The sequence below is a fragment of the Oryctolagus cuniculus genome, chromosome 3, assembly GCF_051225735.1.
Source record: "Oryctolagus cuniculus isolate XC-2025 breed Fujian yellow rabbit chromosome 3, ASM5122573v1, whole genome shotgun sequence".
In the NCBI taxonomy this organism is placed as follows: Eukaryota; Metazoa; Chordata; class Mammalia; order Lagomorpha; family Leporidae; genus Oryctolagus; species Oryctolagus cuniculus.
In genome coordinates, this window is record NC_142869.1 from 116,979,921 (window position 1) to 117,259,320 (window position 279,400).

Below are 279,400 nucleotides of genomic sequence, written 5' to 3' on the forward strand. Positions count from 1 at the left end.
TTAAACAGGAGGGCTTCCTGGAGGAAGCAAGCAAGCAAACAGGAAGGCATGGAGGAAATGCATACCTTGGCCTAGGTGGGGTTTGCAAGCAGGGGTTGTCACTGGTCAGAAAAGATAGAGCCAAGACTGGGAAGAGGGAGACTCAAAACAGAGATACAGTCCCAAGAGGGGCTGCCACAGACCCTGGGAAACCATGCTGCACTTCAGAGCTGTCCCAAATGGATGCAAAAAGACCTTCTAGAATAGAGACTGCTCCCAGAGAGGCCAAGGGTTTGGGTCAAGCATCTGCCTTCAGCAGAGAGCAGTTTCCTGTGAGGGCTGCAGTGTCCATGCCACCCGCAGCCAGCACCCAGGGCAGCTGGGGAAAAGTGTGTCTCTGTGCAGAAGGGGCTCTAGGCAGCCTGCCCTCAGCATGCACCACAGGGCACATTCAAGGCTACCCAAAGGATGGGCTGGCCAAGCCCAGGAAGGAGAAAGACATAAGGGAGCAGCCAGATCTTGTCATTTGGCCTGGGCCTTGAAATACAAACAGGTGTTGTCAGGCAGGCAAGCGAATCATCGTGACTCCTGCAGCTCCTCTTCATACAAATCCCCCTACGACGGTTAATGCTCTCTCTGCCCTTCCCATGTGCCAGGCCCCGTGCTAAGCTCTCCGCACACACAGCCTATGTAATACTCCCAGAACCCCAAGAATTCGGTGATGTCGTTGCCCCCATCTTATGTAAATGGGAAGTGAGAGGTGTAATATCTTGTCCAGGCTCACACAGCAAGGAGCAGGCCGCCTCCTCTGGCCCTTCTTCTCCCTACCATTTCATCCTTCACAGCTCAGCCCAAACCTGCTTTGTTAAAGCCTTTGCTATTCTCCTTAGGGAGACTGGTCTATACCTGGTCCTCGGACAGCAAGCTGCCCTGAGCCATACACTTCGGTTTCCAGCTGTTACCATCCTGGGCTAGGTCATCCAGCAGGTCCCAGTGGCGAATGTCCCTGTTTAGCCACAGCCCCCAGAAGAACTTCAAGGACATGTGGCCTTGCTGAGTTCAGTGCAATTTCTTTTTTTTTTTTCCTTTGACAGGCAGAGTTAGACAGTGAGAGAGAAAGACAGAGAGAAAGGTCTTCCTTTTTCCGTTGGTTCACCCCCCAAGTGGCTGCTACAGCTGGTGCGTTGCGCCGATCCAAAGCCAGGAGCCAGGTGCTTCCTCCTGGTCTCCCATACGGGTACAGGGCCCAAAGACCTGGGCCATCCCACTGCACTCCCGGGCCACAGCAGAGAGCTGGACTGGAAGAAGAGCAACCAGGACAGAACTGGCGCCCCAACTGGGACTAGAACCCAGAGTACTGGCGCCACAGGCAGAGTGGACAGTGAGAGAGAGACAGAGAGAAAGGTCTTCCTTTGCTGTTGGTTTACCCTCCAATGGCCGCCGCCGTGGCCGGCGCACTGCGGCCAGCGCACCGCGTTGATCCGAAGGCAGGAGCCAGGTGCTTCTCCTAGTCTCCCATGGGGTGCAGGGCCCATGCACTTGGGCCATCCTCCACTGCACCCCCGGGCCACAGCAGAGAGCTGGCCTGGAAGAGGGGCAACCGGGACAGAATCCGGCGCCCCGACCGGGACTAGAACCCGGTGTGCTGGCGCTGTAAGGCGGAGGATTAGCCTATTGAGCCGCAGTGCCGGCACCTAAGTGTAATTTCAAAGCCCTTGCTCTGCACTTGGTCTCTCTACCCAGTGGCATGGGCTTATTGGAGCCACACTGGGGTCTGAACCAGCACACCTTTCACACCTGCACCCTGTAGAGCTGCCTCTCCAACTTAGCCTGTGCTGGGGCAGCTGGTCATCTGGTCTACCCAGCTGAGCCAAAGGACACTCGGTGAGATTCAGGGGTCCTTGGTGCTCAGAAGCTTGGCTTTGAAACCCTCACTGCATTCATTGGGGGAGCATCTGGAGTGGGCAGCAATTTTTGTTTTGTGCTCCTGGATGCCATACATCAGGTCTCCCTAGAGGTGAGCATCCTACAACTGATTGAGGACATGCTGCCAGGGGAAACAGGTAAGAGGGTAGAAGAAGGAGAACAGGAAGGGGAGGGAAACCAAGAAGATGGGCTCCCTGCAATTGAGAGATGTTGCTGACAGGAGGCTCCCCAGCTGTCCATCATGGTGTAAAGGCTACCCCAGGAGGCTGCCAGCTCCCAGCACTCCCAAGCCTCGGAGCGTGCAGCTGGCGTGTTGGCCCCAGCTGCCCAAGAGAAGTCAGCTGGAGAGAGTCGCAGACGTAGACGATTAGATACAAGGCACCTGAGCCGGAGATGGATGCACAGATATAATGATGGGGGTCCATGGCCCTTACGTGACTGCAGGTATACAGGGGTATTTTTAAAGTTTGTGGGAAAATGCAGTGGGAAGGTAATTTTATTGTGGTGCAGAAAAATTTGGAATCTTTGCAGAGCTGTTTCATACTATGCCCTGTCCATGAACTTTCTGAAGACCCCCTCATATTTGTCTCCCTATTACAAGCAAGGTCTTGAAGCCTTTGGGTCCCTGGGTTGTGCATTGTTCTATGTTGCTCAATCGGCAAAAGTCGGAAGTCGCCAAAGCAGCTGTGGAGATAAAACAGCTACCAGGGCTCTCGTTTTCAATAATCTGGGTTTAAGCTGAGCACCTTGCCCAGTGGTTAAGATGTTGGTTAAGATGCCCACATCAGGGGCTGGTGTTGTGCTGCAGCAGGTTAAGCAGCCACCTGTGAGGCCAGCATCTTATGTGAGTGCCACTTCCAGTCCCAGCTGCTCCACTTCCAATCCAGCTCCCTGCTAATGTGCCTGGGAAAGCAGCAGAAGATGGCCCAAGTGCTTGGACTCCTACCACTACTCATGCGAGAGACCCAGATGGAGCTCCTGGCTCCCAGCTTTAGCCCTGTCCAGTCCTGGTCACTGTGGCATTTGGAGAGTGAACCAACAGACAAGAGTTCTCTCTCTCTCTCATTCTCTCTCTCTCTGTACATGTTTGTGTGTACATGTGTGTGTCTACGTTTCAAATAAAAGTTGTATATTCTTATTTTTTTTTTAAATCTACGCTCATGATGTTAAAGACACTGGATTTCTCCAAAAGGACTCCATGGAGGAGAGGATTTGAAATCTTCCCCAGGGCCTAGAAATGGGAACTTAGAGATTTTTGCGAGCATGTCCAAGATGGCAGGAAGAGGCAGCTTTCATATGAATCTCTTCCCAAGCAGACAGAAAACCCCAAAGAGGAAAGTGCTGGGGAGGGGGCACTTCTGGCCTCCCCCCATGTCTCAGCTTGCCCTGGAAGCTGAGGGGCACACCGAGGGTTGGGAACTTACTGGGATAACCAGTGAGAACAGCCGACCAGAGGGGTTCTCCCCCAAAATGCTCACCTTAGGCAGTGCTGCCCCAAACCTACAGACAGAGTCCTCATCCATCTTGACAAATGGGGGCTTGCAGCCAGTTCGATCTGATGCAAATAAAATAAAATAACGTGACATCCTTTCACTGCCAGCAAGAACGGATCCCTTCCTCTGTGCTCCTACAGCCTGGAGCGCGTTTCCCTGATCCTGGCTCTTGGCATGACTGTCCCCTCCTCCCCCCAGGAGGCCCTGACCTCCTTAGGAGAGACGCTGTGGGTTTTTTCACCTTGCAGTTCAGGTGCCCAGTGAGGGCCCAGCACCCAGCAGGTGTACGATTAATGGAATCCACTGTAATCGTTCTTCCTCCATAGCAGCATATAAGACCTGGAAGTATTGTTGTATATTTGCATGTCTGCATCCCTTCCCCGCTTCCCTCATCTTGCAAGTGCTCATCATGTTGTATTACAAAAGGCGGTGGATGGATGCATGGATGCATGCGTGCAGGCAGGCAGGCATGCGTGGATGGATGGTTCGGTGGACAGACCAGCAATTAGCACTAGTGCGCTAGTGAAGGAATGCTCGTCCCAGAGTGATCTGTCTATTTGGGCCATGCCATTTCCTGTTGGCTGAGCACTGAGCACGCCGCAGGGCCAATCAGCTCCAAACGCAAGGGAGCGTGTGGCCAGAGGAAAGTTCCTGCCGTCTCTCCTTCACCCTGACAGCTACCGCCCCCAGGGCCAGCAGAGGCCCTGGAGACCAGCGCTGCCATCAGGAAGGAAAAGCTCTGGCAAAATATTTGCATTCAGGAAATTAGCATTTATAGCACAGCCAGAGAACTCTGAAAACAGCTCCCCTGCCAAGCGCCGGGCAGTGCCACGTGGGGGAGTTCTGATGAGCACAGACAAACTTACTCTCACCTTTCCCACCCCACCCACCCCCATTGCAAATACCCGCATGCAGAGCAAACATCCCTTCTCCTGTGCTGCCGTGGGGTTGCACAATCTCCAACACAGGAACAATCGGGCAGCATCCACCCACACTTTAAATGTGCATACCATTCGATCCAGGCGTTTTATCCCAGGAGAATTTATCTTACAAATAAAGTCCCCTGCATGTACAAGAACCCACAAGCACTGCATGCAAAACCAAAGCATGGAAATTATTTAACTTCCAATCAAAGAAGGACTGAGGGAATGACTATTCCGCAGCCATCAAAAGGAGTGAGAGGGGGTCAGGTCTGTGGCTTAGTGGATAAAGCCACCACCTGCAGTGCCAGCATCCTATAAGGGCGCTCAATTCTCTGCTATGGCCTGGGAAAGCAGTAGAAGATGGCCCAAGTCCTTGGGCCCCTGCACCTGCGTGGGAGACCCAGAAGAGGCTCCTGACTCCTGGCTTTGGATCGACTCAGCTCTGGCCGTTGAGGCCATCTGGGGAGTAATGGAAGACCTCTCTCTCTCTCTCTCTCTGCTTCTGCCTCTCTATAACTCTTTCAAATAAATAAATAAATCTTAAAAAAAAAAAAAAAGAGTGAGAGTTCCACACGTTCTGATGTGGGACGATCTCCAGGACATATTGTTAAGGGGGTATGGGAGGTGGGGTATACAGATTGTGGTATGTCATTTACTCCCATTTGTGTTGGTCTTAAATAGCACGCATCAAGCCTGGGAGGATCCTAAAACAGAGGTCCCAGGAGTTGCTTCCAAGGAAGGGACCATGGGGACTGGGAAACACTTGCAGGGGCTGGCACTGTGAAGCAATAGGTTAAGCTTCTGCCTGGGACTCTGGCATCCCATATGGGAGCCGGTTCAAGAATCCCGGCTACTCCAAGTCCAATCCATCCCCCTGCTGATGGCCTGGGAAAGCAGTGGAAGATGGCCTAAGCGCTTGGACCCCTGCACCCACTTGGGAGACCTGGATGAAGTTCCTGGCTTTAGCCCTGTCCAGTCCTTGTCACTGTAGCCATTTGGGGAGTGAACCAGCAAATGAAAAATCTCTCTCTGCCTGTAACTCTGCCTCTCAAATAGATAAATAAATCTTTTAAAAAAAGAAACACTTGCCATGTCGCACAGTTTGACTGTTGCATATCCTGTGCATGTATCACTTGTGCTTCATTAGATCCTTAACTTTGATATTAATGGTTTTAAAAATTAGTAACATCTCTTCACCCAGCCAAGTGCCACGGTATGTAACAGCTGCCAGTTGAGAATGATGAGGTTAAGATCCCAGTAAACATGACTCGTCAGAGCTCTTCCTAATGCACACTTCACTAGAACTAATTGAAGTGTGATCTTTCTTAGTGTTGGACTTGCTTCTTCCAAGAACCCAGAAAACTCTCATTGAGCATTGATTCTGCTCTGTAGCTGTGTGGGCACTGGGGAGCCAGAGCTGACAGCAGTGTACCATATACATATATATATATATTTAATTTTGAGGTTTTTCTTAAAGATTTATTTTTTTATCTGAAAAGCAGAGTTACAGAGAGGCAGAGGCAGAGGCAGGGAAAGAGAGAGAGGTCTTCCATGCCCCAAATGGCTGCAATGGCCAGAGCTGCACCAATCTGAAACCAGGAGCCTCCTCCGGGCCTCCCCTGCAGGTACAGGGGCCCAAGGACTTGGGTCATCCTCCACTGCTTTCCCAAGCCATAGCAGAGAGCTGGATCAGAAGTAGGGTAGCTGGGTCTCGAACTGGCACCCATATGGGATGCCAGTACTGCAGGCGGTGGCTTTATCCGTTATGCCACAGTGCCACCCCCAGCAATGAGCTGCTAATCAGTGCCATTACATAGGGTCCAGGCAGCCCTGCCTTGGCATTTGAGGCAAGGATACCAGTGGAAGGTGAGGTTAGAATTTAGGGTTCTCAGACTCCCTGGGCTTCATGCTGGCAGGAGAGATTTATCCTTGGCCTGTGGCCCATGTCCTTTCTCTTCCCAACCTCCTGCCCCATCTCACACACAAGGGGACACTGCAGCCCTCACAGCCAAGCCTCTTGAGCCCACACCCCTTCCCTACACTGCTCCCTGGGACCCCTTAGACTTTCGGGCGCACCTGTACTTGTAGCTCTGCCCACCTTCAGGACAAAGAACCCAGGAAAGAGTCCACAGAGCCCTGGGAGTGGGCTTGATGTCCTGTGAGCATGGAATCCTGGAGTCAGAGATGCTCAGAGAACGACCTAGACCTAGACCTAGACAGACGAGGGCCCAGATCGGGCTGGCATGGCCCTCAGGCCCTGCAGGGGGTGGGACCATCGGAGGACGAAGGGCAAGACCCAGCTCACAGCGCTGTTATGATTTGGACAGGATCAGGGTGCTCCCCAAAGGCCCACACCTTGGGAGCTTAGTCCCCAAAGTCTTACGCTGATGATTCATGGACGGATGGTAATGGATTGAATGCACAGATTTGATTTACTTCTGGTCTCTCGGTGCTGAATCCAGCAGGAGGTCTTGAGCTCCTGGTGCCCTCAGAAGGTGGCTCCCCAGTTGGTTGGTTAAACAGGCCAAGTTCATCACAGCTGCTCCCGGCCTGCCATGCGGTTGTCCATCCACCACACTCACCAAGAGAACCCCCTGGTTTTGGACCGTGAATCTCCAAACCAGGAGCCAAAACACACTTTCTTCCTTCCTAAGTAGCTCCTCCCCGGGATTTTCGTTAAAGTTACAGAAAGCTGAGTCCTACAGCTCCCTTGCCCCAACCCCACGGCGGCAGCAGTCTTGGGGGACTCCAAGGCATAGAAAAGACACGAGGGAGGCAGTGGCCCCTCCAGCCGAGCCCCAGGACAGCTGCAGAGGGCTTCCCAGAACTCTGCATAAGGGGGAAGAAGAGCTTTCACTCCCAGGCAGAGCGAGCAGCTGCACCAGAGGCTGTGTGTAGAAGGCCAGCGGGAGAAGGGAGCGAGAGGGCCGGGACCCAGGTCTCCCTGCCTCTCAGCACCGGCCCTGCCCCTCTCTGATCTCCCCTCGCTCTCCATGCGTCCATCCTTGCTACTCACAGGGTGGCCAGAGGACCAGCGCACCTGAGAGCTTGTTGGAAATGCTGACTCTCAGGCCCTCTGAATCAGAATTGGTCTATGAGCCAACGCCCCAGGTGAGGTATGAGCGCAGGTTACTTTGAGAATCGCAGGGCTACACCAGGCTCCAGCCCCTGGATCGCGCTCCAATTAGCACGGGTGGACTTTCTGCCTTGTAAGTTCTGGAACGCAGCTTACAGAAGTAGGGAGAGAGGGGGCTGCACTATTCAGGTCCGCTTGTGGTCTGGGGGGCCCTCGGTTTCTCACTGTAGTCTGGGGGTGGCGTGAGCCTCAGCCAACCTGCATACTGTCATTCTCTCCTGATGCTGCTGTCCTTGGCCCTGGTCTCTTTGGGACAGCCCAGGACACACTGGTCAGAATGTCCAGTGAATCACTCTGTGGGTACTGAGAGGGAGCAGGCAGCCCTCACCACCTGGACCTTGGCTAGGGTCCCTGGGCACCCATTCTCAAGCTCCCTTCTGCTGGCTGTGAGCTCTCTGAGGTCAGGCCCATATTCTGCACACAGGCCAGGAGGCTACAGAATACACAACAGGGTTCACCCTGTGAGTTTCAGGATTGGTCCTTGGGTGAGGCCTGGGAGGGGTGGGACCTGCCTCCTCCAGGAAAACTTAAAAGGCAGGCCCACAGCATCATGGCAAAAGGGGTCAAGCCACCACCTGCGATGCTGGAATTGCCTACAGATGCCAGTTCGAGTCCTGCTTGCTCCACTTCACATCCAGCTCCCTGCTGGTGGCCTGGGAAAGCAGTGGAAGATGCCCCAAGTGGTTGGGCCCTAGGAGACTCGAATGAAGCTCCTAGATTCGATCTGGTTCAGCAGCAGCCATTGTGGTCATTTGGGGAGTGAACCAACAGATGGAAGCTCTCTCTGTGTCCCTCTTGCACTCTCTGTAAACTCTGCCTTTCAAATAAATAAATCATCTTTTAAAGCAAGGCAGGTCCCGACTTGCTGTCCTTGTCCCAGGCAGCCAGGTAGCTGGATGCTGCCCCATATTCCGACAGTCACGGAAGCTCCCCTTGAGGAGTGGGCAGCACCTAGAAGCAGGATTGGCAGAAGTCCTGCCAGCACTGGGGGGCTTTGCTGCCCCCAGTTGCAGAACCAGCAGTGATATCTGGGGCCCACATCGATGGCCACAGGGCCTTTGCTGCTGCTCATGGTTCCCCCTGGTTCTCTCCAGCAGCCCTGGATTCCAGCGAGGGCATGCTCTACTGCAGATGCCAGAGTCCAGATTTGTTGTGGGCAGACGCCTGCAAGTCACTGAGGGGAGGTTGGGGGAGCAGGGGCAGGCTGCTGGTGGCATCTGGGGCATTGCAGGCCCTTTTCAGCCCAAGTCCCCATCCCATCCACACCAAGAATAACTCTGCTGTTCCTGGTACACACCTCAGCCGTCACCCTTGCTCCCTGGTACTGCCCAGATGTCTGCCTCCTCCATTTGCTTGCAGGTGTGTGGAGGGCAATCTGTATCCTTGTTCTGTGCCTCAGTTTCCCCATCTTTAATGGAAGTGATTAGATTGGGTTAGACTGAGTTGGGTTGGATTGGGTTGGGTTGGATTGGGTTGGGTTGGATTGGGTTGGATCATCTCTAGGGCCACTCCTACTGGCCCAGGCATTTGGCCAGTCAGTTGGTCATCAAGCACGTCTTCCTGCCAGGTTCTAGCAGGGTTGCAAACATGGGGAAACTGAGGCCCAGAAAGACAGAGAGGAAAGATGCATCAGGCAAGGTTAGAGAACCAGAAGTGCAGGTAAGGGAAAGAGAATTTGTATTACCATAGGACTCCAAAGTATGCCTCAGGAATTGATGCCCATTCTTTAAATGGAGTCCTCAGCGCCTGCATTTCAGCTTCTACATGTAGATCAATACTATGCATTAATAATTGCAGATGGACAAAGACTCTGGTAAACGTCCCCAGGTCTTCCCAGATGTGTCCAAAATAACGGGAACTCATCCCTCAGGGCTTGGCTATCCGCGCCCAGTAGACCTGTGTGCACACATGGGCCATCTTCAGGAGTCACCTAACTCCTCTCCCTTTCCACTGTCGTCAAGCAGGTGTGGCCACTGCATGAATGAGCAAATGCACCTCAATTTTCCCATCTCTACATGCAAAAGGTTGGACTGAATTAACAAGAGGCTCCTTGGAGTTTCTTCCTGCTCTGAAATCCTCATCATCCAAGGCTGAGTGGTTGCAACACTGGGTGATGTAAGGTCCTCTGGCCTCCCTGACTGCCTGGCTTGACCACCTTCTGTCCGGCTGGCTAATGACGGGCCTCAGGAAACAGCCGTGTGTGTGAGTCAGTGTCTGGATTGGGCAGCCCTGCCCCCTACTGGGCCTGTCCCTTGCTGTACCAGACGTCTGATGTGCCCCATTCCACATCCCTCGGCCATCAACTGACCACAGCCTTGTCCCCTGCAGGCTGTCACTCCCTCTCATGCCCCCCAGGACTTCTCAGACACTGCGATGTGTCACCTGGAAGGGCTGTCCCATATGCAGGCATGCACAGCTCGGGACAGCAGGGTCGTCCAGGACTGGTGGTGCAGCCCTCAGTCACAGGGGTTGGTCTGCAGGGTGCACGGTGGACAGGAGGAAGGGTTTATAGAAGAAGTTTCCAACAGAACAGAGATCAGCTCGGTGACCCAGTCCTGACTTGACTTCCAATCCTCCACCCCACGCTGCCAGTCTTTCACTCTGCCCCCTGAGCCAAGCTCTCCTCCCAAGTAAACTGCACGCATATACACACGTGCACACACACTGCTCTTGGCCTCCAGACAGGCACACGTGCCTTGGGGATTTGCGTTTAGGCCAGGAAAGGCAGGAGTAGGAGTCCCTCTAGGAAGAGGGGCAGCTAACGTGGAATAAGGAGGAAAACACACAGGAGAGAAAACTCAACCAGGGGCCTCCTCGCAGATACGCCCCCGGCTCAGTCTCAGTGCTCTGGGGCCCTGGCAGGGACACAGCCTGCTCCTTTTCTCTCTGACACTGAAGCGTGTCCACAACGAGACAGCAGCTCCCTGAGCTTGGGAACTTCACTGGCACGTGGGACTGAATGGCCCAGGTGAGTGTTTCTAAAAGATGCCCCTAGACCCCACCCTGTCTTATGACCTCCCTCCCCCACTTCCCAGATCATTCCTTCCACCTGGCTCTGGTCCCCAACTGCTCAGTCTTTTCTCCAGGTTGCCTAAGAGGCAAAACCACTGTTCAAATATGTAGGGCACGGCCGGCGCCGTGGCTCACTAGGCTAATCCTCCGCCTGTGGCGCCGGCACCCTGGGTTCTAGTCCCGGTTGGGATGCCGGATTCTGTCCCGGTTGCTCCTCTTCCAGTCCAGCTCTCTGCTGTGGCCCAGGAGTGCAGTGGAGGATGGCCCAAGTGCTTGGGCCCTGCACCCACATGGGAGACCAGGAGGAAGCACCTGGCTCCTGGCTTCGGATCGGCGCAGCGTACCGGCTGCAATGCACTGGCCGTAGTGGCCACTTGGGGGGTGAACCAACGGAAAAAGGAAGACCTTTCTCTCTGTATCTCTCTCTCTCTCACTGTCTAACTCTGCCTGTCAAAAAAAAAATGTAGGGCAGTTTCTCTAGGATGCATGGGTCCCTGTGCCCAACAAGTATGCGGGAAGAGGTAGGAAGAGGAGTTTGCCTTTCTGGGCTAAATGGTTCCTTACAGATGCAGTCCCCAGGGGCCATCTCTGCCTCTGCCCCAGGACAGCTCTGCCTTCCTCCCAGTCTGAGTAGTGGCTCAACTTGAACCTGCCTTTGGAAAACAAGACCTTGTCCGTCCTCATTAAAGGAACGTCTACCTGTACCACTGCGAGAGGCTGCTGAGTAGTTCTGGTGCTGCCGTCAGGGGACTGGAGAGGGCACAGTAAGGTGAGGAATGACAGGCAGAGGGCTTCCAAGCCTGTGAGGCTCCCACTGGGCCCCCAACCCCCCGGAGCAAGCCTGCCTGGCGCCCTCCACCACCTTAGCCAGCCACCCTCCTCCCCGGCCCTGGCCAGCTCCCTGTGGTGCTGCCCCCACCTCAGCCTCAGGTGGCTCCTCCACTCATGGCTCTCACCTCTAAATGGGCAGGATTTGAAAGGCTGGGAAAGAAAAATGGAACAAGGTTAAGGGAAAAGGAAGTCAAGTTCAAGTTGGGACAATCCCCAAAAGTCGAGGCTGGAGAGACCCCTGGATGTCACCGGTTCAGACCTTCCCCGCACTCAGAAAAGGACATAAGAACAAACAGAGCGGGGCTGACACTGTGGCATAGCAGGTAAAGCCGCCACCTGCATCCCATATGGGCGCCAGTTAAGTCCCAGCTGTTCTACTTTCCATCCAGCTCTCTGCTGTGGCCTGGGAAAGCAGTACAAGATGGCCCAAGTCCTTGGGCTGCTGCACCCACGTGGGAGACCCAGAGGAGTCTCCTGGCTCCTGGCTTTGGATCAGTGCAGCTCAGGCCATTGCAGCCAACTGGGGAGCAAAGCAGTGGATAGAAGACACCCCCCGCCCTGCTTCTACTCTCTCTGTGTAACTGAATTTCAAGTAAATAAATAAATATTAAAAAAAAAAAAAGAAACAGAGTGAAAGGGCACTTGGGTCCCTTCACCTCTGACCCCAGCTACACCCTCAGGACACTGCTCAGAGAGGGTGTGTGGCTGGAATCACATTCCATCCATGTTGCTCACCTATGGTGTTTGGAGCCCCAGATGCTACAACCAGCCCCCAACAATGGCAACTGTGATGCCCTGGCAACATTTGTCTCCCAGCCTGGGGTGCCCGCCAGCATTTGCCATGTTATTGCAGAGCTGGATAGACAAGCTTCTCCTTCAGTGAAAAAGAATGACCGGGAGCAGAATGAAAGCGTACGTGTCAGAACTGCAGCTGGCATTCGGCCTGGTGGCTAAGACACTGGTTCGGAAACTCCTGTCCCACATGGGAGTGCCTGGGTTCCAGCCCCAGTTCCAGCTCCTGACTCCAGCTCCCTGCTAATCGAGGCCCAGGGAGGCAGCGGCGATGGCTCAGGTAGTTGGGCTCCTGTCACCCATATGAGAGACACCTGCATTGAGTCCCTGGCTTAGTCGTGGCTGTTCTGGGTATTTGGGGACTAAACCAGGGGATGGGAGTGCTCTCTCCCTCTCTCTCTCCTTCTTAAATAAATAAATACTTCATTTCACCCATTTAAGACCAAGCGGTGTCCCCTAACACTTGTGTCCCACTTGTGGACACACACCCTGCATTTGCTGTGCGTGTGCAGGGGCAGGCTGTGCAATCACATGAGAAAACTCAAAAGCCTCTGCCTTCTCCCACGTTGGACAAACCCAGCACAGGCTTTCTAACGTGAACCTCGGCCAGCCGACAGGAGAGGCCTGCAGCCTGGACGGAGCTCCTGCACCCAGTGGCCACCGTTCTCCCACGACAAGAAAGGCACTGGGAAGGGACTCCCACTCACTGCTGCAACGGATGGTTCATAAAGCGCCCCTGGAGAAGCAGAGTTCTCAGCTGGGAAATGGGTGGGTGGAGGGCTTTCCTGGAAGTGCCCCAAAGATGCTGGAGCCCAGGACAGGGGAGCCCGTGGCACACAGGAGCACCAGAGCCCTGGTGAGGAGCCCGCAGCTGTCAGAGGGAGCAGCTGTTGCTTCCTGCCCTCTTTCCAGCACACCCTCCTGCCTCTGCTCCAGAGCGAGGCTTTCCTGAAGAAAGAGGCTGTGGGCAGGGGTGCCTGGGGAACGGGGCTGACCTTTACAGGCACCAGGAGAGGTGCCTCTCCCCAAGGTGAGAAGGCAAGATCCGAGACTGGAGACCCAACTGGGCCCCAGGAAGAGACACCCCATCCTCAGGCTCACAGCCCAGACCCAGCCTCGAGGAAGCCTAGGGCAGGGCAACCTCTGTTTTCTCCTCCCTCTCCTTTTCCAGAAGGCAGACAAGGCCTGGCCTCCTCACGCCCAGCTCTCGGTCCCCACCATGCCAACGGAGCACCTGCAGGAAGCACCCACACACACACACACCCCTGCAAAGTGCATTACCCAGGGTCTGTGGTTAATTTTGCAACAGCCACTCACCTCACTAATGGTCCCGGGAAATGGACTGGGCCTCCATCCCGCCTAAGTGCTCGGGCCTCCCCCACCTCTGCCCTGGCTGGGCACCAGGCCCGGTGCTGCCCACGGCCTGGCTCTCCATACTGCCATCAGCTCCAGGCTGGCCTGTGCCAACTGCCTGGCCTCTGCTGTGAGCCTTGGCACCTCATTTTCCCAGGTCATTGCACCTGCTCACTGGGGAAGTGAAAAGCCGTGTTGCATTTCACATGGGATCCCAAAGTCAGATCCCATAGTCCACGAGCTGGGGAAGATTCTCGGGGACTAGAGTTTGGTGGCAGAGGGGCCCAAGGACCCCAGACTGCCAAAGGCATCTTTGCTCCATAGCTAGCTCAAGCCACTCCATGCCCTCGGCTAGTCTTGTTCTGCCACACTCTGCCTGGACAATCCACAAATCAGATTCAGGCTGGTGGGTCTCTGAGCCCACCAGCCTGTGATCCCATGGAGACATCACTCACAGATTTAAGGCTGGAGTCGTTGTGACCCTAGCCCCTACCACCCTCTACCAACAACACACCCCCCCAAAAGTGCACCCCCATCAAAGCCCACCACTGGGACCTCTAAGGAACCCAGAAAACCAGCCCCACAGGCTCCCGGGTAGGGAGCCCTTCCTGCAGCCTCATGCCTGGCCATCACTTCAACGTCACACTGATGCCGACAGCCATGTGCCTGCTTGTATCGGCACATGCTTCTCTCCACTGGGGATCGCTGATGACTCACAGGTTCTGGAGAGGGTGTGGGGTCCTCGTTGGCCACAGCGCAAGTTAGCGCCAGCTGTGACTTGGAGCAAGATACCCTGAAAGCCTGGAGCTGACCCAGGTGGTGCCACACTCAGAGCTCACAGACCTGACCCTGACCAGCAGCTCCACTCCACTGGAGCCTGTGCCCCTGGGAGCCCCTGGGGATGAAGGTGGAATGGGGTGGCAGGGGGACAACTCGGGTGTTGCAGCTTGAACCCCACCAATAGGAACACTTGCCCTCTCCACACCTGAGCGTCCAGGACAACTCTCTCCAGGCCCTGAAAATGACCCCTTTCCCCAAGTCCAAGGCTCTCCCACCTTCCCACCCAGCACCAACTCCCTTCCTGGATGGCTAAGAGGATGCCCCATTCCTGCTCCCAGAAACTGCTGCCCCTCTCCGCCCGCCTCGCCTAGAAAAGCAACAATGTAGACCATGGTAGCAGAAACAGACTTAAGGACCTAAAAGATGAGCATGCACTTGCTAACAGCATTTAACAGCCTCCAGGGCAGGGGTGGAGAGGTAGCCAGGGCTGTCCTGTGAGGTGGGCCTGGGCCTTGTGGCTCCAGTGAGCAGCCCTCACGTGGAGTCCAGAGGCTCTGGGCCACCCTGTGGCAGACATGCACACACGGGATGCGCTCATCAGCTAACCAGGTGCACAGAGGGAAGGCAGCAGCCTCTCCCTGGGAAGTCCCCAGGGGCTTAATGCAAAGTCAGAAGTAGAAATGGGAGGGGCACCCCATCCCCAACCAACTGCCATCCCAGGGCCCCAGCCTAAGGCCAGCTTCATTTGCATGCTATTTGCATACATCTGCATAAGCTCTGTATTCCTGGTGTCTCTTGTAGCCAATTAGTGCGTTCAGGCAGCTCTGTGCTCCAGGAAGGGGCATCAGCAGACAGCTGGCCTCCTGAGCTTTGTGACAAGAGGGCACCCAAAGTCCCTCCCCACCCTGAGCAGAAAACTTCCTGGGCCTGCCTTGTGCCACCCCTGAACTCTCTTCAGGTGCCCCTGCTGCCTCCTGCGGTGGCTCCCACCCACAGTCCCAAAAGGTCTCAGCACCTCTGCTTCCCCCCACCCTCCTGCATTCTCCTGCCTCTCCCGTAGAGGGCTCTGGGGATGCCTACGCTAGGGCCATCCATGCCTGCTGGTGCCATGTGTGGACCAGGTAAGAGCACCCTGGGCTGCAGGCTCTGAAATCTCTCCCTTGCTCTCTGCCCTCTATCCTTAGATGTACCTGCCGGGTGCCCGAGCTGCTCAGTGGCTCTGAAATGCTCCCCATCTCATATTTGGGGGAGCAGAGGGAAGTGAGACCCCGAAGCGAACCCTTTAGCCCTCCCAGACAGAGGCCTTGGAAGCCAGCTTGGAAGCAAGGTCCCTCCTGCCCTTGTCTTGCTTCTCCGCTCCAGATGCAGGGGGAGACCCTGGAATTCTCCGAGGAAGGCTGTTTCTAAGAGAAAGGCAGGGATTCTCTTAGGAATCTCATCAAATAGACCAAGCATCTGAGAAAGAAGACATCAACTGGCCACACCCAGGACACCTGGCCCACCTGAGGGAACGCCTTTGCCTGCCTCTCCCCACCCCTCCCATGCTGTTGTCACCACCCTCCAGGCCACCCCAAGCTCCTCCCTACCCAAGCCGCCATTCCCACCGGTGGCTCAGGTCCTGTTTTACTCTCACGTCAGAGACTCCGCTCTCCTACTGTGATTGTCCCCCATGCATTTGCCTTTTTCCTCCTCTTAGTCTGCCTATTTCCGGGAAGCTTCAGAGGGTGGTGGGTGGAGGGGCTGCCCTACAGAGAGGCCCAGGGCGGAGAGGCATTCCCTGAGGACCCAGCAGGGATGGAGAATACGCCCAGGAGGCACCCAGCTTTGCAGAGCAGCTCCTAGTATCAGGCCTCCTGGGGGATGTATTTCCTCAAGGAAATGACTCTTTCAATGCTCTGTTTTCCTCTCTCTGAACACCTTTGCTTTTCCCTCTTGGATGGTGTGACTACTTTTTTAAGATTTTATTTTATTTATTGAAAGTAAGAGTTACAAAGAGAAGGAGAGACAGAGAGAGAGAAATTCCAACTGCTGGTTCACTCCCCAAATGGCCGTAATGGCCAGGGAGGGGCCAGACTGAAGCCAGGAGACAGGGACTCCATCCAGGTAGCAGGTGTAGCAGGGAAGGTACATTAGCAGGGAGCTGGCCTGGAAGTGGAGAGCAGTCAGGACACAAACTGGCTCTCCTATGGGATGCTGGTGTGCAGGCAGCATCTTACTACACCAAAGCACTGGGCCCTCTGTGTGACTGCTTTTTAATGAACACCTATTAAGTGCCAGTCCTTTCCCCAGCAATTTCTCACTTAATGCGCACAACCAACCGAGGAGGTCTATACTTTCCCATTCTGCAGGGGTGTGTGCATGGGGCGGGGGGGGGGGGGGCTGAGGCTCAGGGGAGAGGTCAAGTTTGAACCTCAGTCCCTACAGCTCCAAAGCCTGTGCATGTGCCTTCACCCTACGGCTGGCTGCCTCCACGAGTCAAAGTCCCGCCCATCCCCTCCCCTGAAGGCCACAGGCCTGGCTGGGACACACACAGCTGGACTCGGGGCTGTTATCTCCTGGACACCAGGACAAAATTCAACTCCCGGTTGCTCAACGCTGGCCGGTCAGGACACCAGAGTTAACTCAGGGAGACAGTAGATTGGAGCAGCCACCCAGGGGACGAAGCCTGCATGCCCAAGTGTGCTCTCTTTGCTTTGCTAGGTAACCAGACGGCCTGTTAAAGGGAAAGCACGAGCTGGCGAGGTGGTTAAACAGGTTTTGGGGGTCAGAGGGAGCCTTCTTTGATAAGAAATCTGCCAGAGGCAGCTCCCTGGTCAATTCCTCTTCCCTGGGGTTGCTGCTCGGCCATCTCCCTGTAGCTACAAGATGAACAAGAGGAGAAAGGTGCTTTTTTTTTTATTGCAAGTGTGCAGCTAGTCCCAAGGTTAGAATGCAAAAGAGAAAAGGGAGGGAATTGGTTTCTCCCTTAGGCAGCAAATGACCAAAGATGGCTCTGGGACGATGGCTCTCTCGGGTGCCAGACAGAAGGAGACTCTTGGTGACTTACCTGGCATTCCCTACAGTTGCTTCCGGCTGTGCAGGTCTCAAATGGACACAACACAGGGCTGTCATCCCCCTGCAGGCCAGGTGCACCATGAGCAGTGTTTGGGAGCAAAGCCCCTCATGTAGCTGCCTCCAGCCACGCAGCGTGGACTGCACCTGCAGAGTGCTCACCCCTGGCTGGCCCCATCCTGGGCACTAAGGGAGGTGACCCAGGTGTGCGGGGCGGGCCACAGCCCCCCCCCCCCCCCGGCCGCAGCCCTGTACCTACAGGAGCAGAGCAAGTGGGAGATCTGGAGTGAGGGAGACCTGGCTCAGATGCAAACTCTGCCGTTTCCTCACTGCGCCAGGCCAGCAAGTCACTGCCTCCTCCTTGGTGACGCAGGGCTGACCTCACTCACGTTGCAGGGACTTCGTGGGGAGTAAAGGTGACCAGGCTGTTCCGCTTCTGATCCAGCTCCATGGTATGGTCTGGGAAAGCTGTGGAAGATGATCCAAACCTTGGGCCCCTGCACACACGTGGGAGATCCAGAAGAAGCTCCTGGCTCCTGGTTTTGGCTTTGCCCAGCTCCAGCCGTTGCGGCCATTTGGGACATGAACCAGCGGATGAAAGATCTCTCTCTTTCACTCTCTCTCTCACTCTGCTTTTCAAACCAATAATAAATAAAAAAGGAGAGTGCTCTCGATGTCACCCAGTGCTTGCCTCAAGGTCACCAAATGTCACTTCTCTTCCCTCGCCTCCCCGTGGGGGCCAACACCAACAAGAACCAGGCAGGTGGCAAAGACATCCCCTGCCCTGGAGGGAGGCCTTATCTCTGCCCCTGACCTCCCAGTGTTTGCAGACCCTGAGGCCAGTGACCGGCTTGCCCCGCCTGTGCTGGGTGGGGCTGCGACCTGCCTGTCCCTGAGTCTTGGCTGACACTGGTCACTGTGCTGAGTGAGCTCCAGGCACCCAGCCGGGGGTCCCAGCAGTGGAGGGAGCAGCACACCCGCAGACATGGCAGAGGAGGCTCCTGGAGCTCTGGGCCCCTGCCCCACGGTCCCTGGTCTGGGCTGCGGAGAGTCACCTAACACCCAGGACAGCGCCTCAAACACCAGACCTGGTAAGCTGGCCTCTTTGGGCAGGGAGGATCTGGACTGAGGACCTTGGTCAAGTCCAAGGATGCATCCATCTCCAAGCCTCTCTGTCCTTTTCTCAAAATGCAGCAGAGGATGTGGCAAGATCACGACAGGCACGGGGGAGGGGGAGGGGGTGCAGAGAGGGAGGATTGCCCACCACAGTGCACAGATAGATATACCCTATTAGTTCTTTTTTTTTTTTTTTTTCTGACAGGCAGAGTGGATAGTAAGTTGGTTCACCCTCCAATGGCCGCCATGGCTGGCGCGCTGCAGCCAGCGCACCACGCTGATCCGAAGGCAGGAGCCAGGTACTTCATCCTGGTCTCCCATGGGGTGCAGGGCCCAAGCACTTGGGCCATCCTCCACTGCCTTCCCGGGCCACAGCAGAGAGCTGGCCTGGAAGAGGGGCAACCAGGAAAGAATCCAGCACTCCGACCGGGACTAGAACCCGGAGTGCCGGCGCCACTAGGTGGAGGATTAGCCTAGTGAGCCGAGGCGCCGGCCACCCTATTTGTTCTGCTTACACGGTCGGCTTATTCCAAAGGCCATTTGAGACAGCTTACCATGAAAAGCCCAAAAGGCTACTACTACTAGTAGTCCAGGTACAGAAAAGCCGTGGACTGGGGGGAAAGAAAGTAGAATTTAAATGTGTTTGATCAAAATAATATAGTCGTGTGCATGAGTGTGAGCTTCCCAGCCGCCATGGTGACGAGGGAAATGTGCTCAGCTATTGGAAAGGAGAAAGCCTGCTTGTGTTGGAGTATTTTTTAGTGCTTTGAGCTTTGTCTGCTGGGTACTGAGTGTTGCAGAGGGTCAAATCGCTTACCCCATATTTCTGGACAACCGGAAACAGGTGAAATGAGGCTCTTCAGCTCACAAGGACCCTAAGAAAGGGAAGAGACAAATCTGGACTCTCAGTCTGGGAAGAGTGAGCGGTGCGGGGCTCAGGGTTTCTATCCGTCTACCCTGACCCAGGTGTTCAGTTTGCTATGGACTCAGCATCTCTCCAGCTTCAGTGTGCAATATAATTCCCCAGGGGCATCTGACCCAGGGGGCCCGGGGCAGGCCTGACAGTCTGAAGTTCTGAAACCGCCCAAGCCAGAGGGCACCACCCCTGGGGTGGTGCGAGGGACTAATGCCCAGACTTCTGTCTGGGGCCTTTCGAATCCTCCCCAACTGAGAAGGCGGTGCTGGATTAGCGCACACAGATAGGATGAACCTGCTCCCAGGTGGAGAAAATGCCCCTACCTTCCCGTTGGCCACCTGGGTCTGGTCCCCATCTAAGACCCTGGATCTGACACAAACGTTTCCTGGGACCTACTGTGTGCCGAGGGAACCCCGTTAGAAGGGCAGCTGGTGGTGTTCAGCCCGGCCCCCATGCTCTGTTGAACCCCTGCCTTTAGAAACTTCTCCACAGTCTGTGCTGGCCACAGGTGAAGCTTCCTTCCCTGTGGCTGCAGGGATCCTACACTGGGCTCAGAGAGCTCAGGTTTCAACAGCGGGCGGAAGGAGGGCAGCCTGGTGCCACTGCAAACTGTTACTCCACTCGGGCGCAGGGAGGTTTGGGGTGTGCATGGGGGAGAGGCGGTTCCAGCCCCCAGAAGACACAGCTTGTACACAGCCATGCTATCTATGACGCTGCTTCCCAGCTATGTGCCGAGAAAAACGCAGCCTGGAAATTTTCCTCCCAGGCCCCATGCACACTTTGGCCAGCTCGCCTAAGACCCTTCGCAGGGCTGCTCCCTGCTTCCGCTCCGGGTGTGGCTGGTGTGTTTTTAACCTTGGCTCAAGGTGATGGCAAAAGCAGTTCCTCCATGGGCCTGAATCACCGGCAGGAACCTGCACTCAGAACGCAGACTCCTGCCTCTCTCATTTACGGGGGCAGCTTCCTGCATCCCAGGAGCTAGGAGGAGTCTCAGGGTGTCCGGTCATGGCAGCATGGGGGAGTGGCTGCTTCTCTGGGGCCATAGCCTGAGCCCACTTGGCTCATGCAACACCAGATCCAGGGGGCCTGACTGCTGGCAGGACTCTCACAGTACATGGGGACACACGACTGTCTGTGACCATCTCATTTTTTTTAAAGATTTATTTATTGGCCAGCTCCATGGCTCACTTGGCTAATTCTCCACCTGCGGCGCCGGCACCCCGGGTTCTAGTCCCGGTTGGGGCACCGGATTCTGTCCCGGTTCCCCCTCTTCCAGTGTAGCTCTCTGCTGTGGCCTAGGAAGGCAGTGGAGGATGGCCCAAGTGCTTGGGCCCTGCACCCACATGGGAGGCCAGGAGGAAGCACCTGGCTCCTGGCTTCGGATTGGTGCAGCGCGCCAGCAGTAGCAGCCATTTGGGAGGTGAACCAATGGCCTTTCTCTCAACCAACCTTTCTCTCTGTCTCTCTCTCTCTCTCACTGTCTAACTCTGCTTGTCAAAAAAAAAAAAAATTAAAGATTTATTTATTTGAAAGTCAGAGTTACAGCTGTGACCATCTCATTTTAATAATCAACTAGAATATTTTGTGAGATGGATGGGTGTCGCTCCCCCTCTTCGTGGAGGAATGACACAGGACCCTGCGCTGTTCTTTCGTCTGCTCGGCCCTCCCCGGGTTTGCTGCTGGTTCTTCCCGGGTTGGCTACCATCCCTTCCACCTCCGTGGAAGGGCAGTTCCCCCTGGCCACATTCCCCACTTCCGCAGGGGAGCGGCACACCGCCGGCCGGCTCTCTCGGGGGCTGCACAGGTGTTCCTCTTAGATGTTCCTGGTGCATGTTGTCTCTCTCCTCCTTTATAGTCCTCTTCCACCAATCCCAACTCTGCTACCCACACGCCGAGTACTCTGCTCTCCTCCAATCAGGAGCAGCTCCTGCAGCTTGTTGGTTGAACTGGAGGCAGCTGTGTAGAAGTTGCTACTCCCTTCTCAGCGCCATATTGTGGGAAAGCAGATGCATAGAATAAGTCTTAATTCCAGTAACAGTCTAGTCCGAGTTGCTCCCCACAGATGGGCTCTGTCCTGGCCTATGCATGCTGGATCAAGCCAAGAAGCCCACAGTAAACAATATCCCTCTTCCATTGAGCCACAGTGGGAGTCTAGATTCTCTTGCTGGGCACTGTTGAATCTCAAAGATCTTTGAACCAAAAGAAACTGAATCTTTTAGTTCTGTTTTCCATGAACGTTTTGAAACACGGCCATTGGTTTATTTTTCTGAGCATCTACTATGTGCCATGCCCTGCTCTAGGCAATAACAATACCCAGGGGGTGAGTAAGAGGAGAAAAAATGTTGCATGAGGAGCTCGCTTTTCCACGGGGGAAGATGGTTGCTAAACAGCAAGCGCGCAAAGGCACAGTGTGTTCGCGTCTCGGCTGTTTCCCGCTGCTACAACAGAAAACTCAATGTTTATGTTTGCGTCTCAGTGCTGGAAACTGATTATGGGGCTGCATCGGGCGGGGGTCTCACTTGCATCATAACACAGTGACAGAGAGAGAGAGAGCTAAATCAACCCCACAGTAACAGCCCTCATTCACGATGTAGGCAGTGTCCCTGTGACCTTTGGCCCACCTCCCAGTAACCTTGCACCGGCAATTAAATCCCAACAGGACGCAAACCACAGCAGTTGGGAGCATGGGTGAGGGATGGGGTGACCAGGGTGGGTGTCACGGAGATGATGTTTCAGCACTGACTTGAAGGAGGAAGCGAGGGGCTGCGGGACACCTGGGGTCAAGCAGAGGGAGCAGCGAGGGCTGTCTGACCTGATATGATTAGCAGGCAGGACAATCAGAGGAGGGCACAGAAAGCAGCCAGGCCGGCCCCGACAGCCCTTCCACACTTGATTTTGCTCTGAGAGCCCTGGGGAGCGCTGGGAGGGTTTTGAGCAGCAGAGGAGTAATCGGATCTGCCAACATGCTAGAGGGAAGGCTCTGCCCACCCCACCCTTGGCCTGAGCAGTTCTCAACCAATCTGGGCGCAGGCCCTGGCTTCCTGGAGCAGTAGAAAGCTCCTCTGCTTGGGAGAATTCAATCCTCAGACTTCCACAGTTCCTGCGCCAGGTGTGACAAGGTCACACGCAGGGCACTCAGAGTCCCTGAGGCATGGCTCACAGGCGTGCCCCCAAAGGCCGGCAGCAGGATAGAGCTCCATCCACCAAGGCCTGTGGGTCCCAGCAGGCCTACCTGTGCATTTCAGGGGCCCCTCAATGTTCTCTAGCACAAGCCCATGCGGCCCCCCAGAGCAATCCTCTGGAGACCTCTGCCAGCTCAGCTTTTAAACTCTCTCTCCAACTCATGGGGAGCCCCCCAACCCAGAGAAACTCACCATGTCCCAGAGATGCTAGAAGGCTCCTAGGATCCCACCCAGGATGCTGGATGACCTCCCAGCACCCTCATTTCCCCAGCTCCATCTCCTTGTGCCTTCCACTGGTACCCCAGGAAGGACACTCAGAGACTCCCATCAGCCACAGCGGTTATTTAAAGAACTCCTCTGTGTGTGTTGTGTGAGCAGGGGCACTGTGCTAGTGGTGACAGAGGGGCCTAGGAATTGGTTCTGTTCTTCCAAAAGATGGCAACCCATTGCAGAGGCCGCTGGCCAGACCTGGCTTCCCCAGGCCAGTGGCCAGCATGGGACACCTGCGTCCCTAGCACTGCTTGGCACAGCGAATGATGAAGGACCTAGGAGCTCAGAGTGGGTGTCACCCCATGGCAGAGTGGGCTGCAGGCTCCCTAAGAGGCAGGAGAGACTCTGGGCCTTGGGCTCTGGCTGAGCTGAGAGCTGGCAGGGGAGGGCACTCAAAGCCAGAGGCAGAGAGGTGAGTGGGAGGGGGGAGTTGCTCACAGAGGCTGCAGCAGGTGGAAGAACAGAGGAGACGCCCTTCACAGCAGTTTCTCCAACCCATCTCTCCTCTCCCCACACCCTGCCTGCCTCTTGGGGTCCGACTGTGAGCTATTCCTGAGGCCCCGGCCCCCTGCCTCTGGCCTCTCTTGGTCTTATCTGCCCAACACAGGTTGGTTTCCTGGAAAATAGGATCCGAAGACTTCTGAAGAATAACCTGCAGCTACTTATCCGGGGCTAATGCAATCTGCATCCTGCTTCAGGAGTATTCCAGAAGCCTCCTAAGGGCCGGGAAACTCCCTCTCCCCGGCCTTCCAGAAGCTGGGTGAATTCAGCACCCTCCTTAATTATCAAAGCCCCCGCCCCTGCATCTCCCCCCATGTCCGTGTCCCACCTGTAAAGGGAGGGGCCATCTCAGCAGCCAGAGCAGCCCTAGATGAGTCAGGGCTTCAGCCCACTGCCCAGGTCTCTCCAGAGGTGGCCAAGAGCACTCCTCCCAGCTCAGCGCACCGCAGGCTGCCAGGTGAGGGGCGGGGAGCAGTGCCCAGGGCAGGTGCACCTCTCAAGGGCAGGGTGGGGTTTTGGAGCCCCCAAGGTCTAGACACTGAGGCAGTGCGGTCAGCAGCTCCTGGATGCTAAGGCCGCCCACTAGCTCCCGGCTCCAGATGGCCCCAGGGCCACAAGGGCCTGCATGCAGCCTTGTTGACAGGGAAGGACCCCGTGGTCTGGCGGCCTCGCCCCACCCCTGCGCCCCTGGTCTGCCACTCAACTGCTGTTCAAAGAATGGACATAGGCTCCTCGGGTTAAGGCGTGGGAGTGGGGCATCAGAGTTTGCCCAGGCTTGAACTCCTCCGGGTTAAGAGGGGTCTCGGAGTTCGGCTCACTTTAGCCACGTGCGTATGAGGAAGTGTCGCGAAGGGCTGGGCCGGAGAGGGAGGGTGGTCGCCGGAGTTTCCGAGCGGGGCGGCTACTAGGGACCCTGGGCTACCGGATCGTGCCCCCGGAAGGTGGTTGAGCCGGATAAGCAGCGGCGGGCTGGCGGGCAGCCACCTCCCGGGCAGGTCCGGCCCTCATGGGTGGGTGGGGCACGCGGAGAGGAGGAGCCTGGAGCCCAGCCACCGCCTCCGCCGCGGACCTGCAGCCGCCGCCACCGCTGTTCCGAGCGGCGGGCCGCAGAGGTGAGTGCTCTTCCCTGGTCACCGTGCAGCTCTAGGCTGTGCCGGGACCCCAGCCCCGGAGCCCACCCGGCTGCACCCTGCGCCATCCGCGCGCGCGGAGCCCGGGCGCCGCCACGAGTTTGGACGCCTCCCCCGCCCCCCTGGGACCGCGCCACGTGCGCCCGGCGGCGGCAAAGCCGGGGCGCGGGTGTCTCAGCCCTTGCGCTTGCTCTTCCGGAGACGTTAGTCGTTTGCACTGGGCGGGGTCGGCAGGTCCGGGGAGGAACTAGTGGGGAGCGGGCGTGCCGAGGTGAGCGAGCTGAAGGCAGCGCCCTTCGTGGCGGTCCCTGCTGAGCCACAGGTCCCCGGTGCCCCGCTGCCCTGGCCCGCCCGTCCCCGGGGTCGGCAGCCCTGGGAGCGACCTTCATGGATCCTCCTGGCCAGGACTCCCAGCCACCGAGGGGCAGGGGCGGGGGCGGGGACGCCCAACCCGGGCTGCTCTGTGTTCCGCTGCCTTTGCCCGCAGAGCTCTTCCCGGCAAAGTTCCCCGTCTGGCTCATTTCCCCGAAATTTGGGGACGGACTGCCCGGGGAGGCGTGGCTGGTCACACTGGGCAGATGAAAGGGAAGGCGCACTCGCATGGGGGCCCAGGGCGACTGGAACCCTGGCAGGGGGCACGCCGAGGCCTCCCAGCATCCCGCCTCCGAGGTGGGTTCTGGAAATACCGCCCGGAGGCGTTTTTATCCATCCGAGTGTGGCCATGGTAAAATTAATAGCAAGCGTTTCTTGCACGATAAGGAGTGTGCTGGGCAGCCGGCTGAGGCTTGGTATACAACATCCCCGTTAAGGACAACAGGAAGGCGCCATTGCTGTCTTGTGTGGGCAGATAGGGAAACCGAGCCTCAGAAAGACTGCAAGGGTACGCCTTAGCAAGCTGCAGAGTTGGATTTGAACCCAGGTGTGTCTGGCTCAGCAGCTCTCTCCTGGGGAGAGAGACAGGTCTTGTCCTCAGAGAATCCAGGCAGCTTACGGAGTCCCAGCCTACCTGCTGGGAACCAGGTTGTCTACAGACCAAAGGGTCTCACCTGGGTGGGCCCCCTCAGTTATTTTCAAGGTCTGTTAAAACTACAGATGCCCATGTCCCAGTCAGCCAGGAGCACCCAGAGAGCCTACGCTGTGTCTTACTCACCTCTGACTCCGGCGCCCTGCAGAGGGGCCGGTAGGGAGCAGGTGCCTAAGTCTGATGAGTGAATGGGTGTAGTGGGGCAGGTGGTGACACTGGGAGGAAGGTGAGGGAAGGAGGTTTGCTCAAGGAGGCCGTGAACTAAGGGCAAGTGCCTAAGGCAGGCAACCTGGGAAGACAGGACAGAGTTGGCACGGAGTCATGCTGGCCTCGGGGCCTGTAGAGAGCTCAGGCAGGGCCACCTGTTCCCCTGCTAAGGTCCCCAGGACCTGGCCTGGTCGAGCTGGGACCACAGATGTGCACTCTCCAGGCTGGAGATGTCCAACATGTAGGTTCCTCTCCTGCTCGCGTTTCCTGTCCTGCTTGTTCCATGGCCTTCTCTCTCTCTCTCTGGGCTTATCAGAGATCAGAGTGCAGGGTGGGGCTTCAGGCAGTTAAAAAGGGAAAGTTCTGAGCTCAAGTCGGAAGCTGCCTGCCTGAGCGCTGGCTGGGTAGGGAGCAGGCAGCTGACTGTAGAGGAGAGAGCCTGGCTTTGGAGCCCCAGGGACCCACCATTCCCAGCTCTCTGAACGGCATTTCTTCATCTGCAAAACCTTGCCAAGGACTTGGAACATGATAGCTCTGTAAAACAGGGAGGATAATGGCCGCCTGGTGGGGGCAGGGGGTGCTAATTGTATAGCGTGCGGAGGTGCAGGGGCACAGTAAACATCAGAGCCCTTAGCTGGGACCCTTCCAGGCTCATTGCTCTTCCAGTCTGAACCCTTCAGTTCCCTAGAGAAGGCAACGGAGGCCCAGGAAGCAGTCTCCAGGGTCCCCTTGTCCGCCGCAGAGCTGGCCTCGGCGCCAAGTCCCAGGGTGCTCAGCTCAGTGTCTTGGTTGATGCTTCCCAGCCTGGAGAAAGAACTTTGTGCACCTGCTTCCTTCCCCGTGCAGCCTACAAATGAAAACCTCAGCGGGCTGGGGCGGCAGGTTAGGGCGGTGGAGGGAAGCAGGCCATTCAGGGACGTGGGGTTCCCTTGCCTTCCAGGTGAGGCTGCATCCACCCCTTCCTGCCCTCCCTAGCGAGCCTGGTCAGTTCTTCCTGGGCTGGGCAGGAAGTCGAGCATGCCATGAGATACTTTCCAGCATCTGGACCAGGATTGGACTTGGCCTCTTGATCTAGAAGAAGCAAGTTTGCCAGTTGAAGTAGTCATTAAATCCCCAAGGCCAAGTTGGCACTCTTGCTGCCTCCTGGGGGTGGGGGGAACGGAGGGCGGGGGCGGGGCAGAGGCAGCAGGTGCATCTTCTCCACGCCTACTCTGTTCTGCCAGCCCCTTCCTATTTGGGAGGGAGCACTTTAGGTGGTATCCAAACATTCAGCCACAGAAGCCTCACTTCCTCCCCCTGCCCTCTGCCTGCAGGCCCACCGGCCTGTCCAGCAAGCATGGCCCCTTGCAGTAAGAGGGGCCTCCTGGCAGAATGCGTGTCACACCCGTACCCTCTGAATATTTCTGAACACAAGTGAGGGAGCAGCATGGGTGAGACCCAGGAACCCCAGCTAAGGTGAGCCCCTATTGGAAAGTAGAAAAGTCTCCTCCCCCAACCACCCCCCAAGCTGGAGGCCGTGTCCATGGTGCCTGCTTTCAGGGCCGGAGGCAGGATAGCAAGTGAATGAATCAGAAGCTCCTGCTCCTCAGCCTAGAGGCAGCTTTCGCTCCTCTTCAGGTGTGGCCGGCTCACCGTGAACTCATCTCTGATTAGATCAGGGTTCAACACTCTGGCAGCGTAAGCTCCCTGTCGCTGGAGAATTACTTAGTTCGCAACACTTCCCAATCAGGCTGTCCTCGTGCGTCACCATGGTCACCTGCAGGCCAGGCAGCAGGTGGGCTCGGACTGCTCTGCAATCAGCCAGCGGCTTAGCCCTGTCTTTGTCTCCTGCTTAATGAGAGCCAGGTGGGATCTAAGCAAGCAGCCCCTTTTAAGCCTTCTTGAGTTATCAGATTTAGGACATGAAACTGGGGAGGAAAAGCCAACCCCAAGGTGATAAAACTGATCCTGGGCATAATTGGGCGTTGGGGGTAGGCCTACTAAGCTTCATGTGGTGGGTGGAGCCTCTCGGTTCACCTGCAGCCAGCAGGGCTCCCACAGCTGGCACGACGGGCGGGCGTAGGATAGGAGGCGTGGCCCTTCCCATTAACCGCGCTCACACAAAGCTTGGGGAGTGACTGCCAGGCCACGTGGGCTTGTTGTCATCATGTGTAGGCTCTCTGGGTGACCAGCCAAGTCTGCACGTGGTCAGCAGCACACTGGACGGAGTGGGAAAGGGGGTGGGGGACGTCACCCAGCAAATCAGCCCCAGCCTGAGTATGAGCAAGGCCCAGGGCAGCTGTGGGTGGTGAGACCAAGGCTTTCTGTGGCTGGCCCTTGGCAGTGGCTCCAGATTGGCCAGAATGAGGAGGTAGCTGCCTCTGGGAGGGAAGGGGTGAGCCCGCGCTGGGCCTGGCAGGCAGGGATTATGATGGGGGAGGGGGCCGGGAATGGGTGGGCTTCCATCTGGGAAAGACCTGTGCTGATGGTGTTCCTGGATCAGAAGGCTGGAGTTGGGGGACCCTGCAACACCCATCTGCTGTGAGTTCCTGCGCAGCTGCCTTTTGTCCTCCCGTGTGACCATATCTGCTGTGGCTATGCGTGGAATGCAGAAGGGAAAGGGGCTTTCCAGAATTAGGGGAGCTCCAGGTAAGACCCCCCCTTGGAAGCAGGTGCCACCGCCCACCGGGAGCCCTCCAGGACCTGTGGGGAGCTTGAGAGCTTCTGTCCATGGGACTGGTGGGTTTGCTTTCCTAAGGAAGCGTGGTTTCCCCCACTGGGAGCTTCTCCCAAGGGGTCTGGAACCCACCCAGGGGCACTTACAGGAACACAGAGTACCGAGTGCCTCCCCGCCCTGCCACCTGCTGAATCAGGGGTGCTAGGAAGCTGCCTTGTAAGCTTCCAGATGTCTCTGGTGGGTCCAAGTGTTTACCAGTGGTTGTCCACACTGCATGAGCCCCAGTGGCTCAATCAGTGTCCAGGGCCTCCTGGTGAGCAGAGCACGGTGCGAGGGCACCCAGGGCCCTGCCCATAGCTGACAGTGCCAAGTGACAGTGGAGCAGCCACAGCAGCAGAGGGAGTGCGGTTCGGGGGCCCCGTGTGGGGAGTGGCCCTCAGCAGAGCAGGGCAGGTGCAAACAAGGACGATTCCCAGTAACATGGGCTTGAAGGAGGGTCACACTCATCCGAGCGGAGCAGAAAAGCAGCCTGCTCACTGTCCTGCTGCTGGTACAAGGCTGGACCTGAATTCACACCCGGTCTGTCTAGGGACATGCACCAGCGACACACAGGGAGAGGTGGTTGGGGACAGAGGAGGTGCCCTAAGCACCAGGAGCTTAGGCTGCGTCCTCCAGGACGCAGGGATTTGGATGGGCCGGGACCTAAGGTAGAAGCGGTGGCATTGCCCAGGTGGAGAGGGCCAGGGGCTGGGGAAGGCAGGCTCTGCATCCTGGCCGCCCGTGCTGGGCTCCAGGAAGAGTTGAGGACCCGCACCCACCCACAGGAGGCGTCGCTTGAGTAGGAGAGACAGACCATAGGGGCCACAGCCATCAGAGACCCACGTGCCCCCTGCCGGGGTTGTTGGTCATAGCAGAGTGAGACTGCCCACAGCCTGGTGGGACGCGGCCGGCCAGCCGGTGCCTGGGACTGCGCGGAGCCACCCTGCTTTTTCCGCAGGCAGACGGAAGCAACGCAGCCCTGGCGTGATTTCCCTGACAAAAGAGCCTGCAAGCCTCCCAACCCCTTTTGGCCTGCAGGGTGGACTGGAAGGCCGGTGCCATCCACGCCCTGCCCTTGTGGTGGTGTAGTCTTGTATTTGTGGCTCTTCCTGTCTGCCTGTCTGTCTTCCTCCTCACCATGAGCACTGTGTAGCAAGTACAGAGGACAGAGAAGCCCTGCTCAGCCCCCAAAGCTGGCAGAATCCTCACTAAGGCCAGCAGCAACAGGCCATGGTGCATACAATACATCGCCCCTGCAGGAATTGATAGATTACCACTTTCTGCAGCATTATGTTGGGTTTTGTATCCTAAAGAATCAACACCTCTCTCTTCTCTCTTTCTCTCTCTCTCTCTGCCTCCGCCCCCTTCCTCCCCCACTCCTGTGTCTGTGTGTGGCGGGGTGTGTCTGCCTGTGAGGGATGACATTGACTCGCTCGATGCATCCCGGGCACTGCTGTCCGTCCCCCTCGGTTCCTGTGGCAGAAGGATTTGAGTCTGAGCCACTAATTAGCACCAGTGAGGTTTCCTCCCCAAACAGGAAGTCTCAGGGCAGAGCCCGTCTCTCTCTCTCAGTGCTCTCTCTGACCAAGCATCAGTCACCACTCCCGGTCCCGTCCCTGTGGCCGGGAGCTGGAGCGCAGGCTGCTTGGCGGGGGTGCATGTGTGGTGTAGCCCGGCTCTCCACACACCTGGGAAACCTCAGGTCAGAACCCAAGTCAGGCTGGACCGGGTTGGAGCCCCTCGTGTCGGCCTGATGTCGCAGCTGCCTGTTGTTGGTAAGTCTGCCTGGGTCCAGGTCCCAGGGGGGTGTGGGGAGTGTCGGACTGCCACCACCCACTGGCCTTCCAGGCTGTGCCCTTGTGTCTCCAGGGAGGAGGGAAGAACTCAACACCTCCCAGAGAACTTGTCTGCCTGGAAAGGGATGTCGTCTCATGAGGCTCTTGCTAAAAGAAAGCCAGAAATTGTATCATCTCTCCATGTCCCTGGCCCCTTTTGGAAGAAAGAGAGTCTTGGCTGTTAGGAGCCTTTGCAAAGAAAGGAGTTTGAGGATTTATCACAGCCGGTGCCTTTGGTTAGTGAGAGCCACTAGCCTTCTGCATTCTGGTGTGTGTGTGTTTTTTTTTTTTTCAAAGATGTTAATGTTTGCGATGCATTTCTGTAGACTGCAAGTCCATGGGGGATTATAAATTTTACTTATTGGTAATCATTTCTGCATGGGTTTATCACGGAACTGCTGCTGCAAGTAATTGAACCGGATTTTTCTAGAATGATTTGAAAATCTCAGTGTTTGTAAAGAGCTCTATAAATTATTCATTCACTTTTAGTTTGCAAAGTGGTGTGGTGATAAACTTCTGTCTTCCCTGAGACCCAGCTTGCATGGCCGTGCGTGTGCGCGCACGCGTGCACCTGGGCCGCCTTCTCTTTTACAGCAACTTCTTGGCCTTCCCTTTACAAATATAACGATTTTTAAAAATCATGTCTAGATAACAATTCCAGGTGGTGTCAGCAGAAAATGTAAAATGTTTGAGTCCATCAGAAAGGGAAAATGGCCAGAGAAAACACAGATGCACCTCTTGGGATGCATGACTGGCACCGGCTTTCAAACCCTCTGTCGTCTATCCCCTTGAGTCAGCTGTAGAAGCCCAGGTGCTGGGGAGGGAGAGGGACCCAGGGCCAGGTGGAGCCTCCCAGACCCCTAAACCTGAGAGGACCCAGGAGGAGCAAGGCCTGGGGACTGAGCTGCCGGCGTAGGGTATCTGGGCTGGAAGACACCACAGTTTTGCAGAAACAGCCTGGGAATGGGAGACTGGAGGATGTGAGTTCACGCGGCCCCAAGAGTAGAGGGAACGTAGAGAGGAAGTGAGCAGATGCCTGAGTCTGGTGCTGACTGGGTGACAGCCTGTTACTCATGCCCATGGCCACCACACGCCCTCACCCCTCCCGCGGCCACGGGAATGCAGGCACAGGATGGGACTGAGGCACAGTAGACCCAAGCTCTGTGGCTTAGAGGAGGTTGCCCCAGCTGTCTGGCCCTCAGTCTGCTCACCTGCCAAGTGGGAGTAATGACAGCCTTCTGCAGGTCACGCTGCAGGTGCGCCAGCCTCGTGCGTGGCAACTTCTCTGCATTTATGCACCAGGGCCAGGCCTCTGCTGGGTGCTGAGTGGCATCTGCCCAGCCACCCCCTGTGTTCAAGATTTCTACATGGGGTGGTCGGGCTGTGGGGCTGCGAGCGCAGGAGAGCCCCGCCCCTTTCTCCTCCCTGCAGACTGTCCCCGATTTCCAATGGATTCACTGACTTCACCTTGCGCATGCAGTGGGAAGTGTACTTGGGATTTTGGATTTTGATCTTCTCCTGGGCTGGAGATAGGCAGTCCAGTGCTCTCTGATAGTGCCAGGGAGCAAGCAGCAGTCCCAAGGGTGAGACAGCTGAGGCTCTGCAGCGCCCTGGGTTGCTGAGCCAGAGTGTGGAGCAGCAGAGGGATATGCAATGTGTTTTCCACTTTGTGGGACATGTAGTTCAGCTCCATGAAGTAGCAAAGACTTGATGGAAGCTGTGATTCATCGTCTCTGACTGAGGCATGTCAGGGAAGCCATGTCGTTCTTCCCAGAGGTGTTAGCTGTAGGGTTAGCATGTGTGGGGGTTATAGGGGTGGGGGGTAGGGCTAAGCCCTGGCCATCCACTGCCATGGGCTGGCTCCATCCTGTTTCCTGTGCTGCAGAGGAGCCAAGGAATGGGAGGATTGCCCATGAACTCTGCCTTCCAGAGGAGCTGAGCCTTCCTGTTGGACCTTGACACTTGTTCCTTGGAGAGAACGGACTTTGCAGGCAAAAGGATTAAATCTGTGACCTGAGCAGGAAAAAAAACAAAAGCCCAAGATCTGGGTAGGGAGTGGCCGGGGACAAGGCGGTAGACCAGGCAGGAGGGAAGTCTGCCCGGGAGGAGACTGCACATCTGCCAGTCACCCCAAGGAGACTGGGCGGACCCCCCAGAAAGCCTGCTGCGCCCTGGCTCAGATGCCCACAGCCCTGGAGCCCCCATGGCCGGCTGCACCCCGACGTGCTGCCTATCCGGTGTTTGGTTTTCTACTTTGACCAGAGCTCCTGTTTGTGTTTTTATATCTTTCTTCAGAGTTTGAACTCATCCAGGCCCGAGCTATCTGTTAAGTTTTGTCAAATAGCAAAACGCTTGGCCAGGACCACCGGCATCATCGGGTAGCTGCAGGGCTAGGCACTCGTGATGTGATTACTTCACTGCCCCTGGGTGTAGGGGCACCCCAGCTGCAGCATTGCTTGTCCTCAGGCATAGGATCTGGCAATCCCATCATTCAAGCCACAAAAGCAAACTGAACACCTGCCAGGTGCCAGGCCCCAGGCTGGGTGGTGGGGTAACAGGCAAGTGAGCCAGCGTCCAGCTCTTGGAAGAGTCGCAGGTGGCCCGTGGTGGGTGGCTGGGAAGAGGCTGTGTGCCCCTCCCCACACAGGGGGAGTGGGAGCGGACTTTAGAGTCCTCTGGAGACCACAGCAAGAGACTGCCAAGGGTCAGGCCAGGGCCCCCCAGGAGCTTCCTGGAAAAGCCTGGGCAAACCAGGGGGAAGTGAGCCCGAGCATCCGCGGATGGGAGGCAAGCCGAGCTCTTTGGCAGAATCCCTGGAGCCGCCTCTGTGGGTCTTGGCTGCTTCTCCCCTGGGAGCAGGGCTGAGGCCCAGCCCTGATTCAGCAAACCCTGCACCATGGTGAGGGGAGGAGTGGGGCAGCCACAAGCCCGCGAGACCCACCGGCCCCAGGCGTTGCAGCTCTGGTCTCCCTGGAAAGCAAGAAAACACCCAACCCCAGACGCTGAGGCTGCAGAAGCAGCTGCTGCCGCTGCCTGATGGCCTCCAGCCCGGCGGGATTGAGCAGCCCGGCCCGTAAGGAGCTGGCTGCCCTTGTGCCCCTGGCCTCCCTGGGCAGAGCTGAGCTAAGCCGGTCCACTCCCACTCCCACAGCCACCGGCCATGCCCCTCATGCCAGCACTTCGCTCCTCGCTGCACTGTGTAGCTGACCTGAAGCTGTCTGCTGGCCACTTGCATGGCCCCAGAACCCTGCTTCGTGCTGGGTGCTTGGGAGGGTTCTCAGGGAATGACACAAGACGGGGACCTTTTGGAAGAGACCTGGCAGCACTGACTGTTGAGTAAAACTGAGCTGCCTGTGCACTGCACAATTCCAGAGGTTGCCCTCTAGGTGGATCACAATGAATGTGGCTCCCCCTGGGGATGTGAGCTGTGGAGACCCTGGAGTTGGAGCATCCCCAGCCCCTGCATTAAGCCCCTGGCCCTCTCCCCTCCCCCCCCTTCCCCTTCTCAGCCAGCTCTGACTACCATTCTGCCCGTGGGTGGTGATGAGCTATTCCAAAGGGGCAGGTTGTCAAATCGCGGTAGGGAAATAGTTGGGAATGGAGACCGCCATCGGGAAACTGAGTCAGCCAGGAGACTCGATCCCCTGGGAACAATCCTCCCAGTGGGGGTGAGTGGGTGTGGGAGGGGTCTTCATGCCCCCCCCCCAGCACTGCTCTAGTCCCCCAGCCCAAAGTCGCGTGTGTCAGAGGTACTGTGACTCTCACTGCCTTCTCATTGGAAAGACCCCGCTCTGGGCCACCGAGGGCTGTGCAGGGATCGGGCACACAAGTGCACCTGACCCTGAAGGCCCAAAGCAGAGAGACGATGCCAGAGTGGGTGTATTCAGGGAGGGCCTCTCGGAGGAGGCAGGTGGGAAGCTGGGCTGACTCTAAGGCCCTGGGCAGAAAAGTGGGACCCGGGCCAGCTCCTGCATGCAGATGGCTTGACACCGCAAGTGTCATTCTTTATTGAGCACCTGCTATTGTGGTTTACAAGCTGTGGCCCTGAGACCAGCAGCATCAGGAAGAAATTCCAGGTGTGGAGCCGAGCAGCAGGCTTTTCAGCCCTCCAGGCCACGCCGACGCTGCTCCCGTTCTGTCTGATGGGTGCCCAGCATTGCGCTCCCATGGGGAGGTGGGGCCTGGGAAGGAGACACGGGGGTACAGAGACTGCTGTCCATGGCATGGGAATGCAGGGGTCCCTCGGTGCCCTGCCCCTGCCTCTCCTGCCCACTCCCCGGGTGCCACACAGCAGCGTCTCCTTCCCCCAAGCCATCTTGGGGGCCGCGTGGCCACAGCCCATTATCTCAGAGCCCGAGTTTTAGAACATTTCTAAGTAAGGTTTTTCAGTCGGCAGAGAACACGCTATTGATTTAGGCGCATCTATTTCTGTTTCATGCAGACAAAAGGTTTTAGAGGGAGAAAAAAAATCTTCGAAAGGAAGGAACAAAATGAAAAATGAGTGAATTTAAGAGGCCTGGAGAGAGGCACTTTACTTATCTCCCAGAATGCCTTCTACACCTCCTGAAAGTCGGTGACGTCACCTGCCTGCGCAGGCGAGGAACCGACTCAGAGAGGTACAGTGCCTGGCCCAGGCCGCCTGGCCAGCCAGCGCTCAGGCCAGGGTGGGAGTCCAGCTGCCTCCAAGCTGTGCCCTTGCTGGCTGACCGAGGAGTTTACCGAAGGCCCTGGCTCGTGCATCGATCCATGTTCTGAAGGCTGCACTGAGGGCAACAGCCTGGCCCAGAGCCAGGATTAATCTGATCCTCTGCCTAATTAGGGGCAGGAGAAGCCTGGAAGCCGGAGGGGAATGCATCTGGCCTTATCTGCCACCTTGCCTGCGTGCAGCGTGTGCTGGCTGCCCGCTACACTGATAGAGTGACCTCTGGATGTTGCAGGGGGCAGGAGCTGACAGTGGGCTGGCCTAGGGCCTCAGGCCACAGCACCCAGCCTGTGCACAGCGCCCATGAGGTCCCACACAGCTGTCTGTTTTCGTGGTGTAATACAGAGGGGTAGCTGTGTGAGCCAGTGCCGCAGCGCCCTCTGTGGCCAAGGGGACCACTTACCCCAAGCTATCATCTCCTGCACAATAGCAGGTGCTAGTAGTGCTGATGACCAAATCCTCGCCTCTCTGGAGGTCACCTGGCTTAGAAGCCCTGAGCTTGTAGAAGCCAACAGGTGCAGGAGCTGCAGGACCAACTTGTGGCGCAGAATCCACGTGTAGAGTTCATAGAATGTTCTCCAGCCCTCGGCCCAAACCTGCTTGCTCTTAGTTTACACACACACTAATAACAGGCTGTGGTGTTTCCATTTCTTTTTATAACAGTTTTTAAAAATAGCAGCTGGACCTCCAGGACCTGTGAGAGACACCATACAATTCACCCATGTAAAGTGCACGTTAGTGGGTTTTGGTATACTCAGAGTTGTGCAACCATCACGATGTTTTGTGTTTTTTTTTTTAAGATTTGTTTATTTTTTTGAAGGTAAAGTTACAGAAAGAGAGAAGGAGAGAGAAAGGGCACTTCCATCCGTTGGTTCACTCCCCAAATGGCTGTAGCACCTGGGGCTGAGGCTGGGCCAGTCTGAAGCCAGGAATCAGGAGCTTCTTCCAGGTCTCCCACATGGGTGCAGGGGCACAAGGACTTGGTCCATCTCTTGCTGCTTTCTCTGAGCGCATTAAGCAGGGAGATGGACAGGAAGTGGAGCTGCCGGGATTTGAACCGGCCTTCTGCTAGGGGATGGCCGTCAGCATCACAAGCTGTGGCTTAACCCTCTGCACCACGACACTGGCTGTGTCTTTTTATTATTGTCATCACTCTTATTATGGCCGTTCTAGTGGATGTGACTTGGTACCTCGTTTCTCTGAGGACAGATGAGGTTGAGTATATTGACTGTCTTTGTATCTTCTTTGGAGGAATGTCTATGCAAATCTTTTGCCCATTTTCACGTAGGTTGTCTTTTTAATATTGAGTGGCAAGAGCTCTTTATATAACATAGAAATAAGCCCCTTATCAGACTTGCAAGCTACATTTCCCCTTCTGCAGCTGTGTTTTCACCTTCTTGAGGGTGTGCTCGCTACGTTTCTTACCTGCAGCAAATTAGCAGGGGCCATGAAGGGGCAGACAGACAGACAGACTGACAACTTTGAGGAAGCCCTGGCAGGGAGGGAGGAGGAGGCAGAGACCTCTAAAGAAGGGAAGCTGACACTGCTTGGGGGGACCCTGGGCTTCGGCGGGGCATGGTGGGGTAGACCCTGGGCTTCGGAGCTGGCCCAGCTTGTCTGCGTGTCGGCTGTCTGACCCCTCCGCATCTGGCGGGTTGTGCGCTGCCCATGAAATAGTCCATGTCGTGACTGCGCACAGGGCAGGCCGGCCAGCCCCGCAGCCAGGTGTGGCTCCCAGCCACAAACACGGCCTTGGTTTTGGTCCCGCTGGGAAGTGGGAGGGGACGATAAGCTTGGGCACACCCCAGCCCCATGCCCTTTTGTCCGCAGTTGCTGGGAGGTGTGCAGGGACTGCATATGTGGCTGCCATCTGATCCCTCCCTGCCCCTCACCCACTCTATAGATAGAAGCCCCAGGGAGGCAGGGCCTGCCACCGGCTCAGGCAGGGTTGGACACGTCCTCACCCTCAGGCCACAGGGACAGGCAATGGGGGCTGCTCAGGACTAGCACGCCCTGGGCTGCTGGCCCTCAGACACTGCGACTTGAAGGACAGTGTGCACACACAGGCTCCCACATGTGCACACCTGCCTGGCAAGCTGACTCCAGGCTCTGGCGCACACTGTCCCTTCTGTTCTGCCAGTGCCCCTCATGGAGGGACAGTTAGTGTCTGCATGTTAAAGATGAGGCCGCTGTGCAGCAGAGAAGCTAAGCAACCTGCCTAAAGGCACCTGGCAGGCGAGGGTTGGCCGTGACCGTGAGCTGCCCCCAGCAACCCAGCCCAGAGCCACGCCTGTAACCACATGCATCCCCACCTCAACTCTGCAGTTGCCTTTGGGGGAGGGGATCCCTGAGCCACGTGGTTAGGGGCTCAGTGGGTGACTCCAGTGTCTCAGGGATGGTTAGGGGCAGGGCTGCAGGTCAGCCCCAGTTCCCCAGTCCCTGCCCATGGCTTCCCACTGCCCCAAAGGAAGCCCAGTCCGAGTCAAGTTCTACACGGCAACATTAGGGCCACCCCCCAACAGTCCCTTCCCACCTGGGACACTGAGTCTGGGGTCCAGTGTGGACGAGGCTCAAAGTCCGGACCTCTCGGCCTTTCTTCATTTTGGTTGTTTTCCCTTTGGTTTTGAGGCAGTCAACCCTTTGGACTTCTCCAGGCATCGTGAGCGGTTACCTCTGCCATGAAGTCTCCCTGGGCTTCCCCTTGGGAGTGGCAGCTGCCCCCTGGACAAGAGCCCTGGCCACACCTGTGCCATTCTTGGGCTCTGTCCATCCCCAGCGGCCCTGTGTCCTGTCGTTGGTGGAGAGCTCTGATCCGAGCCCCTCCCCCATGTTCAGCGTCAAGTGACGGGGAGATGGGAGGGAGCACAGATGGAGGACGTGTCTTGGGCAGAGCCTACTCGGGATGGTCCAGCTTGCTAGTAAATGTGGGAGAACCCATGTGGAGGCCTCAGAGTGCCTCCTCTCCCTCCCTATCTGGGCAGAGCTGTCCTGGCCCAGCCCCTGCTCTTGCAGACATTACGGGAAGTGAACCAGTAGGTAGATCTCTTTCTCTCTCTGTCTCTGTCATCCTGCCTTCCAAATAATTAATCATTTTTTTTTTTTTTTGACAGGCAGAGTGGACAGTGAGAGAGAGAGACAGAGAGAAAGGTCTTCCTTTGCCATTGGTTCACCCTCCAATGGCCCCCGCGGCCAGCGCGCTGCGGCCGGCGCACCACGCTGATCTGATGGCAGGAGCCAGGTGCTTATCCTGGTCTCCCATGGGGTGCAGGACCCAAGTACTTGGGCCATCCTCCACTGCACTCCCAGGCCATAGCAGAGAGCTGGCCTGGAAGAGGGGCAACCGGGACAGAATCCGGCGCCCCGACCAGAACTAGAACCCCGTGTGCCAGCGCCGCAAGGCGGAAGATTAGCCTAGTGAGCCGCGGCACCGGCCTCCAAATAATTAATCTTAAAAAAGAAAAGATGCATGGAAGTAGTATGCATGCTTCTATATTAGCACATTAAGTAACAAAACTCAGGGACATGGACATGGACAATGCCTACCGTGGTTTCACAATAGTGCTGAGTTTTAAAAGTATTTGGAGACTCCTTATGATTAAATGATGCTCCGATACCGGTCACGTGACGTAGTATTGGTGACGCACTCACAGGCACTGTGGATGCTCCTGTGGGTTGTTGTTTGCCTGCATGCTTGCCTGGAGCTGCACATTTCGGCTAGAAGTTGGTGGCGATGCAAATGCAATCTTTCCCATCCAAGTGTGCCCAGGTCCAGGGTTTCCTCCACGTCCATTCACATCACAGGCTCCACCAAAGAGATCCTGGGGGCACCAGCCTGTCTTGGGGCCCCCTTCACGGCCCTGTCTCATCCTCCATCTGAGACACAGCATGAGAGGTCGTGTTCCAGAATGCGAGGTGAAAGCCAGCACAGGAACCATGTTTCTTTTTCCTGTCATCCAGACAACCCCCAGCGATGGGCAGGTCAGAGTGCTTGGTCACTCCTGGCTAATGGCCCCCTGCTTTTAAAAAGAAGTGTGGCACTGCCTAGCACTGGGCACGGCATTCCATACCCTTCTTCTCCAGAACCCTCACTGCTGCCAGTCTGTCCCCAGGAGATTTGTTCAGCAGGAGGGACGGGGTGAGGGGCCCAGGGGTCCTTTCCCCTCCTCTTCCTGAGTCTGTGCCCTCAGATCGTCCCCCTGGTGCTGGTGCAGGGTAGCTCTCAGTTCCTGCTGGGTGAACCTTTGGCCACTGTGCCATTGCACTGGGCAGAAGGAAGGAGGGGAAGGAGGGCTGGCCCAGGAACCCTTCACCGACCAGGTGCCCGCCTTCTCTTGCAGCCGCTGCAATGCCAGGAGAGATGGACAAGCCACTGATCAGCCGCTGCCTGGTGGACAGCGATGGCAGCCTTGCCGAGGCCCCCAGCGAGGCCCCCAGAGTGGGCATCCTGGGCAGTGGGGACTTTGCCCGCTCGCTGGCCACACGCCTGGTGTGCTCCGGCTTCAGCGTGGTCGTAGGAAGCCGCAACCCCAAGCGGTCAGCCGGGCTGTTCCCCAATGCGGTGCAGGTAACTTTTCAGGAGGAGGCTGTGAGCTCCCCAGATGTCATCTTCGTGGCTGTGTACCGGGAGCACTACTCCTCGCTGTGTGGTCTTAGCGACCAGCTGACCGGCAAGATCCTGGTGGACGTGAGCAACCCCACGGAACAGGAGCACCTTCGGTACCACGAGTCCAATGCTGAGTACCTGGCCTCCCTCTTCCCCACCTGCACCGTGGTCAAGGCCTTCAACGTCATCTCTGCCTGGACCCTACAGTCTGGCCCGAGGGATGGAAACAGGCAGGTAGGTTCTGGGGCAATAACAGATGTCCTAATAATAAATATAAATGGCACATTTTCATTGAGGACCATTAGTACACCTCGCTTTCTACAGTAGCATCTCCATGTCTCCATCACTGTACAGTTCCATTTTACAGAGCAGGAAACTGAGGCTGAGACCTGTTAATGATCTGACCTTCTCAGAATCCCACAGCTGGTGCACTGGGACTTGAACCCAGTTCCTGTGGCTCTGAAACCCATGTTCTTTCAGCTGTGGCAGCTGGGTTTCCTAGGGGACAAGAAGGAAAACATTGATGGCTTCTTACTGTCTGGGATTGAAATTGGACTCAGAAAGTAGTTATCTTTTTTTAAAAGATTGATTTATTTGGCCAGCGCCGCGGCTCACTAGGCTAATCCTCTGCTTTGCGGTGCCAGCATACCGGGTTCTAGTCCCGGTCGGGGCACCAGATTCTGTCCCAGTTGCCCCTCTTCCAGGCCAGCTCTCTGCTGTGGCCAGGGAGTGCAGTGGAGGATGGCCCAAGTGCTTGGGCCCTGCACCCCATGGGAGACCAGGAGAAGCACCTGGCTCCTGCCATCGGATCAGCGTGGTGTGCCGGCTGCGGTGGCCATTGGAGGGTGAACCAACAGCAAAGGAAGACCTTTCTCTCTGTCTCTCTCTCCCACTGTCCACTCTGCCTGTCAAAAAAAAAAAAAGAAAGATTGATTTATTTATTTGAAAGTCAGAGTTACACAGAGAGAGAAGGAGAGGCAGAGAGAGAGAGGGAGAGGTCTTCCATCCACTGGTTCACTCCCCAGATGGCCACAACAGCCAGAGATGCACCAATTCAAAGCCAAGGAGCCAGGAGCTTCTTCTGGGTCTCCCATGTGGGTGCAGGGAGACCCAAGCACTTGGGCCATCTTCTACTGCTTTCCCAGGGAGTTGGATCGGAAGTGGAACAGCTGGGACTCGAACTGGTACCCATATAGGATGCCGGCACTACAGGCGACAGCTTTACCTGCTATGCTACAGCACCAGCCCTGGAAGTGGTTATTTTTTGTTTTTATTTTTTTCTTAATATCTATTTATTTGAAAGGCAGAGGGAGAAGGAGAGAGAGAGAGAGAGAGAGAGAGAGAGAGAGAGAGAGAGAGATCTTCCATCCACTGATTCACTCCCCAGTAGCTATAACAACCAGGGCTGGGCCAGGCCAAAGCCAGGACCCCGGAACTCCATATGTCTTCTATATGGGTTTTAATTCCAAAAGGCCACTTGCATTTTCCTGGAGGAAGAATGCCAGACTTGGCTTGTGTGTAAGAAATTCAACCAGTAAAGTTTGTCCCTGGTGCCAGGCTGGGGGAGAATGGGAGAGTGCAGAGGTGCCCAGTAGCTCCTTGCTGCAAGGCCTTAGATGCAGGCTGCATCATGGGATTCATGTGTCCACCAGGAGCAGTGGGCAGGTGTTGAGTGCATGGCCTGGAGGAACTGGAGCAGGCAGGTGGCTGGCTGGAGAAGGCTTTGAGGTGGAGCCTCCTCATGCCAGGCTCTTTCCAGGCAGAGAGAACAACCTGCAGAAGTGAGAAACAAAGCTCCCGGACCTCAGTTTCCTCATCTGAAAAATGGGTGCAATTGTACCTACCTGCAGGCTTGCAGCAAGGCTGAGGCATCCTATGGGTAAAGCCTGGCACACAGTAGGTGTTCAGTCAGTGTTCGGAGACCAGGCGGACCCTAGCCGTGTCAGCAAGGACTATGGAGTACTGGGAGATTGTGGGGACCCCAGTGTGCCTGCATGGAGGGTTCATGGGGAGCAGTGGCTTTCCCAGGATGCTTTGGGGAAGACCTTGTGTGTTGGCTGATGGCCCTGTAACATCAAGGGATGTCATGGGAGGGGATATTTGCACTGAGGGATGGAGCTACAGCCACAGCTGCACATGCTGAGCCACACACAGAACCCTGTTGCTAAGCAACTCCCAGGGCATGTGTTTCGTTCCCAGGGTCCCTGGGTGGCTGCTTTGATGGGCATTTTGCTGAGGTTGGTGAACTGAGCAAGAGACCCTGTTAATGGCTTCTCTCCTTGAGTAGTGGGCTTTGCTGAGAGCGCTGGGCCAGAGCCTGGAAGACCACAGCGGGGTGAGCCAATACCCCAGCTCACTTGGAAAGGTCCCTGCCCCTTTGGGGCCTCTATTCCTTCAGTTGCTCAGTGAGGACTTTGGCTCAGGTGCCCGCCGAGCCCTGCCCTCGAGTGACGCCCCCCATCTCACCTCCTCCCAGGTGCCTGTCTGTGGCAACCAGCCGGAAGCCAAGCGTGTGGTCTCAGAGATGGCGCATGCCATGGGCTTCATGCCAATGGACATGGGCTCCCTGGCATCAGCCCGGGAGGTGGAGGCCTTGCCCCTGCGCCTCCTCCCGGGCTGGAAGGTGCCCACCCTCCTGGCCCTGGGGCTCTTCGTCTGCTTCTATGCCTACAACTTCGTCCGAGACGTGCTGGAGCCCTACGTGCAAGAGGGCAAGAACAGGTTCTACAAGCTGCCCGTGTCCGTGGTCAACACCACACTGCCATGCGTGGCCTACGTGCTGCTGTCGCTGGTGTACCTGCCCGGCGTGCTGGCGGCTGCCCTGCAGCTACAGCGGGGCACCAAGTACCGCCGCTTCCCCGACTGGCTGGACCACTGGCTGCAGCACCGCAAGCAGATCGGGCTGCTCAGCTTCTTCTGCGCCGCCCTGCACGCGCTCTACAGCTTCTGCCTCCCCCTGCGCCGCTCACACCGCTACGAACTGGTCAACCTGGCCTTAAAGCAGGTACACACCCCACGCCCTCCTCCCACCCTTGTTCAGAGCCACTGTCCAGGTACCAGGTGGGTCAGCACGCACAGGTCAGCACTGTGTCGGACGTGGAGCATGGATTCTGTCCGGATCGGGCGTTGTCTACCTCCATCTTTTGGTTTGAGAGGCAGAGGGACAAACAGAGATGGGGAGCTCCTGTCTGTTGGATTCCTCCCCAAATGCCCTAATGGCTAGGGCTGGACCTGAGCTGTAGTCTGAAGGGGAGGCCTTGCTGAGTAGGGAATGGGTGAGCAGGAGCCAAGCAGGTGGGGGCGGGGCCAGGGGAGCGTGGCCTGCAGAGTCCAGGCCTCTGGTGGGAGCTGGCACGTTGCAAAACAGCCAGCAAGCTCAGCGGTTGAAACCACGCTTGGGGGCCTTGAAGGCCAAGGAAGGGAGATTGAGAGGCAGCGAAGGGCTTTGAGTGGAGGCGTGTTGGAGCACCTGCTGTTTTCACCAGCTGAGGTCAGGCAACAGGATCACGGGCCAAACCTGGGAGACCACAAGGAGGCTGTGCCTGAACCCACACGTGAGGCAGTAGAGGCTGAGAGCAGGTTGTGAGAGCAGAGGAACAGGAAGCTACTGACAGCATATTTTTTTTTAAGATTTATTTATTTATTTGAGAGACAGAGTTATAGAGAGAGGGAGAGACAGAGAGACCTTCCATCTGCTGATTCGCCACCCCCCTAATGGCCGCAATGGCCAGAGGCAGGCTGACCCAAAGCCAGGAGCCAGGAGCTTCTTCCGTCTCTCCCATGCAGGGGCAGGAGTCCAAGCACTTGAGCCATCTTCCACTGCCTTCCCAGGTGCATTAGCAGGGAGGTGGATCGGCAGTGGAGCAGCCAAGACTCGAACCGGCGCCCATATGGGATGTCGGCACTGCAGACAGAGGCTTAGCCTGCTGAGCCACAGCTCCAGCCCCACTTGATGGCATATTTTGAAGCTAGAGTACCTTGACTCACTGATAGCAAGGACAGGGTGCTCAAGAATGACTGTGGGTTTGTGGTCGGAGCACCTGGGAGGGCAGAGGGCCCATCAGCTATGGGGAGGGGGGCAGGCTGCAGGATCAAATGATTTGGGTTTGGGGTTTTTATTTATATATTCATTCATTTCTCAAAATCCCATATGGTGCTCTTGAGCCAGCAGGATTCCCAGGAGGTGGAGGGCTGTGGGGCCACACCAGGCTGGGAACGTGGGTGGCATGACGTGGCCCCTGCACCCATGGTGACAGACCAGCCCTAGTGCTCGCTCCCGGCTCACAAGCCCAGGTCTGCAGCAGCACTGCCCTTCGTTAAATAACAAGACCCCAACCTTGGACTTCCATGTCCACGGTCAGTGCACGGGTCCTGCCCGGTCCAGGGCTCAAGTCACATGGCAGGTGTCCAGTGGGATGCTTGCACGCACCCCACACCCAGTCCCAGCCAGGGGCGTCCCTGGAGCTCCTCCCATTCCTGCCCACACATTCCCCGCAGCCGTCCCCTCGGAGGGCCAGGCACTGGGGCTCCGCTAGCGAGGCTTGGAAACCGCAGCCCCCCCCCCCAATGGGTTCCTGCTCCCCTGCCGGCAGCTTCTCAGCTGCCCTCAGCCCTCCCCACCCACGGACACCTGGCGTCACGGCTTCTGTGGGCTCAGACTTTCCCAGCAGAAGGGAAGAACCACAGACTTCGGGCACAGAAGCAAGTTGCCTTCTGGAACTGAGCAGAAACTACAGTCACGCACCCTTAGAAAGAGCTTGCTGTGTTCCAGGTGCCACTCTAAGCGCTTTGTGTGCCCACCCTGAATTCCCTTCGCTCTTATCTCATCCCATGCGTATAGGCACAGAGAGGTTGAGTGACATGACCAAAGTCACACAGCCAGGAAGTGTCAGAGCTGGGATTCAGATCCAGCTATTCCCACACCATATCCATGGCTCTCTCCAGGGAAGGTAAATCCAAAAAATTAACAGTGGGGTAAATACACTCGTTCCCTGAGCACCTGCTCTCCCAGGTCCCCTGGCCACGGAAAGGAGTAAGAAAGATGCAGCCGGTCTTGGCTCCTGCCGCAGCTGGAACAGTGCGGCGGGGGGGCTGCTGTCCTGCAGCCTCACTGCGGAGCACAGAGACCCCGACCTTGGGCAGGTCCCCAGGGCCCTGTGTGCACAGCAAGGTCTCTCCTGGTGCTGGTGTCTTTGCTGCTTGGAGGATATTTTCTCATTCACTTTTATAAAGAGCAGACGGCTCAGCCAGAGGCTCCGTGGGGCTCCTCAGGAGCCGACGGTACAAGGACTGTGCCCAGGAGGGAGTGGATCTGAGTGGGGGCGCCCAGCCCTGTGTGTGGGAGCCCGTCTCTGAGCTGGCAGTTGTGGGGAAGCCGGCAGTACCCCCACCCCCCCAAATCCTGCCCCTGCCTCCCTCACAACCCAGTGCCTTTCTCTAATTTCTCTGCCTGGCCAAACCTCTCTTGGATTTTGTGTGAACCCAGTTTTGGTTCGATGCAGGCACCAGGGCACAGAGGGGCTCAGGGGAGCTCATTTCCCCTGCATTCAAAAGCCCTCTGGGGCCGCAGGCACTGGTGGGTGGTGCCAGGCAGCTCCCCCTCCCCATCTCACTACACACACACACACACACACACACACACACACATGCACATGCCGGGCTGCTGGGGGTGTGTCTGGGGAGACGGCAGAGATGGGTTCAGCTTGGAGACGTGAGCTGCCCCAGTGGATGCCTGGGCACCCGGGCTGTTCTGCCTGGTGGTGGCTTTCCTTGCCTCCCCAGGATACACCCGCCCTGGAATGCCCCCCCCCACATGCACACGCCCAGCCCCAGCCCTCTGGGAAAGGGGAGCACCTCAGCTTGGATACAGCGAGCCCCTCCAGGAGCTGCTCAGAGCACTCACATCTGCAGAGTTGGCGGCACGGCCATGCCGAGCTGCAGAGCAAAGCTTGGAGAGCGAGGTGGGCAGCTCGGTGATGACGAGCAATAGCTGGCATGTGGACAGCGCTTTCTGATTGCTGTGCGGGTCCCTGGGGCTGCGTTCCAAGATGGAAATCAAAGATCGAGATCAAAGCCTGCGTGCTGCTCTCCAGTTCCCCTCGCCCAGATCTCATCTGCGTGCAGCTGTCACTGAACATGCCGTTCTGAACCACGTCACTGCCCACATGCCTTCGTGACCCCTGCTGTCCTTGGGAGACCCCTGGCTGGGAGCCATGCTGCCTCCCAGCCTCACCTCCCCCACTTCCCTGGTGATGTGTCCCACACGTGTTCCGTGTGGTTCTCTAGATGGGCAGAGCTCATTCCTCGTGGTGTGAGATACCCACCCCAGCACACCTTGGAGCCTGGCAAGTTCCCGTTCCACCCACGGGCCGGCGCTGTGGTGCAGCAGGCTGGGCCGCTTACTGGAGCGCTGGTTCGGCCCCCTGCTAATGTACCTGGGAAGCCAGCAGAAGATGGTCCAAGTGCTTGGGCCTCTGCCACCAACATGAGATGGCCAGATAGAGTTCCAGGTTTCTGGCTTTGGCTTGGCCCAGACCTGGCTGTTGCAGCTATTTGGGGAGTGAACCAGCAGATGGAAGATCTCTCCCTCTCTCTGTCTCTCTGTCTTTCAAATAATAAACCCTTTTTCAGTTTCTTTGTTAACTTTATTTTTATTTTTAGGTTTTTTATTTCTAGTTTTTAACAGATTCAGTATAGTTCATAGATAGAATTCTACAATTTTTTAAATATTTATTTTCTATTTGAAAGTCAGAGTTACACAGAGAGAGGAGAGGCAGAGAGAGAAAGAGAGAGAGAGAGAGAGAGAGAGGTCTTCCATTCGATGGTTCACTCCCCAAATGGCCACAACAGCCAGAGCTGCGCCGATCCGAAGCCAGGAACCAGGAGCTTCTTCCGGGTCTCCCACGTGGGTGAAGGGCCCAAGCACTTGGGCCATCTTCTACTGCTTTCCCAGGCCATAGCAGAGAGCTGGATTGGAAGTGGAGCAGCTGGGTCTCGAACCAGCGCCCATATGGGATGCCGGTGCTTCCGGCCAGGGCATTAACCCGCTGCGCCACAGCACTGGCCCCAGAATTCTAGAATTATAATGATACTCCCTCCCTCCTTCCCTCTCCCTTTCATTTTTCTCTTTCTTTAGCTTTTGAGATAGCATATTTTTAATGCGCATTATAGTCAAGGGCTTAATGCACCACCAAATAAAAAGTTTAGCAAGTAAAAAGCAAAAGGACCCTACTGACCTCTGCCAGCAGGTCCATGGTTCCTGACAGAATCCCAGCATGTGTTTGTTGAGTGACTGACTGTGAAATTGGCCACCACGATACCAGTACCAGGCACTTATTTCTTAAGATGAGTGCATGTGAAGCTTGGGGTGAGAACAAGTGCAGCTGCCGAGCTGTCACCAGGAACAGCAGCGCCAGCCGCCTGGGAAGCCCCGCCATGTGCCTGTGAGAGAGACACAGCCGTGTCGTTAACCACAGACAGGACCGTCCATGGCTTTGTGACCACCCTCCAGCGGCAGCATCAGCCCCAGCGTCCAGGCTTGGGCACTGCGACACAGGCTGCGCCTTCAGCCCGCTCTGCTCCGGGCTGGCAGGTGGTGGGCACCCCTCTCTTCCCTGGAGATCGGCCACACTGGTCCTCCCAGCCCTGGATCCCACAGCGACCAGCCTGCCACCTGGAGGGGGAGGAAACCCCACACCTGAGTGCCAGCTTCCAGCTGGAAGTGATGAGCTATCTGGTCTACCTCACAGGGGCATTTGGCCTAGCAGTTAAGACTCCTGAACTCCACATCACAGTGCCCTGGGTTCAATTCCCAGCTCTGGCTCCCAACTCCAGCTTCCTGCTAATGCAGACCCGGCTAATGCAGCTGGGGTGGCTCAAGTGTCTGGGCTCCTGCCACCCACATGGAAGCCCTGGATTTCATTCCTGGCTCCTGACTTCAGTTGGAGCCCTTTGAGGAATGAACCAGCAGATGGAAGTCATCTCTCTCTCTTTCTCACACGGCCTCGGCAGATAAATGAATAGATAAAATTTTTAAGAAGTCTACATCCCAGGTGGCCAGGTAGGTGTGCCGCTGCTCGCTGGGGAGCTCTGGGTGCAGTGCCAGGTGGGGGACAAATCCCACATGTGATTAAACGTGGCCAGGGTCCAGGCCCTCCAGCAGGCTGCTCGCCGTGCACGGCTCCCCTGCCTACCTCTCCCCCTCCCCAGCATCCCTGCGGAGTGGCAAAGCTGAAGGAAAAAAACAAGACATTTGCAAGGCGCTGTGCTGTGCGCTAGAATCATCCACAGCCCGACTTGTGACATTAACTGCCTGATCCTACCGAGACGCAGACAGCAGTGACTAATGAAGTGCCGCCAGGGGAACAAACACCCCGGGCGGAGATGAGTTACCCAGCAGAAGTTGTTAGCGCTGCGAGGAGTGAGTAAGAGCCGGGCCGCCGTGATGGAGGGCTGGCCGCACCATCGGGGGGGGGGGTGCCAGCTTCCGCCACGGCAGGTGCACAGGCCGAGGCAGAGTCTCAGCACTGCCTAATCCACATCGCTCGGCTAGAGAAATCAGGGTTCCTGTGACTCGTGGTCAGGACAGAAAGAAGGGGGATCCTGGGGCAGTTAAGATGCCGGTCCATTTTGGAGGGCCTGGGTTCGATACCCAGCTCTGGCTCCTCACTCCAGCTCCCTGCTAATGTGCACCTCGGGAGGCTGCAGGTGGTGGCTCAAGCAGTTGGGTTCCTGTCACCCATATGGGAGACCTGGATTGAGTTCCTGGCTCCTGGCTTCAGCCCTGGCTGGGGGCTGTTGTGAGCAGTTGAGGGGTAAACCAGTAGATGGCAGTACCCTCTTTCTCTCTCCCTCTCAAATCAACAAATAAAAATTTTAAAAAGTAATACTTGTTTCTAAAGATTTACTTATTTGAAAGGTAGAGTTACAGAGAGAGGGGGGAGAGAGAGAGAAAGAGAGATTGAAAGCCAGAGTTACAGAGAGGGAGAGAGAGACAGACAGACAGAGGTCTTTTATCGCCTAGTTTGCTCCCCAAATGGCTGCAACGGCCAGGGCTGAGTCAGGCTGAAGCCAGGAGCTACATCCAAGTCTCCCATATGGGTGCAGGGGCCCAAGCACTTGGGCCATCCTCCCCTGTTTTCCCAGGCATTAGCAGGGAGCTGGATCAGAAGTGGAGCAGCCGGGACTCGAACCTGTGTCCATATGGGATGCCAGTGCTACAGGTGGTGGCTGAACCCACTATGCCACAGCACCAGCCCCCAAATACTGCGTTTTTTAAAAAGAAGAAGGAGCAGACTCCTGGTCCTTTGTGACTCACAGACCCCGACATTCGTGAGCCCGCCCTAACATAGACTCAAGACAATCGTTTTTCCCGAATTGCAGAAAAAAGCGCCGCAGGAGTTTCTTTCCACTTCCTCTCTCATAAGCTCTTGAGCTGTTTTTTGCTCAGCCCCTGGTTTCCTCTGTTAATATTTTTTCTGGTAACTGGGCTTATGTTCTAAGACTTCCTCAGAAGCCCCATGTGGGTAAGACTCAGGAAGCAGGGTCGTGCCTCTCGGTTTCTCGTGGCGGCGCCGTCTTGTCCTGTGGAGAGAATCCCAGTACCAGCGTGTCCTGGTCTTTCTCAGCCAACACCCGCACGGGCAGGAGCTCTGCCACCTGGGCCTTGACCTTGACCCCAGCTCAGCCTCCTGCATGCCCTGGGCCAGGGAGGACAGGGGCCCAGGAGCAGCTCAGCTGTGGGCACTCGGAGTCCTGTGAGAGCTGCTGTCCAAGGAACTCTGCAGCCTTGGACCTTGGCACACAGTAGGTGCAGCCTCGGACCTGGCACACAGTAGGCGCTTCAGAAGTGCTTGCTGAGCTCCATGAGTGGGTGTGTGACTGAGGCCTGGCGGCAGGTGAGCCAGAGCTGTGTGCCTCAGACAGAAACAGACAAGTGTGCACAGGGTCGGGGAGAGAGGGGGTGTCCCAGGGACTTGGGATCAGGAAATGTGGGAGGGTGAAGTCAGTGTCAACAGGGTCTGCTTGGGGGACCTGGAAGCGGGGCCCAGGATGAGGCCAGCTGGGAGGGGAGGCGGTCGGCAGGGGGTGAGCCCGACAGCTTCTGTCTCCTGTCCTGGGCTGCAGCCAGCAGCCCGTGGAGTGAGAGTCGTGCTCTGTGGGACTGTGTAGCCTGTGGCTCTCTGACTCCCTGCTCTGGTTGGCCATTCCCCAGGCAGATGTCCCCAGCCACCGAGAGCCCATGTCTGCAGAGCCACCCCCCGAGAGTCCTCATCCCATCTCTAGAACCCACATGTGAAGTGGGGAAGGGCCTTGCCTCGTTTTCTTTGTCTGTAAAATGGGAGAACGGGGACCTCTACCTCATGGGGTGCTGGTGAGGATTAAGTGAGTTAGTGCCTGGAGGGGTGGATGTTTGGCACAATGGTGAAGATGCCACTTGGGATACCCACAACCCATGTTGCAGGGCCCGGGTTCGAGTCCTGGCTCTGCTCCTGATGCCAGCTTTTAGCCAGTGTGCGACAGGTGCTGGATCGAGCAGGCGAGTCCCTGCCATCCACGTGCGAGACCTGGGTTAAGTTCCCAGTTGTTGGCCTTGGCCTAGCTCAGCTGTGACTGTTGAGGGCATTTGGGAAGTGAAGTAGCAGATGGGAGCTCTCTCTCTCTCTCTCTCTGTCTCTCTCATCCTTAAGTGGTGCTCGCCCACATCCTAGGGCCCCACCAGCCTTTGCCAGGCACCTTATGGTTTTCCTTCCATCCATGCCAGGTCTTGGCCAACAAGAGCCACCTGTGGGTGGAGGAGGAAGTCTGGCGGATGGAGATCTACCTCTCCCTGGGCGTGCTGGCCCTCGGCACGCTGTCCCTGCTGGCCGTCACCTCGCTGCCATCCATCGCAAACTCACTCAACTGGAGGGAGTTCAACTTCGTTCAGGTAAACTCCATCTCGCCTGCTAGTGAGCATGCGCAGCGGGGCCCTGGCCGCTTGTCACGGACAAGCCTCTGTCCCTCCCTCTGTGCACTGCCTCCATGGGATGCTGGGGCCAGGGCCCGCCCAAGTCTCGAAATGAAGGGCCTGCCTGGGGCAGGTTCATCCTTCTGACGCTGGGGAAGCCAGAGAACAGAACATGGGACACTGAGTCATGCATCCTGTTTCCATAGTTCTTGATCTCCCTAAACAAATCCAGTGCACACTATTGCAGGACCTCTGCTGGTCTGGGTGGGACTTGGTGAGCTGGGGAATGCGCCTAGCTGGTCTCTAGACTGCTGGATTCACGCAGGGCGAGTGGGAGGGGAGCATGAGGAGCCCGCTGACCAGGGATGCGACATGGTCCTTTCGCAAAGGACAGTGCAGAGCAACAGGAGGTGTGGGGGCCAATAAACTGGAGAAAAGATTGGCTTCCTGGTGGGCGGGTCCAAGGCATTAAAGCACCTTAAGTGCAGGGACAGATACAACGCACAATTGACAGTTTACGTAAAAGGTGAGGAAATCTCTCTCTCGTGCGCGCACACACACACACACACACACACGTGGGCATTGTTCAGGGGTACAGGGGGCCAGGAAGGGAAAGAATGGGGGAGGGAAATAGAGAGAGAGAGAGCCCCTCCCAGTTGGAAAGGAGAGTGGTTACATGGCACCTCCCTTAGGTCCCAGGTAGAGGGAGCTACATCCTGGGAAAGAGGTTATTTGACTGACAGGTAGGCGGAGAGGACTCCACAGGGCCAGGGGAGGTGTGGCTCCCAGCGGGAGGCCCTAATCTAGCTCCTTCCCTTATCCCTGCATCAAAAGACCCCAGAACCAATAAACCTTTGTTAACCAGACTTGTGGGAGCACCAGCACCCCGGCACCCTCCCTCTCCTTTATCCCCAGATCACAGCTCCCCCCCCCACCCCGCCCCCAGCACACAGCTGCTGGTGGCCAGAGGGTCCTCATGCATTTGTTCACTCAGCAAACATTCCTGCACCCAGACAGCAGGCAGGCGAGGCCTGGGATGGACGCGAGGGGACAGGCGGAGCCACGTTCCGATGACAGTGACCTCCGAGACATTGCTTACAGTTCTCTGGCATTTCCCGCTGCTCTGCACACCAGGAGAGCCGTCAGTGTTGGTGGATTAACTTATCCGCTCCTGGGATGGCAGCTGAGTAATGCCGGATCCTGCCTCGCATTGGATCAGGGCGGAGAACAGTTGTCCTGCCCACTCCCACTTGCAACGGAGCATCTGCAGAGTGTCGTCTCGGTGCAGCCAGGACTGAGGGGCAGTGAGAATGTAGTGCTCTCATGCAACCCAGTCATGGCTCCTAACTGGGGGCCCTTACCCTACCTTGCAGCAACACACGGTCGGGGTTGCTTGTTTCGTTAGCACGTGTCTATCTGTTCATGAATCTCGCCGCTTTGCCCCTCTCCGAAGGCCCCTGGAGGGGTGCTCCGGCTGACAAGTGCTAGCAGAAGAAGGGCAGAAAATGAATGCGATTTAGCTGCCACTAATCCCCCTGGGTCTCGCACCCAAATCTAGGATTTTCCTGTTCCCGGCTGGAGTCTCCTGGATACACAGTTTGTCCACAATTAGAGCAGGGCCGTAGGCTGCTCCCCTCGGCAGCAGGCTGCTCCCTTAAGCAGCTGGAGATTACATGCCCCGGCTCAGGCTGCTGGAGAAAACCGGGGGATTTGATTCTGTTAGCAAAAGTGACTGGGACCCCGCAGCTGCGCTCTGCTTTACACAGTGAAGGGTGAAAATGAAAACAGGAGAGTCCTCTGCCCCTGCAGGAGTTAGGTGGGTAGAAAGGCAAGGTTTTATTTGCAGAAAACAAACATGCCTGCACAGCAGCCACGAAACCCAACCACTGTGTCTCCCCGCAGCACAGATCTGGAAGAGGCACCATCGGCACCCGGGGGCCCCGCTCTGCCCACTCAGGCCCTTGTTCCATGACCAGGGGAGCTCCGTGTCCCCTCCCGGAGCCTCAGTTCACACTCCTGAAAAATGGAGGTGACGCTCTACAGGGATTTTTGTGGCACCACAGCAAGAAGTCATGTGTAAAAGGAAAAGAGACGGCATTTTGCTGTTACACCTAGGGGACTGGCCTCGTGTTCGCATTATCCCTGGCTAAGCTACCCACTGCCCATTCTGAGTTCAGTGGAAGGTTGTAGTCATCCAGTCATCCAGGCCAGGGTTTGTGAACTGCGGTAGACACACACTAGTGGGTCAAGCATTTTATTTTATTTTAAAAGATTGTATTTATTTGAAAGTCAGAGTTACATGGAGAGAGGAGAGGCAGAGAGAGAGGTCTTCCATCCGCTGCTTCACTCCCCAATTGGCCACAAGGGCTAGAGTTGCGCCAATCTGAAGCCAGGAGTCAGGAGCTTCTTCTGGTCTCCCATACAGGTGCAGGGGCTCAAGCACTTGGGCCATCTTCTACTGCTTCCCCAGGCCATAGCAGAGAGCTGGATCGGAAGTGGAGCAGCCAGGACTTGAACCAGTGCCCATAGGGGCTAGGGGCACTGCAGGCAGCAGTTTTACCCACCAAGCCACAGCCACCCCAGGGTCAAGCATTTTAAAATGAGACAATAGAATGGCACTGGAGAGTGTTTTGCATGTGGTTAGGATAGGTCTTCTGTTGTTTTTCTATCAATTCTATAGTTATAAACACACTGGGATACTTGCCTGTCTCCTGGGCTGTAATGAAATACAGTTTCTTTTTTTTTTTTTTTTTCAAAATTTAATTTATTTATTTGAAAGCCAGAGTTACAGAGAGGGAGAGAGAGACAGACAGACAGAGGTCTTCATCTGCTGCTTCACTTCCCAAATGGCTTCACTGACCAGGGCTGGGCCAGGCTGAAGCCAGGAGCTTCTTCTGGGTCTCCCATGGAGTGCAGGGGCCCAAGCATTCCAGCCATCCTCCACTGCTTTCCCAGGGAGCTGGATTGGAAGTAGAGAAGCCAGGACTCGAACCAGTGCCCATATGAGATACCTATGGCCGCAGGTGGAGGCTTAGCCCACTACGCCACAGGGCCAGCCCCCAAAATGCAATTCTTAACTGCAAGCCGCCATCTGAAAGGCTGGAAGCTACAGAGCACTCAGAAAAATACGGGTACCCTGCCCTAACCCGCATGGGTGTCTCTGCAGCTGCCTCCTGACCCTTAGGCGCCTGTGCAGCTGTACCCAGCAGACCTGGCTGTCAGTCCCAAGACCCCACTCACCTGTCCTGCTCCAGCAGACACGATTCTGAGCCTCTCAGAGCTCCAGTCTGTCCCCCTTGCCCCTGGCCACTCATGTAGTTGTCGGGAGGATTTGAGCTGGGCAGGGGCAAGTGCAGGGGGTATGCCCACGCTCACTCACGGCCCGGTGATTCCTAAGGGAAGCTGTGGCCTTCTCCCGTGAAGGGGGCATGGCCAGCGAGGAGCAGCCCAAGGAAACTCAGCCAAACAAACACAAGCATAGCAACCATGATCACTGGGAGCCGGCTGTGGGGCTGGCCGTGGCGCTCGGGGGGCCTGGGCTGGCCCCTGTCCGCAGGGACTTCCGTAGCCAAGTGCGAGGATTCCAACAAAGACAGGACTGTGCTGGCCATCACCCTTTTCCTCCCGAGGCTGTTTGCAAAGCTTTGAATGTGGGTGTGTTATGTCTTTGGACATTCTTGTTTGACTTGGGCTCTGCTAAGCACTCCTAATTCAGCCGGTTAAATACCATTTGATTTCCAGGTCAGATATTTCACCCACGCCAGAGCAGCTCACCGGCACAGAGGAACTAGTTCGCAGCACAGAGCACATTCGTTCCACTCCAGAGTTAGAGGCCCCAGCTGGGACCTTGGCCACCTCGGCCGCTACCTGTGATAATGACAGAGACCAGCCTGGCCCCAGCTTCGTGAGCCATCGACCAGAGCCCCTTCACGCCACAGTAATTGAGCACCGCTAGCAGCGGCCACCGACCCAGCTGTTGCTTTTCTTGCTAACGAGCTTGCACACAATAAAAATGGCCCTTGCCTGGGAGGTTATTAATTGCCCCCACTGACAATCCCTCGCCCTCTTTTGGCCTCCTTTGGCTGCTGTGTGATGTACAAATCATTTCCAAGGAGAGAGAGTCTTAGGGAAGCAAACTTGCCCAGAGTGTCCGGGCGTCTCCCAGTGGGACTGTGAAGTCACAAGGCCCTTTGTTGTTGACTAGCCCTTGGCCGGCAGCCCTTGCTATGAACCCTTGGCCCAAGGCTGGGGCTCCCTGCTGTCTGCAGTGGGTGTGTGTCTTGGGGGGGGGGGGTCTTGGGAGGCAGAGTGATGCGGATGTATGAAAGGGAGGGGTGGACTTGCTGCCGAGTTCAGGAATAGCATCCCCTCGCTGTCCCCATGCAGGGTCATGCATGCCCAACACAGTTCCTCACTCTCCAGACCAGGGGCTGGGGGCTGGTGGTCCACGCAGGGGCCGCAGGACACGGCGCCCAGGGGTGTAGTCAAGGCCTCACGAGAGCCACCAGAGCCGCTTCCTAAGCCAGAGAGGGTTGCCTTGTCTGGACGCCCCCCTCTGCCAGGTGAGGACACCCCGAGGCCCTCAGTGGGTCTTGGTCTGAGGAACAGGTGGGCTCAGGAACCCTGGTACGCATCTCACCCGGCAACTACAAACACCTGGGTGACGAGTATCCCCTAAATGAGTGGCTGAGTCCTGGCTGCGCGTTAGCATCATTGGCTGCACCTTAAAAACAGGTGCCCAAGCCTCACCCCAGACCTCTTACTCTGAGTTTCTGGGGGAAGACATGGGCATCAGTGTGTCTCAGGCTCCCCCGGTGACTTCAGTGTGCAGCAGGTTTGCAAGCAGCCTCCTGGGACTTGGTGGTACAAAGCACTCACCAGCCCCGCCCGTCTCAGCCGCCCCGGCAACTCTACAACGATAGAGGCAGGAGGGCCACCAGTTTGGGGACTGATAGACTGTTGGAGTGACTGATAGACTGTTGGAGACTTAGCCCCCATGGTCACGCTGGCACCCTCTCAACCCCAGTTTTCCATCATGAGATCAGAATGGAGAAAAAGTCAGTGAGACCCAGGTCACAGGAAATAAGTACATTTTTTAAAAAGATTTATTTATTTACTTGAAAAGCGGAGTTACAGAAAGAGAGAAAAAGAGCTTCCCTCTAGTGGTTCACTCCCCAAATGGCCACACTGGCCAGGGCTGGGCCAGGCTGAAGCCAGGAGCCAGGTGTTTCATGTGGGTCTCCCACTCAGGTGCAGGGGCCCAAGTACTTGGATCATCTTCCAATGTTTTCCCAGGCACATGACCAGGGAACTGGATCAGAAGTGGAGCAGCCAGGACTTGAACCGGCACCCGCATGGGATGCTGGCATCCCGGGCAGCAGCTCAACCTGCTATGCCACAGCGCCAGCCCCAGAAATATCTAATTCTTGATGGTCACTTCTGGAAGTGACTGGGTTTCTCTACAGGTGACTCACAGTCAAAGGAGCTTGTGTTTGGATGCTGATTGCATTTAAGTCACCTACCAATTAACCGTAGGACAGCAGGAGCCAACCAGGTTTCCCAGTGGCCATGTATAGCCAGCATGTCAGAAAGAATGGAATGAGAACCAGACATGGCAAGGAAAGATGGAGACTGGGGATCTTGTTGGCTTTGGTGTCTTACTGATGTTGTATATGTTTAAAAATTTTTTTAAACAGAGAGACATCTTCCATGCTCTGTTTTACTTCCTAAATGGCCTTCATGGCCAGGGCTGGGCCAGGCCACAGCCAAGAGCCTGGAGCTCCATCCCTGTCTCCCATGAGGGTGCAGGGACCCAAGCGCTTGGGCCGTCTTCCACTGCTTTCCTAGGCCATTAGCAGGGAGCTGGATGGGAAGTGGAGCAGCCAGGACTCGAACCAGGGTCTATATGGGAATTAGCACCTTAGGCGGCGCCTTCAGCCACTTGTGCCAGACAGATGTTAATCTGTTAAGTCACAATTTTGGTAATGCTGGCAGACACCTGTCGCTGCAATATCCATTAAAATAGACACAAAACTGGCCAACAGTTTTTAAACTTCTTGGAAAGCCTTAAAATCATTGGGCAGCCACCAGAAGTGCAAACACCAGCTAGGGGAAGAGCATCGCTATCAAGTGCACACGAATGGGGGCCGGCGCTGTGGCTCACTTGGTTAATCCTCCGCCTGTGGCGCTGGCATCCCATATGGGTGCCGGGTTCTAGTCCCAGTTGCTTCTCTTCCAGTCCAGCTCTCTGCTGTCCCAGGAAGGCAGTTCGGGATAGCCCAGGTGCTTGGGCCCCTGCACCCGCGTGGGAGACCAGGAAGAAACACCTGGCTCCTGGCTTCGGATCAGTGCAGTGCGCCGGCTGTAGGCCATTTGGGGAGTGAACCAACCGAAGGAAGACCTTTCTCTCTGTCTCTCTCCCTCACTGTCTATAACTCTACCTATCAAATAAAAAAAATCTTAAAAAAAAAAACGCACACAAATGGTTCAGTCCTTACACAGCAACAGTGTAGAAGCATCATTCCCATTTTACAGCTTGGGTGACTGAGGCTCAGAGTTTATTTAGGTCCCCAGTAGTAAGGTTGCACCTACAGGAAGGGATACACCTGAGATCTGAACCCAGAGCCCTGAGTCCCAAAGCCAGCAGAGGAGCAGACCAGCTGTGGTTGTCATCACCCGGCCTCATTCCAGCCCTCTCTCCCTCCACAGTCCACGCTGGGCTTCGTGGCCCTGGTGTTGAGCACCCTGCACACGCTCACCTACGGCTGGACGCGTGCCTTCGAGGAGAGCCGCTACAAGTTCTACCTGCCACCCACCTTCACCCTCACGCTGCTGGTGCCCTGCGTCGTCATCCTGGCCAAGGGCCTCTTCCTCCTGCCCTGCCTCAGCCGCAGACTCGCCAGGATCCGCAGGGGCTGGGAGAAGGGCAGCGCCCTCAAGTTCACGCCACCCACAGACAACGCCCCTGTGGAGAAGACCAGCCACGTGTGAGGGGCCACACGGGCCCCGGAAGGGGGCCTGTTGGGGTTGTTTTTCCTGGACAGTGCGGGATGGCGTCCTTGCACGTGGATGGGTGGTTTGCGGTTGGAATTCCTGGGACACACACGTGTGCGGTGCTGTTCACATCGACACACAGCTGTGTGATGCTGGATGTACATATGTTTCCTACAGAGAGCAGCATAGCGACTCTGCTTAGCTGAAAAGTTGCCTCCCTGAGAGTTCACCTTGTAGGTTTCAAAGCCAGTGTCAGGAGAAGAGCAGTGCGTTGCACTCTGTACAGAAGAGGCTTTGGCTTTGATGCATCCGACTCACCCCGCCCCTTTTGCTCCCTTCCCAAGGCTTGTGCAGACCTGGTGCTCTAAGGGGGCTGGGAGGGCAACGGCCCTGCCTGGGGCCCACCCCGGTGGGCGGGATAAAGTTGACCTGGGCAGGGGCAATGGGGGTGGGGGGCACTTCCTCCTTCCTCCACCATGGGCAGCAGCGGGAGGCTCAGGACCTGCAGAGGTGCAGGCACCAGGTGGGCCTGGAATCTGTGCCTGCTTCCCTGTGTCTGGCTTTTGTCCTAATGCTTCCCGAGCTGGGGAGGTACTTTTCTTTTCCTCCTGAAAGTCAGAAGTCACCATAGAGCCTGCAAATTGATCCACCTGTAGGAGTGTGAAGTCCCCCTCCCGACCAGAGCGCGGTAATTAGCGCTGGCTTGAGGGCAGGTGTGATCGCTCTCTCTCTCTCTCCATTAGGCTGCTGGATGCCTTCTCACCTTCCCGTCCTTGGTGAGAACATCACCCGGCAGGCGCAGAGCAGACCCTTTAGAAAGCAGGCCGGGGCTGGGGGCGGGGGGGTGGGGGGGGACACGACAAGAGACTCCCTCCCTATCAGAGCTGAGCCCTCTTCCTGGACCCTGCCCTTGGTGGTGGGGGGGGATGCAAAGTCAGCCTCGTGGGGAAAGAATGGAGACCCCTTCAAGTTTCATCTGCCGCCACTGGGCAGAGGTATACCCGGAAAACCACCCCGGCTCCAGGTCCCTGCTCCCGGGGTGCAGTCGGCCCCGATACCCGTGGGCTCGTTCTCCGCGGTGCGGTCTCAGTCCCCATTGTCAGCTGTGATCTGAGAGTATTGCTGTTCGTCTGGACTCTTCCAGGAGAGAATGAGAACGTGCATAACTTCCTTCCAGGATATGGTTATCATTGTTCCATTTCGTTAGGAGTTACGGCTCAGCTCTTCTGGTGCCTAATGGATAAATTAAACTTCAGCCTAAGTCTGTATAGTAAAAACCATAGTATACATAGGATTCTGTACCGGTCCCAGTGCCAGGCGGCCCATGGCAGGGGTTGGGGAATGGTCTTAGAACGCATGCCCATGCCCATGGGGCCAGCACTGTGGCGGTGCCGGTTAAAACCCCAGCCTGCAGGGCCAGCATCCCAGATGGGTGCCTGTTCGAGTCCCAGCTGCTCCACTTCTGATCCAGCTCTCTGCTATGGCCTGGGAAAGCAGTAGAAGATGGCCCAAGTCCTTGGACCCCTGCACCCACGTGGGAGACCTGGAAGAAGCTCCTGGCTCCTGGCTTTGGATCAGCTCAGCTCTGGCTATTGCAGTCATTTGGGGAGTGAACCAGCGGAATGGAAGACCTCTCTCTCTCTCTCTCTCTGGCTCTACCTCTCTCTGTAACTCTGTCTTTCAAATAAATAAAATACATATTTAAAAAAAAAAAAAAGAACGCATGCCCTGTGGGCATGGGGCTCTACTGGATTATATTGCAATGAAGCAGGGAGGGTCTTTCCCACTGAAGCTCCAGAGTTCAAATGCTACCGCCCCAAAACACAAGAGGCGGGACCACACCAGGGCCTCAGGATGTGTGTCTTCTACCCCCTGCAGGGCTCCTCACCAATCTGGGCTGAACTGGCTTCACCTCCCCCACTTGGAGCAACAGCTGTTCCTGGGGAGCCCGCCAGCCCCGCAGGGGGCAGGGTGATCTGCCACCCAGACACCTTTGAACACAAAGAGGTGGGGTGCACATGGGTGCCCTGGGTCAGAGGCCTCTGTTGATGGGATGCAGAGACCAGGGCTGGGGCTGGGGCTGGCGGAGGCAGAGCAGACAGTGCTGGGAGGGGCCAGGCTCATCTGAGGAGCACAGTTAGGGTCCTTCTGTGAAGAGCAGAGGGGAGGCCGGCGCAGCGGCTCAATAGGCTAATTCTCCACCTTGCAGCACCTGTACACCGGGTTCTAGTCCCAGTCGGGGCGCTGGATTCTGTCCCGGTTGCCCCTCTTCCAGGCCAGCTCTCTGCTGTGGCCCAGGAGTGCAGTGGAGGATGGCCCAAGTGCTTGGGCCCTGCACCCCATGGGAGACCAGGAGAAGCACCTGGCTCCTGGCTTCAGATCAGCACGATGCGCCAGCCGCAGCGGCCATTGGAGGGTCTCTCTCTCACTGTCCACTCTGCCTGTCAAAAAAAAAAAAAAAAAAAGGCAGAGTGGAAAACAAAAGCCCACACAGGGGAAAACAAAAGCCCGTGGCAGGGAGGGAGGCAGTGGTTGAGGGGAGGCTGGCTTTCCACCTGCCTCGCCAAGGCTGACTTACAAATTGGCCCTGGTGGAGCATCTGCCGCAGGCAGAGAGCCTCACTGAAAAGTGGGTAAGCAGAGGTTTTAGCACCTGCTTGGCTCACGAGAGCCCGTGGATCTCCTGCTGGTGAGAAGCAAGGAGAACATGGGCAACGCACACCCACCGATGACGCCAACGCTGGTGAGTGGGGGCTGCCCGCCTTCTCCCACCCTCCCTGGACTCATGCCAAGCCATAGCAGAGTCCCCTCCCTCCAACCTGAGGTGAGTGGCAGGAGGGGACAGGTGGGGCAGAGGGCCTGTCAGCTACATGAAAGGCAGGAAGGCCGTGCACTTGACCCTGACCTTGTGTCTGCTGCCGTTCTTCCCTACCTCTCCAGACAGCTGGACACAGCAGCAGCCCCAGCAGAGCGAGTCGCTCCCCACAGCCTGGGCAATTCCCTGCGCCTCTGGCTGCAAACGTGCCTCAGCCCCTGTGCTCCAGAAATCCTAAATGCCACGGTCTGGGATTGGTGTTTCAAGTCAATGCCGTGTAATGTGGTTTTTGTATTTTGTGGTTTGTGTATTTTGGTTTTTGCCCCCTTGTCTAAGAAGACACACAAACAGCTAACCTCCCGTGAGTGTCAGGCACCACGAGCCCTCTGATAGGGGCCTGCTGTTCACTGGGCAGCGTGCACGGTGTTGGGGCTGCCATGGTAAACACGATCTGTGCAGGGCCCCGGTGCCAGGCCAGGGAAGAAGAAATGGGCAAGGTCCAGGGGACAAGGCCGGCTGGGATGCATAGTGGTAGGCTTTTTGCCAGGATAACTGAATGCCCGGAACAAGCTATTTAGGAAGGGGAAAAAGATGGACTCACCATCTTGGAGGCTCAAGTTCAAAATAGGCTGGCCCCACTGGCGTGGCCTCTGAGGAAGGCGGCAGCGGGGGAGTCGGAGCATGTCAGAGGAAGAATCACGTGGCGGGCCAGGAAGTAGAGAGCGTGGCTGGGCCCAACTCAAGCTGACCTCTGGCAAGCACTGCCCCCAGCAACCCAAGGCCCTCCCAGGAGGCTCACCTGCTGAACATCACAATTGGATTGTTTCTACCCTCTTAGTGCCAATAACATAGGACTTTAGGGTCGCCTATCCCCTGTGAACCGAACCAGTGCCCTGCTGACTTGCCCATAACTTGCTTCCCCTGGCATGATGTCCAGGCCGCCCATGCTGTTACAACCTCTTTGTTCTTTTATTATTTTTAAAAATTTATTTACTTATTTATTTATTTGAAAGGCAGAGTTACAGAGAGAGAAGGGGAGACAAAGAGAGGTCTTTCCTCCACTGGTTCACTCCCCAAATGGCCACAGTGGCTATGACTAAGCCTGGCTGAAGCCAGGATCCAGATGCCTCTTCTGGGTCTCCCATAAGGGTGCAGGGCCCCAAACTCTTGGGCCATCTTTCGCTGCTTTTCCCAGGCACATTAGCAGGGAGCTGGATCTGAAGTAGAGCAGCCAGGATGTTGGTGCTGCAGGCAGTGGCTTTACCCGCTGTTCCCCCTCTTTGTCCTTTTTAAAGGTAGGGGATGAGGCCGGTGCTGTGGCAGAGCAGGTAAAGACTTCCCCAAAGAAATAACTGCGGCCAGGAAATAACTTCACTACGAAAACGTTCAAGGCAAAGAAAAGCTTGTGCTTATAGGTTGGCTTTGCTACCCTGTGTCCCCCTCTATTTAATGCTGGCGGAGTCAGGTTGGCAAGGAAGTCAGGAGACGAGGGGGAGATGCCTCCTGGGAAGGTGGATCACGAAAGAACCAAGCAGTGCCCAGAACAGCTCGCAGCGGTGGAAAACAGGAAGCTACCGCTCAGCTCCTTGCTAAGTTGAGCTTTTCCCAAAGCAGTGACGCTGACCTGTGGGAACAGAAGGTTTTGTGCCCTGGGTCGCTTCTCTGCCCTCGATACACAGAGAACCCTGGCACCACTGGAAGAGAAAGGCTTAACACCATCAGACCTACACCGACTTCTAACAAAGGTTTTTGCTCACTGAGATAAAATTTGGAGATAATACAGTCTATCCATGCGTATAATTTTGTAGAATCAATTTAAGGCCTTAACTGAAACATAGAGTAGGAATAAAGATGAAGAAACTTACACTAAAATATGCCTAGGAATATAATAGCAATAATAAAGATAATATTAATAATCTTAAACAAATAAGGTTTTTAAAAAATATTTATTTATTTATTTGGAAGGCAGAGTTACAGAGAGGCAGAGAGAGAGAGAAGCCTTCTATCCGCTGGTTCACTCCCCAAATGACCACAATGGCCAGAGCTGCACTGATCAGAAGCCAGGAGTCAGGAGTTTTTTCCAGGTCTCCCACATGGGTGCAGGGGCCCAAGCACTTGGGCCATCTTCTTCTGCTTTCCTAGGCCATAGCAGAGAGCTGGATGGGAAGTAAAGCATCCAGGACTCGAACTGGCACCTATATGGGATGCCTGCACTGCAGGCGGCGGCTTTACCCACTACGCCATAGAACCAGCCCCAGTAAGTTGGTTTTAAGATAAATACAATGACATTGAACTAAACATTGTTGACTCTTTTGCTTTTAACAGACATTTTTAAGATAAAGGCTAAGAGAGAGTACGTGTATGTGTGTATGTGTGTGTATGTATATGTGTGAGTGAATGTGTGTATGTGTGTGCATGTGTGTAGATCTGTGTATGTGTGTATGTGTGTGTGTACACATGCTTAACTGTTGAGCGTTGTGGAGAAATCAAGTTGGGTGAAAACCAATAAATGGCAACCAGATTTGGAAGCATGGTACTTCTGGTGACAATTTCAGTGGAGCGCTGGGAGAAGAAACCGAGTTGGGAAGGAATTGGGGGCCAGAGTTCTGGGTGATTCTTTGGAGACTTTGGCTGTCACAAAAGGCCTGGTAGCTAGAGAGGCATAGGTGGTGAGGTTGAAGAAGGGTTGGTGATTTTTCCCAAGCTCCTGGACTTTGAATGTTTCTGGAAAAGAACAAGATGAAAGGAGTTGGGGAGAGAGAGGGAGAGAGACAGAGAGACAGAGAGACAGACAAAATCCCAAGGCCATGGGAAAAGCCGAAGTGCAGAGTGAGCTGCCTTTAGAGAGGAGGAGTGGCTTTGTCCGTTGCCCTTTGCCCTTCTCCTGCATTCTTGGAGGTCCCTCCTGACGGTGCCCGTGTCCTTTCTGGACAACCGGTCCATCTGTTGACAGGGGAAGGGTGCAGAGGAGATTTAGCTCTGTGGGTTGGAGGGCGATGAAAAGGTGAAAACTAACTGTTGGAGCAAATGAGAATGGAGCTGACCAGAGAAACACGATAGAGCTTTAAAATTTTGATGATATATGGGCGCCAGTTCTAGTCCCGGTTGCTCCACTTCCAGTCCAGCTCTCTGCTGTGGCCTGGGAGAGCAGTGGAGGATGGCCCAAGTGCTTGGGCCCCTGCACCCGCATGGGAGATCAGGAGGAAGCACCTGGCTCCTGGCTTCGGATGGGCACAGTTCTGACCATTGAGGCCATTTGGAGAGTGAACCAACTGAAGGAAGACCTCTCTCTCTCTCTCTCTCTCTCTCCCCCTCACTGTCTGTAGCTCTACCTCTCAAATAAAATCTTTTAAAAAATTGATGATAACTTTTTTTTTGTCTAAAGAGAAATGAACCTAATTGCATTTCCTGGGAGGCACACAGAGTAGACTTTTGTCCAGTTCAATTCTGTGCTGCACCTGCCAATTTCTGAAACAGTTCCAGATAGATCAGATCATCTTAGCTCACACTGAGAAACGCTTTGGCTTCCTCTTTGTTCCCTCTGCTCAAAAATGAACGCTCCCATTTGGAACCTTGGATGCACTGGGCAGCCAGCAAGCCCTCCTGGGCCAGTCCTCCCGGAAAGGCGAGAGTCAGCCCCTTTCCACCCAGTGCGGTTCCATCATCGATCGGGCCAGACACCCAGCTTGCTTCTGGCATGCCCCCCACGCGCAGAGCCTGCACTTGAAAATCTGATTTGAGCCAAAAGCTGAAAACTTTTCCCCAACCAGAGAATTCCTGAGGCTCTCACTCCCTGCAGCGCCCTCCTGCCGCAAAGCAGGCTGCTCCCAGACAAAAGATTTCCTCTTTAGGCACTTTTGAACTTTCCAGGGGGTACGGGAAATCACCAGGACTGAGAATAAATGGGAACACACACCCAAACAAACATGCACACAGCAAAGCTCTCCTTGTCTCCTGGCAGAAGCAAACGCAAGTCCTGTCCAGAGCAAAGCTGCTTCTGCTCAGATCAACCAAACAGGAGCTCCGGATCCAAGATCTACAAACCGCAGGTGAGGACCCACGAAGACAGGACCTCCAAGGCTTCAGACAACAGGTGTCCCGAACACAGAATGCCCTGTGTTAAATATCAAGAGAATGGGAAAGCACTTAGACGCTATGAAAGATACGCAGGGTGCAAAAGGAACCTTCAGAAAGGAAAAATCCCTGGCCACCTACTCTGGTGGGTTTAATAGCAGATTGGAGAAAACTAGTTAACTCTGAAGTGGAGCTAAGGAAATGATCCAGAATGCAAACTGAAAAAGAAATAAACAGATAGAACACACCAAAGAGAGATTAAAAGAGTCAGCAACTAAAATGAACAAGTCTAACGTACAAATAATTGGAGTTTCAGAAAGAAAGAATGGTGGATGGGCAAATTTGAAAGAGATAAAGACTAGGGATTTTCCCAAACTCTTGAAACTCTGGAATCCAACAAGGCAGAAAGCATTAAGTACACGACCCAGCTAATTCAAAGGCAAAGCCACACTTAGATACACTAGGAAGCTCTGTCTAAAAAGCAGCCAGCACGCATGCTTGCTTGCTCTCTCTTTCCCTCTCTCTCTCTCTCTCTCACACACACACACACCTACAACTGTGAAATCATACCAGACTTCTTTTGGTTAAAGATTTATTTATTTATATGAAAGGCAGAGTTACACAGAGAGAGAGGAAGAGACAGAGCAAGAAATCATCCCATCCCTCTGGTTCACTCCCCATTTAGCCACAACAGCCAGGGCTAGACCAGGCCGAAGCCAGGAACCAGGAGCTTCATCCAGGTCTCCCATGGATGTACAGGGGCCCAAGCACTTGGGCCACCCTCCCCTGCTTTCCCAGGCACTTTAACTGGGAGCTGGATGGGAAGTGGAGCAGCTGGGACTCAAATCAGTGTCCATATGGGTTGCTGGCATCACAGGCGGCAGCTTAACCCACTGTGCAACGCAGGTCCCCAGATTTCTTAACAATATCAATAAAACCGTGGACTGGTATCTTGAAAGTACAGAGAGGCAATAATTGCCAACTTGGAATTTTAAACCCAGAAAAACTGATTTGCAAGAAGACAAAATGAGGATGTTCCAGGAAAACACAAACCAAGCAAGTTTACCAAAAGTTGTGATGTGAAGAACTTATAAAAAAAATGTGGTCCCAGAGCGGCTCACTCACTCTGCCTTCACAGTATATAAAACAAATTAATAAAATTTAAAAATTGTATGCATTGAAAATATAGCCTCAAAGTACATAAAGAAAAAAATGAAAAAAAGTGGATAGACCCATAGAAAGTTACAGCAAATGAAAAAGGAGTGTATGTGAATACACACTTTTAGAACAAGGGAAGTTTCTAATCCTAACCTGCAGAGTTGGGTGGATTAATGGGCGGGTAGGTAAGGTCCATGCAAGGTGAAAGACTGCTTGAGCCGCCCTTGGTTTCATCCTGAGGAACAGGGTCTTTATCGAAGATATCGCAGACATGTTCCCGTTACCCCGGCAGTAAGCAATGAGACCCGTCGCTGGCTGATCGGATGATAGTTTTTATTCCTGCCTCCCTGATTGGCTGCTATCCTCTACCTAAGTGTAAACGCCCACAGCCCTCCCTTTCTGCCCAGCCAATAGGACCGTTTCCATCCTCTACACTGGCCAATCAAAGAACAAGACACGCGGGCGCCACTTTGCGTGTAAAGGGTCCTCGCTGCCCCCTCGGAGCGCCTTTCCCCACCGCTGCGGCCGGAGGCCCCTTGCCTTCCGTACAGCCTGTGCTTTGCTCTCTCCTTGTCTGCACGGAAATTCTTCTCCCCTCCCCTTCCTGCTGTAACAGTAACGAACAGGGAAGTTATATTCTTATCAAGAAAACAGACTACAAAGCAAATTTCAGAGTATCCTATAGCTGAATTCTCTCAACTCAATGCAAAAAAAAAAAAATCAAGAACAAATGGCTAGATTTAAATGCCCATACATTTTGAAATTTAAAACACACATTTCTTCTTCTTCTTTTTTTTTTTTTGGTAGCTCTTATTTAATAAATACAAATGTCATAGGCACAGCTATAGGAATACAGCAGTTCTCCCTGCCCCCCCCACCATAGTCACCCTCCCACCCCCACTACCATCCCACCTCCTACTCCCTCTCCCATCCCATTCTTCATTAAGATTCATTTTTAATTATCTTTATATACAGAAGATCAACTCTATACTAAGTAAAGATTTCAACAATTTGCACCCACACAGACACACAAAGTATAAAATTCTGTTTGAAGACAAGTTTTACTGTTAATTCTCATAGTACAACTCATTAAGGACAGAGGTCCTACATGGGGTTACTTCTTGTGCACAGTGACTCCTGTTGTTGATTTAACAATTGACACTCTTATTTATGATGTCAGTGATTGCCTGAGGCTCTTGTATGAGCTGCCAAGGCTATAGAAGCCTCTTGAGTTCACAAACTCTGACCTTATTCTGACAAGGCCATAATCAAAGTGGAAGTTCTCTCCTCCCTTCAGAGAAAGGTACCTCCTTCTTTGATGGTCCCTTCTTTCCACTGGGGTCTCACTCACAGAGATCTTTATGTAGATCATTTTTTGCCACAGTAAAACACACATTTTTTTAAGAAAAATATTTATTTATTTGAAAGCCAGAGTTACACAGAGAGAGGAGAGGCAGTTGGAGGGGGGCGGTGTCTTCCATCTGATGGTTCATTCTCCAATTGGCCGCAATGGCCGGAGCTGTGCCCATCCGAAGCCAGGAACCAGGAGCTTCTTCCAGGTCTCCCACACGGGTGCAGGGGCCCAAGGACTTGGGCCAACTTCTACTGCTTTCCCAGGCCATAGCAGAGAGCTGGATCAGAAGTGGAGCAGCCGGGCCTCCAACCGGCATCCATAAGGGATGCCAGCTCTTCAGGGCAGGGCATTTACCCACTGCGCCACAGCTTCAGCCCCTAAAACACACATTTCTAAGTAAGTAATTAATCAATGAGAAAATTATAATGGAAATTTTTCAAGAATTTAAAATTGAGTGATATTAAATGTCTCTACATCCAGAACTTGGGGATGCCACCAAAATATTTCATAGAAGGAAATTAATAGCCTTTTATTACTAATTAATAGAAGGAATTAGTGCACAAAAGAATCCAACCCAGAGATAGCAAATGGAAAGATACTCTAAATGAGGTAGCAGAAATCAGTGAACTAGGAAAGAAACACACACTAAAGAGGACTGACAAAGCCAAAGACTTGTCTTGGGGATAAAAGAATTCACTGGATGAATCTTTGATATGGCAACCATGAAAAAAAAAAGAGAGAGAGAAAAAAGATTGAAACAAATCATGTGAGGTATAAAAAGGCATAAAATTGGCCAGCATGCTCATCTTTCAATTTCATGAAGTTTTCATTTTGTGTTATGCTATGTGTATACAAAAGTTCATGAAGAAAATGGGATTGAAAGTTTCCGAGGAAGGAGGCGGACTGAGTGTGGTGTTAGGGTGTGAGCGGCCTTTTACAACATTGCAGAAAGAGCCAGTGCAACGCGGAATCAGAACCTGCCGTCTCGGGATAGCCAGGAGACACCGACATCACTCGAAGGAGGCAGGTCTTAAAATTAAGCTAGTTAAGGCGCCAACAGGAAACAGGACAGGCAGCTCCAAGACCATGGCTTCCAAACCCTACTGGTTCTGTGTCACACAGAAGAGTTAATTTGTCTAAGCAAAATGATACCCATACTTACCCATATACACGCACATACATACAAGTACACACAAATACATACTCGCACTGACACACATACACACACATGCACACTCACACACACCCATAATACTCATAGATACATACACACACTCACACATGTGTACTCATACACATATCACACCCCCAAGCCAGACACTTACCTGGCCACACTGCCCACCACTCCAGGAACTTTTTGTAATGCCCCATCTCGAACATACGTGGAACACCAGTATTACTTGCCCCAAGATCTTCGAGAAAATAAAACCTCAAATAAACATGTTTAAATGATGTTATTAGATTCTAGCTGGGTATCTGCCTGCTAAAACACTTGGGGAAGCATGTTCATGCTTTTTTTTTTTTTTAAAGATGTATTTATTTAAAAGTCAGAGTTACATAGAGAAAGAGGGAGACACAGAGAGAGAGAGAGAGAGAGAGAGAGAGAGAGAGAGAGACAGAGAGGTCTTCCATCCGATGGTTCACTCCCCATGTGGCCTCAATGGCTGGGGCTGGGCCAGGCCAAAGCCAGGAGCCAGGGGCTTGTTTCAGGTCTCCCATGTGGGTGCAGGGGCCCACTGCTTTTCTCAGGCACATTTGCAGGGAGCTGGATTGGAATTGGAGCAGCCAGGACTCGAACTTGTGCCTATATGGGATGCTAGCATTGCAGGCAGTGGTTTTACCTGCTACACCACAAAGCCAGCCCCAAGTGTGCGCTTTAAAAACAGAGAATAGAGAGGAAAGCGACTAGGAGGGACTTAAGGACATGCCAGGACCAGGCTGAGACCAACCAGAGCCGTCACTGTGCTGCCCCCTGCAGTCATCCCCAGGCCCAGTAGGAGTAGCTTTCTCATGCTCTGGAAAGTTCCGGAAAGGCCGTGAAGATGTGAGCAGTTGGGGAAGGGAGAGGGAGAGGTGTCCTGAGCAGCCCCTCTGAATGGTGACAAGAATCCCGGGTGGAGAGTGAAATAGCTCACGCTGACAGGCTGGCTCCCATGCACAGAATCTTTCGCTTTGAGGGCAAGCTCTGCTCTCCGAGGCACTGGGGGGAGGGGGGGTGGCACTGCCACTCAGCGGGCCTCCTCTCTGTCCTTGGTCTCGGGGTGACTCAGCGCTTCCCAGCAGGTGATCCCTGGTGACAGCCTACAGCCACCTTGCTTTCTGTTTGCTTCACAGTCAGAGCTGGCTCTTCATTTTCATGCATTTATTCTCCAACCACCCCAGACCTGGCTGCAGGGCCCAGTAATAGATTCGGGATCTGAGGGCCTCGGAAGCTTCTGCAGGGGCATGGCCCAGGTTCCAGGCACCCGTGAAGTGTCAGTCTCGGCTGGGCCCTGACAGACGGGGTGAGCACCCGGGCGCACCCTCCCTCCCTGTGAGAGGACTTCAGGGGAGGTGTTTAGAAAACAGAGCTCCATCCCCTGGAGGGAAGGGGCCGTGGGGCCACCATCACAGAGCTCTGCATCAATTCAGCACCAGAAAAAACAAAACTGGGAAGCGAAGATTAAAAAATAATCCAAATTTCATAGCAGTGAGGCATGGTGTGATGAGCTGGGGAATTGGGTGAGTGTTAAGCTCAGAATCACAAAGCATCCTCACCGCCCTCCTTTACAGCTTCAGGACTGAAGCAGGCAACAGCACATTTGCCCCCCGGAAAATTCTTCTTCCCAAGGGCCCAAGTCCTTGGGCCATCTTCCTCTGCTTTCTCAGGCACATTAGCAGGGCACCAGATTGGAAGTGGAGCAGCCAGGACTCGAACCGGCACTCCTATGGGATGCTGGCATTGCAGGCGGTGGCTTTACCTGCTGCACCACAGCACTGGCCCCAGGATAGAAAATATTCCTAGGCCGGCGCCGTGGCTCAATAGGCTAATCCTCCACCTTGCGGCGCCGGCACACCGGGTTCTAGTCCCGGTCGGGGCGCCGGATTCTGTCCCGGTTGCCCCTCTTCCAGGCCAGCTCTCTGCTATGGCCAGGGAGTGCAGTGGAGGATGGCCCAGGTGCTTGGGCCCTGCACCCCATGGGAGACCAGGAAAAGCACCTGGCTCCTGGCTCCTGCCATCGGATCAGCGCGGTGCGCCGGCTGCAGCGGCGGCCATTGGAGGGTGAACCAACGGCAAAAGGAAGACCTTTCTCTCTGTCTCTCTCTCTCACTGTCCTCTCTGCCTGTCAAAAAAAAAAAAAATATTCCTAAGAAGGTTTCCAGCAACAGTGGGTCTCTGTGCTCACGGAGCCCCTGGGAGGCCTCAGTGTGTCACAGGACTTGTATGATTCTGCTAAAGACACATATCGTCAACTTCCCTCCATCCCAAAACACTGGCCAAGTTTTCTCATGCTGTTACTATAAGGAAATACCAGTGTAAATCTGCCTGTGTTCATGTGGATACTATCTTTTTTTTTTTTTTTTTTTTTTTTTGCAATCTAACAGCTAAAATAGTTTTCACGCTTAAAACTGAAATGCATGTGAATGCATGAGATTTTTTAAAATAAATGTGTCATAGATATTTGCCAACAGAATCTTCTGGTTGACAATTTTTTCTAAAGGATGAAACCTGTGGCTTCATTTGAATGAACTGCGATTTGAATATCTGTAAGTAGCATAATGAATGTAGATGCAGCTCTGCCATATTGGCTGTAGGGGGCCCAGTGTTGTGCTATAGAGGGTAAAGCTAACACCTGCTGTGCCGGCATCCCACACTGACTCTGGTTCCAGTCCTGGTTGTTCCATTTCTAATCCAGCTCCCTGGTGATGCACCTGGGAAAGCAATGGAAGATGGCTCAAGTTGTTGGGCCCCTGTACCCTTGTGGGAGACCTGGGTGAAGCTCCAGGCTTTGGTCTGGCCTGCTTGTCCATTTGGAGAGTGAACTAATGGATACAAGCGCACTCTCTCTCTCTCCCTCCTTCTATCCCTCCCTCCCTCTCTTTGGCCCTCCCTCTTTCTGTAACTCTATCTCTCAAATAAATAAATAAATCTTAAAAAAAATAATTCCTTAAAAAAATCTACTGGCTGCCAGGGACCTTAGGTGAATTAGCCTGTCTGAGCTTTGGTTTTCTTACAGGCAAGAAGAGGTGTAGATTCTGTGAAGGTGCTTCAAAAACATTTACAGGAGATTGGAATTAAAAAATAATTAGCATTTTACATGAACTTTTGGAAGATCCCTCACCTGCACCTGGGGGGGCCCAGGGGAGGGGGTAGGTCAAGGGCAGGCACACAAAGCCTGCCCCAGTCTACCCTAAACACCCATGCTTCTCACCGTTTCCTGCTCAGGTCCCCTCAAACAGGAACGAGGATTTACTTAAGTGTTCTTACTGCATTCTTAAAACAGGATGGTGTCGCTCAAATCATATATATATATATATATATATATAAAATAGAAAATAAAATTATCTGCGGTGCATAAAGCCATTTGAAAAGAATGACACCGTAAGTACCCACTGACGTTTTATTGAACATGATGGAGTGCTACAGTCTCCGTGCAAAGTGCCCTTCACTGCTCCCAGCTCCCTGCCTTAGTTTTACTGCAACAAATCACGTGGTAAAGAAAGACCTTCCTCAGGGTCACACAATTCGGAAGGCATCTTGGGGACGGGTGCCAGCCCCTTGGAGACTTGGGAGGCAAGTCCTAGAAACTGGGATCCGTCCTCTTTCTTTTTATGTCAGGCCTTCAGTAGCTGGGACCACGTTTTCTCCATCTTTCGCATCCCATCTCCCACCACACAGCCAATCGGGATCAACAAGTCAGTTGCAAACAGGTAGTGCACGCCCAACATTGTGCGAAGAAGCAGGAACAACAGTTCCAGCAGGGAGGCACAGTTAAATCCATCAGGCAACTCTGGTGGAGGCTGAGTTATCTGGGTGCTGTTGCTAGTATCTGGATTTCTTTATAAAGACTTTTTATTTATTTATTTGAGAGGTAGCGTTACAGACAGTGAGAGGGAGAGACAGAGGAGGATCTTCCATCCACTGGTTCACTCCCCAGATGGCTACAACTGCCGGAGCCAGGCAGATCCAAAGCCAGGAGCCAGGTGAGTGCAGGGGCCCAAGCACTTGGGCCATCTTCCACTGCTTTCCCAGGCCATTAGCAGAGAGCTGGATCAGAAGAGGAGCAGCCAGGACTAGAACCGGAGCCTATATGGGATGCCGGCACCACAGGTGGAGGATTAACCTACAGCGCCAGTCCCATGGATTTCTTAATGTCAGTTCCAGAGTCCCAGGAACTTTTAGAAGGGGAAGTGCTGCCACGGGGAAAGCCAATACACTCACTGATACCTAAAGAAATAGATGCGTTTATTAACTCCCACTGTGTGCCAGGCAGTGGAGATCAACAGCAAGTAAGAACTGACACCCCAGCTCAAGCAGTGAGAGCCCCATCAGTAGAGAAAAAGCAAGGCCACGGGGCCGATGCTGTGCAGCACATAAAGCCACCTCCTGCAACACCAGCATCCCCTATGGGCACCGGTTCGAGTCCCCACTGCTCCACTTCTAACCCAGCTCCCTGCTAATGCACTTGAGCAGGCAGCAGAAAATGGCCCAAGTGCTTGGGTGTCTGCCACCCACATGGAAGACCCAGAAGAAGCTTCTGGCTCCTGGCTTTGGCCTGGCCCAGCCCTGCCTATCGCAGTGACTTGGAGAGTGAACCAGCAGATAGAAAATCTCTCTCTCTCTCTCTCTCTCTCTCTCTCTCTATATATATATATATATATATATATATATAACTCTGCCTTTCAAAGAAATAAATAAACCATAAACGAAACAAAGCAAAAAAGGCAAGGCACAGCATGTTTTCAGAACTGGAACAGACTGGCCAGGACTTGGTGAAGACACAAGGGGGCAGAGTCCAGTCTCCCGGCTGTGAGCTGGTGGGACGGGTTGGGCAGAAGAGACCTTGGAAAGAGGTGGTTTGTGGAAGTGGCTTCCCAGATGCACGCCAATCTGGTGGACCACTGTGGAGCATTCCAAAGACCAGAGGGAGGAGAGACCGAGGGGCGTGGATAGACGGCCTGTCCAAGGGGAACAGGCAGAGGGGACAGCAGAGGGGCTGTGAGAGACAGGAGGGAGCGCTGACCACAAGGCAAGAGAAAACCCTGGAGATGATACTAGGGATGAAATCCAGGGCGTGCCATTGACACCCGAGCACGCACTCTCTTCCCAAAGGGAGCGGGCACCATCGGTTGCTTATAAGCAGGAAGGCCAGAGTCAGACTGCATTTCTGAAAGTTCACTGTGGCAGCGAGTATGACGGATGGACTGGCTGCCCGAGGAGTCTGCAGGGAAGGACACGAGAGGAGAGAGGCATCACCGTGGTCAGGATGAGAAATGAGGAGGCGCCAGCCGGGGCAGGGGCCAAGACAGGGAGGGGAGGGGACAGTCGTGGTGGGCAGGTGGGAGCCAGGAGGCAGCTGGCCCACTGCAGCTGCAGCTAGTGCCCTGGGTGAGCCTAAGGGACTCTCCCTCCAGCCCTGACGCCTCTCCCGATGGCTGGTCAGGAGCAGCCAAGTGACCTTGGGCAGGTCACCCCTCCCTCCCCACCTGTGGGATGGATCTAATGTAGGACAGCGCCTGCCGCAGGTGGCACTGAGCATCCATGGGTGAACGCAGCGGCACAGTGGGCCCCCTGTGTCCTCAGGTTCAGCCAACTTGAGAAGGGAAATATTCAGGCGTAAAAATGCATCAGGCCTGAGCATGAACAGACTGTCTGCTCCTCATTGTCCCCTCAACAATACAGTCTAACAACCACTTTCACAGCGCTTCCGTGGCATTAGACATGAGACACAGTCTAGAGGATGGCGAAGGCTGGGTGCAAATACTGTGCCATTTTATATAAGCGACTTCGGCATCTGTGGAGTTTGGTACCCTTGGGAGCCAAAGCCCTTGCACACGCAGAGGGACGAGTGTCCGTGTAGGTATTTTGGGAAGGTCTGGCAGGCAGAGCGAGTGCTTGATAAAGGCTTGCCTGTGATTCATTCCTCAGTCGCTCTCCGGGAGGCTTAGCCTGTCCTGCAGGGCTCACTCAAGCTTGCTGAAGGAAAGACACTTGGGATTTTGAAACACGGCTTTGGGGGCACAGCGGGTTAAAGCCCTGGCCTGAAGTGCCAGCATCCCATAAAGACGTTGATTTGAGTCCCGGCTGCTCTACTTCTGATCCAGCTCTCTGCTATGGCCTGACAAAGCAACGGAGGATGGCCCAAGTCCTTGGGCCCCTGCACTTACATGGGAGACCTGGAAGAGGCTCCTGGCTCCTGGCTTTGGATCAGCACAGCTCCGACTGTTGAGGCCTTCTGGGAAGTGAACCATTGGATGGAGGACCTCTCTCTTTCTCTCTCTCTCTCTCTCTCTCTCTCTCTACCTCTCTCTGTAACTCTGTCTTTCAAATAAATAAAATAAATCTTTAAAAAAAAATAAACATGCTTCTGTCACCTAGGGAAGGTGTACACAACAGGAGTGGGCAGCAGGCAGAAACCGGTGACTGGCACGCCCCCGTCTTGATGTCAGCTTGACAGCTTCTCTTGTACATACAGCACCGCCCAGATCCACCCCCCACGTCCTACCAGCCCTGATGCCAGGGCCATGTGTCCACAGCCACACGCTTCAGAGGCTGTCAGAAACAGGAGCCAATAACGTGTCTTTTGGTAAGAGGTCAGATATACATTTAGAAAAAAGTCTCAGTGTTTGTCCAGAAGGGAATAGCATGGAATAGCATGAAAGATCTGTGAGAGAGACAGATGCTTCTTTAAAGACATCCAGAGTCTTCTTTGATTACTGGAGTTTCTCACTGAATACGGTATATTTTTAAAAAAGATTTATGTGTTCATTTATTTATTTCAAAGGCTGATTGACAGAGAGAGAGAGGGGGGTCTTCCATCCTCTGGTTCACTCCCCAGATGGCCCAATGGCTGCAGCTGGGCTGACCCAAAGCCAGGACCCAGGAGCTCCATTCAGGTCTCCCATGCAGGTGCAGGGGCCCAGGACTTGGGCCACCTTCTGCTGCTTTCCCTGGCGCATCAGCAGGGAGCTGGATCTAAGCAGAGCAGCTGGGACCTGAATCGGCGCTGCGATGCTGGATGCTGGCGTCCCACGCAGCAGCCAACCCCGCTTTGCCACTGCTCCAGCCCCTCACCTAGCTTGCAGGCGGCGCGGAGCTGTGTAGGCACTGAAGGCTGTGGCTCTCCTCACGAGCCTTTGTCCGGAGGCAATGAACCTCCTGTCTCCTGGAGGAAGAGGTTAGATTCGACAAAATTCCATGGGTTTTTGTCTTTCATAAAATTGTACTGTTCTTTGTTAAATTCCAACTTCCTGTCATCATTGGGTGGCTCCCTAGTTACTTAGGTTGGGAGTGTCTCCAAGGCGGTGGACATAATTACTCTCAAACTTCCAGACAGGAAGGTCCAAACCTGAGGTCGGGAGACAGGAACGGGGTGGTGGGGGCCCATGACAGAGGGGGCAGTGAGGGAGACTCGGTGGCGGCCACACTCTACTTTGGGGCAGGAGGAAAGGACATAGCATCGGTCACCTCTTCCCTTGCTTTGGTCGGAGGAAGCCAGTGATGGGGATGTCTGCACAGCAAAACCCACACCCATCTGTGCGCACAGGGGACGTAAGGCCCGGGAGTACCTACTAGGCTGGCAGCAACCCGGGGCTTAGGAAAGGGAGCACTGGGGAGGGATTAGCACACGGACTCTGCTCCCACCTCCAGTCAGCCTTCTGGGATTGCATGTTTCACCCTACATTTAACCAGACCAACCACTCCTCCACATCTTTCTGGGATAGCCCACTAGCTGTGGTGCATGGGTTAAAAAGACCTGTATGGGGGCAAATCTTTAGCTTAGTGGCTGAGACACTGGCATCTCACCTCGGAGGACCTGGGTTCGACTCCCAGCTCCAGCTCCCGACCCCAGCTTCCCACTATGTGCACCCATTGGAGGCAGCAGCTGATGGCTCAAGTAATTGAACCTCGGCCCCTCTGCCATCCACATGGGAGATCTGGCTTGGGTTCCAGTCTCCTGGCTCCAGCCTGGCATGACAGGCACTGGGGGCATGAACGTGTGGATGGGAAACCTGTCTCTCTCTGTCTCTCTAATCATTTTTTTAAAGGAGCTGTGTGGCACTGACAGGACCGGGGACTAAACTTGGGCGCCCAGACACTATCCAAAGAGCTCAAGGCATTGCCTGATCCTGCATGAGGACTTCCAGCCCTCGGAAGGGTCAGGGACATCCTGCCGGCCGAGTCTCCCCTGGCCTCCACAGCACTGGGCACTGGCTGAAGTCTCGCCTTCGCACCTGCCAAGTGTGTCCACCGAGCCGGACAGAATCCCTCTGCAACCGGCCTGGGAAGGAATTGGCTCCAGCACACACACACACACACACACACACACGGGTCAAACAGAAGAGATTGCAGGTAATGCAGTGTACTCAGAGGCGTTTAACAAAGGCTCTGCTAAAGCCTGCTGGAATCAATTTTCTGCTTTAAAAAGTAATCCTCCGCCAACAAGCAGCGGCATTTTCCGAAGTGTTAACACGCCGTTGGTATTCTTTTAAAAATCAGAAAAAAAGAACCAGGGGCCAGTGCTGTGGCACAGCAGGCTAAGCCGACATTTGTGATGCTGGCATCCCATATCGGAGCGTGGGTTTGAGTCCTGGCTCCTCCGCTTCCCATCCAGCTCCCTGTTAATGTGCCTGGGAAGGCAATGGAAGGTGGACCAAGTGCTTCGGCCCCTGCCACCCAAGTGGGAGCCTGGGATGGAGCTCCTGGCTCCTGGCTTCAGCCTGGCCCAGCCCTGGCCATTGCAGCCACTTGGGGGAGTGAACCAGAGGATGGAAGATCTCTCTGAGTGTATGTGTCTCTCTCTATATAACTCTGCCCTTCAAATAAGTAAATAAATTAATAAATAAGTCGTTTCTCAAAACAAGAAAGAAGTAAAATGAAGGAGATATAACTGAATCAAGGTTAAGTGTTGGCTTTGAAATCATTAGTCACTTTTTTTTAATAAGATCTATTTTATCTTTGGAATTCAGAGTTACAGAAGGAGAGAGAGAGAGAGAGAGAGAGACAGTGAGGTCTTCCATCGATGGTTCACTCCCCAAATGGCCGAAACAGTCTGCAAGCTGGGCCAATCCAAAGCCAAGAGCCAGGAGCTTCTTCTGGGTCTCCCGTGGGTGCAGGAGTTCAAGCACTTGGGCCATCCTCTGCTGTTTTCCCAGACCCTCAGCAGGAAGCTGATCAGAAGTGGAGCAGCTGGAACTCCAACTGGCACCCATATGGGATGCCGGCTTCGCAGGTGGCAGCTTTACCTGCAACACCACAGTGCCAGCCCCTAGGCATTGACTTTTAAAATAAAGTTTTAGGAAGTAGCAATCCCAGACTGCTTTTGAGCACTAGTACAAGAAAAAGCCTTTGACTCTCAGCAAAGGACCCCGGGGCTGACTTACAGATGGAGGAACCCACCCCCCAGACACAGTCATGGACAAGGAGTGAAACCCGTCTTCCTCACCATCCTCCAGGCTATGCAGGCTCTGCTGCCACCTGGTGGCTGAAATAGGCAGGCGCGGGTGAGAGCAGAGCCCGCTTCCTAGAAGGCGGGGGCATTTGTAGGCGGGGGCACTGGCGCCTTGCGCAGGCATGTGGAACCTTCCAGCTGCAACACCAGCCTTTGCAAGGCTTTCCTTCTCAAAGATTTTATGAGAGACTCCCAAAATGTGTGGAAAATGGAATTAAAAAGTAAGTTTCTTTGGGTGTATAAAATTGTGAAATCTATAGGCACAGGAGGGAGTCTTGGAAATATCCAGGGCAGACAAATATTACGCAAAAGCTGCGGGCGGATCTCTAATGCTTCCAGCTCTCAGGTAAACTTCTGTTTCCGTTCCCTTTTTCAGTCGGCGTTCTGAAGTCCCCTGGGGTTGCATTTGTCCTTCTGCACCACCCCGCCCTGTGCACAGAGGGGCGGCTTTCTGCTGGTGTCATGGATGAGCCCCTTTGTCCTAACTGGGACAGATGCCAGCAGGGGGAATGGACGCATGTACGTACACGGTACATTAGACAGGCAGGCAACATGTTCAGGAGGAGCTGCCTCCCAGGACCAGGAGTCCCAGGAAGAGAACGGGAGAGGAAGGGCCCTTGGGAAACAAAGAGGAGCTCTGGCAGGTGTCTGAGAACTCTGCCGGGAGGGTTCCACCTGCTCAGCACTCCGTGGGGAATTCAACCTCATGTCCACGTCCACAGCTTCTGGCAGATGGGGTTGCTGCTCTTAGTGAAACAGCAAAGTGATAGAAAACTCTTCCCCCAAATACAATGTAGAGTACTTTCTCAAAGTTTCATGGAAAATGAAGTTAAAAGGCTAGTTTATCTTGGTGCACAAAAATTCTGGAATTCATTCCTCTCAGAGGTCTTCCACAAGTTTGTGGAAATGCAAATCATGGAAAAATTATGCATGGATTTCAAAACTTTTGCACCAAAATAAACATCTTTTAATTCCATTTTCCACAAACTTTTTGATGTATCCTTTTTTAAAAAAAATGCATCTATTTATTTGAGAGGCAGAGTCACAGAGAAAGAGACACAAAGAGAGAGAGATTTTTCCATTTAGTGGTTCACTCCCCAAATGGCTGCAATGGTAGGGCCTGGGCCATACTGAGGCCAGGAGCTGGAATTCCATCTGGGTTTCCCATGTGGGTGACAGAGGCCCAAGCACGTGGGCCATCTACCACTACCTTCCCAGGTACATTAGCAGGGAGCAAGATGGGAAGTGGAGCAGCAGGACTTGAACCAGCCATGAGAGAGGCTACCAGCATTGCAGGTGGTGGCTTAACCAGCTGCATCACAACGCTGGCCCTAACCTCTACTTTTTATGCTAGGCACTGAGCTGGTTCATTTTACTGAAGCCTCAGAGCACGTCTGTGGGGTCAGTGTCATCATCCCCATTTCACAGAGCAAGACGCTGAGACCCATGGAAGGCTGAGCAGCTTGCCCAAGGTCAGCCCTCTGGGCCAGTGACTGCGTTCTTCCAACTCCGTGCTGTCTGCCTCTTCCCTCCTCATCACGCTCGGCTAGAGCAAACACAGAAAGGCAAATACTTCCAATTCAGCCAGAAGTGCACCATGTGCCTTTTCTAATTCGTGTAATTCTAAATGTCACCACAAGTTCAGTTCTAGGTCACTTTTAAAACGAGCAACTTTTGCTTTAAGGCAAGTAGGGAGAGAAAAATGCTGCAGCAATTGGCACCGTTGTACAAGCCCTTGCTGGGTTCTCTGCTTAGCTTTCCAGGGACGGTTCAAACAGAACCTGCTGTGAGCCGCCACCATGGCAGCTTTTCCCAGTGGGCAGGAAGGCCCTGCTGGAGGCGCGAGACTGCCTCCGGGCGTACACGGGAACTGCGCTGCAGAGGACTGGCGGCAGCCGAGGCGGCAGGTGCACCGCAACAGCACGCACACCAAGGCAAACCAGCCAACTCCACACAGCTTTCGTTCGGCTTTATCTTTCCCCTCCTGAGATACCTGGGAGAGTTTTGTTCTCAGACGGCTTTGTTCCACAATGAAATATTTCCATAGTGTTAGGACATTTGAAAGTGTACCCTGATCTTTTTTGTTTGTTTATGTATTTGAAAGGCAGAGAGAGAGAGAGAAGGAGGGAGGGAGGGAGGGAGGGAGGGAGAAATCTTCCATGCACTGGTTCACTCCCCAGATGGCTGCAATAGTCAGAGCTGGACCAGGCCAGGAGTCTGGATCTCCATCTGGGTCTCCCACGCGGGTGGCAGAGACCCAAGCATTTGAGCCATCTTCTGCTGCCTTCCAGGCAAGTGAGGGAGCTGGGTGAGACTCAGACAAGCACTCTGATATAGGATGTGGGCATCCCAAGAAGTGCCCTAACCATTGCACCAAGCACCCCAACATGGCCTTTGATGGCATTTCTTCAACTCCATTTGGAACATACATGTGCTGGGGTCTGCTGACCAATTATGCCAGGGCCCAGTCTCCATCAGTTTACAAAAACGGTTGGTGCTAAGTTCACCATCCAGCCTATGTGGATCCCCTCAGCTGTGAGATGAGCGTCAAGAATCTGTAAGGTCTGTAAGGTTGGCGCTGGGTGCTAAACAGAATCGGACACTGAAGGCACGGGAGAGGTCAGGCGTCCGTCTCCCTAGCCGCCTTCCCCACCGTTCTCAGCCCCGCCACCTGACTCGGTCCTGTCTGTTGGGGGTCAGAGCCTCCAGGGGACTCTGGTCACTGCTTCAGTAGACCAGGCTGGGCTGATCACGAGACTTTGGGGCGGCAGCACCCTCCCTGTGTGCTGCGCTTTGTGGGAGTGAGGTGAGCATTCCCTGAAGAGCTCAGCCTTTCCTTAGTCCCCAAGAGTCAGGTGGCACCCCCAGGCCTGAGCTGGATTTCCCCTGCCTAGGATCTTGCCACATGGGAGTGATGTGATTTGGGGAAGTCACCCATGGAGGCCAACAGTGTGGGCAAGAAAGGTGCAGCGGCTCACTCGCACTGCACATGACACACATCAACTCATTACACAGCCCACGAGCCTTTTTATTTATTTATTTATTTATTTATTGACAGGCAGAGTTAGTGAGAGAGAGAGAGAGAGAGAGAGAGAGAAAGAAAGATCTTCCTTTTCCATTGGTTCACCCCCAAAGTGCTGCACCCATCGGAAAAGCCAGGAGCCAGGTGCTTCCTCCCGGTCTCCCATGTGGGTGCAGGGCCCAAGCACTTGGGCCATCCTCCACTGCCTTCCCGGGCCACAGCAGAGAGCTGGACTGGAAGAGAAGCAACCAGGACTAGAACCCGGGGTGCCGGCACCGCAGCCAGAGGACCAGCCAAGTGAGCTGTGGCGCCGGCCCAAAAACCATGAGCCTTTCTGACTGGTGACCAAGACATGAGTCTCCAGAGACCATTATCCAAACCCTGATGCTCATAACCGAACCCAGAATGCTTTCTGGGGCTGGGGGAACGGGGCTCAGGGCTGAATCACTGAACAGTCTCTTGTGACGGAGAGAAATGACAAGCTGAGCCTGTGTTGCCCCCCACCACTCCCCAACATGCAGGGGAGTGGCCGTGGGGTACCGTGACACACAGGGGCTCTCCAGGCCTGCGGAGACCTGATACTGGAGTTCAGAGTACTAACCTTGAACCCATGAAGCGAAGATTCCACTTCATTCAATTACTGTTGCTAATCTGATGGATCATGAGAGTAAAATGAGTTGAAACTGCCTGTAACCAAGAATCAAAGCCCTTTTCCAATACACTTGCATGCACACACATGTGCACACATGTACACACGTGCACAGCCCAATGAGAAAAAAGAGGACATGTGGTTCCTCCCACACTGCCACATGTGGACTTCCGTGCTCGCCGAAGTGGTCCAGCCATGTCAGACACCCCCTACATCTGCACACACACATACGTGTGCATGAGCGCACACACACACACATGTGTGTGGCATTAGCAGAAATGGGGAAGCCCTGCTTTTCCCTCCTGCTCCCATCCCCAGCAATCAAAGTGTTTCCTAGAGAGAGGGGCCCAGGCCAGGCCACTTCTCCAGTGTCCCAGAAACGCAGGAACAACATCACCTCTCCTGCATGTCTGCATGACTCCCACAAGCAGCTGATGCGTGTGGATGGGGCCCTGCCTCCTGGCCTGCGGCTGACCACCTGTCTGCTGCATTTCCCCACGTGCCAGGCGCACCTTGCTTTCCAAGGGCCACAGAAACGGGCTTTGAAGTCCGAGGAAAGCTGCTCTTGACCACCGCATTGCAGGCCCTGGGCGAGCAGCTTCTGGTCTGTGAGGGCACGCTGTCACAGACGGGGAGGCCTGGGGTCCCCAGAGCTCCCGCCCAGGACCACCGTGAGGATTAAGTGACATCATACACAGAACACAGAGGGGTCTGCAGAGTTCATGGGAAATACATTCTGTGAAAAAACTGTACTTGGGTTTCGAAATTTTTTTAAAGATTGATTTATTTGAAAGCAGTGAATTACAGAGAGGCAGAAAGAGAGAGAGAGAGTGAGTCTTCCATTCACTGGTTCACTCCCCAAATGGCCACAATGGCCAGGGCTGGACCAGGCCAATGCCAGGAGCCAAGAGCTTCTTTAGGATTTCCCACATAGGTGCCCAAGCACTTGGGCCATCTTCCACTGCTTTTCTAGGCCATTAGCAGAGAGTTGGTTTGGAAGTGGAGCAGCCGAGACTCAAACTGGCACCCATATGTGATGCTGGGACAGAGGCCTAACCTGCTGAGCCACAGTGCCAGCCCCCATGAATGTTTTGAAGCACCCTTGTACAGGGCCTGACACACAGTGGTAATTGCAAATAAGTGAGGCCTCTCATCCATATTTCAGAGACTGATACTGCTTTAAAATGCACACCTATGTGCTCAAGTAATGACGTATGTGCAGAAAAACATCTGAAAGTGTGCACCCCAAGCGATGCGAAGGCATGACCTTTCGCAGGAATTTTACTTCTTTTAATCTCAGAGTTGCTTGTTTTTTACAATATTTGATGGGGGTAAAACACATAAAAAGAAACACTAGACAGTATACACAGAAAAACTAACCCTGGGGCCGGTGTTAAGGCACAGAGGGCTCAGCCGCTGCCTGAGACTGCACCAACGTTCCTTTCCGGAGCTCCAGCTCAAGTCCCAGCTGCACACCTTCTGATCCGGCTCCCTGCTGATGTGTCTGGGAAGGCAGAGGAAGATGGCCCAGGTACCTGGACCCCTCTACCCACGTGGGAGACCCGGATGGAGCTCCTGGCTCTGGCCTGGCTCAGCCCTGGCTATTGCAGGCATTTGGGGAGTGAACCAGTGGATGGAAGACCTCTCTTTTTTTGTCACTCTGCCTTTCAAATAAATAGGAAGGAAGGAAGGGAGGGAGGGGTTAACTGAGAGAGAGAGAAGAAAGGAAAGGAGAGAAAGGAAGGAAAAAGAAAAGGAAAGAAAAATTAACCCTGATGGAAACAAGCCAAAATGTTTGGGGCAATTGCCCAATGGAGTTTTTCCTGTTTTTTGTTTTTTTTTTGTTTTTTTTTTTTTTAATTGCTCTGCTTGTATTAATTTTGTTTCTTGGAATTCTTAGCACAAACACGGTCTCCTTGTAAAGTTCATACACTACAGACACAGGTTCTTCCCACTTTACCTCCCACAGGTCATCTGTGTCGCTGCTCTAGCGTCTGCCCTTCTGTGTCATGGATGTGCACGTGGCTTCTGAATATATTCATACACATGAGGTCTTACTCCATTCTTGCTGGTGCCGCAGGCTCCCCCGGACTGAGTGGCTTACTAACAACAGGCGCCTGCCTCCCATCACCGCGGAGCTGACAGTGCGAGACCAAGGCACCAGCAGACTCCGAGATGACTGCCGAGCCAGGTCCTCGCAGCCACCGTCCTCCCGCCCAGAGGAACCTCGCGTGGGGTCTCTCTGGGATTTGTTTAATCGGGGTACTGTTCCCACCCACGGGGGCTCTGCTGCTGTGTCCTGCCTGCCTCCCACCAGCACACTGGGATTTGTGGTGCACATAAACATTCACACTACAGCAACATGACACAGACATGACCCTCACATCCGTAATTACTCAGAGAGATGTATATGAAATCATTTGTGCTTTTTAAACAGATGCCAACACATTTTGATTCCCTTGATAATTCCACCTATCAAAATGTCTCAAAGCCCATTCCATGCCAGCAAACAATAAGGTGTCCTTCAGTGTTCTAGGTTAAGGAGGAATCCAGAAATAAAGGGACTTCAAAAATTCCATGAGAAATGGAATTAAAACACAAGTTCCGGCCACTACAGCCATTTGGGGAGTGAACCAGCGGATGGAAGACCTCTCTCTCTATCTCTGCCTTTCAAATAAATAAATAAATCTTGTAAAAAAATAAACACAGAATCAACAATGTTTAAAAAACTTTAGTTTATCTTGGTGCAAAAAAAACATTGTAGCCCATGCATACAAGGAGTTTTAAAAAAAAAAAAAAACCCTTCGAAAATGTACAGCATGAAAAACTTATCCGTGAACTTTCTGCCCTGAAGTAAATTTATCTTCTCAGTCTATTTTTCCACAACCTGTACCTCTTTCTCTTCTGCGTTCACTAGGTCATCTGTGTATTCAGCACTTAGCTTAATGACTGAAACAATGAATAAATCAATAGAATTCCTGATTTCGAGGCGACTCTATTAAATGTTGCAACAAAGCAAAACATCTTTTGCTCAGGGTGATCAGACTTTCCAACTTGATTTAAAAAAAAAAATGGATCTCTCAAGTCAGACTCCACCACGATGAAGCCGCTTTGCCCTCCTGGCAGCTGTAGGGATGCGGGGAGAGGTTCTAGAGTCACTCAACACCCCCAGGAGTTCCGATGGACGCGCGGGGGCCCTGGTGGGGACGCTGGTGTCGGCATCAGCCCCGCTATTTAAAGACCCTCTCACCCAGATGCACACCTGCTCTCCACGAACAACTTTCTTCTTTATGTACAAACATCCTGCTACCTTGCCTCCAAAACAATGAGTCTGGCTTTATTAATTTACTCCTGAAGTCAGGAACACAGCTGGGGTTGGGGAGAGACGGATGGGGGGAGGGGGAAAGGAGAGGAGAGAGTGGTGGGGGGACACTGGCAAGGCTCTTTGTGTAGGCTGAGATGACAGAAAAAGAAACCCTCTTCCATCAGAAAACCTGCCTAATTTCACATCCAGTGGTGCGTACTGCACATTCCCTGAACTAAAAGATGGCCCCCCAGTCGTCCAAAATATAAAGACAGTCATAACTGTCCCAATCAGAAGCTACAGGAAAAATACAAAATGAACAGCCTGACCTTAGTCTTACATTCTTTTTAAAGAGCCCAACAGGCAAGCCATCAAAACAATTCCTAATTATAGAAAACTGCATTTTAAAAATCAATATTCCATGATGGCTTTTGAATAACAATTCCTTCCACTTTGAGGAAATCAGATTGTTTTTTCTCATACTATGTTGTTGTTTTACAAGAGGAAATAGAGGTGGAGGGGGCAGGAAAGATGAGATCTGCAGAGAGAAATCATCAGATTTTCGCTCAAATGGCAGAGCCTGAGATTAATGTTTTAAGATTTGTCAATTTCCAAAACTCACTGGTGGAATAAAGAGCTTAATACACGTTTGCAAAAAAGGAGGCCCAGAGATGTCTTCACCAGGCTGAAACGGGATTAGCTTTGTACTTCTCATAATCTTCTCCGCAGAAGAATGCGACTTCTGTCTCACTGGCTGAAAAAGAAAAAGCGAAAATGGGAAAAAGGTTTTTATGTAAAACTAAGTTTTAGACAAGTCTGGAGATCCGCAAACACTTTGGCTCCATGTTTGAGAAGAGTTTCAGATGCCTACAGTGGAAAACATGAATAAACATGAATTCTTTCTGTTATCAGATCAGCAGGAAGTTAAGGGGGCAGTCTTAAGAATCTCAAACTCAAGCGCTGTGGTGCAGTGGGCTAAGCCTCCGTCTGCAGCACCAGCATCCCATATGGGCACTGGTTCGTGTCCCAGCTGCTCCTCTTCCGATCCAGCTCTCTGCTATGGCCTGGGAAAGCAGTAGAAGATGGCCCAAGTCCTTGGGCCCCTGCACCCACGTGGGAGACCCGGAAGAAGCTCCTGGCTCCTGGCTCCAGATCAGCCCAGCTCCAGCCATTGTGGCCATTTGGGGAGTGAATCAGTGGATGGAAGACCTCTCTCTCTCTCTGTTTCTCCCTCTCTTCTCTCTCTCTGTATAATTCTGCCTCTCAAATAGGTAGAATCTCAAAAAAAAAAAAAAATCTCAAATTTGAAAGTTCATGGAAAATGTGACTTGTCCTGGAATGGTCTGAAGCCCCCTAGTAGACCAGTCTGGGTCTGAAGGATTTCCCAGGGCTAGCTCCCTTCTCACACAGCAAAGTGGTCTTCAGAAGGAAGTGATTCCTTGAAAGAAACACTTTCAATAAAAGAACATTTCCCTGGCTTTCCATTAGCAAAACAACAACAAAATTAACCAAATCTTGCAACATTATTTGAAATTTTCTTCTTGTAAATTATGTTTGTCAGTTAAGTGGAACACCTGTAAGACGCACACACAACAACGGCTGCCATTTTTGTATACAGCCGTCTGCATTAGGAGACAGAACTAAGCACCCAGAAGGGAGGAGCAGTGCTACCATGTATGCTAGGTTGGGTTTTGCTTCACTGAGAGTCATTTTCCTGGATTATTTTCAAAAGTTACAGAAACTGTACATCTTAAAATTTATAATCAGCTCCAAACAGAGTATGTCACAATGAGTAGCTAGACAGCCACGTGTGAGGTCAGTCATTTTGCGAGACGGATGTGATCCAAAAGGCTGAAGTGTCTGCTTGCCGATAAAGAATGTTTTCATGGGGAAAAAAAAAAAAAAAACACCTCAGACTCAACTCAATTAAAAGGAAAGAGGACACACCACCACCTCCAAATTAAATTCAAGAGTGAACACGAGAACCTGGTTTTCATGAAATCATCAAATTGCCCCTTTATTGTCCAGGAAAATAACAAACCTTGATTTTGTTTTTCTTTTGAAATCTGTTACTCAGTTACTAAAGGAGGTGGCTGCTCCCCTTGCCCCGCGAAATTAGCCTGTAGGTATAATAATTTAATACTTCGAGGATCAGTGGAATATTTTACAGATCACTTTACATTCTCCCGCGTGACCCATCAAAATATGTGTCTGAAGAAGTTAATTTTTTGCTCTGCTGATGACTAATTCATGAGGCTTCGGCAATATGCAAAGTGAAAGATACAAATTGGCTTCCACCTCAGCACCTTCAAATACCTCTAATTATCCACAGGGGACGCGGCCCGGCGAGGGGGCCCGCAAAGGTTCAGAGCAGTCACAATTCTTCCAACCTAGCAGGTCAAGGACTCCGTCTTCTAAAACAGTAAGTCAGCGCCATTATTAATTCAGGCTGGGGACGGATCTGATGGAGAGCCTTCCAATTATTAAACATGCAGTTCTTTAAGGTGTTGTGCCAACAAGTTCCACACTGGTTTCTTAAATTAAACCAGAAGTTAATACAGTCTGCCTGGCTTTTACAGAAAGAGCAAAGGGGCCTGCAGAGTCTCGGCGAGAAAACAGACGAGATTATTTGTAATGAATACTGAGTGCTCGATTAACATAGACTCTAAGAGCGGACCAGTGAAACTCTTCAAGCCCAGTAAATAGGATAACGGAAAGGGGGCCCAGGCTTACCAGAGGTTTGTTCCTTTGCCACTATCATCTCACCATTAGAACTTAGCACAGAGGAGTGAAATTAAGGAGATTAGCAGGATATTTCATTAGAAGTGGTTTTTGCTGTTTTGGGGGAATATGAAATTTAATATCACTCCGGCGTAAGCCACCCGTGCTCATTACAGAAAACAAACAAACGCTGAGAGAAGAAAATACAATCAACCGGCGTCTCAGAGCCTCATCCCAGCTCCACTACATCGGTGAGATTAAATTTAATCACAGTCGATGAAATCGGATTGCAAGCTCTCATCAGCACGAGCCTGGGGGCATCCGAGGGGAGGGGCTGTGCACACCGCACACCGCACCAGGCAAGCAGTTACTGTATCGCTCCCTGCTTCGGGAAAACAGCATCTCAAAGAACAGCCAGGAGGCATCCCGCTTGGAATCAGTAACATGTGAAGAAAGGGGCTTTGGCAAACTCCACATTCAAAGCTAAGATCCTTGGCCACGTAGCCTTTCTACAAAATCTCCCGCGGTTTTCCTTTGGAGAAGGGAAGTCCACCCAGGGACAGACCTCGATGATCAAACTTCTCATGGCCAAGGAGCAAAAGGCACCCACTTCTTAATCGGTGCGGCGCCAGGCTCCGGTGGCCAGGTGCTATTTACACACCGCCCACCACACACCGTGGCTGCCCACACAGCACGTTGCGGGGCCGCGCCAGGCGCGATTACGCTGTTCGCTTACTGCACTTGACATTTGCGTGCTTCCCTTTGGAGAAACTGAGCAGCTTCCCGGGCCGGGGGGCGCAGGCTCAGGATGCGGTGATGGCAAGCAAGCACTGGCAAGGCAGCTTTGTTTTGACGCCGACGTCCTCTTGGGTCTCGTTTACTTACAGAGCCGTCCGTTCTATGTATCAAGTATTTATGCCATCTCTCATAAAACAGGCTCAGAATGAGATCATCTAGGGCCCAGATATTATCGTTAGACGATCGCTTTTTTTTTTTTTTTTTTTTTTTTTTTTTTTTTTTTTCAGGAAAACTAGACTGACAAATGGGTTAAACACGAATATTTCTGGTTGGTGAAAATAGTTCTCACCCTAAACAAATTTAAAATCATGCAAATTAAAAGTTGCTATGAACATCCAAAAGTGAAACATACAATGGATTTCAAACTTCGGTGCTGCCCTCCAAGAGAGGTAGAATCTCATGTTTGTAAAAACCTGTAAAACTGTCGAAAACATCTGAGAGAAAGATTTCGTGGACTTTCATATTGCAAATCGATTTGCTGATTTTTAAAGATTTTACTTTTAGTTGACACATAACTGTCCAAATTTATGGCGCACAAGGTGATATTTCAATACATGAATACAATGCATGATTATCACACGGGGTAATCGGCATATCCATCACCTTAAGTATTTATCATTGCTGTGTACTGAGAACATTCAAAATCCTCTCTACAAGCTTTTATTGATTTGCCAATTTGAGTGAAAACAAATTGCAAATGATTTTCCAGATCTCAACATAATCATTTTTTCCACTATTAGTCCTTAAATGCCTGCTTTCCAAATTCTATTTAAAATGGTTCCTTTAAAAATGGCTCAGGAAGAACCCTGAGGAAGTCTACAGTGTGCTGGTCCCCTAGGGCACCTGATTTTAAATTAAATGTGCTGCAGGCGGCCGTGCAGTCAGGTGCAGAGTGCCTTGGCATGGGAATCGGAAATGAATGTGCAATCTAAAATCCAATAAATGCATTGCCACTTCATCCCTTCGTCTTCCTATCAAATGGAATCAAGTTAAGAACCCTCCAAATACATTTGTGGATCATTTTAATATTGATGCTCAAGATAAATGAAATGAACATGAGCCAGGACATCCGAACTTTGGATATAAAACTGTGCAATGCTACCAAACGGGATGGACACACACATACACCTTTAACCAGAAAATAATTATGACGCCTTTAAATAAAACATGAGAAATCAATTTTAAGTGTGAAATCCCAAGAAATAAATAAAGACAACGTGTTTAAATCCCTCAGCTGACCCATCTGAATAAACTCATCTGACCACGAGGGCTTGTGTGCATTTCCTCAGCTCCCAGCGTCTTGCTGGTGGGAATCAAGGTAGGACAAGGCGCAAGCCCTGAGGACAGTGACACAGCACAGAGGCTGTGGCACAGGTCATCCACCATCAGGGGACCCAGCAAGTGACAGGTGCAGACTGCTGACAAACAACAGACACCAAGGGCCCAGAAGGGATTTATGTGACAACCACAGACCAAAAGCACAAAATCACACCCTTTCCCCTGCTCTGGGAATACATCCTGTCCTTCCAAGTTTCACAAAATCCCAATCTATGCATCTTTCAGAGCTGTGCTCACGACTGTGCTGTGCTTCCAAGTGTTCAACACGGGAGGCCCGCCCACAATCCAGGAAGAGCACCCCACCACGGAGCCAGCTTCCCAGGGCACAAAGCTTCGCCCATCTGCTTTGGATCAGCTGGCAGAGTCTGAGGAACACAAATCCTAAGAAAAGCTGACCTCTGAGAGACTAGGCACATGCCTGTGACTTCCACAATGATGGGGGGAGGGCAGAAAGGAAAGGAGCATCTTTAGGGGTGCACCCTGACACCCTGTTCTGGAATTACTGCGTTTCCCAGCACGCCACCCCCACTGCTGGGTACCAGACCGTGTCTGTGTTATGATGGTACCTTGAAGAGCAGCCGCAGTAACGCTCGAAGGAAGAACACGTGTGCCCTCCAGATCTTACTACCCAACACAAGCATGGGAATGGAACACAAATAACAGAAGACCCCAGGGAGGATGCGGGATCCCAAAGAACCCTACACTATTGGCTGTGCCAATGAGACAGGCAGAAGGCGCGAGGTGCATGATGGGGTTCTGGCTGGGGGCAGATGACAGAAGCAACACACAAACTGAAAACAAACCCCACGGGAGCTCGGGGATTATTACAGGGCCCAGCTACAGGGGCACGCACAGCCTGGCCCACTGTACCTTGTTTGCAAACAGAGCCCACCAAACGCAGCCAGCTGCAGGAGACTTCCTCTGCCACTATTTCTTCCTGAGGATGGAAGATTCATCAGATAACAGCAGAGGGATGTAGAACAAGGGAAAGATAAAATATCACTTAAAAAAAAAAGACCCCCACCTTACATGCAAATCTAGTACTTCAGAGAATTAGTTCATAAAACTAGAATGGTTAAGAACAAGGCTTTGGGGCTGGCGCTGTGGTGTAGCCGGTTAAGCTGCGCCTGCAGTGCCAACATCCCATATGGGTGCCGGTTCTAGTCCCGGCTGCTCCACTTCTGATCCAGCTCTCTGCTGTGGCCTGGGAAAGCAGTAGAAGTTGGCCCAAGTCCTTGGGCTCCAGCACCCATGTGGGATACCTGGAAGAAGCTCCTGGCTCCTGGCTTCAGATCAGTGCAGCTCCAGCCATTGCACCCACTTGGGGATTGAACCATCGGATGGAAGATTTCTCTCCTCTCTCTCTGCCTCTCCTCTCTCTGTGTAACTCTGACTTTCAAATAAATAAATCATTTAAAAAAAAAAGGTTTTTTTAAAAATAAAAAAAAATCTTTGGATTCTAATGATTCTAGGTAAAATCCTCTTTTTTCTTTCCAAAAAAATATATACATATATACATATATATATTTTTTAAATTTGTGTAGTTAGTACTAAGTGCACAAGCACACACTTCCATGCTTCCCCCAAGGTCGGGTGTGGAATATACAAGAACCTGCAGGGCGCATAAAAGGCCAGAGTTGGAAGTGGGGCATTTCTCCAGGAGAAAAGAAATCTTCAAATCGGGCCGGCTCCGCAGCTCAACAGGCTAATCCTCCGCCTGCGGCGCCGGCACACCGGGTTCTAGTCCTGGTCAGGGCGCCGGATTCTGTCCCAGTTGCCCCTCTTCCAGGCCAGCTCTCTCCTGTGGCCAGGGAGTGCAGTGGAGGATGGCCCAAGTCCTTGGGCCCTGCACCCCATGGGAGACCAGGAGAAGCACCTGGCTCCTGGCTTCGGATCAGCGCAGTGCGCAGGCTGCAGTGGCCATTGGAGGGTGAACCAACAGCAAAGGAAGACCTTTCTCTCTGTCTCTCTCTCTCACTGTCCACTCTGCCTGTCAAAAAAAAAAAAAAAAAAAAAAAAGAAAGAAAGAAAAAAGAAAAAAAAAAAAGAAATCTTCAAATCGGCTTCTTCCCCTCAGCTCCACCTCTCGCCCCGACATCCCTTCCCTTCTTTCACCACTCCTTCGGAGGGAAAGTCATGAGGATGAATGTGTTGCGTTATTCCCATGGCAACTGGCCGTAACAACAGAGTAAGAGAGCTCTACCCGCAAGATCAAGTGATAAAAGGGAGAGAGCAAGGCCTTCCCTCTTTACATCTCCTAAAAAACCTACCCAGACCCCACGCTGGGCGAGAGCACATTCCCTAGAAAAACCACACACTTCAAGTGCCACTTCTGCGCTGGACGCCCGCCGAGAATGTTCTGTGGCTCTCATCTACTTCCCAAGGAACAACCTGGGCTTGTGCCGCCCTGAAGTGTTCTGATGCTGATCAAAGTCCTGGGGCCTTCAAACAAGGATGACAAAAGGAGGGATTTGATTTTCCCCTCTATAGACCTTCTATTATCTAAGTCAGCCTGAAATGAATGACAAGGAGACCAACAGGTCAAGGTTTAAAAAATTCAGAACGTTTGCCTAGGGGCAGGCATTTGGCACAGCAGTAAAGATACGGCTTAGGGATGTCCACATACCATATCAGAGAGCCTGGGTGTGAGTCTAGCTCCACGCCCAATTCCAGCTTCCTGCTAACGCATGCAGGCGATGACTTAAATAGCTGGTCCCTAACACCAACATGGGAGACCTGGATAGAGGTCTTGGCTCCTGGCTTTGGCCTGGCCCAGCCCTGGCTACCACAGGCGTTTTAGGAGCAAACTAGCAGACAGGACTTCTTTCTGCCTTGCAAATTTAAAAAAAAAAAAAATTTTTTTTTGATTTAAAAAAATAAAATATATATAAATTGCCACTTGCCTTCTGATGATTTCTAAATAAAATGAACATTCTTTGAGGGCCTTTTACATGCATTGTTCCAATGGCCTTCCCTCATTTTTTTCTTTTTATTTATTTGAAAAGTAGAGTTAGACAGAGGCAGAGGCAGTGAAAGAGGGAGAGAGGGAGAGAGGGAGAGAGGGAGAGAGGAAGAGAGGAAGAGAGGAAAAGAGGGAAAGAGGGAGAGAGGGAGAGTCTTCCATTTGCTGGTTCACTCCCTAAAAGACAGTAATGGCTGGAGCTGGGACAATCCAAGGCCAGGAGCCAGGAGCTTCTTTCCGGTCTCCCACACAGGTGCAGGGGCCCAAGGACTTGGGCCATCTTCCGCTGCTTTCCCATGCAAAGGCCTCTACTCTTTCACTCAACCCTTAGGATCACCTCCTGGAATAGTTATCATTATTCCCATTTTTACAAAGTCAAAGTTTGGAGAGGTGAGGAGGCTTACAGGTCACAAAGAAAGTAACAACCACAGGCTTCATCCAAGCAGTTTTCCCCAATGGTAGGGGTTTGTTTTCTTTGTAAAAAAAAAAAAAAAATCATTCCTTTACAATAAGAAATACATGCAACCGTAGAGAAAAACACTTCAAATTATAAGAACAATTAAATAACACAGAGAAGATAGGAAAAAAATCAGTCACTGGCAACACCACCACATTGAGAAGCCATTTCTGTAACTGCCATGGGTGACCGTTTCTCCACAGACACATGCAAACAGGTAAACCCTCACCTTTTAACGATAATGGTATCACACAATGTATGCTATCGTCACTCCATAAATAAAGCTCTATAGTGGGTGTTCTGTCTACCAGCTGAGCTGCCCGCATCCCTCACTGCAGAGCCTAAGTTTGATTCTCAGCTCTGACCCGATTCCAGCTCCCTGTCAGCGCAGACCTTGGGGCAGCACCAACGGCCTCAAGTGCATGGACCGTGTTTCTGGCTCCAGCTTTGGCCCTGGCCTAGCCCTGACCATTGTGGACATTTGGGGAGCCAACCAGCAGATGGGAGCACACTCTGCTTCTCTCTGCTTCTAAAATAAATTTAAAGTAATATAAAAAAATTAAATAACTAAGTGAAGTTCTACACCAGTAACTCGCAAACAGGGAAGGTGAGAGAGTGCTCACCACCAGTCAGTTCCCCAAGAACTCCCTTGGCAGTCACCACTCTTCCTCCTGTTGCCAGGCTCATGATAACTGGGGCTTGCTCAAGGTCACCTTGACAGTAAGAAGCGCAATCAGGTCTTTAACCTAAGCATTCTGGCTCCGAACTCTAATTCTTAACCCCAGATTCTATGCATAAAATAATGTCTATTTTAATGTGCATAACCCCAGATTATATTACATAAAATATTGTCTATTTTAATGTGTATTTATTACTTATAAGGTGGAGGGGCCAGCACTGTGGCATAGCGGGTAAAGCTGCCATCTGCAGTGCCAGCATCCTATATGGGCGCCAGTTCAAGTCCCAGATGCTCCACTTTTTATCCAGCTCTCTGCTATGGCCTGGGAAAGCATGGCCCAAGCCATCTTCTCAGAGGAAGCTCCTGGCTCGTGGCTTCGGATTGGCCCAGCTCTGGCCATTACGGCCATCTGGGGAGTGAACCAGTGGATGGAAGGCCTCTCTCTCCCTCCCTGCCTCTGACTCTCTGTAACTCTGCCTTTGAAATAAATAAATCAATCTTAAAAAAAAAAAAAAAAACCAACAACAACAACAACAAGGTGGAACTGGGCCAGTGCTGTGGCATAGCAGGTAGAGCTGTTGCCTGCAGTGCCAGCATCCCATATGGGTGCTGGTTCGAGGCCCTGCTGCTCCACTTCTGATCCCACTCTCTGCTATGGCCTGGAAAAGCAGCAGTGGAAGATGGTCCAAGTCCTTGGGCCCCTGCACCCATGTGGAAGACATGGAAGAAGCTCCTGGCTCCTGGTGTGGCTCGGCACAGCTCTGGCCATTGCGGCCAATTGGGGAATGAACCAGCGGATGGAAGACCTTTCTCTCTCTCTCTCTCTGTCTCTCCTTCTCTCTCTGTGTAATTCTGACTTTCAATAAATTAAAAAGGAAGGAAGGAAGGAAGGAAGGAAGGAAGGAAGGAAGGAAGGAAGGAAGGAAATTACAGAGAGAGGGAGAGACAGAGAGAGATTCTTCCATTTACTGTTTCACGCTCCAAATGGCCCCGATGGCCAGGGCCAGACCAACCCAGAGCTTAAAGAGTCTGGAACCCCATCCAGGTCTCCCCATGGGTGGCAGAGGCCCAAATATTTGGGTCACTCATCTGCTGCTGCTTTCCAGATGCTTTTGCTTTGGAATGGAAGCAGACTATCCGGGACTCGAACCTGTCTACTCTGATATGGGATGCCAGGGTTGTAGGAAGCTTAACTCATTGCACCACAACACCAGCTCCGCTAGTCTTTTCTTTCCTTATTTTAAAAGTTAACTTTATCATCTTGTGAAATCTTACTTTTTTTCTTAGTTTGTTTCTGGACTTTCCAGTCTTTTCCAAGAAGCTGTCAATTCCCACATCAATAGCAGTCTGTTACAGTCATCCTAACTTTGTATTTCAACAACAAGCAGGCTGCTGCTAGGTGCCATCTGTCTCCATAGCACAGGTGCCATCCACCGTAACACAGCAGCATTTGAAGACACAAATGCCAAATTAAAAGCTGCTTTCCACTAACAACAATCTTAGGTATTCATAATATGGGAAAACACTAAGTCTAGCATCAATGTATACTCATACACGGGAAACAAGTCTTAAGATCTCATGTTATTTAAAATCCTATTTCAATGGGAAGATCCATGCCAATAATTCATGTTAGTCACATGAGTCATTTGAAGGCAAATTCCTGACATGTGTGAATAAGGAACTCAATGGGGGCTGGTGGTGGTGCAGCAGCTTAAGCCGCAGCCTTGCAATATCGGCATCCCATATCAGAGAGCCAGTTTGAGTCTTGGCTGCTCTGCTTCCAATCCAGCTCCCTGCTAATGCACCTGGGAAAGCAGCGGAAAATGGCCCGAGCATTTGGGTCCCTGCTACCCCTTGGGAGCCCTAGATGGAACTCTTGCTTCCTGGCTTTGGCCTGGTCCAGATCTGGCTGTTGTGTCCATTTGGGGAATGAACCCGTAGATGCAGCATCTGTGTGTGTGTGTGTGTATCCCACCCGTACTATCACTCTGACTTTCAAATATGTAAGTAATAATAAAAAAAATTTTTTAAGGAACTCAACAGAACATCTGTCAGAAAACATTAAGGCTCTCCAATGTGGCCCACACTTTTAAAGGGTTCCTTGACTGGTGCACAGGAATACTTTTGTTGGGTGTGAGATTTGTGAATCCCCATCCTGGTCACCGCCCCCAGAGCTGTATCACAGGCACAGGGCCTCCAACTGCTCAGACCTCTCTGCTCATGCCCACCTCTGCTGCTGGATCAGCTTTAGGTATGTCTGCCTGTAAGTAGAATAACAGTGACATCTAATGGTCACACGATATGTCACACAGCAGTTCTTTAAAGCAGAGCTACACATATGTTCAGGGCTGAAAGGCATTTGTCATCTGCACACACCAGGCCCCGAGCTTAAATTCCCTGCCACAGTTGGTCCTGAGTGACCTGGATCACCGTCAGGAACCACGCCGCGTGTTCTACAAACAACATCTCATTTCATTATTCCACGTGGGTTCTACTGCATCCATTTCTCACAAACCATCGGCTCAAGTGACGCTGGTGAGCCTAAGCACACAGTACTAATCACCTGCCAATCACTGAAAATGACCCTCAGAGGAATTCTGAGCCAGCCTTCTAGAGTGCATGATTTGCATTCTGCACATGTGCAAAACAGGTATCTACTGCCCTGGGTCAAGTGATCACAATCGGCATCACTGTCCTCCTCCTCTGAAAGGTGACGGGGCAGTCAAAAGTGCCGTGCACGGACAGCGCTGACGGCGGGGAGCTGTCCGGGTATCGGCAGCCAGGCCTCGCGGCATGGGCTGGGAGGGCGCTGGCCCCTCCCGCAACAGGGCCCTGGCTCACCGATGCCAGCTGCTCTCAGAGTGCTGCCTTCCTCCAGCAGGAGTCTGTCATCGTCTTCCAAGCTCAGCACGAGGTCATTTGTCTGAAAAGCAAGAAGAGCCATGTCTATCAACACTTCTGTGGGTTTCAAACAAGAGTATACATAAAGACTGTTGGGAAATGGAATGAAAAATAAACCGGGTGCAAAAAGTTTTCAAAGTCCATGCGTAGCGTTTTTATAACAGGTATTTCCTGCAAACCTTTTGGAGACCCTCTCTTATGTGTGGATTTCCCTATTTTTTGGCACCAAAATAAACTAGTAAATTAGTTCCATTTTCTGTGCATGTTTTGAAGTGTTCTCAGATTTGGGAAGACTCTGCAAAGGCATAGAGCTGTTACTTTGAGTTGCGGCAATAAACAAAGTCACACTGTACTTTCATGAAGAAGCAGACACACAGTGCACACCTACTAAGTGGACACCCAAGTGAGAGAGGGCTCGGGAGTAGACTTGGACTCAAATTCAGGCTCCCTCAGGACCCAGATGTGTGTTCTCAACAAGCCACAGCACCCCAGTGCACCTACTTTCCTCATTTCTAGAAAAGCATGGTGATGATGACATGAGATGCAGTGTCGGTCACACAGCAGGTCTCTCTGGTTAGTGGTCACTGAGCCATCATCCTCACCATAATCCAGGAGGACTCAGAGAGGTCCAGGCACAGGCCCAGGGTCTGTGGCTACCCAGCAATGGAGCTGAGCAAGTTCTGCCGCTTGACTTCTCAGAGAACCAAGTTTTCCTCAAAGGGTCAAATGTCCACATATCTAAAATTGTACCCAAGCTAATAAGCACTTGGTCCGCTGTCATACTACCTGGCTAGTTGTCTATGTGACTGGGTGTGGGGGTGGCTGAGTTTTCTCTCCAGTGACACCCACAAATGCAATTAGACATCCTAAGTACAGGAGAACATTTGGAGCTGCTCTCTGCCCTGTAATAGCACACAGTGGTCACCATTAGGGCACACGGTATCACCTATCAACCAGAACGCAGCTGTTTAGCGACATATTCTATTTCTAGAACATGGCTCAAACAATCAACAGAGAGGGCTCCTGGAAGCCAGACAGAAGTGCCGGAAGCTGGCAGCCATGCTCCAGGGCCCACAGAACTCATTCACAAGGGAACACGTGGGCCTGAGCACCATGGCACACAGATGGAACAAAAAAACTCTTTATTAAAAATCATAGTGAACCATGATACATAATTCTCTAAGCACACAGGAGGGCACTCCAACAAGTTCATGAAGAAATGAAATTGAAAGATGGGTCTGTTTTGGTGGAAAGCCTTTTTAAAATTGTGCATACAAGGGGATTTCAAAAAGTCCTACAAAAAGGAAAATGTCTATTATGAAAACATTAAGTGTGGATTTTTTTTCACTGAAACACACCTTTTTTTTTTTTTTTTTTTTTTTTTTGACAGGCAGAGTGGACAGTGAGAGAGAGAGAGAGAGAGGTCTTCCTTTTGCCGTTGGTTCACCCTCCAATGGCCGCCACAGCCGGTGTGCTGCGGCCGGCGTACCACGCTGATCTGATGGCAGGAGCCAGGTACTTATCCTGGCACTCCCATGGGGTACAGGGCCCAAATACTTGGGCCATCCTCCACTGCACTCCCGAGCCATAGCAGAGAGCTGGCCTGGAAGAGGGGCAACCAGGACAGAATCCGGTGCCCTGACCGGGACTAGAACCCGGTGTGCCGGCGCCGCTAGGTGGAAGATTAGCCTAGTGAGCCGCGGCACCGGCCGAAACACACCTTTTTGAAAAAGATTTATTTATTTATTTATTTGAAAGTCAGAGTTACACACAGAGAGAGAGAGAGGTCTTCCATTAGCTGGTTCACTCCCCAGATGACGGCCACAGCTGGAGCTGTGCCGATCTGAAGCCAGGAGCTTCCTTTAGGTCTCCCACATGGGTGCAGGGGCCCAAAGACTTGTGTCATCTTCTACTGCTTTCCCAGGCCATAACAGAGAGCTGGATGGGAAGTGGAGCAACTGGGACTCAAAATCAGCGCTCATATGGGATGCCGGCACTGCAGGCGACAGCTCTACCCGCTCCACCACAGCGCTGGCCCCAACACACCTATTTTTAATTCCACTGTTTGCAGACTTTCTATAGTTCCCAGGTATGGCTAGAAGGGGAAAACCCCATTCCTGTGCAGCCTCCCGGAGACTGTGTATGTGTAACACAGGCAGGGATGTGATTGCAAATTTTTCACACAAATAGTAGCAGGTCATATGCTCTGTCCTTATCTTACTTTGCTCTCTTAAAACTACAGCTGGGGGCCGGCACTGTGGTGTAGTGGGTAAAGCTACCACCTGCAGTGCCGGCATCCCATATGGGCACCCATTCCAGTCCTGGCTGCTCCACTTCCCATCCAGCTCTCTGCTATGGCCTAGGAAAGCAATGGAAGATGTCCCAGGTCCTTGGGCCCCTGCACCCACGTAGGAGACCCAGGAAGAAGCTCCTGATTCCAGCTTTGGATTGGCCCAGCTTCAGCCATTGTAGCCAATTGGGGAGTGAACCAGTGGATGGAAGACTTCTCTTTCTGTCTCTCCCTCTCTCTCTGTGCCTCTGCCTCTCTGTAACTACACCTTTCAAATAAATAAATCTTTAAAAATAATTATAGCTGAAAATCACTGTACATCAATAAGAGCTGTCCCATGGTTTATCGAGGCTGGAGCGCATTTCACGGGGGGGACACGCACGCACTCAGTCCTTCCTGATGGACACTTAGGTTGCTTCCAGGCTCTGGCCACTGTAAATAATGCTGCAGTGAACAACACATTGCACATGTACTGGCTATAACTGTAAGGTAAATTTCTACAAGCAGAATTCTACAAGTAGTATGCAACTTCTAACTTTGGCGGATGTTGCCAAATCACTCTCCAGCGAAGCAGCACCAATTCATTACCATGCTGTGGGTCACTGGAATGCCTGTGCCTGCTTCCCATAACTGTGCCAGAGGCGCGAGCTACCAAAGCCTTCTGATGTCTGCCAGTGTGGCCGAGGCAGAGTACGGGTTGTGTTGACGTGCATGTATTTTCTTATGACTGCAGCTGTGAAGGTTTTCTGGCTTTCAATGGAGTTGTAGGATAATGGTATCTACTGGAGTTACAGATTATATTTACGTACTAAAGAAATTAAGCCTGTTCTGTAAGTCCGAGAAATATCCCCATTTTTCATTTGTTCCTTGATTTCTCTTAGGGCGGTTTTGTTTTTTGCTTTTAAATAGATGATGCTAAGTGAATTTCTGTTGAGTAAATAGGTTAATAAATTAGGCAAAAACACATCAATATTTGGAGGTTTCTTAGTTTGCTATCACACTTAGAAAGATATTCTCCACTCTAGATTGTTTAGTAATTCTGTGTTTTCTTCACTTGCCCAAATTTGTTTCATCTCTATCTTCACCTCTGGGTTTGATTTTTACATTTAAGCCATTAATGCCATGGGGATTTATTACGGCATAATTAAAAAGGCATGGATCCATCTTAACCATTCTCTAGAAGTCACCCAGTTGTTTCAACGCCGTTTCAACGCCATTTGTTGAATTTTCACCTTTTCTCTAGAGACTTGAAATTCTCTATTTTCTACACACCAGATGCCTGGACCGTTACAGCCACGAGTCTTTCTCTGGACTTTTCACTCTGTGCCACTGAACCACCAGTCCAGGCGACACTGTCACTCTGTTTAACTACTGTAATTTGATGATGCAGTGAGACCCATATTAAGGCTAATCACCCTCATTTTTCTTCAAAGAATTCTCCTATTTTTGGTTATTTTTACACCTTAAATTTATTTTTTAAAACTTAATTTATTTGAAAGGCAGAGTTATAGCTAGAGAGGAAGAGACAGAGAGATCTTCCAACTACTGGTTCATTCCCCAAATGGTCACAAGGGCCAGGACTGGACCAGGCTGAAGCCAGGAGCCTGGACTCCATCTGGGTCTCCCATGTGAGTGAGCAGGGGCCCAAGCACTTGGGCCATCTTCCACTGCCTTCCCAGGCACATTATCAGGGAGTTGGATAGGAAGTAAAGCAGCAGGACTTGAGTTGGTGCTCATATAAGATGCTGGCATCATAAGAGATGGTTTAACCCACTGCACCACAACACCATCCCCACATCTTAATTTTATAATCTACTTCTTTGGTCTACATATATATGAAGGCACTTTAAAAAGTTCCGGGTGGGCTATGAGATGCAACAGGTTAAGTTGCCGCTTGGGATGTCCACATCCCATATCAGAGTGCCTGGTTCAAGTCCTGGCTACCCTGCTTCCCATCCAGCTTCTTGCTAATGCACCCAGGAAGGCAGCAGCAGATGACCAAGGACTTGGGTCCCCATCGTCCACAGCGGGAACCAGGATGGAGTTCCAGGTTCTTGACTTTGACCTGATCTAGCCTTGGCTGTTGCAGGCACTTGGGGAGTGAACCAGCAGATGGGAGATCTTTCCTTCTCTCTCTGCAAGGTAGGAAAGAAGAGAACAAGGAAGGGAGATTATAAAAAAAGAATGCAATGTTGAAAGGCCAATAACACAACACACTTTGTTTTAGAAGCTTTTCAAAGAGCTTACTGTCTTATTTTAACTTCATTATATATTTAGTATACTGTATATATATTTATATATATAGTACACTGTAAAATATCACAGTTCCTATTCTCTACAGTTCAGGAACTACAGTAAAAACATTCATTGCTCAAAGAAGAGAAAGACGGATGAACTCTGTGACAACACACAGGAGTGGCACATTCTTGTACCCACAGAAAGGACAGACTCCACAACACAGCCCCAGACATGTGTGAGCATTTGTCAAGGTTGCATCTACCAAAAGACGCGAAGTCACTAATCCACAAGCCACAGCCAGCCTCTCACGGGCTCTTCTTTGTAATCTGTGGCATACAGGCATTTGAAAGCTGATCAAGCTTGTAGAGGGCACCTAGGACTCGAGACCAGAATGAAACAAAAAGAATTCATATGTGAATACTTCATTCAAAGCGTGCTATGGAAAGACGCCTCTGAGCCGGGCACTGTGATGGCATCCGGGACAGGAGGAAGCACATGCTGTCCTTGAGTGGTTTATATGACAGAGCAGGCTGCCTCACTGAGGCTACAGCTATATGAGCCAAGGCCACTGAGAGCCACAAGAAACGATCAGCCTTCCTGACAAGAAGCACACCTTTGAGTGTGGCTTCATAGAAACATTTCTCCAACAAAGCAATAAACAGAATGGCGAACACAGGGTACACATGAAAATAAACAGCTCTGTTTGGAGACGGCACTGAGGATGACAGGCTGTGCCCTCTGTGGAACTGGGAGGTTTGCTCTCCAGAGCCACCACCCTGGCCTTCCCTTCCACACGCAGAGTCCGTTCAAAACTCACAGACCATCAGTACCTACTGTTGGTTTTTCCATTACTGCAGAATTAAGACAAAGAGACTCAGCTGCCATTAATAAGTGGTTTCCTTTATATGGAATCTGAATTTACTAAGTTGTACACTTATTTTATGGTAAATATTTGCTTGATAAACAATATATGGTATGCTTTTCTTTTTTAAAATTAACACTTTTTAGGGGCTGCTGTTATGGCACAGTGGGTTAAGCCACTACCTGCAACACCAGCATCCCATATGAGTTCAAGTCCCAGCTACTCCACTTACAATCCAGCTCCCCGCTAATGCACCTGGGAAAGGAGTGGAGGATGGCCCAAGTACTTGGCCCCTGCCACGCATTTGGGAGACGCGGATGGAGTTTCCAGCTCCTGGCTTTGGCCTGGCCCAGCCCTGGCAGTCAGGGCCATTTAGGGAGTGCAACAGAAGATGAAAGATCTCTTTCTCTGACTAGCTCTCTCTCTCTCTCTGTAAGTCTGTTTTTCAGGTAAATAAAATAAATCCTTAAAAAATAAATTAAGACTTTTTAAAAGCAGGGATATGACTTAGCTTAAAGTAAGGCAGTATGGGGCTGGCACTGTGGCACAGCAGGTTAAAGCCCCAGCCTGCAGCACCAGCATCCCATGTGGGTGCCAGTTCAAGTCCCGGATGCTGCTCTTCTGATCCAGCTCTCTGCTATGGCCTGGGAGAGCAGTAGAAGATGGCCCAATTCCTTGGGCCCCTATACCTGCATGGGAGACCTGGAAGAAGCTCCTGGCTTCTGGCTTCAGATCAGCTCAGCTCTGGCCATTTTGGTCATTTGGGGAATGAACCAGCAGAATGGAAGACCTCTCGCTCGCTCTCTCTCTCTCTCTCTCTCGCTCTCGCTCTCACTCTCGCTCCACTTCTTTCTGTAACTCCTCTATCTTTCAAAATAAATAAAATAATTCTTTTTTAAAAAAATAAGGCAGTAAAAGGGTGCATACAAAATAGAAAACACTATCATAGTGGAAACTATTTTAGACATACATATGTTCATTCACTAATTCACCAGTTCGATCAACAATGGACATCGGGAACTTACCTTTGACTTATGTGCTTGATGAATAATCTTTAGTTTATCTGGAAGAAAAAGGCAGAGTGTCTTTACACAGCTAATTCTTAAAATTTCATTTCCAATTATTAAAGTGAGTAGGAGGGTGGCTGTGAAATTGAGAAATTTAAGTCTCTGCCTTAGGACCAGAGTGACTTAAAAATCTGGTATGCAGTAAAAGAAAAATCACTTCTGCAAATTGCTAAAATTGAAGGTGAAAGGACAAAGATGGTTAAAGCCTTGAGTTCTTGGTACAACTGTCTGTACCTCAACCTGAAGTCAACACAGCATACCTCCCCTTAGCCTAGAAGACAAGCAAATCACAGCCCTCTCTCTTCACTAGAGGAAGAATAAATAATGTAAAAAAAATTCTTAAATTAAGGCAGATGCTAGCAAAAATAGTTTAAAAACATCTAAGCTAATCTCTCAGAATAGATATGGTGACAGAAGGGCAAATGAGCATGATGAAAAAGGTGTTACCTCTCTCAAATCCAAACATCATCTTGGATCACTGGTAATCCTAGCAAGGCAGCTAAAGCCTCGAGAATACTAACATATCTGCCTCCTGGTTTTCAAATACTGCACAGGCTCACGGCCACTAATCTCCTTTACTCAAACCAACTCCACTCCTTAATCTGTTTATCTTGGAGTCAGGTACACTGTGCTTCTCCAACAGGTAATTTCGCTGCAGTTTTGTAAAATTCTAATTCTGCAATAACCAGCCCTTAATTACATAAGAGATGAAGCCATTCAACAGGTTTAAATTCAGCAAGGTTCCAGTCCTTAATTAGATTTTATTGAACCATTCAATTAGTGTGTTATGATTACAGTGTATTATATCTGAATAAACGCTCAACCGTAAGCTAAAATTCATTTCCAGCAATCACACTATAATAACGAATTCCAACATTAATATGTTATGAAAACAGACCTTACAGGTTCTTTTCTTTTCTTTTCTTTCTTTTTTTTTTTTTTTACTGCACAGTAGGGAGACTTCATGCCTCATGAGGACATAAAATAACATTCTGCATAAAGAATTGGAAGCAAGGAGCTGGTATACCCCAAACACAAAGAAAAGATAAGGAAAAGTTGAATTAGATCCCCTAAAAATATACAAGTGTTACATGTTTACCCATTAAAAATTTTAAAATTACAATTCCTAAAAGCAAAAAAATAAAAGGCAGTAACAGATCTATACTGCATGTTTTCACAATATAAATGGGGTACCAGTCCAGTTAAGAACCAGTATTCAAACAGCCAGTGCTGTGGCATAGCAGGTAAAGCTGCCGCCTGAAGCGTCAGCATCCCATAAGGGCATTGGTTCATGTTCCGGCTGCTCCACTTCTGATCCAGCTCTCTGTTGTGGTCTGGGAAAAGAGAAGATGGCCCAAGTCCTTGGGCCCCTGCACCCACATGGGAGACTGGGAAGAAACTCCTGGCTCCTGTCCTCGGATAGGCACAGCTCCAGCTGTTGCAACATTTTTGGGGTATAAACCAGTGGATGGAAGACTTTTCTCTATATATTTTTTCTCTCTCTTTCTCTGTCTCTCTCTCTCTGCCTCTGCCACTCTGTAATTCTGCCTTTCAAATATAAATAAATCAATCTTAAAAAAACTAATATTCTGAATTATCCATCCTTTTAAATTGTCAGCTTTCAAAAATCTATTTCAATTTTTAATAAAAGGTCAACACGGCCGGCGCCGTGGCTCAATAGGCTAATCCTCCACCTTGTGGCGCCGGCACACCGGGTTCTAGTCCCGGCCGGGGCGCCGGATTCTGTCCCGGTTGCCCCTCTTCCAGGCCAGCTCTCTGCTATGGCCAGGGAGTGCAGTGGAGGAAGGCCCAGGTGCTTGGGCCCTGCACCCCATGGGAGACCAGGAAAAGCACCTGGATCCTGGCTCCTGCCATCGGATCAGCCGCCGGCTGCAGTGGCGGCCATTGGAGGGTGAACCAAGGGCAAAGGAAGACCTTTCTCTCTGTCTCTCTCTCTCACTGTCCACTCTGCCTGTCAAAAAAAAAAATAAAAAATAAAAAAAAAAAATAAAAGGTCAACACAATTGTAACACTATAACCATTAATTCTTAAAAAATAAAACAAACCTAAGCAAAATACACAAACTGGACTGCAAATATGATACAACTGCTCAAAATAAACTTACAGTGTACATAAGAAAACAAATGTGACTCTTGGGTTATCTGTTATATGGAATTATCTATTGTACTCTTACCCTCACTAAAAAAATAGGCATCAGCTTATTGTCTGAGACAACTTAGAGAAGCCAACAGTCCATTTTTCTAATAAAAGGAGGCTAGTCTGTTATAATCCACCTGCAAAACTGCAGTGTGACCTTATTAAATATTAATCATGTTCTATATGTTTTGATAATAAGCCTTTAAATTAGAAATAGCTTTGCTTTAACAGGTTTGGTGAATCCACAAATAACAAGGTTACATTTTTAGCAAAAAAAAAAAAAAATGGCTTGAATAAAAATTTCCACTGGGTTTTTTATTCCTTGACTGTAATTGGTGAGACCTGAGAAGAGGGAAGAGAGGAGAAATGACAAGCCCAGCAAAAGACGCTTTAATGTCCCTGTCTCCCCACTTGGTTTTACTTCTTCAAAAAAGAAAATCCTGGTTATTAACAAAGACATCAGTGGACATTGTTTCCTTCATGCAAATTCCCCACGGGAAGCAACCTTATAAAAATAAAAACAATATATTTGGCAACGTTTAATGAGCTGGCACATGCATTATTTAATCTGATTCCACAAGCTTTAGGAAACACCCAGGGATTAGCAGCCCCACACTGTACAGCCATCAGCATCTTTGTGCATTTGCAATAAGGATTTAAAGAAAAGTAGCACACGTGGCAAATCAGTAATAGATATGGATCCCAATTATACCGGAGGAAGGGGCTCTGAGAACTCCCAGGCTCTGGGTGGCCAAGAGAACCAAGCCCTGGCCCCAGGGCAGTAACTATGGAAACTGAAATTTGACCCTGACACCCTGACTATGGAGCAATACTGGGTGACAAGGACAGGTGAAAAAGGCAACACTTTGGCTTTTCTCACTGAACACAAAACAGCAATGAGGCCAAGAGCCAAACTCAGACAAAGAGCTACTTGAAGTCCAGTGGCTGGATAACATCTTCATAGACAAATGTACTCACTTTTTCTGCCAATTCATCTGAATAGCACAGAAACACTAGGACAGAAGGATGTTACTAAGATGGAATCATCTAAAAGGTACATTATCAGGGGCGGCATTGTGGTGTAACTGGTAAACCTGCCGCCTGCAGCACCAGCATCCCACATGGGTGCCAGCTGCCCCACTTCCCAGCCAGCTCCCTGCTAATACACCTGGGAAAGCAGCAGCAGACGGCCCAGGTCCCTGGGCCCCTGCACCCACGTGGGAGACCCAGAAGAGGCTCCTGGCTCCTGGTTTCAGCCTGGCCCAGCCTTGTGGCCATTGGGGGAATGAACCAGTAGATGAAAGAGATCTTTCTCTTTTCCTCTCTCTGTAACTCTGCCTTTTAAATAAATAAAATAAATTTTTAAGAAAGCAAATAAACAATAAAAGGTATACTCTCTACCATGATGATGCTTCACAACACTGACACTCTCTGTGCCTTCATTAGCTAAAGTTCATCTTTTTTTTTTTTATTTTTGACAGGCAGAGTTAGACAGTGAGAGAGAGAGAGAGAGAGAGAGAGAGAGAGAGAGAGAAAGGTCTTCCTTTTTCCTTTAGTTCACCCCCCAAATGGCCGCTACAGCCGGTGCGCTGCGCCGATCCAAAGCCAGGAGCCAGGTGCTTCCTCCTGGTCTCCCATGCGGGTGCAGGGCCCAAGCACTTGGGCCATCCTCCACTGCCTTCCCTGGCCACAGCAGAGAGCTGGACTGGAAGAGGGGCAACCGGGACAGAATCCAGTGCCCCAACTGGGACTAGAACCCAGGGTGCCGGCGCTGCAGGCGGAGGATTAGCCAAGTGAGCCACAGCGCCGGCCTTAAAGTTCATCTTTCAAAAACACATGGAACACGAAGTGGCTTACAGACACACACACGCACACACCTTGCCAAAGGGAAACCATGGGGGTGGTGCCAGGGTGCACTGGCTAACCCTCTGCCTGTGGTGCCAGCATCCCATAGGGGCACCAGTTCGTGTCCCAGCTGTTCCTCTTCCCATCTAGTTCTCTGCGTAGAGTCCAGGAGGGCAGTGGAGGATGGCCCAAGTGCTTGGGCCCCTGCACCTACATGGGAGATCCGGAGGAAGCTCCTGGGTCCTGGCTTCGGATCTGCTCAGTTCCAGCCATTGCTGTCATTTGGGAAGTGAATCAGCAGATGGAAGACCTTTTTCCCTGTCTCTCCCTCTCTCTGTCTGTAGCTCCACCTCTCAAGTAAATAAATAAAAACCTTAAAAAAAAAAAAAAAAAGGGAAACCACATGGAACTACTCTAATCTGAAATGGAATGGAATGTGTAGTTTGATTCAGGTTTAAAGCTGTATTTCAGGGCATTCTACTCTAAAAGTCATCATAACCACAACTGAGAAGTTTCGTATTTGCCTTAACCATGCATTGCTTAGTCCTTTCTCTTACTCAGTATTGTGTATGTAAATTCTTTAAGTCCAGTAAATCAAAGTACTTTACACTCAGCGCCTTCAACTTCTGCTTGCCTACCTCTCATGACCTCACAATTAGTCTCTGGTCATTTTTTTAAGATTTACTTATTTCATTTGAAAGGCAAAGTTACAGAGAGAGAGAAGGAGACAGATAGCGACGGATCTTCCAACCACTAGTTCACTCAGCAAATGGCCGCAATGTTGGGGCAGGGCTGGGCTGGGCCAAAGCCAGGAGCCAGGAGCTTCATCTGGGAGGAGGCCCAAGCACTTGGGCCATCTTCCACTGCTTTCCCAGGCCATTAGCAGGGAGCTAGATGGAAAGTGGAGCAGCAGGGATTCAAACCAGCACTCATATGGAATGCCAGCATCTTAAGTAGAGGCTTAACCTGCTATACCACAATGACAGCCCTTAGTCTCTGGTTATTAAAATGCATATACTTGGGGCCAGTGCCGTGGTGCACTACGTTAATCCTCTGCCTGCAGTGCCGGCATCCCATATGGGCACCAGTTCTAGTCTTGGTTGCTCCTCTTCCAGTCCAGCTCTCTGCTGTGGCCTGGGAAGGCAGTGGAGGATGGCCCAAGTGCTTGGGCCCTGCACCCACATGGGAGACCAGGAAAAAGCACATGGCTCCTGGCTTCGGATCAGTGTAGCTCCAACCCTGGCAGCCATTTGGGGAGTAAACCAATGGAAAGAAGACCTTTCTCTACCTCTCTCTCATTGTCAGTAACTAAATAAAATAAATAAAATAAATAAAATCTTTTTTAAAAGATTGTGTCTTCAAAGGGTTTTAAGTCATAAGATGCTCTTTATCAAATGAAAACAGAAAGAATAGCCACTCCAAAAAGTGATCCAATATGAAAAAAAAATCTTATGCTTTAAATTAACTTCACTGATTAACAGAAATATTTATTAGGTGCATTGTCACTTTAAGTGATGTCTGGTGAGTGTCACTGCTCTGAGGGTTAGTAACCGTACTGTCTTTATCCCAGGAAATTACACCTAGCTTCTGGTCTTATTATTGCATTTTTAAATCACCAGTCACAACATGCAAAACTGCTATTGAACATGCTCAAGTCATTGGCATTTCAATTATTAAGCCTATTCTTTTAAGTCTTCATCTTTTACCACTTTTCTTTCTCTGATTACCTAGCAAAGAAACCCATTTTAGACAGTTTTGCCAAACATACCACTTCTCACCAATATGTTGCTATTAAAGTTTTCTTTTTTTTTTTCTTTCTTTTTTTTTTTTTTTTGACAGGCAGAGTGGACAGTGAGAGAGAGAGACAGAGAGAAAGGTCTTCCTTTGCCGTTGGTTCACCCTCCAATGGCCACCGCGGCCGGCGCACCGCGCTGATCCGATGGCAGGAGCCAGGAGCTTGTCCTGGTCTCCCATGGGGTGCAGGGCCCAAGGACTTGGGCCATCCTCCACTGCACTCCCTGGCCACAGGAGAGAGCTGGCCTGGAAGAAGGGCAACCGGGACAGAATCTGGCGCCCCGACTGGGACTAGAACCCGGTGTGCTGGCGCCGGAGGCGGAGGATTAGCCTAGTGAGCCGCGGTGCCGGCCGCTATTAAAGTTTTCTTTGACAACAGATAATGTCTACATTCCTACATAAAGTTCCAAGTTGGTTTTTAGGAGTAGCTAGTCAGTTCATTTTTAAAAACCAAATTAGAATTCATAGCAACAAAAAATTAATGCAAAATTATATTAATATACATTTCAAAAGAAAACAAAAGACTGGTTACCATATTTATAATTTCTGAATGGTGGTGGCAGGCTGGTCCTTAAAGGGACATCTAAAAGAGAAAGACTATGGTTACTATATTTTAATAGACATTCATAGGCTATACATAATCTTTTGGCTTTGTTTTTCTAAATCTGCAGATTATGCTGCTTTGACAAAACTAATAGAAGACAAAATGAAGTTACCCCGCCATGAAAATCTAAGGGTCATCTAAAACAACAGACCGTCAGTAACATGTTGAGTTGTCAGTAACTGAAGGAAGAATTCAGTAACACTACCAAAGAACTGGTATGGTACTAAATATAGCAGGATCTCTGTACATTTGAAATACATTTTGCACATGTGTGAGATAGTCTTGTTTTCTATATAGCGGATGTTCAGTTTATGAGAACATCTTGAGGATCTTTGGCTATTAATGGGAACCAATGGTCTAGAAAAAACCTTATTACTATTATCAGAATTCAGATAACCTACAAAATAACTCCTCTAACTCAACAACAAAGATAGGGCAAATATTCTATTTAAAATATATTTCAAGTACCGATATTAATTTTTGTTTTGCTGTTACAAATGGTGTCTTCCCTTCCATCATATATTTTTTTAAAAGATGTATTTTTGTGGGGCTGGCACTGTGGTGTAGTGGGTAAAGAAAGCCTCCACCTGCAGTGCCAGCATCCCATATGGGCACTGGTTCGTTTCCCAAATCCAGCTCTCTTCTATGACCTGGGAAAGCAGTAGAAGATGGCCCAAGTCTTTGGGCCCCTGCACCCACATGGGAGACCCAGAAAAAGCTCCTGGCTCCTGGCTTCAGTCTGGCACAGCTCCGGCCATTGTGACCAATTGGAGAGTGAACCAGTGTTTGGAAGACTCTGTCTCTCTCCCTCTGCCTCTCCTCTCTTTGTTTGACTTTCAAATAAGTAAATAAATCTCTTTTTTAAAAAAGATGTATTTATGTATTTAACTGAAAGGCCGTGAAAGAGAAAGAGAGAGAGAGAAAGAGAGAGAGAGAGAGAGAGAGATCTTCTATCTGCTGGTTCATTCTCCCAAAGAGTCATAACAGCCAGGTCTGGGCCAGGCCAAAGCCAGGAATCAGGAACTCCACCCTGGGCTCCTGTATGGGTGGCAGGGGCCCAAGCACTTGGACCACACCATGCATTGCTTTCCCAGGTACATTAGCAGGGAGCTGGATAGAAACAGAGCAGCTAGGACTCAACTGGAACCCATGTGGAATGTAAGCATGACAAGCAGTAGCTTAACCCACCGTGCCATACACAGGTACCCACAAGTATTTAATTAATTAATTAATAACATTTGATAGCATAAGCCCTACAGTGGGCAACTTGACCATATATCAGAATTACATAAGCATATACCTCTTGATAGAGCCATTTCACCTTGGGAATTCATCAAAGAGAAGTATGGAGCACTCACACATGTGTATGAAATGACACACATACAAGGGTACTAACAGCAGCACTGTACACAGAAGTGAATGCTTAGACAAACCCAAGTGTCCTACACTGAAGTCCTTGTTGAATAACTTATAATATGCCCAAACAATGAAATGAATATTTCAAGTGTTAAAAAAGGGGGGAAGCTCTCTACTTAATAGATCTTCCAGTTACGTTGAGGGGAAAGAGTGTCAGAAGGACGTAACTGTTCATAAGTGCTCCTTTGAGTAACAAGGGTGCAATAAAAACTTGAGTACGTGTTTGCATTTGCTTGTACCTGCATGAGGAGGTGGGCACAGGCACTGGTTAGAAAGAAAAAAGGAGGCTTTCCAATATTATTCCTTTGTATATTTTGATCTTAAACCCACATGAATGTGTTGCCTATTTAAAAAAAAAACTAAACAAATAAATCTACACATTTGAATTAACTTCTTTAGTTACTATAGAGACAGAGAAAAGAGAGAGAGGGAGGGAGGGAGGGAGAGAAGGGGGAAAGAGAGAGAGATTGATTCCTATCTGATGGTTCATTCCCCAAATATCTGCAGTGGTCAAGGGCTCAAACTTCAAGAATAGAACCCGATCTGGGTCTCCCACGTGAGTGCTAGGAACCCAATTACTTTAGCCATTACCTCTGCCTCCCAAGGTCTGCAATGGACAGAGTAGGGAACAGAATCCAGGTACTCTGATGCAGGATATGGGCAACCTAACCAGCAACTTAACTGCTAGGCCAAAGACCGACCCCGGGAAATGTGCTTTTTATGCACATTTACCTTGAAGAGGTCAAACGTCCACCAAAAACAAAAACATAATTTATTCACTTACATTACAAGCATGTGAAGTACGTACCAGCAGGTGCTCCAAGCATAGGCAAACACCCAGTTACTGAGAGAAGTGCACTCATCACAGCACATACTCTGGTGGTGATTTCTGAAACAGAGGTTGTTTGCAGCCAGTGCTGGGGTCTGACAAGGGTGGACCATTCCCTGGCTGCCCCTTTTGGACTCACAGCACAAGCTGTCAGACTTGCTGCAGGCAGGCCCCAGGTGTGGGGAGCAACTGGGAGCAACTCGGACTAGACTAAGTTACTGGAATTAAGACTTATTCTATGCATCTGCTTTCCCACAATATGGTGCTGAGAAGGGAAACAGCTTCTACACAGCTGCCTCCAGTTCAACCAATAAACTGCAGGACCTGCTCCTGATTGGAGGAGAGCAGCGTACTCGGCGTGTGGGTAGCAGAGTTGGGATTGGTGGAAGAGGACTATAAAGGAGGAGAGAGACGGCATGCACCAGGAACATCTAAGGGGAACACCTGTGCAGCCCCCGAGAGAGCCGGCCGGCGGTGTGCCGCTCCCCCACGGAAGTGGGGAATGTGGCAGGGGGAACCGCCCCTCCACGGAGGTGGAGGGTCGGTAGCCAACCCGGGAAGAACCAGCAGCAAACCCGGGGAGGGCCGAGCAGACAGAAGAACAGCGCAGGGTCCTGTGTCGTTCCTCCACGAAGAGGGGGAGCGACATAATGGTGCCGTGACTCGGATATGAAGCCTAGGCAGGGTTCAGTCTCGTTCCTCCATGAAGAGGGGGGGCGACATAATGGTGCCGTGACTCGGATAGGAAACTTAGGAGGGAAGAAACGGGAAGAAGTGGGAAAATATCGGAGAGAGAGACTAGCAAACAGCCTAGGGAAAAGCTGGACGAAAAAGGTGCCAGAAGAAGCTATTGAAAGCCTAGGCATAGACTCAGATACGGACTGTGGGAAAGAAGTTAGGATTTAAAGTGAAAGCAAGAAGAAACTTAGACTCAGATACGGACTGCAGGTTGAAAGTGAAAGTGAAACCTATAAGAAACTTAGACTTGGATACGGACTGTGGGGAGAGGCCAGGAGAAATGAGGGAGGAATATTGTTGGAAGAAAACTTAGGGAAACATACCGGGTAGAGAAAAATGTTAGGGAGGATGAAGCCGCGAGTGCAGGCCGAGGCGGAGACGTAAGCCATCTTGGAATTCTTCAAGTCAGCCCGGGGAGCAAAAGGTGAAGATCTGGAACCAGAGGCAGAGACGTGGGCCGCCAGGTTTGAATTCGCCAGGTTAGCCCGGGGAACTTGGATTGAATGCTAGTGGCGGAAACGTGAGCTGGGGCTGTGTGACTCGCGGAGGCTGCCGCGCGCAGAGAGAGCGTGCGGAGCACAAGTAGATAGGGAACGCTGGGCTAGTGCGAGGCCGTGGTGCGGGCGCAAAGCCGGGAAGCCGCGCAGATGAGAAGCTGGCTGAAGCGGCTCAGAGCCGGGAAGCCGCCGAGAAGCCGCGGAGAAGCAGCCTCGGGGTGGGCGCCGGGAAGCCGCAGGGATAAGAGAAACAGAAGTTTTAGAAGTAAAATGAGAGAAATAGGAATGCTGGTAGATAGAAGTAAAATAGGAGAAATAGGAATGCCCGGAGATAGAGAAATAGAGAAAGGCCTCCCCACAACACAGCAATGAGAGAGCTTGGATTCGGTCTGCCTGATTAGGGCAATAAGCACCAGCAGGCAGCTCGACCAGAGTATGAGCTGCAGGTCACTGAAGACAGGCACGAATCAACACCAATAAGCCTCCCCACAATATGGCAATGAGAAGGCTTGGATTCGGTTTGCCTGATAGGGCTGGTAAGCACCTGCAGGCAGAGCAGAGCATGCGCTGCAGGGCACCGAACACAGGCACGCATCAGCGCCTAAAAACCTCCTCACAACATGGCGAAGAGAGGACCCGGATTCGGTTTGCCTGATTGATAGGACTTGTAAGAACCTGTGGGCAACTCTAGCAAGCAGAGCAGAGTGTGTGCCACGGGGCACCGAAGACAGGCGCGTATCAACGCCAAAAATAAAAAGAAAGGGGGATCTGTGGGGAGCAACTGGGAGCAACTCGGACTAGACTAAGTTACTGGAATTAAGACTTATTCTATGCATCTGCTTTCCCACAATATGGTGCTGAGAAGGGAAACAGCTTCTACACAGCTGCCTCCAGTTCAACCAATAAACTGCAGGACCTGCTCCTGATTGGAGGAGAGCAGTGTACTCGGCGTGTGGGTAGCAGAGTTGGGATTGGTGGAAGAGGACTATAAAGGAGGAGAGAGATGGCATGCACCAGGAACATCTAAGGGGAACACCTGTGCAGCCCCCGAGAGAGCCGGCCGGCGGTGTGCCGCTCCCCCACGGAAGTGGGGAATGTGGCAGGGGGAACCGCCCCTCCACGGAGGTGGAGGGTCGGTAACCAACCCAGGAAGAACCAGCAGCAAACCCGGGGAGGGCCGAGCAGACAGAAGAACAGCGCAGGGTCCTGTGTCGTTCCTCCACGAAGAGGGGGAGCGACATAATGGTGCCGTGACTCGGATATGAAGCCTAGGCAGGGTTCAGTCTCGTTCCTCCATGAAGAGGGGGAGCGACACCCAGGCACACATAATGCACTCTTCTCCCCATCAAAACCCCATTGACATTCTTCACAGAAACAGGAAACAGAATCCCTAAATAGCCAAAGCCTTCTTGAGCAAAAAGAACAAATCTAGAGGCATCATAATAATGCAAAAATACACTACAAAACTACAGAAATCAAAACAGCATGGTATGGGCAAACCAAAACAGACACATAGCCCAATGGAACAATCTGGAAAACCCAGAAATGAAATCACATATGTACAGCCAATGTACCTTCAGTAAAAGTGCCAAGAACACACATCAGGAAAAGGATGATTTCTTTAATAACTAGTGTCAGGGAAAATGGAGATCTACATGAAAAAAAAATGTAAACACAAAACAAAAACCGCTTACAGTGATTCTTTATATATATGTGTGTGTTTGTGTGTATGTATTTGAAAGGCAGAGTTAGAGAGAGGCAGAGGCAGAGAGAGAGAGAGAGAGAAAGAGAGGTCTGCCATCTGTTGGTTCCTCCCCAGATGACCGCAATGCGCAATGGCTGGAGCTACACTGATCCAAAGCCAGGAACCAGGAGCTTCCTCTGGGTCTCCCACGTGGGTACAGGGGCCCAAGGACTTGGGCCATCCTCTGCTGCTTTACCAGGCCAGAGAAGAGAGCTGGGTCAGAAGTGGAGCAGCAGGGACCCGAACCAGAGCCCATATGGGATGCCGGCACTGCAGACCAGGCTTTAACCCACTGCGCCACAGCACCAGCCCTGTGGTGATTCTTAATCAAACAAATTGACATGGGGCCAGAGAGGTAACACCAGGTGAGAGAAGCAGGCCAACCAGAAGGAGCTGTGGGGTCCGAGCGTATGCCCCCCACCAAGAGGGGCTCCAGCACTCAGTTCTGATAGAGCACAGGGCTCTAAGGAATGCCAGCCTGGAATGGGCATACCTAAAGACGGAAATGGAAATGCCAAAAGCAGGGGGGTCTAGGTGAAATTTTCTGATGTGGGCCAAAGGAAACTGCAGAGGCAGGGCTGGCCGGCCAGACACCACCCTGAACCTTAGGCATCCAGGGCTCACACACTTCTCCACTTCCTTCTCATCTCTCACTCACTAAGGAACTAGGGTCAAGGAAGCACTCATCAAACCACAGACAGGAGCATTAATCCACTTACTGCGCTGTCACTTACACCTCCTAGACTAGTACGAGGACATTCCCTCAATAGAGGCGGTGGGGGAGAACAAAGAGATGGGTCCAGAAAGCCATTATCACCCAGAGGTGCTTGCAGTCAAAGAAGTCAAGCCAGTGTTTGGCTCCACCTAGACTGTGGAGACAGAGAGGCAATGCCCTAGAGAGAGCACCTTTCCTCTCCCTCCCTTCAGATCTCAGCCAGGCTGTCCCACTCACCAAGAGGCCTCTGCTGATAAGCCGGCCTAAAAGAGGGGTCTTCTCTGATACAGTTTCCTTCCTAACATTTCTTCCCCATAACTTCAGTTTTTCTGCTTACTTATTTTTGTCTCTTACCCATTAACTCATAAACTTCCTGAGACTAATATACTATGAGCCATCTCCTCAAAACCCAGGACAGGGTCTAGTACATAGCAGGTTAACGAATCCTGGTTCTGTTAGGGCAGGGAACACAGCTCATTTTCTTCAACATGTGGCCAGTGCATAAGATAGTCACCGGTGGGCAGGCCTTGGTAAATACCTTGGACTTCGGGATGGTGCTCTGAAACGCTGAATCAGCTCTTTTAGGAAATGAGGCCCAGCTTCGGACACTTTCACTTCCTGATTGTGTTAAAGATCTTGACTGGATGTCCCATTTTCCTAGCCACACCTCAGAAGCAAAGAAAAATCCATTTTGGAGAAGCCTCAAATTATTTTCACGATTTTTTTAATGTAAAATGCCTAGTATGCAATCAAAAATAGCCAAACATCTGTGATGACGTGACAGTAAAAACTAACAGGCATAAGAGACCATACAAGCAAGTCCACAGAAGATCCAGAAAATGGAGTTGTCAAATCTGGATTAAAAAATAACTTTGCAAAAAATATTTAAGGGGAAGAAAAATGTCAAGACTGATAATTTTGGCAGAGAACTCGAAACTAAGGACTGAATGACAATTATAAAACTAAAAAAAAAAAAAAAAGAGAGTCACTGGCCAATAGCATGCACTTAAAAAGATTCACGAATGAATGAATGAATGGAGCTGAAGCTCTTCCACAGCAGTGGAGAACAGTGAGGAACATAACTGGTCTGTCCACTGCAGGTGTCCAGAGCTGGAACTGGAATCCAACCCTCCTGACAGCTACTCTTCTGCACTGAGAAGGCTGGGAACCAAGCCAGTTATCTTCTGCAGGTGCAGACACAGACAGAGGAGTCATTAAACATATTACAGTGTGGTAAGAGCTCTAGCAGAAATACACACCAAAATGCCTGATGCAGCTCTCTGCTAAGGGTCTGGGTGAGGTTGTCCAGAGGGGCTGAGGGCCTGTGGGCCCCTCAGATGTAGGTAGAATGTCCTTCATAAGCAGGCTGCAGGCTGCCAGCTGTGGCTGGAAAGCCTGTCTCCAGACTGACTGGCATCTCCCCCCCTCATAGCTTCTTGTGCTGCAGGTGTGACCTTGCGACTTTAAATCACACCTTCAGGGTGGGGGCAGTCTCACTCAGAGCTGGCAGGGAAGCGACTGAGCCCCTGGGGAAGGCAGACTGGTTCCAGGAGATCCAGGCTATCTTGTGTGACCTTATGGCTTTAAATCACACATCCAGGGTTGTTGCAATCTTTCACCCAGAGATAGCAGAGGAGGGAGCTGAGTCCCTAAGGAGATGGACTGTCTCCAGGAGACCCAAGTCAATCAGCAAACGTATGCAAAATCCCCTGTCCAATGGGCACCCCCAATAGGATATCCCAACAAACAGATAGCAATGCCTTAAAAACTCGGGACGCTTCCTCAAAGCCAGTGTCCCGCTCGGCACTCCTGGGTTCCTCTCAGTATTTGAGGGCAAGCTCTGCCTCGCTGTCCCCTTCCTCCTTCCCGGCTCCCCACGTGGTCATGCCTCCACGCCTCCGCACCTGCCACGTGCAGCCCCTGTCCCCCTTGAGATGCTGGACTGTGGGGCTGCCGGATCCTGTGAGTTGAAAGGAAGCTTTTCTTCCCCAGTGAAGCTTCTCGAATATTTTAGTTAAAATAATGAAAAATAGACTAATCCATTTGTACAAATATGTTCTATTACTAAATAAAGACTTTTTTAAAAAATTTATTCTAGAAAAAAGTTTATGCAAAATGCACAGAATTTGGAAAAAAAAAAAAAAAAGGTACCAGTGCTGTGACATTGCAGCCATTTGGGAAATGAACCAGCAGATGGAAGACCTCTCTCTATCTATATCTGCCTCTCTGTAACTGCCTTTCAAATACAAAAGCAAATCTTAAAAAAAAGAGAGACCAGAAGCCATACTTATCACTAAAAAAAGAAAAAACTAGGCATAGATTTTAAAATTTTTGCAACAAAAAAACCTACATTTTAGTTCAGGTTTCCATGAACTTTTTGAAGTCCACTTGTATATTTTTTTCTTTTTATTTTTTTAAAGATTTTATTATTTACTTGAGAGGCAGAGTTGCAGAGAGAGAGGGAGAGACAAAGAGAAAGGTCTTCCGCCTGCTGGTTCACTCCCCAGATGGTCTCAACGGCTGCAGCTGAGCCAATCAGAAGCCAGGAGTCAGCAGCTTCCTCTGGGTCTCCCATGCAGGTGCAAGGGCCCAAGCATTTGAGCCATCTTCAAATGCTTTCCCAGGCCACAGCACAGCTAGATGGGAAGAGGAGCAGCCAAGACTTGAACCTGTGCCCATATGGGATGCCAGCGCAGGTGAAGGTTTAGCCCTCTACACCACAGTGCCGCCCCCACTTGTATATCTTTACAAATATTTTTCTCAAGTCTGTGTTTTGTATTTTCATGTTCTTCTTTTTCTTTTTTTTTTTTTAAGATTTATTATTTATTTGAAACTCGGAGTGACACAGAGAGAGAAGGAGAGGGAAGGAGAAAGAGAGAGATGTCTTCCATCCGCTGGTACACTCCCCAGATGGCCGGAACGGCCGGAGCTACACAGACCTGAAGCCAGGAGCCAGGAGCCCCTTCCTGGTCTCCTACGCGGGTGCAGGGGCCCAAGGACTTGGGCCATCCTCCACTGCCACCTCAGGCCACACCAGAGAGCCAGATCAGAAATGGGGCAGCCAGGACTTGAACCAGCGCAAATATGGGATACTTGCACTGCAGGCAGCAGCCTCACCCGCCACGCCACAGCGCCAGCCCCAATGTCCTTCTCTTTTTCTTAAGATTTATTTTTATTTATTTGAAAGGCAGAGTTACAGAGAGAGAGAGAGAGAGAGAGAGAGGTCTTCCATCTGCTGGCATGCCCCAAATGGCTGCAACAGTTGAAGTGGGGGCAGGCTGAATTGAGGAACCTAGAACTCCATCCGGATCTCCCATGTGGGTGGTGGAGGCTCAAGCACTTGGGCCATCTGCTGCTGCTTTCCCAGGCACATTAGCAGGGAGCTGGATAAGAAGTGGAGCACCTGGGACTTGAGTGCAGGTGGCAGCTTAACCTATTGCACCTGCCCCCTTTTCATTTTCTTTACTATGTGTTTTGAAAGCACTTAGTTTCTTCATTTTTAATTCTTAATTTTTTTATATTTATTTTATTTTACTTTTTTTTTTTTTTTGACAGGCAGAGTGGACAGTGAGAGAGAGACAGAGAGAAAGGTCTTCCTTTGCTGTTGGTTCACCCTCCAATGGCCGCCGCGCTGATCCGAAGCCAGGAGCCAGGTGCTTCTCCTGGTCTCCCATGCGAGTGCGGGGCCCAAGCACTTGGACCATCCTCCACTGCACTCCCGGGGCACAGCAGAGAGCTGGCCTGGAAGAGGGGCAACCGGGACAGAATCCGGCACCCCGACTGGGGCTAGAACCCGGTGTGCCGGCACTGCAAGGCAGAGGATTAGCCTAGTGAGCCGGGGTGCCGGCCTTATTCTTAATTTCTTAATTTGCTGAATTCAGATCTATTTTTTCTTTTATAGTTTGAGCTTACTATACTATATTTAAGAAATTTTTACTAAAATCAAAGTCTAAAATTTTTTTCTTACATTTTCTTTGAGATGTTTTATAGCTTCAGCTTTCATTTACACCTTAGCCAATTTTGAGTTATTTCTGTATATAGCAGGAGGTAAGAGTTGGGCTCCATTTACTTGCATATGCCTATCCAATTGTCCCAGTACCTTTTTGGAAAGATAACCCCTTTCCCTAAATGCCTTGGGCAAAAATCAATTGAACACATGTGTGTCTATTTCTGGACTTTGTTTTCCAATGATAAATACACCCACCTTGACTCTCCTGGTTTTACAATGTGGCCATGAAATCAAGTAGTGCCATTGCTTCAACTATTTTCTTTCTTTCTGCAAGTCATTTTGACCATTCTAAATCTTTTATCTTCACTTATAAATTTTAGAATAAAAATTACCACATTATCTGAAAAAGGAAAAAAGCCTGCTGAGCTGTTGATTAGGATTGGAACGTATATCATTTTGAGGAGACACAGCATCTCAACAGTATTTTGTTTTCTGGCCCATGAACAAAACAACAGTATGTCTCCTCCACTTATTTAGGTGCTGTAAAATCTCTCTCAATGCTGTCCAGGGTTTTCATTGTAAATGTCTCACATCTCTCTCAAATAGATCCTGAAGTATCCCGTGGGTTTTGATAGTTGGAAATTTTGTTTTCAGTTTCTGACCATACAAGTATATTGCCAGTAATCAGAAATGCAATTGATTTTTGTAAATTCTGTAAGACACCAGCTTAGATTTTTTCCTTTAAAATAGCAATACAGCATGAGACTAAAGAAGGGGGAGACTGTGCACACCAAAGGAGATCAGAGGTCTCGGGGAAAGACACAGAGGACCGTGCACGTGTGTTTCGTAAGTGCGTAGTTCTATGCAAAAGAAGCCAGTCGGAAAAGACCATGTGCTCTACGTTTCCACTTATGCAGCGTGCTGGAAAAGGTAAAACTACAGAGATAGGGGAAAAACATCAGTGGCTGTCAAGGGTGCAGGGAAGGGAGGGAGAGGATAAAGAGGTGCAGCCCAGATATCCTGGGTGACACCACCATGGAGCACGGTACAGTTGTCCAAAACCCAGAGAGCTTTACAGCACAAAGAACAAACGCCAATGTGTGCAAAGTAAAAACCAAAAAAAGGAAGCCGGGGGTCTCAGATAAGAGTGCAGGTATGACAAGAGAATCCAGCTGAGACACAGACACATGAAATGACCCACTCCAAGAGGGTGGAAGGTGCTGATCTAAAAACACTGGGGATGCACAGGTTCTGTAAGACCAAGGAGCAAACAACTGCACACAGGCACTGTAGTCTAGTCAACACCAAGTTGCATCCCAAAGGGATACATTCCTCTAGGCACATGCCGGAATTAAACAAGTAAAGAGACGGCAGGTAGAGAGTCATGTGTCTCCCTGTTGGTGTGGGAACTGACGATGAACAAGAAAATCTTGGGGCAGACTGACGGCCTGCCGGTTAATGGTTGCAATATCCATGTCTAGTAGTGTAGTACCAGGGTTTGAGTCTCCTCTCTTTTCCTGATTTCACTTTGTAATACATACCCTCAGAGGCAGCAGGTGATGGCTCAAGGAGTTGGGTCCCTGCCACCCACCAGGGAGGTCTGGATTGGGCTCCTTACGCCCAGCTTCAGCCTGGCCCAGAGACATTTGGGAGTGAACCAGCAGAGGGGATCTCTCTCTTATCTCTCAAACAAATAGACACAAATTTCATTTAATAAAACAGAAAAAAGAAAATCCTTCTAACCATACAGCATTCCCCAGTAGAAAAGACTGCTTTACAAAGTAACACGTCACCAGGAGCAGCAGGTTCTGAAGAAGGAACTCTGACCTGGGAGGCTGGGCAAAGATCTCCTCAGAGATTTCCCTCTCGAGGACGGGATAATTTTCCATCCAGGAGTCTTACCAAGTACTGAAATGCTCCCAAATCAGTGAGTCAGCAAAACATATAGAAGACTGATTTGTGGATTATTCTGGATCTACAAAATCAGTTGTCTATAGAAGGTAATTTATTATGGGACCTCTGTGATCACAGTATCTGGTTACCATCAACTGCCCAGATGTTAACAACTGTCTTGTTATATTATGAGTATTTGTTATACTTATATATAAATACATCCTATATAGTTAAATTTTTTAAATGTACACATTTGGACACATTACATTTATGACTTCATGTTTTAATGGCTGAATGCCCTCCTACAATGATTCTCAGTGAAGAGTGAATCAAATTGCACCAAAGTTTCTTGGCAGAGGGAAAAGCCAGACAACTGTGGCAGGGGACAATGGATGGCAAGAAAGTGATGACGATAAGAACAGTTCGAAAGGGAATAAGGCCTCTAAAATAACCCCAAGAGATCTTTCGTCACAATGACCATTCCTGTCTGGACAAAACACACTCTGCCACAATGTCATGCCAACCTTTCAGCTCTCAATGTTCGAAACACTGGAGCAGAATGAACCCAAAGGCTCTTTTGATGCGGAGTGAATCTGCTCATTTCAGAGATCCTACGTAAGCAAGCCAGACAGCAGAAGAGAATAAACAGGCAATTTAGTGCAGCATATGTTTTACAGTCAGACTGCCTGGCTTGATTTGCAGTCTTGCCTTTTATTAGCCACGGGACAGTGTCTTCCATCTCTCTGTCCCTTCGTTTCTTCCCCTGCAAAATGGGGACAGGAACAGTTGCTAATTTGGAAGGGTGCTGTGAGGATGAAATGAGATCAACTGGACATCTAAACACAGAGCAACGCTACCTCTAGCATTGTTATTACTCTCTCAGAAACCCCTCACTACCAAACGAGCCTGTCCCTGCTATGGACACGGGTCCTAAAAGGCAAGTATGCAGCCCACTGATCTTTCTGAGTGCCCATAGGACCACAAATCAGAAGACAAAGAAAGGTTTGGACACACAGCCCACAACTCAAAAGAAATCTGTTCCCCAAAAGTTACCCTTTGAGTGGGTGGAATACATAGCCCCACAGGCACAAATGGAACAAGCCCGGTGATGCCATTACTAACGTGGGCGAGGGATGTGTTCAGGCCTGAGGCCAGAGCCACTGCTGTGCTGCGGCAGGCAGCCTGTGGAACCTGGCAAGAGAAGAACACAGTGACCCTGGAAAGACCTCGCCCGCCGGCCTGCAGCAGCTGAAGGTTACATGCTACTCTCAAGGCTTCCAGAAGACGGTCAGAGCCCTGGCTGGCTGGACACAGAGAAGTGCTGTAACCCATCACACACAGAAAGAAAGATAAAAACATGTGGGCACTGCTTTCTATTTTGCAGCCTGAATATGCTTCAAGTAAGCAGAACATTCTCTGATATTGTGGGGACCAGAAAATGTCACCCTAAAATATGCCTCTTTGGCATAAGGACTGTTTTGGGGCGGAATGGAATTAAGACACACATGCAGGGGAATTCTCTGCCCTCCTCCCTCTATTTGCTGACAAGTAGGCTGCAGGTTCCACAGACAAAAGCTCTCCCACCTCCCTTCTCTTCCAGGGAGAACAGAGAGCAACTGCTGAAGAAAATTGCAGACCCCTGGGCCCAAAATTCGCTTTACTCATGAGCACTTATCAGTCCTCTGCTTTCTCTCAGGTTGTTGCCACAAGACACTCAAAGTCCTTTTTCTTTATCTTTTTCTCTGAAAATTCAGCATTGTTTGTTGGAGATGCTTTATGAGCAGGAATTCAAAGCCACCTCTCAGAGAGCTACTCATTCTCTGGGTGTCTCCCTTGTATATATGAAATACGCATGCTAATGGACCTGTTTATTTTTCTCTTGATATGTATTAAATATGCATGTTGACAAGCTTGTTCATTTCTCCTGCTAAATCTTTTGGTATAGGATCCTTTCCAGATAAGATTTTATAAAGGTTGAGGAAAAATAATTTTTCTTCTCCAACAAGATTATCTCAGTACTTTGAATTTCCCCCCAGTAATGAAGAACAGAGCCATAAAACTTTACACTCAGGACTAGCATTGTGGTGCACTGGGATAGGCTGCTGCCAGCAAAGCCAGTACGCCATATTGGAGCGCTGGTTTGAGTCCTGGCTGCTCCACTTCCAACCCAACTCCCTGCTAATGGGCCTGGTAAGGCAGCAGAAGATGGTCCAAGCATGTAGAGTCCCTGTCACCCATGTGGGAGACCTGGATCAAGTTCCTGGCTCCTGGCTTCAGCCTGACCCAGCTTTGGCTGTTGTGGCCATTTGAGGAGTGAACGAAAAGATGGAAGATCTTTCTCTCTCTCTCTCCCCATCTCTGTCACTCCACAGAGTTTGAAACAGAGGAAGGGCCCTCTCACTCCACCTTTCCTACATCCTGGACACCCCCCGTCCTTGCTGTAAAAGCCCTGTGGCTTAGCGGGTGAAGCTGCTGCCTGCAGTGCCAGCATCCCATATGGACACCGGTTCAAGACCCAGCTGCTCCACTTCTAATCCAGCTCTCTGCTATGGCCTGGGAAAGCAGTAGAAGATGGCCCAAGTCCTTGGGCCCCTCACCCATGTGGGAGACCTGGAAGAAGTTCCTGGCTCCTGGCTTCCGATCACCTCAGCTCTGGCCATTGTGGCCAATTGGAGAGTGGACCAATGGATGGAAGACCTCTCTCTCTCTCTCTCTCTCTCTCTCTATTTCTCTCTCTCTCTCTCTCTGCCTCTCCTTCTCTCTGTGTAACTCTGACTTTCAAATAAATAAATAAATAAATCTTTAAAAAAAGAAATCCCTGGAAAGCGCTTCTCTGGGGTGCTCTGCTTCCCAGTGTCTCCTTTACTTGTCACACACACAAAGCCTTCCTCTGCGCAGCTCCACTTGACACTGATTATTAAGCAACACCCCCAAAGGACGGAGCCCTCACATCTGCTGACGCTACTTCCTCCCAATGAAACCCTGTGAACAGTCACCACCAGGTACAGTGACTGGCCCCGGTCTTCTCCACGGCTCTGTGTGTACTGTATACATGGCTCTGTATGCACTGTGTACTACTCAAACAAGGCAGGAGGGCAAAACCACCCAAGACTACAAAGGAGAAATACACACAAGGGAGACGAGTTGAGAAAATTGACCATGTCCATCAGGAAGTCACATGCTGAGGATTCACTATGTTTTACAAAGTTAGCTATCCACACCTGCATTGCACACACAAGCAAACTGACTCCTGGTTTCCAAACACCGTTCTCTAGTCACGTATCAGGAGCGCCCCAGAGAGCTGGCTGGTCCAAGGCTGGGCCAAGTGAAGACCAGAAGTCTAGAACATCTTCTGCCAAAGAGTAAGGAGGCACTCAAAGATGGATGTGGACATGTTGAAAGGACACAGGAGTTAGGCTGAAGGGGATCCCAAGATGGGGATATTGGGGCACCAAAATAAATAAAGTAATAAAGAATGATAAAGTGGGAATTCAGGAGACCACAGAGATACAAACAAGGAATCACATTAATGGGAAGGGGCTGGGAGAAAGCTCTTCCTTACTATGGAAAGGCAACTAAAATATGTGGAAGGAGTGGCAGAAATAGAAAAACCATGTGCCAATCTGCATAATAACTGATTCAGGCATAAATTATCAAAGAAAGCTGTGATAGTAGATGAAAATTTGAGAATGGGATACTCACACAGTCTCAGACAATACCCCTAACAGGTACTTTTGAATTATAATGAAGTTTATGGTGAGGAAAGCTGGCAGACACCTTAATCAATGGGACTCGTCCTGCTGGGAGGCACTGAGTTGACGCCAGCACCCCTTCTACAAGTTTCCCGCCAAAGGCACAGCTGAAATCTAACCCAAGAGAAAACATGAGACCAGACCAGCTGAGGAGGATTCTGAAAACATAACTATCTGTTCTATGCAAAATTATCAATATGGGGCCAGCACTGTACATGGTGGGTTAAACCACTGCTTGTGACGCCAGCATTCCCTATCAGAGTGTCACCTGCAGTCTCACGACCCTGCTTCCGATCCAGCTACCTCCTAATGCGCCTGGGAAGGCAGCAGAGAATGGCTCAAGTACTTGGGTCCCTGCCACCCATGTGTAAGACCCAGATAGAGTCCCAGGCTCCTGGCTTTGGCCTGGTCCAGACCTGGCTGTTGGTGACATTTTGGAAGGGAACAGTGGATGGAAGGTTCTCATAGTGTCTCTCTCTCTCTTGCTCTCTCTCTTTCAAATAAATATATATTTTAGAAGTCATCAACGTGATGAAATAAACAGAAGACTCCAAAATGTTTCAGATTAAAGGAACTGAACACAACATATGACGTACTTTTCTTTTGTTATGAAAGACCTTATTGGGACAATTGGGTCTCTAAATCAAACAACAGCATTGTTTCAATGCCAAGTTTTTGATTTTGATCTTTGTACAGTGGTTACAAAAGAGAATGAGAATTCCAAGTGTTTAGGAAATACACACTGAAATGTGCGGATTCAGTCACATATTTCTAAATGGTTCAGAAAGAAAAAACTAAGGGACTAAGGTGGGTAAGGAGAGAAAGAGGAGCAGGAAAGAGAAGGGGAGAGAGACAGAGGGGGAGAGAAACTTCAGATTGTGTTAGCATTTGAGGAACTGTGTGAAGAGCATCAGGGACACCGTCCTGTCCTTGCAACTGCCTGTCGTCAGTCTGAAATTATGTCCAAGCCAAGCCAAAAAATATATAGATATACAAACAAAATTGTCAGATATGAAGGATATATTTGCCCAAATCCCTGAAAGAGTACATGGTGATCTGTGCATTGCACCCCACATAAATGACACTCCAATTAAAATAATAAAAGCTTACCCTAGATGTTTTATCAAATGTGAATGAGCAAAACACTTCAGTAATTAAAATCAGAGGTGGGAATAGGCACTTGACATAGCGTTTAAGACTCACATTGGGATGCCCACTTCCCATATTGGAGTGCCTGGGTTCAAGTCCCAGCTCTGCTCTCAATTCCAGCTTACTGACAATGCAGACCCTGAGAGGAAGCTCACATAATTGGGTCCCCACCATGCATTGGGAGGAGTTTGACTGAGTTCCCAGCTCCTGGTTTTGGTGTGCAGGCATTTAAGGAGTGAAACATCACACAGGAGTACTCAACCTCTCTTGCTCAGTCTCTCAAATAAATATTTTTAAAATTGGTCATGATTAGTGTCACAGTCAACTATTTTTAATACTAATAAACCCAAATGTAATATTGCCTACCTTGCTTTAGGAATACTATAAATTCCTTTACGGTTTGGTCCAAGTTAATCCCATGATACACTATGGGTTTGAAGTTGCGGTGTTCAAATGAACGAATGAGGCGAACTGTGATGGTCACTTCTTCAGGAGCCATGTGAAGAAATTCCTGTGGCTGGAGACACAAGAATGGTCTAAACAAGATCAACTCACAATTATCTACAGGGTCCCAGCCCACATTCCACCCCAGCTCTCTGCACCCAGCCCATCCCTCCATGCTGTGTGGTCACTGACAGAGTTCCCCAATGGAAGCTGGAGTCCAGAACACCCAAAAGAGGCCCAAGATTATGTCCACCTATGCAGAGATCCTGGACAGCTCTGTCAGTAGCAGAGGTCTGAAGGGTAGGAGATTGACAGAGCACAGAAGATAAACAGCAATGCCATGAGGGCACGTGTGTGTGTGTGTGTGTGGCCAAATGCAAGTTACGTGGCAGACACATGACACCTTTGGATTTTCTGTGCCAGTGGATCCTGAGACAGAAATACATTAATATTAGAGTCAACAGTCCATGGAGGGCATTTCAATCTCAGAAATACTGTTGGCTTTCAGGACTGATTATTTAACTATATGCCATGTTCCTACTCCTTTTTCACAACCTTGAAGTTGGATATGCACAGCCCATCCTCAAAGCTATGTACTAGGCCTAGGTGCCAGGTGTTATCTCATTTAATTCTCTCACCAAAGCATTGTTTTAAAAGATTTATTTATTTATTTTAGTTGAAAGAGTTACACAGAGAGAGGAGAAGCAGAGAGAGAGAGAGGTCCTTCTTCCGATGGTTCACTCCCCAACTGGCTGCAACAGCTGGAGCTGTGCTGATCCAAAGCCAGGAGTCAGGAGCTTCTTCCAGGTCTCCCATGTGGGTGCAGGGGCCCAAGGACTTGGGCCATCTTCTACTGTTTTTCCAGGCCATAGCAGAGAGCTGGATGGGAAGTGGAGCAGCCGGGTCTCAAACCAGTGCCCATAAGGGATGCTGGCTCTGCAGGCCAGGGCATTAAACCTGCTGCACCACAGTACTGGCCCCACCAAAGCATTTATTTTTAATGAGGAGACAGATTCAATAAGACTGCATAAATGACCCAAGGTCATACAGTTGGTAAGTAATGGAGCCAGGAATCAAGCATAAACTTAATTCAACATCCACACTTTCTACTGTGCTTTAAAAACATTCCAAAGTTATTATCTCCAGAACAATCTGCCAAGTGTCTAGTGTTTTAAGGATATCAGCTTGATATACTTCTCTTTAGTAGTAGCCACTCCATGCTATTTTCAACTTTGCATGTAACTTTAAACCAGGATATACAATAACAGTCACTCTTCATTATCCTTGGGGGAATGATGGCAGAATCTCCCATAGATACCTAAATCCATGATGCTCAAGTCCCTTTATAAAATGGCACAGTATTTATATGGAACCTATCCAATCCTCCCATAGACTGAATTGCTTCTTTTGATACAGCACATCAAAATTTCCTTTTATTGCAATCCAAACATTTGAAAGCCAGAATATCTAATTATCTGCCCTGATTATTATGCTGTAGCCAAAATACCCAATGCTTTCTTTACATTCCTTTCCCACAGGGTACTCTGCACGTAAGTTCTTGGTGCTGGGTCTCATCTCATTGACTTCAGTCTTCTAAAACACTTGGGAATACTTGAAACGCACTGGTGCTGCTTCTCTGGGTCAAATCAGAAAGAAGTGAAGTATACTGGAAGTCATTCAGATACAATCCAACTATGGAGTCCACATAAATTACTGCTATCAAGGTAGGAAGAGAAACGTATCACAACTCATATCCTAGGTTTTCAAAAGTATAGGTATACAAGTCTATTTCAGCATAGAATCGGTTTCTCTGTCTACTACATGAAATTACTAGCAAGAACAGTATAAGAATAAGGCTTACGCCTAAACTGACTTAGTCATAATCCATTCCCGTCGTAGCACTCTCTGAAGGGTCCTATCCATGATAAAGGCAGCGGCATCTGAATGCCTCACTTCCTGATTCACTCTGAACTCCCTTAGGACCAACGCTCCTGTGATCTTTTTTAAGCTGAGAATATCTGTTCATTAAGAGGTACCCCAGGTGTGCCAGTCTTCCTCTCCATTCAGATAAAACGTCCCTGCTTCTGCCTCCTTTTGGGCACCTGGAAGGAACATCATCTTCTCAACTCGGTCAGGCCGTTGAGGAGGGTCTCCTGGTACAGGGGAAGGGAATTTGGTGGCAGAGTCAGGTTACTAAGGCCCTTTGTCGACATTTCTGGGCAGATGGTATGAGAGGCTGAATCCTGAGAATTTTCTTCAGTGGATATCCAAAAAGACTCTGGGGTCAAGGTTGAGGTAGGTCCACAGCAGTCTAGTTACAGCTCTTAGGTGCTTGTATCTCAGAGAAAGGAGTACTGGATTCTCTTGTCACTCTTAGGGGGCCTGAAAAAAACCTAACAGCCAGGAAGACCCTAAAAACCCAGCCTCAGTACAGAGAGGTGAAATGAGCCAGTCTAAAGACAAGGCCTGGTTTCCTTTTACACTCATCCCATAGGCTTTAAATCACCTCTAGATCACTTATATCTAACATAGTGTGAATACTATGTAGGTAGTTGTTAAAGTATATCGTTTAGGGGCCAAAGCTGTGGCGCAGTGGGTTAATGCCCTGGCCTGAAGCACCAGCATCCCATATGGGCACTGTTTCCAGACCCGGCTGCTCCACTTCCAATCCAGCTCTCTGCTATGGCCCAGGAAAGCAGTGGAAGATGGCCCAAGTCCTTGGGCCCCTGCACCCACGTGGGAGACTGGGAAGAAGCTCCTGGCTCCTGGCTTCGGATCGGCACAGCTCCAGCCATTGTGGCCAATTGGGGAGTGAACCAGTGGATGGAAGACCCCCCTCTCTCTCTCTCTCTCTTTCTCTCTTTCTTTCTCTCTCTGCCTCTCCTCTCTCTGTGTAACTCTTTCAAATAAATAAACAAATCTTTTTAAAAAAAGTAAAGTATATTGTTTAGGGAATAATGACGGGGGAAAAGTCTGCACATGTTTAATACAGATACAGATTATTTTTTAATATTTTTTTTAAATTTTTTTTTAATTTTTTAATTTTTTTATTATTTTTTTATTTTTTGACAGGCAGAGTGGACAGTGAGAGACAGAGAGACAGAGAGAAAGGTCTTCCTTTTGCCGTTGGTTCACCCTCCAATGGCCGCCGCGGCCGGCGCGCTGTGGCCGGCACACCGCGCTGATCCGATGGCAGGAGCCAGGAGCCAGGTGCTTTTCCTGGTCTCCCATGGGGTGCAGGGCCCAAGCACTTGGGCCATCCTCCACTGCACTCCCTGGCCACAGCAGAGAGCTGACCTGGAAGAGGGGCAACCAGGACAGAATCTGGCGCCCCAACCGGGACTAGAACCCGGTGTGCCGGCGCCGCTAGGCGGAGGATTAGCCTAGTGAGCCGCGGCGCCGGCCTAATATTTCCAAACCATGTTTGGTTGAAGCCATGGGTGCAGAACCCACATATGTGGAACTCATAGATACAGAGGACTCACCATAATAAGGAAAAACCATCTGTAATGCTAACAAATGTAAGAAGAGATAATTGACCTCACTAGTAATCACAGAAATTCAGCATAACATTGGGATCTATTTCTCATCACACTGACAAATGGAAGTCTAACAATATCTGATGTCGACAACGGTGCAGAACAATGAGAACCCCATCAGTGAAGGTGGGCGTCCAGATGGGCACCCTACTTTCAGAGATAATCTGGCAATATTTGGCAAAGCTGAAGACACACATACCTTTCAAACCAGCAGTTACGTTCATCAGGAGGCACCCCTGGGGATCTCTCACATCTATGTGGAAGGACAACTGAAAAAGAACACTAACATCAACACGTTTTACTAGTCACAAAAACTGGAAACAACTAACTGCTCACCAACAAGAAAGGGGGACACAAATGATGGCATACTTACACAACGGAGTATTACAAGCAGGAAAAACAAATGGTCTAGAATTGCACATATCAACATGGATGAACCTCAAAAACAGAATACTAAGTGGGAAAAGCAAGTTGAAGGGGCAAGTGTTTGGCCTAGGAGTTAAGATGCTGCATAGGGCACTGACATCCTAAACTATGGTGTCTAAGTTCAACTCCCAGCTCTGACTCGATTTCAGCTTCCTGCTAATGCAGACCTTGGGTGGCAACGGCAATGACTCCACTGGTTGGGTTCCTGCCAGACAAGGGGGAGACCCAGATTGAAAGCCTGGCTCCTGGCTCCAGCCCCAGCCATTGCAGGTCACTGGGGAATGAACTAGACACAGTCTCTGTGTGTCTCTCTCTGCCTCTCACATAAATCCTTAAAAAACTTTTAAAAAGCAAGGTGTAGTACGGAGTATACTATAATTTATACAAAATTCAGAAACACAGACTTTATTATGTTTGAAATGAGATGATTAATTGCCCTCTCTGAGGCAGAGGTATAATTATACAGTTGGGAAGGGGCACCCAGGGGCTCAATATGCTGGTAACATTTCATGTCCTAAGCAGGATGTTAAGTGCATGGATAATCTGAGGATGTTACTCTCTATGCCTTTCAGTATGTCTTACATACTTAATAATGTACACAGCCACATTAATTAAGTTCCTGGAAAGTTGCATCATCAAGAAATGTTTATACAACTATTTTACTAAGTTTGAGAGAATATACAACCCATTATCTATAAAAAGCAAAGGGCCCAGCTGTATTAATACTGCTGTAATTAAAGTTAGCATACTGTTTATGATTAAGTATGTGCTTTTAAAGAACCTGAAGACAGATTATCCCCCTAAAGTAGGGTGAGGATTCTCCTTATAATCTTGTTTAGCATTTAAGGAGCTTAACAAATCTTCTGATAATCCAGTATTGGTTATTATATTATTTCTTATTAAGTCTGGTCTCCCCAGAAAATCTGATCCTAGACTCCACAAAATAATAGTGGTTCAGCAATCACCTACAAAATAAAAATTGAAAACATACTGAAATTCTTAATAAAGAATAACTCTTGAGGCTGGCGCCACGGCTCACTAGGCTAATCCTCCGTCTTGCGGCGCCGGCACACCAGGTTCTAGTCCTGGTCGGGGTGCCGGATTCTGTCCCGGTTGCCTCTCTTCCAGGCCAGCTCTCTGCTGTGGCCAGGGAGTGCAGTGGAGGGTGGCCCAAGTACTTGGGCCCTGCACCCCATGGGAGACCAGGATAAGTACCTGGCTCCTGCCATCGGATCAGCATGGTGCGCCGGCCGCAGCGCACCAGCCGCAGCGGCCATTGGAGGGTGAACCAACAGCAAAGGAGGACCTTTCTCTCTGTCTCTCTCTCACTGTCCACTCTGCCTGTCAAAAAAAAAAAAAAAAGGGTTTCTTTGGGAACAAAAAATTAAAAAAAAAAAAGAAATTTTTAAAAAAAAAGAATAACTCTTGAGAGAAAGATATTTTAGAAGCCTTCTGCATTTTAGAAAGAGTGTTGGCAGGTTTGTTAAAGCCGTGGTCACTTCTCAGTCTTAACACAAAGACACTCAATGGGAGCATCTGACACCTCACACCAACCTACACCCACCTACACCCACCTATACCCACACACACCTTAGAGCCCACAGCTCAGACCAAGGCCACAAAGAACAGAGAGCTAAACAGATTTAACGTAAATAAATGTCCAGTCTACCTCCTATCTGCAACTGGCTGATATATTAAATGAGAATTCCTTGGAGAGTTGTTCAGCATGGGGTGGAGGTTTAGTGTAGGGGTTGAAAGGCCACCTGGGATTCCCACATCCCACAGCAGAGTGCCGGGGTTCAGGTCCAGCTCTGGGAGGCAGCAGGTGATGGCCCAAGTCCTTGGGTCCCTGACGCTCATGTCGGAGACGCTGATTAAACACCAGGCTCCTATCTTTGACCTGGTCCAGTTTTGGCTGTAGGGGCATTTGAGGAGTAAATAGCAGAGGAAAGATTCTCTCTCCCCCCTTCCCTCCCTCTCTCTCTCTTCAGAATAAATAACTTCTTATAAAATGTTGTTCAGTGAATTTATGAAGTTACCATTAGTTAAACACTTAGGACATAGCACAAAGAAGGGGCTCAATAAATAGTACCTGCTTTAACCATTATTAGTAACCATTGTCCTTCTACATGGGGAAAAATAGGTCTGAGCATAAACAAAGGTCATATAAGCAGCAGACAAAAATGATAATCCCCCGGAGCAATGGTCCAACCCAAAAGGCCAAGCAGGCTGGCACAAGTATCCTTATAAAACTCTTTTATAATTGTAGGTCTGGGTTTTCTGTTTCCACTTAATAAAAAAAAATGCCTAAATGCTGTACTTAAACAGTTGACGTTTTCAATTTAAAACTCCCAATCTGTGTTACATCTAATTTTGGTCAACAATGTATGGTCATCTTCAGGAACTGGCTGTAATTTATAGCCAGTGACTACACATCAGCTCCTATCAGATGGAACCATCACTCGATGTTCCTGAAGCACAGTGGGTAATGCAGGTCATTAGCTTAGGGAACTGACTCCCTGAAAGCCTCTCGTACAGATTACAAAATCTGACATTTGCCCAGAAGGTTTGACCTACTTAAAAAAATAATAATAATAATCTGATCAAATGTAAAGGCATTCCTCAAAGGCAGGAACTGAGAAACCAACAAGAATCAACTCAGGGATAAATTAACTGAAAATATCCCAGAATAAAAAGATTGAAATAAATGAAATGGGGGCTGGTGCTATGGCACAGCAGGTTAACACGCTGGCCTGCAGTGCCAGCATCCCATAGGGGCGCCAGTTCGAGTCCCGGCTGCTCCACTTCCCATCCAGCTCTCTGCTATGGCCTGGGAAAGCAGTAGAAGATTGCCCAAGTCCTTGGGCCCCTGCACCCATATGTGAGACCCAGAAGAAGCTCCTGGCTCCTGGCTTTGGAACAGCACAGCTCCGGCCATTGCGGCCAATTGAGGAGTGAACCAGCAGATAGAAGACACTCACTCACTCACTCTCTCTCTCTCTCTGCCTCTCCTTCTCTGACTTCCAGATAAATAAATAAATAAATAAATAAATCTTTAAAAGAGAGAGACAGAGAGAGATAAATGAAATGAAAGATCCTGTTCTTGAGTGTAAAGACTCAAAGTTGATTAATCCATAACCAATAAAATCCCAAGCAAAACACAGAAGAGTTGTTTGAGGAACTTGACACAAATCTTTCTAAAATCTCTGGAATAATTTGTAAGCTTTGTCAGAAAGAAGAAAAAAGAAGAGGCTGGCAGCACTAATTATTAAAATATAGTACAAAGCAAGTCTTAAGTACATATGATTTTCAAAACTTTATGAAATTTAGTAACAAAAATGCTCATGGAAAATCAAGTAACAGAAACTGTCCTACTGGCACAGAAATACAGACAACTCCAAGGAGCATAACAAAATACTCAGATTCAAGATTACAAAAGCACTCATAAAGGTGGCATTTCGAATAATGGAGGTAGATAGTTAATTAAAAGGCATTGGGAAAACTGATCAGCACTTGGGGTAAAGGCGTGCTGGATTCTTACCTCAGTCCTTAGGAAAGCAAGCTGTGCATAGAACAAATATTTAACTATATACTCACAGACAGGCAACAGAAGAAGATCAGCCTATTTTTACGATCTTAAAGTAGGAAACAAATGCTATAAGTAAACAGAAAGCAGTAGCCATCAAACAAAAATGTTAGAAAGGGCCAATATTCTCGCAGAAACGAGGGTCAAGGTAACTCACAAGCAACTGCCTAAATTTTTTTTAAGTCATTGTCAAAAGGTCCACTTTACTTACAGCTAAAAGACTGCAGTACAATACCAATTTTGCCATCTGACGAGTACAATGAAAAAACTTAAAAACTGACCAAATCAGTGTTGCCAAGGATACCGAGAAACAAGTGTTTCTACAGACTAGTTGTGAGAACATACTGAACTCTTTCTGGAGACTCAGTGGTAATTGTATCAGAATTCTACATTTCTGTGCTCTGACACAGTGCTTTCTCCTCTAACATCTCACCCTGGGAAGATAATCACATCAAGTGTTCTCCTAAACCACGAGTTTATAATGATGCCCTTAAAGAGCTAATTAAGGGCAGGCGTTTGGCCTAAAGGTTAAGATGCCCACATCCTAAGTCAGAGTGCCTGGGTTCAATACCTGGCTCTACTTCCTGACTCCAGCTTCCTGCTAATGCAGACCCTGGAGAGCACTGGTGATGGCTCACGTAACTGGGTTCCTGCCATCCACATGACAGACCTAGACTGAGACCCTGGTTCCTAGTTTCAGCTTGGCCCACTCCTGGTCACTGTGGGCATTTGGGGAGTGAACAAAAGGTGAGGAGCTTGCTTTCTCTCTCTCTCTTCCCCTACTCTTACCATTTCTATGCATCTCTTCTCTACCTCCTTCTCAAATAAATAAATCTTTAATACAACTAATTAGGTTCTGTAAAAATTGGCTTACCAAGGCAGAGATGGAAATGAGAACAATACTCAAATATTTATCCTTCCTCTCTTGTTCAGACCACCCATGTGGGGCTCAGCTTTGGGTGTTGAATGTCCCCCTAAAGATCCACATGTGAAAGACTTGGTCCATTGGGGGCTGGCATTATGGCATAGAGGGTAAAGTTGCCTCCTGCAGCGCCAGCACCCAATATGAATGCCAGTTAGAGTCCTGGCTACTCCACTTCCAATCCAGCTCTCTGTTATGGCCTGGGAAAGCAGTGGAAGATGGCCAAAGTCCTTGGGCCCCTGCACCTATGTGGGAGACCTGGAGGAAGCTCCTGGCTCCTGGCTTTGGATCAGCCCAGCTCTGGCCATTGCAGCCATTTGGGGAGTGAACCAGCAGATGGAAGATCTCTCTCTCTCTGCCTCTGTCTCTGGCTCTCTGTAACTCTGCCTTTCAAGTAAATAAATAAATATTTTTTAAAAGAAAGGTTTAGTCCCCAAAATTCTATGTTAATGGCATTAAGAGAATGAAACTTACTACATTTATGGTGTCTGTAGGTGGGATCTTTGGGAAGTGATTCATTTAGATTGGCTCATTAGGGTGTAGTCAGGATTAGCTCCTGATAGTTGTATTAGATACCACCTGGAATTACAGACATACATGTGATACTCTGTGCCACCTCAGGACTCTGCCAGAGGCCAAACCAACGGACCTGAACAACGGACAGTGAACTTCCAGAACCACGAGCCAAGATAAAGCATGTTCCTTTTTTTAAAAAAAAAAGAATTATTTATTTGAAAGAGCTAGAAAGAGAAGCAGAGGCAGAGGCAGAGAGAGGTCTTCCATCCGCTGGTTCACTCCCCAGATGGCTGCAACAGCCGGCGCTGAACCAATCTGAAGCCAGGAGCCAGGAGCTTCTTCCGGGTCTCACACACGGGTACAGGGGCCCAAGGACTTGGGCCATCTTCTACTGCTTTCCCAGGCCACAGCAGAGAGCTGGATTGGAAGAGGAACAGCCGGGATTTGAACCGGCGCCCATATGGGATGTCGGCGCCGCAGGCAGAGGATTAACCTACTGCGCCACAGTGCCAACCCCAAAGCATGTTCCTTTTAAGTAGCTTCTCTCAAGTATTTTTAAAAGACTGGTTTTATTTATTTACTCATGTCCTCATTAACTTAGTCATTCATCTATCTGTCAGTCTGTCTGTCTATCTATCTATCTCCCATGTGGGTGACAGGGGTCCAAGTACTTGAGCAATTAGCCACTGCCTTCCCAGGAGGATTAGCAGAAAGCTGAATTGGAAGCTGAGCAGCTGAGACCTGAACTCCAATATCGAATGCCAGTGTCACAAGCAGTGGCTTAACCCACCGCACCAGCACACCAGCCCCTGTATCAGAGTATTTTGTTTTAGTACCAAAAAGCTGACTACTACAGACTGCATTGTAGGATTATTAAACCAGCAGGAAGAAAAGTTCTTTATAGAAGGCTCAGCTAAAAAGCACTGACAGAATGACTGGATTTAAAAACTGTCATTGTCAGTCTCTGTCTCCCTGCCTCTCAGATTAAACCAATTGTCATTTGCATAGCTATCAGAATGGCTAGAATAAAGCATAATGAAAACCCTAACTGTTGGGGAGAATGCAGAGAAATTAGATCACTCATTCATTGCTGGTGGGAATATAAAATGGTACAGCCACTCTGGAAATGAAAATGATAAACATGTTTACCACACAGCCCAGAAACTGCATTCTTGGACATTTATGCCAGAAAAACAATGATTTATGTTTGCTCACAGCATAGCCATTGCACAACGAGAAACAACACAAATGTCCGCCCAAACATGAATGGTCAGACTGCAGTATATTCATACCATTAGATACCACTCAGTAACAGAGGAATGAACCGCTGATGCTCAGACACTCCGGATGGATCTCAAGGGAATTAAGCTGAATGGAAAAAGCCAATCTCAAGAGGTTGTATACTGTATAATTCCATTTATAGGTCATTCTTTTTTTTTTAATTTTTTTTTTGACAGGCAGAGTGGACAGTGAGAGAGAGAGAGACAGAGAGAAAGGTCTTCCTTTGCCGTTGGTTCACCCTCCAATGGCCGCCGCGGCCGGTGCGCTGCGGCCGGCGCACCGCGCTGATCCGATGGCAGGAGCCAGGTACTTATCCTGGTCTCCCATGGGGTGCAGGGCCCAAGCACTTGGGCCATCCTCCACTGCATTCCTGGGCCATAGAAGAGAGCTGGACTGGAAGAGGGGCAACCGGAACAGAATCCAGCGCCCCAACTGGGACTAGAACCCAGTGTGCCGGTGCAGCAAGGAGGCGGAGGATTAGCCTAGTGAGCCACGCCGCTGGCCAGGTCATTCTTGTAATGACAAAATTATAAAAACGGGGGCTTCATTGGGTGCGGTTGGTTGGGACTTGGAAGCATTACCATATGTTTGGGGCCCGCATTGTGCTGCTATTGGTTAAGCTGCCATTTGCGACACCAGCATCCCATATCAAAGCTCTGGTTCAAGTCCCAGCTACTCTGCTTCTGATGGAGCTTTCTCTCTCTCTTTTTTTTTAAGGTGTATTTTATTTATTTGTAAGACAGAGTTACAGAGAGAAGCAGAGCCAGAGAGAGAGAGAGAGAGAGAGAGAGAGAGAGAGAGGTCTTCCATCTGCTGGTTCACTCCCCAAATGATAGCAACAGCCAGAGCTGAGCTGATCCAAAGCCAGGAGCTTCTTCCAGGTCTCCCATGTGGATGCAGGGGCCCAAGGACTTGATCCATCTTCTACTGCTTTCCCAGGCCATAGCAGAGAGCTGGATTGGAAGTGGAGCAGCTGGGACTGGAACCGGCAGCCGTATGAGATACTGGCACTGCAGGCTGGGGCTTTAACCTCCAATGCCACAGTGTTGGCCCTTGGAGCTTTTTCTCTCAATGTGCCTCAGAAGGCAGAGGAAGATGGCCCAAGTTCTTGGGCTCCTGCCACCCATGTGAGAGCCCCAGATAGAATTCCCAACTTCCGGTCTCAGCCTGGTGCAGTTCTGGCTGTTGCAATCATTAGGGGAGTGAACCAGTAGGCACAGGATCTCTTCCTCTGTCTCTCCATCACTCTGCCTCTCAAATAAATAAATGCTTTTAAAAAGCATTACCCAAAAATATATAAACAGAACTAACATTGATTCCAGAAACCTCTGATATTACGCAAATCAGGATGCATATGAGTTCTAAATGCTCATAGTTACACCTGTTAAGGCTTTTAAAATGTGGGACCTTCCTCCCTTCATTCTCGTGTTATTTATTTACAGAAGAAACCCCCGACGTTTCTGCAGTTTTCCATCATTTGAACTTGGCTGAAGGTCTCCTCATGCTCTCTTTTCACATGCTCCTCCACACCCCATTCAGTGCCACTAAACCGGGGGTTCCATGTGGTTGTTTCATTGGTTAAGATTGAGTAGTGTGCGGGGCTGGCATTGTGGCGTAGCAGGTAAAGCCACCGCCTGCAGTGCATCCCATATGGGCACCGGTTTGAGCCCCAGTTGCTCAACTTCCAATCCAGCTTTCTGCTGATGGCCTGGGAAAGCAGTGGAAGATAGCTCAAATCCTTGGGCCCCTGCACCCACATGGGAGATCCGGAAGAAGCTCCTGGCTCCTGGCTTTGGATCAGCGCAGCTCTGGCCATTGCAGCCATCTGGGGAATGAACCAGCAGATGGAAGACACCTCTCTCTCTCCTCTCTCTCTCTCTCTGTCTGCCTCTCCTTCTCTCTGTGTGTACCTCTGACTTTCAAATAAAAAAAAAAAAAGATTAAAAGATTGAGTCGTGTGTTCAGGTGTTGCCAGTCCATGACGTATCTGTTCCAAGGCTCCCCATCCATCAATCTCTTACCTGACGGCTTTTACACTCTTTTAAGGGTCATTGCTTGCTTTTGTTAATTCATTAGAATTTTCAGAATGATGATTTTTAGAAACTTTTCATTTTGAGATAATGGCAGACTTGTGTGCAGTTATATGAAATTCTAGAGAGAGAAAGAGAGTGAGCGAGCAAGCTCTTATGCCCTTCAGCCATTTTTCTCCAATGGTAATAGCCTGAGTATAATCCACTACCACAACCAGGGAATTAACATTGATACAATTGATTAACTTTAATCAGATTTCACTAGTTTTACATTTGTGTGTGTACTAATTTTTAAAAATTTGTTCATTTTTATTTATATATGAAAAACAGGGAGACAGACAGAGAGAGAGAAAGAGAGAGAGAGAGACGGAGAGAGAGCCTCCATCTGTTGAGTCACACCCCAAATGCTTAAAAAAAGCCAGAGCTCCCCCAGCCTGAAGTCAGGAGCCCGGAATTCCATCCAGGTCTCCCACAGCCATCCCCCGCTGCCTCCAAGAGTATGTGTTGCAGGACACTGGGTCAGAAGTAGAATAGCCAGGACTTGAACCAGACACTCCTCTATGGGAAGCAGGCGGGTCAAGTAGTGACTTAGCTGCTACAACAAATACCCACGCCTGTGTGTGTGTGTGTGCCTGTGTGTGCATTCATTTAGTTCTATGTAAGTCTACCATGTGCAGATAAATATGGGTAACTCCGTAGTTGAGAATCAGAACATTTCTATCACAAGGATACCTCGTGCTACATTTTATAGCCATGGCTACCTCTTTCCTTCCCCTTCTCTAGCTCTTGGCAAGTTCTCCATTTCTATACTTTTTAAAAAAGAGACATCTGTTTATTTTACAATGAGAGAGAGAGAAAGAGAAAATGAATCTTCCATCCATCTTCACTCCCCAAATGGCCACAACAGCCCGATCTGAGCCAGGCCAAGAACTCCACCCTGGTCTCCCAGTTCTCGGGCCATCACCTGTTGCCTCCTCAGGTGCACTCACAGGAAGCAGGATCAGAAGCAGAGGTGGAACTTGATCCTGAGCACTCCAACATGGGACAGACATCCCAAGTGGAGGCTTAACCCACTGCACCCCAGCAGTCACCCCTTAAGTCCTTATCGTAAAAGCCTAAAGAACATGAATACATGAAAAAAATGATATGAGAATGGGTTTTTGCTTTCAAATACCCTGGAAGAGGAAAAACAATTATGTAGGAAAGTACATATGAAAAAAAGAATTGTAGAATACCATCAATTGTTAAACTGGGTGTATGTGAAACCTCAGTATTCTGTTTTCATACATCTCAAAATTTTTCACCATGAACACATTTTATAATAATAAGTGCACGAAGACATATATTAAAGGAAGATTTTAAGTATATCATTTAAAAAAAAAACTATTTTATTTATTTGAAAAGCAGAATGAGCAAGAGACACAGAGAGAGAGAAAGAGATTTTTCATCTGATGATTCACTCCCCAAATGATGACAAAAGCCAGGGCTGGGGCAGGCTGAAACCAGGAGCCTAGAACTCCATCCAAGTCTTCCATCTGGATGGCAGAGGCCCAAGCACTAAAGCCATCAACCACTGCTGCCCAGGCGCATTAGTAGGGAGCTGGAATGGAAGCAGAGTAGTGCTTCAGCACAGGATATGGGCATTCCAAGAGGCAGCTTAACCTGCTGTACCACAACACCCACGCCTCACTGAAGTGCTGCTTAACTAATAAAGTTAGAATCCATCTAAATGTTTATCAATGAAGAACTGGCTATGTAAATTATATCACAACATAAAATAAATTACCCCACAGCCACAAAAGCGTGATGTGGATCTACAGATGCCAACTTTGAAAGATGGCCATGACGTCCTAGTGGATGGAAAAACAGGGGAGAAAGCCACAGGTGTGCTTTTGTAATGCAGGCATTTTACTGAGAACATCTGCACAGGGAGACATCGACGGTGTTCACCACGATGGCACTCACCTTCGGGGCTGTCACTGAGTGATGGGAATCCAAGAGGTTGTCACTTGTCTTACACTTTTTAACACTCTTTGAAGCACAAACCTTGACCATGTGTTTTTGGGTTAAGCTATTTCTCAGCATACTTCTATCTGCACTTTTCTGATGGATGTAAATGTCTTACACATCAACAAAACTTAGCTATTCCTGTGGGGAGCAACTCTGGACTAGACTAAGTTACTGGAATTAAGACTTATTCTATGCATCTGCTCTCCCACAATATGGCGCTGGGAGAGGAGGAAACAGCTTCTACACAGCTGCCTCCGGTTCAACCAATAAACAGCAGGACCTGCTCCTGATTGGAGGAGAGCAGCGTACTCGGCGTGTGGGTAGCAGAGTTGGGATTGGTGGAAGAGGACTATAAAGGAGGAGAGAGACAACATGCACCAGGAACATCTAAGAGGAACACCTGTGCAGCCCCCGAGAGAGCCGGCCGGCGGTGTGCCGCTCCCCCGCGGAAGTGGGGAAAGTGGCTAGGGGGAACCGCCCTTCCACGGAGGTGGAAGGGACGGTAGCCAACCCGGGAAGAACCAGCAGTAAACCCGGGGAGGGCCGAGCAGATGAAAGAACAACGCAGGGTCCTGTGTCGTTCCTCCACGAAGAGGGGGAGCGACAATTCCCATTTAAGAAAGAAGAGAGAACTGAAAAAGCAAACAAGAGAGAACTTACTGAATACTGGAATAGAGAGGGGGAGTAAGCCTAACAGTTACAGGGCTGGTGAGGACTGAGGGTACCAACACATCCATAAAGCAGTCAGCAGTTGCAGGCGTCAGAAGCAGGCCACAGTGCAGCAGGAGTCTGAACTTGCCTAAGTGGCACAAGAGGCCTTCCCCAATCCACACCTCACTGCTTCTCAGGGGTGTTTATCACCATCACAATCCACCTTTCACAAACCCCTCCCAGCCCCGCAGTGCCAGCTCCTGGCTCCCACACCTTTCCTTCCCCAGCTTCCCTGCAAACCCCTTCAGCAGCCACTGTGCCTTCCCACAGAGGCTTCCATCTGCAGGACTCCTCCCAGGGCACCTCTTCGGTCTGGTTCCCCACGGCCAAGCCTTAGGCCCCTCTGTCTGCCCCAACACACACTCAAGGAAGTGGCTCCCCAAGGGGCAGAACGCTTGAGGCCTTTTTTCATACTCTAGCACCTCACGCAACACAAGGCTCATCAGAGGCCCCCTAAACATCTCTAGAACCCATGAGCAACTGAAGGAGAACCCAAATTCTTCCTTTCCCTAAGGATACACTGCCAGCAATCCCACATCAACAACACAGGGACCAAGACCATGTCTGAGACCCAGGAAAAGACTGTATAGCTTCAGAGTACAGAAATGCTTTAAAAATCACAACACACAGCTAAATACCTATTCAACAGAACGTTTCAATGCAGCGCCATCCCATCTGCAATTCTATATGAGTGAGAGTCAGCATGGGAGACAGGCATGGGTTCCTGAGTTCCTGCTGACACAGGGTGGGGCTTTGGGAAGCAAGAATGCCTTGGGTGTAGGAAGGTCTCCAAACCTCCCTGCCTAAAAAACCTGTTCTTCCTGGGACCTGACCCAGCTGGTTTGGGACAAGGAAGAAAAACAGTATCAATACGAAACAGAACTTTTACAAAGAAACAAATATAGATCCACACAGGAACTCTCAATCCCTGGCTAGGCAGTGCAGGGGCCTGATCCTACAGAGCAGGGCACTTTTTTTTGGAGAGGGAAGCAGGCATGAGAATGTCCAGTCCTGCCGCCGAGAAGGACCTCCAGCCTCAGTCTCCCAAGCCTGCGATGGAAATCCAGCAGCCAGAGGAAGCCCTAAGCCGCCCCGCTGTTCCCCAAGCTGGCTCCTGTCCCGGGGCAGGGATCCAACTGCCCATGGATGTAAGCCAGCCAGGGCGGGGGCGGCACAGCACAGGAAATCCCAGAGCCCAGCCTGACTGTGAGCAAGCGACCTCCCCAAATACTTGCCTGCTATCTTCACACTGATCTCTGTCGGCTCAGAAAGGACCTGTCACTACAGTCGATTCTGGTTCCTCAGGTAGTTGCTGTCTAACAAGCTGGCTGTGATCACTGAACAAGGCCGATGTGGAGCCACCGCCGCAGGGGGAAAGATGGGGTTAGGCCAGGCTCTCCTGTGAGCTGCTCGGGTCACGGCATTTTCATGCAACTGTCAATACACAACCTCGCTTATGCACCTTTCTGTCTAAGGACACCTGATTTAATATATACTGGTGACACGCAGACACCGACCTCACCGCTGGAGGAAGTACTACCACTCAAGCCTGAACAAAGCTGATGAGAGACACGCCTTTTCCCAGGCAGGCACACCGCAGCCTCTCCACGCACAGAAACCAGGCAGCACTTCAGCGCTACACTTGGGGGATGCTTTCTAATTTGCTTTATCTATCTGAAGATTTATTTATTTGAAAGGTGGAGTTATAAAGAAATGGGGGAGGAGCAGGGAGGGGGAGAGAGAGAGAGTTATCTTGCAACTGCTGACTGACTTCCCAAACAGCTGCATTGGTTGGGTGGGGATGGTCCAGGCTGGTCCAGGCCAAAGCCAGGGGCTTGGAACTCCATCCTAGTCTTCTTTTAAAACAAGTAAGTCCATAAAAAGAAGATATAAAACACAGTCTATTGATATTTTATGTGAAGAAACTAAATCAGCACAGATGACCAGGGATAAAAATTTTAAAAAGCAGAGTTCAGATAAGAGGGAAATCACACGATAAACAATGACTTTGGAGTTAATAATCCTGAAATACTACTAAATATCTTCAAGTATGTGATTTTACACACACACACACACACACACACATAAACTGTTGTTTAAGGCTGGGGACTACAGGAAAAACCTATGTTGTTATTATTATCTTCTTCAAAAATATTCAGCAGCTAGCACCCTGCTAGTAGGTAGAATATAAACATCTACCTTTTATCTATTATTTTGAAATTCAGAGTTACAGAGAGCGAGCGAGAAATCTTCCATTTGTTGGTTCACTCCCCAAATGGCCACAACTGCCAAGGCAGGTCCAAGCCAAAGCCAGGAGCCAGGAACTTCACCAGGGTCTCCCACATGGGTGCAGGGGGCCAAGCACTTGGGCATCTTCTGCTGCTTTCCTAGGTGCATAGCAGGGAGATGGACAGGAAGTGGAACAGCTGTGATTCAAACTAGCACTCATGTGGGATGCCAGTACTGCAAATGGTGGCTTAACCCACTCTGCCACACCATCGAACCCAAACGTCTACCTTTTAAAGAGTACTTAACCTCAGCAAATAAATAACTTTACATAAAACTTTAGCTTCTAGTTCATAAGGATGAAAAACTTATAATCAAATCCCATTTAAGACTGACAAAAAGATGTTAATTCCATTTCAATCCATTCTGGTTTACTTCAAAGGCGCAACTTTTTAAAATTTCTGGATGAAGAATGAAATTTTATTCTAAAAATGTAGCTCAATAATAATGAAATATCAAAAACCGCTCATTATAATAAAATGAGGGGGGGAAGTGGCAAAAATCCACTTTAAGTTTCTTAAAAAGTATATTCTTGAAATAAGAAACTAGGGCCAGCATTGTGGCACAGCAGGTTAAGGCACTGCCTGTAGTTCTGGCATTCCAGATGAGTGCCGGTTCAAGCCCTGGCTCCTTCACTTCCAATCCAGCTCCCTGCTAATGGCCTAAGAAAGCAACAGAAGATGGCCAAGTGCTTGGGCTCCTGCCACTGACATGGGAGCCTCAGATGGAGTTCCAGGCTCTAGGCCCAGCCCTGCTGTTGCAGCTATTTGGAAAGTGAACCACTGGATAGAAGAACAATTTTTCTCTCTCTTACTCCCTCTCTTCCTGTAACTCTACCTTTCACATAAATAAATAAGAAGAAACTAAGCATACAACTATAGACCAAACATATGAGGATTAAATAAATATCTGAAACATCCTGGGCTTTTCATTTGATTGCATAATGCAAATAAAAGTGTCAAGATTTTAGAAAAATCAGTTTAATCATGTTTCACTGAGATTAAACTGTTAAGATGTCTTTTAACATTTTTTTTTCAATATTTATTTTCACTTTATTTTAAAGGCAGAGAGTTCTAAGTGCTGGATCACACCCCAAATGTCTGCAACAGCCAGGTCTGAGCCAGGCCAAAGCCAGGAGCCTGGAACTCAATCTGGGTTCCCACATGGGTGGTAGGAACCCAAATCCTTGAGCCGTCATCTGCTGCTTCCCACAATGCAGATCAGCGGGAAGCTGGGTCAGAAGCAGAGAAGCCAGAACTCACAGCAGGTTCTCCAATATGGGATGCTGGCATCCAAAGCGGCAATATAACAAATGCTGACCCCAATATTTTAACTTACGGATGATTATAAAGTATTTGATGTCAACTATTTTTTAGGTAGCTTAAAAAAAATAAAGCATTCCATCTCTACAGGTTTAGGTAATGCAACAGGTACAAACTCACTATGTGCTACAGCTGACGGCTGTGGGCTGGGTCTGCATTGCTGCGTGAAGACACCAGCAGCTGGCCTTTTCTGAGAAAGAGTCTGCAGCAATTCTAAATGCATCAACCCTTGATTGTTGTTCACACCTAGCATACAATACCACTGACAAATCAATACCCGAAATCCCCTTGACCTGCTACTCTGGGTAAATGCACAGAAACACAGCTTGTCTTCTCTGCTTATGGTATGTAAGACTCTCAGGAAACCATTCCGGACAGCCGGATTTTCTGAAGGGTCAGAGACTTGACTTAACCCTTTGAAAAGAATATCGCATACACTTTCCTTCTTAAAGAAGGCACACTGAATATAAATCCCATTTTTCTTGATTCAAAACATCCGTGAGAACACAGATGTTTGTCTTTTGTGTTGGGAGAGAGCTCACACTCCACACACTCTAAGAGAGTCTGAACCACCTTCCCAAGGATGTGTACTTCCCCACTAGCCTGGGAGGCATGCTGGACGGCAGATTGTTTGTACTGTCCAGTAAGAGGAAGATAATGATCTCAAGCCAGGGTTAGGTTGGCCATGTTTGCTTGCAATCTTTTATAAAGAACTGGGTTCTATAGCTGTCCTATAGATCAATCCCCTGCCTATGCCACAGCCTCCCAGGTCACTCTACACTGCCCTGTGGAATTAATGGAGTCAGAAGGACTGACACAGACATGAAACTCATCTATTGGCTGTGCTACGCCACAGTCCTTGGTCTCTGACCCAGCAGTCTCACGTCTTCTGCCAACACCAAGATTTAGATTAGCTAAACACGGGGTACCATGACTGTGACACAAACCCCTGCATTGTCCCTGTGGGATAATCAACAGATGTCAACAACGAGATGACAGAGATGTTAGAAAAACGGGACAAACACTTTAAAGTTAATGAGCAACTACAAATATGCCTGAAACAAATGAAAAATTAAAAGATATCATCAAAGAAATGAAAGATGAAAATTTTTTAATTAAAAAAATAAAATAACCAAAAAGAAAAGCTCAGTGGATGGGATCAACAGTAGATGGAGGGGAACAGAAGGAAGAACAAGTTGCCTGGAGGATGAAACAACAGAAATTACCCAATTTGAACAAAGACTTACAATTTCTAAAAAATAAAACTGTGGGGTTGTAACACTCGTTGTCATCAGAGTTCTAAAAAGGTGGGGTTAAAAAATGTTGGAGGCCGGCACCGCGGCTCAATAGCCTAATCCTCCACCTAGCGGCGCCGGCACACTGGGTTCTAGTCCCGGTTGGGGTGCCGGATTCTGTCCCGGTTGCCCCTCTTCCAGGCCAGCTCTCTGCTGTGGCCCGGGAGTGCAGTGGAGGATGGCCCAGGTGCTTGGGCCCTGCACCCCATGGGAGACCAGGAGAAGCACCTGGCTCCTGCCTTTGGATCAGCGCGGTGCGCCGGCCACAGTGTGCCAGCCGCGACGGCCATTGGAGGGTGAACCAAAGGCAAAAGGAAGACCTTTCTCTCTGTCTCTCTCTCTCACTATCCACTCTGCCTGTCAAAAAAAAAAAAAAATGTTGGAGCTCCAAAAATAATGGCTGAAAACTTCCCAAATTTGGTAAAAGATAGAAACCTGCACACTTAACAAGAACCCCAAACTGGACAACCCCCCACCCAAAAAAATTCCACACCAAAAACATATCAGATGCAAACTTCAACACTAAAGACAAAGACAAGCTTTGAAAGCAGCTGGGGGACACAGTGGGGAGACACACATTACTTATAGGGAAAAGCAATTCAAACAACAGTGAGTTCTTCTGCCTTAGTTATGAAAGCCCAGACGAAGTGGTAAAACATCTTCTACTGCTAAAAGAAAAACCGTCAGTTCAGAATTCTATGCTTAGTGAAGATTTCTCAGAAATGAAAAGAGAACTCAGAAGAAGAAAAAAAAGAGAATCCCAGAAGATTCATCATCCTATCTCCCCTGAAAGGATGGATATAGGAAGTTTAAACAGAAAAAAAAAAAAAAGTGGTAAAGATAAGATACTTCAGAACAACAGGCTGGAGGAACACTAAGCAAAAATATAGGTTGGTACAACAGATAATCTTTCTCCTCTTGAGTTTTCTAAATTGTAACAAAAGTAGCCACAAGTATATGTATATAAAGAAAGAAAAATTATGACACTGGTAAGATTCTTAATGTATATAAAGGAAATACTTATAGCTATTAAAGAAAGGTAAGGCTTCTACACTTCATTCAAGCTGTAAAATGATAAGATGATGACCCTAGTAGACTGGACAGATATCTCAATAGAACCACTAGAAAAAGCTAGACAAAGAAATACACACAGGGGCCAGCGCTGTGACATAGAAGCTTAAACCTCTGCCTGCAGTGCTGGCATCCCATATCCTCTCCAATTCAAGTCCTGGATGCTCCACTTCTGATCCAGCTTCCTGCTGATGTACCTGAGAATGCAGCCAAGGATGGCTCAAGTGCTTAGGCCCCTGTACCTACATGGGAGACCCAGAAGAAGCTCCTGGCTCCTGGCTTTGGTCTGCCTCAGCCCTGGGCCCTGGCCTTTGTGGCTATTTGGGGAGCAAATCAGCAGATAGAATCAATCTCTCTCTCTCTCTCTCTCTCTCTCTCTCTCTCTCTCTATTTCTTTCAAATAAATAATCTTAAAAAAATACACGCAAAAAAACTATAAACCAAAAATAAATTCTAAAATATATTCACAGACCACCAAAACAGAAATGGCAGCAGAGAGAATACAGAGAAGGAACAAAAATTTAAATGGCAGGTTCAAGTCTTAATATAACAATAATTATATTAAATCTAAATGATTTAACACAATTAAGAGACAGAAGGATTGGTGGACTGGATTTAAAAACACGACCCAACTATATATGAGCACTCCCAAAAATTAAAAGATAAGTTTATTTTGGTGCAAAAATATTTTTTGAAAACCATGCATAGTTCTTCCACAATATACACTTCTCATGAATTTTTTTGAAGAGTCCTCAAATGCATGGGTTTTAATCTTTTATGCCAAAATAAATTTCTCTTTCAATTTCATTTCCCACAAACTTTTTAAAGTAGGGTCACATTCATATGCTATATACTAGAAACTCACTTCAAAGAACAATATAGGCAAGTTGAAAGTAAAAGTGATTAAGGCTTCCTGGTCGGGCTGAAAGGCCTGCGAGAGCATTTCAGGTATGGAAAGCCAAGACTGTGACAAAAAAATATCCTACACAGAGGACCTCTGTGAGACCTCAGAGGAACGAACGGGTCATGAAAGAAGGATACACTCTCTCTGAAGAGAGGAAAGAACATCCACGTTGCTTATGGCTGTGTCCAAATACCGATGGAGTCTATGGTCACAAAAGGCTTCCATAGCCTTGGCAGCCCATGGCAAGAGCCTCAGATGATCACTGACGTCATAAAAAAGAGTGTTAATTGTTAAAGGAACAACAGTAATCACTGTGCACTTGCTCCCCATGTAGAACCTCTGTCCCTAATGAACTGTAATATGAGAATCGACTGCAAATTTTCTCACCAAACCGTACTTTATATGTTGTGTGTGTGCATGGGTGCAAACTGTTGAAGTCTATGCTTAGCAGAGTTGGTCCTCTGTATATAAAGTCATACCAAAAATGAACCGTAATGAAGAAGGAGATGGGAGAGGGAGAGGGAGGTCGTAAGGGAGCTGGGGGGGGGGGAGTAAATGGGGGAAAAAAACACTATATTCCAAAATTTGTATTTATGAAAAAATGCATTCATTAAATAAAAACAACAACAAAAAAGATTACATGGACATGGAAGAGAGGGACTTGTGACGAAGAGATATTTTGATGGAGCTGGTGCTGTGGTGCAGGGGGTTAGGATGCCACCTGCAACCCCAGCAACCCACATGGGCACCAGTTCAAGTCCTAGCTGCTCCACTTCAGATCCAGCTCCCTGCTAATGCACCTGGGAAAGCAGCAGAGGGTGATCCAAGTGCTTGGGCCCCTGCATCTACATGGGAGACCTAGAAGAAGCTCTTAGCTCCTGGCTTTGGCCTGGCCCAGCCCTGGCTGTTGCAGCCATTTGGGGAGTAAACCAGTAAATAGAAGATCTTTCTCTCTGTCTCTTCCTCTCTCTCTGTAACTCTGCCTTTCAAATAAACAAAATAAATCTTATTTTTTAAATGAAAAAAAAAAAAGAAAGTAAAAGTGATACAGGATAGATAGATTAGGGTCATGAGCTGGAAGCCACACCTCCCCCACCCCATGTAATCCCAACCACTCTCCTGTCAAGCAAATGACCCCTTCCCAAGGATGTACCTCCCATTACCGGGATCTGAGGGCAGTATTATATAACCACTCCCCTTTCCTAAGTTCTTTTTTTTTTTAAGATTTATTTATTTATTTGAAAGTCAGAATTACACAGAGAGAGAAGGAGAGGCAGAGAGAGAGAGAGAGAAGACTTCCATCCGCTGGTTCACTCCCCAACTGGCCGCAACAGCTGGTGCTGGGCTGATCTAAAGCTGGGAGCTAGGAGCTTCCTCTGGGTCTCCCAGGAGGGTGCAGAGGCCCAAGGACTTAGGCCATCTTCTACTGCTTTCCCAGGCCATATCAGAGAGCTGGATCAGAAGTGGAGCAGACTCGAACCAGCACCCATATGGGATGCTGGCACTGCTGGCAGTGACTTTACCCACTATGCCACAATGCTGACCTCTCTAAGTTCTTAAAAAGGCTGGTTAAAGGGGAGGGATGGCTTGCTCACTCATTCCCTTTTCTCTCTCTCTCTCTCCCCATGTAGACCCAGGGCAAGCAGGGTGTGAAAATCTCTCTTTTTCTTTCCTGGCCTACTCTCCCTGAACAATGCCCACATGTGGGTGTGTGATTTCCTCACTTTGTAAATAAACTTTATCACTTTGTACCATGTGTTTAATGCCTGTACTTAGAATGCTTCTCTACGGAAGAGACAAGAGCCTGGAATTGGGATTTAGGCCCAACCTAGCTCACAACAAGAGGACTGGGAAAAAGATGTATTTCAAAAGAAAGCAAGAGAATCAGAAACAGGTATCCAAACAAACACATTATACATGGGTGCATAGCAGCAGTACTATTCACAGTAGCCAAAAGGAGGAAAGAACTGAAATGTCCCTAGGTTGAGATAGCAACAAGATGCAGTATGTCCCTACAATAGAATAGTAGTTCAGCATAAGAAATGGCATGCAACACTGACATGTGCAACCACATGAACAACCCTCAAAGGCATTATGCTAAGCAGAAGAAGTCATACACAAAAGGTCACACATTATATGATTCTACTTATATGAAGCTTCTGGAATAGGTGAACCCATAGAGACAGAAAGAAATGGGTGGTTGCCAGGGCTAAAGGGAAGGGCAATGGGGACTAACCACTCAATGAACACAGGGTTTCCTTTTGGAGGATAAAAATGTGTAAAACGAGACACAAGTGATGGCTGCAAACACTGTGAATGTACTAAATGCCACGAAACCAACCAAGGCTTCGAAATGGTTAATGGCTAATTTCATGATACGCGCATTTTACCTCATTAAAAAGCAAAAAAGGAATGCAAGAGTAGTTATGTAAGTTTCAGATAGACCAAGGAAATGACCAAAGTCAGGGAGACGTTCTATATGGATAAGAGTTCATGTACAAGACATAGCAATCCTAACGCAGACACATGCAACAGAAATACACAAATGCACAAATGCAGCTGGAGAGTTCAACTGACAGAGTAACTAGGGAGAACAGCAGTAAGGCTACAAAAGAACTAACCAGCACCACTCCTCCTGGAAACTGTAATGGACCTTCATAGAACACCCCACTAAAACAGCAGAATGCACCTTCTTTCTAGTGCCCCCAGGATCTACACTAAGAAGACCACATCCTGGGCCATAGGGAAAACATGACACATTTAAAGAAGTGATACCACCCAGTGTGGTTCTCGAGTCACAGTGGAATCAAATTAAAAACCAAAACCAGAAAGCAATCAGGAAAATCTCCAAACACTTGGAAACTAAGCAACAGTCAGCTAAACAGGCCCTGGGCCAAAAGGAAACTTCAAAGGGAATTTAAAAACACACTTAACTGAATGAAAATGAAAATACAGCTTAACAAAACTTGTGTGACATAGTTAAAGCAGTGCCAAGAAGGAATTAACAGCATTAAATGCATATATGAAATGAGAACAGGTCTCAAGTCAATCATCTAAGCTCCTAACTCAATAGAAAAAAAGTTCAGGGGCTGGCACTGTGGCATACTGGGTTAAGCTCCTGCCTGCAGTGCCGGCATCCCATATGGGCGCCGGTTCAAGTCCCAGCTGCACCACTTCCAATCCAGCTCTCTGCTACGGCCTGGGAAAGCAGTAGAAGATGGCCCAAGTCCTTGGGCCCCTGCACCCGCATGAGAGACCCAGAAGCTCCTGGCTCCTGGCTTCGGACTGGGGAGTGAACCAGTAGATGGAAGGCCTCTCTCTCTCTTGTTCTCTCTGTCTCTCTGCCTCTCTGCCTCTCTGTGTAACTCTGACTTTCAAAGTCCCAGTTGGGGCGCCACATTCTGTCCCGGTTGCCCCTCTTCCAATCCAGCTCTCTGCTGTGGCCCGGGAAGGCAGAGGAGGATGGCCCAAGTGCTTGGGCCCTGCACCCGTATGGGAGACCAGGGGAAGCACCTGGCTCCTGGCTTTGGATCACCACAGAGTGCTGGCCGTAGCGGCCATTTGGGGGTGAACCAATGGAAAAGGAAGACCTTTATCTCTGTCTCCCTCTCTCTCACGGTCTAACTCTGCCTGTCAAAAAAAAAAAAAAAAAAAGTTCAATACTGGAAATTCAACCAATGAAAAGCACCATATTAACAGGCTAAAGAAGAAAAATCACTTTCTTAATCAACTGATGCAGAAAAAGAATCTGACACATTTCTAAGAAAAATTAAAATCCACTCAAGATAAGAACTCTAAGAAAAAAAAGGAAGAGGGTAACTTCCTCAACTTGACATAGCGCGTATACCAAAAAACAAACAAAAAGTCCTATATGACTGCAGGTTAGAGTCCTGGCTGCTACACTCCAGATCCAGCTCCCTGCTAATGTGCCTGGGAAAGCAGTGGAAGACGGCCCAAGTACACATGTGGGAGACCCAGAAGAAGCTCCTCACTCCTGGCTTCTGCCTGGCCCAGCCCTGGCTATTGCTGCCATCTGGGCAGTGAGCCAGCCATGGAAGATTTCTCTATCTCCCTGAAACGCTTTCAAATAAAATCAGTAAGTCTTTTAAAACATGATTTTAAAAGTTACATACTGCATCATTTCATTTATGTAACATACAAACAAGCAGAAATAAGAGAAGAAATTCCTATTGCCACAGCACAGAGGGATGGGCAGGAGCAAAGTGGCTGTGGCTGTTACAAGGCAGTTACATGTCCTTGATGGAAATGTTGTCTCGACTTACTTAATTGTATCAGTATTAGTGGGCTGATTGTGTTACATATCACGTATGGTTTTATACCTTGTTACTATTGGGAGAAATTGAATAATGGGTAGAAGGTATTTTAATTTTTTACAACTGCATGTGAATCTACAATATCTCAAAATAAAAACTGGGGATTTTGTAGATGCCATTGCACTCCAACAGAATTACCAGCCAAAGCACCTGTCACCAGATTTTAGTCTTTCCAATTTTCTTGTTGACAGGCGATAGAAGAGCTCACTGAGAAAACCTAACTTTAGCAACCTCCTTCCAAAGCATTTAACGAGGCCTAGTCATGTGCAACCTGGAGCCAGGGAAATACACAAAGATGCAGAAGACAGTGCCAATTTAGAAAATAATGGATACTTCTAGTGAGATTGAGCAAGATCTAAACCACTGGCCTGAAGATATCTTCATCAGATGCCTCACTATTCCTACTTCTAAACAGCACAGGCAGCACCTGACCAGTCATGACCAACCCAGGGACAAGCAGTCTAAGTTCTTCCTTTCCTTCCTCGCAGTCAGCCTAGGGCACTTCCCTACCATGATCCCCCAGCCCAAGCCGTCTGGGTCTCAAGGCGCCCTGCCTGCCACCTTAGCTGGGCACATTCAGGAGGGTGGGAAAAAGAAAATGATACAGGTGCCTGCCACAAACAACCTCACCTTCTCTCTTGCCCACCTTGCTGACAATGACCAAAGGAGACGGGCTAGGCAAGTCCTCCAGCCGCCAGGCCTCCTCCCCAACAGCTAAGAGGAAAGTCTCTTGCCTCCTGCCTCCCCTACCACCCCTTTCCTGTCCCAGACTTCCCAAGTGTCCCCTCCCAGCTTTGCAGGAGCCCTGCCATGGAGTCACATTCCGAGAAAATGTTAACACACAGCAAGTAGATAATTCATCATTTGTGAAGACTGTAACCCTTGCCTTCTAGTAAAGCTCTCCTGGAACCGTTGTTTATTTTCTAATGATTGGGTTACCTGCAGAAATTAGAGGTTTCATTTATACTGAGAAACCAAATATTAAACTCTTTTTCACGCCCACTGGCAAGAAGTGGCTTTTACCTGTTTGTATCTTATGTCTTGCCAGTTTGGCTTTCAGCTGGGAGCCAGCAAGTGAGGCCCTGTGGGCGGGCAAAAGCAGTGTCCCAGGGATGTGAGAGCAAGCTGAAACAAGGACCTGCTGATTGGCAAGGCTGGTCTCACTGCCAAGTTGGCTGGTTAAGGTTCTCTAACTACTCGTGAGGGCTCTGCTTCCAAAGCCGAAAGCAGCCTTTGCACCCGAGTCCACCTGCTTATACCCCACAGTTTCGTTATCTCAATCTTAGCTCATTTCCAAGCACACAGCCAATCAGAAGGAACAAATCTTGATGGAGAGAAAAGTACTTTACTCATTCAACAACCATTTGTTAAGTGCCTAAGTACTGGGCACTTGGAGATAAAGCAGTGACCAATACACAGTGACCACTAGTTTCCCTGGCTTACGTAGGGGAGTGAACTCAAGACAGCAGAGTGAATTTAAATAATTCTAAATAAAATAATTACAAGGTGTGAGAGTTGCTAACTAGGATATACACAGAGCTAAGGACCTTGTACTTTCTCAGGATTATGAAGACTAAGTATCCTTTCCAATACTATAGCAATGTGGGCTAAAAAACCCATACAAGTTGTTGAGCAAAAGCATATTTATTTTTAAACATGAAACACAGGGGTCAGCACCAAAGTTTAGTAGGAAAGCTGCTGCCTGCGGTGCCAGCATCCATATGGGCCTCGGTTGAGTCCTGGCTGCTCCACTTCTGATCCAGCTCCCTGTTGGTGGTCTGGGAAAGCAGCAGCAAAAGGCCCAAGTGCTTGGGCCCCTGCACCCATGTGGGAGACCCAGATGAAGCTCCTGGCTTCAAATCAGCCAAGCTCCAGCCATTGCGGCCATTTGGGGAGTGAACCAGCGGATGGAAGACCTTTCTCTCTGTCTCTCCCTCTCACTGTCTAACTCTATCTCTCAAATAAATAAATAAATAAAATCTTTAACAACAACAAAAAAGAAAACTTATCATACTCTATCTGTAACTCTGCCCTTCAAATACACACATAAATTAAAAAAAAAAAAAAAGAAGAAGAAGAAGAAGAGGAGGAGGAGGAGAGGAGGAAACCACAGCTGCTGGCTTGCTGTCATTTCTTTATGTTGAACACAGAGCACCATCCCAACTCCCTGGGGCTGACATGCCAAGCAGAGAGCTTTAAGGCAGCCATGGCCATAGACAGAGACACCAAAAACACTAAGTAGTGAGGCAAGGAGACAAAAAGTAGGCCAAAGAGCATGCCTTAGGCTATTTTGAAATTTGGCCCGGGGCAGGCCCTGTAACAAGGAAACATTCTCTTCTCCCCTTCCCAAGATCATTCAGTGAACAGGCTGCTGGTCCAGGACTAAGGGCCTGTGTCCCAGGTCAGAGCACGTAGGTATACCCAGCTCCTGGCTCCAGCTACCTCCTTCCGTATTCCCCAGGAAGCAGCAATGATGGCTCAAGTAACTGGGTCCCTGTCATTCACCTGGAAGACCTGAATTGCACTACTTGCTCCTGGCAAAGGCTGTTGTGGGCATCTGGGGAGTGAACCAGCAGATAGGAGCTCTTTCTCTCTCAAATAAAAACATTAAGCTTTTTAATGATAATAATAATAATAAAAAGTCACTTAGCACCCAGCTTCCCGGTACCCACAGCTCTCACAAGAAACAAAGTTCACCAACTTTTAGTAACATTTGGCAACTCCTCTGGGCACAAGGCCACTGTGTGGGAAAAAAATCTTTCAGGAACATGGAGCGTAACCTAACAAGCACTCACTGAGCCAACTCTACTGAAACTGAAGACTGCGGAGTTAATGTCAAACACTAGCCTGGCTTTCTACAATATTTAACTCTGGTCAAAACTCAATCACAGGGCCGGCACTGTGGCGCAGCAGGTAATGCTGCTGCCTGCAGTGCCAGCATCCCAAATGGGCGCTAGTTCGAGATCTGGCTGCTCTACTTCCGATCCAGCTCTCTGCTATGGCCTAGGAAAGCAGTAGAAGATGGCCCAAACCCTTGGGCCCCTGTACCCGCAAGAGAAGACCCAGAGGAAGCTCCTGGCTCCTGGCTTTGGATCGATGCACCTCCGGCCATTGCAGCCAATTGGGGAAGTGACCCAGCAGTTGGAAGACCTCTCTCTCTCTCTCTCTCTCTCTCCCTCTCTCTTTCTGCTTCTCCTTCTCTCTCTGTGTAACTAACTTTCAAAGTAAATAAATAAATCTGTAAAACAAACTCAATCACATTAAATGAACTTTGAAAAATGATAAGGAAAATTTCATTGTGAAAGATCCTTCATCTTTTCAAATTTGCAATAGGAACAGCAAAAATGAATCCAGGCTTCTGTCTAGGCCCCCAAGGCGGGAGGGGAAATGCTCTGAACCATCATTCTAGATTTTTTTTAAGACTTATTTACTTGAGAGGCATAATTATAGAATTTGGAAAACACCATGCTGAGTGAATTAAGCCAGTCCCAAAGGGACAAATATCATATGTTCTCCCTGATTGGCGACAACTAACTGAGCACCAAAGGGGAAACTTGTTGAAGTGAAATGGACACTATGAGAAACAGTGACTTGATCAGCTCTTGTCCTGACGGTTGATGTACAATGTAATACTTTATCCATTTTAGTATTTTTTTTGTTCTAGTACCATTGGTTGAACTCTGTAATTAACACACAATTATTCTTAGGTGTTTAAATTTTAACTGAAAAGTGATCCCTGTTAGGAATTTGGAAAACATTATGTTGAGTGAAATAAGCCAATCCCAAAGGGACAAATACCACTTGTTCTCCTTGATAGGTGACAACTAACTGAGCACCAAAGAGGAAACCTGTTAAAGTGAAATGAACACTATGAGAAATGGTGACTTGATCAGCCCTCACCCTGACTGTTGATAAGCAGCTTAATATGTTATCCCTCTTAGTATTTTTTTGTTTGTTCTACTTAATACTTTTGGTTGAATATTGTAATCAATACACAATTCTTCTTAAGTGCTGAAACTTAACTGAAAAGTGATCGCTGTTAAATATAAGAGTGGGAATAAGAGAGGGAAGAGATGTGCAATTCGGGACATGCTCAAGCTGACTTACCTCAAACAGTAGAGTTAGAAACATACCAGGGGATTCGAATTCAATCCCATCGAGGTGGCATGTACCAATGCCATCTCACTAGTCCCAGTGATCAATTTCTGTTCACAATTGATCGTAATGATAGGACTAAGAACCAAAGGGATCACATAAACAAGACTAGTGTCTGCAAATACTAGCTGATAGAATCAAAAAGGGAGAGAATGATCCAACATGGGAAGTGAGATACACAGCAGACCCATAGAATGGCAAATGTCCTAACAGCACTCTGGCCTCATAATCAGCCCTTAAGGCATGCGGATCCGGCTGAAATGCCCATGAGAGTATTTCAGCCATGGAAAGCCAAGACACTCTGGGGGGAAAAAAAAAACCTAAATGAAAGATCTCCACGAGTGAGATCCCAGTGGAAAGAATGGGTCATCAAAGAAGGTGGTACCTTTCTCTGAAGGGAGGAGAGAACTTCCACTTTGACCATGGCCTTGTCTAAATATGATCAGAGTCGGTGAACTCAGGGGGCTTCCATAGCCTTGGCAGCTCATGACAAGAGCCTAGGGTGATTACTGATGCCATAAACAAGAGTGTCAATTTGTTAAGTCAACAACAGGAGTCACTGTGCACTTACTCCTCATGTAGGACCTTTGTCCTTAATGTGCTGTACATTGAGATTTAATGCTATAACTAGTACTCAAACAGTATTTTTCAGTTTATGTTTCTGTGTGGGAGCAAACTGTTGAAATCTTTACTTAATGTATGCTAAACTGATCTTCTGTATATAAAGAGAATCGAAAATGAATTTTGATGTGAATGGAAGGGGAGAGGGAGTGGATAAGGGGAGGGTTGCGGGTTGGAGGGACGTTATGGGGGGGAAGCCATTGTAATCAATATTCTGTACTTTGGAAATTTATATTCATTAAATAAAAGTTAAAAAAAAAGAAAAGAAAAAGACTTATTTACTTGAGAGGCATAGTTACAGACAGAGGGTGAGACAGAAAGAGAGGTCTTCCATCTGCTGGTTCACTCCCCAAATGACTGCAGCAGCTGGAGCTGGGCTGATCTGGGCTTAGGCACCTGGAGCTTCTTCTGGGTCCCCATATAGGTACAGGGGCCCAAGCACTTGCTCCATCTTCCACTGTTTTCCCAGGCCATAGCAGAGAGCTGGATCAGGAGTACCTGGGACATGAACTGGCGCCCATATAGGATGCCAGCACTGCAGGCAGAGGCTTTACCTACAATGCCACAGCCCGACCCCTCATTCTAGATTCTTAACACTTCAAACACAATTTCCCCAAATTTAACTCCCAATATTTGTTTCATTTTGCTTTCTTAGACAAAGTTATTCATAGACTGAAGAGTCTAGATGTGTTTCCTATTGCCACTTCTCAAGACTTCATAAATACTGACCTACACTTCCAGGAAGTTATGCCTGGCCCTCCCTCCTGTATACCTACAGCTGTAGAGGAGTGGGGGTGGGGATTTACAGCCCACCCCTCTCGCCAGAAATTAGGAACTCGAGAGGACTGAGCCAGGAACGTTTCCATCACCTCCCTCATTCACCAGCTCCTTTGCAACCACTGTTTTGGCCTCTGGAGCATCACCCTCCACCTGGGCAGCTGCCCCCGTCTGTTCCCATGGAGATCAGCCTCTCTAAGCACCTCCCGAAGACCTTCCCCCAGTCTCCCCACCTCACTCAGGATCAAGGCCAAAGTCGCTGGCGCGGCCAAGCTCTGCAGCACCTCGCCAGCCCCTCACCTCCTTAACGCCCCAGCCACATTTCTTTCTGTTCTTTGCCTCATTCCCCACTCCCCTCTTTAGACCCCTCTGAGGGACTGTACCTCCCCCTTCTTGAGGGGCTCTCTCACATGCCACCCTTCCTCAATACCCAGCCCACATTTAAAACTATAAATGTCCAATTCTCTATGGCCCTAAAAAACTCCATTAAACTCCTGTTTGGGGACTGCGGTGTGGCACAGAGGGTTATGTCAAAGCCTGTAATGCCAGCATCCCACAGGAGCTCCAGTCAGAGTTTCAGCTACTCCACTTTCAACCCAGCTCCCTGCTAATACACCTGGGAAAGCAGAGGAAGACAGGCCAACTCCTTGGGCCCCTGCACCCACAGGGGAGATCCCTAAGGAGTTTCTGGCTCCTGCCTTTGGCTTGGCCTGGCCCAGGCTATTGGGGCCATTTGGGGAATGAACTACTGGACAGAAGATCTTTCTTGGTAACTGCCTTTCTTTTTTTTTTTTTTTTTTTTTTTTTGACAGCCAGAGTGGACAGTGAGAGAGAGACAGAGAGAGAAAGGTCTTCCTTTTGCCGTTGGTTCACCCTCCAATGGCCGCCGCTGCAGCCGGCGCACCGCGCTGATCGATGGCAGGAGCCAGGATCCAGGTGCTTTTCCTGGTCTCCCATGGGGTGCAGGGCCCAAGCACCTGGGCCATCCTCCACTGCACTCCCTGGCCATAGCAGAGAGCTGGCCTGGAAGAGGGGCAACCGGGACAGAATCCGGTGCCCCGACCGGGACTAGAACCCGGTGTGCCGGCGCCGCAAGGTGGAGGATTAGCCTATTGAGCCACGGCGCCGGCTGGTAACTGCCTTTCAAGTAAAAATGTTTAAGTATCATGTTAACTATTATCCCCAGTGTAACTTCCATGATTGCAAGGATTCGTGTATTTGATCCACTGCTGTCTTCCAAGGTCTAATACACTGGCGACTGAAGAAAGCATCATTCATGTAACTAGTGTTTGACGGACACCTGCTACGACCGTTTCTCAGTTCTGTAGGGCACTGCCCCGGCCCTTAATGAACCGGATGGAGAAAGGCCCCACGCACACGAACGTGCAACAGAGGGCTGAAACCCAGAGCCACAGGAGGGTCAGAGTTCAGAGTGAGAGACCTCCGCTCGGCCTTTCTGGGGGGCCAGTCCCGCATCCCACCACCCGGCAGCCCCCAGACAGCAGAGGGTCCCCCTCGCCACACCCGGGCAGACAGGTTACCTATCCCGAGGTGCACCTTCCGGCATCTTCACGCCGAGCACTAGATTTAAGAAAACAAACCCAAAGCCCTCTGCTCTCGGCCCCCGCCCCCTCCCCATCGGCCGGGACTAACCCCAGGACCCGACCCCTCCCTGCCAAGCGCGCCCTACTTCCGCGATCCCCACCTGCTCCCGGCGTCCCCTTCGGCTCCTGCCCGCGCGTGCGCGAGCAGGCCCACGTGGGCTCGGGCGGGGCTGGACACGCCCCTAGAGTAAAGCGGGCTTCTGATTGGCTGCTCGACGCTCGCCCGAGCCGGGCTGGGACGCCTAGGGCTGCACTTGCAAAGGCGCTTGCCAGTCCGCTCCTACGCTCTTGCTTCCTGTCTCTCGCCTTCTCCGTGGCTCCCGGGGATTTTTGCATCGCGGCCAGCATGTCTCAGGTACGACGCGTGCCCAGGCAGCCTGCAAAGATGCAGCGGGACCGGACGCCGGGGTGGGGTCTCCACGAGCTGAATCCCTCAGGGTCGCCCCCTTTAATGCTCGCGGTTGCTCCTGGCCCCTTGCCCAGCCTGGATGCCTTGGGCCGAGCCTTGTGAGCGGAACTTTCCATGTTGGGACCTCTGGAGCTGCTGCCCGCCCCGCAGCGCCTGGAAGGTCGCGCGTGGGGTGGACTTGGCGATGATTGGAGGCGAACGTCCCAGATGGAAAGACGGGGGACGATGTGCGAGGGGAAGGGAGGGAGGCCCCCATCCGAAAGGAATGGCCGGACTCGGGGCGTCGCGGCGGGGCGAGGACCTAAAGGTCCAGGAGGCCAGCCGCCAGAGGGGGATTCGCGGCCGGGGGAGAAGGACGTGAGCCCTCCCCCTTCGCTGCAGTGTAGACCTTGTCCAAGATCCAGTTCTACGGGGCGACCTTTCGGCTCCTCCCACTTGCCTTTCCCTGGGCTGGGCGCGGGGACAGAGGTCGCCCGCGGCCCCAGCGGCTCCTGCTGCTGACCCCATAGCACGCGGGCCCTGTCCCCTCCTCCCCTGTCCTGAGCACGCCCTGCCACCCCCCCCCCCCCGTGCACCAGCCAGGGCTCCGCAGGGCTGAACCATTCCCCGAAGTGGGCCGGGCAGCTTTCCCACCGAGTGCACCTCGCTCGCAGGCAGTCCCCGCTGCCTCCAGCACCTGAGCGCTCAGGACCCAAGACTGCCCAGGGTTGGGCAGGATCTTTTCTAACTGCCCTGTGGCGGCGGGGAGCTGCCCTTCCCCGACCAGTGTTGCAGGAGGAAGTGCCTGACTGTCTGCCCTCTCCATCCCCACCCTCTGGGGGCCGGGTTCAAGCGAGGCTAGACTCAACACCTCTCCTCCTGTAACAGACCCTCATTGCTTTCCTTAACCGCCCACTCAGGCTGAGTTTGAGAAAGCTGCAGAGGAAGTTAAGAACCTCAAGACCAAGCCAGCAGACGCAGAGATGCTGTTTATCTACAGCCATTACAAACAGGCAACCGTGGGTGACGTCAACACAGGTATGCCGAGCCCAGGTTAGGCGCCACCACTCTTCAAGGCAGGCCGCGGCCAGTGGCCTTGGCAGCTTGAGTGGCAGTCTGTGGGAGCGCCCCTATGGGTTCTCAGTGGCTCAGGGAGCAGAATTCAAATCCTGGTTTTGAAAGGGCTTCACCAGTGATCACCAGCGGCTCCCATCTGTGAGCTAGGAAGCCAAGGTCCCAGCTCGGACGAGACTCACTCTACACGCTCACGCACAGTACCTGTGTTGAGCCGTGCTGCCACCGCCCTAGATGGGCCAGGACCAAAGTGGGTGCACTTGGCCATCTGATGGCAGGGCAGGAGTGGAGAAGCACCTGGCTTTGTGCATCAGGTGAGAAGCACTTTTGCTGCCAGCAGCCTGATGACTGTTCCCTCTCCATAAATCCTGTGCTGTGTTTTGAGGCTGTGCTTTGGGCAACCATGTTTTGTAATACTCTTATCTCTCCCGCCTTGGGCAGTGTTGCTTCTGCCCCCAAGTCCCCGAGAGGAGGGTGTGTCAGTAGAGCAACGCAGGTCCGTGCAAACTCAGACTTGGTGCCCATGGTGGCACGGAAAGAGACCTCCCTGCTCCTGGGTGGGAGAAAGGCAAACTTAGCCCCTGTGCTGCAGTGGCTGGGGTGGAGGGTGGAGCAGGTGGGCTGGTCACTTGGCTGGAAGCAGGAGGCAGTGCCCAGAGCTAAGGATGACAGGCAATGCAAAGCGAAGCCCTGGTTGCACAGCAAGGTCTGTGGCCGAGCAGAGTTTTTCAGTGGCTTTGTGGGCTGTGGGGAAGGAGAGGTGAAGTGGGGATGGCCAGAGGGGCTGAGTTGCTTTTCTGGCCTCTGCTTTGGCCGAGCCACTTGCTTTCACAGGAGTGTGGGTAGCCTGGCTCAGGAATCAGTCACCTCTCCGTCAGGAAGATGTCCGTTCGCTCTAGGGCTGAACTCTTCAGTACAGGAGCTACGAGCCATGTGCAGCTTTGCAAATTTTAATAGAAGATAAGTCCATTAAATAGCATGAAGAGGTCAGGCTTCGGCTGCGTCCGTGTATAGCACATTTCAGGGGCTTGGTAGCCACGTGTATTGGTTGGCTTCCGAATCAGATGTCACCGATGTACGGTTCCATTGAGGCAGAAATAGCTGCTGGATACCACTGTGGGGTTCTCCTGAGGATTCCGCAGGCTTCTCCAGGAGTCCCTGGAGTGCATCTCGAAAAGTGCTCGGGCCACTCAAGGTCTCTCAGGTGCAGTGCTCCAGGCTGTGGACGCTGCCGTCGCTGCCACTGGCAGTGAACTTGGCCAGCACAGAGGTAGTGAGTCTTGCCCAACTGCAGATGATAACAGGTTGGTAAGCATAAACACCATGGTGTAACTTAAAGAAACCTCGCCCTCAGTTACAGCTCCCACAGATCAGCAAGAAATAGACTAACGGTTGGGCAGAAAAATGGAGCAAGGATTTGAAGAGACAGCTTGCAGGCAAGGACGCCTAGAAGATGGTTACAGCAGTGCATCAGGGAGAGGAATCTTATAGCTGAGGAATCTTGCAGCCGAGAGCACGCATGGGAGGAAGCCTGAGATGTTGCAGTTCTTCTCCTATTCTCGCTGATCTTTATGTTTGGATTTCGGGACACCTGGGTTTCGTGAGGCAGGCCCCACCATGCCAGGCACCTTTAACTCCAGGACAGATCCTAGAAGCAGGAGGTCTGATAAAAGATGACTTTTGCGGCCAGAAAGTTGATAACAAGTTCTCTGTTGGAACTGGAAGCAGATCTAAACGTCTTCTCTCATTTAAGAGCGGCCTGGGATGTTGGACCTCAAAGGCAAAGCCAAGTGGGATGCCTGGAACGAGCTGAAAGGTAATTGTCCTGAGCAGCCTCCCTCTCTGTGAAGCTGGGCAGTGGAGGACTGCTTTATGAAGCATAAGAGACGCAGTCCAGGAGGCCCACCCGGAAACCGGCCAGGCCTGGGCCACAGCAGGGGGCATCCTGGCCCACCTACTTTTTCTCTAAATACCATTTATACCTTTTCTATAAAGCACCATCTCGGAGCACGGGTGTCAGCTGGAGGGGATGGGGGGGTGCACTTGTTGTGGGCCCTGCGTGTGATCAGAATCAGCGATGGGTTCCTCCTATACCACTTCCCTCCCCCAAAAGGCCAGACAGTGCCCCCCTCCCACCCAAGAGGCCCTCCCCAGTTCCCTTGCAGCCAGAGGGCGCGTATAAGAAGGGAATGAGCTAATGCAGGGGCAAGCTGCTGGCAGGCTGTGTGAATGGAGCTATTCTGTGCCGAGCGATGGCAGCCAAGAAGTCTCCAAGCTCCTACTTAGTCACGTGCCACCTGTGCCAGCAAGACCCAAAAGCTGGCAGCAAAGCTCCTGGCGGCTTGTGTCCTCGCTAGCCGGCCGCTGAATAAGCCCTCTGTCCTCCTGCAAAATGAGAAACCCTTGAATTCAGGAAGGGCTGCGAAACAATGAATCCACTCCTAGGATATCCAAGTAACCGCAGAGGGAATGCCCGCTCGCCCACCCGCCCGTCCATTCTCGTCGGGCAGTTCTCAAACCCCAGGTACTTGCTGGTGCTCCCAGCACGCCCCTGGCCCCCCCCCCCCCAGCATCCAGGAAACTGGGTGAGCCCGTCTCTGAGGAGCGCATTCAGTGTCCTTTGTGCTACAGCAGGAAGACAAAGACCTGCCTCATTCCCATCCAAGTAGCAGTTGCTTTCGCTTGCTGTTCTCGAAACTTTTCTCATCACTGTAGTCAGAGGAGAAGAGGCTGGCCGGCTTGGCTTCTTCACGGCTGGCTTTGCTTAACAAGCTCCTGGAGATACCAACCTGGTGCAGAAATACTTGATAAGCCAAAGCCAACCAGGAGAGTGAACGGGAACCAGCGAAATTGCTGCGGTGATGGCCCCTGCCTGTCTGCAGGGCCCAGCCTCTCTCCTAGGGGCTCATCCTGGCTGCTGCCCCACGGCTGGGGAACACGGGTAGCTAGCAGGCCAGGCATAGACCTCAGGCCAGCCAGCCTCACCCCCCCCACCATGAGCTCAGGGCTCAGTGGGGCAGTCACAACACTAGGCTACACCCCCTTTTTTCTTTTTTTTTTTTTTTTTTGACAGGCAGAGTGGACAGGGAGAGAGAGAGAGTGACAGACAGAAAGGTCTTCCTTTGCCGTTGGTTCACCCTCCAATGGCCGCTACAGCTGGTGCACTGTGGCTGGCACACCGTGCTGATCCAAAGGCAGGAGCCAGGTGCTTCTCCTGGTCTCCCATGGGGTGCAGGGCCCAAGCACTTGGGCCATCCTCCATTGCACTCCCGGGCCACAGCAGAGAGCTGGCCTGGAAGAGGGGCAACCGGGACAGAATCCGGCGCCCCCACCAGGACTAGAACCTGGTGTGCTGGCGCCGCAAGGCAGAGGATTAGCCTTGTGAGCCGCGGCGCCGGCCAAGGCTACACCCCTTTAAGGCTAAATCTTGGCAGGTGTCTCTGTGCAAAATACCCATGACAAGTGACTTAGGAGGCAAAGGCAGGTGGATTTAGCCCACGGTTTTGGGTCCACAGTCCAGATGGCAGAGGGAAGTGGGTCACGAGGCAGTTGAGGAGCAGAGTGGAGGGGCCCAGGCTCTGGCTTCCATCACAGCCCCCTTGCAAGAACTCGAGGTCACACAAGAATGACCAAGGTCTCGCCCAATGACCTGAGGACCTCCCAACAGTCTGCCCTGGCGATCCAGGACTCTGGGGGACACTGAGCATCCCCTCGTACTGCCCCCCCCCCCCCCGGAGCTGTCTAGGGTCCTTGAGCCTGCTTGCTGCCTCCTTGCCTAATACTCTTGTCGGTTCCTCGCAGGGACTTCCAAGGAGAGCGCCATGAGAGCGTACGTGGACAAAGTGGAGGAGCTCAAGCAGAAGTACGGAATCTAAGGGTCCGGATGATGCTCCCGGCCGCACACTTAACTAAACCAATAGGCCTTGTTTTTCTAATACTGCAGATGATGGGTGTGCCAGCATGGAAATAGCCAGCGAACCCCACGTCCCAGGGCTCCTCAGATGGGGCTCTAGCAGAGTGAGGGCTGAACGGCTCATTGACCTGCCCTGAGTAGTTTTTTATCCGAGATCCATTAAAAGTTCATTTGTTACTCTAAGTCTTCAGTAGTCTGGGCTCTTGAAATAATTCACCCCTCTGATCACCAATGCTCCCTTCCTCTTTGGAAAGATTTTCCCGAGAGTGTTATGGCTCGCCCTACCCTAGACTCACCAGAGTGTGGGGCAGGCAGGTGGTGCCACTCTGTCCCCAAGCCTGGTATGAGCTCCCTCTGGGTGGGGAGAAGGATTATGGAAGTGGCCTTTCTTCCCCATCGAAGCCACACTGAGGAGGGGCAGGTGAATGCTGGGCAGGGACTCCCAGCCTCTATGTAGGACACTGATGATCTTGGACTCCCTGAGTTCTGTGAGGTCCAGCCAGCCCCGTGATTCCTGATGTGTGAGCAAGGGTAGAAGAAGCTGCCAGTAGCAGTGAAGTGTGCCTCTGCTCTGACCCAAGGCATTCTCGAGGGCCCCACGGGAGCTTGGCCAGAGGTACCCACTGGGGTCAACATACAGGTATAAGGGGGAGGTTGCAGAGCAGTGAGGTGTGGGCTTGACGCTGAGGGCATGGGTTGTTGGGTGGCTGCTGCAGTCCTGCTGGGGGTGATAGTGTCCCCATTTGCAGGTGGGGGAGCTGAGGCAGGCAAGGATTCCAGAGAAGCTCTCGGAGACCAGGTAGCCCTCATCTCCTTCCTTCTCTAGGGCCTGTGCCCTGGTCTTAGACATTCAGCCTTGTCCCCAGAACAGCAGGGCCTGAGAAGAACTGGCCAGGACATACACTAAGAACCAGCTTTCAGATGCACATCGCCCTGGTTCAGATGCCCTTGCCTCCCCCCAGGTCAGCCAGGAGGATGGTTGCTTTGTTAAGTCTGGGGTGTGGGGACCCCTCTGCAAGACAGGACTTCGACCTGTGGGGAATAGATGGGCATGAGGGTCACAGGTGTGTTTAGATCAGCAGCCATTGAGAGCAGTGATACCTTGGCTTCTGGCCCAGCAGCTCTGGTGTGTAGGGTGCTTCAAAAAGTTCTTGGAAAATAGAATTAAAATACATGCTTATTTGGGTGCACCCAAGTTATGAAATGCGGGTATGGTTTTTCATAATACACATTTCCTGTAACTTTTTAAAGACTCACTCCACGTGGATTTCAGGATGTGGGCACCCAAATAAATATGTCTTTTAATTTCACTTTCTACTCATCTTTCAGAGCAGCCTCGTACACAAGGAGGTTGCTCCAGCAAAGCTAGGGTTTGCGATCTGAAACCGAGACAGATGCACGGCCCAGGAGAGGTGACTTCCAGAGTGACAGTTGTCATTTATGTGGGAGTTCATAACAGGGAGGCTGCCAAAACCTCCACACCCAGGTACCTGCACAGCACCCCAGGGAGGCACTAGGGAGCCATAGCCTCTCACCTGTCACTGTCCCTTTATCATCTCCCTTGCTCAGGAGTAAAGGAGAGACAACCCAAGTTGTCTAAGATGTTCTGTCCAATCACACCTGGCTGCAGAGTGGGTCCTAGCCCACCTGCCCGGAAGCCAGTAGTGAGCCTTGGATGAGATTGGCAGAAGCCTTGGGAAGCTCCTGGCGTGGAGCCAGCGCCCAGTGTGTCAGGTTTATCGGGAGTGTTGTCCCACCAGCTCTCGAGCCATTTGGTCCGCAGCAACATCCTTTGCAGCATCTGTAAGTCAAGGACTTGCCCTGTGAGCCAACTATCACTTCTGTGGTAGCACTGCGGAGGGAGTGGGTGACAGAAGCATCTGCCCAGTGTTCTGTGCTGCTTATGAGAGGCTGCCTGCCTGGCGGGCTGGTGCCTGGGCAGCTCCCTGTGTCTCCACGGCTGCCCAAACTCAAAGAAGCCCCAGTGACAACGGGCCAGTGTGACCCTCTGCAGGTGCACTGTGCCCAGGGCGGGTTACGACTAAGTGACATTTCTCCACTGCGTGGGAGGGTGAAGGCTGGGATCCCAAGGCAGTGAGGGCACTGCCGCCATGGCCTCCAGTTAGAAGCCATCACTGGAGCTGGCATTGTGGCATAGCAGGTGAAGCCGACACCTGCGACACCAGCATCCCATATGGACGTCGGTTCAAGCCCTGGCTGCTGTAGCTCCCTGCTAATGCGCCTGGGAAAGCAGAGAGAGATGGCCAGTGTGCTTGGGCCCCAGCCACCCATGGAGGAGACCTGGATGAAGCTCCTGGTTTCAGTCTGGCCCAGCCCTGGCTGTTGCAACCATTTGGGGAGTGAACCAGCAGGTGGAAGGTCTCTCTCTTTCTCCCTCTTTCTGAAATTCTGCCTTTCAAATAAATAAATAATCTTTAAAAACTTTTTAAAATAAAGAATCCATCACTTACTGAGTACCTGCTAGGGCCAGGCTCTAACTTAGGTTTTTTGCTTCAGTTATTTAAAAACAAAAGAACAAGACAAATTGATTATTTATTTGAAAGGAAGAATGAGAGAGAGAGAGAGAGATCTTCCATCTGCTGATTCACTTCCCAAATGACTACAATGGCTCAGGAGGCTGGAATTCCATCTGGGTCTCCCAGGTAGGTAGCAGGGACCCAGGCATTTGGGCCACTTTTCACTGCTTTCCCAGGCACGTTAGCAGGGAGCTGGATCAGAGGGTGGAGGAGCTGGGTGCCCATGGGATGCTGGTGTCACAGGCAGTGACTCAACCCCCTGTGCCTCGCTGCCAGCTCCATTCATTTCTTGCCTTTGTCCCCTGTGCCTTTAAGATGGGACTTGCACCTCATTACTGGGTAATGGAGACCTCTGCGACCAATATTCCCGTGAGGAAATGAACAGAGGCGATATAAACAAATGCAAACCCAGGGCTCTGTGGCCTGGGAAGGCAGCCCTCGTCCCCCTGCCCCCTTCCTCATGTCACCTGGCTGCCACTCAGCTGTGCATCCGTACGGATATAACACGTGTGATAGCATCTTGCTGAGCCAGCACAGCGTAAGCTGCTGGTGTGAATGAAATCCCACACTCAGCTGTGCGACTAGTTCCTGAGCGCTGACTTGGAAAAGCAGGTCCCACTTCCGAAGCTGGAGTGGCACCCAGGTGAGCTGGAATGTTTTTAAGCCCCTGGGGAGGTTCTGGGGGGCTCGGTCAGGCTTGGGAGGCTCCTCCCCCTCTCTAAGCAGTAGCACTGGTCTCACAGAGTCCTGGGTACAGGGTGTCCCGCCTAGGAGGCCACAGCAGCCTCGGGGGCGTGGTCTATCAACAGCCCAGGGCTGTATCCCAAGGAGTTAGCTGGGAACATGCGGTTAGTGGTAGGGGCCGCCAGCCAGCCCAGTGCCTCCGGGTGCTGCCCACAGCCACTCCGCCATGCATGTCGCCTCCAATCCAGTTTGGGTGACAGACTTACTTGTGAATCCCACTTCCATCTTTGGGGGCTGGCCCATGTTTCTTCTTGGAGACTCAGTTTCTCCCTCTTGGAAAATGAGCAGATTCTGCCCCTCACAGGGCTGATAGCAATGGGTCGAGCGCTTAGCACAAGGCCCACCCAGCCAGTCCGCAATTGGCCGGAGGGCTTCCTGGCACGGATGCTTTCCATTCCAGGCCCAGAGCTATGCAGGCACCTCGTCACCCCTGGCAGTGCTCCCCAGCTCGGGGGTTCAACGTGCAAGCAAATGGGCTTGGACAGAGAGCATCCTCTGCTCACAAAAGGACTTGTCGGGTCCAGGACTCCAAGAGACAGCGCTCTCCATCGGAAGCAGGCATCTTGAGGCAACATGGAAAGGCCGCCACTGCCGAGGTTAAATAGACATGGGGCCAGTTCTGTTGCCTCTATACGCCTCAGTTTCTCCATCAGTAAAATGGGGCTGAGCACAAGGTGTTGTGACCCGTGAAAGCCAGAAGGAGGAAAAGGGAAGCCATCAGGGCTGGTTGGTTTGGCTCGGGTCCCAGGGTCAGGCTGGGAAGTCATGAGGGGGTGGGTTAAGTAGCCAGATGATGAAAGGTTCTTGGAATTAAATTACAGGTATTTTGAGTTGAGGATGAGCCAAGAGAACTCGCCGACGGGGACGGCTTCTTACAGAGTTGTGCCTTTGAGACCCGGGTCGGAGCAAGATGATGCCTGTGCCCTGGGTGATACCCACTCTAGGTTCTTCGATCAACACACACACACACACACACACACACAATACAAATCAACAAGAGGCCAATGTGCAGCCCAGGTAAGGTTTATTGGAGACTTCTGTCTGAGCACCAGCACGACAGCACCAAGCAAAGACATTCCACCAGTGAGGGGAGCTGAGCAGGGTTCTTATCAGGTGGGGAGGCATGGCAACGCCCCCTCAGCACACGGCACTTCAGTTTGCACCCGGCTCAGTGCTTTGCACAGGCGCAGTTGGGTCTTCTGGTTTGCATACACACATTCAAACCAGCCACATTGCTCACTACCGCCACCCCAGGAAGGCCCCACCCCAGTTGCATTGGGCCATCCTGGGCTTGCCTGCAGGCTGGGCAAGTCCCTAACCGGGCAGCAGGGGGTCTTTGGCAGTCAGGGTCTGCACCATCCTTGTTCTTAGTTCAGAGCTGGAGACGGATACATAAGTCAGGACACAGGCATTTGTCGGGCTGGGAGGGGTTTGAATTAGCTGCTTTCTCAGGCCATTAGCAGGGAGTTGGATGGGAAGTGGAGCAGCAGGGACTTGAACCTCCGCCCAAATGGGATGCCAGTGTCACAGGCAGCTGCTTAACCCACTATGCCACAACGCCAGCCCCAAGCACTTTCACTTTCAGGGCTTCTCTGAGTTACCAGCATCTCTGCTCTTGTGTTTGGAGCCATTATAAGTAAAAGAAGGCTCGTGGGGGCCCAAGTGCAGTGATAGCCCGATGGTCCATTTGATCACAGAGACTGTCTCTAAGCTGTGGTTGGGCAGAGTATGGAGTGTGGACGCACTGGACAGAAGGATGCTTCCCGCCCCATGCGGGACAGCACAAGGTTTTATCATGCTACTCCACAAGGCCTGCAATGTAACACTTCTGAGCTGTTATTTCTGGAACTTTCCGTGGAACGTTTTCACACCGTGGTGGATGGCGAGAGACTGAAATCACAGAATGCAAAACCACGGATGAGGGCGCCCTACCGTAGGAGCCCTGCAGATGTGAGTGAGGTAAGGATCGCAAGCCAAGTTCATCCTGGATTTAGCGGGGGCCCCTGAGCCAATGAATGGCGTGTGAGACTCAGATACACAGAGAAAAAGGCCACTCAAACCTGGGCCAGAGAGCGGAGTGAGGCATCGACAAGCCAAGGAACATCGTAAAGACTGATGGATTTATCTGAAAGTTGGGGCTACAGAGGGAGAGAGCGAGCGCGCCTCCTTCTGTTGTTTCACTCCCAGGCCGAAGCCAGGAGCTAGGAGCTTTATCTGGGTCTCCCACATGGGTGCAGGGGCCCAAGCACTGGGGCCATCTATTTTTATAGATATTAATCTATGTATAATGATATGTGTCGGCCGGCGCCGCGGCTCACTAGGCTAATCCTCCACCTTGCGGCGCCGGCACACCGGGTTCTAGTTCCGGTCGGGGTGCCGGATTCTGTCCCGGTTGCCCCTCTTCCCTGCTGTGGCCAGGGAGTGCAGTGGAGGATGGCCCAAGTGCTTGGGCCCTGCACCCCATGGGAGACCAGGAGAAGCACCTGGCTCCTGGCTTCGGATCAGCGCGGTGCGCCGTGCAGCACACTGGCCGGGGCGGCCATTGGAGGGTGAACCAACGGCAAAGGAAGACCTTTCTCTCTATCTCTCTCTCTCACTGTCCACTCTGCCTGTCAAAAAAAAAAAAAAAATGTGTCAACTAAAAAATCTCTTACCAGGGGCTGGCGCTGTGGCATAGTAGGCTAAGCCTCCACCTGCAGCGCCGGCATCTCATATGGGCACTGGTTCATGTCCTGGCTGTGCCTCTTCAGATCCAGCTCCCTGCTAATGCTCTTGGGAAAGTAGTAGAAGATGGCCTAAGTGCTTGGGCCCCTACACCTGCATGGGAGACCTGGAAAAAGCTCTTGGCTCCTGGCTTCAGATCGGCTCAGCTCTGGCCATTGCAGCCATTTGAGGAGTGAACCAGTGGATGGAAGACCTCTCTCTGTCTGCCTCTACCTCTGTCTGTCACTCTTCCTCTCAAATAAAATAAAATTTTTTTTTACTTTTTTTTCCCCCCCAAAGAAACCTTTTATTTAATGAGTACACATGTCATAAGTACAACTTTAGGAATATAGTGATTCTTCCCACCATACCTGCCCTCCCACCCCACTTCCTCCTCCCGCTCCCATTCCCAGTCCCGTTCTCCATTAAGGTTCATTTTCAACTAACTTTATACACAGAAGACCAACTCTAGACTAAGTAAAGATTTCAACAGTTTTCATACACACACACATACACACACAAAACTGAGAACAAGTTTTACAGTTATCTCTCAAATAAATAAAATCTTTAAAAAAAAAAAAAACAACCTTTTACCAGCAATGTATAAAAATGCCTGCTGTCCCTTCCTGGCTAGCACTGAGCGTTATCAGTTCTAAAATTGTTCTATTTTTGTAATTTAGCAAATGACACAGGGGCTCTTGCAGGCTCCCTTGAAGGTGAAGGCATTCTGCTGGTGATCTTCTCCACGGCTCTCCCAGCCCCTCTCCCTGTCGCCCGGCCGCTCTCCCACACTCTGCTCGTTCATCCTGCCTCCTGTGGGGCTGTGGAGCCATTCCTCTCTCTCCATCCCAACTCAGGGCGCAGCAGGTCCCGTGTTTGCCTTGAACCAAGGTAGTGGGAGATCAGTCCCCTCCAGGAGCCCGCGGGAGCAGGCAGAGGTGCTAAGGGGGGGGGGGAGCCGGCTTAATTTCTGCCTCGCACGGCAAGCAGGTGGCAACACCGGGAGGGGAGATCCTCCCTCCACCTGCTGGTTCACTCCCCTAATGCCCACATAGCTCAGGCTAGGCCAGGCCAAAGCCCAGAATCCTGGAGCTGCCTCCTGGATCTCCCACGTGGGTAGCAGAGGCCCAGCCCTTGTGTCATCCTCTGCTGCCTACCAGACACATTAGCGAGGAGCTGGATGGGAGAAACCGTGACTCCAGCCAGGCACTCCGCCACGGGAGGAGGTTGACCCAAGCAGTGGTGAACCCAATGGGCCACAACACCGGTCCCCAAGCCATTATTGTAGTCACACTGCATGGCAGAGGACTTGTTTACTTCTTTCTCTCTGTTATTATGCAACATTTCCAACCTAAGGAAAAGTTGAAAGAATTTCACTGCGTGCATTGCACCTCAGCATTTAACTCGGGTTGCTTTTTCTTTTTTTAAACGATTCATTTTATTAATTTGAAAGGAAGAGACACAGACAGACAGATAGATAGTCAGAGACCCTCTACCTGCTGGTTCACTCCCCAAATGCCCATAACTGTCCAGGCAGGGCCAGGCTGAAGCTGGAAGCCAGGAACCCAGTCTGGGTCTCACGTGTGGGTGAATTACTTTTTTAAAAAATTATTTATTTGAAAGTCAGAGTTACACAGAGAGAGGAGAGGCAGAAAGAGAGAGAGAGAGAGAGAGAGAGAGAGAGAGAGAGTTCTTTCATCCACTGGTTCACTCCCCAATTGGATGCAACGGCCAGAGCTGCGGCGATCCGAAGCCAGGAGCCAGGAGCTTCTTCCTGGTCTCCCATGCGGGTGCAGGGGCCCAAGGACTTGGGCCATCTTCTACTGCTTTCCCAGGCCACAGCAGAGAGCTGGATGGGAAGTGGAGCAGCCAGGTCTTGAACCAGCACACATAAGGGATGCCAGCGCTTCAGGCCAGGGCGTTAACCCACTGTACCACAGCACCAGCCCTAGTGAATTACTTTTTATGCATTTCAAAGTAAGCTGCAGGTAACAGCAGGGACCCAACTACTTGAGCCATCACTGCTGCCCCAGGGCCTGCATTAGCAAGGGGTAAGTTGGGAGCCAGAACCAGGTATCAACCCCTGGCACTCCAATAGTGGATGCGGGAGTCTTAACTAGTGTCCTAATTGCTAGGCCAAACGCCTGCCCCTGAATGCCCTTTTGCTGCATTTCAAAGCAAGCTGCAGTTGTCAGTACGCTTCGCACTAATACTTGAGCATTCACATTGCCAGCCAGCGTTCAATGGTTGTCTACAGTTCTATTATTTCTTTGGGATGAAATAAATATACAACAAAATGCACAAGTCTTTAAAAAAAACCTTTCATGAGTTTCAACAAATGCATATGCTTGTAATAACCCAGATGCCTATCAGAACAGAGAACGTGGCCGGCGTTGTGGCTCAATAGGCTAATCCTCTGCCTTGCGGTGCCAGCACACCGGGTTCTAGTCCCGGTCGGGGCGCCGGATTCTGTCCCGGTTGCCCCTCTTCCAGGCCAGCTCTCTGCTGTGGCCAGGGAGTGCGGTGGAGGATGGCCCAAGTGCTTGGGCCCTGCACCCCATGGGAGACCAGGAGAAGCACCTGGCTCCTGCCTTCAGATAGGCGCGGTGCGCCGGCCACAGCACGCCAGCCGCGGCGGCCATTAGAGGGTGAACCAACGGAAAAAAGGAAGACCTTTCTCTCTGTCTCTCTCTCTCTCACTGTCCACTCTGCCTGTCAAAAATTAAAAAATAAAATAGAACACAGAACGTGACTGGCATTCTAGAAAGTTCCCCCATGGTCTCTCCCACCTGGTGTCTGTCATCATGCTGGGGGGGGGGGGCGGGGGCGGGGATTGCTCTGATTTTTTTCAGTTTCTCCTGCTCAACAACTTTCTGCAACTACCCATTCGTGTTCCTTTATGCAAGGCTTCTTCCACCTCACCCAGGGACGGGGGAAAGCAGTCTGCCCTGGGTTTTACACCCCAGGAATCCAGCGGTCACTGGGCTCAGGAGTTGTAGGGCATCCTGTTCTGAGACAGAGGAGCTCAGAGCCCGGGCTCCTGCTGGGAGTCCCCCCACAGCTCAAGATGTTGCCTCTCCAGGACATCGTGCTAGAGAACCATAAGCCAGAAGAATGGCAGCTTTGTCAGCCAGATGGCCGCAATGACCAGGACTGGGCCAGGCTGACAGGCACTTCTTCCAGGTCTCCCACACAGGCGCAGGGGCCCAAGCACTTGGGCCATCTTCTACTGCTTTCCCAGGCAACCAGCAGGGAGCTGGATCAGAAGAGGAGCAGCCAGGACTTGAACCGGTGTCCATACGGGATGCCAGCATTGCAGGTGATGGCTTTACCCACTACGCCACAGCTCCAGCCCATCTTTTTATTAATTCTTTTAAGTGTTAACCAACACCTAAAAACTGTGCACATCTCTGGGGTACCACATGGCATTTCTACACACATGCGTAAGCAGAATGTCTACCCAGGGAAGACATTCATGTACATGAAGCTCCAGAGGAGACAAGCCAAACCTGGATAGTCAGAAACCAGAGGAGAGGCCTTAATTGTGTTGTCCTGGGGCAGGACGGAGGTGGGGGAATTAATGAGCAGGAACCCAAAGGAGCTCTTCCGTGACCTAATCGTTCTCCGCCTGGTTGAATGGGCTCCCATGGATCTAGCAACTTGCCAAGATTCATCCACAGGTACTTTTTTTTAAAGATTGTTTTTTTATTAATTTGAAAGTCAGAGTTACAGAGAGGCTGAGGCAGAGGCAGATGTAGACAGAGGTCTTCCATTTGCTGGTTCACTTCCCAGATGGCCACAACAGCCGGGGCTGGGCCAATCTGAAGCCAGGAGCCAGAAGCTTCCACAGGGTCTCCCATGCAGGTGCAGGGGCCCAAGGACTTGGGCCATCTTCTACTGCTTTCCCAGGCCACAGCAGAGAGCTGGATCAGAAGTGGAGCAGCCAGGACATGAACCAGCGCCCATATGGGATGCCGGTGCTGCAGGTGGCAGCTTTACCCATTACGTTACAGTGCCGGTTCCCACAGCTGCATTTAAAGTACATGCATAGCATTGTCTTAAACGATCCTTCAGTAAAGTCAGATTTTTTTTAAGTAGAAATCACACAGGGTCGGCACTGTGGCATAATAGGTAAACCCTCCACCTGTGGCACCAGCATCCCACATAGGCACTGGTTCTAGTCCCAGCTGCTCCACTTCCTTTTCTTTTTTTAAAGTGTTTCTCATTAATTTTAATTTTTTAGAAAACTTTTATTTAATAAATATAAATTGCAAAGTACAACTTTTGGATTATAGTGGTTTTCCCCCCATAACCACCCTCCCACCCGCAAACCATCCCATCTCCTACTCCTTCTCTCATCCCATTCTTCATTAAGATTCATTTTTAATTATCTTTATATACAGAAGATCAACTTAGTATATACTAAGTAAAGATTTCAACAGTTTGCACCCACACAGACACACAAAGTATAAAGTACTGTTTGAAGATTAGTTTTACCATTAATCCTCATAGTACAACACACTAAGGACAGAGATCCTACATGGGGAGCAAGTGCACAGTGACTCCTGTTGTTGATTTAACAATTGACTCTTATTTATGACATCAGTGATCACCTGAGGCTCTTTTCATGCACTGCCAAGGCTATGGCAGCCTCTTGAGTTCACAAACTCTGACCTTATTTAGACAAGGCTGTCGCTCCCCCTCTTCGTGGAGGAGCAACACAGGACCCTGCGCTGTTCTTTCGTCTGCTCGGCCCTCCCCGGGTTTGCTGCTGGTTCTTCCCGGGTTGGCTACTATCCCTTCCACCTCCGTGGAAGGGCAGTTCCCCCTGGCCACATTCCCCACTTCCGCAGGGGAGCGGCACTCCGCCGGCCGGCTCTCTGGGGGGCTGCACGGATTCCCTTAGATGTTCCCCATAGATGTTCCTGGTGCATGCCGTCTCTCTCCTCCTTTATAGTCCTTCTCCGCCAATCCCAACTCGGCTGCCCACACGCCGAGTACGCTGCTCTCCAATCAGGAGCAAGTCCTACAGTTAATTGGCCGAACTGGAGGCAGCTGTGCGGAAGCTGTTTACTTCTCTCCCAGCGCCATATTGTGGGAGAGCAGATGCATAGAATAAGTCTTAATTCCAGTAACTCAGTCTAGTCCGAGCTTGCTCCCCACACAAGGCCATAGTCAAAGTGGAAGTTCTCTCCTCCCTTCAGAGAAAGGAACCTCCTTCTTTGATGGCTGGTTCTTTCCACCAGGATCTCACTGACAGAGAGCTTTCATTTAGGTCATTTTTTGCCAGAGTGTCTTGGTTTTCCATGCCTGAGAAACTCTCATGGGTTTTTAGCCAGATCTGAATGCCTTAAGGGCCAGCTGCCCCACTTCCGATCCAGCTCTCTGCTGTGGCCTGGGAAAGCAGTGGAAGATGACCCAAGTGCTTGGGCCCCTGCACCTACATGGGAGACCCGGAAGAAGCTCCTGGCTCCTGACTTCTGACAGCTCAGCACTGGCCATTGCGGCCATCTAGGGAGTGAACTAGCAGATGGGAGCTCGCTCTCTCTCTCTCTCTCTCTCCCTCTAGCTCTCTCTCTGTAACTCTGCTCTCAAATAAATAAATCCTTTTTTTTATAAATAGTAGAAATTACAAGCAAGAAATGACTCTCAGAGACAAAACAGAAGTCGTGTAGCCTAGTGAACACTCTGGACACACTTCCAAGGTAAGTGGGGCTGGCACAGAGTTGAGGGGACTTCAAAAAATTTATGGAAAATGGGAGCTAAAAGGTAATCTTATTGTGGTGCAACAATTTTTGAAACCCACACATAGATTTTCTCATAATATTCATCCTCTAAGCACTTTTTAAAAGAACCTTTATATGCAAGCATTTCACATTTTTGGCACCAATATAAACTTACCTTTTAATCCCAGCTTTTGAAATATCTTCACTTTTTGAAATATCCTCATTATTATAACTATACTAGAATCAAGTATTATACAAAAGAGATGTCGGGGCTGGTGTGGCTGGTCCCCATACTAGAGCGCCAGTTCCAGTCTCAGCTGCTCCCTTTCCAGTCCAGCTCCCTGCCAATGAGCCTGGGAAGGAAGAGGAAGATGTTCCAAGTGCTTGGGCGCCTGCACCCATGTGGGAGACCCAGGTGGAGTCTTGACTGCTGCAGCCATCTGGGGAGGGAACCAGCAGATGAAGAATCTCTCTCTCTCTCTCCCCCTCTCTTCTGTGTCATTCTGTCTTTCAAATAAATAAACCAATCTTTAAAAAAAAAAAAAACTTGAAATTTTATCATTTTTTTAAAAAAGAAGGGGATACCTTGGCAGCACACAATAATTCCATTAAGTAGCCAACAATGGAGACGACTGGACCATTCAGGGGCCAGCAGCCCAGAGAAGGCAGGAGCTGGGGCAGAAGTGCACTGTGCAGAATCTGTGTGGGAGACAGAGTGCCCTGGAGGGGAAGAGCCCTCAAGCCTACGGCTACGGAGGCGATCGTGGCCGTGAAGTTTCTGCGGTAGGAGATGGCTGTGCTGTCACGTGTCCAGGAAGAGGGCACGCAGGTGTACCCACCTTGGCTTGGGAAGGTGGTGTAGGGTGGGAGACAGTGCAGAGAGAGCCGGCTCCCCGGCTGTCAGCGGGACATGCGGAGGAGGGGGCCTGGTCTGGGGGAGGGAGCCTTAGGGCCAGTGATCAAGTTGTACAGGCCCCACCCCAGGAAGGCAGCCCTGGGGCAGAGCGCTTAGAACGGAGGGCTTACCGCAGCGCAGAAAGAGCTGGGTTCAAATCCCACCTCAGCCACTTGCTGTTCATCCTCTCTGAGACACCATCGGTCGCCTCCAAAGGGGGCGAACCTGAGGATGGAATTAAACCAAAGTGTCCAGAGGTACGAGCTTCCTGACACCCAGCACTCGCTCTACTAAGTGGGGTGATTTTTGAGTGGAGGGAGTCGGACGTGGTGTCCAGATTCCAGAAAACAAGGACAAGGAAGAGCCCTCCTACCGTGGGAGTTCCTATGACAGCCTACGCCTGGGTTTACCGGTGACCTAACCAAGTCGACCCGAGCTGCTGCTGAGTCGTCTCCCCGACCCACTGCCTGCAGGACTTCTCCCACGCAGCGGTCAAAGGGAAGCATTGGCGCTCCCTCTGGTGGTCAAATGAAGAACTACAACTGGGCCAACCTTCGCTGTTGGGACCCCACAAGCTTAATCATGCCCTATTGCCTGGCTGACCGTAAAGTTTTTTTGTTTTTGTTTTTGTTTTTGTTTGTTTGTTTGTTTTTTAAGATTTATTTTGTTTATTTTAAAGACATAGTTACAGACTGAGGTAGAGACAGAGAGGTCTTCCATCTGCTGGTTCACTCCCCAGATGATTGCAACAGCCAGAACTGCACCTATCCGAAGCCAGGAGCCAAGAGTTTCTTCTGGGTCTCCCACAGGGGTACAGGGGCCCAAGGACTTGGGCCATATTCTGCTGCTTTCCCAGGCCTTAGCAGAGAGCTAGATCACAAGAGGAGCAGCTGGGACTTGGACCGATGCCCATGTGGGATGCCGGCGTTTCAGGCCAGGGCTTTAACCCACTGCGCGACAGCACCGGCTCCTGACCATGAAGTCTTAAGGTGGCTGCAAGTGGCACTGTGAGGGTAGATTTCTGCTGCATCCTGAATTTTTTAGGCAAGCTCAATCCTGGATCCCTCTACCTACCTTGGGGGGGACCCACAGGGGCCTGCTTCTCCAGTTCACCCCTAGGGCCATAGCAGAGAGCTGGATTGGAAATGGAGCAGCCAGGACTCGAACCAGTGCCCATATGGGATGCCAGAACTACAGGTAGCAGCTTTACCCACTACGTCACAGCGCCGGCCCCCCAAGCCAATAGAATTCTGTTTCTCACTCATGGGAAGCCCAGGACAAAGTCCCTGTTCCAGCCACGGCTCCTTCCAGGCCCTGGCTCTGCCCTCCTCCACAGCCTCCGAGCCCTCCACATTCAACCTAAGATCTGGGGAAAAACCATGGAGAATGTTATGGGTCATGTCTTGAAAAAAAAAATATTTAACTACTTTGAAAGTCAGAATGATGGTGAGAAAGGGAGAGAAGGAGGTCTTCCATCCACTGGTTCACTTCCCAAATGGCCAGGCTGATGCCAGGAAGGCACCTGGTAGCCCATCCAAGGCTCCCGTGTGGGCAGCAGGGGCCCAAGCACTTGGGCCATCTTCTGCTGTTTTCCCAGTACGGAAGCAGGGAGCTGGATCAGAAATGGAGCAGCCAGGGCTTGATATGGGATATTGGCGCTGCAGGCAGCAACTGCCCCCACTGAGCCTCAAGCCGGCCACAGGCCAGGTCTTGATTGACATGTGTCACCTTGGCTGATGTCTCGCTGGCCAGAGTTAGTCAAGTGGCATGTTCACTACTAGGGAGGCTAGGATAGGTAGTCTGGCTCCCCAGCCAGCCTGTTGCTGCCACACCACTCAAAGGGGAATTCTCTCCCCTGTGGCGCAGGTTCAGGGTTTAGACTACGTTCTGTCAACAGCATCAGTGGGCTTCAACATCAGAAGAGCGTCTGTGCATAGGGGAACGCATTGCTCAGCACATCCGTCATCCGAGAGCACTGCCTCTCCTGAGCCTTTTGGAGAATGAGTCGTCTTACATGCTGGAGCCCTGACGACAGACTCAGTAAGTTTCTATAAACGGCTTCAACTAAAAGTAGAGCTTGGTTGTGGCTGGTAATTTGGAACTTCGAATCTTCTCATGCACGAGTCAGCCAAGGATGGCTCACAGCCACGCTCAGACGTCTCCGCCACAGAGTGGGGCACGTGCAACAGGGACCGTGCAGCCCTCAACCCCCAAAACCCTTGCCCCCTGGGCCAGGCTGTTAGGTGTCATCAAGATACCTGCCTCCCAAATTGGAGTTCCTGGGTTTGATCCCCTATTCCAGCTTCCGCCAATGCAGACCCTGGAGGCAGCAGCGATGGCTCGAGCAGTTGGGTGCCTGCCACCCTACACAGGAGACCTAGATTGACGGCCCCAGCCATTGTGTGCATTTAGAGGGTAAACCAGAAGGTGAGAGCACTCTCCCTCTCTCTGTGTGCCTGTCGATCATTTTTAAATTAAAGAACGATTGTATTTACTCGAAAGGCAGAGTTAGAGAGAGACAGAGAGATTTTCCAGCCACTGGTTCACTTTCCTAAGTGGCCACAATGGACGGGTCTGAGCCAACCAGGCTGAAGTCGGAAGCCTGGGACTCCATCTGAATCTCCAGTGTGAGTGGCAGGGGTCCAAGTATTTCTACTACTTTCCTAGGTGCATTAGCAGAGAGCCGGATCTGAAGTGGAGCAGTGGGGACTCAGTGGTGCTCCAATAAGGGACCCCAGCATCATAAGCAGTAGCTTACCCACTGTACTGCAAGGCCGCCCCTTAGAAAAGAAACACAAAAGGGCTGGCTCTCTGCTATGGCCTGGGAAAGCAGTGGAAGGTGGCCCAAGTCCTTGGGCCCCTGCTCCCATGTGGCAGACCCGGAAGATGCTCTGGGCTCCTGGCTTCAGATCAGCTCAGTGGAGGCTTAGCCTACTATGCCAGGAGCCATCAGTCTTGCCTGCGGGAAGTGGGAACACACTCCCTGAGGATACCGGGGGCTTCCACTTCCCTGCTGTCAAAAACAGCCGAGCTGAGATGCACCTCATCACCACCACGCTTACACTGGTTCCTTTTCCTCTGGAGGTGATGATCCAGCTTATTTTGATCCCTTCAAAGGCGACAATAAAAAGACCCTGGAAAGTGCAGGAGAGGAGAAAGACTTTTCTTGGGCTTATCTGGATTAATTAGGGAAAGTAGACTTTTATCCCCGGAACTCAAGAAGGAAGCCTTGGCCTCATCCACCTGCTGGCCACACACTCCCACAGCTCCCTCCTTGGGGACTTTGTGTGACCGCCAACATGACAGGTCCTCCACTCCCTCTCCTCCTCATCGCTCTCTGGCTCCCGCTGTGTGTTCATCTTCTCTCACTGCCAAACACAGAGGATGCCGTACACAGCGACGTGGGGGCCAGTGTGGTGACACAGTGGGTTAAGCCACTGCTTGGGATACCAGCATCCCGTATCAAAGTGCCAGTTGGAGTCCCCGCGGCTCCACTCCCAACCCAGCTCCCTGCTCATGCACCTGGGAAAGCAGCAGAAGATGGCCCAAGTCCTTGGGCCCCTGCCAACGTATGGAGTTCTGGACTCCTGGTTTGTGCTGGCCTAGCCCTCGTTATTGTGGCCATTTGGGGAGTGAACCAGTGTATGGAAGACCTCTCTCTCTCTCTCTCTCTCTCTCACTCTGCCTTTCAAATAAATAAATAAATACTTTAAAGTGACATGACCTTAAGAAATAAGAGATCCATACATGTCAACACTCCCCTTGCCATCACTACTGATTTCGAATGCTACTTTTTTTTTTTTTTTTTGACAGGCAGAGTGGACAGTGAGAGAGAGAGACAGAGAGAAAGGTCTTCCTTTGCCTTTGGTTCACCCTCCAATGGCTGCCGCGGCTGGTGGGCTGCAGCAGCGCACCGCGCTGATCCGATGGCAGGAGCCAGGTACTTCTCCTGGTCTCCCATGGGGTGCAGGGCCCAAGCACTTGGGCCATCCTCCACTGCACTCCCTGGCCACAGCAGAGAGCTGGCCTGGAAGAGGGGCAACCGGGACAGAATCCAGTGCCCCGACCGGGACTAGAACCGGTGTGCCGGCACTGCAAGGCGGAGGATTAGCCTAGTGAGCTGCGGCGCCGGCCTTCGAATGCTACCTTTATGCACTGTATAAACTCCCCCCCAACCCCAGGCATCATTATGCTCTCACATCTTTGTAGACACCACCTGTTCTGAGTAACTACAGCTACTCAGTGTCGACATTCACATTGTGACCAACGGCTGCCAGCTATTACGGATGGCCAAGGGGTTCCTTTGCTGAGCACTGTGTCTTTCAAAACTTCCCCTGTTTGGGGCCAGCAACAGAATATTCTAGGTCCATCCTGATCTTTCTCTACTGCTAGGACAAAGATAGGACAACAGTTACCTTCTACTAGATTCTTTAGGGGGTAGAATTATATTATTAGAGTGGGCTGGTATTGTGGCTCAGCAGGTTAAACCACCACCTGGAATACCAGGACCCCATAAAGGCACTGGTTCGAGTCTCAGGTGCTCCACTTCCAACTCAGTTCTCAGCTAATGCACCTGGGAAAGCAACAGAAAATAACCCAAGTACTTGGACCCCTGCCACCCATGTGGGAGACCTGGATGGAGTTTCGGGCTCCTGGCTTTAACCAGGTCCAGTCCCAGCTGTTATGGTCATTTGAGGAGTGAACCATTGGATGGAAGATCTCTGTCTCTCCCCCACCCCCACCCTGCCCTGTAACTCTGTCTTTCAAACAAAAACAAATAAATCTTTTTTTTTTTAAATCACGTTAGAGTTCCAAATTTGGGCACTTAGGGATGGGCATTGTCCAAGCAGTGGTCTGTGTCGTACGCCAGAGCACCTGGGTGTGATCCCCACTCCAGCTTCCTGTTATGGAAGACCCTGGGAGGGAGCAGTGATGGCTCACGTCATTGGATCCCTGCCACCCCTGCGGGTGACCTGAGTAGAGTTCCAGGCTCCCAGGACAGCCCCGCCCAGCCCCAATCATTGCAGCCATTTGGGGAGTGAACCAGCAGATAGGAATGCATTCTGGATGTCTTTCAAATAAATACAATTTTTTTAAAGGCCTTGGCACTTAGAAGTAGGCAAAATATTTCTGCTGAAATATTTATGCAGTGACAGACTCAGGAGTGAAATGTCTTTTGAATGTGCTCATCTTTCAAATTAATTTTTTAAAAAGATTTATTTATTTATTTATTTGAAAGAGAAAGAGAAAGAGGGGGGGGATCTTTGATTTTTGTTTTATTCCCCCAGTGGCCACAATGGGCAGGGCTGGGCCAGGCTGAAGCCAGGAGCCAGGAGCTTTGTCCAGGTCTCCCACATGACTGCAGGGGCCCAGGCACTTGGGTCACCCTCCACTGCTTTCCCAGACCCGCTAGCAGGGAGCTGATCAGAAGTGAAGCAGATGGGACTCGATCCAGCGCCCTCGGGGGATGCAGGGTGTCACAGGCTTTACCTGCTGCACCACAGTACCGGCCCCTCACATTGACTTTTTTAAAGATATTCTACAAGACAATAATTTTGAAAAGTTGACTTGATGGAGAAAGAAAGGGGTTGCTGACTTCCAAAAGCTTCCCGGTATTTATCAAAGCGGAGACTAGAGGGGCCTGAGCACAGACCACTCAGAAAAGCCACCGCAGAAAAAGGACGTGATCAGGGGCTGTTTTTCCCCCGTGGGGCACAGGACGGTCCTCCACCAAGGTCCGGGGGCAGGGGAGCGGCAGGCGAGCGACAGAGGCCAGAGGCTGCACTCCCAGTGGGAGCAACGCACTCAGGTGGTTTGCGGTGCATCAGCAGGTGGTCCATCCCCGCCTCCAGGGCCCCCCTGGCGCTTGGGGAAGGCTTGCACAGAGTGCCAGTGCCCAGGGCCAAGCCTGGGATGGCTCCCAGCTCCAGAGATGCCCCTGGCCTGAAGATGGCCCCGTGGCCGACTCCCTGTGTGCGGGAGGCCCTTCCGCGTGGATGCCCGATCCCCTGGCCCCCAGCCTCCACATTCTGCCGCCTTCCTCCTGTGGCTTACGGCTTCTCGGTTGCAAAATCAACCTCTCAACAGAAAGGAGCTCACGGAATTGAGTGGGTGGCACAGCCAGCCCACGGGGTCCCTGCACACTGGACCAGGAGACCAGGGATTCCGCCATAGATGGGATCTGGCTGCTCAGCACTGGGTCAGGCCCTGAACAAGAAGTCATTGCAGCCCGCCTGGCCATCATCACAGTTCCAGAAAGAACGCCGTCCCACCGACCGCTCCAGAGAGGGCTGTGAGCAGTGTGGACCAGGCAGGGATGCGCACAGGAGCTGGGTGCGCCCCACCCTGAGCCCCGACTTCAGCCTGTGAGCAGCCTTATCCCAACCCCGTCAGGGGCCCCGGGAATGAAGCAACAGCCACCCAGCTCTGTGCTCTGGGCCGTCCGATGTCAGTGAGGGTCTTGCCCTAAGAACGGGAGAGCAAGGCAAAGAGGAGACAGAACAGGAACCCACAGCCTGAGCAGGCGAATTCACAAAGCTGGGAGGGGCTCTCTCCCGGGGAACGCTCCGCAGAGACCCACGCGCGAACACATCCGAGAGAGAGCACCCTCCCACATAACCTAGTGGCTTCTATAGCACAAGGTAGGAGAGAGGGCTGGGGGGGGGGGGTCTGCGAGGTGGTGGGGAGAGCCTGGGAGGGGGTGGCTTGGGAGGTGAGAGCTCAGGCTGATGGCTGGAGCCTCCAGATAGCGATGCATCCACAGCGGAGGAGGGCGGGGAGGGGGGCGCCAGGGCGGGGCTGAGCCAGCTGAAGGAGAGCGCAGGGAAGTAGCGGGTCTGCTTGGAGTCACGCAGGGGAGAGGCCCAAATGCATCGAAGGAAGGCTTCTGTCCTTGCTCCATCACTTGGCTGCCAGTGGACCCAGGTCTGAGAGCTTCTGTAAGGGCTCTGAGGAGAGGGCTGCAGGCCCGGATCTGGAGCCAGGGCAAGCCTCTAGGAAAGAGGCCAGCACGCGAGCGGAAGCCGAAGCCAGAGCAGGGGCTGCGGTAAAAGGCAGACTGCAGACCCACAGCCAGCACGCGTCAGCAAGGGAACCAGTGAGGACTCTCGTGCAGGCAGAGTCCACCGCCTGCCCTGCCCCCTGCACAGCACAGGCCCCTTCCGAAAGGAGTCCTGATGGGAAGGCTTGCCTCTGCTGGGACTGCGTCTGCAAAAGTCACTTTTAAGTCACAGGAGACCACGATGCCACCTCCTCGCTCCCCCCACCCCGGCACCCACGCTCGGGGGTGAGGCGGGCCAGGGGGACAGTTAGCTGGGCCTGCCCTCCTGCCCCAAGCCGTTTCTTGCTGGGATTCTCGTCTCCTTGCAGGACTGGCCCCTTCCCTGGCCCCCAAGGACCAGGCTGGGGGCGAAGCGGTGCGGTCGGCGCTGTACTGCGGGCTCTCGGCCTCCAGAGGGCGCGCCGGCCCCGCACTCCGCATCCGCCCCGCCTCCGACGCCGGCTCCTAGCCTTCGACCTCCATCGCTGAGGGACCCCAGGCCTCCTCTGAGAGTTCAGGCAGGCCGAGAAGGAACCCCAGGTGAGGAGTATTTGGGAGCCATGCAAAAGAAAGGTAATTCTAAGCGCTGACACGGAGCAGGTGCCTGTCTGAATCCCACTTTTCAGTGAAGCCATTGAGACACGGAGGGTGAAGAAGGTTGCAGAGGTGCACAGCTGGGGAGGGGCAGAGCTGAGCTGTGACCCCCCCGAGTCTGGCCCCAGAGCCCTCCCTCGAGGCGTTTCTCTTCCTCCTGCTCATCCCAGGAGCAGGCAGGGTCTGGGACGGGTTGCTCTGGAGGTAACTCAGTGGCCTGGCCCAGGTTGGGAGGAGACGAGGGTAGGGGTCGGGGTCAAGAGGAGTCCTTGGGCCCAGACCCAGCATCCCTCTGATGAGAGAAGGGGTTTGAGCTGCCCCTGCCCAGTGCTGATGGGTGCAGGGTCCGAAGGCAAACGAGGCCAGGTTCCGCCTCTGTGAAGCAGCAGCTGAGAGTCCTCGCTTCTGGCACGAGGGTTTGCAGGGAGCTGGCCACACTGCTGGCCCGTGCTAGGCTCTGGCATATACAAATAAACAAGCTGTGTTCCTGCTCTAAGGGGTCCTCAGCCCCTGGATGGGTGCCCAGCACCACCCCCTGGGTCCTGCCAAAGGATCTACCCCAAATCTGATCAGGACTCCAGGTCTAACTGTCAGCTCACAGGAAACACGAGGGGACAGAGGAGGAATATGTGAAACCGCTTCCACTGGGATGAGGTCTGGGAAATCCAGAAAGCACGAACCGTACAGGGCAACCGACCCAGCTTTGTGAACCCAAATGACACTGGGGGAAGTAAAAAGGGAAGGCAAGAGGGCAGGAGCTGTGGCGCAGCGAGTTAAGCTGCAACCTACAATGCCAGCATCCTGTATGGGCACCGGTTCGAGTCCTGGCTTCACCACTTCCAATCCAGCTCCCTGCTAGTGTACCTGGGAAAGCAGTGGAAGATGGTCCAAGTCCTTGGGCCCCTGCACCCACATGGAAGACCCGGAAGAAGCTCCTGGCTCCTGGCTTCGGATCAGTGCAGCTCCTATTGCAGCCATTTGGGGAGTGAATCAGTGGGTGGAAAACCTCTCTCTCTGTCTCTCCCTCTCTCTGTCTGTTACTTTGCCTTAAATAAAATCCTTAAAGCTTCAGAACACAAATAATATGAGTGGAAGCTGAGACAATAGTGATGACTGCTAGTTTGATATCTATTTTCTACGTGGGATTCACCCCATTGTTGTATTGTGGCGCTGGATTTTTCCACTAATTCTTCCCTGTTTGTCAGAAGGGAATGAAACCTATCGGCAATTCCCGGTCCTTGGCAAAGAGCGTCGCGGTTCTCGGAGAATTCTTTCCTGGACCTGTTTCACAATTCCTGGCGTGCTTTCCTTCCCCCTGTGGTGTCACCCTGGCCCAGCCACGTGGCCCAGTTCCCCAAGACCGGGTGGTGCTTTTAACCTCAGGGATTATAATTTTTCTAAGAGGGGCAGGTCCTTTTACTCTTTTATCAAATGACAAGCCAGGCGTGGCAAAGCAATTCTCAAATTCCTCTGTTTATTGCAATGCCCGCAGAGGCAGAACAAGCAGAAGGAATCTAGGGAGAGCCAGGCAAGAACAGGCTGAAAGAAATGACTGAGGCACAGCGCGCTGGCCATGCATCAAACCGCAGGTGTCCGCGGAGGAACTGGTCAACCGGCCAGGGGACGCGCCCTTCCTGGTGACACTCAAACTGCTCCCGATGGCTGTCCAGTCGTCAGCAATGGACTTCACACTCCCATGGCCAATGCCTTTTCAGAGGGAACTCTGGCAGAGGGTGGAGTCTTACATGGCAGCCTGCAGTCACTGGCATTGATCGCCCTAGTAGGTGTGTTTGCGATGTCAGCTTTCCCAGGAAAAGTCTTAGACATGGGCTGCCTCATTTGCATATCAGTGCACAGTTGTCCCCATGGTTATCAGTCAGCCCAGGTGACTATTGGCCAGTCATTTTGCTCAGTGACAGCTTATAAGAAACTGCATTAATCATTATCGAAAGGCCGGGTGACAATAATCATAGCATAGCAAAGCACGCATCCCAGCGTGTGGACTGGCTGCTCGCCTGCTCGCCTTCAAGTGAACTGGTGTTTCCGCAGCTGGGGATGAGACCCTTTGGCTTGGCTGATATCTGATCCTTAGCACCAGAAAGGCCTGTGGACCCCCACGTCCAAGAGAGCGCACAGGCTTAAGTTCAAGTTCAGGTCTATATTGAGGATTCTGAAGCCACATCCAGGACTTGGCAAGAAAGCCCTGATTTGTAAGTGATGCCTGCCCTGTAAGGGATTATGGAAGCTTGCACACAGGCCATATACCTACTTCAATAGCAAGCAAATGTTGGTTCCCCTCCTAGACCTGCTGGGGGCAGGGCCCAGTGATCTGGGTTTTCACAGCCCTCCCAGGGGTGCTGATGCATGCTTGGGTCTGAGAAGCACTGATCTCTGTGTCCTGTCTCTGGCCCCATTCTGCAGTGGGCACCCAGCAGGGAGAAACTACGAGCTTGGAGCCGGGACAGCGCGGTCGCGGGCGCAAAGACGGCAGCTGCGATAAAGTAGTGTGGTCCTATGCACCAGAGGCCGCCCCGATGACCCGATGACACTGCCTGCAGTGCTGTGCAGGGCCAAAGGTTCCTGATTTATGACCTCCCGGCTTCATTCCATGCGGCCCAGGAGCCTCAGGGGGATTGGTGCGTTGGAAACACCTGAACTGAAACAGAGCCCACAAGCATCAGGGAAAATCCCCGTCCGGTCCCCCACCCGCACCCTGCAGGCTCTGCTCACATTCTTCACACGAGCTTTCACTCACTCTCCCATCAGGCGTTTGCTCAGTGCCCCCTGGGTCCCACCTGCAGAGGCCAGTGCTGACCATGAGATTAACAAGGAAATGGGACTGCTTTTCATACAACTGGGTAAGTGGGAGCTCCCTCTGATCCCCTAGTTCACTCCCCACCCCATCTAGGGGAGCACCAACCTCCAGCCACAAAGGTCAAGGCCATCCCAGTGAGAAGACTCCAGACTCCTAGTGTACAGGCCTGGCTGAGTGCCCCCTGCCCCCACTGCTGCATGGGAGGTGCTGATGGGAAAGATAGAGAAGCAAACTTAGTTCACAGGGCAGGGAAGGCTACCCCAAGGTGGAGGCCACCCAGCCCAAGGCCCCAGGGCCCAGAAGTCCCCTCAGTGCTCTGCATTCGTCCAGCAGCAATCCAGGCTGTGGATGCAGTGGCTCGTCCCCGGGGGAGGAAGTGACAGGTGGACCGACACTTCCTAAATGGCTGGTGGCACGTGACTGGTCTCTGCTGCACCCCAGGGAGTCCCCCCAGGCTCCCCCAGACCCCAATTTTGTGAGGAGGACACACAGCTGAGGCTAAAAAGCAGAATCCAGCCAATCTGATGCCACCAGGAGGCTGTCCCCTCTCGCGCTGTGCTGCCTCCGCAGGGGCTGACACAGGACTGGTGCCTCCGTGTATTCCTAGGAGCTGTGTAGGTACCAGGAGCCTGGCGTAGAAATGAAAGTCCTTTCTCTTGCTCCTAACCAGCCATGTCACTGCCCCAGGATCTTCTCCAGGGGCCTCTGTGAACTAGGAGAGGGCGAGAGCCCAGGCCCCGTCCTCTGCAGCGCCACCCACCTGACCACTTCTCCCCCCTGCTCTTGAACTTTACCTCCTGTGCTCCTGGGCAGGACCTGCAGCATAAGCTGTGAGCCCAGAGCAAAGTGAAAGTGCAGGGCCCGCAGATCGCACACCCTTAAGGATTTCAGGATGGCGACAGCAGAGCATTGGGCCGGCCACAGGCCCATCTGCACATGGGCTGCACACCCCCGAAACTGCCACCCTGGTGCAGGGCCAAGTGTCACCCACTGCGTGTCCCCTGTGTGTGGGCTCTGTACCTCCTGCTGTAAGGTGGAGCTTGGGAAACAGGAAGCTGTGCCTACCGGGGGCCCGGGGCTGCCGCAGAGAACAACGGAGCCAAGAGCCATTCCTCGCTCCAGCTTTGCCAGCAGGTGTCCAGACCAGGGGCCTAAGCCCATCATGGGGCTCCCATCCCAGGTCCCCTGGAGCCAGAGGAGACTTGTGTTCTGCTGGGCTTGCCAAGAGACAGTGCGCCTTCTCTGGACTTTGTAACCTTTCTGTACAGAACTTTGGGTTTTTGTGGCCCACAAGTGGACCGGATGGCCTCTCGCTTCCCCAAATCATCACTGGCCTTGAGGATATAATAAATCTTCTGAACTGAAGGTATTTATGACATCAGAAATGGCAAATGGTGGGGCCGGCGCTGTGGCGTAGTGTGTAAAGCCACCACCTACGGTGCCGGCATCCCATGTGGGCGCCAGTTCAAGTCCCAGCTGCTCCACTTCCGATCCAGCTATCTGCTGTGGCCTAAGAAAGCAGTGGAAGATGGCCCAGGTCCTTGGGCCCCTGCACCCACGTGGGAGACCTGGAAGAAGCTCCTGGCTCCTGGCTTCGGATCAGCGCAGCTTCAGCCATTGCAGCCAACTGGGGAGTTGAGAACCAGCGGATGGAAGACCTCTCACTCTCTCCCTCTCCTCTCTGTAATCCTGACTTTCATATAAATAATAAAATACATCTTTTAAAAATGGCAAATGGGAGAAGCACATGGCACGCACTTACTTCTGTATGGCTGGCTGGAATACTCTTGACACTCCCAGCTGCTGTGTAAGCGATTTGACCTCCCAGAAGCCACCACATTGTGGGGAAGCCCAGGCTCACCCGGAGGGCCAGAGCCCCTGAGAAAAGCCAGAGGACAGCACCAGCTCCCCATGGTCCCAACCACCTGCCTGCAGCCGCTAGCGAGAAACACCAAAAACAGAATCCCTTCCATGCATTTGCTGCTTGCTCTCCTCGTCTTCCTGCCTGCAATGGAAGTATCACGGGGAACACGGAGGAACCACCATGGACACACGCGAGGACAAGCCAGAGACGCCGATGCACTTGCTGAAGATGCCTGAGCAGAGAGACGGAGCGAGGGGCTCCCCAACAGCATCATACTGCTGCTAGCTTCACCCTGGATCTCCAAACACAGGAGATAAAAAAAAAAAACCTCCTGATCATTCAAATAATAATAAAGAACCATAACTATCTCTGAATTCTGGAACCCGTTGTTGGGCCACCAGTGGGAAATTCCACTGAGGCCCTGCCCGGGGGGGGGGGTGTCTCACCCCAATAGCCTTCTGGGAAACCCTCTGGAGAACTCCAAAAGAAACAAGCAAGGTGCACAGACTCTCCGAGGCTTATTCTTGGTGCAACCTTGCAGCCCAGAAGATAATTTTGTTTTTCCTCTGCAGAGCGATGTCTTTCTCAAAGACTCTCCAACACCCCCCCCCCCAAGTCAATCTTGTCCCTGAAGGGAATCTTTTTTTCTTTTTAAAGACTTCTTTACGGCAGGTACAAGCAGAGGAAGGGTCACACGGTGAGGCAGGGAGCAGAGAGAGGGCCTGGGCTTTTGTTTTATTTTATTTTGGGTAAAGAATCTATTTGAAAGGCAGAGTTATGGACAGAGAGAGAACAAGAGGGAGAGATCTTCCCTCTGCTGGTTCACTCCCCAATGGCCGCAATGGCCAGAGCTGGACCGATTGGAAGCCAGGAGCTTCTTCCAGGTCTCCCACACGGGTGCAGGGTCCCAAGGACTTGGGCCATCTTCTGCTGCTTGCCAGGTGCACTAGCAGAGAGCTGGATTGGTAGTGCAGAGCTGGCTCCAAATTCAAGCTTTGATAACAAGACTCTTGGTGAGAATTTAGGTCAACGAAGACCACACCCCCAATAACCTAAGCTCCTCCCCCCCCAATGCCTCACCTCCTAAATGTTCCACCACCTCCCAGTAGCGCCATCCTGGGGACCATGCTTTTAACCCATGCACCTGTGAGAGACGCTGGGCGTCCAAACTAATGTCCAGACCATGCTGGTGGGGTTCTGAGATTGTGCCTCCATGGGATCGGGTGGCCAGGGCAGTGGGAGAGGGCCAGTCTCCCCCAACGCCAGGGCAGTGCCTCAGGAAGGGGTGGTGGGTGCTGGGGCACTGAAATCCTGTGTGTCTTCCAGGTGTGTATGGGGAGAGCAAGTGGGAAGCCAGGCTTCGCGTTGATTTCCTGGCTGTAATCTCAACAGAGGCCAGCAGAGGGCGGTGCTCCGGTCTGTGGGGACTCCCACAGGCGGTGCTGGGGCAGCCAAATTAATTCCCAGCTGAGATGCCCTTGGTGTGGTGACCAGGAGTGGGCGGCAAGGGAGGGAACCGTGAGTGGTAGGCGGTCCTCCCTCGCCAGGCTGCCCGGGGGCAGGGGGCTGGCAGACAGAGCCAGAGGTCCACCACAGTCCACCACTAAGGTACTGCCCGGAGGGAGGCATTTCCTGGATCTCTGCTTGCCATCTAAGCCGCTGGAAGGCCTCTAGGAAATCCCTGCAGCAGGTTTACCAGGCTCTGTAAACAAACACAGACCTTGAAGTACTGGGTGAGTGGGGCCAGGCTGTGGGTGCTGGCAGAGTACGGACCCTGCACACCGGCCAGGACTCTAACCCCCGACTGCCATTGTGGACCATGTGTGCCTGGATCTACTGCTTGGCCTCTTTGTGTCTCTGTTTTCTCTCTAAAATGAACACACTAAGGGGAAGGTGGGGACAGTGCTGTGGCACAGCGGGTTAAACCTCTGCCTGCAGTGCCGACGTCCCATATGGGTGCAGGTTCAAGTCCTGCTTGCTCCACTTCCTATCCAGCTCTCTGCTGTGTCCTGGGAAGGCAGTGGAGGATGGCCCAAGTCTTTGGGCCCTTGCACTTGCATGGGAGGCCCAGAAGAAGCTCCTGGCTCCTGGCTTCCCATCGGTGCAGCTCTGGCCATTGCAGTCAGTTGGGGAGTGAACCAGTTGGTTGGAAGACCTCTCTCTCTCTCTCTCTCTTTGCCCCTCCTCTCTCTGTGTAACTCTGACTTTCAAATACATAAATAAATCTTAAAAAAAAAAATTGAGGGTCGCCATTGTGGCATAGCAGGTTAAGCCACCGCCTGAGCAGGTTAAGACACCGGCATCCCATGTGAGTGCTGGATCAAGTCCCGGCTGCTCCACTTGTGATCCAGCTCTCTGCTATGGCCTGGAAAGGCAGTAGAGGAAGGCTCAAGTGTTTGGGCCCCTGCACCCACACCGGAGACCTGGAAGAAGCGCCTGGCTCCTGGCTTAAGCCTGGCCCAGCCCCAGCCAGTACAGCTATTTGGGGAATGAACCAGCAGTTGGAAGATCTCTTTCTCTCTTTCTCTGCCTCTCCCTCTCTCTCTCTCTGTAACTCTGCCTTTCAAATAAATAAAATAAATCTTCAAAAAAAAAATGAAGACAGGGCCAGGACTGTGTCGTAGCGGGGAAAGCTGCCGCTTGCAGTGCCAGTATCCTTTCTGGGCACCAGTTCGAGTCCCAGCTGCTCCACTTCTGATCCAGCCCAATGCTATGGCCTGGGAAAGCAGTGGAAGGTGGCTTACTGCACCTGTTTGGGAGACCCAGAAGAAGCACCTGGCTCCTGGCTTCAGCCTGGCCCAGCTCCAGCTGTTGTGGCCATTTGGGGAGTGAACCAGCTGATGGAAAACCTCTCTCTCTCTCTCTCTCTGCCTTTGCCTCTCTGTAACTCTGCCTTTAAAAAAAATGAAGACATTCTAGAACCTGCCTAAAAAGGACAATGTGGGGCATAGTGAACGAACACATTCCCATGTGCCTACTGTATTCTGTGCACTTATTAGAGTATGCAGTACCCAATCATCATCATAAGCCAACATTATGACGTTGTTATGTTCCTTACCACAGCCTCGCACGTTAATACCCTATTTAATTGGTCACACATGAATCTGGTTCCTCCGTGGGATAAACTTCACAAAGTCTATAAGAAATGGAATGAAAAGATTTTCTCTCAGTGCAAACAGCAACGGAAGTCCATGTGTACACGAGGGCTTCAAAAAGTTCGTGGAAAATGAGTACTAGGACAAAGCTACCCAAAGACCCCCCCCCCCAGAAAAAAATTGTTTTTTGCACTCAAAGCCACTTCCCTGTAATTCTGTTTTTTGCAAACGTGTTGAGGTGCCTGCATATTGCAGCTGACCCCTGCAGGCACCGAGGGTCCCTCAGTGGTGGAGAGAAACGGTTCCTTCTAAGGAGACTGCGGGCCAGCTTTTCCTGCGGACGGGAGGTCACGGGGACGGCCACTCCTGCGCCAAGTTAATTCAAGGACGACCTCGAGGACTCTGACCACAGAGGAACTTCTGGAGGGCTTCTTCCCGGGTTCTCACTTCCGTGGGACGCACATGAAGCTGCCGAGAGAGTAGCACGTGAATCAGCTCCGGTGTCGCTGGAGCAGCTACCCAGACTTGCGCTGCGCACACACACACAGGGCCAGCCCTGGAGAGGAGGAGCCAACCCCGACTCCCCACTTTGGAGCCCCGATGGTTTTGGGGGGCAATGGTAAACAAAGGACCATGGTTTGACCATGACATTAGCCTCTGAATGTAGGTGAAACACACACTCACACACACTCAAACTCTCACACTCTCGCACTCACAACACCCTCACACACATGCTCACACACTCATACACACACGCACACTCACACACACACCGACACACACTCACATTCTCACATGCTCACACACACGCGAACATGATCACACACACATACACACACACATTCATGCAGTCACACACACTGACACACACATGCTCACACACACTGTCATACACACGCACAGTCACGCTTTCACACATGCTCACACACTCACACCCACACACACTGGCACACACTCACACTCTCACACTGACAGCACCCTCACACACATGCTCACACACTCATACACACACGCACACTCACACACACACACCGACACACACTCACATTCTCACATGCTCACACACACGCAAACATGATCACACACATACACTCACACACATTCATGCAGTCACACACACATGCTCACACACAGTCATACACACGCACAGTCACGCTCTCACACACACTCACACCCACACACACTGGCACACATGCACACACTCACACTCTCTCATATGCACTCACACTCACAGTCACACACACACGCTCACACACTGACACACTCACATTCTCACACACACACAAACATGATCACACACACTCATACACTCACACACACAGTCTCACACACATACGCTCACACACACATTCACATACTCACACTCACACACTCACGAACACAACTCCCTGTCTCCCCACTTCCTGGCTTCTCCTATGATTCTTCCTGCACCCAATGCTCTGCCATCCACCATGAGGCCTTCTTCCCCAAAGCCTCCATCACAATGTTTGGACTTTAACCTCCAAAATCCTGAGCCAATATAAACCTTTTAAATGCTCACTTGGTTTTCCTGCCTTACTAGATGTCTGAGAACCAGACATGCCTTGCTGTTAACCGGCTATTTCCTGCAAAAACTTGACCTCCTGGAGGGAGGTAACTTACCCATTTACCATGTAATGTTAATTAGTTCCTCACACCCAGTTGAACCCCAGGTCAACAGAGGAAGGACAGTTGGAAAATTGGGGGGAGGGGAGATACTAGGGCTGGGCGTGTCCTCAGTAACAGAGGACAATGGTCATTGGCTATCCAGCCCCAGCTATTAAATCAGCACCTCTGGGGTGGGGGGAGGGGCAGGCATCTCCATTTTTAAAGCTCCCCTGGGAATTCTGGAGCAGCCAAGGTTAAGGGACCACTGGAAGTCCCCAGGAGGGAGAACCTTGGTACAGCGAAGGAGATGTGGAGAAACTGTCCATTGTTGGCAAGAAAAGTCTTTTCCTCTGCCTTCTTCAGTTCATTGCATAGGGGATCAGCAAGTTAAACTGACATAAGACAGGTGAGCCAGAGAAACCACAGATTTTAATCACAAAATCACATACACTGGGGAGTTCACACACACACAAAAAAAATGTGACCCAAGGAGGTACTTGGGGTTTGTGTTTCATCTCATAGGGGACTGGGGCAGAAAGGCCACATGGGAAAATCAGAGCACCCTTAGGAGAGCAGGTGGGTGACGGGACAACATCGGCTTACATGTGATGCCGACTTCTGGTCCCTGGTGGCGTGAGTCCATCTGAGGGAAGAGCGATTTATGGTGCATGAGTTTGGAGGGTAGAAAATACACCACCCCTAGGTCGGCGCTGTGGCCTAGCAGGTTAAGGCACTGCCTGCATCCCAAATGAGCACCGGTTCCAGTCCCGGATGCTCCACTTCCAACACAATGTACATAGAGAAAGCAGCAAAAGATGGCTCGTGTACTTGGGCCTATGCACCCATACACTAGGAAGTTCACACACACACACACACACACAATGTGACCCAAGGAGGTAGCTGGAACTAATGTGCCTGGGGAAAGCAGCAGCAGATGACCCAAGTCCTTGTGTCCCTGCACCCATGTGGGAAACCTGAATCCTGGCTCCTGGCTTCAGCCTGGCCCAGCCCTGGCTGTTGCAGCCATTTGAGGAGTGAACCAGCAGATGGAAGATCTTTTCTCTCTCTCCAACTCTGCCTTTCAAATAGACAAGTAAATCTTTAAAAAAAAAATACACCAACCCTAAATATGCTACTTTGGCAAAAGGGTTATTTGGAGCTGAAAGCAACTGAGGAGAAACAATACAAGAAAGGTTATTTGCCTAAAAGCATAACACACGTGAGGCAAGCCCTCCCCCCCACTCCCTCTCTACCAGGATATACAGAGGTTAGGCATCAGAGACGGCTCCAGACCCTCATCACCCTGGAGATGCACCAGAGGATCCTACCTGATGACCCTTGCCAGCTAGCTCTTGTCTACCATCGGTTTCCCTATATATTTGCCTCTCCACAGTATGCTTGCCACTTCTCTATAAAGATGTGTCATTCCCTTAAGATGCTGTGGGCCGGCGCCGCGGCTCACTAGGCTAATCCTCTGCCTTGCGGCGCTGGCACACTGGGTTCTAGTCCCGGTCAGGGTGCCGGATTCTGTCCCGGTTGCCCCTCTTCCAGGCCAGCTCTCTGCTGTGGCCAGGGAGGGCAGTGGAGGATGGCCCAAGTGCTTGGGCCCTGCACCCTATGGGAGACCAGGAGAAGTACCTGGCTCCTGCCATCGGATCAGCGCGGTGCACCGGCCGCAGCGCGCCAGCCGCAGCGGCCATTGGAGGGTGAACCAACGGCAAAGGAAGACCTTTCTCTCTGTCTCTCTCTCTCTCACTGTCCACTCTGCCTGTCAAAAAATTAAAAAAAAAAATAAAAAAAGATGCTGTGTAAACTTGTATCAACCAACTTTTCATCACTATAATGAAATACTTGAAGCAACTAACTTTATAAAGAGGTTTACTTAGCTCATAGTTTTGGAAGTTCAAGTCCAAGATCAGGACAGCCCATCGGTTTGGCCTCCATGAGGGTAGCAGATGGCCATGGTTGAGCCCACGGAAAGTAAGGATCCTGTGGTAAGCAGAGAGAAAAATGGGGCCTACATTCAAGCTGTCATTTATTTATTCATTAAAATGTATTTATCTAAAAGGCAGTTACAGACAGAGAGGGAGAGAAGAGATCTTCCATCAGCAAGTTCAGTACCCAAATGGGTGCAACAGCCAGGGCAGGCTAAAGCTAGGAGCCTAGAACTCCATCTGGGTCTCCCACATGGGTGGCAGGGCCCAAGCACTTGGGACATCTTCTGCTGCTTGCCCAGGTACATTAACAGGGAGCTGGATCAGAAATGGAGCAGCCAGGACAAGAACCAGTGTCCATATGTGATGCCAGCATAGCAGGCAGCGGTTTAACCTGCTACACCGCAATGCCAAGTGCTCCCCTCACTCCTCAAATCAGACTTGTAAAACCACTCTTTTTGGAGAACTATTTTCTAAGCACACGCCTCCAATGACCTAGGACCTCCCACTAGACTCTAATTCCTAGGGGTTGCATCACCTCCCCATCAATCTGAGGACCATGCCTTTAACACATGGGCCTTTGTTGGTGGGGCAGGGGGAGGGGCATTGAGCATCCAAACTAATACCCAAATCATAGTAACATAGTAAAGCCCTGATTCTACCCACATCATTTGAGTCTGCCCCACAGTGCACATATTAATAAATGTGCTTGTTCTTTTCTTGTTAATCCGTCTTTTGTCAATCTAATTCACCACATCCCAGCCAGTGAACCTGAGAGCCTCCCCTACAAGTTCCTTGAGGAGGCCCTGCTTTTAGGCAGAGGTGGGAGTTCAGGAAAAACAAAAACAAAACCATTCTTTTAAAAAAAATTATTTATTTGAAAGGCAAAGTTATAGAGAGACAGGGAAAGAGAGAGAGAGAGGTCTTCCATCCGCTGGCTCACTCCCCAGATGGCCATGACGCCCGGAGCTGTGCCAATCCAAGGCCAGGAGCCAGGAGCTTCTTCTGGGTCTCCCACACAGGTGCAGGGGCTCAAGGACTTGGGCCATCTTCTACTGCTTTCCCAGGCCAGAGTAGAGAGTTGGATTGGAAGCATAGCAGCCGGGACTCGAACTGGTGCCATATGGTATGCTGGCACTGCAGGTGGCGGCTTTACCCACTACACCACAGCGCCAGCCCCCAAAACCATTCTTTTTTTTTTTTTTTTTTTTTTTTTTTTTTTTTTTTTTTGACAGGCAGAGTGGACAGGGAGAGAAAGGTCTTCCTTTGCCGTTGGTTCACCCTCCAATGGCTGCCGCGGCCGGCGCACTGCGCTGATCCGATGGCAGGAGCCAGGTACTTATCCTGGTCTCCCATGGGGTGCAGGGCCCAAGCACTTGGGCCATCCTCCACTGCACTCCCTGGCCACAGCAGAGGGCTGGCCTGGAAGAGGGGCAACCGGGACAGAATCCGGCGCCCCGACGGGACTAGAACCCGGTGTGCCGGCGCCGCTAGGTGGAGGATTAGCCTAGTGAGCCGTGGCGTCGGCCCCAAAACCATTCTTAAATGCGTTCAGCTCACAATGCTCTTCACATCACAGTGGCATACTGTAGGCCCCTTCAATACAGCACAGCTGTGGCCAGATCTACCTAGCCTTTCACTGTCTATCAGAGCAAGAATGTAGGTTTGCCCCATAGGGCTCCCATCCTCAAAGGTCAACCCCAACCCCATAACTCACGGTCAGCAGAGAAGGCTAATGCCAGAGGGTGGGCAGAGGGGACAGATGGGACACTTGAGCTTTGCATAGCCAGGGTCCTGCAGTGTGTACCCCTCCAGCCCACTTGCACCCTGCAAATGCACTGTCCCTCTTCCCCTGCCTTCTGGCTGTGTGCTTTAAATTCAGGCCTCCTAATCTCGTCTATGAGCCTTTTTCTGTTACGTGAATTCCAGAGCAACCTGCGAAGCAGTGAACTTGAAGGCTTCTGCAGCATAAGATAATTCCCCACATGACCGCACAGGGACAAAGCGCTTGTCACTGCGCTCGGTGGGGGACTGTGCAGTGACCTAGCTGCTCACCGCCAAGATGAGCAAATAAAACACAGTGGGTGAACCGGGGGCAGTCTTGGCAGCAAGGAGCAGTGAACTAGACAGGAGCTTGCAAACTTGTCTTCCTGTTACCTGCAACAAGGAAACACTACTTCCATTGTAACCAGGCTTGAGCGTCTATCTTTGAAACAGACGCTCATGAGCTAATGTTGAATTGTTTCAGGTACTCTGATTTTAATTGTAGGCATTTATGGTGTTTCTTTTTTTAAAGGCTTATTTATTTGAAAGGCAGAGTTAGATAGGCAGAGGGGGAGAGAGAGAGAGAGAGAGAGAGAGGTCTTCTATCCGCTGGTTCATTCCCTAGATGGCTGCAACAGCCCAAGCTGTGCTGATCCAAAGCCAGGAGCCAGGAGCTTCTTCCAGGTCTCCCATGTGGGTGCAGGGACCCAAGGACTTGGGCCATCTTCTACTGCTTTCCCAGGCCATAGCAGAGAAATGGATCGAAAGAGGAGCAGCTGGGACTAGAACTGGCGCTCATATGCATGCTGGCACTGCAGGCAGTGGCTTTACCTGCTTTGCCGCAGCACCAGTCCCTATGATGTGATAGTTCAACACTTACATATGATGTGCAATGGTCAGTTTGGGGTAATGACATAGCCATCACCTCAAACATTCATCATTATTTTATGTTGGGATTTTGTTATCAATTCGGTTCTTTCCCTACTAAGCAGGTTTCACTCACCATTTGTGGAACCTAACCTATCATTTGTAAAACACTGACTCAGATCTAAATGTATGTGGCACAGAGATAGTTGTCAATTATGCTGTTGGGTGAGAAAAGCCAGAAACAGAAGGAGATTTATAAGACGATGCCACTTAAAAAAGCATAAACCACATATACACACAGACACACACACACACAGACACACACACACACACGGACACACACACACACACATGGACACACCAGACCAAACACATTAGAGTGATGCGAGGGAGAAGATGGAATAGGAAGATAAAACCCAGAGGATTTTTTTAAAGATTTATCTTATTTATTTGAGAGGCAGAGTTACAGAGAGAGGGGCGGAGAGAGAGAGACAGAGAGAGAGAGAGAGAGAAGAATCTCCTATCTCCTATCTGCTGGTTCAGATGCCAAATGACCTCAATGGCCTGGAACTCTATCTGGGTCGCCTATGTGGGTGCAGGGGCCCAAGCACTTGGGTCATCTTCCACTGCTTTTCCAGGCCATAGCAGAGAGCTGGATCGGGAGTGGAGCAGCCAGAACTTGAACCAGCTCCAATATGGGATGCTGGCACCCTGCTATGGGATGCTGATGCTGCAGGCGGCAGCCACAATATCAGGCGGCAGTGCCACGATGCCACCCCCCACACCACCCCCACCCCCACCAGATGAATATTGAATGCAGTAATTCAATGATCCGGTCCTGAACCAGGGTCCAACCAAACAAAAACATGGGGTAGAGACAAATCTCTTGCTGGAAAAGTTTGTAAATTACATAAAAATGCAAAATATACTTAGGATCTAGAGACAGTTGCATTTAGAATTCTGTAAATGGCTCAATAAAATCAGTTCATAGGTGTGGGGAGCAACTCGGACTAGACTGTTACTCGAATTAAGACTTATTCTATGCATCTGCTCTCCCACAATATGGCGCTGGGAGAGGAGGAAACAGCTTCTACACAGCTGCCTCCAGTTCAACCAATAAACTGTAGGACCTGCTCCTGATTGGAGGAGAGCAGCGTACTCGGCGTGTGGGTAGCAGAGTTGGGATTGGTAGAAGAGGACTATAAAGGAGGAGAGAGACAACATGCACCAGGAACATCTATCTGAAGGAACACCTGTGCAGCCCCCGAGAGAGCCGGCCGGTGGTGTGCCGCTCCCCCGCGGAAGTGGGGAAAGTGGCAGGGGGAACCGCCCTTCCACAGAGGTGGAAGGGACGGTAGCCAACCCGGGAAGAACCAGCAGCAAACCCGGGAAGGGCCGAGCAGATAAAAAGAACAGCGCAGGGTCCTGTGTCGTTCCTCCACGAAGAGGGGGAGCGACACATAGGGTCAGCAAGAAAAATGGCTTCCAATGCAAACTTGGAAGCCAGGGCATGGGCATGGGTGGTACAGGTGGGGAGGAAGTAAAATCTTCCCAGGAGTGCCAACACCCCTGCAAATTCCCAGTCTCCCCTCCCTGTGCCCCTGAGGTTCCTTGGACTCAGCCTGCTTTCCTTGGAAACATCAGATCTAACACACTGGGGAAGAGGGGTTGGGTGGGAGTAGAGGGGAAGGCGTATTTCCTTAGGCAAACTGGTTCACTCCCCAGATGGCCGCAACAGCTGGAGCTACACTGATCCAAAGCCAGGAGACAGGAGCTTCTTCTGGGTCTTCCCATGTGGGTGCAGGAGCCCAAGGACTTGAGCTTTCCCAGGCCACAGCAGAGAGCTGGATCGTAAGTGGAGCAGCCGGGTCTCGAACCGGCACTCATATGGGATGCCAGCACTGCAAGCAGTGGCTTTACCTGCTACCCCACAGTCCCGGCCCCAGAAGGCTACTATTTCAAGAGAGGAGTTGACTTTGCAAAGGGAGGACCTTACCCAAAGGCCGTTCCCGAAGGTGCCACCTACACCACTGCCCGGCACCCCATGTTTCTGGCACCAGCTCTAAATACACAGGCCCCTTCAGGAAACGGCCAGCCATGGGACGGATGGGGGAAGTTTCCGTAGAGAGAACCTCTTAGGAAAGGGAGCTAGTTCCTGCTTGGCTCATTCATTGCTTCAGCCTTTCTGGCTCTCTGCCCCTCCCCCACAGCCCATTTGTAGCAGCAGCAGCCACCAGGCGCCCCAGATGGCACGGCTCCCTTTCTAGACATGGCCCCTGTGGTCCCACTGCCCAGGAAGGCAGGCCACCGAGGAAGCCCGCAGCCTCCAGCATGCTAGAAGGTTGTAAACAAGGTGTGTGTGTTGCAATCAGGCGCCTGAGGAGAGGCCAGCCGGGTCGGAATGCAAGGCTGGGGCTCAAGGCAGAGAAGGCACGGGCTCTGGAGGGCCTGGGCAGGGGGCCAGGGAACTGTAGCCAGGGGACTGGGTGCAGGCAGGCAGTGGGAGCAGGGGAGGGGCAGGGCGGTGGGGCTAGGGCAGGGCTTTCTCTCCAAGGCCAGGGGCAGCATGAGAGCTGAGAAGCCAGACGCACAAGGCATGGGTGGAATGGGTGGCAGGCGTGGTTATTCAGATGGCACCAAGCAGCTATGAAACTGCCCAGGGCACGGCAAGTGGCTGCTGCTCACTGCTATCGCTTCCGGGTGTCTGCTGTGTAGTGGCTTGCCTTGCCCAAGGATGCCCAGCCCTCGCCATGTCCACCCCTCAACTCCTCCAAGGAGGAACCTCCAGCCCAGGAGTCTCCCTCCCCAGACTACGGCTCTCTGGCGGTGGTAACAAGGCTGCCCCTCCCATCTAAGTTTTCCTGGGGCCAGAGACCACCTGATTCACAGTGACTTGGGGAACTGGGTGGTCAAGATCACAAGCTGGACCCGGTGCTGTGACACAGTTGGGTCAGCTGCCACTGGCAACACCAACATCCCATATCAGAGTGCTGGTTGGAGTCCCAGGAGTTCTGCTTCCAATCCAGCTCCCAGGTGCATTAGCAGGGAGCTGGATCAGAAGTGGAGCAGCCACTTGCGTCCACATGGGATGCAAGCACTATAGGTGGCAGCTTTACCTGCTAAGCCACAGCATCAGCCCCCAATCTTTTTTGAAATCCATGCATATGAACATTCTTTAAAAAGTTGATGGAAAATGCCTATTATGAAAAACGAAACACCTATAAATGGTTTTCTGAAATATTTTGGCATCAAAATGAAGTGATCTTTTCATCGCCACAACCAAACTCACAGAGTGGCAAGTGGGAAGGGGGCTTGCTAAACTCTGGCTGGGACAGCGCTCCCTGTCCACGAGGGCCCAAGCAGGCCAGACCAGCTGGAGCCGGGGGAGTGAGGTGTGAGGAGCCACTGCAGGAGATGGGGCAGCCGGCTGGGCATGGGCTGGGCAGGGGCCAGACGCCGCCAGTGTCTCAGGACTTGGGAAAGAGGGGCCAGGACGAGGCATGATGGCACAGAGGTGACAGTGGCATGGCCACACAGCATGAAGCGACAGAGCGAAGGAGGGGTGTGAGGAAGAGAGAGATGGAGGGTGTGGGGCTTGACGCAGGCCAGCAGGAAGCAGAAAGGCAGGGCAGGCAAGATTCTGACCCCAAAGCCCAAGCCCTTTACCACTGACGAGGGTGGGGGGCAGGGTTTGTCGATTTCTCCTTTGTCCCTCATTGGCCAGGACAGTGCTGACAACTTACCAGGTATTCAATCAACTCATTTTATTCATAGAACGTGTGCTAGGCACCTGCAATGAGTCGAGGAACCCGGCATGGAGCAGACAGGTGCTCTGCCATAAGCACCAGGGACACACCAAGGAACATAGCAAGCAGCCCGGCCTCCTGCAGCTGTCACAGGTCATTGCTTTGGATGGAGCTCCTGCTCCAGCCCCAACAGCCCAGGCTAAACGTCAAAACAGAGCCACTCACGCTGATGTTCCACATCACCCAAGCCAACACTAAGCTGCGTCTCGGATTTCTTCTGAGAAGTCAGGATTTACAGAAATAACAGCCAAGGGTCCGGCAACTGTGGGGTGGAGGTAAAGCCACCACCTGCAGTGCTGGCATCCCATATGGAAGCCGGTTCAAGACCCAGCCACTCCACTTCCCATCCAGCTCTCTGCTACGACCTGGGAAAGCAGTAGAAGATGGCCCAAGTCCTTGGGCCCCTGCACCCACGTGGGAGACCCAGAAGAAACTCCTGGCTCCTGGCTCCGTATTGGCACAGCTCAGGCTGTTGCTGCCAATTTGGGAGTGAACCAGCGGATGGAAGATTTCTCTCTCTCTCTCTTTTTCTCTCTCTCTCTGCCTCTCCTTCTGTGTAACTCTGACTTTCAAATAAATAAATAAATCTTAAAAAAAAAAAAAGTAAAGCCAATTAATATCTCCAAACTACACTGTTGGACTTTTGCTCTTTTTTCAGAACCTAAAACTATGGTGGGCCAGAGGGTGTGGGGTTGGAGTGGGGGATGATGGGAAGGAAAGGAAAAGAGGACAGAGTGGGTGCTTGGATTCCAGGTGGTGGTTATGGGGTCTTCCACCTTAAGGTGACAGACAGCCCAGCCCAGGCCTCAGGTGAATGGGGTGGTGAGACTTGGATGTGAGTATCTGGAGGAAGAACTGTTCAGGTAGAGGAAAGAGTAAGTACAAAGGCCCTGAGGTGGTGGGGTGCTTGTTTACTAATAGATCCGCTTGTTAATCCACCTGTGCCCCCTGTCATTAGCTTTGAGTCTCCAAAGATCAGGCAGAGTGGGGCTGGGGTGGAAGTCACATCCTCCCTCCCTGGAGGGCATTCCCCTTTGACCCCGGCAGGCATTTACATGGAGGAGGGGGGAGCAAGCGTTGAATCTCTTGCACTATCTTGAGGACAGGCAGAAAAAGCCAAGGACTGATAGACAGGCTCTGGGCGTTTCAGAGCCCATCAGCACACCCATCCTGTCTCTCGCTTGAACACCTGGAGATCCTGCCCTCACATCCCATCCCCCTCCACTGTCCCCACCATGGCCCCATCCCACTGACTCCCTGGTGAGTTCTGGTGAGAATCTGGGGAGTTCTTTGCCTCTCCCCAGGGGTGCTGTGGGTGCCCGGCTCTGCCCAAACACCTGTGGCCACCCCATGGGGTACTTAGGAAACTCCAGCATCTACGTCCCTGGCCTTCTTAGGAGCATAGGGTGATGGGAACTGCATAGCTACTTCCTCTTTGTTACTCCTAAGTCATTTCTGCTTCTCCAGCTGTCTTGCTGACACATAGTCATGCATTTTACTGACTCCAGGCTTTTCTGTTCTTACTAACAAAGCGTAACAGGTTACAGATCCCCCAAACTCACGCCTGGCCATGCACCAAATCCTAGAAGGCCCCCAGGGCAGGTGCAGATCACTCACCCTGACAGCTGCTTCTGACACTACCCCGGGGCCCCGCCGCCCTGGTCAGGTGTGGTCAGGTGCAAGGCTGTGCCCCAGAAGGCCTCTCCCACACAGCCAGGCCCTCCTTGCCTGGGTGAGCCCTTCTTCAAGAGCCCTGTCCTGTGGAGGGAGATGCTGCTGGCTTCTGGGATGATTGGCTGGGGATTAGGCAGCTGGCAGCCATGCAGGGAAGTCCCCAGGGCTGAGAAGAGCTGAGCTGGCTGGGCCAGGCCTGCTTGCTGTCCTTGGCTTTAAGCTCGGTGCTTCTCAAGGGCTGACGCCCAACCCCAGCAGCACCAACATCACAGGAGGCCTCACCCCAGATCTCCAACAGAAACTTTGCGGGTGGGGCCCAGCCATCCCCTGCTCTCGAGGCGATCTCACGGCAGAATGGTGGCAGGAACTCAAAGGGCTGGAGATGGATGACCGTCCAGTGGGAAACCCACAGACAGCCCTAACTCCCCCTCCCTCTCATGTGGCTCCTAGGAAAAGCGGAGATAAACGCGATGGCTTTGGGTGTCCTTGGGGAAGGCTGCAGGGAACTGTGCCCCATTTAGGCGGGGATCGCGCTTCGCCTTGGGCAGGAACCCCACCACCAGCTCTCCCTAAAACGGAAAAAGTTGACGGGGGCGTGTCCGTTGGAACAAACCGCCCTGGGACCCTCCCCCAGCCTCCATCCTTTTCAGGAGCTGGGGTGGGAACTTTGCCAGGCTGCCGCCTTAGGAACTGCAGCCCCGTGGAAGCCGAGACATCGTGTAGCGGTGACATCCCTTTGGGCACACTGGCCTGTCTGCGGGTCCCAGAGGGTCCCACGCGGCCCCTACGGGTGGAGAGAACGGACGCACGCCGTTGGCCACGGCAGCTCCTGCAGGAGCCGGGCCTGCCTAGTGCACGCTCTCCCTTAACTAACCGAGGCTCAGCCTCGTTCGACGCGCAGCCCAAGGCCGCACGGCGGGTGGGAAAGACGGCCGCCTGCGAGGCCTCTTCCCGGAGACCCCACCGCTATCCTGCGGTGGCCGCCCCGGACCTCGAGGACTGCGCCCGGCGATTCGGGAGCCCGGGAGTGCCGGGCCCGCCCTCTGGCTAGCGCCCAATCCGCCTCCCTCGGGCCCGTAACAGGCTCCTCCGGGCGTCCCCGCTGACTCAGCGTAACTCGAGCCGTCGAAGGCGGTGCAGCGGGCAGAGAGCGTCCCGGGTCCCCGCCCCCGACTTTGGACGCCACGCCCACGCCCCGCCCCGCTCCCGGGAGCGCCGGCCGCAGCAGCCGAGCGCCGGGCGGGAGCGAGGCGGCGGCGCGCGGGCGCTCGGGCGCAGCATGACGGCCATCGGCGTGCAGGTAGCCCGGGGTCCACCGGCGCCGCGTGGGGAGGGACGGCACGGCGGGCTTCGCACCTGTTGGGGGTTCCAGCCGCGGGCACGCGCCTCCCGCCTGTTGCAAACCTGCGGGTCTAGGCGACCGTGTGGGCAGCTCCTTAGGCGCCCTCCGCCCCTAGACGCTGCTCCCGCGGCGCGGTCGCCCCCGGCCCGAGCTCGCGGCCCGGCGCGCTCCGAGGCCCCCAGATGTCCGTGGGGAGGATTTTCCCGCTTCCCTTTGGGGACCTCAGTGAGTTAGCTAGAGCCGCGAGGACGGGCAGTGTGTACCTGCAGTCAGGGTTTGCCTGCTGTAATGAGCGACGCGTCTCTTGGGAATCCAGAAAGATTCTTTCCCCTCTAACCGCCTTGGGGGTGTCCGCGCGACTCTGGCGAGGGCCGGCACCGCATCTCCAAAGAGCTGGTTTGCGCTCAGAGTGTGGCAAGACGTTTGTGTTGGCCGGGACCCTCTTCTTGCCTGCCACCCGCGGGCTGGGGGTGGGAGGGCGGCACCGGTACCGCGGACGGGCGAGCTCCTGTGCGCGCCGGCTCGGGGGCTTTGCTTAGGCGTTCTGCACCCGCTGCCGCGCTGGTGCTGGAAGATACTGTTCCGCCCATATTAGAGATGGAGTAAACTGAGGCTCAGAGTGCCCACGGTGGGCAGAGAGGTAACAGAATCGAGATTGAAAGCCAGGACTTCAGGCTCCAAATTCCAGCCGCCCCTTCTTGCTTTTCTCTGACTGGAGGAGCCCAATGCCCAGGCCACCTGCTAGCCAGGACCCGGCCCCCCAGGCCGCCCTGCCTCAGGGTGGGGGTGGGGTGCAGAGAAGGGAAGGGGAGGCAGTGAGCTCCTGTGCTTTGCTGCGGGTGGGTCTCGAATCTGACCAAGACAGGCCCCGACAACGGAGGGATCAGGCGTGGTCTGGGTCCTGGAGGAGCGTACTATCTAGCGGAGAGAGACTTGTAAACAAGGAATGGTTTCGGGAAGTGAGCGCTAAATTAAGAGGTGCAAAAGCTGTGTGCAAGATTAACCTCAGGGGGCAGGAGGAGAAGGACTTTGAGCCCGGGTAAGGAGGAGGAGGAGGGCTGGGAGAGAAGCCAGCAGAGCCCAGTGGTCAGCAGAGGAGGAAGGAGCCGGAGGATGCGGGTGGGAGCCGGGAGATGCCTGCTGGCACAGCAAGTGGCTCTACTCAGAGCTGGGGGCGTCTGGGTGCTGGGCTGGCCTGGTAGTTGCCCTTAGCATTTAGGGGTGCAGAGCCACCTTCTAATAACTCATCATCCTCGCGATAACTGTAAGGTGTGGGTTCTTCCAAAACTCGGTGGAAAAATGGGATGAACAAATAAGTTAATTCTGATGCCAAAATAATTGGAGACTCGTGCATAGGTGTTTTGTAATATGTATTGTCCATGGATTTTTTTGAAGCCCTCACATATGCAAGGATTTTCTGATGTTTTTGCAACAAAATAAACTTTGCGCTCCATTGTCCAGGAGCTGTCCTTGTCTTCTTCCCATTTATAGATGAGGAAACAGCGAAAGAGGATCGAAGACCTTACTAGAGGTCAAACATGGCTAGAAAAGCAAGCAGGGTACTGACTCCTACACAAATTGTGGAAGAAATTTCCAGATGCTGATGATGAGGACAGTGATGGCCCAACCGGGGCGTGGACAGTGTGGGTGCTGGGGGCAGCACATATAGGAGCTGTGCTGAGGGCCTGGGGGAATGAACAAGGAAGTTCACTTAACAGATGCTATTGGTTGAGGGGAACAGGTGAGGTTTTGGGTTATAGGGGAAGGCACAGCCATGGCACTGGACTCAGTAGCCCAGTGGTGTCCAGTGACCCTGGTGTGTGGGTCCCTAGAGATCATTCAGGGTTAGAGATGAAAAAGGGAAAGGGAATGCTTGCTTTTTTTTTTTTTTTTTTTTTTTTTGGTTGTTGGAGCAAATCAAGGCCCTTTGAGGATTCGAGTGCTGGCCCCTTCCACTGGCCCTACTTGGCCAGCGACCCTCTGCGGATAGATTTCAGGCCCTGGCTCAGTGAAAGCCAACGGCAGTGTGGCAGCCTGGGCTGAGGAGTTGGGCGGTTAGCAATGGAGACTGGCCCATGGGTTGCTATTGTTCCTAACAGGAGTAGCTCTCTGAAGTGGGAGCTGCCTCTGTGCCAGGCATCTTTATATACCTGATCTCACTTGATAGTGGTGAGTTTTACGGGTAGACAGGGAGTTTCAATGTAGCTGTGCATTGGGGCAGGAGGGAGCCATCTTCTGTGTGTCTTGTCTGAGGGACTGGGGACAGAAATCCAGGCGGTGCCCAAGACAGGTGGGGCTGAGGAAGGGACAGGATGTGCCTGTTTTCCAGACAGCGTGATGTCTGCGGTCCAAGGGTTCCCGGGGAACTGTGGTCTTGTGATCTGTTCCCTGTGTCTGGGGCCCTCCCATCCTGGGACCGTATCCGTCCTCAGGGACGCTGGGACCTCGCCAGGAGCTTCATGGCGACTGCTTTCCTGCCAGTGTCACCAGCCCGGTTTTATAGACGAGAAAACAAAGGTCAAAGAGGTTGAGAAACTGCCCCGGGGACAAACATCTTTATGATTTTGTAGACACCTGGCACAGAGGTTTTCCGAGTTGCCCTCTCCGGCAGGTGCTGTGGCACAGCAGGTCAAACCTCTGTTTGTGATGCCAGCATCCCAAAATGGAGTGCCGTTTCGAGTCCCGGCTGCTCTACCTCTGATCCAGCTTCTTGGGAACCACCCCTGGGAAAAGAGCGGAAGATGGCTCAAGTGCTTGGGCCGCTGCCACCTTCCTGGGAGACCTGGATGGATCCCTGGCTCCTGGCTCTGGCCTGGCCCAGACCTGGCTGTGCAGCTACTGGGGCTGTGAACCAGTGGATGGAAGATACTTTCCTTTCTCTCTCTCTCTCTCTCTCTCTGCTTTTCAGATAAATAAATAAACCTTTTTAAAGTTTCCTTTGGTTTGTTTCTATATAAATTTTTATTTATTTACCTTCATTTTCTTTGAAAAGCAGAGGGAAAGACAGGCAGACAGAGGTCCTCTATCCACTGATTCATTCCCCCAAAGCCTAAAACGTTTGGCCTGGCCTCAAGCTGGGCCAAGCCAAAGCCAGGAGCCTGGAACTCCATCTGGGTCTCCTGTGTGGGTGTGTATTAGCAGGAAGCTGGACTGAGAAGTGGAACTTGGACTCAAGCCCAGGTATTTCCATATGGAACGCGGGCATCCCAAGTGGTATCTTAATCACTGCTCCAAACACTCGCACCCGCCTTGGTTCACTTCTTCCCAGTAGGTTCCAAGCACCTTCCCTCATAGAACGCAGTGTAGATTCCTGGACGCCCCGTGCCCTGAGCAGGCAGCAGGGAGCTGCTGGAGTTGAAGTGAGGAAGGGGGCTTAAAGCCAGCCTGCTCAGCTTCCCCAACCCCTTGGGAGCCTCCCCGTCCCCGGAAGCCAGGAGACACAGCTGAGAACCACAGCCCCAACTCAGCGTCAGGATCCAAGTCAGGTCCTGCTCCTGGTTCTGGCGCATTTCTGGACATCTCCCTCTACTCGAATCCATTTCCTCGCAAGAAACCTCGGGCCCCGCCACAAAGGCCTGGTCCTCAGAAGGCCCTGGTCAGTGTGTAGGAGCTGAATGGTTGTCACCCCCTGCACGTTGCACGATAGTCGAGGCAGCTGGGCCTCACTCAGCTGTGGTGCGGGTGAGTTAGCAGAAAGCCGGATGCTACTAAAACAAAGCAAAGCGAATCCTTCCTCCTGTGTCCCTGGGGTGGAAATCAGTCAGGGCTCCTGTGTCTGTGTTAGGGACAGCCTTGCCATGCCTCTGCCGGCAAGCATCAGCAGGAATGGGGCCTTGTACAGGGGTCTTCCAGAAGATCATGGAGAAGCATTTTGTGGAAAAAAAATATTCATGCTTTGCGATTTTTTTTGGCACAAAACTCATCTTTTAAGTACATTTCCGTGGATTTTTGAAGCACCCTGGTATAGCCCTCGTGGGGAGGGGTGGCCCGGGGGCACCCCATGGTCTGCATTTGTCCATGCTCTGCATTCATAGCAGTGACAGGCACCTGTGAGCTGTCTGTTTTGCTTTAGCTCCTGAACTGGGCTGTGAAGTTGGGGGGCTGCTGTACACACAGCCACGGGCTGCTTGCACGCTTGCGCAGGAGGCTGGGTTTGGAGGGAGCCTGCCATGGAAACAACACAGGTTGTAAACTTGACCCTTCACTAGTCTCAGGACCAACTCTGGAACACCCACTGAGTGCCCAGGTCGCACACTGTGCCAGGGACCCGGCACAGCACACTGTCTAGACGTGGTGGGCGAGGCCACCTTCTGGAACACACAGTGTCCGAGTGAGACAGATGATAACTGCCCCGGAACTGCATGGAGCAAACAGGCTGCCTGGCCGACACCGGGACGGGACCTGCTGAGCACCGAGTGGCAGGAGACACCTTGCCCAGCAGGGCATGGGTGGCTTGGAGGAGCGGGGATCTGCCGGGAGTCAGTCGGGTGGGGGGGGGGAGGAGGCAGAGGAGTGGCAGTCGCATTGTTGTGGCTGAGCGCCGTGGCCAGGGAAAGTGAGCTGGGCAGTGAAAGAGAAGGGGGAGGGCCGTCACTCAGGGCTTGTGGCTGTGTGCCGAGTTTTACCCTCTTTTGCTTTCTGGGTAGGGGGTTGGGAACGGTGTCCCCATGGTGTCCCAGGACTGTGAATTAAGATGCCTCACTGCAAACCTTGCCGTTACCGGTCACAGAGGGGAGGGCGTCTGCTGGAGCAAGTCTCATGGGTTCTTTTCCTCAGCTTAGTATAGAAATAAAAAGCCAGGAAAGAATTTGCAAAGAGGCGGAAACTTTTATTTGATTGGCAAGCGATAGAGAAAGTGTCTGGTCAGAGAGGAGCCCAGGCAGAGTGCCCGAGCGGGACACTGGCTTTGAGGAGGTGTCCCAAGTTTTTAAGGCACTACCGTCTGCTCAATTGGGTCATCTTATTGGGGTACCCATTGGACAGGGGTTTCATGTATGTATGTTGATTGGTTGGGGCTCAAGGAGATAATGGGGGTCTTCTGGAGACTATCTCCTTAGGAGCTCAGCCCCCTCCCCTGCTAGCTCTGGATGGAAAATTGCAACTAACTTGAAGGCATGGTTTAAAATCACAAGACCACACAAGATAGCCAGGGTCTCTTGGAGCCGGTCCAACTCTCCCCAGGGGCTTAGCCCCTTCCCTGCCAGCTCCAAGTGAAAGACTGCACCCACCCTGGAGGTGTGATTTAAAGCCACAAGGTCACACCTGCAGCACAAGAAGCTATGAGTGGGGGAGATGCCAGTTGGCCTGGAGAAAGGCTTTCCAGCCACAGCAGGCAGCCTGCTTGTGCAGGACATTCTACCTATGTCTGAAGGAGCCCACAGACCCCCAGCACAACTGGCCGGCCTCACTTGCCTAGCATGCCAGGACACCCAGGTGGTAGGGCTGCCCCTTGCCAGTGCTGAACCAGGAGCAGAGGAAAGCCACCGTGGCTTCTCCAATGCCTAGACGCTTCTAGAACAGATACTTGGGTTGGTCAGCTCTGGGTGGAGTTCCGGCTGGGCCAGGCTGAAGGGCAAGGTGCAAACATCACTTTCAGCAGTCAGGCAAAGGAACGGGTGACACACACAGTCTCCCAGACTGAGCGTGGCCAGTGCAGCAGCAGGTGGCTCGGACCCAGGAGAAGACCCCTGCGTGCTGCGGAAGGTCCCTGCTCTGTATGGCCCTGCCTTGCAGCCCTGCCAGGCACTGCTCTCGTTTTGTGTGCAAAGCAACCAAGACAGGTTGCCTGCTCAAGGTCACACGAGCCTGGCCGGACAGGATGTCTTTGTCAAGGGCAAGGTTTGCCCGGGTCAGTTGGAATGTTTTGCCCATCATGGGGATTCGTGAAAGGAAGGTAGGTTAGGGAACTCGCAGTGCCGGGTGGGCGCTGGCAGGTGCGGCAGGGTGGGCAGGCCAGCAGAGGCAGGGAGGGCTCCCCTGCGAGCATGGGCAGGGGTGAGGCACAGGGCCCTCCCTGACAACGCTGCTCCCCATGGTGTCTTGCAGGCCCAGAGGCTGTGGAGCCACAGGACGCCCCGCCGGTCCTTCTTCGAGGCCTTCATCCGGACCCTCATCATTACGTGTGCTGCGCTGGCGGTGGTCCTCTCGTCCGTCTCCATCTGCGATGGGCACTGGCTCGTGGCCGAGGACCGCCTCTTTGGGCTGTGGCACTTCTGCACCAGCACCAACCAGAGCGGGCTGCACTGCCTCCGAGACCTGAGCCAGGCCCAGGTGCCCGGGCTGGCCGTGGGCATGGGCCTGGCGCGCAGCATGGGCACCTTGGCCGTGGTGGCCGCCATCTTCGGCCTGGAGCTCCTCATGGTGTCCCAGGTGTGTGAGGATGTCCGCTCACGGCACAAGTGGGCCGCGGGCTCCGTCCTGCTCCTGGTCGCTTTCGTGCTGTCCTCCGGGGGACTGCTGACTTTTGTGATCCTGCTCAGGAACCAGGCCACGCTCATCGGCTTCACTCTGATGTTCTGGTGCGAATTCACCGCCTCCTTCCTCTTCTTCCTGAACGCCATCAGCGGCCTTCATATCAACACCATCACCCAGCCCTGGGGCCGGCCAGGGAAATTCTAGAGCCCCTGCAGGAACATGGGTTCCTACAGTAGTGCACAGCCAACATGGGACTTGTCTAGTGTCACCTCTGGCGGGGATGGGGTGGGACAGTGACCTTGAAGCTGCTGCTTTGAGGCCGCTAACCTTTGGGTGGCCCGGGGCCCCTGCAGCCACAGCTGTGGGTCAGCAGAGCTGGAGGCCAGAGAGGCACCTGCGGGCTACCAGATTCACAGGCTTAGCCACTTTATGAGGATGTTGATTTTAGGAGAAGAAAACCATGTTGCAAGTCTTTTCTTGAGTTTGCCTCCCTGGACTGGAATAGATTTGGGAGCTGCGTGGGTGATAGGTGCCCAGGCTAGCTGCACGGCCAAGTTCACTTCATACCTGTTTTGATTGACCCTGTGCTGGGACAGGCTATAGGGGCCTTCGGGTTGCTAAGAATGGCTTGTTCTTCCGGCAAAGGGACCACTGGGTGCAAGGCTTTCTTCCGGCAGCTCCAAGGGCCTCGATGCACAGGTCGCTAGCCTTAGCTTGGGGCACGCCAGGGAGGCAGCGTGCAGGATTTGCTCTGAGCATCTTGCACATGCCTGTCAGAACCTTTCCGTGGGCAGGCCCTCCCAGGAGGGCCCAGCTGACTTCCAGCTTATATTTGTTTGTGCGTGGCTGTCTTCCATCAGGGCCAGCTGGCCTCGGGGGACCAGTTTTGGTCCTAGAACACATTCCAAAGAGCGCGTATCTGGAGCTGCTGAGCTTTGCAGGGGTGCAGGGAACAGCCAGGCCCTGGGTGATGATTAACAGCTGAGCTGGTCATCAGCAGAGGTGAAGGGACCCGAGCGAGCTGAGATGGCCGCACCTGGCGCCCGGCTGCAGGTTCCTTCCTAATTTGCCCCTTCCCAGCCCAGCAGGAGGTGAGGCTTTGCCCTCCTTCCCTTCCTGGTGAACTCTGCTTTCCACCAATTGCATGGGCTTTTGGTCTCTGCCTTGCCCTTGTCACTGGAGCTCCCCTTTGGGGCTACACCGGGTGCCCATACCTGCCTCCACTGTTTTTCTTTTTTAAGAAATTAAAATAGGGCTTCACTTTTTAAAAATCTTTATTCATATATTTGCTTCAAGAGAGAGAGGGACGGATGGATGGAGACAGAGCCCCACCCACCCACCCACTGGTTCTTTACCTAATGCCCAGGACCTGGGAACTCCGTGCAGGTCTCCCACGGAGATGGGAGGGACCCAAGCACTTGAGCCCTCACCTGCTGCCTCCCCTGGTGTGCACTAGCAGGAAGCCGGCGTCAGAAGCAGAGCCAATGCTGTCTTCACCACTGCACCCAGTTCCCACCCCATTGTGATTTTTTTGTTGTTACTCAAAGTCAGGAGGCAGTGGGGCGTGGCATGTCAGAGTGGCCCCGGAGGTTAACAACCAGGCTATTCATCCATCACCCTCGGCCAGGATAGGTTTTCCTTGGACTCAATTTTTTCCGAGACCAGAGCTCATCAGGCACACAGGCTGGGAAGTGTGCAAGGGGGTGACCTTGTCTCTTTGGGGGAAGGGCAGGGGATGGGGGAGGGGGATCCAGGGCCACCCAGAGCCAGGACTGGAGCTGCCCACCCCGGGGCAAGATGCCTTTTCCTCTTCACCTGCGGGGTTGGGGAAGGGGAATTGCTGCTTCTCTGGCTCTAGATTGCTTCTGCCCCAGCACTGGGTGTTTAGGTTTTGTAAAGGCACTCCTGTATTTTGCCCCTCCACCCTCACGTCCCGCAGGGAGTGCAGCTTTGAAATCCATGGGCATGACGGCTCTTCAAAAAGTACATGGAAAATGCAGACCATGAGAAAACAAAAGGATGCATGGATTTCAATTTTTTTTTCTGCCAGGATAACTTCTGATTCCATCGTCCACGAAGTTTCATGGAGCACCCTCCCCCATTCATCCAAGGGAGCTGAGAGCCACAGTTAGGGGTGAGACAGACATCCCGAGGAGCTTAGTGGAGGTGGGGAGACAGGCGCCTATCCCACGCCTGGGATAAAAGACCTTGGACTGCACGTCTGCCAACCTCATGCCGTAGCTTGGGCGAGTCACAGGGCCTTGGTGAACCCATTCATCTGTGAAATGGGATCATGCCCCCTGTCCTGCTGCACCTGCAGCCAGGGACCCTAACAGGGAATCCCAGCCCCACCCTGGCCTCCACTGTGACTTGATCAGGTCAATTTAGCTGTCGTCCCAAAGGCTGTCGTCCCAGAGGGCTGGAAAGGTGAGTTGCAGTGGGGGACAGACAGGGCCCGCCTGGGGTGTCTATGTTTGTCCCAGAATGTGAGCCGAGACCGGGGCAGCCCCTTCCTTTCTCCAGCAAAGAGTCAGGGTGGCAGCCGTGCAGCCCCTCGCCTCTTGCGTCTCAGGGCTGAAGGACTGAGGACAGCCACAGACCAAATCTTGCCCTGAGTGCCATTTCCTCGTCCCTCTCTGGGACCCTTGGACTGCCCTTCCCAGAAGAGCACAGACGGCCAGGGTGGCCTTCCACCCATGTGCCCCAAGTGCCTTCTGCTCAGTTCTAAGGACTCCAAGGCCTGGGGGGGGGGGTCCCAGCCTCAGGAGAGCACTGGGTGTCTGGGTGTCCATAGCAATCTCCAGCTCCCTCAGCCCCGCTCTGGGCCTCTCAGATGATGCTGACCCTGCAGGTGTCCCGGCTGCGCCCCGAGGGGCAGGCCTTGGTGCTGTTGAGGCTGCTGGTGCCGTTGCTGAAGGAGGAGCTGAGGGCCACAGGGCAGAGCGGCGGCTCCCAGAGGTGCCACTGCTGCCACTTCTTCTGAACTTCTAGCTGCACCTGCCGGAGGCCACCATCAGCCAGGGAAGAAAGGACAGGCCCCGGGCCTGCAGCCCACGCAATCCCTGGGGGCCTCTGCCCAGCCAGTCTGGGGTCCTGTCACCTGCAGGCCGCTCGGGTTGACCATTTCCGGCCTCGGTGTCTAGAAGATACTGAGTACCTGCCACCCCGTTACACTGTGTTCCAGGACCGGCCCTGTGGTTTGTTTCCCCAGAACACGCAGACCCACGCAGGACCCCTGGGTGCTTATTTGCATGAGGCCGCCCCAGCTGGGAACCTGTCTGGAAGCCAAGGGTCTGCTCTGTGGAAATTTCCTCCCCAGTCCTCAGCTGGAACAGCCAAACCCTTGAGGCTGGGCTTGGTGCTTGCTTTCGGAAAACACCGGGGTCACTGCCATTGGAGTGTGGTGAACCCGATAGGAGGCCAGCCGTCAGCACTCCAGACGCGCACGCGCACACATACAGGCCCGGCTGGTGATCGAGGACACATTCAGCCAGTGTTGGTAACGCGGCCTCCATGGGGCCTCGCGTCCTGACTCCAGTGCTCCACGCAGGCGGGAGTCCTTACGGTGCTGTGCTGAGGACAGGCAGCCAGTGCTGCTGAGTCACCCATTTCTCATCTGAGAAGACTGAGGCCGCCCACTGAGGAAGCATCAGGGCAGTCAGCCTCTGGGATTTGGGTGGAGTGCTTACATTCGCCCATGGCTAAGAGTCACCTGGAGCAAACTTGTGCAAATACATGTTCCCAGGCCCTACGGGTGATTCTGCTGCCCCCAGGGAGTGCGCTCAGCCCCCTGGGAGACCAGCCTTGCCCCTTGCACCCACGGCCCCAGCTCCTCTTCCCCCTTTTATATGCATCTTCCCACCACCCTTTCCAGGCAGCTCCTCCTGATCAGGAATCCAGGGGCACCCCCAAAACACTCACCTCCCCGTTGAGGAAGCAGTAGAGGACGGCGACCACCAGCCCCTGTAGGAGGCGTGGAGGGGCACGGGTTAGCACAGGGGTTCAGCCTGGGCCAGGACAACCAGGCCTGGGGCTCATTCTTACAGCTCAAGTCCACAGCCCCCACTTCTCTGAGCTCAGCAGGTATTAGGGCCATCTCTGCCCCCCCCCCCCATACACAGCGCCCCTGGCTGGGCCTGCACCACCCAGCACCGATGGAAAGTCCCTCTCATCTATTCCTCTCCCAACCCCGTCCAACACAGAGCCTCAGGTGCATGTGGGTGGGTGGCGTCAGCGATAGTAAAGGAAGGGCGGCTAACCAGGGGGCCGCAGGGAGTGGCAGCAGCTGAAGTTCGCCCCGCTCCATCAGGAGGTACAGGACAAGCCCAGCAGGAGCCCCTGGTGGAGGTTTCCAAATTAGCTGGACGTCTGGAGAACGTGGACAACCAGTTCACACAGAGACAAACTGCACAGGCAGGGCCAGCCGGCCAGCAATATGTAAGCTGGCCCTGCCCGCTTAGTGGACAGGTGCAGGCACTGCCATGGTCACGGCTTTATGTCCCCAGGCTTGCAGCGGTCTGGGCCTAGCACGACCCTCCCTGCTGGTACCTGGGGCCCCCGGGGAGCCCTACAGGCCTATAGACCATGAGCTTCTGGCTCTGCTCGCCCCCTCGCAGGGCCCCACTGCAGCCACCTGCCCTTCCCACAGGCCTAAGTCCTGGCCTCTTGGGCAGTGAGCACCTCCCCCACCACCACCAGGCCCAGGTGAACAGCCCTGACCTTGGGCGGCCCAAAGCCTCCTCTGTGCAGGCCAGCCCTTCACCTCTACCTTCAACAGGATCCTTGAACCAGCCTCTATGGAGCGCTTAACCTAAAGGCTCCTGCTATGGGGTGCTGGCACTCTTAAGAGTCAGGGCCAAAACCCGAAGGGGCTGCTTTAAATGGCAGGTGTGCAAGGGCCACTGGCTCCGAGCAGGTGCGTGTCCGAATCTTGGGGTCAGGTGTGAGAGAGCCCCAGACAGTGCCAATGACCATCGCTGTCCAGGGAGAGGCAGGGAAAGGCATTGACAGGCAGGATGTGCAGCGATGCTGGGCCTGAACAAAATGGCAGGATTCTGGGTTCTGGGCCAGCAGGGCCCCAGTGTCCAGGAAGGGAGCTGAGTCACAGGGGGGTTGGCAGGCCTGCGGCTCTATGAGCCCCTCTGCGGAGGCTGCTGCCTGTCTCCTGGGACCAGGGTCACTAGGGGGCCTCCGCTGCCTGGGGCCCTGAATCAGCAAAAGTGAGCTGTGGTCCAGGTGGCCATGCAGGCTCACTGGCTAAGAGGAAAAGCGTCGTGGGTTCCCTAGGGAGACCTAGGGGGTGGCCAGGGTTCTAGACCGAGGGGATCAGGCATGCGAAGGTGTGGGGAGCCCAAGACCTGACTGCTCAAGGATGTGTTCCGGGTGACGCATTCTCCCAGAGCCTGTGAGTGACAGGAGGACCCCAGCACACCTGCCCTGAACTTAAAATGATGGCAGGCTCTGTGGGACACTGGTGTGTGGACATTGTTGAGGACAAACTAATTCAGGTATGAAAAGCCACTGGGGGAGTTTCTGTGTGGTCCTAGAGCCTATTATCACAGGGCTTTCCCTGGCAATTGGTTTTCATCCAAAGAAAGGTAAATCTTGAAGCAGACTTGGCTGTCTTTCTTGGGCCACTGGGAAGCTCCAGGTCAAATTTATGACCCGTCTCGACCACCTTTATCAGACTTGATCAAACTTGTTTCTGTGTTATGAACTCAACTTGGCTTTTTACTCTTTTCTCTCTTATCCATCATCTACTTATTTATTTTTTGTCTTTTATGTTTTTCCCCAAAGCGACTTCACATTATTTTTGAAAGGAAATAGTTATAAGTAAATAAACAGTGACCGGTGAAGTTTGGGATTTGTATTAAGGCTCCCTTCTGTCTGAACAAGGCTCCTTTTTGTTTTTTAACCTCAAACTATTTTGTTGAGTTGGTAGGTGATACTGCAGCTCTTTCTGTTTTTGAAGGGGGTTTTAATCTTTAATAAGTTGTGTACACATCTGGTTTTAAAGGGTCAAATAATTCTTGTTACAAAACCCCACAGCCTCCTGCAGCCCCGCCCCCGCCCGTTTCCTGTTCCCCAGAGGCCAAGGCTTGCAACTCTCTTAACTGATTCTAAGTAATCTGCTGATTTGGCCGCTGGGGGTTTTGCAGTCTGGGGCATTTTCCATGGACTTCCCAGAGCGATGAGGAGCGTGTCATGCTTCACGCACCGCCCCTCGGCGCACGCAGGGCCCGGCCTCCTGCTGGCCTTGGTGGTGGCTGGGCCCTCAGCGCTGACCTCACCCTGACCACGCTACCCTGGTGACAGCTGCCCCACACACTGTGCGCAGGCAGGGGTCACCTGTCCATTCAGAGGTTTATCTCACAGCCCCGGCCCTGTGTGATGCTGGGGACCATGCGGCCCACCCAGAGTGGCCCAGCACAGGCAAGCTCCCTGCTGTGTCCCCCCCCCCCCCAAGTCCCCTTCCCAGCTACTGCTGCACTCCATGGGGCTTGCAGGGCCTCCGGCCTCTATTTCTAAGGAGAGAGAGAGAGAGAGAGAGAGAGAGAGAGAGAGAGAGAGAGAGAGAGAAAGAGAAAGAGAAAGAGAGAGAAAGGAGAGAGGAAATGAGCCCCTGTTTCAGCTGCAGTCATCCCTAGGCTTACCTGGAATGAGCCGAGGGCCAATTCGAAAAACAGCTGGATCTCCATGGCGCCCTCGGGGGAGAAGACAAAGACGATGTAGTGGACACCGAAGAGGGGGATCAGCAGGAGGGTGGACCTGGCCAGACGCCTGGGGACACAGGGACACCCAGACATCTCCTGCCTGATGCCTTGAGGGCTCGGGAGCAGTGTCCCCAACTTCTTTGCTGTCACTTCTCACCTGGCAGAGTTTTCTATCCTCCCCGCACGCATCACCAGATCTGACACTGACCAACTCCATGGACAATCCCACAACGCTGCTCGGGTACCTCTCCCAGTACAGAAGAGGGGAAAGTGCCCACCCAATGACTCCATTCATATATTGTGGGTCTGTATTTTTGCCATGCTGTTTCTCATTGAAAAAAGTCCGCTTTCTTCTTCGTTAAGTAGTACAGACCTGTAAGAAGCTCTGCTATTTTTTTCCCCATGCAAGGGTTGCCAAGTTTATTTTTTAATTTGAAAGGCAGGGCCGGCGCCGCGGCTCACTAGGCTAATCCTCCGCCTAGCGGCGCCGGCACACCGGGTTCTAGTCCCGGTCAGGGCGCCGGATTCTGTCCCGGTTGCCCCTCTTCCAGGCCAGCCCTCTGCTGTGGCCAGGGAGTGCAGTGGAGGATGGCCCAGGTGCTTGGGCCCTGCACCCCATGGGAGACCAGGAAAAAGCACCTGGCTCCTGGCTTCGGATCAGCGCGGTGCGCCAGCCGCAGCGCGCCGGCCGCGGCGGCCATTGGAGGGTGAACCAACGGCAAAGGAAGACATTTCTCTCTGTCTCTCTCTCTCACTGTCCACTCTGCCTGTCAAAAAAAAAAAAAAAAAAAATAATTTGAAAGGCAGAGAGACAAGAGATCTCCTATGTGTGGATTACTTCCCAAATGCCCACAACAGCTGGGGGCTGGGCCAAACCAAAGCCAGGAACTAGGAACTCAATCTGGGACTCCCCTGTGGGTGGCAGGAGCCTCACTGCCTGAGCCAACACCTGCTGCCTCCCAGCGTGCACCTTAGAAGGAAGCTGCGATGCAGGATGGAGCTGGGACTTGACCCCAGGTGCTCTGGTATCAGATGTGGGTGTTCCGTGCCAAATGCCTTCCCCAGGGTCAACCAATTCAGCAATAAAAATATAGGATTAGGCCGGCACCTCAGCTCACCAGGCTAATCCTCCGCCTGCGGTGCCGGGTTCTAGTCCCGGTTGGGGCACCAGTTCTGCCCAGGTTGCTCCTCTTCCAGTCCAGCTTTCTGCTGTGGCCCGGGGAAGGCAGTGGAGGATGGCCCAGGTCCTTGGGCCCTGCACCTGCATGGGAGACCAGGAAGAGGCACCTGGCTCCTGGCTTCGGATCGGTGCGGCGTGCCGGCTGTGGCGGTCATTTAGGGGGTGAACCAACGGAAGGAAGACCTTTCTCTCTGTCTCTCTCACTGTCTAACTCTGCCTGTCCTATATATATAAATAGGATTGAGGTGGGTGTTTGGCCTAGCGGTTAAGATGCACACAGTGCCTGGCTTCGATTCCCACCTCTGGCTCCTGACTCCCAACTTCCTGCTAATGCAGACCTGGGGAGGCAGCAAGCGATAGTTCAAGAAATTGGGTCCTTGACACCCATGGGAAGACCAGGGTCGAATTCCCAGCTTCTGGCTTCAGCCTGGGCCAGCCCCAACTGTTGAAGGCATCTGGGAAATGAACCAGAAAGTGAGAGCCTTCTCTCTCTCTCTCTCTCTCTCTCTCTCTCTGCATTTCAAATAAATTTTTTTAAAAAACAAAAACAGGATGCTCAGTTAAATTTGAATTTCAGATACACAAGGGAGACTTTTTTTGGCTATAAGTACTCAAAAAAAAAAAAAGCCCAACTATTTGTTGTTTATCTAAAATTGAGATGTAAATGGACCTCCTGTGTTTCTTCTGGCAATTTGGTGGCTGGTCCCCAGCTCCACCCACCTTGCACACTCCGTCTGGCCCCTGCCAGCCCCCAGGGCTGTGTTTCCTGAAAACCCTGCTTATGGCAGCCCCAGCCCTCTCACACCTTTCTCTGCAGCATCTGAAGACTTCCAAGTATTTTTGGATTGCATATCTCCTGGAAAGATTGATGAAAGCTGTAGCCACTCTCCCTCAAACAATACACATTCCCTGAGGTCCAAGGCTCCCCAGCCTTGCCCCAAGGGTACAGAGGATCTCGGCTCCGAAAGGCCCCCACCCCACCCCCTTCACACAGCGTCTCGGGCATCACAGTCAGACCCGTTCCCCTCCCCCTAACCCCGTGACCCTGTCACCTTGGAACTAGATCACACTGTTTTCTTTTTTCCCCATCTCCCAGAGCCAGCAGTGGCTGGGTAAACAGTAGGCGGCTAGCCAATGCCTGATGATAGACTGACTGACAGAGCATACTGCCCTCCACATACTTGTAATGGTTCATGTCTTGTCCTCTTGTTTCCTGGGTTCTGAGTTTTCTCGTCAGGATTCTTAGGATGTTTATAAAGAGGACGAAGTTAATCTGCAAAACAGGAGGCCAGGATGAGACTGAGGGGGTCTGATTGCTGGGCGCCTATTCTGCGGACCTGTGACCAGAGTAGGCACTGCAGGCACCACTGTGGCCTTCCGAAGTCCTGGTGAGACAACTGCCTCCCCTGGGCTGCTCCGGATCTGCTCAGTTGCAGAGCTGAGTACTCTATGGACTGGCACCCGCCGGGCTGCCGAGTCCCCCTGCAGGTCTGGTTAACATGCGCGTCTGGCTCCGAGTCTGCTTCCCAGACATGTGCGAGGTGACAGCTGCTGCACAGCATTGAGTCTTAGAGTTCAGGGTACAAAAGGCAGGCGCTCCACCCTGCAGGTTATGGTTCAGCTAATCTGGCCAGGAGCCCAAGACTTCTCTTGTGTCACAAGCTCCTGGGGTGCGGGTGGGGGAGGGATACAGAAGCCGCTGGCCTGTGGGCCACGCTTTGAGAACCACGGCTTCACAGTCTAGTGGAGTCGGTTTGCAGCTCAGTCACCAGCTCCAGGAAGCCGCCTGGCTTACCTCCCTTCCGTGACTCACTGTATTTAGGACTGATACTGAAGCATCCTAAAGGACGGGGCAGGCATTTGGCCCGGTCTTCCACACTGGAGTGCTCGGGTTCGAGTCCTGGCTCCAGCTTCCTACTAATGCAGACCCTGGGAGGCGGCAGTGATGGCTCTAGTGTTTGAGTCCCTGCCACCCATATGTGCTCCCAGCTCCTGGCTGCTGTGGGTGCGGACATTTGGGAACTGACCCAGCGGGTGGGAACTCTTGTTTCTGTCTGTCTCTGCCTCTCTGCTTCGGAAATAAGCTCCCAGGTGACGGGCAAAGGCAGCCAGGGTTGCAACCTGCTGAGGTCCCTGTCCTTGCCCACAACAGTCACTCCCAAATCTTTGCCTAGAGGCACGGCTTAGCCCCCACTGCTGAGACCACAGCCCCACCCAGCTGTCCCCAGCCGGACCCTGCCTCCTCCTGTAACCCCAGCTCAATAACTCAGGTTAACAAGAGAACACTTAGTGGGGGGGAGGAGACCGGCAATGACCAGGCTCAATCTGCACCGTGGAGAACTCAGCCAGTGGGAGGCAGCCAGTTTAGAGTAAGGAGCTTGGCCCCTTCCAGGACCAAGAAGAGGGAGGTCTGTAAGCATTGACCTCCTGCCTGCCACTCACCCCACTCCCGCCCTCCATTGGCTAGGGGGCGGAGCTTCCAGACCACAAGCTGCAGTCCACCCTGGAAGCTGGCAGCCCGCTGGAAGCCAGCTGGAAGCTGGTGGGTCATCCCTGTGGGCATTGGGAGCCTAGTGTGGGGCCAGAGACCCCCGGGGACCAAGCTCTGTTTCTGTCTACCCCAGTGACCCCAGCTCGGAGGAGGACGACCACTCACCAGGATGGAGAGGATCACAGGCCCTCGAATGACCCACCAGATGGCCGCGTTGGCGTTGATGTCCCAGCACCTACGGGAAGGGCCCCCAGGGTTGGTTAGGAGTAGGGAGCTGGGCTGGCTGGTCAAGGCCCAGTCCCTGAGCTGGGCCATGGCATGAAGCACCTGCGCCTATGGCCCTGAGCCCCGGCGTACAGCCACCTGTCCCCGTGCACACAGGCAGGAACGCGGGAGCCCACGACCCTGGATCCCAAAGCTGGCTCATTGTCAGGATTCACTGTGGGGCGTGGTGTCACACTCAGCTGCTACCAGAGGCCAGACAGATGGCATCAGGGAGTGAAAGGTCCCGGAACTGGCCTATGACCCCTGCACGCAGGAGCCTTAGGCCTGTGGGGAGCTGGCACACTGAGAGCCTGTGCCTGGTCCAAGGCTGCTGGAGCCCTGCTCTGGCTGATCTTTGTCAGAAGGGAAAATGAGAAATGTTAATAGACTCCTGTGTTTTTCTAGAGAGGTAAAAAATTCCTATTGTTTTGTTGTTGTTGTTGTTGTGGTTTTTTTGTTTTTGTGTTTTTTTTTTTGTTTGTTTTGTTTTTTTTGACAGGCAGAGTGGATAGTGAGAGAGAGAGAGACAGAGAGAAAGGTCTTCCTTTGCTGTTGGTTCACCCTCCAATGGCCACCAATGGCACCGCACTGATCCGAAGGCAGGAGCCAGGTGCTTCTCCTGGTCTCCCATGGGGTGCAGGGCCCAAGGACTTGGGCCATCCTCCACTGCACTCCCTGGCCACAGCAGAGAGCTGGCCTGGAAGAGGGGCAACCGGGACAGAATCCGGCACCCCGACAGGGACTAGAACCCGGTGTGCCGGTACCGCAAGGCGGAGGATTAGCCTAGTGAGCCGCGGCACCAGCTCTATTGTTTTTTAAGAAGCAACACCATGGCGTAGTGGGCTAAGCCCCTGTCTGAGGTGCCAGCGTCCCATATGGGTGCTGGTTTGTGTCCCGGTTGCTTCTCTTCTGATCCAGCTCTCTGCTGTGGCCTCGAAAAGCAATAGAAGATGGCCTAAGTGCTTGGGCCCCTGGGGAGACCCGGAAGAAGCTCCTGGTTTCAGATTGGCTCAGCTCCGGTTGTTGTAGCCATTTGGGGAGTGAACCAGCAGATAGAAGACCTCTCTCTCTCACTCTCTCTGTAACTCTACCTCTCAAATAAATAAAATTAAAAAAAAAAGCAAATTCACCCAATTAAAACATTTTACTATAGCCCTGACCTCTTATCTAAGTTTTTGCTTCCTAAGGTTTCAGTCAAAGGCAGTCCAAAGTTAGCACATCAAAAACTGCAGAAATCAACCACGCAGGGTTTAAACTATGCACCACTCTGAAATAGGCAGGCATACAGGTTAAAATCTATTAGGTTTGTGAGCTGGAAGACCACGCCTTCACCAAGCCCCTGTGTGACCTCACGCCCTACCTGATACCTTCACCACGCCCCTGTGTGACCTCATGCCCCTACCTGGCCAATCAGGTTAATTAACCACTCTCCTTTGGAAGTGGGTTAAACACCTGGGACAGGGTGTGTCCGTCCTTCTCTTCTTTCCCCTGGCCTCTTGCCAAGAGGGAGCTGGCTGTAGCCCTGCGCCTCCAGGGCACGTGGCCTTCAGGCCAACCCTCTCTATGCTTCCTGGCCTGGATACTCTTGCACGTGGCTGGTTCCTGGTACTCGGTATAAACCCAGATCTACCCCTCTCTCTTAGATAGAGCACTCACTCTCCTATGAATCTTTCTCACTAAATAAAAGCTTAAAATGTACCATGCTGCCTCGTTTATTTACGCCGGTATTTTATAATTCTTCTCTAACTATTAGGCAACAACCCTCTCGGGCTTACTAATATTGGGGATTTAGTAATAAGCATATGGTGATTTCGTATGGCACCCCAGATTCCGGTAACATATGTGGTACCCCAGATGGAAATTCTGGGGAACTTTAAGGGGCCAGATTTTCGCATATATTTTAGGGGGGTCATTTCTGATATCATTTGTAGAGGGACAAACCCTAGAACTGACCTGCGGCCTCCTGCCAGGACAACAATCATCCCATTGTCCCTGGTATCCGCCCTGTATAGGCTACCTGCCCGCCGGCTACTCACTCATGGGGTATTGCAGTGTTTGTGTTCAAGGACTGTTTATTTTGCCTGATAGAGGCCCTGAACAGCAGTGATGCTGTGCATTTTATAAGTTATTGCTGTCACTGCTGTTTTATTATTGTTCACCTCTTACTGTGCCTGCCTTATACATTAAACTTTATTTAGGAATTAATATTCAGGAAAAAGCACAGCATTCATAAGAGTTGGGCATCATCCCTGTTTCAAGCATCCGTGGGGGTCTTGGAAGGCGCCCTCCCCTCAAGATAAGGAGACTATTGTGTTTTGAAACAACAGCTTTGAGCTGAACTTGGACTACAATACACGTGCAAGCGCCTCCACCTCACGCACTCACCGGACGGGTCTTTATGCTCTTGAGAAACTGACTCCCACTCTGTCATGTTGGCCCCCCTTCTCCCCTGGCTTCTTCCAAGCTGGGATCCCATGTGCCCGCCTCCAGAGGGGCCCCCAGGGCTTTATCCGTGCCCTCAGCATCTCACTCCTTTAGAAAATGACACTAGACATCAGTTTTGTCCCCACTGGTGCCACACTGAGGAGTGGAGTGGCTCTGCAGGGCCTGGAACCCCCATGGGGAAGGGAGATCCCAGGACGAAGGTGAAGCTGGACTGATGCTTCCCCATTGAGCAGCACCTGCCTGCCGTCCCGCAGCTCCTGCCTGCACCTGACCTGAGCACAGGGCCGACAGGGAGCCCGCGAGGGCACAGGTGCGGCCGAGGCTGCTGGGCCCTTCTGCAAGCTCACGCCCAGGGAGCAGTGGGCATTACTGCAGGAGGGAGAGCTCTCCTGGGTCGTGCTGAGGATGTCCCTCTGCTGTCTGGAAACCTGGACGGTGTCAAGTGCACTCCCTGCCTCTGCAGCAGCTTACCCAGAGTCTTCCAGAAAGTGCCTGGTGACAGCCCACGAAGTCACAAACATGGCTGGGGAACCTGAGGAGGAAGCGCCAGAGGACAGGCTGAGAGAGGACTCAACTTTCTTGTATTTTTTTTTAAGTTTTTTTTTAAATTTTTTTGACAGGCAGAGTGGACAGTGAGAGAGAGACAGACAGAGAGAAAGGTCTTCCTTTGCCATTCGTTCACCCTCCAATGGCCGCCACGGCCAGCGCGCTGTGGCCGGCACACCGCGCTGATCCGAAGGCAGGAGCCAGGTGCTTCTCCTGGTCTCCCATGGGGTGCAGGGCCCAAGCACTTGGGCCATCCTCCACTGTACTCCCTGGCCACAGCAGAGAGCTGGCCTGGAAGAGGGGCAACCGGGACAGAATCCGGCGCCCCGACCGGGACTAGAACCCGGTGTGCCAGCGCCGCTAGGCAGAGGATTAGCCTAGTGAGCCGCAGCGCCAGTCCTTTCTTGTATTTTTTTTTAAGATTTCTTTTTTTATCTCTCTCTCACTCACTGTCCACTCTGCCTGTCAAAAAAATTTCTTTTTTTAATTTTTTTTAAGATTTATTTATTTATTTATTTGAGAGGTAGAATTACAGAGAGAGGGAGGGAGAGAGAGAGAAGTCATCCACCCGCTAGTTCACTCCCCAAATGACCGCAATGGCTAGAGCTGGGCCAATTTGAAGCCAGGAGCTTCTTGTGGGTCTCCCACGCAGGTGCAGGGGCCCAGGCACTGGGGTCATCTTCCACTGCTTTCCCAAGTGGGAGCTGGATCAGAAGTGGAGCAGCCAGGACTCAATGTGGCGCTCATGCGGGGTGCTGGTGTCACAGGCAGCTGCTTCACAACACCAGCCCAGGACTCCACCCTCAACACGTGGACAAGCAACAAAGCAGCTGGTTCTCCCAGCCAGGTACTGAGCAGGTGCCAGGATTGGTTTCCATGGAAACCCCTCTGCCATGCTGGGACAGTGTGTCAGTCATGTGCTTCAAGGGTGCCAGGGGTGCCCTGGGAACTGGGGCAGGAGACAGGGTGGTTAGAACACAGGAAGGTTTGGAAGTCTGGATAAGACATAGATGAACACCCCAGGTAGGTGGTGCTACCCTCGTAGCCAGCATGTATCCTGCCACTTCCTGCCAGGATAGCAATCATCCCATGATTATAACAGAGTTATAATCTGGAGAAACAGCCAAGGGCCCAGGACTGTGTTGTAGTGGATAAAGCCACCACCTGGGACATTGCCATTCCATATGGGCACCAGTTTGAGTCCCAGATGCTCCACTTCTGATCTAGCTCCCTGCTAATGCACCTGGGAAAACAGTGGAAGATGGCCCAAGTGCTTGGGACCTTGCACCTATGTGGGAGACCTGGAGGAAGCTTCTGGCTCCTGGCTTTGGCCTGGCCCAGCCCCAGCCATGGTAGCCATTTGGGAAGTGAATAAGTGGATGGAAAACCTCGCTTTCTCTGTAACTCTGCCTTTCAAATAAGCAAAATAAATCTTTTAAAAAAGAAACTGCCAGGGAGAACTGGGGCTCCAGCCCAGTGAGTGTGTGTGTGTGCATGTGCATGTGTGTGTGGGGGGGTGGTACTTGGCTAAACACAGGAATGAGGTGATGGTCTCCACCTGTGCTGTCCAGGTGTAGTGTTTGAATGAAGGAACGTAAAATATATCATCCACAATCTTTACATTGGTTACACATTGAAATAATACTATATTGGTTGTAGTGGGCAAAGTAGAAAATATTGAAATGAATTTCACCTGTTTCCTTGTCCTGCATTTACTAGAAATTTTTAACTCCTGTATTGGCTCATGCTCAGTATTTTATAAGAAATTTATTTATTTGAAAGGCAGAGCCACAGAATGAGAGAAGGAGGGAGGGAGGGAGGGAGGGAGGGAGGGAGGGAGAGAGAGAGAAATCGTCCATCTACTGGGTCATTCCCCAAATGCCCACTAACAGCCAGTGCTGGGCCAGGTCAAAGTCGGGAGCCATAAACTCTACCCACGTCTCCCCCATGGATGGCAGGGACCTAGGTACTTGGGCTGTTTCCCACTGCTTGCTAGGAGCATCAGCAGGAAGCTGGATCAGAAGCAGAGCAGCCAGGACTGGAATGGACACTTCAATATGGGATGCTGGTGAGGCAAGGCGGAGCTTAACCTACTGTGCCACAGTGTACCCTCACTCCATTCAGTTCCTAATGGACACGCCCATCTATGTGCTGGACAACACCAGACCTGGCGTGGGCATCCAGCTTGGCATGCCCACAGCCATTCTGGCTGCAACCACTATCTCGTCCTTTAGGTAACCCTGCCAGTTATCCCAAACCCTTTGGTTAACAAAGTCATTAAGATAACGTACCACTCTTATCAGACACCTGCAAGGTTAACATTTCTTGAGAGAAAGTCCACGTGCCCTCGGTGAGCCACGGGCTGCCTTTCTCTAAGAACCCTCTTCCTCCTGGATCTCATAGCGTGGGCTGTCTTGCAGCCGCCCAGAAGGCCCTGGGAGATTACGCTCTGTGTAAGCCTGGATTTCTCTGCCTCTTTCTTTGGTCTCACAGGCCCTTCTGCCTTTGGCCTCCAGGTCTGCCCAAACATCTGGCCCCTGGGCTATTCCCTAGCCCCCACCCCAGGTCGGGGATTAAACAGTTCTTCTATGAACGGCCCCCGTCCCCAGAGCCTATAGATAGCAAGGCTGGGGACCCCCAACACACGCAGGGGCCACTTCCAGCCCAGTCTGCCTGGAGAGACACCCCCACCCCCACCCCGAGCTTTGAAGTGGCTCGTTCTTAAATACGAACAGGCAGCCAAGGTCACCCATGGCTGATTACATAAATGACTAAGACCAAAACAACTGCAGAAAAGGAACTGGGGGGAAACAGGCCACACGGGGAGCAGGAGGAACCGGAGCAGGAAAGCTTGCGTCTCGGAGGCTGGAGCAGGAAGCTGTGAACAGGGAGCATTCAGGAACCAGAAAGAGGGCCTACACGGGGGATAGGCACTTCAAAACGCCCATGGGAGAAATGAACAAAAAGACACGCTGGGATGGGCATTTGGCACAGTTAAGGTGCTGCTTGGGACACCCACGCCCCATATTAGAGTGCCTGGGTTCAAGTCCTGGCTCCTCTCCCCCTTCCAGGGTACTAACTGTGCACCCTGAGAGGCAGAAGGTAACAACTCAGATAGCTGGGTCCCTGTGACCCATGTAGGAGATCCAGGCTGCGGGTTTCAGCCTGGCCCAGCTCTGGCTGTTATTGGCGTCTGGGGAGTAAGCTGGCACACTGAAGATCTCTCTCTGGCTTTCAAGTAAAATGAAGATAAAAATTTCCAAATTGTTAAAGTTCAGTAGATGATAGAGGCAGGTGTTGTGGCGCAGAATGCAGGCTGCCACTTGGGACACCTGCATCCCTATTGGAACGCCTGCTTCCAGTGCCAGCTGCTCCACTTGCAACCCAGCTACCTGCTAATGCACATTCTGGGAGGCAGCAGCTGACAGCTCAAGTAATTCAGACCCAGACGGAATTCTGTGACCCTGGTTTTGACTGTTGACAACATTTGGGAAATGAATCAGTGGATAGAAGATCTCTCTCTGTCTCTCTCTCTCTCCCTCTGTCTCCCCCCCACTTTCAAATCAATAAAAAATAAATAAATGTATTATAAATAATTCAATAGTTGCATCTGGAGATAAAGACAGAATCTCTCAGAAAACAGAACAACCAGAGTAGAATGGAGAGGAGGGAATTAGAAAATCAAAGGTTGAGTCCAGGATGTGCACCACCTGACTGAAAAAAGAGAATAAAAGGCAGATGGAAACAAATAATCAAATAGATAATGTAAGAAATTCATTTCAGGAAGTGAAGGGCACACGTTTCCTGGTGAAAGGGCTACCAAGTGCCAGCAAAATGGATGAGAAAAGACCTCACTCAGAGCACATCTGTGCGACAGTTCCAAAACAGAAGATCCTGCAATTCAGAGAGGTGAGTAAAAAGGCTCAGGAAGCAGAATGCGCGGTAGAATGATTTTTGGACCTGATGTTCTATGCATGCCCAGCAAACTGACAAGTTGGGTATGAAAGTGTAATGAAGATAGTTCCAGACATGTCGTGCAAAAGATGTCCCTTCTAGGTTCTGTTTGTAGAACAGAAACCGAAGGATGTGCTCCAACACAATGAGAGTGTAAACCACAGAAAGGGAGCCAAGAGATAAAGGCAACATGATTTGCAGGAGAAGGTGAAGGGAATTCTAGCATGATGGTCAAGGGGGCTGAGTGAGTTTAGAGAAGAACCAGGCGCCACCAAGCCAGAGGGCAGAGAAGAGCTCTAGAAAGAACAGCGGCAGGCATACTGAGTGCAATGGTGTTCCCCCAAAATTCACACATATACCCTGGACTCAGTCTGTGACCTTATCTGGAAACAGGATCTGTGCTGATGTAATGAGTTCAGAGGCAGTCACACTGGAAAGAAGGTGGGCCCCTGCTCCAACATGACTGGCACCTTCACAGGCAGGTCATCACAGACACACAGAGAGGAGGCAGAGCAGAAAGATTCAACACAAGCCAAGGAATGCCAACGATAGCCAGCAGTCACAAGAGGCTCGTTCTCTCTCTCTCTCTCTCTCTCTCTCTCTCTCTCTCCATGCCTTTCAAATAAAATCAAAACAAGTCTGAAAATGTAAAACGAATCTTTGTGGAAGGCTTGAAATAACACGGAATCTGCTTATGTGTTCATCAAGAAGACGCAGATTTACAGTTCTATACTTGGGGTGATCATGGGGATGGGGTGGTAAGTGGGGCAGGGAACTGTAGGTAGAAGAAAAGGCTGGAAGGAGATCCCAGAAGATGTTCCATCTGTGGGACTAGGGTAATTGTGGGGTTTTTCCCTACTTAAAGGCTATTTTGTCTTGCAAAGCTTTGCAGGGAGCATGTACTCATGTAAGGAACCTATCTCTGGGGAACCCCGTACAAATTAAGGTAGAGCTGGTGCTTTTGCATGAGAAAGGCATTGCATAGATGGGGGCGGTGGAAGTGGGTGGGGCATTAGGCCTTCCCAGTGTCTGTGAGGCCTTGCAGACCAACAGGGCAAGAGAAAAAACCCCAGAATCTGTGCTTCTCAATCCACAGCCCCCAGCAGAAGGCTTGGCCTATATTAGGGCACTTCAAGAAGTGCATGCAAAATGGAATTAAAAGCTAGGTTTCTTTTGATGCAAAGCATATTGAAATCCATGCATATGAAGGGGGGTCTTCAAAAATTTCATGGAAAATGCATATTATGAAAAAACATGCATGGATTTCAAACTTTTTTTGGATCAAAATAAACCTAGCTTTTAATTCCATTTTCCCATAAACTTTCTGAAGGGAACCTCATAAAAGCTCAATAAATATTTGAGGAGAAAAGAAAGGTTCTCATTATTTTATGTAAACCTCTTATAGACCTGTGACAGAGATGGGTCACCATGACATTTCATCTCCCCCTAAACCGCAAATCCCTTGAGTGAGGGCCTGGTCATTATTATTTATTTATTTCCTTTGTAATCTGCATTTGTGGTGGGATAATCCCTAGGATTCTGAATCCTGAACGAAAGAAGTGTTCAAAGAACATTGAATAAATTATGTTCCTGATACTATAGATGAGGGAACCGTCCAAGTTCATAAAGTTAATTCTTGACAGATCTGGAATTCAAAGCTCATGAGTTGGCTCCAAACTGGGTGCTTTTTTAATAGTCACCGCATGTGGCAAATCCCAGTCCTCAGATTTTCTGGGACTGCTGGCTCAGGCGGGAACAGCCCTAGGAGCCCCTGCTGGCAGACGGTCATGTGCTAATTAGGCTGCCAAGGTTCGGAAGCAGGAGGGCTCCGTGGGCTCTGCCAGCTCCAGCAGCTTCCCTGCTGGTTGGAGAGCAGACAGGGCCCTTGCATGTAAGGATTTAGACAAGCAGAAAAGGCAGCGGAAGGCATTCCTGGCAAGGATACTTCTTAATTAGAGGCACCAGGGAGAAATCAAATGCAGCTAATAAATGTCTCTGTAAGCCTATGAGTCAGTCATAGGCTCAAATAAGTGATGGATGGACAGGTGGGTGGGTGGGTAGATGGATGGTAGAAGGATGGATGGATGGTTGGATGGAAAGAAAGATGGATGGTTGGATGGATGGATGGGTGAATGGAAGGATGAAAAGATGGATAGATGGATAGGTGGATGGAAGGACATGTAGGTGGGTGGGTGGATCCGGCTGTTTGTTAATGGCAAGACAAGAGCTGAAGGCTTTGGATGGAATCCTGGCCTTGTCCCCGGTGTGAGTTGAGCACGCGATGTCGCATCTCTGAGCTGAGGTCTCTGAGAAGCCTATGGAGGTGACTGTGATGATGAAATGAGAGCTACAAAGTGTGGAACCCACTGTCTGGCCCAGAGTGAGTGCTTCAGAACTGGGAGCTGTTGTCGTCTTCACTGACCAGAAAGGAAAGGAGGGAGAGACATAACGGGGGCTGCAGTTGGCTACCTGGCTACCATGCCCCCTCTCTTGGAGGACCTACATCCTGAATGCGCATGGGGGGGGCCATGTGTCTGAGTAGAACCAGCACACAGCCCACTCCCCTGGGCCTCCGTCATTGGTCCAAGGACGTGGATGAGATTTGAGCAGTGAATCAGAGTAAACCTCAGAATATTTCCTGGGAATGCTGGGGCATGGTCTCTCTCTCTCATCAGAGCCAGGTAACAAGGAAGCTTACAGTCTAGAAGCTGCTGGCAATTAATTACACCGGGAGTACCGTCCCCACGACTAAGCTGATGCCACAAAAGGCAAAGGAGAGAAGTGGGTGTGACCCGCGTGTATTCTAGCTGCTGACTTCAGCTTCCTGCTAATACAGACTCCGGGAGGCAGCAGTGATGGTTCCACAACCGGATTCCTGTCACTCTCCTGGGAGACCTGGATTGCGCTTGGTTCCTGCTCCAGTCTGGCCCAGCCCTGGCCTGGCCGTTGCAGGCATTTAGGGAGTGAACCATCAGATGAAATTCATTCTCTTTCTCTCTCTCTCTAATAAATAAATAAACATATTTTAGAGGGGGACATTTGGTACAGTAGGTAAAATACTGCTTAGGACATCTACATCCCATATTGGGTGCCTGGGTTCAAGTCCTAGCTCTGATCCCAATTCCAGCATGCTGCTAATGTGCACCCTGGGAGACAGCAGGTGATGGTTCAAGTACTTGGGTCCCTGCCACCCACAGGGGAGACCCAGGTAGAATTCCTGGCACTTACTTTAGCCTGGCCCATCCCAGGCCATCGAAGGCATTTGGGAAGTGAACCAGTGGATAGAAGACTCATTCATTCTCATTCTCTCTCTCTCTCTCTCTCTCTCTCTGCCTTTCAAAAAAAGTGGCAAAGCAGAGACACAAAGAAACATTGTTAAGTCACTGGATTCAGCTACAGTTAAGTGATGCCTGGGTTTTCAGCTACAGTAGTCAGCTAATTTCCTTAATGCTTAAACAATTCATGAGCATCCTGACAGAGAAAGGAAGCAAGAAGGAGAACGTGCGAGTGGACTGTAAGGAAGATGAGGCGACAGGTGCTGGGGAGCAAAATTGGGGACGTATTTTAGCTATTGTTTCCCATTTGACAGATAAATACACTGAGGCCAGAGGGTTAAACATCAAGTAACTTGCCCCAGATGTCACAAGCCAGTTCAGTGCAGAGCTGGAACTAGACACCGAATCCTCTGAGTCTCTACACGCTGCCTTCCCCAGCCCACCCCCGGGAACTCCCCCCGCGGAGAAACGTACCCCACCCCAGGACCACAAAGCCCTGGAGGCACTTCCTTTCCGAGAAGAAGGAGACGACGAGGAGGCTGTGGAGGTAGAGGCCCTCCACCAGCAGCCAGGCGTAGTTGGCCATGATGCAGTACTGGAAGAAGACCATGACGAGCTTGCAGCCCACCTGGAGAGAGAGAGGCACGTGAGCCCGGGCCACATGGCCACGGGCATCCCTCGGGCTGCCAGCACCAAAGGAAGCCACGGCCTGTTGCAGGGGCAGGAGCCAGGCCACAGAGCAAGCCTAGGGGTTCAAGGCCATTTTGTGGGGCCACACAATCTCTGCAGAGTGAAAGCCTGCAGGCCCGGTGGGGTCTGTCACAAAGGCTGAGGAGCCACGGCAGGAGCAAGGACGAGGGTCCAGGTCTGGGACTGGCTGCCAGGCCAGACGACAAAGGGCTGTATCACTAGGTTAGGAGGCGACACTGAGGATGGCCCCCGAGTGGTCCCCAGCACCTGAGCTGGAGACATCCAAACAGCCAGCAGGGATGCCAAGGCGGGCTTCCCGGGTGCAGAGACTCTTCCACCAGGGGGCCCTCCACAGCGTGGTTCCTGCACCTGCACCTGCACCTGTGCTGCAGGTGGGTCTCCTCAGCCCACCTTGAGCTGTCCCTGGGGCAAGGGTGTGCTGGGGATAGCCTTGGGGTAGCTGCAGGGACAATTTCAAGGACAAGCCTCAGGAGGAGGAGCACACTGTAGCTCCTGCCCTGTGGCCCTCCCAGGGGCTCTGATCCCCAGTGCGGCCTCCTGGCCATTGCAGAATGTGTCTACTGCTGGTCAGTGACGGGCTGAAGCCCAAGTCTACTGCTTGTGACTCCGACTTGCAGTCTGGTACTCAGTTCATTCCCGAGATCTTCGGGAGAGACCCAGATCCTACTTGAGGGATCCATCAGTCCAAGACAGAATGCACCTGCATGCGACACACACACACACACACACACACACACCTCTGAAGAAAGTGGCAGGCAGGCTGGATAATCCAATCTCCATTTCCAATCTTTCTGCCTTGCTACCCTGTGCTAGAGAGACTGTGATAGTAAAAATAAAACTCCATTCCAGCTTACTTTGTGGTTAGCAATGCTTAGTCAGGGACAAAGGTAGGTTTCGCATCGAGAGGAGGCAAGGAAGCCCACCCAGACCTTCCTCTGTGGTCACCTGACATAGTTTTAGCCAATGAATTATGGGCAGGGGTCCCTGGGGGAAAGCATGCTATTTTGTCAAATAGAAAGGCAAAACCCTCCAAAAGATAAAAAATGTTTAACTTTTGATCTACCCCTCCTTTTTTTTTTTTTTTTACATTTTTTTTTTTTTTGACAGGCAGAGTGGACAGTGAGAGACAGAGACAGAGAGAAAGGTCTTCCTTTTTGCCGTTGGTTTACTCTCCAATGGCCGCTGCGGCCGGCGCACCGCGCTGATCCGAAGGCAGGAGCCAGGTGCTTCTCCTGGTCTCCCATGGGGTGCAGGGCCCAAGCACTTGGGCCATCCTCCACTGCATTCCCTGGCCACAGCAGAGAGCTGGCCTGGAAGAGGGGCAACCGGGACAGAATCCGGCGCCCCGACCGGGACTAGAACCCAGTGTGCCGGCGCCGCTAGGTGGAGGATTAGCCTATTGAGCCATGGCGCGGGCCTCTACCCCTCTTCTTGCCTGAAACGTGGGCATGAGGCCTGGGGTTGCAGCAGCCATATTGTAAGCACATGGTTTCAAGCACAAACTCAAAGGCCTACATTCGGGATGGCAGAGCAGAAAGAGGGAAAGGACGAGTCTTCCTGGTGCAGCCACTGGATCACCTCTATGCTGCCTATCTGGGACTGCTTGGGCAGCTCACAGCGTCCACCAGGGGGAGCCACTGAAGGACAGTGCTCTGCTATGTGCAGGAAAGGAGACTCGTGAGTGACACCCGGAGTGATGGCAGCGAATTAAGAGCCATTCGGGCATGTGGAAGGAGAAGAGGGGTTAGAGTTTCCAAAACACCATGGTTTTATCATAAACTCGTGTCCGCAGACATCCTGACGCCTGCTCACCATCTTCTCCCTAGAACCAACCCCAACCCTCCGTAGACTGGGGCAACTTTCTCCGGCTGGGACTTGGCAGCAGCAGACGGTGCCTTACCCACTCCTGGACATGGGGAGGTGAGCAGCAGTCCCCACAGGCTTCCCCCAGAACTGCGCTCATACATGACGCGTTCTGTGCACCTGCTGCACCCCCTGGCACAGCCTAGCCCTGGCCCCTCCTCTCCGAGCATCGGGTGCAGCCTCAGCAGGGACTTGAGGGCAGGTCAACTGGGCTTAAGTTGGAGAAGGCGACCAGGCCTGGCTGCCCCTGGGGCCCCGAAGCACGGTACCCTGTGGGCGTCACAGTGGATGGCATCGTCCGAGGAGAAGAGCACGGCATCCTTGATGAAGTTGGACAGGGCGCGCAGGATGAAAGACAGGAACAGGTGCATATGGATGTAGTTGCGGGTGCAGTGCAGCCTCCTGGAGGGAGAGAATGCAGGGCTGGGGGACCAGAGCCTGGAGGGGCTGGGACTCATGCATGCCCACCCCGCCTCGGCGCACTGGGGCAGGAAGCCAAGGCTCTGCACATCAGCCCCTCGCAGGCCACACCCCTTGCTAACCCCTTGTTCTTAGCAGCTCGTGTAAATCAACACAGGGGATTTTACTGGGACATGAAGTAGTCTGCCCTTCCCTGCCACCAGCTCCGGCTCCTTTTCTCTCACGGTGGAGGGCGCGGACCGGAATGGGATTGATGAGCAGCCTAGAAAGAACCCAGGCTGTGGGGACAAAGCAGCCCCACTCCTGCCAGCTAGGAGCTATGTAACTTGGAGCATGTCTACCTCCCAAAGGCTCTGCTTCCTCCCGTGCAGTAGGCGGACAGAACTTCCGGCACCAGGGTTTCTTCTGGGGAACCCACGCCAGCTGTGGCTGGGAATAACTCCACCCCCTCACTCTCATGACAGTCCTGACCAATCAAAACCCCCCATCCCTGGCTGCGGCCATTGGCTCGGAGTTGGGCATGTGACCTGGGCTGGACCTGTGTGGACTCCAAGGGGACTTTCACTGGAACTAATGGGGAAGAGGCTCTCTGCTCCAGGTGGGGCTGGGGTGCTGGAAGGTACCGCTGCAGCTGTTGGTGGCTGACCCTGCTACCCCTGCACAGAGCCTGCCAGAGGGTGAGGCCCATGCTGAGTGGAGACAGGGAGGGAGACAGACCCCGTTCTGCTGAGAATGCTGAGCGCCTAGATCTAGCTATGCCTGAAGCCCCTGTGCTGCTTACTCATGTGAGTCAGGTCACTTTTGTTTTTCTGAAGCTCTTGGAGGTGGATTTCTGTCTCTTGCCACCAAGAGTCTGGCGAACACACAAATGGGTGTAGTGATGCCTGTCTCACAGCATTGTGAGAAAATGAGAAGTAGGCAAAGCAGTTGGCTGCAGCAAAGTTCTCAGCAATGCTTAGTCAGGGACAAAGGTAAGCTCTGCACTGACAGGTGGCAAGGAAGCCCACCCAGACCTTCCTCCGTCTGTCCTGAGCAGTTAGGCAGAAAGCCCCAGTCCGTGCCGGGGCAGCCTCTGGGGATGGGACACCAGCTGCCGGTTCTCACCGGAAGGCGCAGAGGATGCCCAGGGCGACCAGCAGCATCACCAGGGAGGAGCTGTAGCCCACTGTGTACATGACCTTCAGCTTCAGCAGGTAGGCGTGCTGGAGAAAGAGGCCTGTGTCAGTCCCACCTGCCCACCCGGCAGGCTCCACCCCCTCTGCCTACCTGTTCCCGCTTCCAGCAACTTGAAGCACCGTCCCTCCCCCCAGCCCCAAACCTGACTGCTATTGTGTTCCTACCCCGAAGACACCAATACAGACTGAGAACCTGACATCTCAGCTTAGGACAGTTTCTTGGGGATCGCTGATGCTGGTTTAAACTCCCCCCTCCCGTATAGAGCCCCGACCCAGTCCTCTGAACTCAAGTTTTGACTTGCATTCCTCTAGGGACAATGTGCTAAGGGCCTTTTCAATTTTTATTTACTTATTCATTTTCATATAGTTGAAAGGCAGAGAGACAGACAGAGAGAGAGAGAATTTTCTACCCGCTGCAACAGCCGGGGCCGAACCAGGCTGAAGCCAGGAGCCAGGAACTCAACCCAGGTCTCCCACATGGGTGGCAGCGACCTAAGTAACTTGAGCATCTCCTGTTGCCTCCCAGGGTCTGCATTAGCAGTAGGCTGGAATCAGAAGCAGAATCAGGACTTGACCCCGGGCACTCCAACATGGGATGTCCCAAGTGGCCCCTTAACCACTATGCCAAATGCCCACCTTTATCGGCTCATCTATGATTTTAAAAGATTTAGTGGACGGGAATAATGGGTAAAAGTTAAAATGTGACAGTTACAGATTAATGCCTTGCTTTTAGATTTGGAAAACTCAATTATACAATAGCCTTGAACCCTGGAAATGAAAATGAAAACAACGGTGCCAGACTTTTTTTTAATGAATGAAATTAACAAATATTTGAAAGTAATAATATTCTCTGCAGGTGAAGATCTAGTGGAAGTGAAACTTGGTTCAATCTTTGTGGAAGGTAATGAAGGGACGCGTATCGTAAGTCACTGGAATATGCATGTCTTTTGCCCTCATGTCTACTCCAGGAATTAACTCCAAGACATGGTTCCCCATAGCCACGGGTTCTGCCTCTGCAAATTCAACCAATCGTGGATTGAAAGTGTGGGAAAAATTGCATCTGAACGGAACGCATATGGACTTTCTCCTAGCCATCACTCCTTATTATTTATTATTATTTAAAAGCTTGTTTATTTATTTGAGAGGCAGAGTTACAAGGGAGAGAGGGGGAGGCAGAGAAGCAGATCTTCCCTCTGCTGGTTCCCTAGGGAGATGGGTTAGCTATTACTAGAGGTTAACTTTGGGTGATAGGTCTGTGAATAGACCTGTTGTTTTATTTTGCCTTTTTCTAGACTTCCGGTTTTTCTACAGTAAGTGCTATTTCAGAACCATCAGGACAAATATCGTGTATTGTCCTTGATTGATGGTGACTAATATACAGAGTACCAAAAATGTAAGTCTATGAATGAAATTGACATTTTGAGATTTGATTACTGTGCATAGTCCTTGTCTATACTCCTGAGGAACATTGGTTTTTCTACTCACTGCTTGTTGAATTCTGTATTTAGTGGCGGGCTAAGCTTGTGATTACAAACAAAATTGAAAGTGTGTCACTATAAAAATTCAAAGAAAAATAAGAAAAGAAGGAGGAGGGAGGGGGAGTGAGGGAGGGTATGGGATGTATCGTTATGCTCCTACAACTGAAAGGAAGAAATACATAGACTTGGTCCCTTTATATAAATTAAAAAAAAAAAAAAAACTCATGTCAGAAATAAAGATGATGGCTTAAAAAAAAAAGCCATAAGGACAGCATAGGGGCCACCTGGCTGCTGGTCGCATGAAAGTGACCTTGAGGGTAGAATGACCCAAGCTCCACAGAGTTCCCCCCTGCAGTGGAGAGAAAGGGCCAGGGGCAGGGTTCCAGCCCCCGACTGTGACTGTCACTCACTGCCTGTGTGACCTTAGGCAATTTACCTGGCTTCTCGGAGCCTCCCACTGCTCAGCTGGCAAATGGGGGTAGTACTGTCCACAGTGCAGGCTTCCTGGGAAAGCGAGTAATGCGGCAGAGCTCCAGACAAGGCACCCAGGGTGTGGCCGTTTCTCCCCCTCCCACCCTCCGCCTTCCAAAACGAGTCACCACCAGCAGGTGGGCGGGAGTCCCAAGCCCGAGGCAGCTTTACAGCCTGGGGCCTGGAGGCCAGCACCGGGGCATGGCAGGTTCCGTCAGTGCCTGTGACACAGGGATATCGTATCAGAGCACAGACTCGAGTCCCAGTCGCTCTGCAGCCGGTCCAGTCTCCTGTTAATGCACCTGAGAAAGCAGTGGAGGAGGGCCCAAGGGCTTGGGCCCCTGCCACCCACATGGGAGACCCAGATGGAGTACTGGGCCCCTGCCACCCACACGGGAGACCCAGATGGGGTGCTGGGCTCTTACTTTGGGCCTGGCCCAGCCCCAGTCATTACAGATGTGGATGCAGTGCCACGGGCAGAGACCATGTTGGAAGGGTTGAGGAGTTCTGTCTAAGTCTGGGCGGGTTCTGTGAGAGGCACATCAATGAGCTGGCACTTTGGTGGAGAAGGTACCACCTAGAGAGAACAGGAGACCAGCCAAGCTCCGGGAGAAAGGCACTAGGGGCCGGTGCCGTGGCTCACCAGGCTAATCCTCCGCCTAGCGGCGCCGGCACACCAGGTTCTAGTCCCGCTCGGGGCGCCGGATTCTGTCCTGGTTGCCCCTCTTCCAGGCCAGCTCTCTGCTGTGGCCAGGGAGTGCAGTGGAGGATGGCCCAAGTGCTTGGGCCCTGCACCCCAGGGGAGACCAGGATAAGTACCTGGCTCCTGCCTTCGGATCAGCGCGATGCACCAGCCGCAGCACGCTGGCCACGGCAGCCATTGGAGGGTGAACCAACGGCAAAGACAGACCTTTCTCTCTGTCTCTCTCTCTCACTGTCCACTCTGCCTGTCAAAAAAAAAAAAGAAAGGCACTAGAATAGCTGACATACAATAGAATGGCTGACACACAGTAGGATGACTGACACACAGTAGGATGACTGACGCACAGAAGGGCGAGGCCTGGGCATTGAACTCCAGTGGGAGGAAGTTACCAGCAAAGGTACAGAGACTGGCTCAGGGTGACCGAAAATTTTCTGATGTCGAGAAGTGGCCTTTGGTGGGATGGCAGTCACTTGACATTGAGCTTCTGCCCTGGCCTAAGTGCCCCCCAAGCCAGGAGCCCCAACTCAGGGATGAAGGGCAGTGAATTACCTTAGGTTAAGGGTTCCTAGACTTTGGGACATCAAAGACCTGTGGAATGTCAAAAACTGGACTAGCATGCCAACCTGCAATCTTGTCATATCCAAGATGCGCCCCATGGCTGAGGGTATCAGTGTCACTCCTGGAGGTGCCCCAAGCAGCCTGCGGGACCCTGGGGTGGCACAGGGTGATGAGTGTGGAGCACTGTGCTGTGGCTGCGGTGACCTTCAGCCCCGCCCTGAGGCTGCCCTGTTCCAGCCCAGGACTCCCACGTGCAAGGTCTGACCCAGAAACAGCTGCCGTGACCCTCTGGCCCTCAGCTCTTAACACCCGCAACCCTGGTCCAGCCCACAAGGACTTGGGGTCCAGATGCCTCCACGCTGCCTGTCCCACATTGAATTGCTCATCCCACTGCCAAGCACACCCTCGCCGCCTTCTTGCTGTGCCCTCTAGACCAGCTGTTGGCAAACATGATCTGGAAACGGAGACAGTAAATATGCGAGGCTCTGGGTGCCCACAGTCTCCTTCACAACTACAGGCCTCCGCCAGTGTCCCCTGTGGATACCACAGCCTGCGGATGCCTACTAAGTCCTTCCTGTAAAACAGTGCAGGGGCCGGCGTATGGCACAAAGGGTTGGGCTGCTACTTGCGAAGCTGACATCCCGTATGGGTACCAGTTAAAATCTCAGCTGCTCCACTTCCAATCCAGCTCCCTGCTGATGTGCCTGGGAAGGCAGCGGACAATGGCTCAAGGGCTTGGGCCCCTGCCACCCACATGAGAGACTGGAATGGAGTTCCTAACTCCTGACTTTGGCCAGACCCAGACCTGGCTCTTGTGGCCATCTGGGGAGTGAACCAGCAGATGGAAGGTCTCTCTCTCTCTTCCTCTCTCTCCCTTTCCCTCTCTATCACTCTGCCTTTCAAATAAATCTTCAAAAGGGAAACATAATGAACCTGCATGTGCACAAAGACAACTTTCAACTATCTGTTTAAAAAATCAAATAAAAATAAAGTGGCATAGTATTTACACATAACCTGCACATCCTTCCTTCCCACGTACTTTAAATCATCTCTAGACACTTGTAATACTTAATGCAATGTAACTGTCATGAACTGTTATGTAAACAGTTGTTATACTGTATTGTTTGGAGGAATAATGACAAGAAAAAGATTTCTGTATGTGTCCAGTAGAGATGCAATCCCCCCCCCCCCCGAATATTTTTGATCCATGTTTGGAATCCAGGGACTTAGGACCTGTGGGTGCCAGGGGCCAACTGCACTCACCTCTACCCTTGCTGTGCAAAGGTAGCCTGGCAGTGCAAACAGTTTGGCTCTGTCCCAATAAAGCTTTATTTGCAAAAGCAGGCAGTGGGGCTGGATTTGGCCCAAGGGCTTGGTTTGCCAACTCCTGCTCTAGAAAAGCCAGCTCTGCTTTATTTACCCACGAGGCTTCCACGCCTGGCCTTTCTGCCTGGCTGAGTCCCCGGCTGGCATAGGTCAGTGCTGCACAGCTGTGACCAAGTAAGGCTGGTGAAGAGAAGAAACCAGTGAATACCTGTCGCTCCCCGTCTTCGTGGAGGAACGACACAGGACCCTGCGCTGTTCTTTCGTCTGCTCGGCCCTCCCCAGGTTTGCTGCTGGTTCTTCCCGGGTTGGCTACCGACCCTTCCACCTCCGTGGAAGGGCGGTTCCCCCTGCCACATTCCCCACTTCCGCGGGGGAGCAGCACACCGCCGGCCGGCTCTCTCGGGGGCTGCACAGGTGTTCCCTCAGATGTTCCTGGTGCATGTTGTCTCTCTCCTCCTTTATAGTCCTCCTCCGCCAATCCTAACTCGGCTGCCCACACGCCGAGTACGCTGCTCTCCTCCAATCAGGAGCAGGATCAGCTCCTGGAGGTCAGCACTCAAGTTGGCAAGAGGCAGCTGCGTAGAAGCTGTTTCCTCCTCTCCCAGCGCCATATTGTGGGAGAGCAGATGCATAGAATAAGTCTTAATTCCAGTAACTTAATTCCAGTAAATTAGTCTAGTCCGAGTTGCTCCCAGTTGCTCCCCACAAATACCCACCCGCCACGAGCTGAGAAGGAGAAAAGACACATTAGTGATAAGAAATAGGATGATTCAAATCTCAGAACAAAGTTTGTGCCGGTTTGAGAGCCAGCATGTAGGGAGCAGTGGGTCGTGAGGTCTTGAAGCTCTTCCCAACTCAGGGAGCTTTTGAAACATGTGAGGGGAGGGCTAGTGCCGGGGCTCCATGGGCTAAGGCACTGCTTGGGACGTTCGTATCCCACACTGGAGCGCCAGTGCAAGTCCTGGATGCTCTGCTTCTGACCCAGCTCCCTCTAATGCACCTGAGGAGGCAGAAGAAGATGATCTGAGCACTTGGGCCCCTGCACCCAGGTGGGAGATCCGGACGGAGCTCCTGGCTCCCAGCGTTGGCCTGGCCCAGCTCTAATTGTTGTGGTCATTTGGGGAGTAAACCTGTGGATAGAGATGTTTCTTTCTCTCTCTCTCTCTCTCTCTCTCTTTCCTTCTCTGTCACTTTTTTCTTTAAAATAAGCAAATAAATCTTATTAAAATAAAAAAAAACCTATGAGCCAAGTCTAAGCTAGGTCTTTCTGTCATTTCCGAGGAATCAATTTTTGATTGATTTATTTGATAGGCAGAGTTACAGAGAGAGAGAGAGAGACAAAGAGAAAGGTCTTTGGTTCACTCGCCAAATGGCCACAACAGTTGGAGCTGGGTGGATCTGAAGCCAGGAGCCAGGAGCTTCTTTGGGTCTCCCACATGGGCATAGGGACCCAAGCACTTGGGCCATCTTCAGCTTCATTCCCAGGCACATTAGCGGGGCACTGGACTGGAAGTGGAGCAGTCGGGACTTGAACCAGCACCCATATGGGATGATGCCACTGCAGGCAGAGGCTTAGCCTCCTACACCACAGTGCTGGGCCCCACAATAAACTTTCTGAGCCGAGTCCAGAAGTCTGCATTTTCCTGTGCTGACTTCTGGCTCATTGATTTGGGATTTTACGGTTTCGGCCCTGCCATGAACACCGTGGTTAAGGCCCTAGGCTCTGTTCTTCCCAACTGATGCGTCTAAGCTAAGGGTTCTCATTGTGTCATCTGTATAGACAGAAATTACAAAAACCAAAGTTCCTTGGGGTCTTTAACCATTCTTTTTATTCAAAGGCAGAGAGAGGGAGAGGGAGAAGGAGAGAGAGAGAGAGGGAGAGAGAGAGAGAGAAAGGGCTCTGCTCCTCTGGTCACTCCCTCAAATGACTGCCACAGCTGAGCCTTGACCAGGCAGAAGGACTCCTATCCGGGTCTCCCACGGGGCGGAGATCCAAGCACTTGAGCCACCACTGGCTGCCTCCCAGGTGTTCATCAGCCTGAAGCTAGAATCGGAAGCAGAGACGGGTCCGGAACCTAAGGACGTGGATATGGGACAAGGACATCCTAAGTGGCGTCTTAACTGCTGAATCAAATGCTTGCCCCTTAAGGGGCCACAAGGCCAAACGTAGGCCTAAGCCAATCACCAATCACCTACCCCCTTCCTCTGCCAATGACTGGCTGACTGGCGCAGGAAGGGGAGGGCCTAAGCCGCTCTGGGCCAGCAACATGCGAGGACAGGCTTGCCCAGGTCTGGCGGGGAAGGAAGCTTCCTCACTCTTGGGGAAGAGTGGCAGGAAGCCAGGCAGTCCCTCTGAACTCTGTGGCTGTGACGGCTGCAAGAGGGCACCTGCCTTAGGAAGGAGCTCCCGGAGCAGGGGGAAGAGAGATGGACGTAACCGTGCCCTTGGCAATCTTGTAGGGCGGCTTTGCCAAAGAATGTCGACACCCGTTCCGTGCGATCCCAGGTCCTGAGCCCCGTTTGCTTGTTCAGCCCATTAGAAATTCCTGTTACTTGCAGCCCAGAGCACCCTTCTGAACCTCCATCCTGCCACTCAACATCAGACTGCTCCCTCCTCGTGTTCTAGGTTTCAAAGGTGTGATGCACAATTGTCCCGTCCTTGTGTGTGTGTCCCCGACATGAGAAAGGGCCGCCCGCAGAGGGGAGGGTGTGTGACCACACGTGCTTCTGAGCAATCCTTATTCAGTCCCGTGATTGATCCCCTCGCTCTGGTCGGAGCTGAAGGCCTTGTGTGTTTTCTCCACCTGGATGACAAGCCCTGGGAAGGAAGCAAGTCCACCCCCTACCTGGGTCCCTGCCCACTCTCCTCCATGTAGAGCAAGACAGACTGACCATAGAGAGAAGAGTCAGAAACAATCCCACAGCAGGTTTGGCCCACACCTAACTGCATCCTTTCTCCCTTAATTGTGCCTCCCCACTCCAGGCTTCTCTCCCTCAGCCCACCCTCTCTTCCAAGGAGCAAGTTTGTCTCTCTGTGCTCTCCCTGGGGAGCTGAGCTGATGGCACAGCTGGAAACTGGGGGTCACATCCATTAGTGGGAAAGTGAGAAAGATAGAGGGAGGAAGGCCAACTCTATCTGATTCTTGCTGCAAGACGGGTGTTGGCAGCAGCAGTCTGGCGCCTCGGCTCACTAGGCTAATCCTCCACCTGCAGCACCGGCATACCAGGTTCTAGTCCCGGTTGGGGTGCCGGATTCTGTCCCGGTTGCTCCTCTTCCAGTCCAGCTCTCTGCTGTGGCCCGGGAAGGCAGTGGAGGATGGCCCAAGTGCTTGGGCCCTGCACCCCATGGGAGACCAGGAGAAGCACCTGGCTCCTGGCTTCGCATCGGCGCAGCGTGCCAGCCGTAGCAGCCATTTGAGGGCGTGAACCAATGGAAAGGAAGACCTTTCTCTCTGTCTCTCTGTCTCTCTCTCTAACTCTGCCTGTCAATAAATAAATAAATAAAAATTTTAAAAAAAAGATGCCCCTCAGGATGCAGAGTGTCTGGACTTGAGTGCCAGCCCCACTCCCAATTCCAGCTTCCTGCAGGTGCACACCCTGGGAGGCAGCAGGTGATGGCTCAAGTACTTGGGTCCCTGCCACCCACATGGAAAACTTGGATTGAGTTCCAGGCTCCTGGCTTCAATCTGGCACAATCTTGGCTGTTGGAAACATCTGGGGAGCAAACCCGTGGATGAGATCTCAGTCTTTTTCTCTCTCTGCTTTTCAAATAAATGCAAATGAATGAACCCTGCCCTTTGGTACTTTGTAGACATGATACATACACTCCCTGAGCCTGTTTCCTCATCTGCAAAATGGAACTTGGCAATGAACAAGTGAACTTCTGCTCAAGGAAGCAATGAACTTGCAGGGTTATTTTGAGAATTCTATGTACTTGTGCCTCAAATAGCTCACACATGGGGGATGTTCAATATAGTAACAAGCATTCATTGGACATCTTAGAGGTGTCTGGCATGATGCTAGGGAGTGAGGACCCAGAAACCAAACAGGACTCTGATTCGTCACGGAGCTGTCCCACAACTAGACCCCTGGCGGGCCCGAGGTAGGTGCTCAGTAAAAGTTTGGTGACTGCCAGTCTTTGAAGAGCTCTTGTCTTGGCAAGAGCCAGAGGCCCATGGCACAGGCTCGCCATCCTAGTACAACACAGCAAGTCGTGCTTGGAGGCCAGCAGAGCAGCGAGGGAGCCCTTCCCAAGGCACAGGGCAAAAGTGAAGTCTGAAGGGTGCGTTGGAATCTGTCAGTCAAAGAGGAGGGGGGCGGGCTCTAGGCAGAGGGTGACACGGGCAAAGCCCCACGTGGGAAGCAAGGCGGCACAGTAGGTGTGAGCTCCGAGACAAAGCCCTCCTGGGAAGGGGCATGAGCGGGAATGAGCCGAGCCCAGGCTGAACCCTAACGGGCACCCTCAGATGGAGAAGTCGTTCAGCCTACAGCTCGCAGGTGGGAGAGCACCCTCTCCCTGTGACTGGGCCCTCTCCCTGCTTCTCAGGGCCAGGAGATGCCATTGAGAATGAGCACTGGTTATGGCCAGGCACCCACATCAGCATGTCCAGGCATTAACCCATTCCGTTCTCTTGACAAGTCTATTTGGCCAGAACTATTATTCCCATTTCCCAGATGAAGCAGCTGAGACCCAGAATGCCTAAGTCCTCCCCAGCCCCACCAAGGTCAAGACCGGAATTTACTTTCTCCAGCCTGGCTCTCTGCATTTAGCCATCATGTGGCTTCTCTACACATTTAATGAAAAGACCAGCCCGGGCTCGGGGGACTAGACGGCAATGCCCAGGTCCCCAGAGTCTTGCTGACCGTGATCATCACGAGGTTGAAGCTGCGAGTGAGCTGGGGGAGGTGCTGGCCACCCCCACCCCAGGCCTTTTCCCCCTGCCAGGCCCCACCCCGCTGGGGGTAGAGGGTGCCACACTCACCTGTCTCTCGTGGGATGAGTCGTTCATGCTCACTCCACAGGCCAGATCCGGTCTGGGAAAGGTTTCCGTCCAGCCATCCTGCGTGCAGTTCCGGAACAGGGAACCTGTGGGGCCAAGCATCCTATGGTGAGCAGTGGGGACCGACATTGGTCATCTCAGAGAGAAGTCTGTGTGTAGTGGGGAAACTGAGGCACGCCGTGGCTAAACGTCATGCCTGCCTTCCCGCCCACCTCTTCCCATTTAACAGGCAGGTCCCCCGCCTGGCCATGTGAAAACCGCAGAGTGCCCCTGAGGTGAACCCTTCCCGGCAGCCACACCGCAGGAAAGGGATGGAATTATTGGTCTGTCAGCCACCTGGCTGACAACTGCAGCCCTCCTCACTGCCATGCACCCCCTGCACAAGACTGCACGCTGGGCAGAGGCCTCCGTGCCTCCCCTTGCCTGGCCCAGCACCCCGTCCATCACACACTGGCCCAGCACCCCCCCCCGCCCATCACACACTGGCCCAGCACCCCCCCACCCATCACACACTGGCCCAGTTCCCTGCCCATCAAACCCTGGCCTAGAACCCCGCCCACCACACACTGGCTGGGCCACTGGCCAGACAGGAAGGTGAATGAACGGAGATGAAGGTTTGCTCTGAGCTGTTCTAGAAAAGAAGAGGGGATAGCTTTCAGAGCAGGTGCCCGAAGAATGCCTGGTCCTGGGAGGAGCTGCCCTCCCCAGACTGAACGACCCAGCCGCGTTCTGTATTCCAGGCTGCCACGTGCGGCCAAGACCCGATTCCCTGGCCCCTGCTGGTGTGGTGTGGCCGGGGTACAGGGCACTGATTCCCCAGGCCTGTGGAGGGCAGCCCTGACCAGGGTCCCCATAACAGCCTTGGCTGGGCTTTGGCATGCTTCTGCCACAGGTCTCAGGGCTCGGGCCACTGGGTCAGAGGCTTAGGGTGGAGAGCGGTCCACTGAGCTGGAGAAACACCATGGTGCGGCCGGCGCCGCGGCTCACTAGGCTAATCCTCCGCCTAGCGGTGCCGGCACACCGGGTTCTAGTCCCGGTCGGGGTGCCGGATTCTGTCCCGGTTGCCCCTCTTCCAGGCCAGCTCTCTGCTGTGGCCAGGGAGTGCAGTGGAGGATGGCCCAGGTGCTTGGGCCCTGCACCCCATGGGAGACCAGGAAAAGCACCTGGCTCCTGGCTCCTGCCTTCGGATCAGCGCGGTGCGCTGGCCGCAGCGCGCCGGCCACAGCGGCCATTGGAGGGTGAACCAACGGCAAAGGAAGACCTTTCTCTCTGTCTCTCTCTCTCACTGTCCACTCTGCCTGTCAAAAAAAAAAAAAAAAAAGAAAGAAAGAAACACCATGGTGCTAGGTGCTTTATGTGGGGTACGATCTGATCTTCCCTGCCCCTCACCCCCGCACGCAGGTGCTGCCCCCTGCTTCACACCCAGGAAACGCAGTCCCAGGATTGGGTCACAGTGATGCAATGCAGCCCGTGGCTGTGCTGCCCTCCTGCCTGGCCCTCTCCGCGTGGCTGTGTCCTCTGGGCGCTGGGCATGCCCAGCCCTGGAAGGCTCAGGAGGCTAGAGCTCAGGGCTGCAGCCAGGCTGATCTGAGCTGGAAACCCAGTGCTGCTGCCTGGGGGTGACAGTGTGTGCTGGCTGCACCCCTGCTCCGCGCGACTCGAGAACAGCGCGCAGCACACACGACAGCTCATGGAAAACCCAGGCCGCTGTGGCCAAGCCCACCGCAGGCCACGTCGTGGCAAAGAAGTGGCAGTGGGCGGGGCTTGGAGTCCAGCGGAGAGGCGGGGGCTTTCTGGAATGAAATCGAGGGAGCCAGGCAGGCAGAGGCTTTAAGAATGGCGGTCAAATGTGGTCTGGCTGGAGGGCAGGAGCCAGATGCCGAGATGATCAGACTCGTGTGCCCATAGCCAGGGCTCTTGGGCTGCGCCATGGCAGCCGGCCTGTGTGCCTGGGGCCCCTCCCCAGTGCCGCGGTGAGAGTCGCAAGCCAGACGCTGCTTGTGACGGCAGCCAGGCCCCTGCCGCTGGGCTCCTTCCCGTCCACCCACCTCACGGCCCGCGGAAAGTCCAGGCCGCGGTTTCTGTGCGAGTGTGCATGTGCGGTGCAGCCGGAGCCGCCCTAAGCTTTCCTGCTGCGGACTAGGGTTGCCGGCTCCCTGAGGCGGCTCTGAGGAGGCTCCGAAGTCGCTACTGCCTCGGGCCGACTCTTTCAAAGAGAGAGGAGAGAGGCCTGACCCGCCCTGCACTGTGTCTCTTAATAAGGAACAAGTCCAGCGCCCTCTTAAGAATCAGAGGAACGTCCCCTGGTGGGAAAGATGGGAGGGTGGGGACAGAGCACCAGGCCTGCGGTGTCCCCACTGCAGGGACACTCACCCTGCCCAGCCCATGTAGTGGGTGGCCTGAGAAAGGATTCATGTGTTAATTCTATCACTTATTCTTTTTGAAGGAAGGCTCTAGCCCTTCCTGGAGTTGGGGTTGGGCGCCAGAGCCCCGCGGGACACCACCCAGGGGAGCTGAAGGGGCTGGGGTCCCATCGGACCGAGATATCTACAGGGAGGGGTGCGTGGGAGCTCACAGTTACTGAGTCCAAACAGGCCCTTACCTGTGCTCTTGAGCCGGCCAGCACCTCCAGGTTGGGTATGAGTAGGAGTGGGAAAACCTCAGGCAGCCCCGGAGCTGAGCCAAAAGCGCCCCCCCACGGCCGGAGCCTCCGTGTGGCCCTGCAGCCCCACAGCGGCACCATGTGGCGGCGAGAAGAAACTGCAAGGATGGTCGCTTCCATCCTCGTGGAACTGACGCGCCCCCCTCCTTAAGAGTGGGCCATTCAAGGCGGGGGTGGAGGGGAGCTCAAGAGGGAGACGGTGATCTCTTCGTTAATGAGGAAAGCAGAGGTTCAAGCACTTAACGGGGGAAGGAAGTGACGACTCTCTGCCTCCCTCGCAGTGGGGGGTCACCAGGCAGAACCGCATCCTGGGGTCTGGCCCCCAGACCCTCCCCGATGCTTTCCCCTCACCAGCCGGCCCGGAGGCGGAAGCCACAGCTGGGAAGTGCTGGCAAGCCAGGGTGCCCCCGTTTCAGGGAGAGGCACCTGTTGTGGACTTTGAGCAGACAAACATCAAATGAGGTGGGATTCCGCTGGCTAGCCAGCCATGTTCCCTCCACTCCTGCATGTGGGGTGTGGGGTGAGACTGAGCAGGGCCCTTGAGCTCCTGCAGCGGCTGTGTGTGTGCGCAGGTGTGCACGTGTGGCACTAGAGAACTGTGGGAGTAGAAGAATCCACACTCCTCTCCCAGCCCTGAGGTCTCCGTGTACTCCGTCCTTTCCTTCCTGGCTTTGGGAGATCAGAGGGTGCTGGGGTTAAGTCACCTGCTCTTCTTCGGTTCGATCATGTGACGTGCCCGTTTCCCTGGTCTTCCTGCCCTGTGCTGACAAGCAAGGAGGGGGGTGGCAGGCCAGGCTTTAGATTATACAGGACTCCACTAAGGGTGGGGCCAAAGCCATGAGCCCACCTTGCCCGGACCCAGGGTCACCCTGACCACGAGGCCACAGACCTGCCCTGACCATGGCAAAAGACAGAGCACCAAGTTTGCATCCCGGTGCCTCCACCCTGGCTGTGAACTTGAAGGCAAGCGCCAGGCTTCTCTTGTGAAGTCCCTGCTCATGACCCCTCATTACTGGGCCAGAGGAAAGGCAGGTGATTTAAAGGGGTTTAGGGATGGCCACGTGAGCCCACATTAAACAAATGTCTGGCACATGGTTGACCTTCAGCTTAAGCCAGTCAGGGAGGAAAAGCCTTGCACTTGCAAGTGTCCTCTGCTAAGAGACCCGCCCCTCCCCACTCCCGGGGAAGGCCAGGGGCTCCCAGGCAGAGCGCAGCCTGGCAGAATGGGCACAGGGGGAGGTGAGGGTTCTGGAAGGACTGGCTGTGACAGGGTGAGATCCAGGCCCCCCCTTTGCGGAGAGACAAGTGCATGGAAGGGAAGAGGGGAGCCCCCAAGTGGGAGACAAGGAGTAGACAGAACCCTCCCAGTCCCCTGAGGCCCTGAAAACTGAGCCCACCCCACACCCTCCCAAGCAAGGCTTCCAATCCCCGGCAGGCCCTTTCCCCGCCATGTCAGCCACTGTCGGTCCCTGCTGGCCCTGGGGTGGAGCAGTTACCATTGCTGTTCGTGAGCATCCGCAGGAACCTGGGGCACTCCAGCTCCACCATCCGCCCTGGAGCAGAGGAAGGCCAGCAGCTCACGTTGTCCCACAGCCCCTGGCAGCCTGCCGGGAAGAGGCGCAGTGTCAGGCAGGGCTGCCCCCACCACCTGCCGCCCCCCACACCTGCCGCCCCCCCACACACACGCCCTTGCCCGCCTGGAGGTTCTCGTCGGATACTTCCAATGTTCCCACCCATGCTGGCTCCTTAAGATCAGAGCCCACAGCGTTTAATGCTCCTTCTCTGCCCTGGGGCTTTGGACGTGGCTCTCCCAGGCTGGAGCAGAAGCTGGTGCAGCTCTGGGCCTCAGCTGCAACAAACAACTCAACAGCAGTGGACCTCCCTCGTTCAACAGAGAGTACTCGTGAGGGCTGGGGCCTGGGCCTGGGAATGGGCATTTCTAACAAGCGCCTGGGTGACGCTGGGTGTCCCCACTCTGAGCTGCTCTGGCAGGGTCCACACTTCTGTAGCCGGTGCCTTGGTCCCCAGACCCACTGCAGCGGAGCCACCATGTACAGGTGCCCAGTGTTGTTCAGGATCCTGCCTTCTACCTCCCCGTGTCCCCATCTTGAGGCCCCTGCCTGCACTTGGAACCCAGGCTCCCTGCAGTAAGAGGCCAAACTTGTTGTGAATGACTATGTCTGTCCTTGTAGATGCGGACTTCAAAGCTGATTTCCTCTTTGATCTGGCTGCTAGGAAGCTCAGAGCCAGGTTCATAACTCACATCTGGTCATGGAAAGACTTGGAAATGCATCAGACAACTTGCTGGCCATCTTCACAGCAACCTTGGCCTTGGCCTGTGAGCGCAGACTTATTCTGGGTTAATCTGATTCTCTCTGACCTTTCATTGTAGTTGAGCTACTTTTCAACTCTGTAAGTTGCAGGTGAGTGACAGCAATGAAGATGATCTTTGTCCAAAGGCAAGCAAATGAGTATTGTCCAGGTGAAGCACACTCGACTTCCCCGCCTCCTCTTGGATTCAGCCAGTCTGTACCTAGTTGGAAATGCACCTCCCCATTCTGCAATACTTGGAACTCTCCCAGGAACCAATGCCAATTAGCTTACTCATTCCCTCACCAAATAAAGAAAATGTTGAGCAGATATTCACTTTGTGTACTTTTTTTTGCTTCTAAAAAAATCTTATAATTGATTGATTGATTTTACTTGAAAGGCACACTTCCAATAGCTAAGGTTGGGCTGGGCTGAAACCTAGGCGCATGGAACTCCTTCTGGGTCTCCCATGTGGGCGGCAGGGATCCAAGTACTTGAGCCATCACCTGCTGCCTCCCAGAGTACACATGAGCAGGAAGCTGGAACTGGGAGCAGAGGCAGGACTTGAACCCAGGCACTCAGACGTGAAATGCAGATGTCTTAACCACTGTGCCAAGTGCCCACATTCGTTTCATATTTGCGTGCTTGTGATGATGGCCGTCTTTTAAGAGTTATCGTTTCACACAAGCACACCCAAGCCCCCTAAAGTTCATTCCAGGGGCAGGGACCCAAGGAAGTTGCTGCCTATGGCAGGGCTCTGGGGACCCAGGCCATCTGTGAGGACAACACTGGGGGCGGGGTCTGGCCTGGAGGTCTAAGTGCCAGCTGTGGTCGCTGCTCGCCAGGCCTGATCTGGGTCCCAGGAGCTCACAAGCCCCAGGGTGACTCTGAGCCTTCCCAGGTGCCCTTGGAGCGGTGACTTGGCCCAGAGAAGGACTTTCATGGGTGCCCTGCTGATGTCCCCACTCAGCTGCTCTGGCATCCAGGGTCCCAGGTGCCTCCCCGCCAGCATCTCCCCGTGGCATCTCTTGTACGGGGAGCAGTGACGACCTCTGACCTCCCTTGGGGACAGAGGGATTTGGAGCTGCCTGGGGCCAGCTAGGTTCCAGGGCATTGGCACGAGCTCCAGTTCCTGAGACTGGTGACCTATGCCCAGCTGGCCAGACAGAGGCAGAGGGTGCCAGCATGTTGGAGAGCCTTCCTGGGCTAGCTCAGGTCAGGCAGGGCCTACAGGGACTCCCAGCCCGGTGCTAGCAGAGGGCAGCAGGAAGGAGCGGCCAGAGGTGAGGAGCCCAAGAGGAAAAAGCTCCCCTCCCGCTAGTGGGGTCCCCTGCCAGCTGGCTCACCACCGTGACCCTCGTGTCAGCCCTGAATAGAGAAAAGGCAACTCTGGCTGGGGGTGGGGCCAAGCCAGCCCTATGCTGGACACACGTTCTGGAGCTGAATCTTACACTGGGCACAGAGGTCAGGTAGAGTCCCTGCCCCATGGTAGAGAGAAGGAACCCAGGGCCCCAAGGGCAAAGTGACAGAGCCAGCTCTGGGGGAGCTGGGATCCCACCCAGCCTTCCCGATCCCCCAGCCAGGCAAGGGTTCCACCCTTGGTGGCTACGGCTGAGCATCCAGAAGAAGACTCACTCCCTTAAGCCCAGCTCCACTCTCTGGATGGGAGAAGCTCAGAGCACCCCCGGAGCTCAACAGGCTGCCACGAGTACATCCTGAATGCACAGGGCCCTGTGCCTGGGGCTGGTACTTGGCTCATTATATTTATTTCAATAGTTGCTAATGAATTTATTATGTCTTAGAAAACCTGTAAAATCAACGCATGGCATCTGTGATGTTAGAGCTTGCATTCAGGATGAGGCTATGTTTTTAGAGGTGCGTTGAGGGGCTGGCGCTGTGGCGCAGAAGGTTAATCCTCCACCTGCGGCGCTGGCATCCCATATGGGCGCCGGTTCTAGTCCCGGCTGCTCCTCTTCCAATCCAGCTCTATGCTATGGCCTGGGAAAGCAGTAGAAGATGGCCCAAGTCCTTGGATCCCTGCACCCGCATGGGAGACCTGGAAGAAGCCCCTGGCTCCAGGCTTCGGATCGGCACAGCTCCAGCCATTACAGCTATTGGGGAGTGAACCAGCAGAAGGAAGACCTCTCTCTCTGTCTCTCCCTCTCACTGTCTATAACTCTACTGCTCAAATAAATAAATAAAATCTTTTAAAAAAGATTTGGAGGGAAAATAGTGCGACAGCACCAGGGGCACGTGGCTGCAGGTGGGTGGAAGGGGACATAGCCGAGGAGGTTGCTGGCCCCCTCCCAGACACTGGTGCCCCCAGGCCAAGCAAGACTGGGAGGTGGGAGGGCACCCCTTGCTCAGCTGCTGTGGGAGTGCTGGCCCTTGCCGGAGAGCCCGGGATCCTGGGCTGTTTTAGATCCAGGGCAGCCAAATCTGCCCCCAGCGTGGGTGGGGGTGAGAGGGACTCCATGAGATGCTGGATGGGGGAGGGAGCTTCATAAACAGAGCTCCAGCTCCTGAGACCCAAGGGAGGGGTGGCTGCCTCTGGGGAGCGCCTGCTGAAATGAGCGGGAATGACGGTGCTGGCGTGGCACAGTGGGATAAGCCGCTTCCTAGGAGCTTCCAAGTCCCAGCTGCTCCACTTCCCATCCAGCTCCCTGCTGATGCGCCTGGGAAGGCAGTGGAGAATGGCCTAAGTGTTTGGGCCCCTGCCACTCTTGTGGGAGATCTGGATGGAGTTCCTGGCTCCTGGCTTCAGCCTGGCCCAGACCTGGCTGTTGCGGCCTTCTGGAAAATGAACAAGCAGATGGAAGATTTCTGTCTCTGTAACTCTGCCTTTCAAATAAATCTTCGAAAGGTAGAAAGAGAGGGAGGGAGGATGGGAGGGAAGAAGGAAGGGAGGGAGGGAGGGAGGGAGGGAAGAAAAAGAAATGGGTAGGAAGGAGCTTGCAGGCAGGTAGGCCCAGAGCGTGCTGGGGTTTGCGCCTTCCCAGCCCTCGGCCTTCTCTGCTGCTCACCTGTCCCCGGGCCACTGAGATTGGCTACCAGGGAATTCTAAGTGGACGCCAGGCACAAACACCATCTTGGGGGGGTGGGCTGAGTGCCCACCGCCGCCTGAGAGGACGGCTTGGGACACTGGGCTGGGAAGGTGGTGTGGCTTTGGACTCATGCACACCTTGTACACACCACCTACCTGCACAAGCTTTGCTTTTGTCATCTATAAAATGGCCATGACGATATTCTCCAGGATTCTTGTGAGAGTTCAATTAGGTGCAGGTGCTGTCGAATATTTTCTGATCTATTAACCTATGTTCTTTTTCTTTTCTTTTTAAAGACTTTTTTTTTTTAATTTGAAGTGAAGAGTTACAGGGGGAGACAGAGAGACAGACAGAGATCTTCCATCTGCTGGTTCACTCCCCAGATGGCTGCAATGGCCGGGGCTGGGCCAGGATGAAGCCAGGAGCCCCACCCAGGTCTCCCACGTGGGTGGCAGGGGCCCTGGCACTTGGACCGTCATCTGCTGTTTTCCTGGGCACATTAGTAGAGGTTTGGAAATGGAGCAGCTGGGACTGTAACTGATGTTCCCATGGGACACCAGTGTCAGCTGCTGCACCACAGCGCCGGCCCTCCTATGCTCTTGTACATTTTTTTCCTTCCCTCTCTCCTCCCTCCTTGGATTACCAGTAGGTTCAAAGTCTCAGAGGAAGAAGGAAAACAGTCTCCCAGGTCTTGGGGGAAGGAAGAGGTGTTCTGGTGTCATCAGCATGCTTGGGAAGAGACAGGAAAGGAGCAGGGTTTCCTAGGAGCATGACAAACAGGTACATGGAAGGTTCCAGAAGGAGTCATGAGAACCTTGCTCCCCAGCCAGCCTTTGAGCGGGGGGGACGGGGGAATGGTGGCCCCCAAGAAGACACAGGGCCTGGGGATGTGTGTCCAGAATTTGCCACCAAAAATGCAGAAGGTTCTACCTGCACCCAGTAGTGCTGCCGGGCCATGTCACCTTCATATTCGGGAAGGCCCTGGACCCAGGGCCAGGCCCCACACGACACTCAGGGACAGCGCGCTGGCCCAGAGGCAGGCCTGGGGTGAGGGCCGGGGCCAGCAGGAAGGGGAAGGAGGACCCCCCCAGCCCGTTACCCTGCACAACAGAGAACCTTAGGCCCCTTGGGGTCTGCCTGATGCTTCCCCGGAACCTAGTATCCATTCCCCAGACGGTGATTTACTTAGAAATGAGCCCAGATGGTCTGACGAGAACCTGGGACTCTTTCTGGAGCGAGGTGTCGGGCTGCAGGGAAGGAGGGCCAAGCAGCAGCCAGCAGCCCCCACCCCACCCTCCGAGGACCAGGCTGAGGTGGTGGGTGCGCCATGTCCCCTGAGGCTCACTTCACCTGCTAATGGCGGAAGCAAGGAACTCACAGCCCCTCCTGGCCTTGTCCCCATGTCCCCCAAGCCTCTTCTAGCTTCTGCACCTGTCCCCTGGGATGCTGCCTCTCTTGCCCACCAGAGGCCGCTCCAGGCAAGCTTTTGAGCACCTGGAGCTGAGTCCCAGGGGCCACAGCAGCCGCCCCTGGGGAGCCCTCCCCGTGCACGTGGAACCTCACCTGGCCGAATTACTCGGGATTGCCCATCTCCCTGGCTCGCTCACTCTCACCCTCACACTTGCTCTCATTTCTTTCTAACAAAGAACCTTTCTCTGGAGGACGAGGATGTCAGTCAACCCCCCACCCCCACCCCAGGCTCAGCTGTGCTGGGTTTTATTAGCCTGATTTGCCACCTGGAAAACGCTCAGGGTTTGGAGTCAAACGATTTGGGCTGAAGGTCCTATTGCAGTTCTGTGAGATGCTGGGCTTCTCTCAGCCTCAGTTTTCTCACCTGTGAAATGGTCATGATAATAATAGTACTTATTGCACTCCTGTTTTAAGAAGTAAACATTGGGGCTGGTGCTGTTATGAAGTGGGTTAAGCCTCTGCCTGCAGTGCCAGCATCCCATATGGGTGCTAGTTTGTGTCCCGGCTGCTCCACTTCCAATCCAGCTCTCTGCTATGGCCTGGGAAAGTAGTGAAAGGTGGCCCAAGTCCTTGGGTCCCTGCACTCGTGTGGGAGACTTGGAAGAAGCTCCTGGCTCCTGGCTTTGGATTAGTCCAACAGTGGCTGTTGCAGCCATCTGGAGAGTGTATCAGTGGATGGAAGATCTTTCTCTCATTCTCTAACTCTACCTTTCAAATAAATAAATAAATAAATATCCTTTTTTTTTTTAAAGATTTTATTTATTTGAGAGGTAGAGTTACAGACAGTGAGAAAGGTTTTCCTTCTGTTGGTTCACTTCCCAAATGGCTGCAATGGCCAGAGCTGTGCCTATCTGAAGCCAGGAACCAGGAGCTTCTTCCTGTCTCCCACATGACTGCAGGGGCCCAAGCACTTGGGCCATCTTCTACTGCATTCCCAGGCCATAGCAGAGAGCTGGATTGGAAGAGGACCAGCAGAGACTAGAACCGGCGCCCTTATGGGATGCCAGCGCCGCAGGTGGAGGATTAACCTACTGCACACGGTGCCGGCCCCATAAAAATCTTTTTAAAAAAGTAAACATTTTTACAAAATTGTCTAAAATGTTATGCAAATGTTTGGCAACCAGATGAGCCCTGCCAAGGTAGGGATGGACAGAGATGAACGTGGGTGTCAGTGGGGGTGGCCCAGGGGGCACCAGGAGCTGGGGGCAGTGCAGGGGGAGCTGGGAATGGTCTTGTTTTCCAGGGAAGGACCACAGTAAAGGCCAGGGCATGTGAAGTGATGACTCAGGCCACACTGCGGATGGCCCTCAAACACAAGCTCTGTGGAAGACGACAGACTCAAAAGGTCACGGGCCACACGATTCTATTTTTATGAAATGCCCAGAGTTGGCAAATCTGTGCAGACAGAAAATAGATTCGTGGTTGCCGGTGGCTGGGGAGAGGGAAGCAGGGGGGGCTCTACCTGCTAGGTCCAGAGCTTTGTTTTGGGGTGACCAAGTTGTTTTGGGAAGCGGTGGGGTGGGGCTTGCAAAGCAGCGGAAGTGCACTGAACGCCATCGCGTCATTCACTTTGAAATGAATAAGTTAATGTTACCCGAATTCCCTTCAGTAAAAATGACACCCAAGTAGGACATAGGTCCAGGTCTGTCTGACCATCAGGCCCACACACCATCCTTCTAGAACATTCTTCTGCTAAGGGAGAGCCGGAGCCCTGGCACCAGCCAGCTTGGAGGGAGTGCGTGGATCCTGTAAACAGAGGACTACGTCGCCATTGTGGTAAAGCAAGCCGGGCAGCTCTTCCGGTGACCCAGAGATGTCCCCATGGAATGCCCGGAAAGCCTTGGCCACCTCACCCGGAATAGCTGCAGAGTTAATTTTTCATCTGGGATCAGTGTGCCAGGCTCAGGGACAGCTCGGTGAGTGACACTTCCTGTGCCTCACCTGGCGCTCAAACATTAACCTCTACCCAGGGAGCGGCGGGCAGCTTAACCATTATCCTGCACCCCCAGCAGACTGTCCCACCGGCCCCTGCTCCTGCCCTGGGCCTGGATGCCCCTGGCTGGCCTCCCTGGGGCACCCGCCTGGGTGAGGGACACGGGGCTGGCTCTGTCTGAGCGCCTCTAGGATCTTCCACGAGGCTCGGTGCCCTGCCTGATTCTGATGCAGACACCTGCTCTCTTCTGTTTGGGGTCGGGGAGGGATTTTCCCTGCAGCCACCACTTCTGATCTCCACTCCCTGGTGGATCCCTGGGGTCTGCCTTCTCAAAAGCTTGGCAGGGCAGGCCTGAAGAATGTTCCAGAAGCATGAGGTCTAGAAGAGAGGGGTGCAGTCAGCCCCTCACCCGGGTCCCCCCACAGAGCGTGAGGCCGAGCCACAGCAGGAGTCCCTAAGGAGCTTTCTCAGCCCTGGTTGCACCACGGAGGACCACGGGCCACAGTGGCAACCCCGAGGAGAAAGGATGGACCAGCCCAGCTCCCATCAGCCAGCCGGGAATTGGGCATGGCAAGACGACAGCCTCTCCGAGTGATGGAAACGTGCACTTGGCATGGACAGGGTGAGTGGGCAGTGGTCCACGGACAGGCTGAGTGTGCAGGTGGGACGAGGGCCCGAGTGGACCCCTGCCAGCCACAGCAGAGGTCAGCCTGGCTGCACCATGGAGCTGGGGCGGGGAGGCCATGAGATGAGCTCCCTGCCACAGAGACACCACCCCCTTCCGAGGGTTCAGTGACTTGGATGCACAATAGCATCATGAGGTCGATCCATTATTACCCCCCCACACTTAGGAACGGGTAAGTTGGGGAGCAGAGGAGTGACGCTCTTACCCAGGAGACTCGCCTCTTCCTCCTCCTCCACACCCAGGCCACACCCACATGGGAGACCTGGAAGAAGCTCCTGGCTCCTGGCTTATGGCCTGGTACAACCAGCAGATGGAGGGACTCTGTCTGTCCTCTCTCTGTAACTCTGTCTTTCAAATAAATAAATCTTAAAGAACAGGGTACAGTAGCATTTAATACATTCACGATATAACATTGCACAACCCTCATCCTTATCTTGATCCAAGATATTCTTATCGCTCCTACAACAGAAACCCTGTACCCATCAAACACTCACTCCCATTGTCTCTCGCCTCAGTCCCTGACAACCACCCATCTAATTTGCATCCCTGTGGGTTTATCTGAACTGGACATGTCATAGAAACAGAATGATGTAACAAGCTGCTATTTGCATCTGGCTTATTTAACTTCGCACCACAGTTTCAAAGTGTTTGGAAGGCACCACATTCGGCTTTTCTACACAGCTGGGGGGAGCGAGAGTTGTTTCTACATCTCATCTACTAGGAATAAAGCGGTTAGAAAGCAGCGCATGGGGCCAGCACTGTGGTGTAGCAGGTAAAGCCGCTGTCTGCAGTGCCAGCATTCTATATTGGCGCAAGTTCATGTCCCAGCTGCTCCTCTTCCAATCCAGCTCTGCTGTGGCCTGGGAAAGCAGTGGAAGATGACCCAAGTGCTTGGGTCCTTGCACCCACGTGGGAGACCCAGAGAAAGCTCCTAGCTCCTGGCTTCGGGTCAGTGCAGCTCCGGCCATTGCGGCCAACTAGAGAGTGAACCAGCGGATGGAAAACTCTCTCTCTCTCTGCCTCTCCTTCTCTCTCTGTGTAACTCTGACTTTCAAATAAATAAATATTTAAAAAGTGATGCATGCCCAAATGCATTGTGAGTATCCTCAGTGGGTTCTTTTCTTAATGCTGCACCCCTCTTCCTCACAGACAATAGAGAGCAAAGGACTGAGATGAGGGTAGGCGATAAGAATAAAATGCAAACATAAAATCAATAGCATTTAGAGTTGTTGAATGACAGTTTACATTCAAATGAACAAACTGTATGAAGTATCTGAATATTGCACATTTTTTTTTTCTCCTTTGATATCGTAAGCTGGAAGTAGACATTGCCACTTCCAGTCTATAAATCAGGAAAGTGAGGCTCAGAGGCCTGTGTCAGCCAGGGTTGCACCCCAAGTGATTCTGACCCACAAGCCTGTCCTGCTACCTCACTCATCAAACTGGCAGTGGGGACAAGAATGGATGGCAAAGTCACTCCCACCAAACAGGAGCCACGATGAAATCCACGCACAGAAGCTGCGGGCAGGAAATCGCCGGCTGCAACATTGGCCCCAAAGAGAGAAGAGGGGCCATGATCTGACTTGTAGGTCCGCCCCCACTGCCACCCCCATTCCACTCGGGCCCAGAGATCAAGCTTCCCTGACCCAGTGAGACTGAACGTGATCCAAGTCCAAGTGGACAGAGCACCAGGCGAGCCCCGTACCTGGCACTGGCTGCTCCTCGCCCAGCCGTTCTCTCTCGAGCTCCTGCAGGCACTGGTCTCGTTCCTCCTGCAGCACCCACAGCACATCACACAGCCGGGGCGGGGCTCCCACCTGCAAGTGCAGAACCAGGGGTGCTCATCAGGGCCACTCCCTCGAGCCCACCACACAGAGACCTCCTGTGAGCAAGAACGCAGCTCCAGTGAGGAGATCCAAACCCCTGCGCAGTGCCCAGGAGCTGCTGGTGTGCAGGGTGGAGGCAGCCAGTCCTGGGGGAGGATCCAGAACACAGCTGGGGCAGCTGGAGCCCTCACGCCATCTGCAGTGTGTCCGCTGCAAATCCTGACTGCGAGTTTAGCAAGGTTACCAAGGCCAAGGAGCTGCTGGCTTTTCTGGGGGCCTTGCCACGCCCTGCAAGACGTGTTTTTTTCTGTTCCAGCTACATGGCTATCTCAGTCTGGGAAAATTCAGTTTTGGTTCATACCAGTGCTTCAACACCTACACTTAACCATCTCCCTGTCCCTCAGGGGACAGCCTGAATCAGTGCATGGCCCTGGCTTCCTCGCGTCCCTGGAGCAGACTTCCGTCGTGCGGCTCCATGATTCCACGGGTGCTTGCAATGCTGAGTGAATGAACAAACAACTGAATGGATGAATGAATTGGGCCCCTGCTTTCTTTGGAGAACTCAGGTGATGGAATTTTAATACTGCAGAGTCCTTTTACAAACACTCATATAATCAGTTCTCAAAATAACACAATGAAGAGAGGCAAAAAGGAGAACTGAGACCCATGGAAGCCAGGAGATGTGACTGGGGTCACACACTCAGGGCTCTGGGTTTCAAAATCAGCCTGCCAAGGGCCAGCGCTGTGGCGCAGCGGGTTAAAGCCCTGGCCTGAAGTGCCGGCATCCCATATGGGCTCCAGTTCTAGTCCTGGCTGCTCCTCTTCTGATCCAGCTCTCTGCTATGGCCTAGGAAAGCAGTAGAAGATGTCCCAAGTCCTTGGGCCCCTGCACCTACGTGGGAGACCAGGAGGAAACTCCCGGCTCCTGGCTTCAGCTCTGGCCATTGTGGCCATCTGGGGAGTGAACCAGCAAATGGAAGACCTCTCTCTGTGTCTCTACCTCTCTCTCTAACTCTGTCTTTCAAATAATAAAGTAAATCTTAAAAAAAAAGGAAATGAAGTAAAGACAACTAAGGTAGAACTATACATCAATGGCTTCAAAGGCAAAAAGGCAAACTTAAGTACTCTCCTGTTGTCTCCTATTTGGGCTCTTCCACATTTTGCTACTCTTCATGAATGCCATCCAACAGCACCTGCTAGTGGCTGGGTTCACGGCCCCATCCTTGGCCCAGAGCCTCGGATAAGCCCCCAGCCAGTTGCAGCGGAAACATCAGAAGCATCCTACTCTGAGGCCACTTAACGCCCATTCCTTCCCCACCCTCAACCCTAAGTTTCCATTTTGCTCTTGACACTAAACAGCCAGCGATTTGGACGCACTGTTTGCTATGTTTGCTACAAGACTCTGACACTGGAACGGCTACAGTCACCCCCTTTGATCAGTGAGTGACAGGTTCCCAGATGCCCGGAAAATACTCATATCCAAGGATAATCAAGTCCTTTATATAAAAGTCATGTATTAACATGTAACCTACACACATCCTCGTGTGTGTGTGTGTAATGAGAGACAGACTGACCAAGCACCTATTGTTGGCTCACTCCTCTAACACCTACAACAGCTGAGGCTTGGAATGCAATCCAAGTCCCCATGTGGGTAGCAGGGACACAAATAGGTCATATTTCTTAAAAATATGAGAGTAGTACAAAAATTGTGGAAAAGTGGAATCAAGACAAATTTATTTTTGCACCTTTTTTTAAAATCCATGCATTTGTTCATAATGTACATTTTCTGTGAACTTTTCAAAGACCCTTTGTATAGTAATTGTCAAGAGAGCTGGCCTTGGCACAGCGCCACACACTTGTGCCCTTGTCCTCTTCCTTGTGGGACTCATCCAGACTTAGCTGAAGCCCACGGTCTCTGGCACTGGCTGGTTTTTCCGTGGAAGGGCTTGAATGGGAAAATCCACCTGCAGGTTGGCAGCCATTGCCCTTCAGCTCATCAGTAGCCACACTTCCGGTTTCGAGCCACTTTGAAAGTAACATTACTCCTCAAATGTGAGAAAGCGCCAAACAGGCACAGTCTTTTCAGTAATTTAAGGAACTATTATCTATTAAATGTTACAAAAATGGCCGGCGCCGCGGCTCACTAGGCTAATCCTCCGCCTTGCGGCGCCGGCACACCGGGTTCTAGTCCCGGTCGGGGTGCCGGATTCTGTCCCGGTTGCCCCTCTTCCAGGCCAGCCCTCTTCTGTGGCCAGGGAGTGCAGTGGAGGATGGCCCAGGTGCTTGGGCCCTGCACCCCATGGGAGACCAGGAAAAGCACCTGGCTCCTGGCTCCTGCCATCGGATCAGCGCGGTGCGCCGGCCGCAGCGCGCCGGCCGCGGCGGCCATTGGAGGGTGAACCAACGGCAAAAGGAAGACCTTTCTCTCTGTCTCTCTCTCTCTCTCTGTCCACTCTGCCTGTCAAAAAAATAAAATAAAAAAAAATAAAATAAAATAAAAAAAAAAAGAAATGTTACAAAAATGCTCAGATTCTTTGGTCAATTAAATACTCTACTTCTGAGAATCTGCACCTAAGACACCGGCCACCAGGGGGCAGCCTTGTGTCTAGAGTGCATATGGACCGAGGCTAGGTTAACTTGAGCAAGTTGAGTGGCGGATGGGGAACTGTCTGTGCAGAAGAGAGTGCAGAGTAAGTGATGTAGTTGTCGCTGTCACTTCGGGAGGAAGCTCCTGGAGATGAGGGTGGGGTGGGTAGGCACAGGGACTGGCAGTGGGAAGGGTGCAATGGACTGCTTATGTCCTCCCCTTGCCCCAAATCTACATGTTGAAGCCCGAACCTTCAGCAGGGCTGCACATGGAGGGAGGACCCATAAGGAGGGAATTTGGGCTATATGTGAGGGGAGGGCGCCGATTCCAGGGTCTTTGTAAGAATAAACACCAGAAAATGCAACCCAGCCCCCTCTCAGGAGAGGCCGGCTGGAAACAAAGCCACCTGCCAGCCAGGAAGGAGCCCCTCACCGACAAGACACTGAACCCCATTGGCCTTGATCTTGAACTTCTGACTTCCGGCCTCCAGAATTGTGAAAGTCAATTTCTACAGTGTCAGCTCCCAGGCTGGCATTTAGTGATGATGGCCTGGGACAAACAGGAAGGAAGCAGACAGAGGGGATAGTGTAGACCCAACGACCAGGGCAACATGTAGGTCAGAGGAAACTCAGCCAAGTGTCCTTGACCGTCAGCAAGTGGGAGGCAACCCCTCTGTGTTGAAAATGACAGGGGAGGGGGCGGTCAGGAATTTGAAGCACCTCAGAGAGCCTGGGTAAGGAAGCCAGGTGGGCCATGGCAGGGTGGGGTCTGGATAGGGCTCCTGGCAGCACGGTGCAGGCTGCGATCAGCCAGGAGCCCCCTTCACAGAGGCCCCTCGGCATCTGTCAGACATAGCATGCTGAGGATAGTCTCATTTCCCAAGTGCACACGACACGGAGCCTTCTGTTTGTCATGTAACCAAGCAGATAGGATCGGAGTGTTGTGCCTTTCACCCTGGGCTGCGCCAGGTCCCAGGAGCCCGAGGGCAGGTCAGCCGGGAGAACTCTCAGTGTACAGAGGGCATGAGGCGGGGAGTGAGGCTGGGGTAGCTGGAGGGACGGCTCCCCTGCCGCGTGGAGCTCTGATGCTAGATGTGAAATCTGAGCATTCCACAAGGGCTGCCGAGAAGCGAGGCTATCCTCTCCCTGGGCGCGGGAGGGAATCTGGGTTGTAACTGGGGAGAGGGTGGAGGCAGGGGAGCTCTGTGGGACCCCAAAAGGAGGTGCCAAGGCAAGACATGGACTCCTCCAAGCAACGCGGGACGCGGTATCTCCTGTTTGTGCCACTTGGCACCCTTCCTCCCCAAGTTCAACTCCAGCCCCTCAGTAAGTGTTGTGTAATGTGTTTTCCATTTACAAGGTGACCTGGTGAAATAGGCATTAATGTTAGTGTGAGGACTGGGAGAGACTTTTATGAAAGCCTTTTGTGCTTGAGAAACATAGAGCAGTGCTCTCCACTGGAGCAGCCGGAAGATGTGCCCGAGAAGAGCACTGGGACCCGAGTCCTGTGCCACCGCGTCTGGCTGAGCGGCCGCGAGCACACGGCTTCCTCCCCCGCCCCCTGAGCCTCAGCCTTCTCATCTGCACAATGGGGGAAGGGATCACCCGTGTGAAAACCAGACGAGATGGTGCTGGGGCGGACTTCGCAGAGTCTTGTGTGAAACAAGAGCTCGGTAAGGGAAGCCTTTATCATCCACCACCACCATCATCACTCACCCCAAACGTTTAGGGATGGTAAAAGCATAAAAAGAAATCCACAAATACTCCTTCAAAATGCATCCGGAGTAGCATTTCGCACACCCACAGCCCATATCAGAGCCCTGGGTTTCCGTTCCGGCTCCACTGCTGATTCTAGCTTCCCGCTAATGCTCAGCCTGGGAGGCAGTGGGTGATGGCTCAGGTAGTGGGGTCACAGGGGAGACCCGGGTGCAGTTCCAAGCTCCTGGTTTCAGCCTGGTGAGCCCCAGCTGTTGAGGGCATTTGGAGGACAAATGAACCAACAGGCAGGAGCTCCCTCCTTCCCTCTCTCGTGCCCTGCCTCCCTCCCTCTCTCTTTCTCTCTCACTCTCGCTCTCGCTCTGTGTGTGTGCATGAGTGTTGCTCTCTTTCTCTCTGCCTTTCAAATAAATAAATAATTTTTAAGGTAGCAAGTGATTTTCTCAGGCATACAAAAGAATCCCCAGGGACCTTCTTCTGAAGGGTCACCCATGACCTGTTCCCCAGCTCCCCTGGGATCCCTACTGGCCTTCCTCCAGGCTGCCCACTGCACCACCACAGGCCTGGTCAGCACCACAGATGGGGACAGGGCCACCATGCCCATAGGCTTCTATGCACCAGACCCCATAGTCAGAGGGTTGGTTTGTTTGTTGTTTGTTTAGAACCATCCACTGTGGTGGGGGTGGAGGGAGGAAGGGAAGATGGAAACGATCCAGGAACCCACCCCTCACAGAAGGCTTCCAGGCTTGCACCAGGTGCACCTGTTTCTGTCACTGGACTCCAGTCCAGTCACCACTCCCACAGCTGTGAATCCAACACAAGCCCCTACGACGAGCGCCATGACTGCACCTCCTCGGACACCCAGCAGTGGTTCTCAGCCTGGGCATAGTGGGTAAAGCCGCCGCCTGCAGGGCTGGCATCCCCTATGGGTGCCTGTTTGAGTCCCGGCTGCTCCACTTCTGATCCAGCTCTCTGCTATGGCCTGGGAAAGCAGTGGAAGATGGCCCAAGTCCTTGGGCCCCTGCACCCACATGGGAGACCCAAAGAGGCTCCTGGCTTCGGATTGGCACAGCTCTAGCCGTTGTGGCCAGTTGAGAGTGAAACAGCAGATGGAAGACCTCTCTCTCTGCCTCTCCTTCTCTATGTAACTCTGACTTTCAAATAAATAAATAAATCTTTAAAAAAGAAAGAAAGCAAGCCTGCTTGGAGAAAGAAACAGCCCATGTACCCCACTTCACTCATTGGAGTTCCAAGTTGGCCGTTTGCCAGGCGCCATGGACTAAGAAGCCTGGATTCAAGTGACCGTTTTTCCACTGATGGACACATGTATGTGCAATTTAGCAAGCAGAGGTTGCTTTCAGGATGTGGCCTTTCACCCCTTGTCATTCAACACACTCCCTGAGCTCCCCCTACCCCATGGCAGGCCCTAGGGATAAGGGATAAACAAGACAACGCTCAAGATCAAGGTGAGCGTATTGGAGGGTGTGTGGTGGGGACAGATGTGTTGGAGAATAATTAGAATAACGTTTGTAAATATTCTCCTGAGATGCACGGGGGCAGAGGCGGCATGAGGATGTGCGCTCAGGGCTCCTTACAGGAAGCCTAGGAAGCTGCCCCTTGGGGCGGGTGCCGTGGTGCAGTGGGTTAAGCCGCCGTCTGGAAGCCCGCATCCCACATCAAAGTGCCTGGTCCAGCTCTGTGCTAATGTGCACCCTGGGAGACAGCAGGTGATGGCACAAGGACTTGGGTCCCTGCCACCTACGTGGGAGACCTGGATGGAATTCCTGGCTCCCGGCTTCAGCCTGGCCCAGCCCCAGCTGTTTTAGCAGCCATGTGGGATTTAACCAGCAGATGGAAGATATTTACTGCCTCTCTCTCTCTCTTTCTCTGTCAGCTTTTATAATAAAAAATTAATACATAAAGGTTTTTAAAAGATCTATTTATTTAATTAAAAGGCAGAGTTACAGAGAAAGAAAGGGAGAGAGACACAGAGAGAGATCTTCCATCAGTGAGTTCACTCCCCCAGATGGCTGCAACAACTGGGGCTGTGTTCAGTGCCCACCTCTGGCTCCTGACCCCAGCTTCCTGCTAACATGGACCCTGGGAGGCAGCAGTGATAACTCATGTGATTAGGTTCCTGCCACTCACTAGAGAGACCCGGATTGAGTTCCTAGTTCTTGGCTTTGGCCATGGACCGGCCCAGTCATTGTGAATATTTAGGGAATGAACCAGCGGATAGGAGCTTTCTCTGTCTCTCTTTCTGCCTGCCTCTTATAAGGAAATAAATAAATAAAATTTATCCTAAACATATTTGAACCCCTTAAATTTTGAGATCAGATATTTTACCACCCAGGGTGAAACAGGAGGAAAGCAGAGCTTCAAAGGCTGGGAATACGCCAGTGAAAGTAGGTCAATTCCACACCTATTCATTGAAGCAATTTCTCTGTGAAGAAGTGTGAGACACAACCCTTGTCCTGCATAAGCCAAAGGACCACAACCTGCACACAGGGACTCCAAGGCATTAACACGTGAGTGTGTGGAAATGTCACGGAAACCCAAGAGGGCATAACGCACAGAGCCCCCGGTGGCTGGGAAATCACGGGATCTGGGTTCAAGTCCCAGCTGTGCTCCTAAACTTGCACATCTCAGGCAGGTAGCTTCCTTCTCCCCGTGAGTCTCCCTTTGCTCATTTGTAAAATGAGGCCACTGAACCAGAGCCTAAGGAAGCATCTTTGCAAGGCACACTGAAGATCTGCGTGGAGAAAAGTCTTCTCATTTCCCCCTCTGCTTATCCCTGAGAGAGCCTGAGGGTCGCCTGGAGACGTAGGCTCATCCTCAGTCCTACAGCCCAGGTGCCAGGTAAGACAACCTGAGGGTTACTGCAAGCATTTAGCAAGGAGTCGGGGTGGCTCTAAAAGAGGCAGCACTGTCTTTCTCCGCCCTAGCCGCTGAGTAACACATCTCCTGGCTGTATTTGGCTTTGAGCTGCTCCCAGGGCCCCAGGGGGGCAGCCCCCCCAAATTGCGGTGGATGCACTTGAGAGATGAGGCTTGGAGCTTGCAGGGGAGCTGGGAGTGAGCCCCAAATTGCATTTTTTCTAAGCTACTGCTGCTAGAATGTCAGGGAGCTGCTGGCTGGGCACCCCACAAGTGCCACGGCTGTCACCCACTCCCCTTAAGAATCTCACAGGAGTAGGTTCTGGAAGACAAAGAGCCAGGACCCCAGGAGCCAGAGATGGAAGGTTCAGAATTGAGTCCCCAAGCTCTTGTGGGACCCCAAGCCCTTGGGGGCCCCTTTGGAATGCCAGGGAGGAGGGGTGGTTCTAGAATCTGCCCCCCCCCCCCCAGCCCTCGTCCTCAGCTCTTCCATCGTGCCCGCCTGCAAGTAGCCACTCTCTCACTAAGACAGACCTCAGAAGCCCCAGACTCTCAGGAGCTTCTGTGGGCAAGAATAGCAAACTCCCCCCACTCCGCCCCTTCTTTCCTCTCACGCCGTCGCGTCTGTGGGCCGTCTGTGGGGAGTGGCCGCTCCCAGGAGCTGCCAGACCCATCTAGGACCCGAGCACCCAGGACCCGGGAGAGGCAGCACTACAGCGGCCATCGCGAACCCTGGAGCTGTGGCCACAGCCCCCGGGAAATGTCAAGGCTTCAGGGCGGGCCCCGCGGACGGCTGTTTGTTCCCACCCTCCTTTCCTGGCACCGGGCATGTTTCTGTCTTTCCGTGCCAAGCTCTGGTTTGTCGGCTGGGAAAAGCAGCGATGAGGCTGCTAGGACATTTTGGAGGCACAGCGGCCAGCGGCGCTTGAGAGGCTTGAGAGATTTTCGTCTAGGACGCGTGGGCAGGAGGGAGCGGTGGGGCGGAGGGCGAGGGGGTCCCGGAGCCGCCTGCTGCAAGCCGTACAAGCCGCTGTTATTCCTGAAGAGCAGACCGTCTATTGTTGGGATGGGGCGGAGGCAAGGCTTGTCCCCCGCCACCTTCATCTCGCGTGGGACTCGGGGCCCCAAGCCGGCGGAGCGCGCCGTACTCACCGAGTGGGCGGCGCAGGCGAACCCCAGCAGCAACCACAGCCCCAGCGGCGGCCCCGGGCGGGGACACATGTTGCCCCGCGCGCCCCTCGACAGCCGCCGGCAGGTGCGCTCGACCAGTTTGTGAGCTCAGGGCCCCGGACAGGGTACCGGGTCCCGGGCAGCCGCAGAGCTTGGAGGAGCCATCCTGGGCGGACGCGGTGGCTGCACGCTCTGCGCTCTGGGGCCCATAGATAAGGACGTTGCGCTAGGGGCGCTCCTCCGTCCAGCGCAGACTGGCTGGGGGCAGACGGGGGGAGGAGGCAGAGGCAGGGCGCGGTGCTGGAGCTGGCGCCCGCAGGCTCTGCCCAGCCATCTACGCCGCAACCCGCCCTCTCCCCAACACCCCCACCACCCCGGAGTCATGCAACCCAGAAGCTCAAAGAGGGAGCCCAGGTCTAGACCTTCACGGCTAAGCCTGAGCCTCTGTGGCTGACTTGGGCGTGAGAGCCAGCTGTGACAGTTGTGCCATCACAGCTGTTAGTACCGCTGCGTCCCAGAGACTGTTGATGAGGTTGATACATCCCAGCAGAGGATAAGGGAGGACACTTTCAACGTCTAAGTCCAAAATCAAAGCTCGGTACACATCCCCCACAAAGTGTACATAACCACTGACTCCCTTCTAGGAATGTTAAAAAGATTATGTTATATTTGAAAAGCAGAGGGACAGTGAGGAGAGACTTTCCAACCACTGGTTCACTCCCTAAATGGCCCCAATGGCGAGAGCCAGGAGCCAGGAACTCCATCCGGTCCTCCCAGGTGAGTGGCAGGGGACCAAGCTCTTGGACCATCATCCACACCGCCTTTCAGGCACATTAGCAGGAAGCTGGATTGGGAGTGGCGTAGCGGGAACTCCTGCTGGTGCTTCGATATGGGTTGTCAGTGATTAACCGATGAAGTGCAATGTTAGCCCTCCTTCTGGGAATGTACTCCACACAAATACTCACCAAAGGGTCTGATGGAACATGTTGGGGGGAGCCTTGTGGAAACACCCTTACAGAAGCAGACAAGGTCAAGGGAACCCCGAGGCTTGCCCTTGATGGTTCCTCAGAGTGAGCAACCATTAGTCTGATCCTTTTTCTGCCTCTAAACACAGACACACACACACACACACACACACACACACCCCTGAGGTGAGCTCCCCATCGCTGATTCCCTTGGCATAAGGAACGGGCGTGAGTTCTGCACCCTCTTCTCTTCTTCCATGGACAAGCTCACCCAGCCTCCTACACAGAGCCAACGGGAGGATAGCCCTGGGCGAGGCTGGCCCTATGCTGGCCCAGTCCTACCAGTGACAGAGTAATGTTCTCTCTCAGCTGGGGTGTGCTGTTAGAAAGCCTTCTTGCCCATAAGCATAAATCACGTTCTCCAAAGCCAACTCGATCACTAACAGAAGTGGTACTCGGCCTTGTCTGTCTGAGTCTTATTTCTCAGTTGGTCCAAGATGCATTCAGGCTGGGAAGAAAAAAGAATGTCCTTCAAACCCCAACACCCTAAATGTGCATCAGTAAGCATGTGATACGGACTTGTAATGTGTATGTACAGACTTTTGCATTGCTTTCATGTTCTCTCTCTCTCCCTCTCTCAAATGTACTTATTATTTGAAAGGCAGAGTTACAGACAGAGAGAGAGAGAGAGAGAGAGAGAGAGGTCTTCCATCTGCTGGTTCACTCCCCAAATGGCTGTAATGGGCTGATCCAAAGCCAGAAGTCTGGAGCTTCTTCTGGGCCTCCCACACAGGTACAGGGGTCCAAGGATTTGGGCCATCTTCCACTGCTTTCCCAGGCTATAGCGGAGAGCCGGATCGGGAGTGGAGCAACCAGGACTCAAACCAGCACCCATATGGGATGCTGGCACTGCAGGCTTTATCCGCTAGGCTCCACACCAGCCTCACTTGCTTTTTTTTTGTTTGTTTAAGATTGATTTATTTGAGAAGCAGAGTTACAGAGAGAGAGGGAGGGAGAGACAGAGAAAAAGGTCTTCCATCCACTGGTTTACTCCTCAAATGGCTGCAATAGCCAGAGCTGTGCTGATCCGAAGCCAGGAGCTGGGAGCTTCTTCCGGGTCTCCCACATGGTAGTCTTCCCCAAGTCTTCTCCTGTGTGAGAGACCCAGAAGAAGCTCCTGGCTCCTGACTGCAGATCAGAGCCCCTCTGGCCATTGTGGCCAATTGGGGAGTGAACCAGCAGATAGAAGACCAACCTTTCTCTCTCTGCCTCCTCTCTCTGTGTAACTGTCTTTCAAATAAATAAATAAATAAATCTTTTTTAAAAAATAAAAGCTAAGCAAGGCTCAGGCCAATTGTGCAACCCATAAATGCCCCCATTGAAATGGATCCATTCCACTGAAATGTGAACGTGGAGGTGGACAGTGTCCAGGGTGCAGGGTTTGGGGGCCATTTAGCCAAGGCTCTTGGTTCCTAGCTGTAACTGCACACTTGTGCAGAAGATCTGACAAGTGCTCTTTCTCCATTGGCTATAAACAGCTACCGTGTATGAAGGATTGCATCCGCCTGGCCATATAAAATGGTGCGATTTTTATTTGTCTTTGCAGTCTTCCAGATCACCGAGGGTGCACGACGCGGTCTGGCTCGATGCTGACTCAGTAGTAGAGCTGTGCCTTTCTTTTCTTCCTTTTATGGAGAACACTCATGATGTAGCAGGAGATGCTACTTGTAATTATTTCTTCAACCACATTTTATATTTTGGGTTTTTTTAAAAATTATTTCTTTATTTTGCATTTCTCTAAAGGCAATAAACACTTGTTGGGAAACTAAGGCTCGTTGTTGACTATTTCCGGAGCACCTGCTCTGCTGCAGGTGCTGTGCTAAGATGACAGAGGCCTGGGGAAGTTACCTTCAGCAAGCTCAGGCCCATGCGGGAAGCTGTGCTGCTGAGAGTGCACCCGATTCCCAGAGGCCCAGGAAGGCGACTGGGGCTGGCATCCAAGATTTACAAGATGGCCACAGCCACGCACTTCTCAGACCTGCTGGCTGGCTGACATAGCAACCACAGTGTGTACCAAATGAAACTACAAATGGTGGGGCTGACGCTGTGGCGTAGTGGGTAAGGCCGCTGCCAGCAGTGCCGGCATCCCATATGGGCGTCAGTTCAAGTCCCGAGTGCTCCACTTCCAATCCAGCTTTCTGTTATGGCCTGGGAAAGCAGTAGAAGATGGCCCAAGTCCTTGGGCCCCTGTGCCCGTGTGGGAGACCCAGAAGAAGCTCCTGGCTCCTGGCTCCTGGCTCCTGGCCTTGAATTGGCACAGTTCCAGTCATTACAACCAACTGGGGAGTGAATCAGCAGATGGAAGACCTCTCTCTCTCTCTCTCTCTCCCTCTCTCTCTCTCTCTCTCTCTCCTTCTCTCTCTGTGAAACTCTGACTTTCAAATAAATAAATAAATCTTTAAAAACAAAAACATGAAGCTACAGATGGCGATACATTCTCTGAGAGCATATTGTACGGGACCAGACAGAGCAGGTGGAGTCATTAAATCTGACTCATGTTAGTCACCGTTCTGGTGGGTCAGATGTATCTGAGTGAGAGCACTTTTATAGGAGTCAATGTGGTAGGTTTCTGTTGGTTTTCGCCCATCTAACCTCCATTCTCTTTCCTTCTGATAGAAGAATCTCTCAGACCCTCACTCACAGTGTGGCTGGCAGTTGGGGAGACTTTTCACCAAGAGCAGCCCAGGAGGGAGCACAAGAGCTGGACCTGGGCAAAGAGATTCAGCCCATCTACCCTCCTCCTGCCTGCAGCTCACCACACAGCCATTAATCGGGGATGGGCATGTGACTGGATGTGCCACAGACAAAGCCTGTGTCGGCAGTAGGATCAAGCTAACTGCAAGGTACAGCCTGTGGCACAATATGAGGAGGTGCTGGTGAGAATGAAGCCAGTCTGGGTGGGGAAGATCCAAGAGCTGGAGAAACCAGTCCCGGAGAGCAGCATCTGGCTCCTAGACGCAGATGTTCCTGAAGCCCCTCCCTCACCCCCGCCCCTGCCAGCTCTGCCTCTCCGAATGTGGGGTGTGTGTGAGTCAGTTTCCATCACTTCTAACGGGAGATTCCCTGACTTATACTTAAGGAAGCCTTCCCCAGGCTTTTGAGCCAGAGGGACTGGTTGGGGGTGGGATGGGGGGAGTGGAGCAAAAAGAACAGTGGAGAAAGAGGGAGTAATTGGCTACCCCTGGGTATCTGGGTCTCAGGTCTTCACCAAGTGACTGTGTAAGTGCAAGGCTCTTGCTCTGCCCCTTTGAGGACTGAATAAACCAAACAAAGAGAGCTGTCCCCTCCTGAATGGCAGCTTTCCTAGGAGCCCAGCTAATGTATTATTGATGAGCCATAAAGAATGGGGCAAGCGTGATTTCCTATTCAGTCCTCAAGTACAAAGGCATAATGCTGACATTTTAATGAGGTTTTTATGGCCCAGGCTCACTGTTTACAATCTGGAAATGTAGGCTGGCTTTCTCAGGAAAGCCGTATTTCCTTTACTTTTTCTATTTTCCTCTTCCATCTGTCAGCGTCCTTTTGAATATTTATATGAAATATTGTAGTTAACACAGACCAAATAAAAGAAAGCAAATAAAGCCAGATCGGAAAGACAATGTTGCTAGCATGCCCAAGGTCTTCTCCTTGCTGGGTGGAGCAAAGAAAGTCAAGTGCACCCCCCCCCCAGACCCTTCCAGAGTCTGGGAAGGCAATGCACAACAGACAAACCCGGGGTTCAAACCCTGCCTGATTCTCCAATTAGCCATGTGAAACACGGGGAAAGTCATTTGAGCCCTCCAAGCCTCAGTCTCCTCCACATAATTGGAAAAAGCATACTCATCTTTCTGCATTGCCGTTTGGTTGAACATAATTCAATGAGGTGGCCTGGTGATGTAAGCCAGCACCCCACATCAGAGCGCCGGTTTGAATCCTGGCTGCTCCACTTTTGATCCAGCTCTCTACTAATGCACCTGGGAAGGCAGTGGATGACGGTCCAAGTACTTGGGCTCCTGCTCCCCACGTGGGAGACCTAGATGGAGTCTTTTGCTCCTCGTGTCAGCCTAAGCCACTCTCAGCCATTGCAGCCATTTGGCCAGCAAACCAGCTCCCTGCTACTGCACCTGGGAAGGCAGGAGAAGACGGCCCAAGTACTTGAGCCCCTGCCACCCATGTGGGAGACCAAGATGGAGTTCCTGGCTCTTGGCTTCAGCTTTGCCCAGACCTGATCTTTGAAACCATTTGGGGAGTGAATGAGCAGATGGAAGATTCTCTCTCTCTCTCTCCCTCTCCCTCTCCCTCTTCCTCTCCCTCGCCCTCTCCCTCTCCCTCCCTCCATGTCAATCTGCCCTTCAAATAAATAAATGATCTTTAAGAAAACAAAAAAGAAATAATTTGTTGTTAACTCACTAATGACTCAGTTCTACAAATACGTCGGAAATCCACGCATGTTCTAGGCAACACTCAAGGCTTGTGCAGTGGTGACCCAGCCTGCCTTCCCTGGACTAGTAGTCCAGGAAGGTGGTTGGCAAAGGGGTAAACCCAGCAGCTGTGGTCTGAATGTGCATTCACCCCTAGTCATATGGTAGAATCCTAACCCCGGCGGTGATGGTAGTAGGCAACAGAGCCCTTGGGATGAGAATGCGTCATGAGGTTGGGACCTTCATAGATATGATTAGTGCAGGAACCAAACACCTAGGCAGTGCCTTGGAGGCAGATGCCGGAAACCATCAGGTGCCAGGCCCCCAGCCTCCCTCCCTTAGCTCACAGTTTCCTTCTGCTGCTGTTTGTTTTTTCCTTTAAAGATTTATTTATTTATTTGAAAGTCAGATTTACACGAAGAGAGGAGAGGCAGATAGAGAGAGGTCTTCCATCTGCTGGTTCACTCCTCAATTGGCTGCAATGGCTGGAGCTGCGCCAATCTGAAGCCAGGAGCCAGGAGCTTCTTCCGGGTCTCCCACATGGGTGCAAGGGCCCAAGAACTTGGGCCATCTTCTACTGCTTTCTTAGGCCACAGCAGAGAGCTGGATTGGAAGTAGAGCAGCCGGGACTCGAACCGGTGTCCATATGGGATGCCAGCACTGCAGGTGGAGGCTTTCCCTGCTACACCACAGCACCGGCCCCTCCTGCTGCTGTTACTACAATTAACTCACCACATCGAAGGGGTGGTGTAGCTGGCCCTCCAGGGTCCCTGAACACAAGATTCAAGGGGCCATTCTTCTCCCCTGTAGATATTGCTGTTTGGGCTTATCTCTTGGAGCTTCTCTGTCAGGAACTCCAATCTCCAAACAAAAAGTAGCCACCACCTGTGCCTAGACCTAGACTGGTTAGAGTCCACTCATCAACAGTCCCTAAGGAACATGACATTGCCAACTGATCCAAGGAGGGCCATGAGCATTGCAGACCAATCAGGAGCCTGGACATGAGCTGGACATGAACCTCTCGGCCCCCGCTCCAATCTATGGGAATCTTTGCCCCTAACCCCTCAAGGAGCCAGGGAATTAAGCAAGAGCTTCCAGGCTCCTTCCCTTATACTTGGCAATCAATAGATGCTTTCTTCCACCACTGCAATGGCAGGAAGGTGCTTGCTGCATGTCGGTCAAGCAGAAACAGTTTTGGGCATTCTACAGCAACCCCTCCAACCAGTTCTGGGGGTGTTTTCTAACAGTGCCTCACGAAAGAGACCCCAGGGGGTTCTCTACCCCTCTGCCTGCTATGTGAGCACAGCCCAAGAAGACACTGTGTGTTAAGCAGGAAGTGTGTCCTTCCAGACACTTGATCTCGGACTTCCCAGGCTCTGGAAACATGGAAAGTACGCTTCTGTTATTGCTCTGAAGGGAGAGGATAAGGGAGCAGGATCCGACTTAGAAAGGAAGCTGGGAAAAATAGGGATTAGTTTCTTGTTATTGTGCATCATTTATTGCTCCCAAATTTAGAGACCTGAAACAACAGCCTGTTTGTTACACCTCACAAGTTTTTGGGGGGTCAGAAATTTGGAGTGGGAGGTGCAGTTGAGCAGTGAAAGCAGTCACAGGCCCCCAACAATGGGGTAGAAGGAGAAGTAGTGAGGAGCTGGCAGCCTGGTCCTACAGAGCCCTGAAAGTGTGAAGGATCTTGAATTCATCTTCTGCATAGTTTGAAGCCTCTGAAATGCTTTTAAAAATTCTCTTTCTTTCTTCCTTTATTTATTTTTGAAAAGCAGAGAGAGAGACAGAGAGAGAGAGAGAGATCTTCCATCTGCTGGTTCATTCCCCCAATGCCTGCAAAAGCCAGGACTGGGCCAGGGTTGAAGCCAGGGGGCTGGAGCTCAATCTGGGTCTCCCATGTGAGTAGCGGAAACCCAACAACTTGAGCCATTACCTGCTGCTTCCCAGGGAGCACATTGGCAGGAAGTTGGATCAGAAGTGGAGCCAGGACTCCAACCAGGCACTCTGATTGGGATGCAGGCATTGTATGGAACATTTTATATGTTGCACCAAATGCCCATCCCACCACCAAAAGTTTTTTTTTTTTTTTAACATTTATTTATTTGAAAGAGAGAGAGAGATCCTCCATCTGCCGGTTCACTCCCTAAATGGCCACAACAGCCAGAGCTGGGCCAGGCTGAAGCCAGGAACCAGGAACTCCATCCAGGTCTCCTGTGTGGATGGCAGTGGCCCAAGTACTTGGATCATCTTCTGCTTCCTTCCCAGGTGCATTAACAGAGAGCTGGAGCAGCTAGGACTCCGATACAGGATGCCAGTGCCACACGGGCAGCATCTTCATTTGCTGCATCACAGCAATGGCCCACCACCTCTGAAAGTTTTAATCCAGGAAATTACATCTCCCCCACCTCACCAAAGCCTATAGCTCATAGCTTCCATGCCTGTCACCACAGTCTTCCCACTACATAAATTTGGCGGAAACTGGGATGATTTTGCTATTATAAATGCTAAGCGAAGTCAATGTGGAATATGCACTTCAGTATAGGAAATAGCTGATGGCCTAACAGAGGGCGTTCTGGAGTTCCATGATTCTCAACCTTTAATGTGCCTGTGAATCTCCTGGCAACTCTTATTAAAATGCAGATGCTGATTCAGTAGGCCTGGGATAGCCTGAAATCCTGCATTCCTAACAAGTTCCTACGCCATGGTTCACCTTGAGTAGTTAGTGTCTAGAAATCAGTATATGTCGGAGGCCTGCAGCTGGCAGAAATAGCTAATGATATCATGCAGGGGCCTCTTCCTGTCTCCCACCTGTCTCCATCGCCACCTTCTCTGGGCCTCCGAGGGCTGTGGCCATTCCGGGAATCACTTCCACACACTCCAAAGTCCAGAAAGAGAAAGGTACTTCCTTGCTTAGCAAAGACGGAGCATTTTCCGAAGCGCCCTGGAACCCTTCCTAATAACACCTCTGAGGCCAGACTCAGGCTCCCTACCCAGCCCCAAGTCAATCAAGTGAGAATTAATCAGAACCCACTGCTGGAACTGGGGATCTGGGGAGAATCCTGAGCCCTGCTGGGGTTCTGCTTGGAAGGAAGTGGAAGCAGGCAGCCAGCAGCACCCACCAATCTCACACACTTGCTTTCCCAAGTTTTGGTTGTCAATGGTCAACCCATCGTCTGAAAACAGTACTGGAAAATTTCAGGAATAAACAACTCCTAAGTCTTAAAGAATGTCTGTGACAATATATAAAATTGTTCTATGTTCTACTAATCGTGGTTGTTAATCTCTTACTGTGCCTGAGTTATAAATTAAACTTTATTATAGGCATATGTGAATAGGAAAAAAAACATAGTGTATGTAAGGTTTGGAACTTATCCATAGTTTCAGGTGTTCACTGGGGATCTTGGAACCTTCTCTCGGGGATGTACAATTTGATTAATTACTTGTATAGAGACCTATGTATTAACTATAGTAGGGAATTTGGCAATTTTTCTAAGAAAATAATTGTTAATTTAAAAATTGTTACACAACATCCACTAAAATAAATCTAAGGAAGCAGGCATCTTATGTTTTGAGCTGGGGTTGAAAGGTCAGGGACTAGGGTTAGACACAGCACATGCTCTCCTGAAATCTACAGCCTTGTTGGGGCAACAAAACAGAAAGAACTAAAGCGACTTTTTATACAGACACATGCATTTTTTCACCCCTTTAGTCAACACTCCCTGAGTCATCACGTGAACAAGGAACTGTGTCAAAGGCTGTGGGAGATCCAAAGGGAAATGGTGATCCCCTGCTCCTAAGAGTTCTGCAGTCTGAGACACACCAGTACCCACGAGTGCAGCACAAGGTAACTACACAGGGGTAAAGACAGTAGAGCAAGGTGGCCCAGAAGTCCTGAGCGAGGGAGGCGTTGTTCTGGTCTGGAGGGTTGTGAGAGGGATAGAAGTCGCACCCCTCCCCTGTGGTGACCCCCTTGAAAGGTGGAGAGGCTTTTAATAGGCGGTGGCAGGGGAGAGGGAGGGAATTGGAGGACGGGAAGATGGAAAGAACGGACATTTTCAGGGGTGAGTAGAAAGGCCAGTACCCTCGTACTCTGTCACTAACGTGAAGCCATGAAGTCACACAAGGAGCAAGCAAGACAAGGCCAGCTTGGTGGAGGGCGGTGGCGGCGCCTGGACCATCTCAGTTGGCAGGGTGGAGTGGACAGGGCAGGCCAGGGCAGAGGGCCCGGTGCCATGCTTATGACCCCTACACATCAGTGTAAAGGACAGTTTCTTCAACAAACAAATCGGGGGGGGGGGGAGATGGATGGTGAACCTGTTGATTCAAACACATTTCAAAGATGCATCCGTACGTCCTAATGTGTCAGTTTTATTTGAATTCTGATTCAAAATGGCAAACTCTAAACACATTTTACGACGTTTGTGAGACAAATCATTGCTGGGAACGTGAAAGTGTTGGGAGATTACTGTGAATTTTAAAGGTGCTGGCAAGGGGTCATTTTTAGGAGCCCGATGTACATTCTGAAATATTTACTACGGACTTCTAAGAACAGGCCGGCGGCGCGGTAACAGGTGAAACTAGAGCGCCCACGACGTGACCAGCTAGCAGCTGGAAGCGCCCCCTTATTATGTTATCCCGCCCGTCGTCGTC

The 279,400-nt window shown here is 52.1% G+C and overlaps 5 protein-coding genes and 1 long non-coding RNA gene across 21 annotated transcripts; 3 read left to right on the top strand and 3 right to left on the bottom strand.

Moving 5' to 3' along the window:
* Positions 1-18,155: 18,155 nt before the first annotated feature.
* STEAP3 (STEAP3 metalloreductase) lies at positions 18,156-62,510 on the top strand. 7 transcript variants are annotated; one of them, XM_008258478.5, is made up of 5 exons: positions 18,156-18,367; positions 39,192-39,691; positions 41,934-42,461; positions 50,220-50,384; positions 57,114-62,510. In XM_008258478.5, exons 1-5 carry the CDS (start codon positions 18,262-18,264, stop codon positions 57,393-57,395), a joined length of 1,581 nt encoding a protein of 526 aa, XP_008256700.4. In that variant the 5' UTR covers positions 18,156-18,261; the 3' UTR covers positions 57,396-62,510. The 7 variants fall into 7 exon arrangements, with proteins under 7 accessions (XP_008256700.4, XP_089185456.1, XP_008256701.4 ...); XM_089329330.1 differs by lacking the exon at positions 18,156-18,367 and adding an exon at positions 23,603-23,718; XM_008258479.5 differs by lacking the exon at positions 18,156-18,367 and adding an exon at positions 24,223-24,373.
* LOC149127473 (uncharacterized) lies at positions 52,658-54,139 on the bottom strand. The gene is made up of 3 exons (XR_016231637.1): positions 53,646-54,139; positions 53,266-53,364; positions 52,658-52,889 (listed from the first exon to the last, which is right to left on the bottom strand). It is a non-coding gene; the product is annotated as an uncharacterized LOC149127473 (long non-coding RNA).
* A 4,329-nt stretch (positions 62,511-66,839) lies between the features above and the next one.
* C3H2orf76 (chromosome 3 C2orf76 homolog) lies at positions 66,840-159,886 on the bottom strand. Of its 7 annotated transcripts, XM_070071020.2 has the most exons (9): positions 159,756-159,826; positions 130,003-130,072; positions 126,187-126,337; positions 111,363-111,443; positions 109,067-109,117; positions 102,697-102,734; positions 96,222-96,303; positions 68,124-68,227; positions 66,840-67,175 (listed from the first exon to the last, which is right to left on the bottom strand). In XM_070071020.2, the coding sequence occupies exons 3-9, from the start codon at positions 126,317-126,319 to the stop codon at positions 67,149-67,151; spliced, it is 516 nt and encodes a 171-aa protein (XP_069927121.2). In that variant the 5' UTR covers positions 126,320-126,337; positions 130,003-130,072; positions 159,756-159,826; the 3' UTR covers positions 66,840-67,148. The 7 variants fall into 7 exon arrangements, with proteins under 7 accessions (XP_069927121.2, XP_069927122.2, XP_089185458.1 ...); XM_070071021.2 differs by lacking the exon at positions 111,363-111,443; XM_008258473.5 differs by lacking the exons at positions 66,840-67,175; positions 68,124-68,227 and adding an exon at positions 83,842-85,179.
* Positions 159,887-159,952: 66 nt separating this feature from the next.
* DBI (diazepam binding inhibitor, acyl-CoA binding protein) lies at positions 159,953-165,203 on the top strand (the record flags this gene model as incomplete). Its single annotated transcript, NM_001082113.1, is given in 4 exon segments — positions 159,953-160,009; positions 160,963-161,080; positions 162,870-162,932; positions 164,918-165,203. Coding segments are annotated over 4 exon segments (264 nt in total). The 5' UTR covers positions 159,953-160,000.
* A 40,730-nt stretch (positions 165,204-205,933) lies between these two features.
* On the top strand, positions 205,934-212,940 carry TMEM37 (transmembrane protein 37). The gene is made up of 2 exons (XM_002712402.6): positions 205,934-206,012; positions 212,100-212,940. The coding sequence occupies exons 1-2, from the start codon at positions 205,992-205,994 to the stop codon at positions 212,670-212,672; spliced, it is 594 nt and encodes a 197-aa protein (XP_002712448.2). The 5' UTR covers positions 205,934-205,991; the 3' UTR covers positions 212,673-212,940.
* A 1,254-nt stretch (positions 212,941-214,194) lies between these two features.
* Positions 214,195-269,557, bottom strand: SCTR (secretin receptor). Of its 4 annotated transcripts, none has more exons than XM_008258411.5 (13): positions 269,302-269,557; positions 260,851-260,962; positions 251,200-251,307; positions 247,024-247,127; positions 237,435-237,532; positions 236,180-236,312; positions 233,811-233,964; positions 226,033-226,093; positions 223,018-223,087; positions 221,543-221,634; positions 219,122-219,172; positions 216,390-216,431; positions 214,195-215,465 (listed from the first exon to the last, which is right to left on the bottom strand). In XM_008258411.5, exons 1-13 carry the CDS (start codon positions 269,368-269,370, stop codon positions 215,456-215,458), a joined length of 1,104 nt encoding a protein of 367 aa, XP_008256633.4. In that variant the 5' UTR covers positions 269,371-269,557; the 3' UTR covers positions 214,195-215,455.
* Between the last annotated feature and the right edge of the window lie 9,843 nt (positions 269,558-279,400).

Bases quoted from the DNA above. Each gene is read 5' to 3' on its own strand.
- STEAP3 (XM_008258478.5), top strand. From the start codon at position 18,262: ATGGCAGAGGAGGCTCCTGGAGCTCTGGGCCCCTGCCCCACGGTCCCT. The intron at 39,692-41,933 runs GTAGGTTCTGGG...ACCTCCTCCCAG, and splicing joins CGAGGGATGGAAACAGGCAG to GTGCCTGTCTGTGGCAACCA. The intron at 42,462-50,219 runs GTACACACCCCA...CATCCATGCCAG, and splicing joins TCAACCTGGCCTTAAAGCAG to GTCTTGGCCAACAAGAGCCA.
- C3H2orf76 (XM_070071020.2), bottom strand. From the start codon at position 126,319: ATGGCTCCTGAAGAAGTGACCATCACAGTTCGCCTCATTCGTTCATTT. The intron at 111,444-126,186 runs GTAGGCAATATT...CCTCTGTTTCAG, and splicing joins TATAGTATTCCTAAAGCAAG to AAATCACCACCAGAGTATGT. The intron at 67,176-68,123 runs GTAAGTGTCTGG...TGTGTGTTTTAG, and splicing joins GTGGTGGGCAGTGTGGCCAG to GGGCTGAAGCTGTGGCGCAG.
- TMEM37 (XM_002712402.6), top strand. From the start codon at position 205,992: ATGACGGCCATCGGCGTGCAG. The intron at 206,013-212,099 runs GTAGCCCGGGGT...GGTGTCTTGCAG, and splicing joins TGACGGCCATCGGCGTGCAG to GCCCAGAGGCTGTGGAGCCA.
- SCTR (XM_089327896.1), bottom strand. From the start codon at position 269,370: ATGTGTCCCCGCCCGGGGCCGCCGCTGGGGCTGTGGTTGCTGCTGGGG. The intron at 247,128-251,199 runs GTAACTGCTCCA...TTGGCCCCACAG, and splicing joins GATGCTCACGAACAGCAATG to GTTCCCTGTTCCGGAACTGC. The intron at 219,249-221,542 runs GTATGTGGAGGG...CTGTGTCCCCAG, and splicing joins CAAGACATGAACCATTACAA to GCGTCTGGCCAGGTCCACCC.